Here is a 284,822-nt window from a genome sequence, read left to right on the forward strand (position 1 = left end):
TGTACAAAGAGGGGGACTGATGCCAGGCTGTCTGAATTGGTGTGAAAAGGGGCCCCAGCAGACAAGGCTAAACCTGAGCCCAACTGGCCATGTAGCTTTGTTTCCATCAGTGCTGGAGGAACGTACAAAAAGCATCCCAACGTGGGGAAGGTGGGGGTGTGCCTTGATGCTGGATTCAGCTTTGGGAGCAGGGTTTATCACACCCCTAAAACACAGCAGACCCATCTTTACCTGTTCAAAAATCACAGTTACATGACCATTTTTAAATCATAAGATTTAATTTACATAAATAGACTTTTATGTGTGTATTTGGTTGGGAAAGGGTGAGCTTTTTTACATTTTGGTTTCTGACCCTTTAAAACCCTGCCATAGGTCGGGGTTTAAGCTGCACTCTGCAGCTCTGCAGGCCAGTAGGAGCTTCAGAATTTAAAGTGGAAAGCCCAGACCTAAATTTCACTCTAGCAGTTACCTCCGAAGTCCTGTGACTCCCTGCCAATCCTTCTCACATTGCAGACACTGTCAGCTGCACAAACACTGTCCACGGGACCACTCTGGAGCCCAGACCTCTGTATAGGTCATGGCTAATACATAGTATTATCCATAGTAGGATTTCATAGTATGTAGGGCTGGAAGGGATCTCTGTAGATCATCTGATGCAACCTCCCCACTCAAGCAGGATGGGGAACGCACTGGACAGGATCATGTCCAGATGGTTCTTGAATATTTCCATGGAAGGAGATTCCACATCCACTCCGAGCAATCTGTCCCAGTGCTCAGTAACCTGTACAGTAAAGAAGTTCCTCCTCATGTTCAGGCAGAGCTCCCTGTGTTCCAGTTTCTCCCTGTTGCCCCTTGTCCTGTTGCCGGGCACTACCGACAGGAGTTTGGCTCCATCCTTTTGGTATCCTCCCGTCTGATATCTGAATATATTTATAAGGTTCTCTCTGCCTTCTTTTCTTGAGGCTGAACAGGTGCAGCTCCCTCAGACGTTCTTCACAAGGCAGATGCTCCCAGTCCCTTAATTATGTAATCAACTTTCCACTGGTGTATGTCTTCTTGTCCTGAGGAGCCCAGGACTGGACACAGCACTGCACATGCAGCCTCGCCAGGGCTGAGCAGAGAGGATCAACCCCCCGAGGTGCTGGCATTGCTCTTCCTAAAGCACCCCAGGATACTCCTGGACTTCTTGGCCGATAGCGCACAGTGCTGGCAGCATCAGCGAAACACGGCGAACGCGCTTCGAGAAGCGGACCCGCTCTCTGAACGGGGCTGCGGAGGGGTCAGGAAGCACTGAGCGGGCCAGGCAGGCCACGGCACGGCACATGAGGCATCAGGCGCGGGTTGTTGCCCTGCTGTCCGGCGGCGGGCTGCCCCTGGTCCCTCGGGCTGCCCCTGGTCCCTCGGGCTGCCCCTGGTCCCTCGGGCTGTCCCCGGTCCCTCGGGCAGTCCCCGTGTCCCAGCCCGGCCTCCCCCCCCCGGAACGTCGCCCAGGCCCCACGCGCGGCCGTCAGGACAAGGCGGGCAGGGCGCGCGGCGTCTCACGCGGGGCGGCAGCGCCGCCTGGCGGTTCCCCGTGAGGCGGAGGCCGCCGGCAGGGGACCCGCGGCGGGAGCGGCGGCGGCCGCAAAGGAGGAGAGGGAAAACAAGTATCTAACACAAGTATCTGAAGCTGAGGAGAAGCTGAAGGTCTCAAAAACACGACACTGGAAGAGGTTGGCCAGAGAAGCTCTAGATGACCCGTTTCTGAAAATGCTCAAAACCAGCCTGAATGGGGCTCTGAGCCACCCCTTCTCATGGCAGGGGTCTGGAACCAAATGACCTTTAAGATCCTTTCCAACTCAAACTGCTCTATGACTCTGTGATCCTGTGACATGCCTCTTCCCACCATCAGCTTCAGCAGCAGTTTTCAGCCATGCCTAAGGAGGGAGGCGTAGTCTCCAAGTTTTTGCTAAACTTTCACCATATCATCCTGCAGTTCGTGATTTTTCACATCCTTCTGTGTCTCTTCATGATATGTTTCATGCTATTACCCAAACATTTCCACTTTCATTTTCAGCCAGACATGCCAAACTTTTCTCTCTTCTGTGACTGCAGGTAAAAGCTTGAGCAGAGGCACCCTGAAGTTGCCATGCTGGAGAAATATGAGCAAGATGCTTCTCAGATCCCTAGAACTAGATGATAATTAAGGTCCCTTCCAACCCAAAACATTCTGTGATTCTATGGTTCTAGGTCACGGCTGCCTTCTTTGTGTGTGTCGGAGGAGATGGAAAGATCAGTCCCTGTCTCCTGCCACACCAGGTACATGGGATACAAGGGGCTATATCCCACCACAAAGAAGACTCAAGAGCCACCAGCTCAGTCTGAAAACCTGACCATCCTGCAGTAGCTGCTTTCAGTCTTCTGACAGCTTCTAGCTAAAACAAAGTCACTTTTGAGCTTCAGTTTGGCTCTTAATTTAGACTTTGGGATGTGGATGCTGGGTCTGCAAGGAGGGACAGCTTTGATCAGCTACAAAAAGGCTGATCTCCCAGAGAATTTGATAATTAAAATTTATTAATGTGTTTGTCAGTTGGTAGTTTGTGAGGAACTGCTGATGGCTGGCTGTGTGCTTCTGCACAGCCCAGCCTCCCCATCACAAATCAGCCACCAACAGAAAAGAGAAGAGAATCCCATTGCATTAATTATATCATATCATTTAAGAAACTTTATCTAGCTAAATCTTGAAGGACCTTCAGGAGTTGGGCTCTGATCCAGGAAAACAGTGACCCATATACTTAACTTCTAGTGCAAGGGCAGACCTAATGGGATGCAAAATTAAGCACAGGCCTCAGTGCTTTCACCAGGTTCAGGGCCATACAGACTAATACTTCAGAGAAGGTCAACATCTCACAGCCTGTCAGTGTCAGTGGGGAGATAGATGGAGTGCCGCCTCCTAATTTTACTTATGCTAATAAATTCCCCACCTGTGTACAGTAATTTACAGGCCAAAAAAAAAAAGCCAAGCTACTGTCACTGGATAGCTATAAGACAGCAGCTGGTCATAGTGTTTGGTTCACTAGAGTTTGATAAGTGAAATTGCTCAGGGCTGGATAACTCTGGGCAGGTTTGGCCACTCCTGCAACCTCTTCCTTTGTATCAGGCTCCCCAGATTTCCTCAAAATGCTTCCAGTAAATGTGTGTATATGTGTGTGTGTGCATGTGTTAGGGCTTGATCCTCAAGCAGTGGTCTCCCAGTTCTCATCTGAGACACAGTTTAGGTACAGGAAGGGAATTTTTGATAAAAATTAAAATATTGCAGTTCAAAACATCAAAAAACATGCTTTCACTCCAAACCATTCTGTGCAATTAAAACACACTTTTAAAGTCCTTTATGTTGCAGGACCTGTTATTTCTCCCACTGGAGATTTTTAGCCAGGATTTTTCAATTAGCACCTCAATTAATGTCATTGAAAGCCTGCCTGAGATGATTACTGGGTAGTCTTCCCCTTTTCAGCTTGTGCAGTTATTTGGGTTGACACTGTCAGGATAAATGATGCTGTTCAGATACATAGTTCTGTACATGATCATAACACATGGGAGTCAAAAGGACTAACCTAAGCCTTAAATATTCAGGGTCTTCATTATATTTGAAAAGTTTTAAATGCATCAGCAACTCAGGCCCTGTTCTGATTCATTTAGCTGCCTAAATCTCTCCTCTGGATGGGTCTGGTTTGGACAAACAGCAGTCAGAACAAACTCTAGGAGCAGGAAAAAGCATTGAAGTTTCACATCTTCACAGGACTAGCCTTAAGTGTCTAACTGGCTTTTTAAACCCAAAAAATCTTCTACTTGCATATGAAATAATGATCATGAAATGACTGCAGCTTGAAATTGGTCTTTAAAAGGGCATTGTGTTCTTAAATCTGCAGGCTTTAACTCTGGCAAAATAGTAATACAAGTACTCCTGAGAACACCACTTTATGCTGAGGCAGGTATTTGTATTTTTGTCAAAACATCCCAGAGAGCATGATAAAGGCACTGTAATCGTCCTGGAAATATTTCCTTCTGTACAGGATTGAAATGGAAAGAAAGAAAGAAAGAAAAAAAAGCACATAGAAAAAAAAAAAGAAGAAAATAAAACCAACAAGAAAAGTACATTGACCAAGGATGAAAAGGTACCAGTTGTATTTACTGAAAGCTATCTTGGTTTCTGCTACTGGCCAGTAAGAACTGAGCACAAACTGCTGTGCTAGATCATTTTAAATCCTCTTTTTACATGTGACATTTGCCTGACTGCACTAACTACCCCAGCTCAAATTACTGCATCCCTGCCCTGTATATCCACACCTGCTAATCCAGGGAGCTTTGTAGGAGCTTAGTTGCAGCCATCAGCGTGCGGGTGCTACACACAGCTGTGACGTGAGGCTCCTGAGAGGCGGAAGAGCCGAGCTGGCAGTGCTGGTTCCTCACCCCATGCACGTGCTCTGAGACACAAGAGGATGAAGAACACCATCAACATACAGCCTGAGTTCTAAAACTTGTCACATCCTCCAAGCTGGCTTTTGTCTCCTGCCCATCAAAATACCCCTCAGTCAGGGATCTGCAGCATTCACTAGGACCGTAGCACCCAGCAAGGGACCTGTTGGGAGCAATGTCATGGAGTGCTGCCAAGCCATGAGGAATGTCTGAATGTTGGCCAGAGGCTGGCATCTGGTGGTCTGATCTTCTCTCTGGTACAACTCCATTTGGAGTGTACCATGTGGTACAGCTGGCAGCTCTAAGAGTCAGTCTGAAGTCATCTTTGATGAACCCAGAGAAGAAGGGACCGAGCTGGAGCCATGCCTTAGTATTTTGTGATCCTCCTTACCCACAGTACCTACTGAAATGCACCCGAAGAAGAAAACTCTTCACCTGCCTGCAGAGCAGCCCGTCTCCCACAGGAATGTAGTGGTTGTGACTTTCCCTGGAGCACTAGAGAAAGCCACACACCTACCTCCTAGAGTTTACACTAGAAACCAGGCACTGTATCTCCTATGCACCCTCTTTCCTCATGCCCTTTACCCCTCAGACTGTTCTGCCATGCCCCTCAGCCAGCCAACCCCAGATCCCATCTGCCAGGGGGTGGGAGGCCCCTTGGCAAGCAGGGATGGAAACAGGAGCACAGCCTGTGGAATGACTCCCCGCTCCCAGGGGAGAGCTGACCTCTGCAAGCTGACATGCCATGCCAGGGGCAAGCGTTATAAATATGAGTGAACCCAGCAGCCCTTTATGGAAACCATGACCCAGGCTGCAGCTCAGGGGTGCTGCCAGGTGGTACTTAACTAGAAACCTCAGGTTAAAAAGAAATGCCAAACCATATTCTGGAATAACACCTTGTTAGCCCCAGGCTTGGAGAGACACAGGTACTGCTTTTTCCTCCAGGAAAGCATTGGCTGCATGTTTTTGGGGGTGTTGGGCTTTTTTCTTTTTTTCTCAGGACAGAGCTGGTGCAGGAGGCTGCTGCTGAGGTATCTTCCTTCTAGCAGGGCTCCTCTGAGCATCCAGCCTGCCCAGGAGGAGCCTCTGCTTCCCAGCCTCTGCTTCCCAGCCTCCCACAGCAGACACAGCAAATGCTCTGTTGCAGGATGAAGAGACTCTTCATCAAGGCAGGCCAATGTTTTTTCAACAGTGGGTGGCCATTTCTAAGGAGAGGGCAAAAATATTTAGAAGAAGCTGCAAAATGTTTTTGCTGCCCAAATGTTTCTTCTAACTACATGAATTGTGGGTAGTGGGTACCATTTTCAGTATGGCAGAGGCATTTTTTGCAATGAAGCAGAGATTTTTTACAAGGGCATATAGTGATAGGACAAGGGATAGTGGTTTTAAACTGAAGGAGAAAAGGTTTAAATTACATATTAGAAAGAAATTCTTTACTCTGAGGGTGGTGAGGTACTGGCACAGGTTGCCCAGAGAAATTCTAGATGCTCCATCCCTGGAAGTGCTCAAAGCCAGGTTGGATGGGGCTCTGAGCCACCTGGTCTAGTGGAAGGTGTCCCTGCTCATGGCAGAGGATTGGAACCAGATGATCTTTAAGGTCCTTTCCAACCCAAACTCTTCCCACCATCAGCTTCAGCAGCAGTTTTCATCCATCCCAAGGAGGGAGGCAAAGTCTCCAAGTTTTTGCTAAACTTTCACCATATCATCCTTCAGTTTATGTTTTTCACATCCTTCTGTGTCTCTTCATGACATGTTTCATGCTCTTACCCAAACATTTCCACTTTCATTTTCGGTGGGACATGCTCTAATAGAGAAGATTTTCTTTCTTCTGTGACTGCAGGTAAAAGCTTGAGCAGAGGCACCCTGAAGTTGTCAGACAAAGATGTCACAAGCAAGACGCTTTTCTGATCTCCATATTTCTAGGTTGGGTTAATGGGGCAAAGGAAGAGGATACTTGAGTCATTACTTCTGAATTTTTGGGAACACTGTGTAACTGTACTCCAGCTATATACCAATATCCATGGTGGGTTTGCTGCCAGTAGAATTTATTCACATAAAAGAATCTGAAAAATTTGCAAAATTTGCCTGGCACAAAAAAAAAAAGCATGCCTAGAGCATGCATAATGTACTGCCTGGAAGACATCTGGATGTCTGAAACATATTCACCCTAGAAATGCAAGTGCCTGATGAATTAACTTTTTAGAGAGACTCAGGACCATCCCAGACAGTATAAAACCCAGTTAGAGGAGAAGAAGAAGGTAAAAATGGAGCAGAAATTCAAGAGCAGCAAATCCTATCTCCTTACAAAATTAAGGAGTGCGCTAAGCCTGTCTGGCTCATCATTCCAAAGGAATGAGGTTCCTGGTGGCACAGTGAGCTCATCCCACCACTTCCCAGCCTGTCAGCTGTGCCCCAACAGGCGTCACTGTCCAGGCAGAGGAGAAGGAAGGTTCTCAGGGGCAGCACAAGAGGCCAGGAGCAGAGGAGAGCTGAGCAGCCACTCCACTGAAACAGGTGTAAATCTGCTGGGAACAGCTCTGTCAGCAGCAGCAGGCGCCATGCCACTAAATTAAACACCCCTCCAATCATCAAGATGTTATTAAATATGCTGATGCTCTCATGGGTAGGAGAAACCTGAGGTACAGGTGTCACCCCAAACGGGTGTGCTCTGTGTGGGACTCTAAAGGAGTCTGGCCCCGCAGAGCTGGGTGGGAGCAGTGCCAGTGGTTAATGCATGCATGCATGGTGCGTGCAGACAGACACATGGACACATGCTCGGACATACCGATCATGGCCAAGGCTGGGCAAGAGTCCAGTGATCCCATCTCCTCCAAGAAAAAGGCAGGGGACTGATGGAAATAGGCAGGCTGTTTGTGCCCTTAGGTTTTTCAGAAGTGAACATACTGCATCAGATCATGTGTTTTATTTCTTTCACTTTATTAATAGTGACTAAATTATTATGATATGATTTGTAACTGCTGAGGTCCAGAGCTCAGTCTTCACCATTCATACCCCAGTTCTTGGGGCACCATTTTTAGGCCAAACTTTCACACTGGCTCATGGGCTGACTGTGGATCACTGAGCTTTCACAGAGGTTCTCAGCACCTCTCACAGGAACATGCCTGGCCTGGTTTCTGAGACAGCTCTCCTGAAAATATGGTCAGCAGCAGTTGTATCTCCTTCTCCAGCTCTCCATGATGCCAAAACCCTTAGGAGCCCGGACCTGGCCCAGGCTAATAGTGCTTAAAGCACTAATCCCTATGAGTCTTATGTCTTAGCACCTTGCAGCATCATATCAACCCTGGACCCTGCTGGCATAGTTCACATGGAGAACTGAGGCATAGAAAGGTTTCTGCAAGGCCCTGTGGGAAGCCTGTGACTGTGGAAAACCTGAACATCCATTTCCTACCCACAGCCACTTCTTGTCCCTCGTGAAGCACCTACTCACACTTTTCCCCTCGAGGGGAGATTACGCCACTGTCTCAGAGGCAACTGCTTTAACTCATCAGTTGTGGTATCTCAGCAGAAGAAAGTGGCATTAAACATAGCAGAGTGGCAGTGAAATAGTGTGGTGGTTTTTCTGAAGTAGGGTGCATTAGAGGTATCTGGGGAAAAAAACCAAAACCTCTCATCAGTAAGCTTTAAATTGCTGTGCAGGGCTCTGGACTGACACCAGCATATTTTAGGAGTTTAGAAATCAAACAAAGGTTGAAAGTCCCAGCACCAGATGCATGCCAAACCTCTTCTTGTTCCCAGGTCCTGCAGAGGAGAAGATGGGCAGGAGTCCACTGCAGGCAGCACTGTGGCTAGGGCTCTGCATGGGCTGTTTTATGCAGCATGACTGGAATAGTTCTGAGTCACAGATTGAGGGCCCCAACTCATTGTGATTAACGGCAAAGCAAAGATTTTGCTAACCAGCCCATGGCTGTCACACGCACAAAATTCTCCCATCCCGGTGCTATGTGCAGGAAGCCCTCCAGAGAGCCCCTCCACCCTTTCCAGGGTGAGTTGCATGTGGGCAAATACAAAACTGCTCCCACAGGCTGGCAGAGCTCCCAGCCCAGCTGGGAGGGGTAGGCAGGTCACTGCCTCTGTGTCCTGTTGCAAACTATCTACCACCTTTTCCAGCCCACCTGATGGGTTCCCCAACCGCAACAGGTTGCCCTCAGATGTCCCTTGTCAGACCTCTGCATGAAGCAGCAGCCTTGTCTCCTTATAGAATTTCTCTTAACGCTTTTCATTTTCAATTAATTTCTTTCTCTTTCCCCTCCCATTTCCATACATGCCAATGGGCACATTTCCATTTGGCCACAGTCATGTCTTAGTTAAATCCTTTCTTCCTGTGTAGGGATTATTAGCCCATTAAGAGGGAACTATCCCAGTCCTTCTGGGACCATCCCAGTTTTGACCTTCTAAATTACTTTTTGACACGTACAAGTCACAGGTGCCAGACAAAGTCCCAAAGGCAGAGAGGTACAATGATCCCCCTAAGGTTGCACAGAGCCACAATGCCTAAAAACCAAAATTTAAAAACATTTTTTAAATGCCTGTGTGTCTGAGAATGAGTTAGGACACCTGGATTATCTCCTTTACCTTCCTTTACATCCCTCTATAGACTTTTATAGAAGTGCTTTTGTCTGTACTGTATTTGTTTTTCCTCACCAAAACCAGTGTCCATGAGTCAGAAAGGGTTTATAGCATCTTCTTATCACATAGCAGGTCTCAAGACACCACAGTCAAAGTACTATGTATATAAGTCAGGTACTATAAGGATCTCTGGCAGTTTGTAGTAGGTAAAAAAGGGAGTGCCAATGATACAGCTCCTCTGCCTTGTACTTGCCTGCCATCACTGTCATGACTGCATTGGAGTACAGGCAATGTAAAGTACTATTAAGGACTTACCACCTTTCAGGGTCAAAGGGAAGGGAGAGAGAACAAGGTTTCTTTACACTGCAGAGCTTTTCTCAGAATGACATTGTTCCCCTTGGTCTCTTCAGGAAGGTTCAGCTTGCCTCTGAGCCTCCTACCCTGGTGCAAGCTATGACCTTGCTTGGCTAGCTGGTGGCAAAAGGCATATTTTCTGAATACTCCTATCTTGCAAAACATACAAGGTCTTAGAAGCTTGAAAAGAGATTAACTAAAGCAGAACCCTAAATCCTGAAACCCTGGAAAAAAGGCTCACTGAAGCATTTGGATCAGCAGTGGCTGGGGACGTCTTTTACTGTGTGAGATAGAAAGGACAGTGAAGGTGAGAACAGCACCATGAAGTGCGGCTGCAGTGGCCAGAAGGGAGGAACAGCAAGCATATATCCCTAATTTATAGGAAGGAAGAAGGAAAAAAGTAGAAAAAAAAAATCAAGAAGAAGGAGATTTTTATTTATCCTACATCCTCACCCTGCATTTCTGCAAGCCTGAATTGAAGGGATGAGGTTGTACTGTTTTGAGCTCTGTTACTATCTATCCTCACAAAATTGGAAGAAATAAAGTAAAATCCTACTTCAATGAATGTCAAGGGTGGTTTTGCAACCTAAATCCCTGGAGCTAGGATTTTGCTTGATGGATGAACCCAGAAAGCCGACAGTAGTGAATAAACCAACAGCGTTTCCTCTTAATTGTCTCTTTGCCTCAAGTTTTGGACCAGTTCTAAAGGTTGTTTGAACAACATGAGCACCTGTCAGAGTGGACAGGTATTGAGCCCTACCAGCTCATTCCTCAGAAAGCTTTCAGGGAAACATCTCTGGGATAGTTAGCTGGGGGAAAGCATTGTACTGGTTTCTTGAGGTAGGGCTAAGAGATACAGCAACCAATGGATGAAGGAGTCAATGGTTAAGTAATCAGAGCTGGTAGGTTGAACCTTGCAGTCAGCGTGTATCAGAGACTAACAGATGCCAGCTATGCCAGGAAATGAGATACCTGAGCTGAAAGGCAAGTGTCCCAGGATTTAGTTCACACCATATCATTCCCTCGTGTGACACTGCCCACAGAAATACATGTGTTGAAACCACAGGCAGTTAAATGGGATCAGGAAGACACTAGACTATACAGGTAGATAGCAAAAAGTATTTGCAGTGAACAGAGGAGTGCAAAATCTGAAGTTTCCAGAGAAGACTGTGAAATTTCTTTGCTCCTCTCATTCTTCCCTCCCTTGGAGAACTGCTACTGCTCTTACCCTATGAAAGAGGATTTGACACACAGAGAAAACTTATACCAGTTTCCTGTTGAAGTGGGCCTTCAACTCAGATTCCCCAAATGCATGGGGTCTGCACACTGTACTTTTAGTGAGCCTGGCCCAAAATTCCAAATTTAAAACGTTATCTGAGAGTGGATGGACACACTTGAAATTCCAAGGAGTTTTGCTTCTGGGGTTGAGATGAGCACATTGCAGTGTGCTGCTGTTAGCACCAAGAGAGATGATGAAGAGAAAGGCACAATACATATGGCCTTTGTCAGGTTGTGGGAGCATCTGCTTCAGTCTCAGCTCTGCTATTCCCCAGGGAAAAAAACAAAGCAGCTCTGCTCAGATTCAAGTATTTAACTGCTGTTCTGAACATCCCAAAACACATGAATCCAGGATTTCAGGTCTGTATTGGCAGGGCTGCAAGGGGAACATCTGCTTTGACTGAAGTTTATTGAAATTAAGAATTTCAGGTGATCGAGGCAGTTCACCATGGAGGAATTCACCATTACTTCTGCCTTCGTGAACAAGGTATCTTGAACTTCATATAGATGCAGCTAGAGCTAGAAGACCACAGAAAATGTCCACTAGATTTAGCCCTAGCAGCCCCACTGAGGTTCTGAGTGGAGACACAAAGAGATGGACTCTCTGGTGACCATGACACCCAGGGCTGGTCTGCTGGAAGAGTTCCCTTTGATGCAGAGATGAAGCCTAACAATCAAAAATATTTGCTACTCATGCCACAAGCCTATAAACAAGATTCATGTGGGGCTAACGAAGCAACAATTTTTGTGAATAAGAAGCATTTTTGTTCCTTTTCTTGACAGAAAAAAAAAAAGAGGAGAAAATGAAAATTGGATTATATCTATTTTTAGGCAGATTAAAAAGTTATTCAGACTAGAAAAAAAAAGCGCATAAAAAATAGCTTGAGAAATATCAAAGTGGAGCAATTGCTGAAATCTACAAGAATAAAGGAGGTCAGAAGCCTCATAAACCAATATTTGAAGTAGCTGCAAACGTTTCATTTTCACACCCTGTCTAATGTGATTCTGCTTTAAAACAAATTGTGACTCCAGTGAAGCCTGCTCCTGCACCCCAGATCCATGGGGGTCCTTCAAAGGCAAGCAACCAGCCTAATGTATACCTAATCATCCCACAAGCTTGGTTTTGTGTTTTACATCCTAAACACTCAGCATAAACCTAACCAGCAATTGCCACCCACTGTGACACAAGTCTTGTGTCTCCCACTAAAAGCAATCAGACTTATTCAGACTTACTTCTCCCTCTAAAAATGACTGCCCCCGAAGGCGGCCTCTAAGAGGTATATTTTGAAGGCTGTCTTGCTTTGGCTTTTACCCAGATTCCTCAGGCTTTGTCATTAGGACTTCAATGTGCCAGCAAATGTTGAACTTCTGAAAAAGCTTTGGAAATAAGACAGATTTGGAAACTATTACCAAGAGAGTTTCAGTCAGTATGTTGTTGGCTGTTCAGGTGGGTAGTGAAAGCTGACATAGAAGTGAAAGGATGTATGTTCTTAAGTCACCCAGGAGATGTGTTTAATCTGCCCAGGAAAGTGTTCTAGTCACCATCTCTGGGAGTATTTAAAAGACATGTAGATATGATGCTTAGGGACATGGTTTAGTGGTGTACTTGGCAGTGTTTAATTAATGGCTGGACTCAATGATCTTAAGAGTCTTTTACAACACAAATGAGTCTATGATTCTGTAATTGCTACGTAATGTTCACCTTCTGCCCCAAATGTTGAAATAATCCCAGACACACAATTAAATGGACAAAACTGCATTAAGAAGAGATACTGTCTCTTCCCTGATGTGGATGAAGCAAAGCTGCGATGGAGCAGCATGCAAGGAAAAGACCTGATAAGGCCACTTGTCTGCACATCACTTTGGCAGGGAGAAGGGAGCCATGCCCCCTGTCAAGCTCTTCTCTTCCAGCCCCTCAGCAGGCCTTTTCCAGTGGATCCATGCCAGCCCCGGGGCTGGCTTGTGGCCAGCTGGCCTGCCTCCACCTGCCTGTTGCTGCCAGTCATGGGTCAGAGGTGACACCGTGGTCAGAGGACAGGAAGAGCTGAGGGACTGTGCCTCTGAACCGCTCTCCCTCAGCAGCACTGTGCAGGTGATACAGCAAAGCAGCAGCTGGTGTTGGGGTCCCAGAGAGGGAGGACCTGGCCACCATCCCTGCGATATGAAGAAGGAGGAATATGCAGGACAGCTTGCTGGAAAATGCAAGAGGATTTTGTGAAAAACCTGCTCCAGTCCAACAGGCAGGTGCCAGAAAGGATGGCTGGAGGTTATGGTGCCATCTCACCATCCTCTCGAGGAGAGCCTTGCCTCCTGCCCCAAGACACTGGCCTGGGTACATGCCTCCCACCTGTCAGCCCCCTTAGCATGGAAAGGTTCAACCACCCACCAGCAATGTATGCAGCTTGGGAACTGCTGTGAAAATGGGAGGCTGCAACATAAGCTTCCCTCTGCTTTTGGATTACAGGTCTAAGGGCCAGCAATTCTCCTGCTGCCCCACAAGCAGAGAATGTGCTTCAGAAAGCACCTTGAATGTCAGCTAGCAGCTCCAAATGGTGCTCCAGGCAGGAGGAAGAAGTCCCAGGAGTATTCACGTCCTTTGCTGATGAGGAAACAGGACATTTCATCTAGTGGTGCACATGAGGCTCTGAAACTGTTTAACCTGAGATCTGTTATCAAAAGCCTAATCACTGTGATGCCCAAAGGGATGTAAAGAGAGATACCCTTATTATAAATTGCAGTAAATACCTTCTATTTTTGTCAATTCCTAGTAGGACAGTCTGTGCCTTGGTTCCCTGTACAAGTGAAGTCTGTCCCTTCTCAAACCCTGCCTGCATATTCCCAGGACTCACATCTTCCACTCCCTCCCTCTTGCCCACTCCCTCTCTCTCAGATGATGCAGAGTGCCAGCAAGTCCCTCAATGGTGTCATATCTGTCCTTTTTATTCATTGCAGGGTTTATTTTTAGCCTGAAACAACTGCTTCCTAAAAATGGAGTTCCTAATGACACGGGAGCTGGACACAGCTATGTAAGGTATCCGGGGCTTGGCCTGACAGCTTCTCCCGTCTGTCTCTCTCTTTGTTGTGAGTACAGGACAGCAAAGTTTGCTGCTCACCACCAGCCTTGCAGTGTTTGGGCTCAACACTAGGGAAGCAGCAGATAGAAACTCAGAGAAACTTAGTTCAAACTTCACCTGGAGTCTTTGGTCTCCCTCTCTTCTCAAATTAAGAGAGAGGGGCACATTTACCCACCCTTTGCTGCACTCCAGGGGTGGCCCTATGAAGGCAATTTGCTGGATCCTGGCAGGTTTTTACCTGCTTTTCTGCTGCAAGGCAGAAGAAGGACTGAACTTCCCTACTTATGATGGGAAAGACCGAGTGATCGACCTGAACGAGAAGAATTACAAGCAGGCACTGAAGAAGTATGACATGCTCTGCCTCCTCTTCCATGAGCCTGTGAGCTCTGACAAGGTCTCCCAGAAGCAGTTCCAGATGACAGAGATGGTCCTGGAGGTAAGTGCCGCTGCATGTCTCAGTCGGGGTCAGTGCCACAGCACTGCTTAGAGTCATGGAGAGGAGCTGCAAGACAGGAGACTCAAATGGTCTCATGCAGGGGAGGTTGGGCATCCAAAAGTTTGTTTAGTTGGATTTCAGTTAGCCCCTTCCTGAATTCTGCAAAGCCCAGGAAAAAGCCTCTTTTGTGCTCTTCTCAGTTTGCTGAGAAATAGTTTTTCTGAATTGTCTGTCAGAAACTCAGGCAATTGCAAGTAACCTTGCGAACCTCAGAAACATGAGCTCAGCTCGGCTGACCTTTCCCAAATCTCAGCACCTGAGTCCATAACTTGAAATTTTTTGATCCTTTCTCATTCTGTGCAAGCCAGTATCCCACTTGTATTCTGGACCGAGTCCCATTTTTTATCCCACTAGGAGCAGTCAGCCAAGAAACCTTATCAAGCTGTGCAGCAAATGGGTGTCCTAGGTCCCCATCTCAAAAGCTCTCTGTTGGTGCAGCGTTAAATCCCTTTTTGCTTTTCTGACACTTGGTTGCCTGCTCTGAATTAGTCTGTAGCTGCTCGTTAATGCAACCATTCACTCCTGTGCTGGAAAAAGAGTGTTGTTAATTCTTTCGTGAACTAATGATTCATTAATCCTCAGTAAAATAAATCATGGTAAAAGTCACAATTTAGATTTGTAGCATTCTTTCTTGTAGTGTAGCTGTAATATAAGGAATCATACAGCTGCAAGCCTCGATTGTTAGGTGCATGTTTTTTACCAGGGGCTTGCAAATATTTGCTCTTAACTAAAAGATATATTTGAAAAGAAAGTGAATTCAGAATTGCAGAAGAAACACTTTAGCTTTATTTATCAGATACAGAGAGAAAATGCATTGCACCCCGAGAGTGTAGGAAATGTGAATAAGAAAATATGCTTGCTGAGGGCTAGGACCCAAAAAAAGTCCAGTGTCAAGTTCAAGGTCTGCTGACCTCCTCAACAAGCCTGTTGACTGCCAAAAAGAAAGATCCAAAAACTAACCAGATTTTACTTACCTGTCAGGCAATGGTTACTTTATGCAGGTGAGTGATCAAATAACATTTGAAAGAATGTTAGAAAAGAAAATAAAATGTAATGCTTGAGCTCCATCTGAAATGAGTATTGTTGGTAGTATAATCATATTGTTGTTTAATAGGATAGCTATTTTTTGCTTGATAGTTACTAGATACATATTTATAGAAACCTGACAGAAGCAAGTCCCATCCCTGGAAATGTTCAAGGCCACATTGAATGGAGTACTGGGCAACCTGGCATAGTGGAAGGTGTCCCTGTCCATGGCAGTGGCTTGGAACTAGATTATCTTTAAGATTCCTTCCAGCCAGGCCATTCTATATTTCCATGACTCTACAGTCGGATGTCTACCATCAGTTTGAGTCCTCATGACACCATTACCCATGCTAACAATGACCCATATGAAGGCTGCAACAACTGCAATGCAATCTGGCTTTAAGCTTTTATTTATCAGGATTGGATTCAGCTGTGAGTACACTAGCTTAGGATTCTGGTGATTTATTTTGTTTCCAATTGCTGTCTGCTATGGACTTCTTATGTGACCTTGGGCAAAAGACTGAGGGTTAGACCTACAGCAGACTTTACATAAGTAGTGCCTCAGTCCCCTAGTGCTCAGCTCCCAGCTAACAGTGCCACACATCAACTGGCACTTGTGGCTTTGACCTCAAAATTTCCAAAGCACTTGCAGTGCTGATTCAGTGCATGTATCACAATTTCAGAACAGTCCTTCCCCTGGACTGGGAACTGCAGCAGCAGCAATCTGACAACCCAAGCGCCAGAGAAATCTGCAGACTGAGCACTTTTTTGCTTCTGTCACCCAGAGGGAATCAGAAGGGGAGAGGGTCTCAGAACGCAACAGAGAAGATATGTCCTATTCTCATAGGACACAGGCCAGCATGGTGCTACTGTTCCAAATTTCTGTACTAACTAAACCATGGGACACTCATGAAAGGAGTGGGCAAGCCAGGTTGTAATCTGCTCCTTCTTGTGAGACCATTCAACTCCCTCAGTTCAAGCCATAATGTGTTGTGCCATAGGGGGTCACTCTTAATTTTCCCTGACAGAGCTCATTCAGCTGCTGGACTTCACTGCATGTTCACGAGCACAGGGAGAAGGAAAGAAATGTTTTCAGTGGCTCCTTGACAGAGATGTTTGCCTGTGAGGAGAACTGCCTGGGATCAGTATTCCTGGAAGCAGTCAGCAGCTGAACCCAGTTCTCTAGCAATTTGAGCAAGTCTTAGAGTAGTGAGATGCTCTGCAGGTACAGGAGCAGTGACAGGGCTCTCCTTCTAGCCAAACCTGAGAAAAGTTCACTCAGGAAGGTTTAAATATCCAATTTCAGTAGAGGGATCAGGACTTTGAGTGCTGAAGGTCCTTCACACCTGAAATGAGGTATCTAAGAATTAAATACTCCAGCCCTGACTGCTCCCTGCCAGCTGGCTTGGGAGATTCCCAGCACAGGGTGCTGCCTGTGATAAAATGTTCCTTTCTAGAGCACCTCATGTTTTTCCATCTTAATTTACTGACAATTTTCCTGCTGTTTCACATTGAGACATGCTGCTTTCACAGCCTGGCAATACATTGTCTTTAGCCCCCTTCCATGCAATGTCATCAGTCTCCATCCTTAGGAAAAAAAGTGAGCCTTTATCCAATACACAGGCAGGTTAGGAGCAAAGCAAACGTCTGAGCTGGTGGTTAAGGGTTGTTACATCAGATTGTCTCATGGACATGCATGGGTGGGCACATGGGCTTAATGAATTTATGTCCAGAAAAACCTCCAAATAGTCCACCCTTTCTTCTTCTCTCACCTGTGCCTTGTAAGAAACGTACAATTCCAAAGATGAAAGACATGAAAAATTACCTTAGACACCAAAGAAAAGAGTAAGAGAGATCCACCATGGCTTCCTTGAAATGTGTAGCTCATCAGTAACAAGCTCTGACGGGGGCCTCTCCCAGGAGTGAAGAGCATGTGAGGATCTCTCTTAACTGGGTCCTTTGAAATACCATGGGGGTTGTGTTCACGTAGCAACATTTCCTTCTTTCAGGGCACTTCAGTCTTTTCCCTTCCAAGTCTTTGCTCTTCACAAAACTTGCAATAGCTTTATTAGGTTTAAGATCACTGACTCTGGAAAATTTGGTTGAAAAGGGCCAATAGCTAGAAAATTTATTAGAGAAGGCAGCTGATAAATAGGGTAGAGAGAAGAGAATCACAAGGCTCTCATTTATTTAGGAAATCAAACTGACAACCTGACAGCACATAAGTAAAGTTAAGCACTTATTTAAGGACTTTACTAAACCACAACTATGACCAGCTGACCAAGAGGTGATATGATAGGAAAAATTTCCTTCCCAAGAAAGAAGAGTAGCATGTAGGACTGAACGACACTGTTGAAAGCTGAGGGTGCACACCCACGATCACCAGAAAAGGGATGATGTCATCAAGCTGATATTGCATTTGGCACAGCACATGGGGTGTTCAGCTCCCTGTATCCAGGTGTACTGGATCAACAAAATCCCACACAGCCCTGGGTCACTTTCCAGTTTAGAAGGGGAATGAAGAGGATGATCATTATGAAGTGGTCCTAACAGCTCTTACCACCTACACTGCTGGGTGCCACCTGGCGACAACAGGGTCCAGGGACAGCTGAATCCCTCTGGGAGCAAAAGCAGCTTCTTTGGACCATTGTTTGCTCATGACAACAGTTCCAGGGGTGGCAGTGCCAGTCCCTCAGGTCCAGATTGGAAAGATGGGGGCTGTTGATTTGGTCTGTCAGCAAAAATAGCCAAAGGAATGCTTGGAGATGCCTACTGCTTTCTGGCTAGGGTGGGAAAGAGTTAGGGAAGACAACCCAGGACAGGGATATCATGAGCACAGGCTGTTTCGCAGCTCAGGTTAAAGTGTTCCTTTTCCTTTGTGTGCCTTTCTCCTGCAACTGTACTCTGCACCACTGGCTACTGGAAAGCACCTGTACCTTGAGTAGGGAAAAGCCTCCATACAGGGCAATGCAGAGCTTGATTCAAGCAGTCCCAAAGATAAGAGTAGCCATTTCTACCCTGTAGTGATGTTTTCAAGAACTCTGCACTCTCCATGAGGTGAGCACAGTGAAGAAGACAAAACAGCCAAGCAATCACAATAATTATTTAACAGACAAGTTAAAGAAGAAGCTACTTGTCCTAAAGGGATTCACCTTTAATGAAGAAGGGTTTAGAGGGGAAAAGATTGAAGCAGTGAAGCTGAGAAACACCTGCTCTTCTTTTCCTTCTCTCTATCTCCTCCACCATATTTCACCCTGTCTCATACCATCACTTCTAAGACCTTCTCCTTTCTCATCTCTGAATCTCCTAAATAGGGAGTTTGGCCTTCCAGTGGGCCAGCCCCTGTCTCTAGGAATCATGTAGCAGGAATAAAAGAGCATTGGTGTTAGGGGCTTTCCTTTTGCACTTGAGAAGCCCTCTCCAGGAGCTGAGGTGTTCTCACTATCATAGCAGGCTGCCTGCAATGCACTCTGGTATCCTCTTTCTGCTGAAACTCCCTAGTCCCGGCTCCCCGACCATTCTTTCCTTGCCATCTGTGTGCATGTGTAATAGCCTTTAAAAAGAGAGTCTCATCAAGCCCAGATATTTTAGTCCCTTCAATGCAACAGTGCCCCTGGACTGAAAATTCATGGAGAGCTGCCCTAGCACAAACCAGTCTGAGTAGAGGGATGTGGGACTTCCCTCTCCAGATGAGGCCTAGGATCAGTCCAGCCTCTAGCGGTAAATGGCAGAACAAAGCGAAACTCCTGAACGTATTTGGCCAATTCTGTAACACATGGAAACACAGCCTGTATCTCCCTGTGGTGTGAAAGGGAAAGAAGGATTTTGAGTCCAGTAAAAGGCAAGGATTAAACTGTGTGTAAGCTCTACCTTCTAATTCATTTATTTCCAAGTGCTGAAACTACTGCAGCTTCCAGCTCAGGATGGAAAAAGTAGTACAAGGTCAGCTGGTTTGGAGGTAGTTTCACTCATACAGTCTTGAACTCTCTTGAGAGCAGTTATTCCCAAAGGAGTTCAGAGCTGTGTAATAATCTCTGCTTCTCATGTAACACAGAATAAAGTTTTACCAGTTTAGGTCTGTATACTTTATCCCAAAAATCCATAGGAACCAGGAGACAAGATTCTACTTTATCCCCATCTCTAGGCATATAAAATCTTAAAAAAATATAAAATATCGATAAAAATAGAAATGTGAACCCAAGCCCTTTCTTTAAACACTCTTTTCTGTTTGTTTCACAAACTCAGATTTCAGATATTTTCTTTGAAAATGGCCATGCTTATGGGACAGTGCTTCAACATAATTTGATGTCGAGGTATGAGTATAAATATGGATATACAAGACATGTTCAATGAGTGTCACAGAAATTCTCAGTTTTCTGGATCCCTACAGAGCAAGCCTCAAGGTGAGACATGAGAGACATCTGGCTGGATAGGTATGTGCAGAAGCTTATAGTGCAAGGGCATGTAATAAAAGAGGTATTTTGGCTTCTATGTCTACAAAAGAAGTGGCTTCCACTACAGATAAGTTAATGTAAAAATTAAGGAAGGGAGAAAGGAAAAGGAAAAAGTGTGCATTGATTACTTCCCCTTTGAGGCCATGTAAGTAGGTCTCAACTCATCTACAGCCAGCAGAGTACTGATTTTTAGCAGTAGCACCCAGGGGGATTTCACTCACTGATATGCCAGTCACAAAAACAGGTTACAGAAAGCTCCCTGTTTCACAGATGGGCACATTGACATCTAGGGACAACTGTGTGCCTTGATCTTTCTGTATAAGTGTGGCAAAAATAATTTCCAAGGCTGAATTACCTATTATTACCATGTTTCTTTCTTTGAAGTCCTTCTGTCAGTTCCCAGTAGTGACTTTGGACTCGCTGCATGAGAAGCATCTCTCCTAAGACCCCACTTTCACAGTCATAACTGTGCTTTGAAAGGCACCTTTCTCATCTGCTAAATTATGACTGGGAAGAGGATTGTACTGACATGAGTTCTTCTGACATGAGCAGAAACCAGCTGTAATTCCAGGATCTAAAGAATGCAAATGTCTCCTGGAGACATGGCAGACTCCCGTGAGCTTGGACCTGCTTTGCTGGCAGAGTACAAGTCTGCTCAGGTTTTGTGGCCTTTCTTGGCCCTGAAGTGTGGAGCTCTTATCAAAGTCCAGCTGTTGCAGACAACTTCTGTAGGTGTCATAGAATCATGGAATAATTTAGATTGGAAAACACCTCTAAAATCATCAAGTCCAACCATTAACCCAGCAAAGCCCACCACTAAAACACATCTCTGAGTGCCACATCTACATGTCTTTTAAATACTTCCAGGGATGGTGACTCCACCACTTCCCAGAACAACTGTCCCAGGATTTGACCACCCTTTCAACGAAGGATGTTTCCCTAATATCCAATCTAAACCTTTCCTGGTGCAATTTGAGGCCATTTCTATGCAAGACCTTGAGCTGCATGGAGACTCGGAAATTTCTGAGTCACTTCTCCCTTCAGAAATGCAATTGAGGAAAAATGTGGAAAAGTCCATCTTCTTTGGTCTTGCCATCCTGCCATGCTAGTCAGGTTCCCCTAAAAGTACCAGCAAGGGTTCCCAGTGTCTTTTTGCTGGGCTGGTTCTCAGGAGGTGAGGTCTCACTTTTGTATAATGAGATGCCTTTCACACAAATGCAGAATGGTTTGGATTTGAAGGGACTTTAGAGATTACCTAGTTCCAACCCTCCTGCCATGGGCAGGGACACCTTCCACTAGATGAGGTGTGACTTCCTCTTCAGGATACGTCATCACACCAGGTTGCTCAAAGGCCCTTCACAGCCTGGCCTTGAACACTTACAGGGATGGGGCATCCAAGTTTTCTCTGGGCAGCCTGTGCCAGTGTCTCACCAGGCTCACAATGGAGAATTTTTTTCCTGGCCTTATCCTGAGTGAGGGGCCCAAGAAGGGCTAGCTTGAGCTCACACTCACCTATTCAGGTGACATGTGTGGTGTTTGTAGTTGCCATTTCAAGTTTTCTGCCCTGGACCCTGACTTTTCTCAGGAGCTGACCACAGGCTGGGGCAGCTGTTGCTCTGTGAGGCAGACTGGATAGGGGTGGCTATGCTGTGCTTGCCCACCCTGACCTTACTCCAGAGCCTGCCTGCCAGTACCCTTCATCTGAAACCAAACTAATCAAAGCTCATGACTGCCCTTCCTTCATGCCTGAGCTTCATTTGCGGGAAGAATGTAAAGGGGATATGATAATTCTTTTTAAACACCCGGGAGGGAGAAGAGCTATTTAAGCACAAAGCCTAAGGACAAATGGGCTATGAATAAAACAAGTCTGGAACTACAAAGTCGCTGATCATCAGAGGAGGAAGGGGAGAACAGTCCAATGAGTTTTAAATGGACACTGACTGCTTTGTGACAGAGATTGAATGACTTGATTCTGAGTTTGATGACCAAAGATGTCCTTTTGCAGCCTCTGTCCCTAAATAACAGGCAACCAGGCACGATATCCATGGCCTAGGAAAGAAGTGACTTAGCAAGGTCCAGGTTCTCATTTCTTTTTTTTTTTCCCTTTGCACATTGGGATTTACCTACATACATGAGGACAAAAACTTGCCCAAGGAAATAGAGCGAACAGCAACCAAGAACTCAATTCCTAGGCAGTCGCTCCTCCCCGGCACCCCGGAGAGTCAACGCTCCCTCCTGAGCAGTGCTGATGGTGCTCATTCCTGCATGCTCTCTGACACAGCTCTGGTGAAGGCCAGCTGCTGTACATGATATGTTCTTTTTCTGGGAACCCTGTCTGGCCCTGGCAGGAAACACTGCCATCAGCTAGCAGACCTCTGACACCTCGAACCCAGTGCAAGGAGGGCTGTGTATATTTAAAGCTTTTCTCGGTTCTTATTTCTCTCTGCTCAATCCTTGGGGAAAAGGTCTTTCTTGTCTCAAGGACCACTCTGTTCCTCCAGGGCCCTGCCTCCCTGATCCTTCCTGTGGATGCAGGATGGGAGCTCCCAGCTCTTGTCTGCAGCATCCTGGACTCTCCAAGATTTCAGATGTCCTGGCTTGGGTCAGAAACTGGGGAAATCTGGCTTGTTCCTGAGAGCCAGAGGCATAGGAATGACATGGGCACATGTAGGTGAACTGGCTTAATACTAAGCATGGCTTCCTCCTCCAGCACCCACTAAAAGCACCCAGCTTTCTGCCCCTGCATAGGCTTCACAACAACATCCAGCCTTCAGTTTCAAAACAGCTTTTCTGAGGCCAGAAAGAGAACCAGGAAGCGACGGCCTCACTTGTTTCAAGGACAGCCCCCAAACAACACTAGTCAGTCTGTTTTGGAAAGGGCAGCTTAGCACTGTGGCCCCTGCCCAGTCCTAGACCCCTGGAGCAGCACACACACAAGTCCCTGTCTGCCCTCGACACACAAGTTGCACAGCTGAGTTGTCAAAACATCTGCGATGTAGTGCCAGCAGGGACTGGCTGGGAGCAGTGGCAGGTGGCCCCTGCACCCATGGGTGCTCGGTGGCATGGGCACCAGCCTCGGTTAGCTCACGGCTGGGGAGGCTGTGCTTTGGCTTGCAGCTGGCTAAAATTAGGGATGCCAGGAGCAGATAAAAATACAGCCCTAGCTATGTGAAACCTTTAGGGAGGCAGCCAAAGAGCACGCTGCCGTATGTCTGACCCCGCTGAGCGGCTGCGCAACAATTAAAGCTCCAGGGCAGCATTTTTGAAGCATTACCTGTGAAAGCCAGCTCTGAGGGAGTGACCTTTGCGTGTTCCATATTTGGGGACTTGCCTTTTAGTCCAAGGAGCAGTGATCCCTAGGAGGGGAGGTTCAGCCTCTCCAAGTAGCTCAGGTGGTGGAAAAGTGTAGTAAGGTGGGACCAACGTACTCTCCTTCAGTCCCCACTGCCAGCAAGGTGACTTTTCTAGTGGCAGCTGCTCAGCAGGCTTCTGAGCCCTGCTCTTTGATCACCACAGTGCTTCAGGACAGCCTGAATTATGGAAGAGCCTAAGATATTACTAGTGTGGTATGCAAGGGAGTGCTAGTGGGGACAGCATTAGGAAAGAGAAAGAACAGCCTCTGTTCTCCAAGAAACTGCCCAGTGTCTTAGAGTAGCCAGCTATAGTGTGTAGGCGGGAGTCCTGCATAAGGACATCGGGGGGAATAGACTAAGACAGTTGCCATCTCCTCCTGCTGTTTCTGAAAATAAAAACCTAACGTTTTGGGATATACAATCATCATAATTTCATCAAACAGGTTCTGACCATCAGCATTAAAGAGAGTAGGAGAGAAGCAGCAGAGGAGTGCAGATTGCTTGAGGCACTTTTCCTCATCATCTCCTGTTGCTCCTCTCCGTGCATTGCTGGAGTTTTGTACTTCCTCCACGGCTAAATAGCAAAACAGAAAGCTCCCCATGATTAAGAGAAGTATACTCATGATGGCTTTCAGACACACCCAAATTCCTCCAGCCCCCTTCCTCCCAGCCTGAGCAGCTGGGGAAGATGAGCTTTATTGTCTGTGGGAGCTCTGGGCAGGTGCTAGAGAAGTGGGAAGAAAATCCAGGCCAGAATGCCATAAAGTCACTTCACAATGAAAATTGACCATGACCAGACACCCCTCCCACCCCCATTTTTAACTCTCTCTGAAGGATTTTGTCCATCGTTTAGCAGCAAAACTGACACCAAATGCAAGGTTTGGCACAATCAGTGCTGCCTGCAGCTGGAATAGAATGGTCAGGCAGACAGTGACATTTCTGCTGTTGTATAACCCAGGATTTCAGAATGGGACTTCTTAAATCTCCTAGAACTTCCCAGCATCATGCCTAGGCTCAGATGGGTATAGTGGGTGTGAAGCTGAGATGTTGGGCAGGGAGTTGTGCCTTTCCATATCCACTATTTGGAGTGCTTGTAACTGCTGACACCATCCAGGATGAGAGGATTCTTGCATACTTGGTAGTACTCAAACTTCACTTTGGGGTGGACCTCTCACACATCCCAGGGGGCCATTCACCCCCTCATGCTCACCCAAATTCGAGCATGGTTATTACCTGAGGGATATGGCAGAAAGGAGGAATGCTGCCGAACTCACACCTCCTTTTCCCAGTGCTGCACAGGGCACAGCTTGGGATCCTATGGGTAGAAAGTATGCATTGCAAAGGCTTAAGGTACGTGAGAATAAGTCTGCAAAATGTGCGTGGGACATGAACTTAAAACCTACTGGGCTCTTTGCTCATGCTCTCAGCCAACTCTGACAGCCCAAAGCTCCTGCTCTACCTCAGGGACTACATGATCTCTTACGTCCAGTTCTTCCAAGGCAGTTTCTACCCTCCATGTCTCCATGCAGCTGTTGAAGCTAAATTACATGCCATAGAGATAGAGGCTGACACAAAGGCAAGGGCTCTGGCTGGCCAAGACTTCGAGCAATATGAATTTAAAGGCGGGAGGAGGGGCTGTGCTCTTAGATTACAGATGCCTCTGTCCCAAGGTCCTGAGCCAAGAGGATTGTCAAGATTGGAAACATTATCTGCATTCAAATCCCACGAGCATTATGGAATCAAAAAATACTGTAAGGGGATATATAAATGCTTGATACTGTAATGAGTAGGGGGCAGTTGGCCAAACTGCTGTGCCTCTGGCATACTCCATATTTTGCTGCCTTTTGGGGTTCAAATATAGGTGTGGGAATGTATCGTCACCTATGCATGGGTCAGACTCACCTGCTGCAGTGGAAAGCAGGGAAAGCAATGCCAGAAGCAATGCCCAGCCCCTGCATAGCTTGCACTTGCAAAAGCCACCATAAACACCCTGCAAAGTCTCCTGCCCCCAGGCTCTGCCACAGTGGGAAGGGCTCCCAAAAGTCTCATGTTGCACAAAGACCTCCCTGTTGTGAGACCCTGCTGTGGAGAGGAGCTCAGGCTGTACTGTTCTCCTCGTCGTCTCATTGGCATGAAGGTCCCCTCAGAGGAGGCAGGCTGCCCACTGAGCTCCCAGCTGTGTCCCCTCAGGCACATTCACACACCATACACAAGCACTCTCCTATATTCCCAAACTGTTGCACATCTCTGTTCCTCTTCAGAGGAACACCTCCAAACACACCCACCATACATACACTCCAGGAAACAGTTTTGTTTAGACACAGTCACACAAGCCCTGCCTCACCAACAGGCACATCTCCAGCATTACTGGGACCATTTTTGACTATTGAGCACTCCCATAGAATCACACAAAGAGTCTTTCATCACATCACCCACATTTTCTTGATACTTTTTCTCTTTTCCAGCAAGCTTCCATGCTCAGAGCTACGGAGCTGCACCCACACCCCTCCAAAGATTTATCTTATGTGTGCTCATGCTGACATACATGACTCCTGATCAATGCCTCCTCTCTTGCACACATCCCTGCTCACATCCAACCACTTGTCTGTAGCAGGTGTTTTGGCTTTTCTGCATATTTCTGACCTTCAAACACCTGCAAGAAACTCTAACCATCTCCTGTGTGCAGGAGTCAAGAACGACTGGGTTTAAACTGCCCTGACTTTGTCTGGCACATGGCTGACATAACTGTAAGTAACTAAATCAGTTATGGACTGGACTGGACATGACTGAAGAAGTTCCCTTGACCATGCTGTGTTTTCCTCAGGTCACAGAGCAGCCAAAGACTCAAGTGGTAAGATTCTCAGGAACCCCTTGCTGGTGTACACAACTACCAACAAGCAGGGACTTGCTGACCATGTCCCAAAAAAGCTGATGATCCTACAGGCTCCATCCTTTTGTCCAATCAGGGAAGATCTCCATAACGGGAAACAAAATCTCCTCTCTTACCACCACGCACTTGCAGATGTCTAGAGAGCTCACAAGAGATGTCCATCCCTCATTGCAAATATGGGGGTCCAGCTGCTCTCAGATGCTCTGAGGTGGCCTGAGCCACCAGATGGGATGCCAAACCAGATCAGCAACTTATCAGCCTAATCAATGGATATACAAACACAAACCAGTGCTCTGCCCTTTTTGGACAGTGTCCATTGCAAGCACAAGCCCTGAATGTGCAGCCTTCCCTTCATTTCAAAGCACTGGCAAAGAGCAAGGAAAGAGCATTGACACCCCTGTTTCCTGTGTAACACAGGCACCCCTTTTGCCTCCCATGGTGGCATTTGCCCCTAAAGACAGGACAGGTGTCTGCAGGACCATCAAGGTTGCAGCAATGCTGTGGTGGTTGGTGGAATGTTTTTCCTCCTGGAAAGCTTTGGGACAGGTCTGAAGATGCGTGATCGGTGGAAGGGAGAAAACACCTACATTCTCCATCTCTCCCTTTTGCTCAAGCAAGGTCCCTGATCACCAGAGTGCCTGCCACCATCCCCCAGAATTTCAGGAGCAGTCTGTGTGCTGACAGCACAGGGAGCTGGCTGGCCCCATGACACCCTGTTGTACAGGCGAGATGGCTGCCCCACCGCTTTTGCTCCCCAATGCCTCTAATCACCGCTCACTCTCACAGAGGCCTGGCACAGGCAGGAGCTATTTATAGCAGGGGAGCCAAGGGACCACGTGGCCACGCTGGCAGCGCTGCTGGGTGACATTCAAACTGGCTTTGAGTCTGGGGGAGGGAGCCAAAATGAGCTGGGGCAGGGGGGAGCTTCCTCATAAATCAACCCACCATCTCTCTGGCCATGGCTTTCTTCTGCCCTCCTCCAGCCTTCTGCTGTCAAGCACTGACAGCTGTGCCCTAATAGGGACATTCCTACCCCAGAAGCTCATGACCCCTCATCTCCATCATCCCCCGCCATCCGGCAGGGCTGGAAGGAGGAACAGCAAGAAGACCATCAGCATCAGAGGCATTTGTGCAGCAGGAAGGGAGAGGGAGGAGGAGGAGGCTCTTACAGCTGCTTGGTGGTTCTCAGAGCATCATTACTCCCTTGTAGGGTCTCTAGTGTGCTTGTGGTGGGGCTGTCAGTCACACAGTGCGTAAGTGGATTCATTTAACCAGGGTCACTGCCTCTCTAGGAACCAATTTGGAATTCACAGGGTCTCACCCATGGTCGCTCTCACCACAGGGCCCTTTCAGAGCTTCTCTCCTTTCCTCACATATCTATTTTCACAAAACAGGCAGGAACTTGATATCTTCAAGAGGCCCCTTCGTCAAAGATGGTGGGAACAGGGTGCAGTGGTTTTGCAAAGCTGTGAGAAGATGAACACTAGCATGGCTGGGCTTAGATGCATCTCCTTAGTAAAAACAGGGAACCAGGATCTGGGGGCTTACTGAAGCCTGGACAGGAGGCATGACTTCAAGCACTTCATAGGAAAAGGAGCCTGTTTTGGCCACCCCATCACATGCATGAAGAAAACATGATGCTACAGAGTCCTGCACTCACTGCTGCCTGGCACCATGCACTTCTGGAGTTAAAATGTCCATGGCACCCACATCACACCCCTCTGCAGGGGGCCACCAAGGCACCACAGAGGAAACAGGTTGTGCTTTGTGTTGGTGGCACAGGACTTTCTTCCAGCTATTCCCCCTGCTTTGGTGTCCCCAGTTCACTCAGGAGCCCTCTCCTGAGGCTGGTGTCAAACAGCAGTGAACAGCATACAGTAGTGCCAGCAAACTCCCTGCTGTAGCACAATGGGAAGAAACCCAACCCTTGTGACCTCTGGGTTATCTCAGCAGAGAGGCAGCATGTGACACATCCCACCCATTGGTGCTGTTCAGCAGCAGAATATGGGTCACTTGTGTCTGTCATGTCATGCTAGCAGGGCATGATGCCCTTTAGCTACTCTGTGGTGTTAACACTACTAATGTTGGGCTCTCTGCTTCCTCCCACAGCTGGCAGCTCAGGTCCTGGAGCCCAGGAGCATTGGCTTTGGGATGGTGGACTCCAAGAAGGATGCCAAGCTTGCTAAGAAGTTAGGTGAGTCCCAGGTCTGACATCTCTGGAATAGCTTGGAGAGACTGTGAGAGTGACGTCCAACAGGCAGCCCCATAGAGGACACCCAATCCTTGTTACCAGGATGATGGTGGCACTTGCACACTGACCACCCACCCCCCCAACAGAGGCAAGATCAGGGTGGGAGTGAGGATGAGAGAGACAAGCCAAGACCCTTCCAGAAAAAGGGTCTGTCTGCCAAAACAAATCAAACCAAGCAAAAAAGAAAGGCAATTCATGCTGTAATGATGAAAGGGTGTAGGTTCACAGCTTTCTGCACAAAAATAGTAAATAGATGCCGTGGAGTAACTTCCTGCTCTTCCTACACAGAGACAGGACCAACACATCAGCGCAGAACCAGAACATATGGGGAAAACACTTAGTCCCCCAAATCATCAGCCCCATGACTAAATGACCCCTGTCAACAATTGGGGTAGCCACAGCCTTGCAATGGCTAGGCAGCCAGGTGCCAATCATTCTGACTTGTTCACCAGAATGAAAAAGGAAATCTGCTCTGAAGGTAGAAGGCTGCTGCATTGCCCTCCCCTGGACACAGCTGCCTTCCAGGGGCAAGCAGTCCCTTCATATTTTAGCCCACAAAGCAATATGGAAATACTCTGACACATTAGTACAACAGTGCACAAATATACCACTAAACCTAAGGTTTAAGCATACTAAACTATAATTCTCTTCCCTAAATTAGAGGCTGTGAGTGCTAATGGGAGCTAAACTAAAGACAAGAGCTTCTGCATCTCCAAGAAGGAGCAAACTACAAACCTCCTTGGCCAGTGGTACCCTGCCATACTGCATTGCAGGAGGCTATTGATTTTGGAGGCTTCAACAAGGTTCTGTGGCACTCAGTCCTCAGTCCAGCGGCATAGCATTGAAATCTGTCACCCTGCGTTCTGTAGTATCTCTGTCATTGGTTTCTAACCCTTTTGCCAAGGCCAGCTAAGCTTCAGACAGTTTGAAGATCACTTTCAGGTCACTGGTGACATTCACATTGTTCAGCCTTCTCTGGACAGTGAGCACAACCAGAATCAAAATCCCTTTTCCATATAGTGACAGGTTGTCAAAATCTGAGCTGTCAGTTACAGCCCAGTATTTACTGCAAGATAGACAGCCAAGCAAAAACAAGTTCTGGTGCAGATTTTTTCCAGCTGAGACCAAACTGTGACCTGAATGAGGAGTTCAACATTTGGGAAGAAGTTAGCACCAGTTCTGACTGAAGTCTGTCCCCTGTGTCATGAAACATCAGTCAGGGGACTATTCAGGTTGTTATCTTCTAACTAGACCAACACAGCAAACAGGCATCTGCATTTTACCAGGAGGAATTGCTGGGCTAACAAGCAGGACACTCTGCACTAAACATGCTCTCAACAACATGTTAACCACTTATTGTTTCCCCTCTTCTTCTTTCAGGCTTGGTTGAAGAGGGAAGTCTCTATGTCTTTAAGGACGAGCGGTTGGTTGAGTTTGATGGGGAACTGTCTGCAGATGTCTTGGTGGAATTCCTCTTGGATGTAAGCACAGATAAGCTCAGAGCTAGATAAAACCTCTTGGAGAAGACCCTGCAAATACTTGGTTTGCAAAAAAACCAAATGTACCTTTGTTTGAAATTTCATCCCTGTTTGCTATTTACTGGCAGAGATGGCATTTGACATCTTCCCCAACACCTATCTGACCATGAGTTCCCAGGAAAGGTGGTACCCTTATATGCCACTAAACACTTTATATCTTAGAGGCAACCTCCCCTCTTTCCTGTTTACAGAGTATTTGAGTGGAAGTCAGCTAGGATACATATAATTGACTGCTGCTCATCCACCTCAGTTAGCAAGCTCATGTGCAAACACTGTCATTTGCAAAATCTTTCACACTTTTTATTTTTTTTTTTTAAGAGCTATTTTCAAAATAGGAATATCCAAGAAGTAGGATTCTCATAGAACAACTAAAAAGAGCTCAGCACATTGAAAAAGGCTTATGTTGCAAACTATTTGCCCATTTCTAGACACAAGCAACATAGCATCTCTTCAGTGAACATGCCAAATTGCACTGCCACAAGTGAGAGGAGATCAGGGTCCTAGAACTGAACATTCTTGGGTCATTTTGTGCATGGGCACAATGATGTAATCACCTTTGTGCCTAAATGCAAAAGCAATGCTGAATCCCACACCTACATGTTGCACTTTATTTGCATTTTATTCCTAGGAGAGGCAACAGACCAGAACCGTGGTCTTCGCTTTATAAATGAAAACATTTTGCAGCAGCTTAGCTTTCCTTTGAAGTGAGGCTTGCTTTCTTTGTAAGTGGCCATGCAGTAATGCAGATAAGGGAGGTAAGGTGAGCAGCAGAGCTGGCAGGGTTTGTTTCCCAGGGTGGCAGGTTACCTACACAGTCACCTGTGGTTCAGGGCTGCTGGTGAGGAGAGGCATGGCCAGGGAATTAAAACAGATCCTTAGGACCTCAGCTCTCCCTTGACAATGTCTGTGGCTGCATGCATTGGGTATTGTGACCACAACACATGCAAGTGGTTTCAGGGACAGAAATGGGCATCTGCCCCACCCATAAGGGCAGAGCTTTGCCATGACCCTGCAGCAGTGGGATCCCAGCTTCCCATGGCTCAGGCCACTATGGCAGCAGGAAACTGCACATGCTGCTGCAGGCCCAACAGAGTCACAGCCTCACATTGTAACATCGCTCTCAAGGATGCTGCAAGGTACTTCATGAGGTTTTGCTTGCTATGCCATCTGGTGTGTCACTGAAAAAGCAGGTTCTGTGGAAAAAGAGAACAAGGATTTCTGGTTTTGTGTTTTCCACTCAGGAAGGAAAATACCTGGCAAAGCAAGGAAATAAAACTGGACATGTCTGTGGTGCCTTGTCAGCCTGATCTGAAAACTAAAATAAACCCAGAGGTTCTCTACTCCTCTGTAGGCAGTGGCTTGCCTGCTTTTTTTTTTTTTTTCTTCAAGTGAAAGCACACTTGATTTATACCACTATTGCTGGGCAAAATAATCAGACTGAACCTTCTCACCAGCAGTGACTAGTTAAGAAAAGGGAAACAAAGTTTGGATCTATGACAGTCTAAAGTGACAGACAGGTCTTCCAACTTCCTCATTAACATAGTGATGTGTGTAGGACCAAAGAATAGGTTTAAACTATTTTGCATAGGAGGAGGATCAGCCAGGAAAATTCACATCCAGACTTTCTACTGCTCAAAACCACTCTAGCATGCTGGTTTTAACATTTTTCAAAAGCAAGATCCTTGCAATGACCTCTTCCAGCAAATGACACTTGAAAAAAAACTATATATAGATTTAGATACACAAGTATCATTCATAGATGCTCATACATGATCATACCAGCTCCTTTTGACTGCTCTTTCTTCTTGGTCTCCTTAAAGCCAGGGCAATTGCTACTCCTTATCCCCCACCACAGTAGGTCCTTCAGCATTCATTTGGGTTACCCCCTCCTCTATCAGCCTCCCTCTCAATTCTTCCACCTCTGCAGTGAACATACTAACACCTCCTTTTGAAGGTGACCTGCTTCTCATCTGCTCCTCATGCTAAGGCAGAGGTTTCCAACAGCAGAGAAACTGGGTGACCTCCTTCTCCCTGCTTAGGCTGCTTGTGAACCCTGCCAGGCATAGGTTGGTGCTGCAAATCACTGTGTTACCACATGCATTTGTCATGGCAGTTGCTAGAAGACCCCGTGGAGGTCATAAACAGCAAGCTGGAGCTTCAGGCCTTTGACCAGATCGACGACGAAATCAAACTCATCGGCTACTTCAAGGGAGAAGACTCAGAACGTAAGATAAACGTGTTCCTCGTGGGCCTCGGAGCCTGCCTGGGAGCTCCAGGGGCTGGGCACTGGTTGTTCTGCATGAACATGAAGGGTATTGTGGTATGTGGCAGCCTGTGACAGAGTGAAAATTGCTGGAGCATGAGTGCGTTTGCAGGCAAATTTCTGCTGGCATAATGCATGAGTCCAGTCCTACCCTAACATCGCTGACCCTTCTGCAAGGTGTCTGCTGGCAAGAGAAGAGGGCCATAATCCAGAGGCTCCAGCAGTAAAGGGAGTTTACCTCACACAAAAATCAGCTGAGGTTACAGTTGCACTGAGAGAGCAACTAAAAGGAGCAAAGTGCCCCTTCTTGTGAGCAATGAGCGCAAAGGATCAAAGACGGAAGGAGGGAAGGGAAAGGGGGACAGGGATTAAATACTGCTGTGGCAAACAAACAGCTGCAGTAAGCGGGGCCCTTTGGGGCAGCCTGGCATTGATCTGTTCCTCCATGCTGACCCCCAACACTGGGAAGAGGCTGCTCCCATGCCCTGAGCAATGTGAAACTACTAATTTGTATTTGTCCTTCCCCAGTACCTTCTGGGCTGATCCAAGCGTGGCCAGCTGTCTGTGAAATATCTTCTTCATTCTCCTTTTCTCCTTCCAGATTACAAGGCATTTGAAGAAGCTGCTGAACAATTCCAGCCCTATGTCAAGTTCTTTGCCACCTTTGACAAAGGGGTAAGCATCCACACATCTTCATGGTAGCTCACATACGCCACCACCAGTTTTCTGAGAGCTCATGATGTTCCCAGATTTATTGTCTGGTTTCAGCTTCTCATTTTCAGCATTCCTGGATTTTGTGGTGTTGGTGTCTGCATTGATATTTTGGCCCTGTCACAAGATAAAAGGAGCTGCAGCATGGAGGCAGGTTCTGATGTGGGTTTGGAACCCAGCCCCTCGAAGTCTGCAGGCCCTGGGCTGTGGATTTGCTCTGCCCCACTGCTTGACACCAGTAGTGTAGGGGGCAGCAGTGAGTTTTTAAACAAATATGTTTTGTGGGCCACCCCTAGGAGTGCATGCTCAGAGAGAGAGCAAGCACCTTGATCCCAGCTCTGCCACCAGCAAAGACTCTGGATAGGCAAAGAGACACATCAGGCTCTCTCACCTGTGACTTCTGCACTGCAACAGGTTGCCAAGAAGCTGGGCCTAAAGATGAACGAGGTGGATTTCTATGAACCCTTTATGGATGAGCCTGTTCACATCCCCGATAAGCCCTACTCCGAAGAGGAGCTGGTTGATTTTGTGAGAGAGCACAGAAGGTATGTAGCACACAGGATGCTCCTGGAAAGGGAAGTGGGTTAGGTGTCTGTCATTGTGACCTTGCCTCTCTAGGGCATCGCTCTCAAAAAAATTAGGATGATGACTACTTTTGATGATTTTATGTCCCAGGTTTGAAACTGTGAAATTGCTGGTTTTTTTCCTAGTCCCAGAGGTGTAAGTATCTGCACAGCAGTCATAGTTCACCACAGTGGAGCTGTGATAACACAGTTTCCCTCCTCCTGCTCTTCCTCCTCCCTGGTTAGTCCTGACTCAAAAAAGCACTGAGGCTGGAAAGCAGTGGAGAGTGAAATCCTTGCCCAAATTGCCCATGCTTTTAATTTAGGTCTGTACAGAAGATGCCCCTTCTCAAGCCAAATCCAAATGCTGCCCAATCCCCTCCTTCCCAAAAACAGCTTTACTAATGGGTGTATCCCTTTCCTGATGTCAGATATGTCTGGAGGCAGTCTCTGAGCTCAGACCACACTCAGAGGAACCACAAGGGACTAAGAGGCTCCTGCTGACCATAGGCACAGAGAAGAAGCCACAGCTGTTATGGCTGTGTTGCACCTTGTGTGGGAACAATGCTGAGCACTCACAGTGTTTGATCAGCTCAGCAGGAGCTGTGGATGCTCATGCTTTTTGCAGTCAGGTTTATCGCACAGTTATTTAGGGACTTGGCTACAAAAATAGTCTGGAAGTCACCAGAGAGGCTGATCCTGTGTAAAAAGCACAAGGTTAAGTATGGGGGCACAACTGGCCAGAGGTGCTGTATTTTTATACCCTTAGAAACACCCCTCAGGAGAGTGACTCAGGCTACCTGCTGCTCCTACAACTGCATTTCTCAGCAGACAGTCAAGGGACCAGATGTGTTTGAGGAAAGCAGGGCCATCTGTATAGAAGGGTGATCTCCAATCAGGCTCACCTGGAGGTCTGTGTTCACACAGACAGGAGATCATCTCCAGAATCTAAGACTCTCCAGAAACAGTTCTTTGCTTTTTCTGAAATATGAAGGGCTCCTCTATCTTCTGTGTACCCACAATTCACTTTGCTGACCTTCTAGGGTTCTTAGCCTTAGTCCTTCCCATTTTCTTTTCCCCAAGTTCTTTCTGTCAAGCAGCAGCATCAGAAGGCTGACTAAGCACAGCCATCTAAATGCTATCCTAATGAAGCAAACTCTTCACCAGCACAAAATTGCAATAGAATTCCCCCAAATCGTGGATATTTCAAGTTGTTTTGTGGTGCTTGGTAGAAGCAAGGGGGTGGGCCACGTGTTTTGCAAGTGCCAAAGCTCAGAAAATAATTAAAGCGTCCATAAGACCACATCTCTGAAATCCCAAAGCTGCCATGGCATGGGAAGAAGCCTGGAGTGACAGTGATATGTTCCCAGTAGTTCATGCTGAGCTTCTCAGAGCAGAAGTGCTTCATCCTGCCTTGCCACCACTAAAGGCCCTAAAGCCACAGGCCGGAATTTGTCGGACATGGAGATGATCTGTAGATTAAAATGAAGCAACCTCAACAGCTGCCATGTGCTGGCTCCCTACAGACAGCTCAGCAGGATATTTCCTGCAGGAAGGTATAGAGGACCAGGTGCTCCCTCCCCCTCACACAGCAGACTTTCTCTCTTCATAGGCATGGACTATCCCTCCTAGGATATGCAAAGCCCCACTGCCATCTCTCCATCCCACTGAAGGAGCCCCATCACATCACCAGGAAAAGTTACCACTGGTCAGCTGTACCCAGATGCTTTGACATGCCCTAAACAGCCCTTCCAAAAACAGCTTTCCCACTACTTTGCCCAGGCAGGGCTCACTACCACTTCCTCCAATCCTGCACAGAAACTGGGATTTGCTGAGCTTTCATTGCAGCCTCAAGACAGGAGCTGAAGCAGGTGCCCAGGAGGAGCTCATGCACAGCCTCCCAGCTGAGGCTTCCCTGCGCAGCTGGTGGGAAGCTCTTCCTCTCCACAGAAGGTCAGGAAGCCCGCGCTCAGCTGAGCATGGTGGCTCATCCATGGCTGCACAGATGGGTGTCCATCCGGGCATGGTGGTCACTGCCACTCCAAGGTCTCAGCCCAGATTTCACTCCCAGTCCCACAAATACAAATTACATGGTGCAGTCCTCTGGGTTGATGCCTCTTTCACATACAAAATGCTGGGGTTGGAACCCCCACTTCTCTACAATTGTGGTGTAGCAGCATGGGGGCTAAATTCTGCTCTCACTTGCCCAAACCCCACTTGCCTCACTCCTCCAATACAGCAAAGTATCCAGAGTCAACACAGAGATCAGTACGTGTGGGCGTGGCCAGATCCTTCCCACTAAATTTCCTTTCTCCAGGAACTTCCCCCAGAGAACAGCTAGGGAAAGCGTCTTAAAAGCCAAGTACAAGTATGCCTAAATACGTAATGTGCATTCACCTGATTTAATCTCTGGTTTTGGACCACCAACAATGAAAGGACTTGCTAGTTCAAAAATTATATCCCTAGTCTTGTGTTTAGTGGCTATTTCTTCAATTTCTATAGCTGTTTTTACCTTATTTCTGTTTTGATGCTGAATGTACCAAATTGTAATGAGTTCAGCAGCTGAAATATGCATTGTATCAAAAGACCATTGTTACTTGCTTAGCTTATACCTGCTACCTAATAATTTCTCTGGGCACTTACTAACTCTTGTCTTAAGGGGAACAACAATTAATACCTAAGGTAATCTGTAGGGAGAGAATCACAGAATATTCTGATTTGGAAGGGACCCGTAAGAATCATCGAGTCCAACTTTTGAGTGAATGGCCTGTGTAGGAGTCAAATCTGAAACCTTGACCTTATTAGAACCTTGGCCATGTTCTAAGCTATTCACATTTTCTTTACCATTCCAAATTTTTTAGAATACCTGCTGAATCCCTCTTCAGTCACTTCTTTTATAGGATAAAGGATTCTTATCTAATTTCCATCAAACAGAGGTCATTCCATACCTTCACTCACCGTTCCCATGTTTCCAAGTGCCATTTTCAGTTGTCCATATAATTTCTGGGATGGGATGACCAGAACTACACATAACTCCACTGTGGAGGCTCACAGAGTAGCTGTCCACTGCCACAATGGTATGTTTTACTCTTTGGCCATTACCCAACTGTTTGCAAACCTTCTTTTGGCCTTTTTCCTTTGGAGCTGATTCTTTCTCAATTTCTGACACCTGGGCCCCTTTGCTGAGAGGCAATAATTAATTACAACTAATTTAGAACCAATTGCTGCACCTGTACAGTCAGGGCTGGTTTTCTGCAAGCCTGTTACTTGCTATATATGTCTGTCTATCAAGCAGACACTCAAGTCTCAGGAGATCCTCTGTATCAACTCATAGTCAGGCCTTTGTTGGTTGCCAAAAAAATTGGATATGATAAGCAAATACTGCCATATTACTATTTCCCATCTTTTCAGATTATGTGAGGATATATTATGCATATGATCATGCCAAAGAATATGCTAGGAATCTTAATTATTCAATTCCCTCTGTCAGGAAAACTGACCATTCATTTCCACCCTTCAATGTTATTAATCCACAGGAGATTCCCCTCCTCTGATCTAACTGGAACTCACTTCTGTGGCTCCTCAGGTCCTTTAGCAACCTCTAAAAAATGTTCTCTTGTTTCCATGGCTCTGTTTGTGAGGCAAACTGAAGTGACAGGTTACGCATCTCACTTATTCCACCTGGTTCTGGCAACACACTGCCACTTCTGCCAATCTGTTCTAAAACTTCATAGACTGACACTTCTCTTTGCAGCAGGTCCTGGGGCAGGTCAGCCAGGAAGACCTGCTCTGCTGGGGGATCCTCCCCAAACAGCTGATACCACAGCTAGCAGATGTGCAAAGGATTATTTGTGCTTGTCTCTTATGGCTTTGTGTTCCTTGGGTGGCCCTCTATCACCCCAGTCAACTCTCAGCCTTCCAGGCTCTCTGATGGGCTTCCTGCTACAGATATGCCTGAAAATATTTGCTATGAATCTTTTTTCCTTTATGAACTACTTCTCAAAAAATTTGCTTTGACGAGTCTTAGGGTTTAAATTTACTTGTCAGTGGTTGTTGGGGTCCAAATTTTCTTCACAGAGTTTATTCTGTCTTCTTTGCTTCAGCAGAGGTGGGAAGGATTTCTGTTCTGAAATTATGATGGGGTGAAACCAGGAGAAAGGCGGGACAGAGCCCATTAGGAATGTCCCAGGGACACCAGAACAAAAGTGAATGTTGTCTCATGCTCTCAGCACAGACAGAACAGTCTGCCATGTGTGAGAGTTATTCATCAGCACATCCCAGCACAGAGAGGCATCTCATCTTCTCAAGCAGAAGTAGTGGCTGCAGTGACTCCAGTGGGGCCATGGACAGGGTTTTATCAGCACAAATAAAGGCATAAATTGACCTCCATTCTTGCATTCAAAATGTGGTGGCTGACTCCAGCCACCAGCCAAATGTGCCACAGTGGCCTTTCCCAGGATGCTGACAGTGTCATGTGTGGCAGTGCTGGATATGTCCTCAAAGAGTGTTTCTGTCTTCCTTTCAGGGCCACCTTGAGGAAGCTGCGCCCAGAGGACATGTTTGAGACGTGGGTAAGCACATGTGGTGGGAACCATTGTGTCCCCTGCCAGCTTCCAACAAGAAACTGCTGCTCAAGAGCTCTGGACTCTGGCTGGGCAAAGCATTACCTTTCCTTCCTTGCAAAGCTCCTCTCTCTCTTCTGGGAAAAAGGGAAAGCCTTGGCTGTGATGCCTAGTTCCTCAGTTCAAACAGGGTGCTCAAATGCTTCGCAGAGCAGCGATGGAGAGCTGGGCTGGCTCCTGCTTGCTTCACTGAAGGAAGAGGGAAAGCTAAGCAGTGTGCCGGGCAGGTGTGGGGCCTGTGCAGTGATCCTGCCCAAGGATGCTCCATGTCAGCTAAGGGACATCAGTGCTGCTAGTGGGGTGATTTCTGTGGCCCACTCCCTGGGTGAGCTATGGAGATTGTGCAGATGTCTTATGGAAACTCACAGAATCATAGACTGCTTTGGGTTCAAAGGGACCTTAAAGATCATCTGGTTCCAAGCCCCTGCCATGGCAGGGACACCTTCCACTAGACCAGGTTGCTCAAAGCCCCATCCAACCTGACCCTGCACACTTCTAGGGACTGGGGCATCCACAACTGCTCTGGACAACCTGTTCTAGTGCCTCGCTACCCTCAGAGTAAAGAATTGCTTCCCAACATACAGCCTAAATCTACCCTCTTTCCGTTTAAAGCCATTCTCCCCAATCCTGTCACTAAATGTCCTTGTAAAAGTACCAGAGCAGTTCTACAATACAAAATGGAAGAGAAGGCAGGCAGTACAGTTAATTATACAGATTTCAAAGCAGATCGTGCATTGACTGCACTCCTCACGGTGCAAGCAAGATGCAAATCGGCAACTGTGAAGAAATAACCTGCATTTTGGCCCCTGTCACACACAGAGGACTCTCGTGGTCTGCAGGGTTGGGAAAGAAGAGAGGGGTGAAAATGAAAGAAAAATTGTGTATAACAAATTATCCCTTCACTGTGAGTGAATATTGTGTTAAAAGCTAGTCAGGGCTCTCAAGTGCCAGATGAATGCTGAAAAACAAAGCTGAACAGGTGCTTTACAGATACTAAAGAAGATGCAGTCATTCTTCCAAAAGGATTTTGGAAGACACATTTATAACAGCATTCAGATGTCCCTGTCTTGGCTGTGTAACATGAAATGCCGTGGGACTCCAAAGTGGCAAAAACCTTGGGAGTCTTTAATACAGCAAGGCAAGAGGTAATAAAACTGAACCAGGAGTTATGAGTCCCTTAGGCACAATAGCTTTACATTTTTTTAAAAATAAAGATTCTGTGTAGAACGCAGCTTCCAACATCCACCAAAGCCCCTCCAAGGTTTTTAATGGGGCTTCAGTGAGACCCAAATTTCACATGCAGTGGTTTGCAGTGGTTTCACTTTCATACTGACCATATTCTAAAATAGCCTCACGAAAAGTGTGAATTCCCAGTGGTGGGATGCTTGCTCCACCAGCAGCCTGGGAATACAGAACTTGCCTCTGCTATGAGCAGTGGGCTCACAACTGCAGAGGACAGGGGACTGGATTCTGATCTCACTGAAAGTTCACAACATCCTCACTGCTTTCACTGGAGCTAGTCCAGTTTTGTGTGCTGCCTTGTAGGCCAGAACAGAGCTGCTTTATATAGGTATATACATGTAATTATACACAGCATATAGATATATATACTTTTAATTTTCCTATCTGACAGTGCTGCAGGAAAATATGAAGAAAAAGCAACAGTATAAATTTTGCCAGCTGTAAGTGGTCTGAATCCCAAGTAAATCTGCCTAGAATGTTCTGGTGAAAATGTATTCCCTGAAGATGTTCACAAAGGCTGAGCATCCGCTATTGTTTTTAAAGATAATGTTTTCCACTTAATCTTTCAGGGGGTTTTTTCCCTTTCAGTATTTGATGGTGGCTTTGTCACCTCTGGGCTCAGAAGGGAAAAGAAATTAGCATTTAGATGGGAATTTTTTCTTGCATTAAAACCAATTGAAATGGAAACTGGGACCGACAGCGGGTGAGGAAGGCGAAACCGATCCATGGGATAATTCAGAGATGACATTCATAGCAGGCAGATGATGAACTGGCCAGCAGATCCATTGGCCTTTGCCAATATCATTGCTCGTGTTTCATGGAGAAAAGTAATCCACCAGGCTGTAATTTCTGTCCTCCACTCATTGGAGCCCTGAAATGAGCTGTCACTCAATTTCCTCACTGCTCACAGAGACCCTCACCTAAAGCAGAGACCCCATAAAGGGGCCCAAATGAGCCACCTTGCCTCTCATATTGTGATGCAATTGTGAGCCCCAAAGGAGCATGTTTTGGGGCTGAGCATGGTGGCAGATATTTGTCTCCTGGCAAACCATACCTTGGGATCTGAAAATTTATGAGGGTGAGGGGGGAGGCATGAAGGGGGAGCCTCTATTCTTGTGCTAGAGAGCCCTTGACCTTTTCTGCAGAGAAGCTTTTGCCATTGACATCATGGTGCCCACCTCGTTTTTATCTGAAGAGTTTCAGCAGCACAACCCAAACTACCCCCTTTAGCACTAAATACCTTCATGAGTCAGCCTCACCTGAGCTCCCATTTTTGGTTTCTCAGTGGGGCTCCAGTCAAGCCTCCCTTTGTAACTGACCTTTTTGAAGGCATCCCACGGCTTCTTATCTCCAGCAACCACCCAGACACTATCCTCCCTCCTTGGCCCATCAGTAATAGTTGTGCTGTTTCCAGGAGGATGACATGGAGGGTATCCACATCGTAGCCTTTGCTGAAGAAGATGACCCAGGTAGGAGGCCGTTTTCTTCCTTTTGTGGCTCTCCATCCTTCAGCAAAGCGTATTGTCATGTGCTTTGACTGTGGAGCCCAGGGAGCCTAGCACCCTGGCCAGGATGGGGAGCCCCAGCCTACTGGGGTGGGTGCCAGGATGCTTCTGGGTGTTAATGCTAGCAGGTATGCTAGCCAGGACTCAAATTTTGGATAAAAATGGATGACTTCCTGGGAAAAAAGTCATGCCCTCCACCCCAGTACCAGGATTCGCTCCCTAACTCTGCATCCATCTTGCTGTGTGGCTCTGGGAGAGTGCTGAGGGCTGGGTGTGGGATAGGCATGCCGGAAACCTGAAGCCACCAGCTCCTGAAAAGCTGTGGCATCCGTGCTTCCCAGAGCCATCAGCAAATCGGAAAGCTTTGGCCTCTTGGGGGCTCAGTTCCTCCCTCACCACAAGAAAATAGTGACATTGTTCTACTCCACAGAAGGATTATGGGGCTTAATTCATGTGTAACTAATTTCAATACCCGAGGAGGATGCTTGAAATTAAAAGCCTTATTATCAAAAGAAAGCGCTGGGAGACAGCATTTTAATGAGAACTATAAACAACTCCTGCGTGCATAGGGGAGCCAGGGAAGCTGGAAACCCCACAAGAAAAAAGTGCCTGTGCATTTGCAGGAGAGTTGCAGTAGTTCATATATCATTTCAGATGGTTTTGAGTTCCTGGAAATCCTGAAGCAGGTTGCCAGGGACAACACCGATAATCCTGACCTGAGCATTGTCTGGATTGACCCTGATGACTTTCCTCTGGTGAGTGGCAGAGGCTCTTTGCCTGTCTTGGATTTAATTCATGGATGGGATGGGCATGAGGGGGTGTGTGGGGGTGTGCATGTGCACACAAGGGTGCAGGAATTACCCCAGGGAATCTGGGACAGGGAAGGATGGGAAACTGGACCTCAGGCCATCCCCTTGAAAGCTGCTTGTTTGGGTCTGCCTCCCAAGAAGGCGTTGTCTTGGGAACACCTCCGGAATCGGCACTTTGATTTGCCAAGTCTGGCAACCCAAGCTTGCATTCGGCCTCTCTCTCTCCTGTGCACACATGGATGCACATTCCTAGCTCCACAGCCCAGCTGACTGAGCTAATGCAATGGGGCCTTGAAAACACCCCTGTCTGAGTCTTGCGTCTCACTCCTGCAGCTCATCACTTACTGGGAGAAGACCTTCAAGATTGACCTGTTCAGACCACAGATCGGGGTGGTGAACGTCACAGACGTGAGTAGCATGCGCCTAGAAAATCCAGTGATCCCAAAATTAGGGTGTTGGAAAGGTTGGGTCCTGAGGTACACTGGAATCAGTGGGATTTCCACTGTTAAGTACAGGTAGAACAGGCTTTTCCCCTGGGGAAACAACATGAAGAACTCACCAGCACTTTGTAACACCTGCCGCAGGGTTTCGAACACCTCCAAGGCTGGGCTTGAGGGCTTTAGTCTGAGTGTGTTTGCTGCCAAATCACACACAAACCACATTTGCTGAGGACAACATCAGCCTCTGTGGCCTGGAATTCAGGGCTTTGCCCAGTTTTGGTTTCAAGGTCTTGCATTTCCACCCCAACTCACAGCACGTACCTCTGTCCATTTTCTGCTCCAACAGCTTGTGTGACTTTGTGGAGAAAAAGTGTGTGTAGGGGGAAAAGAAAGCCATGCTTAGGGGAGGAGGAGAAAAAGGAGGGTTTTTTTTTTTTCTACAGAAGCAAAAGGGCACAGCTTGAGTGTAGGAGGAAAAAATTATCCCAAACAGATGACAAGGAGAAACTGCACAGCTTGAAAAAAGCTAAATAAATACACAGCTTTAACAGAAGTACAGCATAAACAGGTAATCAAGGGATCCTGCTGTGGCAAGGAGGGTACGCTGAGGTTCATCCAGGCCTTCCTCCCCTTCAGCCACTCTTGTGTAGGTAATGCTGGAGGGATTTGGGTGGGAAGAGGAGATCTGCCTGCCCCACATCTGGCGGCAGTGAAGGTTTCCACACCATCCCGCAGGCAGCAGCTGCAGAGGGAGACCTGCAGATGGAGGCGCTGCTTTGGCACAGCTGAGGGAGCAGCAGTACCCAGAGCAGCCAAAGCTGCGCTACTGGGACAACTTTCAGCAGCTACTGTTTTCACTGTGGTTGCCTTCAGGCCAGAAAGCCTTGGGGGTGATCTCATGTTGTCTGCACACTGTGGCAGGCAGGTGGGAGAGAGATCAGTCTGACCCTCCCCAGGAGAGATCTCAGAAGAGCTGCTGAGTGCAGTGTAACATGCTTCACAGCCCTGACACAGAGATAAACCATTCTTTCCTCTTTCTGACAGTAACAGTCCAGATCAGATCAGAGAGCCCGTAATGCAGCGTACTCCTGCCTGGCTCACCTATTACCTTAGCTTATTTTTAATGTTTAAGTGCTAGGTGTTTGTTTTAATCTCTTTAAAATGAACTTGTGTGGATATGTAAGTGTCTCTGGAAGCAGAAATCTCTCCACTGCAGAAGTGTTTGTAAATTGGTGCTTGACTTCATGTTTGAAATTTGAGTCATAAGTGAACTTCGTGTTTCTTCAGACGAGAACAGCAAGGAACTTAAAACTGAGACAAGTGCATGGGGCTGGGTTCTGATTTGGCTCAACACTGACCTTGCTTCTAGCCTCCATATCCTCTCTCCTGTATCACCTCAGTAAAAAGGGACAGCAAGGGTTGTGCAACTGGATGGTTGTGCCTCCTGCTGTAACAGATGCTGCAAGGCTACAACATGGGAGACATGGTAGGGAAGGCAAAGCAATGGAATTGTGAAGAAAGCAGAGCCCCTGGATCTTGCTCATCCCACTGAGGGGGTTGAAAGGCTGACTTGGGAGACACGGAGTAGTTTCAGCCCTGGTTGCATGTGAGCTTTTTGCCTGTAATAGAGCAGTACTCCACCAGACCATGGAGCAGACACCTAGAGAGTGAAGACCCAGTGAATTAACACTTCTTAGCATTAGAATTGTAAAGGGACAGACAAAAGGAAAAAGGGCCAAAATAGCACCTGTCACCTAAGTTCATGGGAGAAATGAATAGACAAGCCAGAAAGAGAACCCAAGTCTTCCAGTCTTATGCCCTTAATACAAGCCCTCAATACAGTATCTCCCTTCATTCCCCTATATTTACTGTGACTGGTCAAGTTTAAGTCATGTCAAAGCTACATTAAACAGTGTAATCAGTGGAAATTCATGGGAGTAGGATTGTCAGCCGCATGAGAATCATATAGAAAGCAGAATTAGATAAGAACATATGCCTTATTATTCAGCAGCCACTCAGAGACCTGTAAAAACTCATACATTGTCTGGCTTTGATACAGTAAATGTTTCAGGTTTTTGATTACAGTATTTGCAGGTTTTATTTCATTCCTCTTAAGTCCTTTTTTTATTTCTCGAGAGAGATTTAAGAAAGTTCTGGGTTGGCAGGTGATATCTTAAACAAACATTGAGCTCATTTTGTTATTTCAGTGTTACATCACTGCATTGAGCCAAGTTACACAGGTACAGAGTGGGACTTACACAACAGAGTGAAAATAAACACTGCCGTTGGCTTCAGTGGACATAACCCTCGTGACCCCATCACTTCTGTAAAAACCTGCCAATGCAAACACCAGAGCTCCCAGCAGCCCCAGCTGGCTCATCACATTGTGGTGACTGTGGTGGCTCAGGACTAGGGCCACGATGCCCTGCAAAATATCACTGCTTTATTTGCACAGCACCTTCTTGATGTGAAATGGAGCCACTCCTCTTCCCATTATTTAGAAGTGTCACTTTTTGCTGCACGAACAGTCCTGAGGTTAGGGACATGAACATTTGAGTTAAGCAAGAGCTGCATGCCTCTCCAGGATTCTTTTTTTGGGAGACACAGCTTTCCTTGAGCAGAAATTGGTCTGGCTTTTTAGAAAGACATAAATCAAAGAGAATTAGGTACCACAGACAGGGAAAGAAGTTGGATGCACTTGCAAAAGCTGGTAATCTTCTGGTATGTGAAGATGATTCTGCAACCTCAAATGCTGAATGAGATAACCTCACAGTGCCTCTGCAAAAGAGGAGTCTGATCCTGTTTTGTGGAGGGGAGACAGTGAATGGGAAGTCTTATCCAGGCATTTACCCAAGGAACCTATAGCAAAGCAGAGGAAAACTTTCATTTCTAGACCTCAGAGACCAAATAATCCTGCTGTCCCTGGGTAATAGTCACAAATATGTCTTTGTCTTCTTACTGAATTCTCCCATCCCCTTTGGTTAATGGAAGTAATGCAGACAGCCAGAGGGAAGGAGCACAGGCACCTGCAGCCCAGGGCATTCGTGTTTCTCACCACTCTTCAGTTGAGATGCATGTTGTGTGTTATAAATGCAAAGGCAATTTTGGGATAAAATCAAAGAGAAATTTATTAATAAACAATAATAAACAGAAACAGCGATAAAAACCCACAATAAAAAGAACAGCGCAGCGCTGGGTGGACAGGGGTCTACACCGGAGGTATAGGTTTCCCAAATCCACGTCTGAGCATCCTCAGGATTGGGGTTTTATAGGATTTTTAAGTCCTCAGGCCAAAATTCCAGGCAGGTTCCATTCACCAAGTGTCCTTGATTGTCCAGTGAATGGATTTCCTGACATAGAATGATGACATTATTTCGTGTCCGGCCAGAATCTCCTCACATGCAAAGGAGACTCTGTGTGTTGCAATGTTAAGTTTTTCATGACAGGGTGGTGGAATCCGGGTTGGTGCCGATGAGTATCTCGGCCGGGTTTCCTCCTTTGTTTCCCCTGATTGCTTTTTCAACACAGAAATGTTTGAGTCTGGCGAAGCCTTTCTTTTGGAACTTGTCTTTTTCCTATTGATCGGTTTCTCTACCCACTGGAATCCGCAGGGCGTTGCTTGGATCCGGAGGTAGATAATTTCCCGAGCTAGTGTCATTGTTTTCCTGATGATCCGTGTCCTGTGTGTTTGTTTGGGTTGATGGGCCGGTTTTGGTTAGTTATCTTGGGCGTTGCTGGCAATCAGCAACTCCTTGGCAAAAAGCCTCATCCCACTTGGGGGGGGAGGCTTTTCCATGCTTTATATTTTGTTTTGTCTCTACAAAACATATCTTTCTTATACACTCCGAATTTTTAATACAACCATAATTTATTACAGTCCCCCACCTAATAATTTATCACATTTAAAAATTCGTTATTTTCACACTTTCTTTTAAAGAAAAGTATCCTTTTCTTACTCTTTTTCCATCATCATTTTTTTCTTTGTCTAATTGTCAATTTTAGTGGTCAGCATATGTTCGTTTTCAAATTTTTCTAAGGCCCTTAATGCCTTATTACTCTCTTTCTCTTCTTCTAAAACCAGTAATTTAGAAAGAAGGGCATTTTTATCTTGTGATTTTTCCGGATCTATTGGGAGGGCGGCAATTTGCATTCCTTGCACTACAGATTGTATTAGCCTAACCAGGCAAGGAATTAAACAAGGCAAAAAGATGATTCCGGCTATTGAACATCCTATAAAGAACACTAGCTTTTTCCACCAAGCCCCTTGACCGAAAATTTGGTCCCACCAAGAGGCTTGTAGAATAGAATTCCATTTTTGAACTGGCACATGTGCCACTTTCTTGATTTCCGCAGCTAGTCCCTTTATAGTTTCGCCATAATCATCTATTTCCATGCAACACTCAGATTCATTGAATCTCCCGCACACCCCTCCCTCCTCAGCTAGCAAGTAATCGAGGGCCAGTCTGTTCTGGTAAACAAAGGCCCTCATTTGAGAATGTTGCCTTGCTAGGAGTTCCAGGGCTTCTGAGGTGTGATTGGAAACTACCTCCATTACCGCTTGCAGTCGAATGAGCCGATTCAGAAGATAAATGGGGGTTCTATAACCCCAACTGCCATCATTTGCCCAAGTGGCCGGACCATAGTATTGTATGATTCTCTCGGCCGGCCATTCCTCCTCGTTCCATTTCTGGCTCCCTCCTGCTATCGGTAATATCTTTTTTAGGTCCCTCTTTTGTCGAGCTAATGTTTCAAAGAGGGGAGCCCCTAGGGATTTACTTTCATCTTTTGGTAGGGTGAAGAAAAACGGCCGAATTAGTCCCAGTGTGCATGACCCTTTCCACTTCCGAGGTAATTCACTGTATGCCTTTTTCCCGCATATCCAGTAAATTCCATCAGGAGCTTCCCAGTTTTTATTAGTTTTTGCCGGATCCTCCCAATAATCCCTCAGGCCTATGAAAGCATGGAAGGGATTGGCCCCCGGCTTCTTGTTCCAACATAATCCGATAGTCTCTACCCACTCGCAATTGTTTTCCCGATAGGAGATCCAATATCCTTCGGGTGATTCCGGGTGCCAGATTTTTGTTTTCTTTTCTGAGTTTACTGTGAGTGTATTCACACACGGAGTGTATCCTACCAAATCGGTAAACTCTTTTCCCTCCCGGCTAATGCAAAACGTCCCAATTATTCGGTCATCTATGACCCATCCTTCTGGCCTCCGGGTAGTTTTTGAGAATTTTAATTCTGTCCCTTTTAATATTTGTTCCGGGGTCAATCCCTCTCCTTTCCATGGCCACCTCTCAGCTGATTTTAAACCACCGCATATCCAGCAGTTGGATATACCTAATTCAGTGGCTATTTCCTGCATTAGATCAACAAACAAGTTTTGGTTAGGGCTGGGTAATTTCCAATTATCGTATTGTCTTTCTAATAATTCATATTGTTCACTGAGAGAGTTTAACCTCTCTTGCTCCAGCCTTTTCTTTTTATTTTCCATTTCTTTTCGTTTTAAGTCTATAGCTATTTGCTTTATTTTACTCTCTGGATCTAATCCCTTTTCATCCTTTGAAAAGCAGAACACTGGGTCAAATTGAAGACACGAGTTCTCATCATCTGACTTCAATAGTTCCAAAATTATGGGTTCATTATTGAATGTCAGCCTTGTCTCGTGTTTCACATTTTTCCCTTCCCAGTACAGCTTTCCCCCCATCATGCACGGTTTTAAGCTTGCTTCATTGTAGCAGGTAGGGTTAACTCGGTGGTATGCCAAAAACGTCGAATGCTTCTTTCCCCCAATCCAGACAGTCTTATTACACTGTCCACAGACCTCGATTGGGGGAATTCCCTTTATTTCTCTTTTGTTTCGGAAGCGGGTCTCAACAGCCCCTATTTCTTCCAAGTTCCGAATGGGTTTTTCCTTGATACTTACTCTCGAGTTCGAGCACCAGATTTTCTTTTTTGATTTACACAATTCGAACTGAGTGCCGTTTAACCAACAAATACCTGCATGTAGTTCTGAAGGGCACTTGGTCAAGAGCTCGTTTTCTGGGGCAGTCTGACACTGCTCACACTTCCCCTGGGGAGCCTCCCCTGGGGGGGCCTCGGCCTCTATTCTCTTGATCGAGTACATGACTAGGCTCAGGGACATCAGGATTCCCCACAATTGCATCCCTCTGCCATTCCCTCCGCCCGTACAAAAGTATACGGCGGGGATAACCATCTTCCCGGCAGCAAGGACTGTCTTCAGGGGCCCTTGATGTCCTGATGGCAAACCTCCGCTTGAAGGTTGCCCACCGAGATGCTTTAACTGGTTCAAATCTACAAGGTACTTTTACGGTCCTCCGGCACTCAATTTCCAAGGGGTCTGCTTTGCAATCAAGCTGACCCCCTAATCCTTTTTGGTAAAACAGGAACCACTCCGGAGAGTCAAGTTCCAAAAGGCCCGCTCGAGTTGCAAGTATCAGGAATCGATTGGTCTGGTCTAACTCCCTTTCGTAGCACCTAGTGCACAATCCCCTTGGTTTATAACCCCTTATGCAATGAGTTACCCAAATCTGCTTACAATAAGCGCACTTAAAATGTACAAACGGGAAACAATAACAATCGCGGATATTGCAACTTATCCTCTCGCTATTGTTCATTTGTGGTGCCTTCGGAGCTTGATTTTCAAATCTCCTGGCGGGGTGGTGATCTTCCACTCGGGGGCTTGGCAATCCGGAACCTTCTTGGCCCGAGAGAAGTGAGTCCACCCTTTCTCGGCCGTTCGCACAGCAGTGTCCGTGGTCAGGAGAACGAGGAAGGGACCTTCCCAATGCGGACTGAGGGGAAGTTCCCTCCACACTTTAATCAATACTTTGTCGCCCGGCTGGATTTTGTGAATTGGAAATCCCAATGTTGTGCTCTGAGGAATCAATCCTTTTTTCCGGAGTTCCTGTAGATTTTTATTTATAGAAATGAGATAAGGTTGTAATTGCACATCCTCTATTTGAGGGTGTGCCACCGGCATCCCATGCCTATATGGCATTCCATATAGCATTTCAAAAGGGGATAAACCGGTTTCAGAATGAGGCATGGTCCGGATGTTTAACAAAGCTAAAGGAAGACATCGGACCCAAGTCATTTTTGTTTCGATTATTAATTTGGATAATTGCGATTTTAAGGTTTGATTCATCCTTTCCACCTGTCCCGAGCTTTGAGGGTGCCAGGGGGTGTGATATTGCCATCTGATTCCCAATGCTTCTGACAGTTGTTTGATGATTTTAGAGGTGAAGTGAGTCCCTTGATCAGAATCGATATGGTCTATTATCCCATATCTAGGAATTATTTCCTCTAGTAGAATTTTAGACACGGTTTGGGCCGTAGCCTTTGCTCTGGGAAATGCCTCGACCCAATGTGTCAGTTTATCCACTATCACTAATAAATATTTATTTCTCCCAATCTTTGGTAGTTCCGTGAAATCTACCTGGATTCTCTCGAATGGCCTATACGAAAGTGGCCGGCCACCCCAATTTGTTTGTTTTGAATTGGCACGATTTACTTTCTGGCATATCACGCACCCCTGTACCTCTTGCTTGGCAAGTTCAAAGATTCCTTTACATCCGAAAAATTTTAAAAATTGTTCAGCCAGTGCTCTGGTTCCCCAGTGGGTTTGTTCATGCAATCTCCTGAGTATTCCTCTCGCTATACTTTTTGGAACCAGCTCCCTCCCGTCTGGCAACCACCATTTATTTTCTTTAAAATATCCACCTACCTTCTGGAAATCTTCTTGCTCCTTCTCTGAAGGAAGCACGGACACTTCTGGGGTTTCTTTGGGACTGATCTCGGGAATACTTACCGCCAGTAACGCAGCTCGTTTCGCCTCTTTGTCCGCTAGATTGTTTCCCCTGGTGTGAAACCGCCACCCAGTTTGGTGTCCTTTTACATGGACTACTGATATCTCCTGGGGCTCTCTGATAGCTTCTAAGATTTGTTTAATTATTTCTCCATGTATTAATCTTTTTCCCTTGGTGTTTATTAAACCTCTTTCTTCCCATATTTTTCCGAAAGTATGCACTACCCCAAATGCATACTTCGAATCTGTGAAAATAGTTCCCCTTTTTCCCTTCAGGCCTTTGAGGGCTCTTAAGAGTGCAAACAGTTCACAGGCTTGAGCCGACCAACATGCCTGCAAGGGACCTGATTCTATGATTTGTTCGGTCTTACCATTTATGATGGCATAACCTGACTTTCTTTTTCCTTCTACCATTTTTGATGAACCATCAATGAACCATTTTTCCCCCCCTTCTAACTCTTGATCTTCCAGGTCCGGTCTTACCTTTGTTTGCAATTCCACTGCTTCAATGCAATTATGCAACAGCTCACCTGTTGGTTCCCCAAACAAAAACTGCGCCGGGTTTTGGGCAGTAGTTGTCCTCAACTCGAGGCCTGGCGAACTAATTAGCATGGCTTCATATTTCAGAAGCCTCGAATCAGTTAGCCATTTCTCGGCTTTTTGTTGTAAGATATTTCTTACATCGTGTGGGGTGTAGACTGTTAAAGAGGCTCCAAAAGTTATCTTTTTTGCTTCCCCAACTAACAGAGCTACTGCAACAATTGCTTGCAAGCAAGTAGGCCACCCTCGACTGACTGGATCTAGGATTTTTGATAAAAATCCTATGGGCTTTTTCTTTTCTGCCCACTCCTGGGTCAGAACTCCTTGGGCTGTCTGTCCACTTACATCAACAAATAGTTGGAATTCTTTATTTGTGTCTGGCAAGGTTAGAACCGGGGCAGTTATAAGTGCAGTTTTCAATTCCTGAAACTTGCTTTCATCCTGAGTGGTCCATTTCACTCTATCTGTGTTTAATCTTTCATACAAAAATTTTACTTTTTCACTGTATCCTTCAATCCACTGTCTGCAATATCCCAGGAGCCCTAAAAATTGCCTGATTTGTCTTTTTGTTTTTGGGGCTGGGAGTACCAGAATCCCGGCCACTCTGTCAGGATCTAGCATCTTTTTCCCCTGAGAAATCCAATGTCCCAGATATTTTACCTCGGGCTCCGTAAACTGCAGTTTGGATTTTGATACTTTCAAACCCTTTTTTCCCAGAAAATTCAACAATGAAATTGTACTTTTTCTGACTTTTTCCTCCATGGTTCCAGCAATTAATAAATCATCTACATATTGTAAGAGCTTTGTCCCTTCCTCTGGAATGAATTCAGTAAGTAATTGTTCCAATGCCTGTCCAAATAAATTGGGTGATTCCACAAACCCCTGTGGGAGGACCGTCCACCTTAACTGTTGATTTCTGTTCGTGTCCGGATCCTCCCATTGAAAGGCAAAGAAGTTCCTACTCCCTTCATCCAAAGGACAAGTCCAAAATGCGTCTTTTAAATCAATTACACTGTACCATACATCCTCAGGTGAGAGTCTGTTAAGTAAAGTATAAGGATTTGCCACTACCGGAAACCTGGTTCGGGTTCTAGCATTTACTGCCCTGAGATCCTGCACCAGTCGGAAGCTCCCATCCGCTTTCTTCACTGCCAGGATGGGGGTGTTATGTTGAGACATGCAGGGTTCGAGGGTACCTCCTCTAAGGAGGTCATCAATGACTAGTTTCAAACCCCTTTTCCCTTCTATCGGGATGGGATATTGTTTTACCCTTATCGGGTCCTCTGGGTTTTCTATTTCAATTTTGATGGGGGTGATATCTAATTTCCCCACCTCCCCTTTTGAATGCCACACTTTGGGATCGATTTCCCTTTCATCTTTCGGAGTCAAATGAAATATCTTTATTACTAATTCAGAATTCTTTACAACAATGTTTATACCCAACGAGACAATCATATCTCTTCCTAACAAATTGTAATCGGCTTCTTCTACTAATAACAAATTTCCTAGGCATATTTTATTTTCAGACTCTATTTCCACATTTTTAATTACAGAAACTTTGAAGGGATCTCCCTTCGCACCGATTACCACTACCTTTTCCTTACTTGCTACGCATCCCCGGGGTAATTTTTGCAGGGTGCTTCTCTCAGCTCCCGTGTCAACCAAAAATTCTATTTCCTCGCGATGGGGACCCACTTTTAATTTTATCAAGGGCTCTTTAGCTGTTATCGTCCCCATCTGAAAGAGCCCAAGACTTCCCTAATCTTCTTGAAATACCTTTTCATCTTTTATTTTCTGGCGGCAATTCCTTTGTATGTGTCCTACTTTCTTACAGTAAAAACATTCTGGGGGATCTTTCCGCGGGGCGGAGCCATTCTTCTGTGGCTCCTGCGGCTTTTTCGGCGCTGTTTTAAACTTGCCGTGCGTCTGTTCTTGTTTCTGAGCTTCTTTTACTGCGGCCACTAGTATTTTGGCCTGAAGTTTCTGTTTCTCGTCTTCTCTCCTCATGTAAATCTTTTGAGCTTCCCTCAGAAGCTCTTGGAGACCTTTCTCCTGCCACCCTTCAATCTTTTCTAATTTCTTTCTAATATCCTCCCATGATTTCGCCACGAATTGCGTTTTAAGTAACACTTCTCCCACCGGAGAACTAGGGTCTGTCCCAGAATAGATCTGCAGACTTCGCCGCAATCTCTCCAACCACTCGGTGGGGGATTCCTCCTTCCCCTGACATTCCCCAAACACCTTACTAATATTTTGGCCCCGGGGAACCGCTTCCCTTATTCCTTGCACAATTATATTCCTTAAATCATTCATGCTCCTTCTGCCATCCTCTGTTTGGGCGCTCCAACTCGGGCTTACGCTCGGCCACTTTTGGTTGCCCGGCGTTCCCTGAGGGTTTCGCCGCTCCCAGTCCCTGATACCAGCCTGTTTAATCATGTCTCTTTCCTCTTGACTAAACAGAGATCTCAAGATTGCCATGAGATCCTCATATGTATAAATACTACTGCCTAAAAATTCATCCAATCTCTCTGCTACTCCAAACGGATCATCCAACAATCTTCCCATCTCTTTCTTAAATGCTCGCACATCCCCTGAATTTAGGGGTACATTCACAAATCCAATCACTCCTGGAGCAGTAGGCACTTCCCTGAGAGGGAACATTCTGTGCCTACTCTCATTCTCTTCCCATTCTTCACTCATCTGTCTAGACTTAAACCGAGTCCTGCTTGCGGGAGGGGAATAGGGGTTTTTAAGAGTTTGTTTCTTTATTGTTGATGAACAATCAGTCGCCACTAGGTTATTATGAAGGATTCCCCTTGCCAAAGTCGGGGAATCTGGCTGGGGCAGCGGGACGGGCAATGGGGGATACGGAGATCCCCTACTTTGCGCTACCATGGTTTCTTGGGAAACCGCGGCGGTTGCGGTTCCCACAGGAGGAGCCAGGGGAGGGGCCACCGGAACCACTGCTGGCGCCGGTTCCCCTGTTCGCGATGTGTGTGCTTCACCTGGTTGTGCCAGCGAGCTCGTGGGAGCTGATGGCACCACTTGGTCCACCACGGGAGATCCTGCCGGCCCGTGGTATGGAGGAGGTAAATGATCAAGGGGCTCCCAGGTTTCTGTTTTTGTTTCACTTTTTAGTTTCATCGGAAATAGTCCTACTCTGGCCTTTAGCCAGAGTCGGGCATATTCCTGTTCCTCGGAGTCCGAGGAAACCTTGCTCTCTACATACGAGAGTAACTCATTGCACATCCACTTTTCAAATGTTCCTAATATTGGCCAAGTGAGATGGGGCCTCAGTTCCTGTCCACCCCAAACCTCGGCACAATAGTAGATCATTTTTGCCTTGGACTTCTTTTTCCTTTCAGGGCAATTTTCCCACTCTTTTAACAACCAACCCAAAGGACTTTCTGGTGGGATGTCTAACAATTCCTTCGTTTCTATGGAAGGGTTTTTCGTATCTACTGGCTTTTGCATTTTACTCTTTTTCTGTCCCATGGTGAAGAAAAAAAACCAAAAGTCTTACCTAGTACTCTGCGTTGTGTTTGTAGTTTGAGAGTCAAAAAAGTCTGCTAATACTCACCTTCTCGGATTGCTGTTCCGGGGTTTTTCTTAGCGCTTTGATCTCTCCTTCGGACCTCTCCTGGATCCTAATTGCTAGAAGAGTTTACTCTTTCCCGAGCTCTACTGGACGTCCTCTTCCTCTTCCAGCCCTTTTTTGATCGGTCCCCCAGAGCACCCCTTTGGCCCCAGGTTTTACAAACGCGTATAGAGACCCTTCACACCGATTCGCTTCCTCCGTAGCCGGCCAATTCCCTCGCGGGAGGATGGAACCGCGGCTTTGGAGTCCGCACTCGCTCCGTGATCAGATCACGTCTCACACACGCTTGTCCAATCACCCCGCTCAACCTCGCAGTACTTACAGCAATTTTCCTGCGAGGATGTCTTCGTGCACAACTGACTTTTTATGAGCTACCAAGCCGTGGCTTCTCTTCCCGAGCTCTTCCTGGATCCGTATTTCTCTTTTATTGTGGTTTTTACCTCAGCCTAAATTTGGTTCGGGTGTCGGAGTGAACTGCGGAGGTTCTCGGCTTCCCAGGCCGCTGAAATCAGCGGGGGTACCCCCCTGGATAGCGAGGTTCTCCCACAGTTTTTCCGATCCGAGTCACGGCACCAATCTGTTATAAATGCAAAGGCAATTTTGGGATAAAATCAAAGAGAAATTTATTAATAAACAATAATAAACAGAAACAGCGATAAAAACCCACAATAAAAAGAACAGCGCAGCGCTGGGTGGACAGGGGTCTACACCGGAGGTATAGGTTTCCCAAATCCACGTCTGAGCATCCTCAGGATTGGGGTTTTATAGGATTTTTAAGTCCTCAGGCCAAAATTCCAGGCAAGTTCCATTCACCAAGTGTCCTTGATTGTCCAGTGAATGGATTTCCTGACATAGAATGATGACATTATTTCGTGTCCGGCCAGAATCTCCTCACATGCAAAGGAGACTCTGTGTGTTGCAATGTTAAGTTTTTCATGACAGGGTGGTGGAATCCGGGTTGGTGCCGATGAGTATCTCGGCCGGGTTTCCTCCTTTGTTTCCCCTGATTGCTTTTTCAACACAGAAATGTTTGAGTCTGGCGAAGCCTTTCTTTTGGAACTTGTCTTTTTCCTATTGATCGGTTTCTCTACCCACTGGAATCCGCAGGGCGTTGCTTGGATCCGGAGGTAGATAATTTCCCGAGCTAGTGTCATTGTTTTCCTGATGATCCGTGTCCTGTGTGTTTGTTTGGGTTGATGGGCCGGTTTTGGTTAGTTATCTTGGGCGTTGCTGGCAATCAGCAACTCCTTGGCAAAAAGCCTCATCCCACTTGGGGGGGGAGGCTTTTCCATGCTTTATATTTTGTTTTGTCTCTACAAAACATATCTTTCTTATACACTCCGAATTTTTAATACAACCATAATTTATTACATTGTGCATCTCAGCCATGCATGGGAGCATGCATGAGGTGATCTAAGGGAAGGGTCTTCCAAGAGCAGGAGTTATTATCACGCATGGAGAGTCCAGAGCAAGGTCCTGAGGAAAAGGTGATTGTAAAAGAGGCTGGGGAGGAAGAGTGCTGTCAGGGGATTGTGAAGGCTCCAAGGAAGATGTCCCAGAAGGGCTCTGGATGGAAGGAGGGAAACACTGTGATGTCTGCAAGCCAGGGTGATCCAGCAGGTGCTGGCAGAGGTCTCTTTGACATCTCTTTATGCAGACTTGGAGTCCAGATAGAGTGAGGAATGCATCAGGTGGGCAATGCTCCTGCTCACAGGTGTAGGCAGCAGGCACACATCTCATCAGGGCACACAGCACCACACACTCCTGTAAACCTGCTGACCAGTCCCACTGCCCTGGTCAGCCACAGCAGCGCTCCTGGGGGAAGTGCTGGTCCCAGTGCATTGGCAGAGAGATGCCCAAGGCTGTAGAAAGAGGGGGCTGATGCCCAGCCATGCTCCAACCCTCACCCCCCAACAGCCGTGTACCCCGCCTCTTCCCTGTGTCCCTGAGAGCAGCTAACCCCTCATCACCTGTCCCCGCAGGCTGACAGCGTCTGGATGGACATCAGAGATGATGATGACCTGCCCACAGCCGAGGAGCTGGAGGACTGGATAGAGGACGTGCTTTCCGGGAAGATAAATACCGAAGATGATGACGACGATGAAGATGATGATGATGACGATGATGATGATGACGACGATGATGACGATGACGACGACGACGATGACGATGATGATGATGATGATGACTAACTGTGACTCTGTGCAGTTTGACTTGTGGGGCCCGAGAGCCCTTGCCCTGCGGCAGGTCCCTCCAATGGAAGACCTATGTTTGAGCATCAGCAAGCACCGCCGCTCCTCTTTCCCCCCTGCCCCGCTCCCCCTGCCCTCGCCCGTGCCGGGACCCCCTTGCCTGATTCCCAGCGGTGCTGAGCCACCGGGACTGCCCCTGCGGAGGGCAGCACCTGCAGGCACCCAGCACCGCTGCAAATCATGCCTCCTTAGTAAGGACAGCAGGAATCTGCAGGGAACCTGCCCCGAGTGTCCCAGGGCAGGAGAAAAGTGCCTGCCTGCTTGCTGCCAGAGGGACGCAGGGAGCCAGTTTGTATTTTCTGTGTTCATCAGCCCAGCACTTAACATCCAAAGACCAAATCTCACTTCAAGACATAGGGAAAACCCTAACTGTAAAGTTTAGCCCTTTTATTAAACATAATGCCCTTTGCAGCTACTCTGCCAAGACCACTCAATCCTGCAAGTTCTGCTGCGGGAGTCTGTAGCTACTCCCTAACGTGCTAAGAGCCAGAAAAATGCTTTGGGAGGGGAGGGAGGTTTTAGGGATGCTATTAAAGTTTTCAGTGATTCCACATAATGACAGGATATTCTTGTCTGGCAGTGCAATACAAAACCAAACACCGGGTCCCCTGTCTGAACTTCTTTCTTCTCCAAAGCTCAGGCCACAGCTGGAGTCAGTGCAGGGGGCCTGATACAAGACACAAAGCTCATGAGTTCCTGAACTGCTGGACAGGCTGGCCCAGCTCTGAGCCCAAAGTGAGTCCAAACCACTGAGTCCGAAGATCATGGCACTGAGCCAAGCCAATGGAAATATCCATAAGGGCCCACCCTGAAGCATTCCTATTCCCCATGACCTTCCAGCTTTTGCTGACTCTTCACCCAAAGCCCGTGTAGTGCCTTTTCCCATGATCAAGATGTTGGGAGGGAACACATCCATATTAGATAGTGGATGAGGTGCACTGGGGTGTGAGCAGCAGATGGATCCAAGCTGTTTGCCTTTCGAGTATTTAGTTTCTCCCTGCTTGGAGACTCAGATTTCCCATGTGAGAGGCCTCTTTTGACTGCAGGCTGAGAAGAAGCTCAGGGTTTGACCACTTTGCAGTCAAGAGGGCCACTCACAAAGGCAAGGGTCTGTACCATGGTCGTGGCAAGTGTAGCACCATCCATGTGCAGGTCACTGTGGCAGCATTAGGCTTCCCTGCTTTCCCATGCTGGCAGATTTCAGTTGTCTTAGCTTGTCTTTGGTAATAGTGCAATGAATGGAGAGTTTGGAGATGGTTTTATCTTTATAAATAGATTTATAAAGATGTTCTCCAGTTGTTCTGAGATGCTAGCATAGGTAGTGTACACATCTCCTCTCTTGCTATAAATGAAAAACATTGTTCCTTATACTGGCTTGGGACAGAGGTAGGTGATGTGAGGGGAAGTTACAGTGTGAGGGACAGAGGAGTCTGAGTTATGCAAATGTGAGTCAGCCTGTTGAGAAACAAGGTTTACACTCTATATATTTCCTTTATCAGATTAATTGCAAAGCAAGATTTTATAGATATTTTTTTTCCTGTTTGCTTTTCAGTTTCTTTGACTCTCTCTACATTGACTGAAATAGAAATTTGAAACTACTGGTATAAAATAGCTGAAGTATTGATATGTTCCCATGTGTGCCATATCCCCTTGGTGGAAAATGCCAGCATGAACAACACATAGCTGGATTTCTCTCTGTCTCTATGCACTTGAATGAATACTGTGCAACATGGTAGATGACTACAGGCCAAGTTAGCTCCTTGTTGAGCATCAAACCCTCAACATGTGCTTTTCAGATACAGCCTGTTAGAAGAATAGACAAGGCAGCAAAGTCCCCAGGTCAACCATTTGTTCTGCCATGCTTCCTTATGATTGCCTGGAAGATGAGCCGAGTCTGTTCAGGGAGAACAATCAACTGGTTGCTCTGGGGTGATGAACAACTTCGGAAAGTTTTGAAATTCGGAGTGCTCTCAGCATGGAGGTCTCCTCCTCTCTTCCACTCACACCCTACTCTTTGCTGGCCGACAGGGTGCCCAGCACTCTCCTTCTGCTTTTTCCTCAAGAGGTTTGCTCAGAGAGGGAGCGAGGAGGACTCAAAGTCTCATTCACCTACAGTGGTAAGGAACAAGAAGAGGCAGAAGTATTCCCCTGGTAGTCTCCTGGCATCTGATTAAGGGACAACTACTGACCTGAGGAAAGAACTAGCTTATCTTTACCTTTGGGCTATTCCCAGGAGCAAAACATGCACAGTTTCACCCTGCATAAGGTGCAGCCTGCACCGGCCATGTGCCTCCTCATCAGTCACTCCAAACATGAAGAATAATGAAAAATTCCTCTTGTGCCTTTCCTAACTGGCACAATCTCCAGATGTGCCAATTGCTTGAGTGCTTTCTGTGTGATCCTCTCCTACTGTGGATGCCCCTCTGTTCTGAAGTTCCCCTCTCTAGATGCTCTGAGAGGCGCAGATTACCCCAGCAGAGCAGTCAGACCCTGCTGACAGCACCACGTTCAAGCACACAGGTGTTTCACAGGCACTTAAACACTTCAAAACAACAGACCTCTAGGGGGAAAAGAAAGAAACAATGTAGAAGTGTAGAGGCTGAACTCATACTGCAAAGTGGTGCCAGTGGTTTATGGGAAGTTTCCCTTGAGTTATGCAAGAAAGAGCTAATCCTACAGCTGCCACTCCTTCATGGTGCAGGGATGGGGCTGCCCTTTCTCTCTTCCCTCAGTCCACCATAACAGTTCTCATCACTGTTTTTGCCCACAAACAGGAACTGTTTATCGTCATCTTTTGGGACAATCGCATAAAAAGTTAGGAAAGCTTTGCCACAGAGGAAGGATGGCAGCAATGAGGATGGGTGGGCAGCAAAGCCTCTCCCATTTATCTGTAACACCTTGTCTACCCCAAGATCCTAATAATCAAACTGCTGAATGATGCAGTGCCCCTTGTGAAGGAGACGGCAGCTTGAATTTGAGTGTTTTGCTTGCAGGGACAGGTAAAACAATGGTATGGAGATGACACACAGGACTCCGGTCCTCTCCTCTAAGGTGCTCCTTGGCTCCTCTGTCACAAGTAGGAACACCTGGCATTTGAAAGGCACTGGTGGCCCTGAGGAGCAAAGTCAGCCTAACCCTGCCTACTATTCACTGAGAAGAAACAGCACATTTGGATGAGGAACCTACAAAACAACCCTTTATTTTAAAAAAAATATAAATTTGTGTATGTGGGCAGCACTGAGTGCTCAACAAGTACATCTCTCTTAACAAATAGTTCTTTTTCTCCAGCATGTTAACTAGATATATTGGAAAGGTCTTTATACAGATAAAGACGGAGATTTTATTTTGCCCTCATCCAAACACGAGTGCTTCAAGCTGATCAGTTTTTTCACAGAATCATCCAATCATTTTGGTTGGAAAAGACCCCCTAAGATCATTGAGTCTGACCATTAACCCACCACTGTCAAGTTAATACCCAAAGTACTCAAAAACCTGGTCTTATCTGTCCCCAGTGATAGAGAGGACCCCACATGCAATATGTGGCAGGAACACCTCCTCCCAGGCCCCAGACACAAGGCTGGGGGGCACAGCCGAGGGGTTTGTTTGGGGTGCTGTATCACAGCCCATCCTGTGCTGCTCATGGGCAACAATCAAGGGAGAAGGAGATCCATTAGGAGCAGCTGCAGCTCTCATACTACAGCATGGAGGAGAAAGTTTCTGCCTTTGCAGCACTCGCTGATGTAGAGGCTCTGTGAACTCAAAAGTGCTCTGAGTTTATGTCAACTCTTTGGGAAACAGCTGCAGGAGGAAAGGACAAGGGAGACACTCTGGAACTGGCAGATTACTCCGTGTTTTCAGGGTCAGCAGTTTTTGTGATGTTTCTGAGGTGTGATGAGTCTCCTGTCTCCCACGGGAAAGGAACAGTCCCATAGTAAAACCAGAGATCTCAGCTACTTCTCAGCCCAGAATGAAGCTGCTCAGCCAGACACCAACGTGAACACAGAGCTGAGGACACCGGCTGCTTCTCCATGTTTGTCTGCATATCATACCTAAAGAAATGACGGATTCATTACAGAGACCAAACAGAAAACATCGTCTTTTATTCCCAGGAAAATAATTAATTTGACAGGAACATATCACTTCCCAGCTGCCACTGAGTTACAGTCTTGTGAAAAGAGGACAAGACTGCATCTGGATTCTTCTCCAATGCAGCAAAGCTTTGGCTTTGAGGAAGTCCCACACACAGCCTGTTGCACACCAATGCCTGGACTTGGGGGGCTGAAGAGGAAGATGGGCAAACAGGCAAGAAGCACCCCAGCCCTCTGAGGCAAAGAGCTCACTGCCTCCTGGCTGCTTTCACACCCCAGGCACATCCATGCCATGCAGTGCACGACCAGCTGCTAGAAACTGGAAACAGCAAAGCACAGCAGGAAGGATAACTGGCCTCAGTAATGAGGCTGTGCCAGCAGGACTGTGTCCTACCTGAGATCCACTGCACTGCAGCATCCCCTGTCTTCTCCCCACTCCCTTGTACCACTGACCTCTAGCAAAGCAGGCCTTGGATGGTCAGTACCCCTGGGGACAGCCGTGGGATGACTCTCACACCTCTTTGGCAGAAGATGACATCTAATGACAATGGGGACCCGTATGGGGCAGGGCCTTGGCCCAGCTCCCAGAACACTCTGCCAGGTTTAAAAGGTGCTAAGCTATTTAAAGGAAAAAAAAGAAAAGCTACAGAGCTTCCTTGCAGCTTGAAGAGCCATTTCAGGAATCAGATTACAAACTGCCTTTGGGATGGAAGCAAAGATCCTTCCGGTGCCTCGCTCCCCCCTTGCGCTTCCTCTTGCCAAGCCCCTTGTGATAAAGGGGATCAGCAAAGCACTCTAAGGGCATTGTCCCTAATGCTATGGAAAACAAGAAAACAGCTTTTACACCTTCTTTTCATGCCTCTTGATTTAATACTCTTCTGACCCTCACTGGCTCCAATAATTTATTTTCTCTCTCCATTTCTATGTAGCCCATTTTCCTCTTCTTCTCAACCCACCCCCGCAGCATATGGTACTGAGGGTCACTGAAGGACAGAGCCCTTCCCTGCCCCTACTGCCCCTTCCCCAGCCCAGGGACACAGCAGCCTCCTTCACACCACTGCCACGAACTGCCTGTGCTGGATCCCCACACCTGTGAACAGGAGGAGGGACAACATTTCCTTTCTGAGGAGGAAGATGTCCAGACAAGGCTGTCGCTGGCTTTTATTTTGAGGGGTACAGGTGGGACATACTCAGGGAAAAGTCATTTCACCAGCCTGGACAGAAGAATTTTTTGGTGGAACTCTTTTCCCACTGCCCCAAAATCTAGATGAGGAACCACGGTCCTGCAACCAAGCCCTGACTGCTGTCACTGTGGGAAGAGACCAGTAACACCCAGTGCCACCAGCAATCACACCACCACATCATCTGAGCAGAAGTGTCATGGCTTCACATACAAGGAATAAACCTTGAGGGTTAAACGAGCTGAGTTTGCTGGAGGGGGTATCCCACAATCAACAGCAGGCAGAGAACCACCTCCCCACCTCCCTGCCAGAGACTCCCAGTGCTGTCCTGACTGAGCCCTCCCTTGGTCGTGGGTGGTAAATCACTTAAATAGCCATGGGCAACCTCATGTGCTTTTGGATTTGGAGAAAGCCCAGCTTCAATCAGGTCCCTCCCTCAGTAACACAGTTGAAAAATAAAGCGATGTTTGACCAAAAAGCAGCCCTGACAGTTGTCTGGTGTCAGATTTTGATTTTTGCTTTAAAATTCAATTCAACATTCAAAGTCCTGCTCCTGCTAGTGACAAAGAGAGAAGTTATTGAACAACAAAAGTAGCTAAATGTTTGAGGAACATTTTAGACCCCACAAAATGAAGTCGCTGAAGGAATTTGCACAGCTTCCCACAGTCTAGTTACTGAATTACTAAACCAGTTTCTCACAACCACTTACAAAGCAAAATTATAATCAGCTGTAGGATCTGGTATTATGAGTACTCAAGAATGAGCTTTCACAAAATAGAAGCTAAAAGGTTTGCAGATCTGTTTCACATCTGTGCCCCAGATATAATCAGTTCCTTCTTGTTCCCTCTTCTAAAGCATGCCCACAGCATCTGACTTGTGCTGAAGAGAAGTCCAAAGAGCCACACCAATCTGAATGTCTCTTAAAACTTTTAAAAAGGCTGAATCAAATGTGTTTTGTCAAACACATCTCCTTTCTCCCCAGACATCCACTTTTCATTTGTGCTACCTTTTTAAATAATAAGAAAAAGAATAAAAAGGAAAAAAAAGACAACTAAGACTAGACGTTTAAGCATTTGTAAACCTGACTGCTGCCTTTGGAAGAGACTTAAAATGTTTCAATTTACAGTGTAGCTTCATGCCTAGAGCAATTGGTGGTGTCTCAGTTTTTTTAAACCTCTGTCCCTTCATGTTCCTAAGGATGCTGGAGGGAAAACCCACACCCTAATCTCTAAGGTCTCTTCCACTGACTTCACATTGCCTTGTGCTACTGTCTCTCTTGAGGCTTTTCTTCTTGCTCCATATTTTTATACATAAGCAAGATGGATGCATTGAGCATCATCAAATGCACATCCACAAGGTAAAATTCATCTTCCTCCTTCCTAAGCTGTATTTAGTACTGTCCACACAGAGCCCAAAGACTGATTGTTCCCTCTGTCCTGGCTGTGGTCTCTGCAGCAAACACCTGCTCTCCTTCTCCTGTGGGCAGCACCACAGGCTTCAGGAGGGCAACAAGGAGCGGTGCCACTGCAGGAGGGCTCCTGGGGTGCCCAGGTTGGTCACATTAACTGAGCTGGAACCAGAGCAAGCCCCAAGTCATGTACAGATGTCTTCATTCAGGTCCTCAGATTCTGGAGGAAGGGAAGATCAGCTCAGAGCTTTGGAGTAGGCTGGCAATTTTGCAGAGCACCCCAACCTGAATGCAGACTATGATGTGAGCAGTAGTTCAGGGGGAAAAATCCCAAATAACCCACAACCTTTTACAAGTTAATTATGGAGATGGACAGGGAGATGGGGGCAAACAGGAGAACAGGTTCCTTCCAGTTTGAGGTACTCCCCACTTTCCTAGCACCATGTCAGACTAGCACACAAGCTCACAGCAGGGCTGTAAAACTTGTTACAGCTTTTCAAAGCAACTCAGGTAACCTTGTGCACAGCTAAAGATCTGTGCCATCACCCCACTACACCATCCCTACTTTTGCAGACATGTTGTGCTCAGTGCTCTCTTTTCTCTCAGCACCTCCTGACCCAGGAGTCCATGGATGCACACATGAAAAGGGAATGGATGCCCTTGCCCCAGTGGATTATCTGTCAGTACCGGAAAGGACTGTAACCTAAACCCATCCCCTTCCCAATCCAACATAAACTCAGGAGTGCTGTTGAAAGACAAATTAAAGCACTCTGCTTGGCCAACTCCCAATACACTTTCCCTTCCTGGAAGCTGCTGTGAGACGCCATGTTCTGCTGAGAGATCCCCTTCCCTTGCACCTACCCCACCTGTCTCGAGCTCCAGGACCCTTTGGAAGCCTTTGAGTTCAACCCCTCCTGCACTTCTCAGGAGCTGAGAGCTGGAGCAGACTGACACTGCAGAGCCAGTTCATTGCTCCAGGAGATGTTTTGGGGTTTGAAGGCCCACTGACCTCCACAGCCAGATGTCTCACTGAACTATTAATTTAGCTAACAATATCAAATGGTAAGCTCCTGCTACGGCCTCAAGCAAGGCTCTGGAGCCAGTTGTTGAAGGCAATAAATCCCTTTCCTACCCCATTTGTTACACCCTGACTGCATGTAGCCCCTTTGCCCCACAGATTCCTACTTCATTCCCCACAGACGATGTTTTCTGTTCTGTGAGGCCTGGTCCCATCATCTACCAGAGCCAATCAATCTTCACATGAATTAAGCCACAGCTCAGCCACAAAATACCCACAGCCGTGGTTGGTGCTGTGCTGTCTCAGGGCAGACAGCGTCTCATGCTCATATGGCCAAGAAGGGCGCTGTAGGAGAGGCATCTCTTCCTCAACTCCAGTACGTCCTTCAGGCAAAAGGTGCTTAGCCCTGGTTCAGGATACCAGGTCTCTCCAAGTGGTTGTTTTTTTTTCCAGTAAAAACCTCCATCCCCTTTCTCTCAGGTTTGGGTCTATAATACGTAACCCAGCGTTGCACCTGAGGCTCCATCACACCTCAAAAGTCTGTGCAACTTCAGTGAAAAGACTTGACCAAACCAGACCAGCTCCCTCAGCTCTAGTTTCTGCTGAGCTACATACCACAGCCCTTTATGATTCAGATATGTGAGCTCTGGGTGACGGCCAAGGGAACTAGTCCCTCTAGCAAAGCCTGTTCCTTCCATCAGCTTCCACAGCCCACAGCAGGACAGAAAGCGCCACAATTGGCAGCAGTCAGGTGTGGATTTGATATCAGCACAATCCCAGAAATGAAACAGAGCGTTACTCACATGTAAAGACACAGCTCTCAAGGATAAGAGCCTGGAACGAGGCTGACAAGCCCAGTATCTTGTTTATGCCAAATTCCTGCTGCTTACACCTTCCCATGACACACCTGTGGCCAACTCCCACAGAGCCTTTCCCTCCACAGCTCCAGTCCAACAAGCCAGGTTTTCCTCTGATGGGCAGGAGGGGACCAGCAATGGCTGCACCCCCACTTGAGGTTCTGCAGGGCAGCAGCAGTGCTTCCCTAACCCTGGCCATCTCTGGGAGCTGACCTGCAAACAGTGCAGGGCTGGGCACTGCCAAAGCCCCAGCAGGATGAGGGGGACAGATGAAAAGCAGAGATCAAGGGAAGGCAGGACAGAGCACACCCCCATCCCACCCTTCCTGCTTCCTCCCAGGCCTTAGTTCAGCTCTTTCTAGCCCAAATACATCTGTCTCCCCACAAACAGAGATTTACCCATGAGGCTGTTTCTCTCTACAGGCATTTCTGTCTGTGCTGCTTATCTTCACAACTGCTGCACTTTCACTGAAAAGCAGCACCCTGTGGATTTTTCCAGCAGCTGAAGCCACCAAGGAGATCTGGGCTGTGCTTGCCTGAAGAGTGGGCACCAAAGAACACCTAGAAAAAAAAGCTGCTCCCACATTTCCTTGGGCACAGCTGCTTGATCTTTCTGAGCTCTTGATGTGCTGGAGATGGAAACTGATGGTGGGGAAAGCCACACCCAGAGATGCTGTTGAGGTGAGATCCCTGCACCTTTTTTTAGCAGAGCACAGGCTAGCATCCACACAAACAAGGAGCACTGGCTTTTCTGCCTCTTGCCACTCCTCCTCCCCACCAGAGCCAAATAAGGCACTCGGCAGTGAATCCTGCACTTCTTAATTTGTGTGCAAACCATGAGAACACAGGAGGCAGAAAAACCTGTTCCCACTCCAGTCAAACACCCCCCCAACTTCCCCAGCTGCATTTGCTCCCCATCATTTGAGATTTCAGGTGTTCAAAGCAGTTACTTACCAGTCTTCCTTCAGGAGTGATAAATGAGTTTACATTTTACTGTGGCAGGGCAGACCAGAAAGGCCTAGAATGAGGGTGACAAAAAGACAACCTCAAAAAAGCTAAACCACAGGTTTGTTGGGCCCTTCCTGCCCACAGCTAAGGAATGCATGAAGGCCAGAAGAGCTTTTTTGTCTGAAAGAGTAAGAGAAAGGAGTGCAACAATCAAATCTGGTTTCAGTTTATTTCCAGAATTTTACTGTACAAAATATGCAAAGTGTAAAACGGTTTTATGTTTCAGTTTAAAAAACAACAAAACCCCATCCAGCTATAACTTAAGAGAACCCAGCTTGGAACAGAACAATTTACAAGGCTAAACCCACAGTGCATTAATGTCACAGACACCAGGAATTTGCTTACTTAAGTTCACAATTAGAAAAAAACAGAAAGACCATGTACCACTGCAGTTAAAGTCACATGTGCAAAGAAGAGAAAAAAAGAAAGAAATGCTGGTTAGTGTCTATTAATTAGAAAACCTTGGCAAAACCCTTCTTACTATACACAGTGTGTGTAGAAAAAGTATTACACAGTGATAAAAGAGGGCGGGGGAAGGGCATTTTGCTCCCACCCCCTTCCCCAAGACACAATAATGCTGATTCAAAGAAACAGGCACAGAAGAGTGTAAGATTCCTTCACAGTTATGCCTGTTCAAGTAGTGGCCACAGCATCTCCCCACTGTGCACACAGGAGATACCCCCAAGCATCGTCAGAGCTGGTGAGAGGTGCCCAGAAAGCAGCCAGAGGGAAGGGAGGGTCCCCTCCCTCCCTGAGCAGAGCACACCCAGGGCAGGGCCGGCTGCCTGCTGCCCACAGGGCTCCGTGTGCACCAGGGATAAAAGATGCAGTCTGCTAGGGGGATGCAGACGGGCAGGTAATGCCAGCTGTGCCGCTGGCACGGCGGGGACCCTGCTCGGGACTGGCCCAAAGCGATCCGCACCGCTCACAGCTGCCGGGAAGGGCAACTTTTGGTCATCGATGGGAGGCAGCAGCCTGAACGCAGGAGGATGCACACTCCCCTAGGAGAGGTCATGGCCCAAAGCCATCTCTTTCAGAACAGAAGTTTGGAGGGTTTCCTTTTTCCTTTTTTTTTTTTTTGTTGTTTGTTTTCTAAAACCAGCTCAATTCCAAGAGCACTTCCTTCTTAAGGACAGCTGAAACACTGAGCCACCAAGTCTGGCTTGAGGCTTTAAACACATATAATGTGCACACTAGAGGGGGAAAAGCACACAGACACACACAAGCTGAATGAGAAAACACCTGCACGCAAACCTCATGAGCAGCTCTCACACGGCTGGGCACCGCTGGGCCCAAGTGAGGAGCCAGCTCGTGACCAGACTACAGCACTTTTGCAGAAGACTGCAAGACTTTTGTTTATCCTTTGAAAAGGGCAGAATTACAACTTTTGGTGAGCAAGATGAAACTGGCTTCAATAGGTTTCCATGTTTAGCAAGTTATGGATCTTTTCAGTTTCTTCAGCAGCAAGTGTTGGAAGTGAGCACATTTCAAATGAGATCTTTCAAAGCTATTTATGTGGGGCAGGACCAGCTCCAGATATTTCTTCCCTACAACTTTTGGCTGTATTCAGCATCAGCAGATTGCCATGGTGCTGCACAGAGAGCCTCATCCCAAAGGAAAAGGTTTGGAGGCTTTATAAGGGCTGGGATTTGTTCCGATCTCCAAACCTGAGCCTTGCTGAGCACTGCCTCCAAGCTTCCAAGCGCAGCCTCAGCACCTCCCAGCCCTGCAGATACGCTATGGAGGGGAGTGCTACAATGCTTACACTTCCAAGAGTGCTGCCTGCTCAGCTTCCAGGTGTGGGAAAGGACACTGAGACCCAGGACAGCCTCACAGAGTCTGCACCCACGGCTGAAGCCACATGGCAGTGAGAGGCCAACAGATGTGACACTACCACCTGCCCATGCCCAGTTACAGGACTGGCAAAGCATTAAGAGTAGTATCTGCCCCTACACTCCTGGAAGCTGTAAGAAATTCACATCTTTCAATTTATAGCCAGGAAAGAGAAAGCCAGCCTTCATGGAAACCCACAGCCATTTCCATCTGCTCTAGAACACTTGAAAGTCTCAGCTGCATCTGGTTTTGCAAGATCTCAGCATGGCTTTGGATTTAGGCTGTAATAAATCTGAGAGCAAAAAACCCAAAGCCTTTAAAGTATCTGAGCAGCATTCTTGAGCTACAGGAAACATGCCAACATGGAAGAGAGGAGTGGGGCACCATCACTCCTGGCTGGGCACAGCACCCTATCAAATGATTCAGCTTCCAGTGAAGGACGTCCAGTGCAAGGATCATCTCCAAGGGGGACACTGACCACTCCATCACCAACAGGGTTGTCTTAAAAAACTACTTGAATTCTAATAAACCCCCCACAATTCTCAACCAGGTACAAACATCCAGACTGGGAGAGAGGAAGGAAAATACGTGCAAGGAGACAGTGCAGGATAGGAGAGGCATTCGGAGGAACAGCCTGCACTTGGCTGGCAAACCCTACAAGTTGTATTTATGCTCAGCTCTTGGCAAGCTCGGTAAAAGTAAGGGCTGCAGGAATTGGATCAGAGTTTCATTCCCTATGACTCCATTCTTACTCATTAGCTGGCTATAAACGGAGTGAAACAAACCAGTCTGCACTCACTGCTCAGTATTTTTTACAGAGTTTGAATTCCTACAGATGCCACAGGTCCAACTGCGGATCTCAAAGCACTTAAAAGCAAGTTGAGTTTAGCCTCACAGCACTCCGGTGAGGTAGGTATGATAGTGGTCCCCTGATTTTGCATGGAGAAGGGAAGCAAGAGAGAGATCTTGAAAAATGTCACTAAAAATACCAGAACAGGGAATATTCAGGAAGCATGGTTCCCCTTTCAGTCTGTCCTCACCCCTAAGCAGGCTGCATCTCTAAAGAGACCATTTGAGAGAGTCCTCTCCTTCAGATTTCATCAGGCAAAGCATTCATGCTGCTGATATAGGGAAGAACATTTAATGCAGGAGTTGGCCCCTGCTGACAGTGTCCTTTGTGGCAGCAGGCAGAAAAGGCAGTGTTGAACCACAGCACAAAGATGAAGAAGCAGACCCAGACTGAGCACACGCTCCTTCCGTCTGGTTCTCCATGTGTTAAAGAATTTAACAAAATTAAGACATGAGTTTCCTGAGCAGATACTGTCAGACAACCCCTCCTCATGGGACAGGGAAAAGGAAAGGGGAAGAAAATCCTGGGAAAGTAATAAAGTTTTGCAGATGTGCCTGTGACAAGGTGCTCTCATACACATGGCACACCCAAGCCCCTGGCAAGGTGGTTCTTGTTCTGGCTTCACAGAAATGATCCAAGTCAGCCACAGGCAGTAGCCTCCACACAGGTATTAAGTGCTCCACACTCTCCCAAGCTACTCCCCGTCTCTCCCACACTGCTGGCTATGCACATCATAAAAGCCAGGTGCAGGCATCTTCAGGAGAGCCAAGTGTAAGACACTTATATGTTCTCCTTCCTTTACTTTTTTTTTTTTTCTTTTAAAGGAATAAACCAACCTATTTTTTTCAAAGTAAAACACTGCGAAGGCAACAGTCAATAAAGGAGTCCCCTTACAGACTACCAGAAGGCCTGATCTGCCAAAAAACCCAAACACTGAGCTTAGAGAAGGAAAAACACTACCTGCTTCCCATCCTTTAAGGGCAAAGGGCATAATCCCATCATGTGCCATGCCATCCAGTTTCTTTACAACCATGTCAGGCACATTACATGGACTAAAAAGGATCCAGGAGACTACCACACGCGTGTAAGAAAAGTGCAGGAAACTGCAGGTGTCACTTGGATGGGGAATCATCACTTTGGACCCTCACTCACCAGGGTGCTCCCTTGATCCCAAGAGGACTATCCACAGGTGCTGTCAGACACGCATCTCCACAGCTGCAGAGGCTGGAAGAGCATGGACCCTCCTAACCTGCCCCCAGCATCCCTGTTTAAGGTGGCTGCTCCCTCCCACCAGCTTGTGGTGGGCATCAGCCAGCCCACACCTGCCATAGGAAGGGCTGGAAAAGGCCAAAAGGGACAGGAGGGGCTGTCACAGCCGTCCTCAGAAGGCTGTGCAGGCTGGCAATGAAAGGCACTGACTTACACACTGCTGGAACTAGGGCCTTCTTCATTAAGACATCCATATGGAGGGCAGGCCAGATCCTGCCCGATAAGGAACATTTGCATGGCAAAAGACTGAGCAGAATGAAATGATCATTTACATTCACATGGATCTCAAGGGACCTTCAGGTTGCTGCCAGCCTTGAAGCTGGCTCATCACTCCATGCTCTGTGCTGGCAATCAGACTTCAGAGCCCGATTTAGGCTCGCTGTTAAAAGCGAACCTTCTAAATCTCAGGTGACTAAATTCACACCTGAAAGCTGTACTGGTGGGCAAAGGCAGCCTCACAAACAAAACTGCATCTCTCAGAAGCAGATCCCAACGCTGAGCAGAAACTCCCACAGTACAGCAAGGCCAAGAAAGGCAGGCAGATTTTCAACATTCAGGCATTGTTTGGTATTTCTTAGCTACAGCTGAAGGCGTATGGTGGGGAAGGAGTCACTGCAGTGTTTCCAGAGCACAACAGTTCTCCAAATCAAGTGAATGGGGCAGAGGTTAGCCTTTCCCTGGCTCCTCTCCTGAAGGAGGGAAGTGTTTTTGCCCGTCTTTTCTCCAGACACACTTGAAGCTGGATAGAGAGGGAGGGGCACATTCCTGCCTGTGCCCCCTCTAAGAGGCTGTCAGACGTAGGGAGGGTCTGTGATTTATCTGAGGAGGAGCCAGCTACTTACTGACCCTGTCCCAGTGCAAATACACAGCCCTTGCAGGTGCAAAAGGAAGCAGCAGTGTTTGGAGAAACACATTCAGAAAGTCAGACAGAGGAGATAGAAACAGGAAGCCTTGGGCGTGCCTGAGAAAGATGCTGACAAGCAGGACAGAGGGAAGCCAGGACAGAGGGAAGCAAGGGAGAGATACCAGGGAGCTCTGACATGAAGAACAACTTCACTAATAAGCACTGATTAAGGGGAAAAAAAAAGAAATTGAAGAGCTGTAAATGGGCTGATCCAGTTCAAGACAAGCAATTTCACAGAGGATTAAACCATCCCATTATGCCCATACAGGCCCAGCACTGACAGAAGAGGCACATGGAGACGAGGAAAAGAAGAATAAAGAAGTCCCCTCACACCCCCACCCTTTGATATCTCCTCCTCCCTAAGTGAGCAGGGACTGTGGCACCCTGTGTGCCAGGAGATTTCTCTGAGGGACGGGTGAGCAATGAACCCTCAGGAGCAGCCACAGGCGGCAAAAGCAGAGACACAAGGTTACAGGCATGCACGGTGTAAGGCAGAGCTCCAAGAACAACTCTGACACTGCAGCCATGCACAGAGAGAGAGCGCGGGATTTACAGGATGCCTGAAAAGAGGGGCAAAGAAAAAAATCTGTTCTGTCTCCAAGGCTGAGCTAACTGAGCCAAGTCGCCCTGTTGCCTCTTAAGATACTTCTTTCTAGATAAGAAATCCCAACTCCCCCCTCCCCTTTCCAAATAAAGTGCAGATGGTCAAATATTACTGGTCCATCATCTGCCAGTTTCAGTCAGCATTGGGGAAATCAAACCCAAAAGCACAATATTGAAAAAAAAAAAAAAAATCTCCCAACAACCCACCCTCAAAATCCCTTAGACTGAAGTCTCAGACTGTAAGCGGAGGACAAATTTATGAGATTTAGGGTCTATGAACTCTTCTGAGAGTTTGATGAAGGGGATTTTTTTCACATTAACAACAAGGCTGAAGTCCAAGCACTTGAGGACAAACACGATGCCGTCTTGTAACCCGCTTGTGACCGCTTCTTCGCTGACCAGCGTCCACTGCTTGGAGAACCAGCGATCCCTGTCATACTGGAGGGTTGGGCCTGGGTTGAGGTAACGCTCCAGGAATGCCTGCCAAGAGCGGGACACACGTTAGCACCAGCCCCACAACTCGCCCTGATCTCTTCCCATCCCCAAATACAGCTCCACGAGCACGGGCTTGCCATGTTGCAAATTGTTTCAGCTCTCACACTTCAGAAGACATCTTCTCCCCAGTCCCTCTCAGCTTTTCAGACCCAGGAGCAGACATAAACATCAGGAGATCCTCTTTCAGTCCATCCCAGCAAGTTTGCAAAGTTATAGCCCTGACTTCTGCCTTCAGCACAGCCATCTGGCAGCAGTTCAGTAGAGCAGAGGTCATTTCTCCCCTACCAGCCCCATAACCGATCCCAAAACTACACTCCCAGACAGAACAGCTGGGTCTCTCCTTCAGGCCAAGTTAAGGTGGTAAACAGATGTTTCCATGTTTTCAGCCTAAGGGTGCAAAACTGAAAACACAATGCAAAACGCTATTTGACCTTGCTTGTATTTTAAAGTCCCTCTGCAATCTTAACGGCAGCAGAAATCCCCTTACATACCTGGGCACGGTCCCAGGTGGCTCACAGTGAGAGGGTACTAAGACCCATCTCTTGACAGCATTTCTTACTGCAGTAAGTCCTGGGTGAATGTCCAAGAATAACCCTTCCCTAGGACTGTGGGGTGTTCTTAGAAGGGAAGGTAGAGAGTGGGAGGGGAATTGTGTGACCTGTTTCCCTTATCATTCAGTCCCTTGCTGTGTCTGCAAGTCAACAGTCACAGTCAGGGCATGGAGCAGCAAACTGCGTTTGATCAAGCAGCTCATGAATTAGAAACACTGTCAGAGAGGCAGAGATTTAGGCAATAATTAGCAGTCCAAAATGCAGCAAGGCAGAGGGGACAGAAAACCAAAAAGGTCTTTTGCAGATTGACACCTGAATCATCCTGCTACCATAAGCCAGCTGGGAAAACTCCTGTGACTCAAAGCCACCCTTTCAAACACTTATTAAGCATTCCCTTTGCTGAACTGGATTCAAGAACAAATACCTCACAGGCACTTTCAGAAAAAAAGAAAAAGAAGATGCTGCAGAGGAAATATTACTTCCCTTCAAGACCTGATGCAAGCTACACCGCACTGGTCAATTCACAGGGACCAGCTATGAAAGCCTTCACTCACCTCCCTTGACAACTTCCTGTTCTGCTTGCACACACAGCTGTGCCATCCCCTTCTCCTTCCCTCCTGCAGCTGCATTAGAGAAAGCATTCATTACCTTTGGTGTCATGTTGTTGGTGATGCAGAAGGACAAGTGTTGCAAGATGCTCTCCATGCTGTGGTACTGCTGCTGGCGGGTGGTGCGAAGGTACTTCTGCAGAGCTCTTGCCATGGAGGGGAAGATGGCCTGGGCTGCTTCTCGGGGGTCCATCATCTCTCCTGGAGCTTTCTGCTGTTCCTCTGCCTGGAGGCGTTTGATGTGAGTGAAAGCCTCTTCTACTGCAACCACAAGCCTGCAGCAAAAAAATCAGGACAGCAAGAGTCATAACGAGAAGTAGGATGGGTCTGTGGTTAAGGCAGAGCCTGGGAGTCAGGATTTACAAGCCTCCTATTCCCATCTGCCATCAAGTCACTGCCTGCCACCAATTTACACAGAATCTTCTCTACTGACAGTCTAAGGGGTAGAAAGCAGCTCTTCCTTCCTTGCCCAAGACACCCAGCAACTGAGGGCCATAAACCAGGATCAAGAATGTCAAGCCCTGAGCACCGCACTTGGTTCTGCCAGCACAGCATAAACATCAGCTACTCGACTCAAACAAGACACAGCTGCACTTGGGTTTAACGCGTGTGTCCGAATTAAACCGTGTGTGACCGACATCGGTCCCAGCACACAGGACTGCAGCACGAGGCACAGGACAGGCAAGCACTCAGGGGGAGGCTGACCACACCCCGTGTGACCCAGGACTCAACCTGCTCCGAGACACTCCGCGCTCACAAGCTGCAGCCTGCTCCCATTTCCACCAGCTGGGTACAGAGCTCATGCTGTCCAATGACTGCGCTGCACCCTCCACTGAACAGCAAAGGTGAAAACACTCCTCCATTCCTCACTCCTAACACTGTAGCTAAAGGCATCCTCTGCAAACCATTCCTGTGTTGGCACAGGTGAGCAAACACCAAGACCACACCATAAAAGGAGAACAGATGTCTTATGACACTCAGTACTGGGCTAACTTGCAAGTGAGGGGCTACACTGCAGCTAGTGAGGAAAAAACAGTAATGGAAGAGCCACCCAACAGAACTCTTCGGCCCCCTCAGACAGGACTTGTTTTATACTTCATTCTCCTCTCAAGTCACCAATGACTGTCCACAATGATCTCAATATCCAATGCATCTTAAAGCCAGGGGAAGCTGCCTCACCACAAGCAGAGGTATAGCATACTTCATTCAGACTGTACATGAGGAACAGCACGAGAAGCCCTGAACTCTGCCCATTTTGTTTAATTTGACATGGGGGAGGTGGGGGGTGGAAAGCAGTTTTAAACTCCGGGCCTGAAACATCTGCCCTTACCTAGTGACTGATGGTTTCCCCTCTGACTAAGCAGTTGTTCTAACCAAACTCAGCAAGCATGGGAGATGCGCCCACATTTGGATGCTACACTTCACAGAAGGGCAAGTTTAAGTTCCTATTTCTCCAAGGCTGGAAGAGGGCTGAAAGACAAGAGGCTATAGAACATAGGTCAGACTGAAGAAGGCAAAGAGGGGATGTAGTGCCAGCATTTCCCCAATGAAACAAACTGCCAAAAGAAAACTCAAAACAAGCCAGCTCCTTCCAGTTATGACACATTCCTTCCAAACACAGCTCAGTTCAGGGAAGCCTGCCCTAAGCAACTTGCCTCAAACTGTTAGGTATGCTAACTACAGACTGCAATTAGGCTTTTAGATTAGATAAATTAGGCTCCTGAGCAAACAGAGGCACTGTCTCAGGTCACCTCAACAAAGCATCAATTCTGCAGCCTAAGCATGACTAGCAGAAGATATATCTATTTTCCAAAACAAAATATAACTGCTTGTGATCAAGTCTTTCCTGCTCAATTCATTGAAAGCCAGTCAAACTGTCCCTTTGACTAGCCTGCAAGCAAAAATATTCTCCTCACCTATGAATGGGCAACACCAAGCACTCCACCGATTCTGTCCCTGGATTACTTCAATACAAGCCTGGGCATGGGCAAAAATAATGGGATTTCCTAGAGCAAGTAACTGCAGACTTGTCAAACACTGGACTGCTCCCTTATCCAGGGCACTGCGTTAGCTTATGTGCCTCGTATACATGAGCTCAGCTGCACGCATGTTCTTCCGATAATTCCAGTTGCAAGCTGTCACCACCCCTTATGTATCTGGGCTTCATGAGCCTCCTCCCTGCGACAGATTTACAGCCACCCCTTCACGGTGGGTCAGGGGCACCCTCCAGGCCCAGCAAGCCCCACGTGGCTGAGCCTCACAGCTCTCACCCGGGACAGGGTGGCTTTACCTCGCCCGGCGTTTCTTGACGCGGCGCTCGTGGTCGGCCTCCTCGTAGTAGAGCTCGTTGTGACTGGAGTCCCTGCGCCGGGCGGCAGCCGCGATCATGGCCCGGGACTGCCCCGACGCGTTGTTCCCCGGGCCTGCGGGGGCAAGGATGGGCACAAAGGAGACAAAGGCGGTGTTAGTGCCACAGGGCTGGGGCTGGGACAGACCAGCACCCCACAGCAGCTGTCACACGTGCTCTGGGGCTCCAGCCTTCCCAGCCAATGCTGTAAACCCTTCCCTGGTCCTCAGGAGCTCCAGCTGAAACCCTGCAAGGCAGCACAGACTTAGAGAGGGCATTCTGGCACATGGACAAGGGAAGTTAGTTGGGATGGAGGGTCTCACACAACATACACAAAGGCAGAGTGAGGTGAACATGCTAAGGATGCAACTTACCCCCCATTATATATGCTTTCAGTTTGAAGGCAAGGGCAGCTGGAGCATATCACATTTCAGCATCAAGACAGTGTGAGAGCACAGAAAGTGAGAAGTTAGAAAGAGGAGAGAGACAAACACAAGAACATAATGAGACATGGAGATGAATAAATGAAAGCCAAACTCCAGACAGTTATTTGCAGGAAGGGGAAACAGAACGCAGGGGACAGCAGGGTCACCTTTAGACAAAGCACAGGGTTTCCCACAGGGGCAGATGCTGTCAGAGAAACAGTCCCACAACAGGGTGAGATGGGTTCTATATGTGTAGTAGCTTCTCACAGCGCTCTGAGCAGCACCAGCCATTAGAACTTCTGCTGCTGTTAACAGATCCTGCACAGCCACAGAAATAGGGAAGCTGCAATCTGCTCTGTAACACCTAGTCCACAGAGCTGTCTGCCACAAGACCTTAACTAGTGACCTTAAAACACAGCACAAAGTTCTGCAACTTTCCCATGAAGCCCTCAGCTCTGGCTGTTCAGGTAGGGAGAGGAAAAAGGTTGCCCCAGAAGAGTTTACAAACTTTTCTATCCAGATAGAGGGCAGAAGTGGGTCTACCCAGAGAGAAGTGATAGTCAAGGACTGCCTCCAAGCCACCAAGAACTGATTTGTGCCAAACTGCTCTCAAAGCCCACACTCTCAGCTGGCAGTGGTTAAGGCAAATCAATTGCACAGACACGCTCAAAATTCTTGTTCTACTCAAGCAAGGGCAACTCTTTTTAATTTTTTTCCTAAAAAGCCTAAATCAGATTCCAAGACAGAAGCCTGAAACTCAGCAGTGGGAAGAACAAGGACTCACATAAATAGCTTCTTAAAGAGTCTAAACATTGTGGGCTTTGTTTGACAGCCCTGAAATGGAGGATATGACTCAAGGGAGATACTAGCTCCCAAATTTGGGTTACATCTGTAATTTGCCTCGTTGAGTATGCCTGGCAATGAAAATCCTGGTTTTGAAGGTGAACCTCCCCACTCTGCATAAGAGAGATTACAGCAATATGTTTTTCTTCCCTGGCTGCTGCAGTATGAAATACAAAAGCTGTCAACAAATTAGGCTGCCTTAATAGCATTACTGTCTCTTTACAAGAAGGGTATAAGAGACTGTCAGGCTGCCAGGGTAAGCTGCAGCCAGAACTACACTCTGCTTTGTAAAATGGATGGAATCTTCTTAAGGACATGCCTCTAAGCCTGAGATTTCCATGTCCACAAAGGCAGCTGCATTGCACACAGAACAGCCCAGGCAACCGGTACTGCCCCAGAAGGGAAGGCAGGAGTTTCCAGACCCTGGCAGGCTCACAAGCTTGACACTTGCAAAGGCCTGCCAGCCACATCTGCAGCTTGCTTCTGGTTCCCTCTCTTTTAAGAAAGCCTCATGAGCTAGCAGCTTCTGAGCCACTCACACTACCAGATGGACAGTCTTTTCTCTGAGCTTGGGAGTCCCACTGTCCCAGCAGGTGCTGCTGGAAAAGAGAGCATGTCAACTCCTGAAGAGATACTGCAGTGCAGGAGAAGACAAGCCAGTAATCAGAATGGCACACCCTGCAGCTAGCCTGGCAGGCTGTGGGGTCTGAATAGTGTGCAGACACCTGCGGGATCAGGAAGCCCTCACCTTCCCTACACCAGGCCTCACTGACAGCAAGCAGCTGGAATGAATGATTTCACCTCTAGAAAAACACAGAGCATTTCTGTTTGCATGTCTGATTGCTTCCCCTCTCCAACACAACTCAATCAAGAGCATAACTCCAGGCAACAAAGGACACATGATGGTCAATCTGTCCTTCCTCTTCCTCCACTTTCCCCTTTCTCTGTCAGGATGGAAATATCTCACTGTAAGGATCTAAACTCAGGACTCAGGAGTGCTGCATGAGATTGGAGACTGGAGAAGCCTTTAGGGTAAGGTCTTTGAAACTCACCAAAAATGAAACAAACAAACAAACAAACAAGGAAAATGAAAACAAAATATTCCACACCCATAAGGCACTGAAACTTTGTTTAAAACAAAATAATCACGTCTCGTGTTTTTCCATACGACAGATATTCATATTTCAGTCTCCACACCATGCACGCAGAGCCATCTTGCCCAGCTAAGTGCCTTCAGCCTCCTCTTCCCAGCTCTCGAAGCCTTTCCATACTAACAAATTCATGGACAGAACTTGCCACTACCACATTTTGTCACACAACTTCAACCATCTTCCACCATAAAAGCTTTGCTACTCAGCTTGGACTCTTCCAAAGGAATGTGCACCTCTATAAAGGCTGCTAGGCACACCCTGCTTAGCAATCCTGGCTTTCACTGATAGGGTTTGAGTGTCAAATGATTAAGTCCAGTTTTCACTATGAGCATCCACATATCTGTCCATCCACCTGCTCTTCTAAAGCCCCAAAGCTTGAAAACTCTTTGTAGAACAGAAAAGCTCAATGGGGATCGTTATCTGTGTTTGAGTTTCCATGGCCATGGGTGAGCCAGGCATAGCTCATTTAGTGCCGAGGCTGCAGGCTGATGAGCATCAGTTTCATCAGCAACTGCTGCTTACACGTGGCTCCTTCACTTTCCTGAAGGATGCATGTGAAAGCAGCACAATAAACGACTGGGGAACTCATTTAAGTTAAAAGTTGTATTTATTGTACTATCACAACTAAGGAGATGACCCAAGGGTGACAAAAAGCAGAGGCTTCCTGAAACAAGCAGGAATGCTGAACAGTGTCAAGCCACACAACAATCAAGACCCAAAACGTGGCCATTTCACCTGGCAAAGACAAAAGCCTTATTGTGGGCTAAACACATCTGTAAAGTCACCTGGAACCAGGAACTCAGCACTGCTAGGAAGATTTCCAGCAAGAGACAAGGATTTGGCAAAGCAAAAAGGTGAGAATGTGTGCATAACAAAGCATAAAGCAAACCCAGCCCTTCCCCATCCCACCCAGTCTCAGAAACTACATTTTACCTCACCTACCATCAACATTGTAGACTTTCAGGCCAGCCATGTGCTTGGCTGCTCGGGATTTGGAGGCTGTTAACAAGGCTGGGTTGTAGACTGTGAAATCTCGGTAGTAATTTTCCAGAACCACCAGTGCAGCTCGTTGGATGCTGGGGAAAGAAGAAAAAACACAGTAAGACAAATCCCCTCAGATCGAAACAAGCTCTCGTGTTCCCATAAATTTAAAATATATAAAAAAAAAAAAAAAAAAAAAAGGAAGGAAGAATAGCAATATTACTCGGAACCGAGTTGCCACGCCTCATGGCAATACACAGAATATTAATTACTCTCTAGGACCTGAAATTTCATTTGAGATGCAAGATAAGTATCTCTGCCCTCAGCTCAATAGGAGGATGTCAGGAAATCCCTAAACAAGGGCAGCACAAAGTGAAGCACTAGGCTGCCTGCAGCACTGGAAATTACAGAACAAGAGCTCAGCCTCCCTCAGCAGTACAATCACTGTGCTGCAGAGACCTTGCTCAGGCTGAAGACCAGAGCACCACACAGGTTTTGACGTAGCTGGCCAGCCTGGATGGAGGGACCAGCTCAGGATGGATGCTTGTCCTTCTGCATCATTTCCAGACGCACCTCGCAGCTCCTCACACCTTCTCCATCCCAGCACTGACATGAGTGCAATCTCTTCAGCTTTCACAGCAGGATAAGATCACTGCCTGAGGAGTACGGCTGCCAGCATTACCTCAGTGCTGCTTGTTAAAATCCCTGGCTAGGGACAGAATGAGGAGCAGTGGCACTCCCTCCATCCCTTTGAAGAGATGCCTTTACATAAAACGATGACACATGGGAGCAAAACAAACACACGCGCCAGCAGCAGGAAAGGCTCAACCCAGAGGTATCTTCCTTTGCGATCATTTTGACAACGGACAGAGATGTCTGTAGGCGCTGTTACCAACAAATAGGGCAGCACTTCAAAACAAGCCTGAGCTCTGGTGTTTAAAAAAGCGGGAATAGGACACAGCTCTCTCTCTCCATGCTGCTCTGGCTCTGTGCCTCGGTGTGGCACCCGACTGGCAGCAGCACTCTCAGCAAACCACCAAGATCACCCATTGAGCCAGCTGGAATTTGCCAAGGAGCCACGCTAAAAATAATTTTTGTGCTTTCAAAATGAAAGTGTAACTGCCAACACATTTGTTGCCAGTTAATTGGAAAGGTCACACTTACCAACAAGGCCTCTCCAAAGGAAAGCAACAAAATATTCTCACACATTTTACTACGTAGGAAGAAAACATTACAAGAAGGATAACGTGGGAAAGTAAGACATTAACAAATTAAGCCCTAAATTCAGTGCTCAGTGCTACCACAGATTCTGTGTGCATTCCTGGAGGAGCAATTTAAATTTTCCTGTGCTTTGTGCTAATATTAAACTTCTGCATCACACCCAAGTAATTTAAACACACACACACACACTTCCCACCATCCTCACTCTATGGCTCCTGTATACACTCCCACTGATCAGTGAATTAAGCACAGATGCCAGCCCATTCAAAAGATTCTGAGAAAGAAGAACACACCCAGACTTGTTCACTGAGTAGCTTCATCACTCAGTATTATGGTACATCACCATTCATTTGCTGTCTACCTTTCATATCATGGATTTAGATTTTGAAAGCAAATTCCTTAGGATTGTTTGGAGGGGTCTTTTGGATCCAGCTAGAACTTCTTAAAGATGCTTTTAGGTGTCACTTTTTCATAATTCCTCACCTTACATTTGGTAAAAGCAACTCCACTTAAGCACTCAGCTACTGATTTGTGATAAAGAGCCACTAGTTAACCAAGGAAACAATTTTCCTTTGATAAAGTAGTACAGACTGACCCACTGCCAGACACACGCAGATGCTGACATAGAACAGGTGAAAGCCATTTTATTTCTCCCTGCCACGCTTCTGATTTCTATTGTGAATTTGCTGCAGCCTATAAACAAAATTTCATAAAAGTAATCATGTGGCAGCAGCACATAGTTCCCCCTTCTGACTACATTCAAACATGATCAAGTTTTTCCATCTCTGCTTCCCAGGAAGATAAAACTCCACAGAGTTTCATCACAAAACACAATGTTTGGAAAACTAGGACCAACTCAAAACAGGAAGATAAAAACGAACAGAGTTATTCTCTGTTAATACACTGTTACTAATTTCAAACAGCACTGGAATGTCCATCCCAGCAGTGGGATATGTTTGGGAACACCACTGACCAACCAGCTCTTTTAGGACAAAACACAATGCATCACAGCAGAGAATAATTTATTTTTATACATATACATTTTCCCTGAACCCCACCGACAGCATTATCATCAGGATGCCGGCTTTCCCCACCTAACATCCCCCTTCCATCCCGTCATTAAATAACCTTCCCCACCAATTCATTGGCACGTGCACTCAAAATCCAAACACAACCAAGCTTTTACATTGCAGTAAGCAACGATTATTACCCTGAAAATTAAAGCCCAGGTATTTGTTGCTGATGCAAATCCAGTATAGGCTCAATCCCACACATGAGATACCCCAGACACATGGAGGGGTCTGGGAAGAGAAATGTAATAAAAATCGGTTTCCTGAATTTCTACCAGCCCACTTCTGTCTCCCACGTAGTCCATTCTAAGCATGGCAGGTTAGGAAGACAACTACAACCCTTCAAATTCTCTGTTGCAGGAAAAAAAATTAAATAAAATTAGAAGCCGCAGACAAGTAAATTAAAAGGGTCACAATAATTTGCAAGAGCAAGGAAAAGGCTGAATCAGAGCCTCCTGGGCCGTGTTGCTCAACCTCCTCACCCACATCAAGGGGAAGCCTCACCCTGCCCCACACAGGACAGTCATCAGGAACCCGCGCCCTGACCAGGTACAGCACCCCGAGCACGGCTCTTGTGCAAGAGGAGGGGCAGCGCCCAGAGCAGCAAAGCAAACACCGAGAGCTGGGTCCCGACAGCAACCCCAGCTTTTCGGGCTCCCCACGGCAGGGCAGACCCTCTGCTGCCCTGCGGGCACGGCGCGGTGGCCGCAGGAAGCAGCAGGGCAGCTCCAGCGGGAACGGGAAGCCGCGGCCTCCCCGCAGGCCCCGGCTCGACCATGCCGGTCACGGCATTCATTCAGCCGCATTTCAGCGAGCTGAGCCGAGGCTTTCCTTTTGTTCAGCGCTTTGAAAGAATGGGGAGGGGCAGGAAGAAAACAGAAAGTTTCGATACTCGATGGCCCGTATGGAAGAGGTCAGAGTGAGGCTCGTTCTCACGTCCCATCGAGAGAGGCTGGCAGCCCAGTATATTTCAGGCATCGTAGCAAACTACCAGAACGCAGAAAAAGCGTAGCACAGAAACACAGAAATCATCATAGAAAGGCTTGGGTTGGAAGGGACCTTAAAGATCATCTAGTTCTAAAAACTGGGACACAAAAAGCATTTCCATGCAACAGTTGAGATTCAAAAGAGGAAAACCTCTTGCACAATCCAGCAGCCCACTGGAAACACGGTTTTCCTTGCACGCAGTGTCGGTGAGGCTCCGCTCTTTGTTGCTTTGCGTTTTGTGCAGTTGGAGGGTTGCTTTTCTCTAATTATTATTTTTACTTCCCTGCAGAAGGCCATGTCACAGCACGCTGCCAAGAGGGAAAGCAAACAAGCAGACCCAGCAGAAGCACAGGGTACCTCAGTGGCATTTGGCAGCAGAGAAGTGCAGAGCCCTTTACTAACAGTAATGAATTAACTTTTACAGGGCATCCAAGGAAGTGGAGGAGGGGACTATGTGACACAAAGGTATCGACTATTTTTTTCTCTCAACAGGGTAGTCAGGAGCAGTTTTGCCTGAGTACTTGCTGCTACAAAAGGTTTGGGTATTTGCAGTCTAGCCATTCACTGCACCTCAGAGGCCATTCTGGCTTTGTATTTGCCTTCTGTGACACAACTACACCGATACTGAAATTGGCTTTTCTTAGTGGATTTCTAGGAAAACAGGCTAGTACTACACCGAAGCAAAGCACAAGGAAAGAAGCCTGTTTATATCATCAAAATACTTGCTTTGGACACTGGTGGTTTCTAGAAAAAGGAGTTTGTTTGAGTTTTATGAAGCGGTGGGAGAGGGTTGGTGAAAATAAAAAATAAGGAGAGAAAAAAGATTAAAAATTGAAGCCACGCCTCTATGCACCTGTCACTCACATGGTTTTAGCAATTTTGTGCTTTCCTGCTAAGCTATAAATGTAGACTGTAATGGTACTATACATGGTAGTATAATGTCAGGCGACACTGAGAATCATCGAGGGCAGAGGAGTGCCCCACATTTTTGCAACAGATCTATGTACACATCCAGAAAGAGCTGAGCTGTTTGCTACCAGAGCATTCTTGCTATGGATGCAGATCTTGCAGCATCAGGGTTTAGAGTGAGCCACACACACCTAAAATACACAGGATAGTCAAGAGGTTTGATGACTGCTGTGCTAATTACATGCTAATAATGAGGGCCCAGGAAGCCTGGGGTTATTTAATCAAATGGTTCCCAGCACAGACTCCTCTCCTCCAAACAATATTTTTTTAACATTCTTCAAAACAGACACAGTATCAAAACAAGCCAAGGTCTCTGGGCACATAAAATGCTTGCCACAGCCAATTGGGAAGTTTGGCACCTCAAAGAAAAGCTAAGAAAAGATTCCACAACACAGCCTTCCAAGAAGAGCCAAGAAGAGCTTTGCCTCACCAGATGTCCCCAGTCTACAACAGCATCGAGCTTGCCTACTGCAAGAGATACTGAAGTCTCCTGGGGCACTGAGCTGCTCATCCACAGCGCTTTGTACTCTCAATCAGTGCTGTCAGCTCACACCCAACAGGCTCAGAGGACTGCTCTGCCTTCCCCTGCCGTACAATCACATCTTCCTCCCAGAAAACTCCCCTTTTTCCCTTCTCATACACTTTTGCCAGGGCACAGAACTAGGGTTCAAGTTCCTGATCCTTCACCATGTTGGACTGTTTTCCCACAGCAAAGCCACCAGAACTAGAAATAGAACTGGAAAAAGACAATTGAAGTCAAAATGCTTCCCACACCAACATCCCTGCTGAAGATGGTTACAGAAGGGATTGCCACCATTCTCTATGCAGAGCAGACTTGCCTCCCTGCTCTGTCTGTCATAGCTACAGGTGAGGCCAGCACAAGCTGTCCAGACAGATGACCCTGGGCAGCACTAAAACACCAGAGGCCACGAGCTGGCAAGACACAAGGGATTTCGTCCTTCCCCCTCTGTCCTTCCCAAGCAACACCTTGGAGCAAGGCTCCCAAGAAGACCAAGGTCATTCAGAAGCACTTTGCAGTGCTGGCAGTAGCACAAATGCCTTGTCCTCTTCAGTAAACAGAGCCTGAGTCAGATCTCAGCAGAGATGCCAAAACAAGGAACTTCTCCAGCAGCTGTGGCCAAACAAACAGAGCACAAAAATGCCTTTTGATTGTCATAACTACAAGAGCATTTCAGTTTGGTATAGTCAGAGAGAGAGAACAGGACTGCAGCTCCTAGGAAAACCACATTTTCTTGTCAGACAACCACAAGTGAGTTCTCCACTTGGCTAAGGCCGGCAAACACAATCCTCGCCCTCCCTGGAACAGGCGCTGGGCAACCGGGACACAGCGAGTTTGTTTTAGATACCCAACTTCTCACACTTGGTGAGGCAGGGAAAAGAATTTGCAAGGTCAAACCTTTATCAGGGAAGGGAAGAAAACCTCGTCACAGTAGCAGGTTGTCAGCATGATGGCAGCAGAGCTGCTGCCCCCAAGGAAGCCAACATCCATCCATTAATGGCATAATTTATATAGAACCCAAATACACACAAGGTTTGCCCCAGTTTTGCAGTGACCCATCTCCATCTTTTTTCTCCCCTCACAGCCTTTTTAAACAACATGGAAAGAAAAGGACAGGAATTTAAAGTGTGTCCCCATCTATATCCAACACTGGACATCTGAACAACACATGACTGCTGTAAATTTAAGGAGAGCACTAGCCCAGTTTCATACCGCAGATCTCCCCTTCTCTGCCCTGTGCAGTCCAAGACACATTGCTCTCCAACAGAAATTGTCTCATCTTTTGCAAGACAAAAATCAGAATCAATACACCAGCTGAGCAACACAATAGTTCACTGCTGCTGTAGAAGGGATTTCAAAATAGAAATTTTCTGAATGAGAGAAAGGAGTATAATTAATTTTCAGGTTAGATTTTTTGTTTGTTTTCCTCAAACATAGCCTAGTCAAAACCCTCCAGTACAGGTGAAAAAGAAAAAGATCCCTGCAGGTCTACTACTAACTTTGCTGTTACATTCAATGTTTTCATTTTGAAGGAAAGCTGTGAGTATTTTTAAAAACCAGAATTTTACAGGAGGGTATGACCAAACTTGGGGACTGGGGGGAAATCAGCTCCTTTACTTCATACAAACCAAACAGGCTACTTACTTAAGCCTTCCTGAGGAATCCTATAAAAGCACTCCCAGGCCAGCATTAAAAGGATGCTGCTACATAAGTACAGAGCACGAAGTTTTAGTGAGTGGCTGTAAAACCCCAGTAAAACCCAATGACATGCTCCCACTACAATTCTCCTTCTGACAAACTTCCAAGCCTGATACCTCAGGAAGTTAACTGGTCTTTAGGGGTACCAGCACACAGCCTGAATGTTTTCCCCAGTCACCTTTATTGGTAGAACCTCAAAATGTGATGGATGCCTTCCCAACAGCTGCACTGCCCTTCCTTCCATTTCCAACAGCTGAAGGTGGCAGCTAGCATAACAGACTAGGAAAAAACCCCAGAACACTACTGGCAATATGTAGTGAGGAGGAAGAGGAGAAGAGCACAGTCCACTCACTCAAGGAGTGGTCCAAAAGATCCAATAGCATGATTTTCCAGGAAAGGACAATCACTGTGTTGAGGTCAGATGCTGTGACAGCAACACACTTCCTCAATAATACCGTGAACATCTCGTTTCATGGTACGTAGTGCCAAGGGACACAAAGATCGTAAGGACACTTGTTACCTCCAACATCATATTCAACAGACAGAAAATAAGCTGTAAAAGTCCAACAAGAGTTTTAGAAACAATGAAGGTTCTGGAGCACCAGAAGAGCTTCCTATGGAAGGCAAATGACTCTCTTCAAAAAAAAACAAGATTTAATCCCTTACCGAGACCAAGCATCTTGCCAGGTTCCCTGTATACAATTTTAGGAGGCTTTATTGCAGCAGGTCAGCCTAGGCAACTGGAAAGGTTGCCTTCCAGCCCCTCACAGAATAGCAAAGGGAGTTTAACTGGGAGCCCCAGTTGCCTCAGCCCATCCACGGGGACGGATCAGTGTACAAGAGCAGCTTCAGGAGCTGCATCTGAAAGAGCAGCTTGTGAAAGCCTGAACATGTGGTGCAACAAACTTTTCCCTCAGAATGCTGAGGAAGCCAGATGCCTGGAGAGCAGGATCCAAAGCAAACTGCCCACATCCCCTTAAGCCAAGACCACCTCTCCAAGGGGAGCAGCGTGTGTGGGGAGGTGTTGTCAAACAGTTACTCACCATGCAGATACCTAGCAGAACCACTAAATCCAAGTGGTATAGCTCACAGATTAGCCAGGGCACAACAGCAGCTTTGAGGCACTCACAGCCTGGGGTGCATTTCAGCCAGTTCCTCAGACACCAATAACCACAAACAGATGCCCCAACAGCTCTTGAACTAGACACCCACTTCCCTTTGATGCCATACAACACATTTAAACAGGCAAAGGCACTACCTTCTCATCAAACAGAAAGAGAACACTTGCCACCAGCACCTCATTGCTCCAGGGCCTGCTGCAACACAGACAAGAAACACAAGAGGCAAAGGAACTGCCCGTGCCATGCCATGTATCTGCTATGTCCCAGACACCTGCAGTGAACCAAAACAACACCTGGCCAGACATCCACGCCTCAAGCCCAAGCCAGCACCCTCAGGAGCCACTAGCAGTTTAACTGGACCTGACCTGGAGAGCAGCAGCTACTGGATCCGGGAGCAGGAGCTCAGAAAGGAGTTTTCCAAAGGGCACAGCTAGCACACCAAGCATTTGTCTCCATGATATGGTTTTGCCAAGTGGTGGTGGTATCCTCAAGGGAGCTAATGAGAATATTATCTTGCTTATTCATGAGAAAAAGAAACCCCACAAACAAACCACCTATTTATATATATTATTATTTATAATATATATATTATTTATATATATTATTTATAAATACCAGCTATTGTCTACTCACACTAAAGTAAAGCCAATGCTGTGAAAGGCTTTCTTCATTTATTGAGCAAACTGGCAGTTTGGAGGGAAAGCAGTGAGAGAAGAATGCAAAAGGGACAACTTAAGTGAAAAGATGATTGGAAGAAGCTGCTGCTGAGCTTTCCCCACCAACCTGCACAGCACAGTAGACACAGGCACCCAGAAATACACAGGTGTTGACAAAGCAGGGACAAGTTGGCTTCCCCAGGGACTGTGGGTGTTACATCCAGCTGCCAGCAGTCCAAAGGGATCCACTTGTCAACACCCAGTATGACAGAGACCCATGACCAATTTGAGATATGTGTCAGTGCTGAAGTCAATCTTACAGTTAACATTTGCACATCTGAGCAGATTATTGAGGCCAATGAGCCCTTTGGAAGGAGACCTGCATGACTCAAGATAATAATTTACAAAGTCCAGTCTCACAGCTGGAAATACAACTATAAACCAAATCCACAGAAGTAAGCTGCCATCCATTTGTGCACCATGTCCAGCTCTGAATCTTCAAAGACATGACCTGAGGTGCTCAAGACCAATCCCTTGTGCTTGGGCCAAGGCTGGTCCCCTGTAGGTCAGATGGAGTGGGGAGGAGAAGCAAGGACTGGAGGCTCTCCTTTCCCCAAGGCTCAGCAGAGGAGCAAATTTTTGCAGACAGAGCCCTGCCCTACCACAGTCCCACAGACTGCAGGAATCTATGGGGCCTGATGGGATTCATGCAATACTCCTCAAAGAGCTGGCTGGTGTCATCACAAAGCTTCTCTTGAGGATTTTTGAGCAGTCATTGTCCCAGTTTTCAGGAAGGGCAAGAAGGAGGATCCCAGGTACTACAGGTCAGTCAGTGTCACTTCAGGGCCTGGTAAAGTGATGGAGAAGATTATTCTGGGAGGTACTGAAAAACACCTGAAAGCATGATGACAACAAAGTCATCACTCACAGCCAGCATAGGTTCATGAGAGGAGAGTCCTGCTTACCAAAACTTGTTTCCTTTCATGACAAGGTAAACCAGCTAGTTGATCAAGGGAAGCCAGTTGGTGTAATCCTTTTGGATTTCAGTAAAGCTTTTGATACTGTCTCTCACAGGATCCTACTGGCCAAGATGTCCAGCATTCAGCTGGAGAAACACAGCATGTGATGGGAGAGAAACCGGGTCAGGCACAAAGGGTTACAGTGAAATCAGGGGAAAGGGGGTGAAATTAGACTGGAGACCTGTCACTAGTGGTGTTCCACAGGGCTCCATCCTCAGCCCTGTGCTCTTCAACGTCTTCATAAATGCCTTGGACATGGGACTGGAAGGGATACCAAGCAATTCTGCAGGTGATACAAAACAGGGAGGAACAGATGATGCCCTTGAAAGCAGGAAGGTCCTGCAGAGAGATCAGGACAAATGACAGGGCTGGGCAATTACCAACTATGTGAACTTCAACAGGGGAAAGTGACAGATTCTGCAGGTGGGATTGACATATTTTGCACATGGGGCAATTCTGGATGTACAGACAGGGAAATGAGATGCTGGAAAGCAGTGCCACAGAAAGGGACCTGGGGGTCCCGATCAATGGCAAGTTGAATATCAGTACGTGGCCATGAGAGAATTCTATTCTGCATCTTTCCCTCAGCTCCACCAAACCTTTCCTCTGCTACCACAAGCCTTTATAACCATTAAACACCATAAGGGTAGTTAGGAAGACTGCAGAAATTAAGCGAAGCAAAATAATCCAAGTAGAAAAGTACACACACAAACTGAAAAGCTACATGGATAATAGATATATAAATTACCAGTTCCCCAATTCCACCACTGAACTGCCGTGCAACTAGACAATATTTCTTTGGGAGGGGTGAGGAAGAATCAGGCTGCTGACAGGACTTTTTCTGCAGTAGCATTAGTTTAAGAAGTGATGCAGAACTATGATCAAACATTTATGTAATTGAGGGGTGTACAGAGTATTTCTCAGGGAGGTGTAACCTCTTTCAAAAGTTTCTACACAGTTGAAGTTGGATTTAGGATTTAGGGAGTTTCAAACAAGTCAGGGGGATAGAACAATATTAGATAGAACAATAAAGGTGTGCTTTACCCTCTGAACACAGGAGTTAGGAGCAAGATCACGAGCTTACCCTGCATGCAAAGGTGAGTTGAGACAGTTCTGCACTTAGTGCAGAAACAAGGTATGAAATACCAGACACCCCAAGCCCTGACCTACAGGGCACCCATCAGCTTCCAGCTCAAGCTTGTGTCCTGCTCAAGCACCCAGGAACCCTACAGAAGTTGGCAACATATGGGACCCTGGATTAGCATTTCCAGTTCCTGGGAGCAGCATAATCCACAACAGTGATGCATTTCCTCTTCCCAGCATACATGCATGCTATGCCTCTGATTAGTCTGAGCCTCAGATGAAAAAAAAGTATATGCAGGAACTGGCAGGAATGGCAAGAAGTTTGTAAGAGTTTGCATTTACACAAGATAATTTAAAGCCTGTTCACGCTTCAAATAAGGCCAGTCTTTAGCCAAGGAATTCTTCAAACTACATTAATAGTTATAAACTAAGGGTGGGGCTTTTTGTTAGTTTATTTGAGGGTGGGAGAAGGGGTTAGTTGCTGATTTAGGTGTTTCTTTCAAGTCAAACCTAAGAAGTACAGCTTTAATTTCAAGGAAATAAAGTGTTCAAAGCTTCTACTGGCAGTGAAACTCCAGGGCTGTAATAGGACTCTACATTTAGATGCTGTAGCCATGAAACATCAGCATGCAGCTCTTGATCCTACAGCTGCCTGGTCAGATGCTCTCTCAGGAAAGAGGACCATCTCTTATTGGACTCCCAGGTGAGGATGGGATTAATGTGGCAAGACTTTGAATGAGGTTGTGTTTTGAGTCAATAGAGCAGCTTTAACTTGTTCTAGGATTCCTCTCAAAATGCCTGGGAATGTTGTTCTCCTGCAAGCCTATGCAGACAGGCCTGAAGAGGCAGCATCCATGTTAGCCACTAGCAGACCTTTGCACACAGAGGCGTACCAGCTCTCAAACTACAGCCCAGTCCTCCCTGCACAGCATCCCTCCACCAGACAGCATCCCCCACAAAGCTCCACCCCAGCAAGCTCTGCACAAGCAAGAGACACCTGATTTTATAACCAGCACTCAGCAACCCTACAAACAGCACTGGGGCCACAGGGACATGACCTGCAGTTCCAAGCTGAGAGAAAATCCAGCCCCAGCAAGGATGCAGATAACCCTCTACCAGGACTAGAGGAATGCAAGCCAGAGTCAGCAGCCTGAAGCTCCAAACCACAGCCAAGACCCTTACTGCTGTGCCAGGAATCTGTTTTCCTGTCAGCCAGGGAACAGCTCTCCCCACACTGTCAGCTGATGTCCCCACTTGACCTACACTGAACAAAAGAAATTGAAGCAATGAAGTTCATTTAAGCACATACTGGAGGGGCAATCAATTTATAAGTGAAAATATTACCCTTAATTTTATAGCCATTAATAAATAAAGACAATTTTAAAATTCTATTACTGGCACACAGCTCTCTATTAACTTTTCCTTACTTCTTCAAGGTAGAGTCAGGAATTAAGCTTCCATATGTATTGGACTTTACTTGTTGTGCTACACTAGAACTGTAAATTCACTGTTCCTTGTCCCCTAAGCAAAATGTGTGCCTCTTCTTTCCCCCAAAGGGCAGACAGCTCACTTATTTGCAGAATATTTGTATTTCATCATTCACCACAAGAAACAGACGTCAAAGGTTGAGGGGGTGGATTTTTTTTTTTTTTCAGAATTCAAAGATAAAAGTACCTTCATGGCCACAAAATTTGTTCGGCAGCTTAGGGAGGCCATCAGTCTCTGTGGGTGGTACAGGCACTTCAGAGGGCACAGCAGTGGAAGAGAAATTCCAGGACAAACCCCCTAAGTACAGGGTAGGCTGGAGTGCATACCGTTCTTGGACTTTTGGGCAGTCTTGGTTTTGAAAGACAAGCCAAAAAGAAAGGAAATCCCTGCAGATGAACCCAATGGCATTTCCTCCACACCATCTCTTTCAGAAAGAGGAAGCCCAGCAGCTCCTCACCAGGGAGCAAGTAACACTCTACTGGCCAAGCGGGTTAATAATTAACAGCGGGCACTTCACCTGCAAGTAGGCTTGTAAACTTTTAAAGTATTAAGTATTCCAAAAATGCAAGACTGCTCCAGGGTATAACAATCAGCCTGCACGGCTTGCCCTTGCTGCCTGGTGCATCTGCAGGAGCACAGATGAGACTGGTACCTGGCCTGGTGTCTGGTGCACTCAGCTCACGCTCCTCCCGCTGAGGAGGAGAGGAGGGATGGTGTGTGCACAGAGGGTGCTGGGGATGATCAGGGATCAAGATCAAGGAAGGGAGGAGAGGAGGGTAGAAAGATACGGGCACTTCAATTCCCCCCAGCTCTCTCCCCTTTATGCAAAGGAGGAGCAGTTCCATATGAAAAGCCATATGTAAAGTCTGGAAACTGTATGCAGAAAGGAAAGAGGCTAGGAAAACACACTCCTTTCAATAAAGCACACCCTCCAAGGCTTCAGACACAGACTTTACTGCATCAGAAACTCCCAGACAAGTTGTGCATGTTGTCAATACTTATGGTCCATCCTAGGCTTTCCCCTCATCTCTGAGGAGTACCTGGCATTCCTGGAGCTTGCTGTTCACATCTGTCACAAACAAGCAGTCTCTTAATGAGGCGCTGCTCTGACCCAAGCCATAAGTCCTAGCTGAACTTTGCTGGCAACATACCCCTTGCACCACCAGACCCTTGTAAAACAGAACAAGGAACTATTCCCATAACTCATCTGGAACATCAAAGGAGACTGCTCCTACTCAGCAGGGAACAGCACTTTCCACCCCCCCCCCCCCCCCCCAGAGGCTACTGGAAAATTCCCTTCTGCAATTCCACAGGTACCCTGCTGGCTAGAGCAATCATATCTCTACAGCACCACCCTCCAGAGGTGAGGCAGCAGACAAGGGGGAGGGGGAGTATGGCCTGTGACTAAAAATGGTTAAGAATGTGGCTGAAAATCTCTTCCCATATAAGTCATTATCAGTTCATCCACAAGTCAGAGCATTCTTCCCTATTCCATGACTACTTCATGGCATGGGGTGTTTGAAAGGCGCTAATGCTCAACTGCCCACTGTGAACAAAGTTCTGCAAGTTTAGGACTGGGAGATGGAAAAGCAGCCCAGATGAGTTGCAAGAAGTTGCAGAGATGATGAGTTGCAAAAAGGTGGTTGTAAAGGCAGTGCTGTGAAGTGCTGCTGGAGAGACACTGGGTCGGGGGTCACAAGTCTGACACCTCTCAGTGCTAAAGAAGCTGCTCTGGAAGAGACCCCTCAGTTTCCCCAGGAGCTTCACACTTGCAGATGCAATTAACACCCACAGGCGGCTGCCTATCCCAGAACTTCTTGGGAAAGGAGACTGATCAACGCTGGTGCTCATCCTGTTTGGTGATGGGCAGGAGAAACTCACAAATGGGCATCAGGACACCTTGTACAGATTTTAGGACAGGCAAAATGTATTCAAGAACGAGGCTAATTTCACACAGGCCGGAGGCTCTGGCAACAGAGCTGGTCTGCAAAGTCTGTGTAACATGCTTTTCTAGCATATTCCTGCAACCAAAGCAGCAGGACTGTTAATAATATGTTTTGCTACAAAGCAAGGTAAAAACTCATCAGCTCAATCTGTTTCATCAGTGTGCATCACTACAGAAAATGGTGAGGTTGAAGAAACCCCAAGGAGAAAGGAGTGTAATTCCTCAAGTCCTTGGGAGCACAGACCAAACAAACAGGGGAGAAGGAGAAAAGCCTGGAGTGTCTCCAGCAGGATTTAGCTCGGCAGGTACAGCACTGCACTGTGGTGCACCAATACTTGTCCTGCACTCCCTTCTCACTGCCCTACTGGAAACAAATATCCCAGAAGTGTATGTGTGGGCTCAGTCCTTCACCAGAAACCAGCAAGATTTCAGTAGCTCTTGCTGAGGGAATAGATCCAACTGTTTAAACACATGGTTTACAACCATGCTAGAAATAGAAACCAAGGTGTCTATACTCCATGGAAGTTTTCCTTCTGAGGAATAGAAAGACTTTAAAACAGCATAAACACTGACACAACTCCAGGCAAGAGCACTCTGTACAGTTCAAATGCTGACCTTATGCTCTTTATTAGCACCCTTGATATGGGGGAGGCATATTTGAGCAACAAGATCAGATGTCAAGACTTACAAATGGAGGCTGGAATATGGAGAAGCCTATTCCCACTCCTTAGCCCTCCACAGCCCTCTCTCAGTAGTGAACAAAGTACCAGTGACCCCAAGGGATGTCTGACAAGAGAGCACTCGTCAGATTAATCAGTAAATACTGACTACCTAGTGATCAGCTTTATAAGCAACAGGTCCAACAAACACCCAAAGCAGCTGGGAGACAGGCTGAATGTGTTCCTTTCCACAGAACATGTCTGCATCTACTTTCTTTTGTGAGTGTGTGCAAGCCACCAGGTCTCTCAGTAAGGTACTGATAATTCCTGCAGGGAAGGTACAGGGTTTTCAGAGACAGGTACTTGTTTTGAGGAAGCAGCTGTTCCCTTCCTAAATTTTTAGACCACATTTCAGCAAACACCCATGCAAATGGAGATGGGTAACAGGGGTACAGGGAACGTTCAAGCACACTTTTACCATACAGAACTGCTATTTCTGAGTAGCAAGCTTTTCTTGATTAGATTGACAAGAGAACACTGACCAGCTCACAGCCATCTGCAAAACTTGAATCCTGATTCCAAAGATGCACACAGGCTTCCCCACCAGTTTCCTAGCCACCAGGTTCATAAAGGCAAGCCCACACCAGAAAGGACAGTGTCCTGGTTTTCTTTGTGATTGCATTACTTTCCTTCCTAGTAAACTGATGTTTGGGCTGTTGCTAAGTACTGCTTACTCTAAGTCAAGGACTTTTCAGTTTCCCATGCTCTGCCGTTCAGTGACGAGTTGCACAAGAAGCTGGGAGGGAGCACAGCCAGGACAGCTGACCCAAACTGGCCAAAGGGATATTCCATACCACAGAACATCATGCTCAGTGAATCAACTGAGGACAGCTGGCCAGGAGCCACCAATCACTGCCTGGGAACAGGCTGGGCATCAGTCAGTGGGTGGAGAGCAAGTCATTGAGCTTAACTTGCCGTCCTTGGGTTTTATTTCCCTCCCTCTCTCTCTCTCTCTTCTTCATTACAATTACTATTATCATTGTCATTATAATTAGTACTATATTTTACATTAATTAAAATATTAAACTGTTCTTATCTCAACCCACAGATTTTACCTTTTCCTGATTCACATCCCCATCCTACAGTGAGGTGTGAGTGGGGGGCTGTGTGGTACTTACTTGCCAGCTGGGGTAAACCATGACAGAGAGAAGACAGAAACTCTTACTCCTTTAAATGGCCCAACACAAGATGAACTATCACAGCCCTGCTCCTCATACACCTGCTGCAAGGATGAGCAAAAGGGAGGAGGACCCACTCTCAAACATTTCTAACCTCAGAAAACCAAGACTAACTATACTGCAGCCCAACATTCAGTCTATGTGGAAGATCAGTAATTACCATGTGTATTACAAGACACTCATTTTCTTGAGCTGTCTAGACTAGCAAAGCTCTAGGGTGGGAAAGAGTATTCACTGGGTAGGAAGGCAATACGGTTAGCACCCTAACTACAGAAAAGGAGGGATTTCTCCAGCAAGATCCTTCCTACACTGTTTCTGAGCCATAAGGACAGTACTGAACTCTGGATGACAAGTATCATCAGCATCCCTAATTACAGGGAAAAACTAAAGCTGCAAATCCAAGCCTCCACTCACAAAAGTATCAGCCTTTCAACTGAAAAGTTACCTACTTTTGTGCTCCCCCATCTTTATTTCCCTTTGTTGTTGCCTTCAAAGGCCCACCACCATTCCCACCCAACCTCCGGCACTTTCCTGAATCTCTGCTGCTCTCTGCTCTTTACCCACACATACAACCAGAAAGCATTTGCCCTCCACGACAACTCTTCGTACCAAGAGCAGCAGAGCAGTCAGTGAGCTGAGACGTGGCACCACACTCCTATTTGAGACTCCTATTTAATTTTTACCTCCCCATTCCAAGCTCCTGAATCAATGCCAAAGGGAACGTTCGTTTTGGCAGTCAAGTCTCCCAGAAGAAAAGTTATAGCCAAAGTGCTGGGGGTGGAATCAAGCTAGCCTATTAATAGGCTGATTATAATATGAATTTGGGGAACTGCTCCCAAATACGCTTACCCTCCTGGACCTAGGGCTCTCAAGGGTGGAGTGGAATACCTAACTCAGCACTTTCAACTTCTTTAGTGCATCTGGAGCCAAGGAGGGTGGAAAATCCTGTCTATACCCTGCCTCACGAAAAACATGGTTTGCCAGAAGGGCAGATGAGCTATTGTTTTCTTCCCTTCTCCCCCAGAAAACCTGTTGCTCTCATAATTATATAGCAGCTCCCTCTGCCTCACCAGAAAAGATGTAGAATTGGAAAGCTTCCATCTTGGATTAAAAAGGGTGATATCAACAATTTTGCTGTGAAGAAAAAAACCCAGGACTACTACAAGAAGCAACACTGAACAATGTAAGATGTCTCAAGTCCCTTCTTACCACCAGCTTCTCCAGAGCACACTAGACTGCTGAGGGAAGACAGACTCCATGGATTGTTGGTGATTAAAACTTCTAAGATATTTGAGAGCATAAAGAGACAAAAGGTTTTGATTTCAGGAGACAGACTGCTATACCTGCTAAAGGAAGCTTCTTCCCTCCAGGTGGCAGCTCAAAACCTCTCCAAGACCCCTTTGAAAGTGTTAGGATGAGGCAAGCATTCATGGTGGCAAACAGAGCTCAAAGGCAGATGCAAATAGTATATGCCTACTCTACCATAGTTAGAACCACCTCTCCCAGCACACCCACAAGGCTGCTTCTCCAGCCCTCCTGAAATCCAGACTGTCCTTGCATTGTGTCTTCACATTCTCCCATCAACAGACCTCCCACTCCAGCCCACGCCTCAGCCAGAGAATCAGGGGCAGAGGGCAGCCCCTTGTGACCCCGACCTACATTTCATCAGCAAGCACGACAAGTCCTTAATGAAAACTGCAAAATTATGCTGTGAAGATGATCAAGTTCTCTTTTTTCTTTCATGTTTCACAAACATCTCACAATCCTAAGCCCTTAGAAGCTGAAGAATATATTAACTACACTCACTTTTTACACAGTTTGTCACATTGGAGCCCACACTCTTGATCAAGATCAGAAGCTCTTACCACTTACACACAAGTAACACACACAGAGGACAAACTCTTCCTTAGCTGGGAGACACTCGGCCCCTGATCAAACCTATAGCTTTACCTTTGTAGCAGTAAATATGGAAAGACACACAGGTTTCAAAACACATGTCAATACACATTATGTTCATCTGTCAAACTAAGGAAAAAGCAACACTAGTTTAGCGTTATCAGACGCGCTTGATGAGACTCTTCTGTAACACAAGACACTGAAGCATCCATGTGCTGCATGGCTTGCATTCAATGCACCAAGTGAAACTGAAATCAGCTTGCCAGCGAGAAGTTACAAGTTTTCATACATCTCAGGTTTTACAACTCTTTGCTGCCTTAGCATCACCCAAGACATTTCAAAACCCTGCTGCAAAAAAAGAATTGGAGAAAATACTGTTTCTAACACATGCACTATTAAATATTCAGGCCTTGATTCTCAATCAAATTCTTTGCCGCCAATGGCAAGTCAGATGTGCAGACTTTGGCAGGTGTAGGATTTCAATTCCTCTGAACACAAGCCCACAATCTACCACCAAGCAAACACTCTCAAATCAAACCTGCTGTGTGTGTATATATGGGTAAATACAGATATGTACAGAACTTTCTCTGCAGAATTCACTCATGACTGAATTGCTTTATCACACCTCAAGGCACAATATTGAGGCACAGGGAAACTCTGGCAGTCATCTTTCCATCTCTCTCATCATATAGGTTATGCTCGATCACTGACTACGGAGCAATTAAGCTCAAAAAAACTGATTTCACAAGAAAACCAACAGATATTAGTACATTCCTTGAAATCCTGAGACATCTCATTAAGTCAGTGGGTGCACTTCCATTACAGAAGAGGGGCTCTCCCCTTCACATTTTACAGAGAAGGAAAACAAAGCAGAGTCCAGATTTACTTTACCGAACAGGCCTCATGTTCTTTATCCAGGAGAAAACTCAAGGACTTCAGCTTCAACCACTAAATCTGTTTCAAAGCAATTCCACCACTAAGCTAATGACTGCAGGAGTCTGTTCCTACATCCACTTAAACCAGCAGATGCTAATCTCTTCATCTGCCACAGATACACATGCCATTGGGGTCTGGACAGGATAAACTCAACAGATGTTTAAGTGCACATTCTGCCTGGGGAATCATCTCCAGAGCTCAGCTGCTACCTTCACAGGACACAGGAACTAAGGGATTTCTGGAGAGCTTTGCAGGACACAGGAACTAAGGCAATTCAGACACCTGTCCTTTTTTGTACTGCTGCTGCTAATGCCAGCAGGAAGGTGGAAGCAGTATGTGTGTGTCATGCCTACAGCTCCCAAATACTCCCAGATACATCCAACCCAGCAAACTGATCCACACCTAATGGCAAAAAGAGCATCATGCACAAAACCTTCAGCCCCTGCCACATGGCCTTGCCTGCTGTCAGGAGTCTCTGAACAGTTATGCTCTGCACGGCCTGAAGGGCTGCTCCCAAAACAGTGCCTGGCCTACACAATCAAAAGGCTCAAGGCAGCCCCAGCTACACAAGGAGAGATCTCAATTTTCCTCCAGTAAGGAGACAGGGAAATAAGCCCAGAGAAGGATCTTAAAAGATTTCATCAGGCATCGCCCATTGACCATCCCAAAGTTATGACATCAGCTTCTTTCATTTACTGAAATGCACACGACTCCTCTGAGGCAAGTACAGCCTCTCCCACACTCAGAGAGGGGACAGATTCAGTTTGGTAACTTCGGAGGGACTCTAGGAATTCTTCTGGGGGAAGATTCAGGAACCAGCAATAACACATACTCCAATGCAGCTGACGCTTCACGCCACAGCAGAGCCACACTTATCTACACCCCCGGACTCCAAGGGCTTGCACCTACCTCAGGTGTCCCAAGCTGTAGTATCGCGACTCTCCGTCCGTGGAGCGAACCACCTTGAGGGTGAACATGGGCTGCAGCTGCCGCAGCTCCAGCAGCACAATGGCCAGGTAGTGGATGAAGAGCAGGGCATCCACCAGAGACACGGCGTACTGCACGATCCCTTGGTAGTTGGTGTCCTTTGAGTCCAAGATGCGAACGCCGTAAAAGAGCCAGTAGGAAAACACAAAGAGGAATATGAGGACCAGCAGAAGGGCCCGAAACACAAACACCCTTGGTAGGTCTGCCTTGGGTTGGCGGAAAAAAAGAGCCCAGGTCCCAATCAGGAGAATGAGGAGTTTAAACGCCACAGAGATGAACAGTCCCTCACAGACAGTACCACACGGCTCCAGATCATCTCGCCACAGGATCTGGGGTAACAGAATGAAGGCAATGGGGGTAAGGAAGACTAGGAGTCCGAGAACAGCTGCCACTGTTAAGCCCAGGTAACGTTTGCAGTCCAACCCAACGCTGTCTTCCAGATCCTTACTGATCCGGGCAATGTCCTCCTGGGAAATACTGTGCTCAGAGGTGCCTGTGATTGCTGTCGTGGTCTCACCCCAGTTGTCATCCTGAAGGAGGAAGAGATAAATTGAAATAACATTGAAACAATCAGGCTGTTCCTTTCAGATGTTCTGTTTTTCTTGCCTGGAAAGATTGCTATGACAGCCTCAAGTTCCAGAAAAAATATACAGCAAAAGCAACACCTTTAACACAGTGAATAACCAACCCTGACAATTATTAAAGGTTTAGAAAGAACAGCAACTTGTCCAAACCAGTGACTATAAACATTAGGTGCTAAAAGCCCGTAAGTGCAGGGCAGGTAGCTCAGCTTGCTGTGCCACTCACTGTACCCCCAGAGGTTCTTCTTCCAGCACATTTAATGAGTAACATGACATAAGTCTTGGAAACTGTAGTAATCACCAGTTCCCATGTCCAGGGCAAGGACTAGCATTCTTCCAGCCCACAAATTCTGCAGTGCAACTGCACCACAAAAGCACCTGGAAGGGAAATTTTCATTTCAGTGTTTCAAGCCAGTTGTTGTTGTTACACAATCAAAAACATGTTCACACATTATTTTTCCATCCGTAACAGAAGCAACCACACCTCCAGCAAGTTCCTCCACTTCACTGTCTTTTATTCTCCTCTACAGCAGCACTGCCCTCAGTAGCTGACAATCTAACAAAAGTTTAGTTAAACCAACACATTACAGGTGATCACGGAGGATATCTTCAGGTATGGGGCTTTAAAGTTTAGAGGATCCTAGACTGCCAAGTAGTTCTGGTATTACAATCCAGGCCACTGTCAGAAGCCACAAAGAGGCTTACCTGAAATACAGTCACCATGCAAGCAAGTTTCAGATGACATTACATGTTCTGAAAGTCTCATTTCTTCCCTAGCTAACATCAGACAATGTCTGTATTGGTTCTTCCATGCTACAATGCCTCCAATTGCTCATTCCAGGTGCTGGCACAGCCAGAGTTATACTGACATGCACGGATTTGACTCACATCTGCTGCCGGAGTGACTCATGCATGTGGAGGCTGCTGATTCTTCCCACAAATGCATGCCAGAGTGGCAGTGCATGTGGCTCTGCTGCTTGGCACCTGGCACCTTTGTAGCCACAATGCTCACTCAGAACCACATTCTTGCTTTTCTTACTGAGAATATTTTCCTGCAGCCTGTGTCATTAATAGGATTTACAACTTCCCTCAGACTTCTCCAACTGCACATGCTGACCAAAACAACTTATTTGAAAGAGACAGGCCTAATTTTAGACCTTTATTCACTTCTTTTTAAGAGCTAGAGGAAAGACTCTTTGGGAAAGGAGTCGACTGAAGCAGCACAACTACTTTGAACAACTCCGAACTCCAGGGAGTTCAACTTCTAATGCACTCCAAGATATGAATACCTCCCATGCCTAGAGCAGTAGGGTTTTGAGACAGACCAACCACAAATAGTCAGCATCTTGAATTAATATGAGGGGTTTTTTTGAGTCACTTCTCACCAAAGCAGAGGCCCCAGAAGAGAGATCTGCATTGTAGTATGTCCTGAAAGACAGCATATTCCTACCACATTGCCCTCTTTAACAGCGTCTCTGCAATTTAAGCATTTCAACTATTTTATGTTTATGCATGAAATAGTTCTGCATAGTTTCCTCCATTTGATGAGCTGCAAAATTGCACAGAAAAGAGAAGGGACACAGGAACACCAGAGCAGCTTAAAGCTACATCCCAGAAAACAACAGGCAAGCCTAGTCACAGTTTAGCCCTTACACCTCTTTCCACTTGAAAAAGTGGACTACAACCTAATGCAAAATATGTGCATTTATATGGAACCATAGACACACAGAACGGTTTGGGTTGAAAGACTTTAAAGATCACCCAGTTCCAATCCTCCTGCCACAGGTAGGGATACTTTCCACCAAACCAGGTTGCTCAAAGCCCCATCTAACCCAGCCTTGGAACATTTCCGGGGATGGGGCATCCGCAACCTCTCTGAGCAATCTGTTCCAGTGCCTCACCACCCTCACAGGAAATAATTTCTTCCCAATATCCAATCTACACCTACCTCCTTTCAGTTTAAAGCCATTCTCCTTTGTCCTATCACAGCATGCCCTTGTAAAAAGTCCCTCTCCGGCTTTCTTATAGATTCCTTTCAGATACTGAAAGGCTACAAAATAAGGTTCCCTCAGAGCCTTCTCCAGGCTGAACAACCCCACCTGTCAGCCTTTCCTCACAGGAGAGGAAATGTGAGGCTAAATCTCCAGTGGTACACGGTTGTTGGACCTAACTGAGGACACTCTGGCTCCCCAGAGAAAAGTCTGGCTCACATATAAACTTATTTAGCTTTGGCTTTAATTGAGGAGGTCTGCATGAAAACAAGGACTCAGGAATTCACCAGTGCCTTTACAACTATTTGAAATAATAGCTGGGACTCATGAAAACAAGCATCTGATTACAAAATACCAAATTACAGGACATGAAATGAGCATACCAGTAGCTACACGAATACTGTTACAAGTACCACCATACACAGTTGGCTGGAAACTGTACACTGATTTTTCTTTTCTGTTTTGTAAAGGCAGAAGTGGAGCCCCACAGCCAAGGATTAACAAACCCCAAATCCAGCCCAGGAGGTACTGAAGCATCCTGCATTCTATGTCTTGCAGCATCAGCCATTCTTTGAAAATGAATATGCAGCTTCATATCACCTGCTAGAGCAGAGAGAGCACTGGATCTGTTGTAGGTACAATCCAAATGCATCATTATTCTAGTTTTTCCTTAACCCATTGTTATGTACAAGCTTTCTCTGAGTTCACCCTCCTTCACAGCTATTTCACACTAGTTTTACATTTCTTGACTCCTTTCCCTATTGGAATCCTGGTTCTAATGTACTTTATATGATTACCCAGAGCAAACCCCGATTAAAAACTGAAATACACATACAGGTTGAAAAGCTTGACCTGAATAAAGCACAGTGAGATGATGGAAACAGATGTTTCTATAGAGCTTGACAGATGACACTCCGGAAGAGAGAGCCAAATTAGTGCCCAAGGAGTTGTCACACCAGCACTGGTGCTGTCAGAAATAAACCTCTAGAACAAGACAGAAATGACTGAGACCTCAGCTGTATGCACAAATAAAGAGCACCCGTAAGTCATGATTCTGTACTAAACAGCATGCAAGCAATTCTTTCTTCCTACTCAGGAGCCAGTAAGCCACATGCTCTGTTCCACAACACACACTCCACGTTTGCTTTCACACCCTCCTTACCTGGCCCTCCTCTGCCCGAGAGGCATCGTTCCCGAGCAGCGGCTCTGCAGGAGGTGTCTGGATAGTGACGGACTTCTCAGACCGACTGCCATCTTTGCTTCGGGGAGATTTGTGTCTGTCCCGGCTCCTTTTTCAAACAGAGGAGGAGGAGGACAACGTTACCAGTTACTCTATGGAGCAGGGCCTGAGATGTGTTGCACCTCTACCTGCAACAAGTGCCCCAAGCACTAGATCAGTCAAGTTTGTCCATCTCTTGATCAAGATAGACTCAGGCTGCGACAAAAGCTCTGGAGGAGGTAGAAAGGGACCTTGCCCAGACAAACTGACAGCCTGTTTGTCTGTCAAACCAGTGATGGCAGAGGGGAGGACAGGGATCCATGCCCACTACCTCATGTTCTCTTAAAACAGCTCCCATCGGTGCTGTGCTTAAAAGGAAAGCCTGCATTCTCCAAACAAGTGGCAATTCCATTTCGAATTTACTGGTCTAAACAGTTCTTCACCTACAAGAAAGTGTCTTGCAGGGACATGCCCAGTAAACACAAGGAATTAATCAATAAAGCTTTAGTTCCTACAGAGTCTTGTCATCTCTGACCTTAACACTGTAGGACAATTGGTGAAGTTTATTTCCACTGGTTAATAACCTCACGTTAACCTCTCACAAAGAAAGCAAGAACATCAAGGGTACGAGGCCAGTCTTTATTTCCAAAGCACCCTTGCAGACCTCACAGCTTCTCATCTGAGAAAGTCTCAAGATGAATTAAGCCCTACCAATCTGCTCACCAATGTTTTCCTCCCCGTTCCCACATGGACAGGAAAGCAGCCTTTGCTCTGGAAACCCTCATTGTGCTCAGGAATTGGCTTAACCCTCATGAGTATCCCAGCTCTGCCTCTCTCTTGGAATTACCAAAGACCAAAGGTTTCATGGGACTGCTCTAGGATTTTTATGTTGTTTTTGGAACTCTGAAGGCATTTTTCCACACAGCATTCTAAGTTTAAAAGGGCAATCTGTATTTGGGGTTGGATGCTAAAGAAGGGAAAAAAGGGCAAACAAGAGACGTTTTACTCAATAATTGGACTGCGAGCAAAGAGACTTCATGGAAGAAGTCTTTTTCCAACCACACAGGATAATTACTTCCGAATTGCAAAATTATTTTGGAACAGCTCGGTAAAAAGTTGCAAACACTTAGTGGCACATATTTTACATGCAAAACTAAGGATGATGTGGAAAAAAAAGAAAGAAAAGAAAATGTTTCCAAATAATCAGAAGTTTCACAGCAGATGGGTTTTCAGGCTGTTGAACTACCACAACAGAGAGGACTTGCTATTCAAGTTCAGAAAAGCTTGACTTCTAATCCAATCAACGCTGATGAAGGATTTGTTGCCGACTCAAGTACCACTCAAATTCTATTTAAAAAAACCCTCAACACACCATTAAGAGAGTAGCCTGGAGGAGGGTGGGGAAAGGCAGGAAGCCTTATTATTACTGAATAAAGAAATGGCATCAAAAGACAACCAGCAATTATCAGTTTAGGAAGTCCCAGATACTATATTCATCCCTCACTCTTTAAGAGGGGAGTTAGGTAATCTTTCCTTTCTGATGGCACTATCCCAATTTTTTTGGCCACACATAACCCCAGCATGCATCCAACAGGTTGAATATCACTGAATTAGCAGCTTCAAGTCTCCTTACTGTGTTCCCCATGAGAACTTTCCATGTGTATCTCCTCCAGAGACATGGGCCAACTGATTTTATCCTGGCTTGCAGTTTTTTCCCCATAGGACATGTCTTAACTTAGAGCAGTAAGTAATTAAAAATAAACATTTCCTTACCCTTGTCTGTGAGCTTTTTTGGAGTGACCTGAGTAGTGGGAGTATCCCGAATATGTTGATTCTGTATCCATCGCAGCAGACATCGGGTCTGCACGGAAGGGGCACAGATTTTATTTAGAAGATGCGTTCCTGGTGCTCCTGAGGTGGAGTCCGTGGTAAAAGTGCTTTCCTGGGTACTCTTTGCTTCCCAGTCATCGGTGAGATCTGGTCCTCAGAGATTGAGTGAGCTTCACTTAAAAGGAATCTGATCAGAGGGGAGGGGAGGGAGGGTGCTTGGCTTCTCACGGTCGACCTAAGAAAGGAGAAAAGGCATGGAAGTGCACTCTAAGCAAAGCAAGACATCATTCCTACTGCAAGAATTCCCCCACTTTGGCCACAGATCACACTCATCAAGCCTGTCCTGGTCAATACCTCTCTTTCTGATCTAGTTGAAGAGCTTTAAATGAACTCAATATATTTGTTTTGTAGAGTTTAGCCCATTCATCCAAAAATCTGGAAGAGACAGTCTAGGTCACCTGGTTGAGACAGTGACTTGGAGAAGGCACAGCAGCCTTACATACAGAAATTCACCCACAGAAAAAGGACCAGGCTTGGCTTTGACACCACACCTCTTCTGCTGTGTGACACACAGTCCAAATAACCCCAGATTCAGAAAAGCAGCATTATAAGCCTATTTACAGGGGGATAAGGTGGGGGAGAGGGCAACTTCCCTAGGAGAAATGCTGGAGAGAATCAGCCCACCATGTCTGAACCTGCTTTGTTTTCACAACTTCAAGTTGTGCCCATTATACAGGCATTAGTTACTGTACAATCAATGGCACTATGAACACCTCCCTCTCTTTCTAATCTTTGCCTCCAGAAGCTATTTTGGGCCTCAAAGAATTCAATTTTATTAAAAATCATCTCTATATATACACATACTAATAACACTGGGGAGAGTCGATTAGAGATCACATCTAGCTTATATGGGCCAACACTTCTTACAGCGTACTTCCATTTGGAACAGTAGCTGAAGTCACATCTGTAAAGGGCAGAAGAGGGTCATGTTTTTTGGAACAGGAGCAGGGCAACATTAGAACAATTCCCAACAGTAACATATCAAAAACCCTGAGCCCCGTGGGAAGGAAGGGTAGACTTCACCCCACTTTCCAAATCCACATCCTGCATGAGGCAAGAAGAGAAATGGAAAGGAGGAGAGTTAAGGAGTTAATCACCAGTTTGGGGAAACACATGCAAATAGGCAGGAGGGAAGGGCTGCAGCTATGGACAGAGGTACCTTGGCACAGCCCAGCACTCCTGTGGCACACAGGAGCACTCTCACTTGCCTTCTGCCCAGGCAACTGCTGCCTCCAGCCAACACAGGACTAAAGCTATGCTGTGCAAAAGTGGGCAAAAGACCACTTTAAAATTAAATCAGATCCCTCCGTAATTTTCTGCTCACAGCAGTTTTCAAAGCTGTTAGCAATAAAACAGGCAACTACTGCTTTCAGCCCCCTCCTTCCCCAAAGACAGAGGGACAACAACAGAAATCCTGCTTTGGCTATTCTTGCCAGCCATAAGGTTCCTCCACTAACACCTCCAGAAACCTCTCTCTCTCAGCATAGCAGAGAGCTCTATCACATGCAAGTGGTGCCAAAGAATGAAGCCTCTTCCCCACAGAGCTCCTTGGCTGGCAGTGCAATCTGCAACAAAGTAAAGCTGCATCCCCAGTGCATCCAGAGCTGCAGGTACTGGCACAATGCTTGGGCTTTCCAGGGCTCTCGGAAAGCAGAAAGGCGTGGGGACCTTTTGTGTACACGATTCCCAAGTTCTAAGAGCATATCTTACCTCGAGAAAACTTTAAGGCATCAGAGAATACAGAAAGGAAAAATAAGGATGGGACCATAAGGCCTGGTTTCAGGAGGAAAGGAATGAGAATGGATTTAAACAGTAAAACAATGCCAAGGCACAAGCACAGTTTGGAAAATGGCATCATTACTGTAACAAGAATAAAAATTCCCCTGTCTAGGATGTGATGTTAACACTCATTAACTCCCTAGACTTGCACACAGCCTGTACCTTACAGCTCCAGCAATAGGCTGTGACTCATTAAAGCTGATTTTTACCTCTATCGTTCTGCTAGGCAACCACAGAAAAATCTTTTCTCTGTGTTTGTCTTCCTCTGATAAATGGGGGTGAGGCCATGACCCCCTATGTTCAAAAAGCACTGTGAGGAGATGGCTACACAGGACTTTGCAGTCATTAGGCATCACAGATCAGAAACACCCTCAGCTGAACAAAAGCTGACAAGTTATTGTAGTCTTAAACCACTGTTTGTGATGTTACTGGAGTCCCTTTGAGAACAACCATTACCTTCACAGATACATATCACTGCATTACAGGAATAGGAAAAGCAAGCAGAGCTGCTGGCATACATCAGTACGGGTTATGTATTTTTCCTAGCCCTCTAGGAAAGTATAAACTCTCACCCTTCTCCTCTAACCACATAATAGAATTTTCCGCCAAATACCAGGTAAAAGAATCAGAGCTGAGACGGGGACTGGGAATAGAGCTCCTCTTTTGACCCCTCTCACCCCAGCAGCACAGGATCACACTTCTCTGGAGGCCTGTGGGAACATTTCTGCAGGTAGAGGCTGCTGTGGAAATGCACAGACTGTCTGGACAAAACCATGAACAAGCAGCGCCCATTTGAAGGTGAGTGAAGCACGGCAGTGCTGGGCACCAGGCAGAAAAGACCAACACAGGAACGTCAGGGCAGGCTGGATCACGCCAACTTTCCTTTTCTGTGTAAGCAAGAGCAACGGTTTTGACACAGCTCTGTGAAAAGTCAACAAGGCGGACCCCAAAAAACATCAAGTCTCCTGGATCACCATCAAAAACAGTAATCTTAGAGGTATTTTCCAACCTAAATGACTCTACGATGAACTCAGGGACTCTGCACCTCCTCCATGCCCTGACTGAAGGATGCACCAGTGGCTAAATAGATCTTCCTGTCAAGGCACTCACAGGGCAGTAAGGAACAAAATACATCTGCACAAACTCAGCTGGAAAAAGCAGAAGACCACTGGCTTTGCCTGATGCCCATCTTTGACTGACTCTCAAGAAGGCATCCGAGGTTTGTCCAACAGAGGGTAGCCTGGATTGCTAGAGAGACACCACTTCCAGTCAAGGAGGGAGAAGCACAGTTCAAACACACACCCCCCCATAGCCATGCCAAGCCAGTTACCCGCCTCCTGGTCTGTTTCATAGCAGGAAGGCAGGGCAGCCTTAAACCAGAAAAGCTTCTGATACTGTGGAAGAGGTAAGGACAGGACCAAAAGATGCTAAACTACATCTCTGGGTTGGAGTTCTTCCAATGACATAGACAGAAGTCAGCCATGGATTAGCCACCACCCCAAGAGTGCCCACTACTAAAGCCTGAGGAGACCTAGAGAAGACAAGCTGTATGTGTGTCCTTCGTAACACAACCATATCCAAACTAAGCACAGACTTTGCACATCTCCACTACTACATAACTGTTAATGATAATTCCTACCCCACCCCTCTGGGCAAGAACAAGGGTTCTGCTTAAAGCAACGGCCCCATCACTTGGGGCCTCAACCCTTCACAAAAAAGCATGAATTTAGAGCCCAACGTAGCCAGTCGAAACGGCTTCACAAAGGATCATTACACCTCGAAGGACTCCACTGAAGGCATGGTCTGTTTGCAGAGCTTCTGGCCCTGCATGAAACAAAGCTCTGTTGGCCTGAGGGTACAGTTGCACTGTATTTCTGCGTTGACAAGAAAGCTGGTGTAAGTAGCTTCCACCTCCACACCACGGTTCACCACTCTCGGTTGTGTCAACACAATTCTCAGCAAGCAAACAGCTCTGCTGGAAAACAAAACAAAAAATCCCTTTTCTCCCCCCTGCCATGCTTTTGTCTTGGATCCTTTCCGTGACCTAGTTCACAGCACAGCTCAAAACATCAAAACCAACATCAGGGTGAATAGCAGCACAAGCGAACAGCTAGAGGGAAGATGGGAATGCCTCCTCTGCTCCACCACAACAACTGTATAAACTGTACACCCAGAACTTTGCTCCCAGTAGGGCCAGCACTCTCACTTTGTCTTTCTGATGACAGAAAGAAGCCATGTAGTAGATGGAAAACAATGGTAAGGGCACCCCAAAGTAAATGTTGGGACCCTGTGCTGGCAAGGAGGACTGCCGCACCCTGCGTGACAGTGAAGAAATATAGTTACCCTGAATACCGCAGAGATCACTGTAATTACAGTTTCTACGCAGCTACACAACTCACTGTAACTCCCTCTTTTCATATGCTCATAAATCTCAAAAAGAGTTCTTTTGAATTTCTATTTTCCACACTGGAAGCCCAATTCTATTTCCAATGAAGTTTGCTTTGTGATCGTCTTCAAGGGAGCTCAGTTTGGCTCCCAGACCAAGAGAAATTTAAAAGAGCAAGTTACATCTTTAAATCAAAGAGGGCAAATGCAAACAATAGTTCCCCTTTACATCCCATGCTTTCCCAATGGATTTTCTCCTGTGAAGTTGAGGCAAATAACTCCAGAGCAGCTCATCTTTGAAATCTTTGCACAGTTTCAAGCTTGCTCTGTTTAACACTTGCAATCAATTAGAGTTGATTTACCAGTCAGTTCATGAAGCTGTATGTATTTGGAAGTGCCATCTGGAGCACAAGCAGCCACAAGTGTCCGCGAGGATGTGCGCACAACTCAGCTCCAAACGCCGTCAGCCTCACTTGTTAAACAGCACCAGCTGTCTGTGGAGTAATGGATGCCCACGAGCTACTGCACTGAGAAATCTTTTTTTTTTGCCTTCATTTAGTGAAACGAAGAGCTTTGCAAATCAAACACACCGAACCTCAAGCGCTCAGGGTTCAAAAGTAAAAACAATTAAGATGGCTAAGCAGCGAGGAAGCTTTTCCAACTCTGGCACTGGCTTGGCTGCACAGTGCTGCTGCAGCTCGTTCCCATTATTCACTTCAGGAAAACGAGAAGTTGCGTAACTTGCTACGTTCAACTGCAGACATAGTAAGACCTATGAGCAATGCCACAGGAACCTCTTGCTTTTGAATTTCCTGAGCAGGCCCCAATCCAGCAACTTGATCTGTAAGCACAGAAGTTCATCCATGCTAATCTACTCACGGAGCCAAGACTTCCAGTTTTAATGGGCAATGAGCTTTGGGAAACAAGGTTTTTCTAAAATATTGGTATTTATATGTGCATGTCATTAAGTAAGGTCAATTTTGGCCTTCAAAATACATATAACTAAACCAGGACTTTTACTCTATGGTGGTGGCTCTTGATTTGTAAGCCCTTTATTCTAAAAAAACCCCATTTACTAGTCAGCAAATTCAAGCCCTCTAGCAATAGGTTCTCCTTTCTTCTGCTTCTCTGAGGCTCCTCAGAAAGATTTCACAGATCCCCTGGAATTTCCAGCCCCAAAGCTGAAAGCCATTAGTCCATGACATGGATATTTCAGAAAGAAAAGCCACTTGGTTTATTGAAGCAATCCACTGTTTAATCAGAATATGCAACACAGGCCTGAAAACACAGCAACTGACCAGAGAAATGCCCAGGCAAAACCTCCATCCAAGTGAGTGGTGTTTCCAAGCAGTAACCCCCAGCCTCCTGCCCCCCTGCTACACAGCTGGAAGCTCTCTACATGGGGCCCATCTGTGAAGCACTTCTCTGGAGGATGTCCTTTGCCCACTCCAAGAGCCACATCTGTGCTGTCCAAGTTTCTGAAGCACAGTGAGCATTCAAGACTATAATGCAAACTACCTCAAACAAACCTCAGTGCCATCCTGTCAGACTGGTGAAAGCTTGTGCTTCCTCACTCATGTGCTGCCAGACCTTCCAGTGCTTCTCTTAACCCAGAGCCATGCAACATGGTACAAGCCAGCCTCAGGACACCAGAGCACCTGGGACTGTGCACAGGAATACAGTTTTCCATATCGACATTTAAAACTGTACTAAAACAAGTGGGGAAAAGAATGTCACAAGACACTGCTGACTCTGCCTATCCCAGCAGGCAGCACCTGTACTGCATTTTCAGTATTTAGTTTTAGCCACAGCACTTAGATACTGAGTTAGCATTAAAAAGGTATGAACTGCAAAAGGTTTCTCTACTGAAAGAGCACACCCCCCTTTAAGACACTGCGTATCTGCCAGCATTTTCTATTTAAATTTAGAACAATAAAGAAATCTACAGACCTTGTGCAAATCCCCAGCACACAGCACAGTGGGACTCCACAGTATGGTGTCTATCTCCCTCATGCTCAAATCTGTACAAGTCCAATGCCATGCTGTCTTTGCAAGGAGAGAGGGCAAAGGTGTTGACCCCTGAGGAAACAGCCACTAATTTTTAATTTGACCCAAGTCAGAAAATTCTGACATACAGGCTAATGAGAAATTAGAAGTACTAAGATAGTTTTTACACAGGTTCATTTTCTTCCTTCAAGTGACATGGAGGAACATGAGCTTACTATTTCCTACCAGCAGAACTGGACATCACAGTTCTCCACTCAGGTCTGCCTCTTAGGTCCCCAACACAGCAGCACAAGCCCTGCAGCAGCAAAGCCACATTTCTGATACCATCCTTTGCTTTGGTTGCAAGAGGTGGGGGTGCAAGGAAGGCAGACTACAACACCACAACATGCACTTCTGCTAGGACAGCTGCAGTAGTGCTCTCCTAGTACTGTATCCCAGTCTCACAATGACAGTAAGCCCTCCCCAGGTGTACATATCCATAAGACAACAGCCACCAGGAACAATTGCCACTACGAACCAAAACCAAAAGGCCAGAAGCACTGGGAGCTGCTGGTCAGTGGCTGTGAGCAGTTTGCCTGATTCCAGGACAGCCTGCGATTATTCCAAAATTTCAGCTATAAGGGAACATTTTTAAAGGAGGTTTTCTACAAGACACCACTCACATTTATTTTTCAAAATTAACAACTGTAGCGATCACAGAGCCAACACTGGCCTCGTAAGCTGTGGTCAGCTAAACAGCCAAACCCCAGTGGGGGAAAAGAGCCAAGCACGGTCAAAACGAAGCTTTTCAAAGGTGGCAAAGCACTGCTGAAGCTCCTTTCTCCACATCTCTCCTCCCTGGAGTTAGGCTGAGCTCCCAGGCAATGATATCACAGAACATACTTCATAGCATCCTAATTTGCACTTCCAGCCAGCGTGACTCCATTTCTTAACTCTTAATAGCTGCACAGATCTTGCGGGCAGCTCACTACTGACAAACCCGAGGTTAAAAAAAAATTCCACTGCTCCAAACAGTGACAGAATCGCCCGCCTCCCCAGATGGAAAGTCAAGTCACTTATGCTTTCACAGACTCTGCAATTGAAAGCGCTCAACCCTTGGCATAAGAGTTAGCTCACCACCTTGACAACCTTCTGAATAAAAGAACCAAACCCCCTGTGTTATTTCGCAGCAGCTCTCCTTCCCGTCACTTCTGCTCCCCCTCCGGTGCTGCCCAGCGGGATGAGCCCAGACACAGAGCAGTTTGTTTCACACGGCGTGGGCAGGCAAGGCACCATCAGCAGAGCACTCACACCAGCGCGGAGCCTCTCGCACGAACAGCGCACGGCTTCCTCGCAAGGCGAGGTTCGGCAGCCGGAGCGGCCCTCGCCGCCACCGAGGGGTTTATCTCGGGATGCCAAGATCGCGGACCCGCCGCCCCAGCAGCCTCACGGCGGGCGGGCAGAGCCCCGGCCGGCAGGATGGAGGCCCCCGCCCGCCTTCCACCTCCGCCCAGGCACGGCAACCAGCGCGCAGCCCGGAGAGCGCCGGGCAGGGCAGCGGGACGCGGCGGGGCTCTCAGCCACCCGGCACGGACCCTGCGGCCAGGCGCGGGAGCCGGAGGCTGCCACACCGCCGCTCCCGCCGCCCCAGCACCGGGGTCCCGGCGGCGGGAGGGCGTGGTGGGGGCAGCGGCATCGCCCCCCGCACCGCGGCCGGCCCCGCACGGACGGACGGGCAGATGGACGGACTCACCTCCCTCCCGCGGCCGTCCCATAGCCGCTGCCGGCACCGACCCGAGCCTCCGCCGCCGCGCCGCTCCCCGCCACCTTCCCCGGCGGCGGCCGCCGTCGCTGCTGCCGCTGCCGCTTTCCGCTTCCTGTGCCCGGCACCGCCCCGCACCCCGTCCCTCCCCCGCCGGAGCCACCGCCCCCGGGCGAGGCTTCCCTGCCCGGGAAGCGGCCGCTCGCTGAGGCTGCTGCCCCTGAATCCCCCGGACCCGGGCGCTGTTGCAGCCGCGGCTGGTGGGGCTCTGCGGCGGGACCCGCTACTCAGCCCTGAGGCCCGATCTGACGCCTGAACCTCTGCCTGTAGTTCAGCCTCCTCTGCACCTCGGGGCGTACACACGCTCCTTCACATCTCCTGCCGCTGCTTTCCCCATCGCCCCCCTCCTTTCTCCCGGTGCCCACTCCACGAGCCCCGCAGCCCTTCCAAGGCGCTGCAGCTCTCCTCCAGCCAGCCATGCTCCTCGCCTGTCCTATGCCGTCACCCTCTCCCCCAGGAGACGGATCAGTGCCTTGGAGCTATCCCATCCCAGACTACGGTATCCCTTGCGTTTCCTCCAAGGCTAAGTGTATTGCTAGGAACTCTAATGCCTCGCTTTCGGGACGGCTTGGTCTCTTCCTCCACCCAAAGCCTGCAGCGACCTTTGCCCCTGGTCACAAGAAGGCTGCCATGAGGAAGGACCTCCTGCCGCCCAGGGAGAAGGGCCTGGTTTGCCTGAAGCCTGCCTTGGGCACCAAATTCCTGGCACCACTTGCTCTGGACAGCTGGGAAACAAACAGAAGAGTCCCATGTTAGCACATGTCAGTTTTTCTACATGTAAATGTTGTTCCTATTTAATTTCACCTTTGGGTTGGCTTACCCTTCAAAAATATTTAAGTTTTCAGGACAAACCATGAGCTAGCATCTGGGAATGTATGAAGAAAATCTAGACCTCCTAGATTCCAGTCCTGCACTTTGAACTGCTCAGGAATGACCCAGGCTGCAAATGGAACAAATGCAGAAGAAATGGAAGTTATTCCTATTAGACAGTGTATTTTTTGCATTATTTTGGCTTCTGTAGACGGGATCTTTTATTTTTCCCCTCCACTTTGCCTTCACTCCCTTTTTCCAAAATAATGCGAGAGTTTCATTTGTGGTGCTTGCCCCCTACTCAACACCCATAGCCCACAGAATGTCTTCACAATGAAACAGTCAACTGGGAATAAGAAGAAACCTTTCCAGATCACTCTGATTTGGTAGTTACATTACCTCCTATTTTGCATGGCATACATGCTTACCCAACCCTGTGACTGACTGGAAGAGTCTGATATCAACTGATAGGCTCCATCTTGTATTATGCATCAAGATGTGTCTAAACTTGCCCACGGCCTGAGTACTCTGCTGCATTCCAGGGACTGTCTCTGCCCTCAAAAGCGTCTGACACCCTGCTGAAAGCCTGCCTCACTCTCACTGCCTTGCTAAGGGGCATGGGCTTGTGTCCTCCCTGCTCAGAGGTGGGCAAGATGTGACAAAAGACAACAGCCTTGAGCTTACGCAGGACAAACATTGGGGCAGGGGAGAGACTTGCTACAAGGAGCAAGGTTTTACCTGTGCCCTGCTGGGGAGATACTGCCCTGCCTGAAAGGCTACAGAAGCTCAGGGGAAAACATCAACATGAGGCCTTTACCAAAGGTCTTTAACCAGACTTCTTCAAAAGCAACAAAGAAACTCTCCTAAATCTCTTTCCCTACTATGTTTCTCCAGCAGCTGCTCAAGAAGATTCAGAGGATTTCTCAATATTCGTTTCATGGTTTAGAGCAGCAGGACTTGTTGCAGTACCCCATGGAAAGGAGATTGCTAAGAGATCTAAGCTAGGGAAGTATACAAACCTCAGTGAGGACCAGCAGCCATGCCCTGCCCAGACCTGGTGCAGTGAAGACCTGTTAGACCCAGCAGTGAAGCCCCTCACACCTATCTAGGTCAAGGTGCTACACAGAAGACTGGCAAAGGAGGAACAGACTGAAGATGGGCTCAGGGGCAGATTCTGAGATATTGTTACATGCTTATCTCTCATCATCTGTTTAAACCTCTGAGACATGAGGAAATGTTTTGTGTGAGTCAAGCTACCTGTGTAGTAGGGTCGTAGTTCAGAAATTTGTGAAGTCCTCTGCTCCCGTATATTACTGAATAGGCAAAATTAGAGTTGATTAGGGTTTTCTCTAACATACCTGAGTGGATCACATAGGTTCACAGGAGAATTGTTTCAGTTGGAATGGACCTCTAGAGGTCCAGTCTCCCCATTCAGAACAGGGTCAACTAAAGCAGGTTGTTCAGGGCTGTACCAGGCAGGTTTTGAACATCTCCAAAGACAAAGAGTCCACAAGCTCCCTGGGCAACCTGTTCTAGTGTTTAACACAAGCATAGTAAAAATGGGGTTTTTCTCATGTTTAAATGTCATTTCATATATCTCAGTTTGCACCTGTTCCCTCTTTTCCTTTCACTAGGTCCCTCTGTGAAGAGTCAGGCTCCACTTTTTTATTCCCTTGCAAATGGTATTTATACATATTGATACATATTTACACACATCAACTCCATCCTGAAACCTCTTATCAAAGCCAAAAATTCCCAGCTCCTGGTGAGTCAGATGCGCCCATGATGATTCCCGAAATCATGTTAGTGGACTCCAGTATGTCCATGTCAAACAAAGTTGGTCTCTGGTCCAGAGTAATGCAAGACACTTTCACTGTTTCGTTCTCTGCTTTGATCTTTTCCTGTTCCTGCTGGAACAGTGGCCAGGAGATGTTTTAGGAAGGATTTTTAAGTGGTCAAGTATATGGTCTGGCACTGCTTTATGGCACAATTTTAGATGCACACATAGACAGGTGAGAGCTCGGACACTCATACAAAGCCAGGCCCAAAGTGTTTCATGAAGTGGCACACAAGAAAGGGCTATGATTTCAGAGTCTCCATCCCTTTCTGCAGCTGACTTGAGATAGTTTTATGTGATCATAAATACCTTTGATTTGCTCCAAATTTGTCTCTCTTCTATGGAAAAAACAAAAAAAAGCAGTCCTTATCATGTGAATGTCTATGCTGCAACCTCAAATTCACTAGAAGCAGCAGAGAAAGGCTAGTAGATGCCCTGCACTTATTTCAGCAAGTTAGTTAATAAAATAATTTTTTTCTGCTTAAGCCACCAAAACCCAAGCCTTTTTCAGATTTTACAAAAAGCAGTTTCTGTCTTTCCTTAACTCTCTGTTGATTTGTTTTTTTCAGCAGCAACATGATTAGCATTCTCATTTCATACAGCTCCTTGAGGGGGTTGTTTCTATCCTTAGCTTTGAAGAAACACACAGGAAAATGTTACAAGTGCACGCAGGAACCTTCTCTTCCTGCCTGAAACATGAGGATCCAGACAGTTCCTGTCTTCATGACATTTTCTGAAGGGTCTACGTGCCTCCCCACCAATGCAGTACCATCTGACCAGGGCCAAGATGGATGGAGGGCGTAGTCCAACATGAAATACACACACTTGCAAGAAATTCAAAATGATACTGAGATCTGTGTTCTAGAGAAGACATACGTAATTCTGCTAATCCATCTACTGCATTCCTCAGGGTTGGACTCTGCACTGTGACAAGCATGAGTTGGACAGAAAACCAGGGGGAGACGAGGCACTTTCTGAAATGTGGACATTATCCTTTGTTATGGCAAACCCATTAGGGTTTTGAATCATTTTGTCTTACACTTTGATTTGCTGATCACAGTGCATGAGCAACACTGCTATTCACTGAAATTACTTGAATAAAGGTCTACATTCTCTCTTCCAGGATCATGTAAAGTGGTGGGAGTTTTCACACATGTATGTTACACTTTTAAGTAATTTCCCAGTTCAGAAGTTTGCTTTTTTTTTTCCTCCAGGACACTGGCTTCACTTATTTTAAATAAATCAATCTCCTTATCCTTATATTTTTCTACTGATCAATTTTGTGTGTCAGATTCTGCTCTGTTTGGAGATACACACATACTATATTTTTCTTAAGATACTGAGGGTGAATTTGATGTAGCTTTTCTCCATCACCTTGGAAACCAGTCTTCTTCTTTCCTCAAAATCCAGGCTCCACCTTCCCCAAAACACAGTGACATACCCAGACAATTTTTGTCTCTGACAAAATTCATTGACAAAATCACATCTTTGAATATGTCCATAAAACCTGATCGATTTCTGAGCTTGGTATTGTTTTTACTACTTCCTGAATAGAAGGGAAAGATCATTCTCAAGTTACAGGCCACTAAAGACAAAATTTGTGTGCATAATGCCCTGAGAATCAGAGGCAGTGCTTTGTCAAGAAACACAAGCATGAGCTGAGCCAGCACAAGTATAAATGTCACTCTGAATTACAGCCTGCTTTTATATAGCATCAGCTGGAGCCTCCAGCACAGGGTGCAAAGTAATTTCCTGAGACTGGATGTCACTTCATAGGTCCTATCTGATGAAACTCCTCATACAGCCAATCTGAGCCGTGCATGATCGTGCTCTCAGCCACTGACCTCACTCCAGCAGCTTACATCGAAAGTTTAAGTACATGCGCAATGACAGAAGAGCACAAGGTGCCACTTTTCAGCTCTTCTGCTGCAAAAAATCTTATTTAGAAGAAGAGAGAGAGAGAGGCCAGAGGGACATGACTACAAAATAACTCCTTCCTTCCCTTTTGGGTGGTTGCTATTTAGAAAGGGAAAACGCACAGTACTGTGCAGCTGAAGAAACAGCATGATGCATTTATTTTGTATAGCAACTTGTATAAAAGCTGTTGCACCCTTTATGGAATTAATTATCTGAAATACATGATTTCTGCCCAAATAAAGAAAAATGGTGGTAGGTAGCAACACTAGAAAAACTAGAAAAACATTGCTTGGCTGAGATTCTGCAAAATCCAATTCAGGATTCAGTTGAAATCTCACCTCCATTTCAAAGCAGACAGAGGTAGAGCTTTTCTTTGGGTTCAGCAGATTCAAATAATACTAAAGAATATTGTTAAAAAACAAAAGAAAGCAAAAAATCCACAACAAAGTCCCCACACTCCATAAGCACTTCCTAAGTATATTTAAAGGGAAAAAAATAAGGTAGATTTCACCTGTACAGTCGAAAAGGATGAGAGACGAAGAGAACCTGATTTATTTACTTGCCCCTGAGTTAGAGGGCTAGAATCTGTTACATACCACGACCTTTCCTCTGTGTTACAGGTACCTCTCAGCTCCCTGTAGACCTTAAGGGGTAAGGGACATTAACAGTCAGCCCTACACTCCCTTGTAACTCAAGTCAGTCATAGCAGGGTGGGGGGCACAGGACAGAGGCTGAAACAAAGGAAAGCATGAGGCCTCAAAAAGGAATAGCTGGCCATAGTGGGGACAGACACACTACTTCAGTCTGTTCTGGGGGGCCCAGCCACAGGACAAATCCTCTGCTCATGTGCAACTGGTGGCCAGAGAACCTGTAGGTGCACATGAAGCTGAGGAACAAGACGGCACACACTGGAATACTTGGGAACTAAAGCTTTTAACGAAAGGAAATAAACATGAAGGAAAAAGAAGAGGTGGAGGAACAGAGCCTTGAGAGTGCAGACTGAAATTATGTGTTCAGTCAAGCTGCCAAAGAAAAAAAGCGTAATTGGTGTTTTAATTCTGGGAAAGAGGGAGCGTTTTTCCAGGCTGGAGAAGCACTGTGAGCTGCTGCAGCTGATTAACAGTGCCACCAGCCGGCCCGCTGGAAGAGGGCCAGTTTGAGAGAGTGAGGAAAAGAAGGTACATCCACTCACCACCTCTCACCTCTCCAAGCGCTCACAGTCGGACTCTGATCCTGCAGGCACTTTGCCAAATGCAGAGGGGCTGTTCCTGGGAATAGCTGCAAGAAAGGTCTTACCCACAGAGGTGCTGTGCAGCACTGGCTGCCCTCAGCTCCAGCAGGGTCAAAGGAGGTAATGAATCCCATGGAGTTGTCTGCTACAACCAAGAGTGAACAACAGAGTACCCAGCTCAGGAGGGCTTATCCTGGTGTGGAGTACACCAGACAGCATGATGAGCCATGGCAAGCCTGGAATTATTTATTACACTGCCACAGGGGTAGTGTAAATGCAGACAGTGAGATGTATGCTGGCAATGAGATATTTAGCAAAATACTTTCCACTGCTTGTGGGGTGACTTCCTATTGGAAGATGAACTTTAAATTGAATTAAGTTTGGCACCTCACAGTCTCCCTGGTCACAGCGCTTATTAGGAGAGCTACTATTGCTCGGTTGTACAAAACCACCCAAAAATATGTTGGCTAAAAATAGTGTCAACAATGTCAAAAACAGGAAAGTTCTCTTGCAGCAGAGCAAAGCCAACATCAAAGACTCTGCCCTAAAAAGTGAATCAAAGGGTCATGGAACCTTTCACACAGTTTTTCAGACAGTAGTAAGGAACCAGTTTTGCCCCACAGCTGCAACAAAAAGCTGTGTAATGAAATATGAGTTGTGGGAGAAGGAAAGGTATCATAGTCAGTGTCAAATTCTGGCAGCCTTGCACACATTTGCCAAGGATATTGGTCAGCATTTTGCTAGTCTATAACCACATGATTAGGTAGGCAAATTTTACATTTGAACAAATGCAAGTTAAATGGATTTCTGAGAAATCAGAAGACTATAAACAGTTAATCCTGTGTGGTTGTCATACAATTGAGAGGTTCCTTTCTGCTGAGTCATATGTGGACATGTAGACTGAATGCCAGGTAACCACTAAAATGCTGATTGAAAAGAGGTATAGTGAGATAAGGTATGAAATTTGAGAGGGAGGGAGGGGGCAGGGAAATACAGCTAAACAATACTGTATTCCAAGCCCTAACAATAACTTAATGTAAGGGATAACAGTGGACCATCAGATAAAAGTTTAATTTTCAGTCTCTAAAAGAGATCTGGGATTGAGCCAAGATCCTTCCTCTTTGGGCTCTGAAGCCAGAGAGACTCTCATTCCACTCCAGAGCCACTGACAACATGCAAATGTTGGGCCCATTCACAGCAGAGGTACAGGTGTGAATAATGGCAGTGCAACTCATGCTTCTGACATGAACACACATGGACTGCCTGAGTGATGCTCACTTTTTGTGCATGTTCTTGGTGAAATTACTGCATCTTCATGGCTTTAAGACTGTTGTTGAAGATGAATATGGCTGTGAAGCAGAGGAAGAACCTTTATTCCTAGAGAAGTAATATCTAATAAAAAGTCAAGGAAATGCTGTTAAGTGTCCTTACTAGATAACATGTCCACTACCAGATTTACCAAGGAAGAGAGCCAGAATGCTCTGAATACTTTTGTCTTTGTTTCAGGTTTTCGGTTTCACAGAATTGCTGGCAGTACAGCAAATGCAAGTCTTCCATGAGGAGGGACAAAACAGAGCCTCCTTGTAAACTGCTTCCTTTCCTGAAAGGTGAAAGCCTTCCTAAGCCTGTCCTAACATAGCAACTTTCATCACATTCAGTCAAGAAAGCAGGCTATCACCTGTTCGGAACATTGTAATGTTTGTTTAAATTCTCACTTTTGCCACTTTCTGAGTCACTTCCATTAATCTGAAATTCCAGTCATGTCCCCCACAGATGTGGCATATACAGGTAGTCCATGCTGTCAACAGAAGACTAGCACCTGGTTCTAACAAATTCTGACAGGCACACTGAATCACACTCATCTGTCACTATCATCTAAAATGCTAAGTCTTCAGTGTGGAATGAGTACCTGGATGCTGTCAGAAATGCTGGATACTGACAGCAAAGCGAGAGAAGCCATGTTTTCTAGCTGGACTGTGGCATCTGTGCCTTGCCTTACTTCATTGCTTTGCATTTACCAAGATATTTACAGGATCATTTCAGTACTGGAAGGTGAACAGAACGAGACACACTCTGAAAGGATACATAAGAGTGGGCACACCCCGAGTTGCCAGGTGCTTTCGGATGAGCCGCTCGGTGCCGTACCAGTTGAAGCCTTTTGTTGCATACCCGATCCGTGGTAGATGCACTGTTGCTGAGGAGAGAACAGAGAGTGCACACTCTTCAGGACAAGAAACATGTACAGAAAGCAGTCTAGAAAAAGACTTCAAGCTACCCAACAAAGAACAGAAGATACACTTCTGAGCAAGCTACCTGTTACGGAGATCTCACTTCACTTCAGAAAAAAACAACAGAGAGGTGGAAATTGATCATCATCTTTAGGTGCAACTACACATGTATGGATTTGCTATTCTACTGCACAAACACTTACCATTCCTTTTCTTGGCTGCTAAATAAATCTTTTTTAGGCCCTTTTCCAAAGCTGGCAGCTTAATGCCAGACAAGTTGTTGGACCGATCCCGGTGCTGAGCTATAATCAAGGCCAGCTAAGGAGAAAACACAAAAATTTGAAATAGAATCTATATACTGTACTAAGAGATACAGTGACAGTGCTGGAAAACTGCATTACTAACTTTTAGCTTTAAGAAATGAAGAAAAGAACTCATTATCTCTAATATTTAACTGCAACTTTGCCATGTTCAGTAATTCAGTGCCATTATTGTGAAAAGACATAAGGTTAATTTCACACAGCTTCAAAAACATACTGATAGAGCAAAACAGGAAAGAGCTTCTTATTCTCACCAAATCTTGTCCTTTTTTCCTGGATTTTTTATCATCAATAGGGAATAGTAGGGTTCCTCCTAACTCCAGGTCTGTCCAGAAAAAAAGAACAGGACAACAATAAAAAAACAGTCCTGAAGAGTAAACAAGCAGCCAATGAATTTCATTGTCATATTCTGTATTATTCTCTGAGACTGTATCTCCTCATGATGGTTTCAGCAGTGAGATCCTTTGCCCAGGGAAGCAAGACAAACATTTTCCTCCCTGAGCCACAGAGTCACACACATACACCCAGCTAAAGACAACAAATGGAAAGAGAGACACTGAAATGAGAAGAGAGCATCTCCCAGGAAATTAGAAAGATAACATGTCCATCTTATTGCAAGATATTAATTCCTAACCAGCTGCAGGTATCTCAAGAATTGTTAATATAGGCTCAGGAAAAGATTAGAGCTTGGAGAGAAGCAAAGGCTCAGCTGAATGGTGCCTGAGGTGGCTTTCATCCTTCTTGAAAGCACTTTGACAGAAGATGCAGTGCTCTGTCGTATTTAGTGAAAAACATTCTGTGAATAATGTACAAGTTTGGAGTTTTTTCCCTATTTTTATGACTTGCAGGATAGTTTGGAGTTTTTTCCCTTTTTTTAATGACTTGCAGGATGGATTGGAGTGATCAGCCTCTAGACAGAGTTCTCACACTCCAAACAAGCCAAGTCAAAGCACCTGCTGAAGTACTACTTTCAGAGCTAGGAATGCACATATCCAGAGAAAGAGTAAAACACATGAGTATTGAGGTATCCAGGCACTTCACTCCTGTGTCAGTGTCAGTGGGGTTTTACCTCTTCTGAGTATCTTGGCCTCAGGCCATATTTTAATCTCTTACCTTTCATCTTTCCTGCCATCTCATATATTTTTCTTGGCTGATCAGAACGAGCCTCTAGAGCAGTGAATAAACCACCCCTTCCCCAGCGGCCGGAGTCATCTAGAATGAAACAAGTTAGATTCCTTTTAGAAGTGAAGTTGAGACCACCCCTGCAGGAAAGGCACCTGCTCTGTACACAGGCAATGAATGATTATCAAAACCAGATACGGGAACTACATACAAACTTAAGTCAACCACTATTCAAGGGACTACCCTAAAGGATAAACCTCAGCCCTGGAGAAAAACAAACTTATCACAGTTTCCTGAAAAATTCAGCAGAAAAATTCCTTACTGTCCACTGAGAATACTGAAACAAGCACTAGCCCTAAGTACATAAACCAGACAGTATCCTCACATACATACATATAGGTACACAGAGCATGCATGTAGTATGTCCCCAGATTGGTGCCTTGGGCTTCCCACACCAGGTGTTTGGTATTTGCAGTCTTTCACTTCTACTTGGCATTTGCACTTCAAACATGATCTTTTGTACAGAGTATAACATAAGCCAAAGCAGATGATGATGTTCTGCTGTAGCCCTGGACAGAAAACACCTCCAGCACTGCTTCAGGAGGAACTCCGTACCGTGACTTTATCTCCCTCAGCTTTAATGTCTTTAAAGAGGGCCTTAAATTAGGAGACTAGCCTAGAGCCTCTGTACTGTCAGTGCTGAGAGACAACCACCAAGAAACTCTGACCTCAGCCTCTGGAATTGTCTGTCTCTCTGCTGACCAGAAAAAGAAGATGAATTTCAGTATCTCAGTTTGATCCCTACAGCTTCCACAGGACAAACGAAAGGCCCTGCTCTCAGGAATTGTCATCATTTAGTCACAGATATAAAATTTCAAGCCCTACAGGCACCTTTGAAGAGGTTTCCCTATAAATCCAGAGTGGGCATACAAAGACCCTTGCACCTTGGTAGTACTTATGTGGGTTATACATGCTGGAGTATGGAGAGGCTGTATTGCCTCTGCACTATTTGAGATTAAACCAGACTCAAGTCCATATTATTTCAGAATTAGAAACTATTGAACCATTAGGGACAATTCAGCTGCCTTGTTCACCCCACCCAACAATATTCCTGTTGTTCACCAAGTCCTACCTAGGCAATGGACAATGATGGCATCTTCCTCTTCTGCTTGGGGGTGGGTTACATCTCCCATGACATACTTGATATAGTTCTGGTCTCCATCTTTGTAATCTAAATATACATTCTGCCCCAACTCATCCTCTTCAAACTCTTCTTCAGAGCCACTTTCCTCTGAAGGAAGGCAGGTAGATGTGTAATGATTGGCCTCCCACCAGGCCATCCTGAAACCAAGAGAAGAGGATGTTCAATGAAGATCAAAGGTGGGGGCACACAGCTTGGTTAAATCATTGCAGTGAAACACAGGAGACCTAGACCTGCATTTCCTCTGCTCTCTCCCCATTTTAGGTGAGAACAACAGTTATCAAAGTTCTTATTTATATTAGGAGCCACACGCCAATGTGATAAGCCAATTGCAGGCATGGAAAAAGTGAGCACACAACAAAGGACAAGGAACTACTTGGGGTGGTGAAAAGGAAGAACACTTGGGAAACAGGAAAGAGAAAGTTAAGATGTGCCAGAGCCACAGATGTCAGAGCAATTTATAGGGGCCAACTGTGACATTTCAGAAAGCTTCTCCCAAACGCTCATCGATTGCACAGTCAGACACGAGGCTCTTATTCAGGCCACTCTCTATGAATTAAAGTCAAGTCAGGCAAGCTATTCAGGAGGAAATAACCCTTGCTAGGGAGTCAAGCCATTTTCCACCTTCGCATCCACATGTTAGGCAGTTTGAACATATTATTTCCATCAATCAGACACATTCCAAGAGTACAGTGCAACAGACATCAGTTTACAAGTAGTAGTTGCAACACAAACCATACTTTTTCTTGTGCTCTGCCTCTGCTTTTGCTGCCTTCTTTTCCTCCATGAGCCTTGCTCTCTTTGCTGCTGCTTCTTGGTGCTTCTTCCTCCGAGCCTCCAGCTCCTCTTCACTCAGCAAGTGCTTCCTCCTGGCCGACTGCTCCCGGAGGCCTGTAAGAAGGGCCTGGAGAAAGACAGAGGTATCACAGAAACAAACTGCTCATCTTAAAGCCATGCCTGATGCCCAACTTCACCTACATTCCTTTCCCATTTGTTTACTTGTCCACAAGTCCTAATCATCAGATCTCAATTGTCAGATAATACGTGGTTTTGTGACCTGAGTTTATAGAAGTGCCCTGTACAGAGTATCTCAGGTCTGTTAGCAGAACTGCTGAATTGTCAAGCCCTGATTCCAGAGCCAACTTGAGTACACTGACATCCAAATCTTTTAACATGCCTTCTGCAAGCTGTAGGTAAAGAGAGAAAAGTGCCAAGTTTCATTTTCCACAAGCAAATGAAAGAGTATCATGTTCCTTGTCACATCTGCCTTACGTTTGCTTTGTTCCGGAGAGCTCTCCCTTCCTTACTGGTCTCTTCAATCAATGCTTTCTGAAGATCCAAAAGCTGGTCAAATGCTTTTTTGTCTTCTCTGCTGGGTTCTTTTGAATAATCTTTGCCTTCATACACGTACATGTGATCTTTAAAAAATAATTTAAAAGCATGAAAAGGAACTGAAATCTACTAACACCTAAAATGTACAGTGAGATAAAGAAAAAATCTGGCTCTTCTGTTACATCGTTCTACCCTCAGCAGAGAAAGATCTTCACTCTCACAATTTATTGGTATAGAGTTTGGTATAGAGTCGGTATCCTGTAGAAACAAGAGAATCAAGATTTGCTTCCTCTGACAAAAGCTTTTAATTTAAGATTATTTAAGATGTTTAGATTGCAAGGAAGCTTTCTTCCTATTTCAGTTAATTAATTATTTTAAATTGTGGTTCCATTTCTGTTCTCTTTGGTCAGTCCATCTCTGCCAGTGGAGAATTCATTCAGCTCTGCTACGTAGTTACAGGCAGCTCTTGAAGAGGGATAGCAAATTTTTGCTTTTGACTTCCCAAATGAAATGAAAGCACAGAACTCTGGCAGCGCAGGGCTGCTGCTCACCACGTGAGTTATTTTCCCTATACCTATTACACAGTGTGGTACCACTGCCCCTCTTTTAAGTCACCATCAGAAAATACCACTCTTTGCTAACTCTCAGCAAATAATTACTCATTGCTGGCAACTGCTGCTGGATGGACGATAACTGTCCTGCAGAGCCACATTTCAGCTTCAGTCACAAACCTGTATTTAATTGCTACTGTGTACCCAGAAAAAAAATCAGTCTTTCTCTGGGAAAGAAGGCACTGGAAGAGGGAAGTATCCTTAGAATTTCTTTTCATATATTATGGAGCTATGAAAAGCTAACCACAATTGGGTGACATCTGGGCTGGAAAGCAGCGTTTTGAAGACAGAGTAAGTTTCTTTTAGTTCTACAGACACCATGACTCTGCATTTCTCATCTCACCTTTTGGATTTCCATAGCAAATAATCTTTTATTTGGAGATAAAAATGAAACACCTGCTACACAGCTTTCCTTAAATTACTATTATATCTCCAAAACTGTAGATCTAAATAGTTCTCTGTGGGAAAAGCAGTAGCTACAATATGAATATTTCCCCATTTCTCTGTAATTTCTATCTAAGGTATTAAAACATGAGAAGGAATTCAACTCTCAGCCAACAAAACTGGGCAAGTATTGTTAACATTATCTTACAAGTAGGCAAATAAGGACACAAAAAAAGAACAAAAATACCAATAAAGATTCAGGAATAAAGTTTGTGGATAGGCCACAAACAAAATCCAGGTAACTTAATTACAATTCTACTTTTCTTCTTCTCGACTGAAAAATGGCACCTCTGCCTGGGAAGCCTTTTCTACCAGCACTCAAGTGACACAGCTATTTAGAGTCTTAACTTACTCTCTGTATCCTCCTCTTCATTCTCTTCCTTTTGTGGCAGCACAGTGTCCATTATCCACTGCCCTCCTTTTGTCTCTCCAAGGATGTTTTCCAGCTCCACATCCTGTATAGTACTTCCCTCAGAGGAGAGCAATTTATCCAGGCCAAATTTCAAGATTTCACTCAGCTTTAACAAAGAGAAGGGGAAGTTTGGTATTATTATCCTCTAATACCATGTCAATCCCAGTGTCTCAAACTTCTCAGGCTTAAATGCAAAGGATGTATGAGTGGAGGAACCTAAGCTTTAAGGCTGCCTGTCAAAATACTTGTTCTTTAACATGGCCCATTCTCCCAACACCTGACAGGACAAGCCCCAACAACCTATCTCCCTCAATCATAACTCATCCAGACTTGAACAGTCGTTTTTCTTCAGGGCTAAATGACAAAATAGCACTGTACTGACTGCATTCAAACAGCCTTCTTCATAGCCAGAACGGACAGGCTTGCTTTTGCCCTCAACCCCTTTAAAACAAAAGCCTAAATACCATAAAAATCCAGGGGGAGAAAAATATCAGCATGGAATTTCCTATGGGCTCAGTTCCACTTCTTCCACAGAAACGATAATTGCTGAGATACATACAAATGGGGCAGGGAGGGCAGCCAAAGGGGAAAAAAGGATACACTAAATCCAAACCTCTCCTAGGTTTAGCTGCACACAGGGGATACATTCCCCTTAAATGTCACTTCACTTGATGTTCTGAAGCCAAGTTCTCAACACAAACCTCAGCTTTTAGGTCAGAATTATAAATCATGCCCTGACTCCTGAGACACTGTATTTGCCAAGAGGCCAAAAGAGGGTTGACCGAGTTTCAGACTAACAACCAAAAGCTGACTGGGTTATCACCTGACTTCTTATTAGCTCTGTTTGTGAGAGAAAAGCACCAGATAAAGACCAGTTCAAGAAACAATGAGTCAGCTTCCACTTTTTATAATTTCCACTAATTATAATTAAAAACCAAGTAAGACAAAGAAAGGTCCTGTCTTCCCGTCTTCTCCAAGACAACACACCCTTTTTCCACAATGAATGCACTTCAAAATTGCAAAAACTGTCTTCAAACATCAGATGTTGTCTGGACCTGGGGTGTCATTTTGGTTCCTACATACAAAAGCTGGCATGTCAATGCAGAGCTGTTTGCAGAGGTTCAAATGTGATGTAAATACAGAAACATTCTGGGACATTTCTAAGGTGGTTACTGGAGTCAAATTGAGGATATAACCCTGGTTTACCTGTAACTCTGTTGTTCCCTGAGGCTTGGGCACTCCCAGAGCAAACTGTCCCCCTTCTACGATGGCATTGGTCAGCCGGAGCTTCGAGGCAGCTCTTCGGTAGATTATTTCTTCAACTGTATCTCGCCCAATCAAACGGATAATTTTTACAGGCCTTGAAAAGTTTAAGAAAATTCTCCTTACTTACTTTGTTTTGAGGTGCTAAGGTATTTACTATCCCCTCACCCACTCCTTTGGTAGGTAAAGAAGGCAAGAACAAAATGAGCAAAAACAATCCGCAGAAATGTGATGCTGATACAATTCTGCTTGACACAGGAGAAATGCTCACTGCAAAAGTGCAGGCAAACCTCCACCCTCCATCTCCTACTCCAAATTTACAAAGTTCCCACCTGGATACATGACAAAACTGTATGAGGCTGCAGCTGGAAAATGAAGGCACAAAATCCTCTCTGCCCCCCTTTGATCTTGAATCTATCCTCATACTTTAACCTATGGAAGGGGAAAGTAATACTGAGAGGCCAAGAGTCAGCAACCAAACCACAAGTAGTGACATTTCTCACTTGTGCTGCCCAATCCGGTGAGCTCTTGCTATTGCTTGCAAGTCATTTTGTGGGTTAAAATCACTATCAGTAAAAATAACTGTATCTGCTGCCGTCAGATTCATGCCAACTCCACCTACAAACAAAAGAAGAAGGTCATAAAATATGTTGCCAACAGAAAATAAAGAAGCTGGAGAATTTATGCTGTGCGAAGTTCTGTCAGATCTGATCAATTGCATCTAATCTAATCCAATCCATCTCTCAAACCCAAATCTATGTCCCATAAGTATCTAAACAGATGGGTAAATCTTCCATTTCCAGCTTCCAGCAACAGTCCAAAAAAGAAGCTGTACAATGCAATGTAATCAAAAAACACAGGGTGTGAGTGAACTAATGCAAAAGGGACTGATTGTCAAGACTGATGAACATAGACATAATTCTTCTGCTGGCAGAGAGATTACCCCTGCAAAGACTGGCTTCCCTGAAGCCACAAGGGACTGCCCAAGTCATCACTTGGCTGCAGTACAGAACCTGCTGCAAATATACCACTGAAACAGTGGAAAACACCTAGCCCAACTATACAATAACCAGAGCCCAGGTGTTTATATGACTCAGAGGTTTTGAGGTTAGAACTTGGGCTCTCATGAAATAAAAAGACAAAAAAAAGTTAGTTTTATATTTTTAAATACCTCTACTGTGACCATGTACTATAGTTAAAGAGGGGACAGCCTGCCGCCTTACATTTCCCCCAGCTCATGACAAGACACCCTCCCTGTAATCAGAATATCCCTGCAAGTGGAGACAGCCATACACATGAAAATCTCTGTCCATAATATAACAGCAATGGCAATCCTGTTAGCACACCTGCTCCCAGCTGAATACAAGCAGTACTGTATTGGCCAGACATAGCAGTGTGCAGTAAAAAACAGCCCTAAGTCTGGCTGGCATGGGAGGGAGAGCTCAGGCACTGTGGGGAGAGACACACAAACTCCTGACACACATCCAGCTTTAGGGTCTTCACTATCCCTGTGTGCTCCCCTCCGTGCACTGTGGTGCAGGCTCATCATGACAAGTCTAACCACAAGCCCAAAGGAAGACTTGACTTGGTTCCAGTTTTATGTTTGAGACCAAGCAGTGTGGATTCCTCCTCTGGAGAGGCCAAGCTTCTTCTGTGCTTGCTTGAACAGAGAGACAGGGAAGTTTGAAACTGTGTAGAAGACAGATCTGCCCAGGGAGTGAAGAGGGGAAGCAGCACAGATGGCAGTCCCATGGAGTTCTCTGCAGCCTCAGGACGGTAGAAGGCTCTTGTTTCAGTCTGTCTGCCAGCTAAAGAGCATGTCCATGTTCAGCAAACTTGAGAAACAATTCCACCAGCTTACTTAAAGGAAGTCTGTTCCTGCCTAAAGTCGGATGCTTGCAGAAATGAAATGGTAGTGAGATTCCTTAAGCTCAAACTGGCACAGAGACAGGCATTATGGAACTTGGAATAAAATAAACTCAAGAGGCTGCAATATGAAAAGGATCTTGGCATCAGCTGCCAAAAGGAACGCACAGAAACCAGATGTCCTAGATGAGAGACCCAAGTTCAGGATGTGTCCTGTCTCCCTCAAAAATCCCCCACACAGCAGGCTCTGCAGGATTCAGAATTCCCTAAAACCTTGCCAGAGAGAATAAAATAAGAGTGCAGAAGCAAAATGGGTTGTTTGTCTCTCCTTACCTGCTCTGGTGCTCAACAGGAAGACAAAGATGGGCTGTTGACCAAAGTTCTTGATGGCAAGGTGTCTCTCCTCACCCCTAACAGAGCCGTCCAGCCGCTCGTAGCTGTAGCCTTTCCAAACAAACATGAATGTTTCTGAATTTTTGCCTTACCCTCTTACCTCATTCTCTATTGTCTCACTGCTGTTCTGAGTATTTTTGTGCCAAATCCTCCTGACTTGGTTCTCATTTTATTGCCTTCAACTCCTTAATTTATTCCCATTTAAACCTCATATAAACTGAGGTAATGACCCTGACTTCCAGATTGACTGTTGGTAAAGAGTAATTTAGCTGAATCTGAAGCAGAGACTCTTAGCATTTAATTTACTGCTTGGAAACACAACAGGAAAATTCAGAGCCCAAGTAAAAGAACATTAGCACACAGTCCCATTTCAGACTATGCTGTGCTGGCTGTTGGCCCCACAAAACAGGATAACAACCATCAGATCCTCCTTACCCAAACTCCCACGGCCTTTAGTGTGTGCTTTGCTATGAGCAAGTAGTATGGGATATGGCACTACATTTGGTTTTATACTACATTACTAGTCGTCCAAAACCATAAACACTAAACAAAAGCTTCTTTCATGGGAAATCCTCAGCAGGCATGGAGCCACGTGGATGGAAACAAAAGAAAATGTCCCAAGAACACATTGCTAACCTTGCCAAAAATGGTCTGATCCAACCTGCCCTCACAGACATGTTGGGGCCCCACTGTCAACAACTGTTTTAATCAAAAATTAACTTCCTGGTATAACTGTGGCTCAGTTTGTGTTTTGTACTGGACAAAGTGAATCTAGAGCAAGCCTACTGCCTTTACTGCAATTACTTCAGGGCACAGGTACACAATTGAACACAGGTATATAATGAAACATTGCTACCCTGCCATTTGTTAGCTCCATTTCATCAAGGCACAAAATTTGAAGCTAATTTCAAGAACAACACTTAACTGCCAGCTCATTTCAGGAAGCTGGTAACAGCAAAGAGCTGAACTCAAGTCCCTCCAACTCACAGAGCTGCTGCAGGAATATGGTCCCAATCTAGTAAGAACCAAAAAAACTTCATCACATTCCTCTCTCCATCCAGGGAGATCAACCAAAATCACAGGAACAATATCTGGCAGAGATCATTAGGATAAGCCCTCTCTTATCAAAGTGTGCAGAACATACCTCTATAGTCCATGTAGTCCTGCAGAATATCGAGCAGTTGAGTCATCTGAGAAAAGAGCAACACACGGTGGCCACTGCAAGAAGAACAAGAAACCCTGTGATCCTCAGCATACTGTGACAGAATTTCACAGTGTGCTGGGAGGGTCACAATAGCTTAACCAGTCATTATTAGTCCCTGCTACACAGCAAGGCCTCCCAGAATCATGGCCCGTTCCCCTACCACATTTTCAGCTCCACATCTAAATGTAATCAGTTAAGTTTTATTTGCCATCATCATTTGACCTGTGCAGAGTGTGGAGTCACAGAGAAGTAACAGGGCTCTGGCACAGCTTTGCTGCTGGCTGGATACAGGCTGGTGAGGAGCCTGTCTAAAAGAATCCCCAGCTTCAGCCTAGCATGACGAGTCTTCTTCACCACGTGACTGCTCTCAAATCACACACTACAATGCACCTGAAATACTGGGAAAATGCAGTATCAGCATCTCTGTGACAGAAGAACATTTCCTTCTCCAGAAAATGATTCTCAAAGATCAAGCTCTACCTACAAAGGTGTGTTAGAAATCAACTCTCCTCCCTCCCAGCCCTAGGCCTTAGACAGTGCTCTGTTAAAATCTGACTTCACCCTAGAGCAGAACACAGACATTTCCAAGTCTAGAATTTTAACAGGGATGGTCCTGCAGCAAAGACATTCAGTGGAGAGGCAGCCACTCGCAAGGTGCTACACAACAGGACAAAGATAACAAAATCACATCAGAACTTCACAAGGGCTGTTGAAGCTTTGTTCTTTGGTCTTTGGATTCCACGTTCTGAACTCACCAGAGCACAACACAAAGGGTTCTGAACATAAATTCCAAAACTTCTGAAGTTTCAGCTTATTCTTGGGTTTCTCTTTTTCACATTTGCCATGGATTGTGCCTTCCAGGCTAACACAGGCATGCTAGCACAAAAGAACTCAACTGAGGCATTAGAAACCACTCTCAGGAAACTCACAATCAAAGCAGATCCGCTGAATACCAAGTCACGTGGTTATTGTCCCAGGTTCTCAAATATGGCAAATATAAGAGCACGTGAGAGAGTTAGTCAAATGCTTTGAGAAACGCTTAAAGGGAAGCTACAAAAATCTTCAAGGTTCCTCTACCATTTCCAATACAGCTTTTTTTACTTCTTTCAAGTAGTGAGTAATGTGCAATAAATAGGTCAGTGTTTGTGTTGTGATGAATAACTGCCCAATCTATAGCTAAATAAAGTAGTTTTCTTTCCCAGTTTACTTTTTCTCCCTATGTCAACCCTATCCCAACATGACATACCCAGCGTACAAGAATGAAAGGAGTTTATCCAACAAACACATCTTGCCACTGGCTTCAACAATATGGTCTCCAATCTCAAAGGGTTCTGGCTCAACACCTGGAACAGAAAAGATAATTTCAAAAGCAGAGTTAATACCACAGAAATAAAAATTATGTGGTCAACCTCAGTGTGTCAGCACTGTCACGTTTGCTGAGCAGAGCCATACAGTGCTTGCTTGAGAAGTGATGGTCCTTCTCTATCTCTAAATGACACCCTCAGCAGTTCACAAAGCATTTCTGCTTTGTGAAAGTGAAATCACAGAGTGATTTCTTTGTTTAGATGAGAGAAGACATAGAAATAGAAAGCTGCAGTCAGAAACTCAGACTTCACACAGTCTCCTACTTTATTTGTCATTACTGATGAACTGTCATGTGCTGGAACTAATCTCAAACTCACAGCCGTTACTGATTCAAGTACAAGAGTGTTTATTTCCTGCTTCTTTTAAGCATTACACTAATAGTAGAAAACCACTGTGTAAATCAAGAAAGGTGTTTTTCCCGTTTCAAAAGAGAACAGTGCTTTCCTACCGTTGAAGAGGTATGGGTGGGCAACACACTTCCGAAGCTGAATTAGGACATTCTGGAGTGTAACCTTCCTTCCCATTTCATTATCAAATGCATCTGGAACAAACAGCAGAGAAAAGAACAAAGCAGGGAAGCCCATGCTCCATTAATGGCTGTGACTGGGAATGTCTTGGTACTGAGCACTGCTGTGAAGTGCTTCAGCACTGGAGTATTTCTCTCTGTGTATCACACCTGGATTTGAATTTCCCATCTCAAGACTAATATGGCTGTTTTCATGGACCAAAAAAACATTCCCCTCACACTTTTTGGACAAGCTTTTAGAAATAAGACTGTGATAAGCACTACCTTGCCTTTTCAGACCCACTGAACTTTCTGGACTCCCTGGAAAAGGTCACTGTAACTTTTCTGAGAGTGAATCATCAAAATAAGTGAAAGAAATTTGGTGCAGTTCATTTGCATTAAAAAAAAATAAAAATATACAGTACAATCAAGATCTCGTGGGCAACCAGGAACATTAAGAAGAGTTGCATTTTTGTAAGGAACAAAAAGAACTGCATAGACATATGCTGACTACAGTAGAAGATGAAGTTTCAGATTTCCAGATGAAGTATATGCAAAGTGCTAGAAAGCCCTAGAAGAACAAAGGCTCTCTAACTCCCCAGTTTTAATTTCCTTACGACAAATAAGCAGTCACAAACCACACAATGGTAGTGGTTGCATTGTCTACATAACCCTGCAGCTTCCCAAAAAACCTCCTGTCTGCATCCAGTAGGTTGAAGTTTGCTTTATGGCATCTGTGCTACTATTACAAAATTTGTAGAGAACCACAGATCCAAAATTTCTCGTAGCACCCTTTTGTCTGAATACAAAAACATGCAGTAGGAGCAGGCCTACCTTGTGGTAAGTATTTTAAATTACTTTAATTACTTTGAGACTGGCTCAAAGCAGGTCCTCAAACTGACCCTTCCTAGCTCACAATACCTGAGCAATAGACCAATATGCATGTCTCTTATTTTGCCAGAAGTTAAAATCAAAAATTAAGCAGCCCAAATTTGGCATATTTATTCTGTACATATTCTGCAGACCAAAGTAACTTCTGCTTCTTTACAATAGAGCATGCATGTACAATAGGAATTAGTTTTGTTTTTAAAAATAATTTATAGACTTCAAACTGCCCAGTTACCTAGATCTTTTTTCAAAATGGCCTTGTAGTACTTCTTCTGCAGAGCTGACATTCCATGGTACAGAACCACTTCCACCTTCTTTGGCAGCTCTGCAGCCACCTCAGATTTGACTCTCCGAAGCAGAAATGGCTGCAAAAGACTGTGCAATTCTTTGGCTATGCAGAGGCAGGGAGAAATAAAATTAAAAAGAAGAATACTGTGTTAAAGGTAAGGAGTTTATACAATACCTTCAGACGTACACTTTCAAAATTAATGTAAAAGGAATCTCACATCTCTTAGTGAAATCATTCAAGACACATTTTACAAACAGAGAAACCAAGACATAGCTGCATACCTGCAACACTTAGAAGCTACATTAAGATAGCTCTTGCCTTAAAAGTAATTATTAGGTTTTGTGGCTTTGTTTTAAAGCTTGCAACCATTAGAAGAAAGCAAATAAAGAGGACACAACATGTTTCCTAGTCAAGATAAAAGCTGGTTCTGACTGAAGTACAATGCTGCTTATTACTGACCAGGCTCATTCTCCTTTTCAATAACTTGGTAATACTCAACAAACTCTTTCACTTGTTCCTGGGGAAAGATGTCAGGCTCAATAAGGCTGAGTAAGGAGTACAGTTCCTGAAGGCTGTTCTGGACTGGAGTACCTGTGAGTAGCAGGCTGAAGCCTACTGAGAACTGAAAAAAAACAGCAATAAAACATAATTATTAGGAAAAAGTATCTGTACTGAAAAGTTAGTTGGTATGCAAGTCCACCCACACCACTCTTAAGCTTAACTTAAATGATGAGAGGCAGCACAGAACTGCTCGCAGAATGCTGCAGATTTGCCAAAACCATCCCAACACTAGGTATGGTGTGACAGTCAAACAGCTCCAAATTGACTGGGCTGGCACCAGTGCAATGAATTCAGTGTAAGCAAAATAAGAAAAAAGTACAAAACTGTATTAAAATTCTCAGGTCCATGCAGTCTACAGTCTAATACTGCATACTAGATGTTAGATAGGGAGGCATACTGGAAAATGCAGTTGGAATAGGACAGTGAAATGAAACTGCATCAGACTAAGTTCCATTTCTGTTTCCTGGGTAACTGACAAACACAGCAACATTATCTGGTCCACGTTGCTTACAGTAATCCCCATAAAGAGACTTGGGAAATATGTTTACCTTTGGAAAAACACAAACTTCTCTCAAGTTTGGTAACAGAAAATAAGTTAGATGGAGAGATGTGGTGAATCACATCTATTTTTTTGTGATTATAACCAAAGCTCCTGAATTACAGACATCATGGACAATATGCTCAGAATATGTAAGACTTTCAGGAATTCAATAAAAACCCCCTACTTTCCAAGGTGTATTGTAGTACATTGTTGCTGATGCCAGCACACACCAAACGCCGGTGTTTCACTGCCATGACAAGAAGTGCAGCCTTCACTCAGGCATTCGTGCTACTGTGGCAGGGTCCTTTGGAAACTGGAGCAATTCTCCTAATTTCTGTAAACAAATTAAATGGGACAGTGGAACTCAGTAGTTCAAGACTTGAGGTCTCATGAGCTAGGCAAGGGTTCCTTTACCCTGCCAGAGCTGGAGATGGCCTCTTGTTGCTTAGGTCAGCCAGACTTCTGCAGTAGCACAGCTGTGGTTCAGCACCATGTCTGGCTTTTTCACTGTTTCAAGTCTTTCAAATTGCTCCAACATGGCAAGCCCAAACATGAAGCAGAATGAGAGGGAAGCTCTAAATATTGCCCACTGCCATGCAAAGCCAACAAGGCCTTTATCTCTCTGCCACTAAATATGGTAATCTGCTCACAAGCTCTGATGGAAATGAGTGATTGTTCAGGGCTTAATGCTTTGGGAACAAACAGAAAATCTGAAAAGGGAAAAGTCTTAAGACCCTAGAAGATAAAAGAATTCATTTACCTCAGAAAGTGTCTTGTGAAGCAGAGAATTTTGATTTTTCAGTCTGTGTGCTTCATCCACAACCAAGGCAGCCCAGTTAAAGCTGAACAAACCAAAAAGAGCATTTTCAGTTAGGAGCTAACAATTCATTCTTGTAAGTACAAAAAGACCAAAGTAAGTGGTCGCTCTGCTTGGCTCAACTTGAGGTGGGGTCCCACCCCATGAACAACAAGCAAACACCAAAAGTGGGGTGGAATTCACAGATGCTGTTTTTGAAGGGCCAACCCAGGATTTTTTCTGAAATCAAGACTAACAAAATTCACTTGAATTTCTTGCTTTTCTCTCCACCCCCATTACTATCAGGAAAATGACATAAACACAAGTTACTTGAACATTCAAGGAGGTCTCTGATTTGGAAAAAAAGACATGAAACTAGGCCCTAGCACCCATGCAAAAACCCAGCAACTATCATGAGGCAGTGACAGAAGAGTGATCCCAAGGCTTTTGCAAATCACCCAAGACAGGAGCTTCAACTTATTCTGTGTTCTGTGTTCATGCTCTGTGCAGAGTGTCCTCAAGCAGGCTGCAGAATCACTGGTGATCCCATAGATCCACTAGGCTTAAACTCCACATCTTCTCAACCCTCAGTGTTTGTGCCTCCTTATCACTCAGGTTTTAACTTCCACATCAGAGTAATTTCCAGGGGAGGAAAAGCATGAACCTCCATCTTTTCTCATCCACACACTTCTCTCCTTTTGCAGTGGAATACAACATCTGAAATCACAGTGACCTACATTCTTCCCAAACAGCCTTTTTGTTTGCCTCAATTTCCCTCTGCTGTATCAGAGAGGTTCTCCATTGCCAGAACAATCAAACGTCATTACTCTTATTCTACAAGCTCAGGAGCTGAATTGCAGAAGGACTCTGCACTGTGAGGCATTGCAGAAGCTCATGTGCAGAGCAGAATCTGGTCCCTCATCTATTCCATCAGAGCATGGCTCTTGCTCAACTCATTTGTGCTGTTACACTGCTTGTAAGGAGTAGTGGTGGGCAGACATCTGATAACTCTGACCCACCCTTACAAAGTGCTCCAAATGCTCCCACACAGGACAAGGTACAAATGATTAGCAACCACTTTTTTTTCAGAAGGAAGTCTAAAGGGCAAAAACTGAAATTTGAGTGACATGGCTTTGAGGTTATTTGTTAGCTTTAGAAGTAGGACATTACTCTGGAGGTGACGTTTCTGTGATATTAGGGCTGGCTACTTGCTCTCCCTGGGTGCTACATAACCTGGGCTACACTTTTAAATGAACAGAATAATATGTAGCAACACAGAACATGCTATGAAACTGTAAAGACAATATAGTCATGGCTACCTTTCCTTAGACCTGGTTTCTACCATGGTGTGCTGGTCTGCTACTTCCAGCAGTGACCAAAGACAGGTACTTTGCTGAAAGACAGGAGGGTGCCCATTGTGGGCCCGACTAGTCCTGACAGACACAAAATTGTACCAGTGGGAGCCACTGGATTTCTGCTTCTCCAAAGATACTGAGCCATTCATTACGTATTGCTGCCCACAGCATTTGTCACACCACCATTGCAAGGCACTGGCACTACTGCTAAGAAAAAAGGAAAATTCCTCCCCATATCAAGTGCAGATTCCTGTGGAATTCTGTGTGACCATGACAGTACCTCCTACAGGCTGAATTACAGCTGAATAATCAGTCTTTGTAGAATGCATACTGCTTCATGGGCCCTCCACAGTTCTGACTGGAGGCAATAAACTTCAGGACATGGTATTAGCACTTTATCACTGTTATATAATGCAGGTCAGTTTCAGTGAATTTTGCAACTAATACCTTTACAACCTGAAATTTTTGAGGATGTCCTCTGCTGGACTGATACTTAATGTACTGCTGTAAGTCGCTATGTGTCATATTGCTTTGAGTTAACTGGCTTGAAAACTGTCCTTGAGGGAATTTCACATATATTTTAGCTGACATTAAAGACTGAAAATTGGAAAAGGCAAAGTTCTAATCACAAGCCAAGAACACCCCTGTCTCTTGTGAAACTACACAGAATCTTGCACATACAAACATCCACTTAAGAGATCGTTGACAGATATGCAGACCTAAATTTGAAGAAATTAAAAGACTTACGACTTTAGAAATGCTGCATCTTTCAGGCAAATCTGCAATGAAATAAAATGAACTGTGATTTATGATTTAAGTAAATACATCAATTTAAAAACCAAGCATTTTTCTGTCTGCTTGCAAACTACAGTGAAATGGAGTAGAGTGGAATGAAGGCACTTACTACTTGAGGGAAAAAACATGACAGCTACATGACACCTTCAGTATCTCATGGTTTAACTCCACACACCCTCTCACTCACACTCCACCCAGGGAGAGGGAGGAAGAAAATTGGAAGAGTAAAACTGAGAAAACTGGTGGGCTGACAAGGCATGGGGTTGTACAGATGAATCAAAAAGATGAGGAAAACTTGAGCCCACCTTTCAAATGACAAAAACAGCATGTACCTCATATGTTGTCAGGAGAGCATGGTAGTGAGAGTTCTCTTTCAAATTCTCCTGCAGTTTGGGTCGCTCTTCCTTGCTCCCTACATATGTTATGAAGGAAAGACTTGGAGCAAACCTGTTGTTAAGAGAAAGAGCAAAAACAGTGAGCCAAGCTAAGTCTTTTCGTGTGTTTATGACCTTGGACCCTATTATCAAACACTGCACAGATAATGAGGATTCCTATCCAAACACCCTACACTCCTGTGAGATGTGTCTGGATGTCAGTTTTTGAATCTCACTCCCTCATGATCTTCACTTCAGGTTGGCACTTCAGCTGCTGGCTCTGGTTTGGACAAGTCCTAAATAAACCTGCATTCTTCTAGGTGTAAGAGTCCAAGGCAGGTGATTGAAAATCAGTCTCATGACCTAACTATTTTGAACCAATAAAAAGTTCATAAGAAGCAGGTGAATGAATACAGATGGCCCAGATGAGGCCAAAGAATTGGCCTGAACCACACTAAAATAAAAACAAAAAATGTCTACAGCAAAGAAATCCAAGTCAGGGCTTCAAAAATATATTCTCTCAGTCAAAAAGCAGGTAAAACCAGTTCCAGTTGTTGGGACCATAAAATTCTTCCTCATTTAATCCCACCACTGTTATTTACCTAACATTCCTTCTGGAAAGCTGCACTGCTGATCTATGAAGGAATGCACTTTGTCCCAACTATTCCAACCCAAAGTCTATCCAAATCAGGCCAGCTCACTTCAGAATGTAACCTGGGTGACTTCATCAGATGCTGAGAGACAGCATCAGCCGACGGCCACACAGACAGACTTCTGTTCTAACCATTAACTTCTAGCCCTTTCTCTTAAAAGAAATCCCTGGGCTACAGACCACAAATGTACATATTTCAGGCACAGCAGATACACCATCAGCACAGTCACTCCAGTGAGGATGGGCTGCATGCACAGGTGTGATGCATTTTGTGTGCATATGTGAGCATGCCCCCCAACTTGGGTCTTACCTTTCATTGTGAGGATTCTTGCTGTCTTCAGCAGATTTTGCCTAAGAGAGGCTGAGCAGGGAGGGTTACAAATCAATAAAAAGCAAGGAGCTAGTGGAGGCATTTGGACTGAAAGACAGCCAATAATATAGGATGGATGGACTCACAAATGCCACAGCATTGTAAAAACTATGCATTAACTGCATAGTCTGCTTTGATTTGTTGGTTTAGTAGCAGCTTCCCTTTTTACTTTTTATCCCTTTGAAAGGACAAAAGTAAAGTGTTGGAGTGAGCACATTTGAAAACAATCTTTGCTATCTTGCAACTTGCAAACTTTGCAATTGCCAGTCTGAGGAATAATATAGTAAGACAGGCACCTGTTGAAACTTACCTCTCCAGTTCTTCCTTCCAGTTGCTCAGAACTGACAGAGGACAAAGTATCAGAAATCTCTCTTTGTTGGATATTTTTTTTGTCAAATAAAGAAGTAGAGAAATAGTCTAAAAGGCAAGGAAAATATTTCTTTAATAAGGGAAGGGTTCAACCCAGTAGCCTGATCCTACATAAGCTGTCTCCTTGTTGAGTTTTGCAGCCAGTTTCCATAGGTTCATTATCACAAATCAGAGTTAACAGAGTATCAAGTGGGATACAGACAAAAAGGCTTAGATCCTAAAACATGACCTCAATATATGAAGCCCCTTTCCAAAGGCCTTTCTTGCACAGTCACAAACCAGGTCTACCATGCATCAGTTTCTAAAACTATTCGTAATTTAAGACCTATTGAATAAAATCAGCTGATCCAAAGTACAGTCATTTTCCAACAAAATTAAACACACTGAAAAACTTTTAAAAAAATCCAACAAAGCTCTGAAAAAATTAGATCAATAAATTTTAATCCACGTGTTGACAATCACAGAAGGCACTTTGGTGCAGGTGCATCAAAAGGACATTATTTTCCCTGTACTGGCTGTGTACTGTGCCTTCAACTCTGCACACTATGAATTATGCATAAGGTGTTTGGATGAAATGGCCACTCATCTTTTTACAAAATCCTGAAACCTATTTTGAGCTACTCAGGACTTAACTCAGGACTTGTTTTAAGTGGTTAAGGACTGAAAGAGACAATGAGCTCTCACTTGAGTATGGAATTCTGAAGAGGTGGGTGTGGAATCATTAGGGTGCTTTTTCATTCTGCAGAAACACTGGGCTAAAATCCTAAGAATTTAAGCAAAGATAATTTTCCAGAAGAAGAAGACACACCTGACAAGTCTTCCCAAGGCCCATCTCATCACCCAGGATACAGCCATGCTGGACTTCATAGCACTGAACCAGCCAGTTTACACCTTCTAGTTGATAGGGACGAAGTTTAATGCCTGGGAATAAAAGTGATTTGTTACACTTACAGTCACCCAATGCACTGCATACATGCTTACACTAAAAACAGGTCCTGCCCAGAACAGGCCTTCCCAAACATCTGCCTTACAGGAAAAGCACAGCAGCCTTCAACAGAAGCTGGTTTACCTTCCTCGACAGCAAAGACCCCAATGTTACAGCAATTCCATTAAATTAAAGCCTACTCAGAAACTTACACAAAAATGCCCTGAGCCATTGCAACAGACTGCAGAGGGAACCTGATCTAATAATTAGGCTGGTACTCTGTGTTCCTAAGAGACAGCTTGATTTTCAGCTTGAGTCACTTTTTTAAATATGCAAGTACTAGAGCCAGAGACACACTTTAGGGTACCAGAAATATTTGTCACAATCTATTATTGTATAATAATAATTTCTCAACAAGATGTTTTCCAGCTTCTCTGTACTTAAAGCTAAGGCAGACTTCCACTATAGGCCACTGTGACTACTACCACCATTGCAATCATTATGGGGCACAATATGTCAAAATGAATATACAAGTCACATAGGAGTTGGCAAGACCTTTTCTTGTACTTACACTCAAGTGCTTTGTACAGTGCCATTGCTGCCCTCTCCTCCCTGGGAAAATGAGTACACTGAGTGCATGAAGTAACTCCCCAGCCCGCAGGATACACAAAACCAAACCAGCCTGTGAATTGAGGTGAGGACATCCAGCAGCTAAGGAAAATGGGCAGGCAGGATGGATTGCACAGGCCTTCCCCTTTAATATACCACACTCCAGGCAGTGGGAAGCACTTTAATTCACACTCAACATCATCTCATTTCAAGGCCAGTGAGCAGGCCAACCCGTGTTCATGCTGCCCGAAAGCACAGAGCTGAGGCTGTGCTGAGGCACTAGGGGGGGTTAAAGCCGAGCTCAGCCCTGGCCCAAACACCCACCTATAACCACAAAGCCAAGGACAGGGACTACAGCAGCTGGGGAAGGCTTGCACAGAGCTTGGCAGCAGTGACATCTCTGCAGCAGCTGCAACTCACTTTGACAGGCCCGGGAGCCACTTTATTCGCATCTCTATTTATTTCTGGCCTCGGGGCTGTTAGTACAGAGCCCAAACAACCACAGCTGAGAGAACTGGGGTTGTCCAAGCTGGCAAAGAGAAGGCTTCCTAACTGAGTTACCTAACTGAGGCCTTTCAGTACCTGAAGGGAACTTACAGGAAAGATGGGGCTAGACCATTTACAGGAGTCTGCAGTGACAGGACAAGAGGGAATGTGTTCAAATTGAGAGTATAATTAGATTAGATATTTGGAAAAAAATATTTACTATGAGGATGGTGAGCCACTGGAAAAGGCTGCCCAGGGAAGCTGTGGATGTCCCACCCCTCTAAGTGTTTAAGGCCAACTCAGACGGGGCATTAGGCAACCTGGTCTAGAGGGAGGCGTCCCTGCCCATGGCAGGGGGGTTGGAACTGGATAATCTTCAAGATCCCTTCCAAACCAAGCCATTCTACGAGTTGGGCAGCACCAGGCAGCGCGGGACTCCGCCGCCGCCTCCCGCCATCTCTGACAGCGCCCACACCCCTAAGGCTCCCTGCCGGCCCTTCCCCCGGGCTCCCCGCTGACCTGTCAGCCCCCACCGCTGCACGTCCGCCTCCTGCACGTCCGGAGCCCCGGCCCGGGCGCCGCCGGCGCGGCGGAGCGCCTGGAAGAAGCGGGACATGGCGAGACGTCAGCCACCCTCAGCTCCGCTCCGTTCCCGCCGCCTGAGGCCGGCTGCGGGCGGGGCCAGCCCCAGCACCGCCCCGGCAGCGGGAGGGCTCGCTGGGAAGGCAGCACCGCGATGGCGCCGCTGCTGCTGCTGCTCCTGTCGCTGCTGCCCGCGGCCGCCGCCGCCTACCTGTGCTGCGGGCGGCGGCACACGGGCAGCGCGGCGGCCGTGCTGCACCGCCGGGGGCCGCGCCAGGCCGGGCCGCCGGGCCCGCCCCGGGACACCGTGAGCGCTGGGCCGGGCGGGGGGCGGCGGGCGCGGGGCGGCGCGGCCGGCGCTCACCTCGCTTCTCGCCTTCTCTCCGCAGTGGGCTCCGAGGCTGTGCGGCGCCGGGCTGCGCCTCTTCGTCCATGTGGCCAACACGGTGAGTGCGGGCCGGCAGACGGGGAAGTGAAACACAGGGTTGCGTGGGGAAAACAGGGCGAGGGGTCCGGAGGGAGCGGGGCTCAGCGGAGAGGTTGTGGCTCTCTGCGTGCTCTCAGGTTCATCCGGACCCCAGGTGTGATGCTGCGGGCACTGCGAGCTCCGGCCTCTGGCTGAGGGCTGTGTGTCTTGGGGTGTGGGAGCCCAAAGCTGTCATCAAACTCGAAATTCAGCTGCTAGCAGCTTTCCTTGGACGTCAAAGGACTTGTGTCCCTCAGCTCTGTGAGGGGGGTTCCAGCAGGCTGCTGAAGGCAGCCGTGCCCCCGGTGCTCCCCCCGGGCTCTGGCGTGTTTGGGAGCCTGCGGGCTGACCCCGCGGTGGCGGTGGGACCGCTCGGTATCGGGGTGCAGCGGGGACAAAAGCCTGCATCCCCTGGGCACTGCCCACCAAGCACCAGCTTCTCCTGGGAGCCGCTGGGTTTGATTGCTGCTGCTGTTGCTTGGCCTTTCCTTTTGAGCGAGCTAGGCACAAAGGTTTCGTTTCAGCCGTGTCACCTGTTACAAAGCTTGGTGTCCGGCTGGGCCTTGAGTGAAACAACTTGACGGGCCGTGTTTATTTGTGAGAATACCTTAGGAGTGGCTTTCTGTCAAGATCTAATAACCAGAATACTTTGTAATCTTTTGCTTTGTAGCTGCTTCTGGTGCATGGTGAAGGGCTTCTTACCTTTCCCAATATCTCCCTTGGAAGGGGGGTGTGAGATTCTCAGTCTCCTACAGGATTGCGCTGTGTTAGATTAGATGTAGATTAGAAGCCATATGTTTTCAAAAAGGTGCTGTAATTCTTATGCAATGTGTGAGGTAATGTGCAGCTTTGTGGGGCTAGCAGTGTGAGCCTTGCCTCAGACTTGTACTGTATTTGTACATCTCACAACGTGTTTCTGAACTCCATTGTTAGGGAATTAAGACAGGCCAGAACAAGGCTGGTCTCTTTGGGACTGCTGATGCTGCTACGCTGGGAGCCAGGGTATTGAAATAGTGTTTTCAGCTGCCAGTGTCTCTAAATTTCTCACACTTTGCTAAGTTGATTCATTTTATTCCGGGAGCTAGTTGAGAGATAGGAAAGATCCTAATAGTAAATAAAATAATAAACTCCTGCCTCATCCGGTGTTTGCATAATCTGTGGAACATGAAGAAAATAACGGATGGGAGCTATATAGAAGCTTCTTAACAGTGTTGCAGATACAGGCTTTCTCTGTGAGTCAGGGAAAGACAAAGGAGAATCAGAAGAATACTCTTTTTATAATGATATAAACATGAGAGGTGGGGGGAAGCATTTCAGGCCATTTTTGTGGTGTAAAACGCAAGTGTTTTTGCTGTTTCTTTACTGCATAGGATTGCATGCTCTCTAGGGTGCTCCGAGCCTGCAGCAACTGTGAGCATATTCAGCATTCCTTGTCTAGTGAAAGAGGGTGTTCAGGTCAAAGTTGCTGCAAACCAACATTTTTGCTTTTTTTCCTAGGCTTTTGGGCAGATCTGCTTACTGCCATTCTTAATGAGGTAAGCATGGAGAGTTCTCACCCACTCCGAGTTTCTTTTATTTCTTTATTAGGTTTAAGGTACTTGCATTGCACACTTCTTGTAGGTTATCTGAAATTATGTTTTTTGAAGAGATAAACTGCATAATTTGATTGGAGAGTGAGTAGGATTATTTCACAGATGTTTGCTAGATTATTTTTTTAACTGCTGTCATTTGAGTGGGTCTCTATGAGAAGAAATTAACCTTTTTTTCACACTGAGGCAGGTGCATAGAAACTGTATTCACCAGCTTTTCTTTTTGTCTTTTGTTTGCCTTTATATCTCTTTGCCTTTGCTCTTTTGTAAAAGGACAATCTTTTTTTTCAAAGCTGGTGGATGTGCAAATATGCTGTGCTTATCAGTAATGGAGTTAAAAGAGTAATAGTAATGATGGGGAAGTGAGGCCCAACATATAGGTCAGAGGCTTCAGTAAGTTCTTTTTAATGATGTTTTTTATTTTAGGTCAGCCTTTCTTCTTTATCTCACATGTGTTTCTGTTCAAAAACTTATTTCAAGTATACATTGCACTAGGAGATGCTTGGGTAAGAGTTCAGGAACCTCTTCATGCTTTTTTCAGTTTTCCCATCATTTGAAGGGTCATCTGTGCAGATCCCAGGACACCGAGAACTGTGTCACCCCTGAATTTGACTTGGGATGTGGGTTTTTTGAGCAAATCAAAAGTTTTTTGAGCAAATCAGGCAAGTGTCACCGCTGTTGTACTGCAGATCATTCTTGGATATCTGTGACAGGGTTTTGATTTCCTTGCTTTAAGTGGTCCAAGCTATGGATTTATGCTGCAGTCCCCATTGTATTTGATTGCAAACAAACTATGTTGAAGGAGGTCATGGAAAAGTCTGAAGAGGTGCTTGTTTTAACAGGATTAGTGGTTGAATGTATGGCTTACACTACATTCTCCTTTTATTTTCCTCTCCATTCCTGTCTTGTTTGGTCTGTGTATGAGAGGTCTAATTAAAGTGAATCAAAAACTTCCACCATTTCTTTCCCAGCTTGGGTTTACAGAGGCTGGCCTTATGTCAAGAGGTAGGAGGCTTTGTTAAGCAGGCAGAATAGATTTGATGCTGCCTTTAGGAAATGTGTGAGAGAGATTAGCTTGTAACTGTTGCAACTCCCTGCTGTGAAAGCAGACTGCTAAAACAAAATGTTCTTGGGTAAGGTCCCTTCTGAACAGTCTGAAAAATTAGTCATAGTTGAGGTTGAAAACTCCAGCAGTGACTCTCTCTTATTCAGAATGAACAACTTCTCGCTTATGCGTTCCCTTGACATTCACGAAGATCCCACGTTTATCCCGGAGGTTGCTGCGGGGGTTACAGAAGACAAGTCTGAGGCTAAAAACCCTTCAGATATTATCAAGCAGCTGACAGATGCAAGGTCAGTATGTGATGTGTAAGAGAGAAGTGGAAGAACACACGTGCTGGCACTGTTATGTTAGTGGGAAGCTGTCACTGTCAGCAATTTAGACTGAATTCTTGTTTCCATGCCCGGCCACTTCACAAAACAAATAGTGTTGTCAGTCATCTTGCCTTTTGTAACTGATAAATCACCAGTAATTACAACCAACGTGAAAGGGAAAAGCTTGAGGGAGTTTGCCTATTGGGGAGAGACCAAATTCTGCCCTTACCAGGCCTTTGGTTGCACTGTTAGAGCAGGTGCTTAGTGTTTGGCTAGTCAGTAAACAGAATCCTCTAAGTGACTTTACAGGAGTGCTGTTTCTAGCCTGCAGGGAATCTCAAAGAGAACACCAGGTTTGCTTGGAGGGGAGAAGGAACACAGGTTTTCAAGAAAATGATGCACAAGAAATTATCTTAGTGATGAGAAAAATGGTCTACTGCTTATGTGCTAGAGCCATTGACTTGGTGTTGAAGCAGTTTGCTTGTGTGTATCCTTGTGTGTGCTGCACGGTGCTTTTTCCCACTCCTGCACTACACACCCAGATATGCTGCTGGCTGCCTCTGGATTGAATTTTTGACAGAGGACCTGGGAATAGGTTCACAAGTATATTCCAGCTAGGCTATAGTGTTGCAGTGGTGAGTAGCAAATGTAAATCTGGAATACATTTGAACAGTTTAATGACTGCTGTATTTCAGTAGGAATATGAGGAAACTAAAACATTCTGGCAAAACTGATCCCTTATTTCTGTGGCATCCGTAGTTGCCTGACTTGTGTGCAAGGAATCAGACTGAGTGTGAGCTGCAGTGCAGGGGCTGGCAATCCACATGGTTTGCTGTGTATGATGCCCAAATCTGCATTGGACAGTGATGCTGAAGTCTACAGGTCTAAACAAACATGGCTTTGGTGGCTCACAGTTGCCGCTTTTAATCCTTTCTTTTGCAGGTCTGATTCTGCTAGGAATGGGTTTAGCTTCAAAGGGATCAAAGACTATCTGGAATGTTACCGGTAGGTGAAATTATGGTCTGGAAACAATCTGTCCCTCATGGTCCTCTGCTGTGAGCTGCCCCTGTTCCACAGGCTCTCAGGCATCTCTTTGTTAGCATTGTCCTTGAGGTGCTATTGGTTATCATCACTTCCTGCTGTTCTTTCCCTTTAGTAGAATAACAAAGGAAAGTCATTGGGGAGAGCTGGCACAACTTTACAAGCCCTGCAAGGATATTAAAATGCCGTTTTCTTTGGCTTATTGTCTGTCTTGTCTGAAAGAGATTTCTACATATCTTGTTAGCTCAAACATGTGTGAGAAGTAGGTGAAGGTTGATCTGGATTATGCAAATTGTGCATAATGTGTGTCTCTGATGAATCCCTTGGTTCCCTGCTCCTTGTGCTTCTCTGAGCATGACACCTGCTTTCACCCAGTAAATGTGTCCAGCTTGGAGAGAGCCGAAAACACCCCCATGACTCTGGGGTACTGTGAGCTGTTGGCTGCCTGGTAGTCCTAGTTTCTTCTGGGACATGTGCCAGATGTGGAGCCCTTGGATAAATATTCTTGCACTCCCAGAACTTGTTCCTCAAGGGCCACCCCTGCCTGCAGACTGTGGCATTGGAGCAAAGGGCTGACACTGCAGTCTGGTGTTACAGGTGCATCCTGGCTGCAAGGCTTTTGTATCAGCCAGAGATGGTGTGTGTGTGGTGTAACACAGCCTTTGCCAGGACGGAGGGAAGGTTTGTTAAAGGTGGGTTATGACAATACTGCTGGGAACCCCTCCTCTGTAATGGGAGGCCTATAAAAGGGTCTGACCTCTTGGTCTTAGCTCATTATACTGGGAGTTTCATAGCTTCCAAGCTCTCAGGAGCTTGAGGACTCATAGTATAGCTGTCAGCTGTTTGTCCCTGTTTATCTGTCTGGTGGTTCAGGAATATTTGGGTAACTCTCCTAGCTTTTGCCTCTCCTCTAAGGAGCATTCTGTGTAGGCCGATTCTCCCCTTAAGGAAAATAATCTCCTGTCTTGATGGTCTCAACAGTGTTCAGATCATCACCATACAGAGATTCTTACCTAATTCTTTATTAAAGCTGTGACAGCTGCCATCTTGCTGCATAGGAGAAAAGCCCTGTGAGTGCATGTGTTGCGGGGAGGTCTTGTAACAAACCCCCAACTTCTCCTGTAGGAGTGGGAAGCTGACGCCATCCCAGGTAGCCAAGAACATCATTGCCATGTTGGAGGACTGTGACAAATCCACGCCACCACTCAGAGCCATAGTGCAATGGGACCAGGAGCAAATAATGCAGGTAATGTCTGCATCTGGTATGAAAGAGGCCTCTGCCACCCCAGGGGCAGTAGCATCCATTAGAAGGGCCAATAAGTACAGAAAAATAAGTACATTTTTCCTTCCTCTGTGTTTAGAGGACTACAAAAAAGTTTGCTTTCCTTCCTGCAAAGAGAAGTTGCATTAAAGCAATCTGTTTCCTGCTGGATGACATGTCTCTAATAGGACTTCTGTGCTTATGTGGCATCCATTAGTGTAAATGGTTCCAAGTTGTAGTTTCCCACCAGCATATGGTGAAAGAAGGAAACTTTGATAGACTGGCCAAGAAAGCCATTTTTTATATCCATTCCAATACTGGTGATGACCTTCAGCTCAGCTAAATATATATAACATATGCTTTATGCTTTTTCTTTTTCTCTGTGCAGATGGCTGAGGCCTCCACTGCTCGTTACAGGAATAAGTGTACCCTGTCTTGTCTGGATGGCATCCCAGTGTGCCTGAAAGAAGAGTTCAAAGTGGTGAGTTTCCTTGTCTAGCTGCCAGTTCCTGCTGCAGGTGGTTAACCTGGACAACTCACTGTGACAAGGTTTTAAGACCAACTTCTCAGCAAAAGGCTGAGAATATGTTTGTAATGAGGGGTTGTACGTGGGTTTGTAGTGAGTAGGATTAACAAGTTTTGCAAGGTGAAGACAGATCTTGCACACAGCAGACGTGTTCCATATCTTGTACTGATCTCTTTAATCCAAAGGGAGTAGAGGGTGGGTGTGGGAAACAGTCTCTTATGATGAAATGAGAATGTATAAAAGCATCTGTACAGTAGGTGTAACTGTCTGTATTTCTCAGGCACGGACTCTGCTCCACTCGCAAAGCATCCCTCTCTCCTTGCCTTAAAATACATGTGCCAGAAATACACAAGTTACTTTGAAAATCCCCACTGACAAAGATTTTTACCTGTAGCCTAATAACAGCTAGCAGGAAATACTTGTGGCAGTGCCATCAGGCTGTTGTAGGCTCTGAAGAGACCTACCTCTATGGTGGGAGTCCTGTTTATGTACAGATTCTTCTGTTGTTGCCTCGAAAAAAAGAGTTCTTAACATACCCTGAAAGTAAGTCCATCTGTTATTTTGGCATTCGACTAATCTTGGTGCCAGGCTTCAAAGCATGCAGATCTGAAATGCTCTGTCCATAGAAAGATGGAACACAGAGCTGTGTGCTATGGGGCCAGGGTAATGTTCAGCCTCTGGGCATAGCAATTGCATTGCTGCAGGGAGACAGCCTTTGACCATCTACATGTTTCTGCTGTATCATGGTGCAAATTGACTTCTCTGCACGGGAGAAGGACCAAATACTGAAGGGTTAAGTGTCCCTCCTGACAGAGACCAACACAGGACAAGTTGAAGAGTGATGCTCCCTAGCCCTTGCTTGCCTCCATGGTTCCTATTTTCTGGGATCTGTTGTGATGTTGAAGTGTGCATGTGCTCCTTTGCCAGGGTTTTAGAAGGAATAATTGGGTGTCATCTTGCTAAGGTACCTTACCATCACCGAGTGGGAACAGTGTATCTTGGGACACAGCCAGAAACAGAAGATGCTACAGTGGCCAAGAAGCTGCGAGAGGCTGGGGCTATCATTATTGGGGTCTCAAACATGCATGAACTAGGGACTGGAACAACTGGATGCAACCCTAATAGGTAAAAATCCCTTTTCTCTCTCTTCTCCCAGTCTAAAAATACCTATGACTGTCCAAAACTCACAGGGAAGGGTACAAAAATAAGGGGAAGCATGATGGAACCCTGGGGGTATGAAAACCCAGTACTATAGATTTGAGGGTTAGGGTAGCTGTGGAAGCCTGAAGGCTCCTGAAACCAGAGGAAGGAGAGGCTCCAAGTGTTACCTGCTGAGTAAGGAATTTGGTTTGTCAGGCCTTACAGGCCTGGAGGTGTGAATGTTTATAGGATGAGTGGTAGACAAAAGCTGTGACAGAAAACAAATAAATGGTTATATAATGCTCAGCCTCAGTGATAGCTGAAGGCCTAGAACATTGAGAAACAGGTACAGTCATTTCAGGAGAACATAGTGGTTTTACTTCCTAGCTAAAACTGGTTCACTGAATTTGCTTTACTATGGTGAATTCTCCAGCTGTAGCCAAGCTGAGAACTCATTTGCAGAGCAGTGGTGCTCATGGCCTTGATAAGCCTTGTGTAGAGTCACACTTGGTGCATGTGCAGCTGTGTGGAACTAGGGCTCCCCCTTGGCTGCAACAGCATGCCAGCATTTCCTCACCGTGGGAGGGCGGCTGGATACCCAGCGGCTTGGCATGGCTCTGCTGGCTGGGGCTGTGGTCAGGCTGGAGACATGGGGAGCTGCTGCTTGGGGATAAAGGGCAGAGCTGACTTGCTTGTCTGTAAGGATTGCTGGCCACCAACTGCTCCACCTTTTGGAATTGCATCATGCACTGTGGTAGTAATGGCATGGTGCCATTGCCAACAGAAGAGCTGAAGCGGCCTCTTTGCTCTTGTTTTTGGGCTCTTTTGGATGGGTTGCTTATGCTCACAGGAGATTGGACTCTGAGGCAGAAGTCTTTTTTGCATCCTGTTTTCTAGGGACATGGCACTTTCTGAGATTAAATGTCATCTCCTTACCAAGAGATCAGAATCCCTGAGCTATGTTTCTGGATCTTTTCCTGCCCTGTAATGCACACAGTTCTCTTCAGGAAAGGTTAAACAGTCTTTGTCTGCTTCAGGTACCACAAGATCCCTAGGAATCCCTACAATCCTAACCACTTCACAGGTGGGAGCTCAAGTGGGTCAGCAGCAGCTGTAGCAGCAGGTAGGTGGTCCCACATGGGGTTGGTGGGGGGAAGGTCCTGAGCCAGAGTACCTCAGGCATTTAATTTTTATGGGGGGGGTTGGGTTTAGTAGCTGGAGGGTCCTTTTAGCTAAACAGAGAGCTCTGTGTGCTGTCTTGGATACAGCTGCTGGTAGAATGGACAGGGCAACATGATGTGTCTCTGATCACAGGCCAATGTGTGGGTTTTTTGTAGGTCTCTGCCCCGTGGCTATTGGCACAGATGGAGGAGGCTCTGTGAGGATTCCTGCTTCGTTCTGTGGTGTGGTGGGGCTGAAAGGTAGAGCCCTTTAATCATGCAGGGGTGTGTGTTTGTCTTGTTTGCTGTTCCAGGTAGAATGCCACAAACAAGCCAGATATTTATTAATTCCTGTGAAGTAAAATTTGACCAGAGAAACTCTGAAGTATAATACCCTGAGAGTCATGAGGCTTAGACTGGCAGCATGGAAGTATTCTCTACTCTCTGCTGAACAGATGTTCAAAAAAACTAACTTACTTACGTCAAATACTAAACAAAATACACGTGCTGCTTTTCCTTTCTACCCTTTCCTTTCTGTCTTTCATCTGAGACCAGATACTCAGCCACTACTTTCTTTCCATCCTTCACATGTGGTCAGCTCGACAAATCTTGATTCATCTGAGGAGGATGATGATGATGATGATGACAAAATGCAACTGGTCAGAAAGGTGATATGAGTACTTGCAGAAGACAGCTGGTGTTAGGCATGAAGTCTCACTACTGAAGTGGTGAGATGTCCCATGGGTCTCACTCAGATTATCCTGTTGATAATCCTGCTCCTGCCTCTCCATCCTCCACAGCACAAATGCTGTTCCTGCATATTTAAATACCAAAATGTTCCTGCACATATTTCCCCTCAAATAAATAATTTCTATGGGGGGAAACCAATTTTACTATTCACGTGTTTCACTGATGAGGCAGATCAAGGTCAGTAGAACAGGGTACTGAAGGAGGAGACTGGGCACTGAAACAGCAGACATAAAAGTGACTGGCATGGGTTTGTTGTTTACCCTGGGTGCACCAGACCCATCTAGGTGGCTCTTCCCAGTGACTGCTCATGCCCAGCTAAGTCCCATTTCTTGTTCTCCAGGTACATTTGGGCGCATCAGTTGTCATGGCAGTTTGCCACTCTCCTACTCCACAGTCAGCGTAGGTAAGAGGACTTGTGCTCTGCTTCAGGGACCTTGCTGTATGCTGCTCTCACAGGGGAGGCAATCTCTGCCTAGAAAAGACCTGGGGAGGAAGGTGCTATTTACCTCTTGTCACTTTTATATAACTGGTCTCTTTTACAGGCCCTATCTGTACATCGGTGACAGATGCAGCCATTGTTTACAGTATCCTTGCTGAGCCAGATCTGCTCTATCCATATGGTAGGTGAGCCCCCTCCCTCCCTGAGCCCAGATGCTCACCCTTCCTAGAGGCATCCTAGAATAAAAGGAGGAACTCTTCTTTGTTCCCTGCAGGACTAAAACAGCCCAAAGCAACCCTATCTGATATGTGTGCTCCTGACCTGAAAGGCTTAAAGCTTGGAGTGGACTGGACATTTTTTAAGGTGCCTGGTTTATCTCTTTCTGCTGCTTTGCAAAATAAACCAAATGCATTCATTGTTCTCTTGCCTGCCATCATTAGAGCTTCTCACATTTAGTCCTGTAGTTGGAAGATAATACAGCATGTGTGAAAACATCAACATGGAGTTATTCTTTCCTAAGGCAGCCTTTTGAGTAGGAATATGTTGGAGGATTATGAGGAAGGGTAATGACTACTGCTGATTCTATGGAAGCAGTGTTTCTGAACTGATAAAAAAAGGCAGTTAGTTTAAAATCAAATGAGGAAAAGGAGTGTATCCAGTTGGTGACAGTGCTGTAGCTGCTCAATGTTATTTCATTATTGCAATGTAGAAATTTGGCTTGCAAGCTAGTACTGCTTGAAAATTGTAATGCAGCCCCATAAATAAATGTGCTTAGAATTTCTTCCTGGAGGTACAAAAAAGACTCTTACTGGCTCTAGCACAGTGCAGACAAGGCATATTCTCTGCTCTGGAAAAGGTGACCTTTCCTTTTCATTAGGGGTGAGACCTGCAAGCTGTTCTCTTGCAGCATGTGACCTAAGTCCTACAGGACTGTGTTGCCCTGCTGTTAGGGACAGGAACAAAGAAAGGTCCATAGGGACTGAAGTCCTGGTGAGTGTGCTCACCAAGTGGAGGAGAGTAGTTACTAAAATTCGTTCCTCTTATTTTTTAGGCATGTGATGCTGAAATCCTGTCTGCCTGTGAGAAAGGTAAAGAGGGAAAGTCTGTAAGTCTCTGATTGTGCCTGATGTTATGGTGTCATATTTATGCATTAAATAGCTCTTGCCTGATGTCCTTAAAGGCAGTTGCTTAAAGTTGTCTGGCTGGATAAACAGCAGTAACTTTGTATTAGGGAAGCCCCCCTGACTGCTGAGGGTTAAAAAGCTTAGCAGTTGTAGGCTTGTCAGATTACAATGGAAGAATGCAGTCCAGTGTGCTCAGCCTCTGTGTGTATAAAGACAGATCTGTGCTTGGTAGGACTCATTCTGCAAGCTTTAATGGTAAAAGACTTTTATGGGAAGGCCTTGTTTCACAACATAATGCTCAGTAGTAATACAGTGCTAGATCTTTGTGATATATCCAGTCCTCTGGTATTTCCTTGAAATCAGCCAAGTGGTGCCCTTAGGGTGCCTTTGTCAGAGTTTAGACCAAGCAAAATTGACCTTAGTGAGCACTTGGGGCAGGGGAGAAAGTCTCTACAATGCCTGGTATGGTAGTTGCATTGGAGCTGAGATAGTTCACAGAATTCAGGCTTTGCCTGGATTTTCTTCACCTTACATACTTCTACATTTACAGAGTTTTCTTAGGAGAGCTGCACCATAGGCAAGCTTGGGTATTTGTGAAGAAGCTGGGGTCACAGAAAGAAGAGAATTCTTTTCAGACTGCAAAAGATTCACTTTTCCCAAAGTCTTGGTGTTCAGCCTTCTTCAAGTGCATCAGGATTTAGTGGCTCTGTATTGTTTACCTGGTCTCTTGAGTATTCCCTGATTCCTTTACCATATGGTTCAGAAGAGGCTTTGACTGGGAATCTCTTGATGCTAAATAATCAATTCATGATAGAACACTGGTCATGTAAAGTGCTCAGGGAAACACTGTCAGTCCTTTTACTCTTTGGCTTAATTGGGAAGTTAGAGGGTGAAGTGAATTTGCCTGAAATACAGCGGGTTAATTAGGAACCTGTTTCCAAGCCCCTGCTCTGTTGGAATACTGAGATGTAGTTAGGTTGAAGGCATTTCCCTAGGAGAAGCAGCTGCAGCCATGCATGCTACATGGTGCACAATGCCTGCCCTGCAATGGCATATGGAGTCTCTCACCCTGCAGGGGTTGGGGATTTTCTGTGAAGTCTGGTGAACTCAGGGATGCTGTCTGCGCTTTACCTGACCTGTACACAGCCGTGAAGCACCTGCAGAGTTTGGGAGCCAGTGTGGTTGAAGTCTCTCTTCCAGAGATGGAGGAAGCACGAGTGGCACATGTGATCTGCATTCTCAGTGAGATGAGGGACTTCCTGCAACCTGACTTCAATAAACATTTCCATGAAATGGTAAGTAGTAGCAGCTTGGAGCAGTGTCAGTAGTTGTTCTGACTGATACAGAACAGATGTCATGTCAGTGAGAAACCTGAGGTCCTCCTGCTTCTTCTATGACAAACTACCTGTTGGATGACTACAGGTACAGAAGAACAGACCTGGAGGAGAACTTCTGGACTGTCACAGTTCAGTTTCCTGCAAGCAGAACCTCAATCAGTTTTGGTTTTTTTATTTCAGAATTTGGAAACTCGGGCTAGCCTGGCTTTAGCTTCCCAGTTCACAGCTTTGGATTATATTAAGGTAAGGAACATACTGGGGTGAAGGCTGAAGGGAGGCATTTAGTGAAACTGTAAAGGTGGGGTAGGGGCTTCTCTTAGCCTCCCAATACCCATGGGAAGATGTCACCCAGCTTTAGCTGTCCTCTGCTGTGAAAGCATGCTGGATGGCAGGGCACCATGGAGGACATGCCACCTGGCCTGTACCCTCATTCCAAATTACAGGAATGGTGTCTTCTTTTGCAAAGGCAGAGACACTGATGAACAGTCTGCCAACATCAGCCATGAATTTTGTGAGCTAAGAGGGCCCATCAGACAATATTCTCTCTGCTTTCAGGCAAATCGACAGAGAACTCGGTCCATGAGATTTTTGCAAGAGATCTTCAGCACTGTGAACTGTATCCTTACACCAGGTATTGGCACACTTAAAAGCCAGTCCTCAACAGCTGTGAGGTGCTTTTTAAGAACAGTCACTTCATTAACTTTCCCTCCTCAGTTTTGAGAGTATGACTTTTGTGCACTTTGCTGTGCCTTGCACCCTTAGAAGATAATTAGAAATACACACCCGTGCTCTGTATTTCTAGACTTACTGGTTGTATCCGTGGCACTGCATCAGGTTGCCCAGAGAGCCTGTGGGATCTTCATCCCTGGGAATATTCAAAAGCTATTTGGACATGGGCATGGGCACCCTGCACTAGCTGACCATTCCTGAGCCAGAAGGTTAGACAAGATGACTTCCTGAAGTCCCTTTCAAGTTCAGCCATGTTGTGATTCCTCCACAGCTGTTCCTTGCACTGCCCCAAGAATTTATGAATCTGACCTCTTGACTGGGAGCAGCGATATGTCCTTCACAGTCCGGTCCATGAGGTAAGGAAAGTGCTACTTACACCACAGAAACAGAAGTTTGGGAACAGCTGGAGAAGAACCTCCGACTGTAAGGCAGGAGAGATTAATCATAGCTGCCTCCACCAAAAAGGGATGAATTTGCTGCTGTCCCTAGGAATGATGACAGCTTTTTCCCCCTAGGTTCATGCAGCTTGGTAACTTCACTGGTATTCCAGGCCTTGTGGTCCCCATTGGATATTCTACTGCTGGGCTTCCAATTAGCCTCCAGGTGAGTATTCGCTCATTGTCAATGTTGGGACACAAAATCCCCAGCTGGCTTTGTCCTGAAGCATCACAGCCAGGTCCCTGCTGTTCCACACAGCTCACTTGAGGAGCTAGCAGGTAGTGGAGATAAAAGCTTTAATTTGGGGGCGATTTGCCTCACTCCTAAATGACAGAGGTCTCTTTGGGTATCTTTGAGAAAGATTTCTCTGTCTCCCTGTCTACTTGCATCAATACCCAGTATAGGTCACTACCCTTTCCTCTCTTATTTCTGTAACTTCTTTAAATGCTTTCCTCTTGAAAGAGGTCTCATGTAAAGGAGATCTATGTCTTGCAATTGAAAGTCATACAGCTGCCTTTATCCCAAATACAGTGATGCCATTCTTACTGGGGCAGGAGGACAAAACATCTTTTGAGGATGTTGAGGGGGGAAAAATTGTTTCCAAGGCTTTTAAGAGCTATATGATGCTACTTTTTTTCATTCATCCTTCTCCTTCTGCCTCTTATCTTCTCTCAGGTCATGGCAAAATGGTGGGATGAAGCTGTTCTTCTGAGGATCGGCCTAAAGCTAGAGCAGTTCCGTGACCAGACCAAAAAACCATCCATTTATTATGACATCCTCGCATGATGGAGCAACCAAGATGGGGAACAAGTCTGGGTTTTTTTCCTAGTCTGACCTGACCAAGTATTAGAGTGAACTTGTTTTCAGTGATCATCAGAATAAGGCTTAATAGCAGGCCCATGTGAGCAGTGAGGACAAACTGCTGATCCAGTCAGGCACTGAGGCTGAGCAGACACTTCTGCTCCATGCCTGGATTAACTGTGCTAGCTAGTTGGGCTTTTGCCAACAGGGGAAACTGCAACTATCTTCTACAATTTCTTCCCATGTAGGGGTCCTGTGCACAGGTGGAGGTTGCATCTGCAGGACTGCATGAAGGCCATTCATACTACTGTACATGGCAAGGTACAACAGCCTTCTCATGGAACTCCTCCAGGACAGAACAAAGGTCCTGTTTCTGAAGGGGAAAGGCAGCAAACACTGCCTAGCACCCTTGGAATGAGGAGGATCTTAACCCACCTGCATTTAGGCAGCATTTGTTTTGGCCCTGTACTCAGGCACTAGGAGCAAACCATAAAGCATGTAGCTAAGGAGGTATTGCTGTGCCTCTGTCCCTTGCGCTGCCAACAGTGCAAGGTCAGCCCAGCAGCTGCACGTTCGGGTGTGTCCCAAAGTCCTGCCTCCCTTGAGCCTGGCACACATGGGGAGGAAAAACCACACCATGAACTGTCCTTGACTACACCCCAAAGCCCCGGTCAGTGTTCTGGCTTTCTTTTGCACTTCTCCATTTCCCAAGCTAAGCCTTGGAGAGCCTCTTTTCTCCTGCTGGTTGATTATATATAAGCCTAGGTCCCTGCTGTTCCACACAGCTCACTTGAGGAGCCACTTCAAGTGAAAGAAGCCACTGGATAATGCTATGAAATACTGTTCAAGGGGTGCTGAGACAGCTATTTGGAACAGGTGGAATTTGTAGGAAGCACTACTGAGCTACTGCAAAAATTGAAGCTGGATGCAAGAAGGATGTTGCACAAAGCCACATGCAGCAAAGAGCCTGCTCTAGATAAGAAACCAACCTTCTCTTATCTTTAAAATACTTCCTAAAGTAATCAAGGTAGACACGGATTATTGCATAAAGCATGACACAGCTGTAAGCCATCATGTTGTTTTCTTGAAAGGCTCCAGACTGTAAATTCTCTAGTACTTTTGTCCTGCCAGCAACATTAGGGAAGCCTTTAGGAGCAACTAAACCTAAGCATTTCTGTTTATTTTGGGGTGAATGCTCAGAGGCACTTCCTGTTGCCTACCTTATTAGGCATCCTGGACTTGTGATCAGGCTGCTGGAGCAGCTGTCCTACAGACAGCAGAGATCACTGTATTCTTATGTAGCTTGGAAGGAAAGAAGAAACAGAGAAATTGCAGTTTCTCCCAAACTCAGTACAATTTTGGGATTTTTCTTCCCCATACCTACATCCTCTTTAACCAGAGCTAGCACTTTACTAATGGCTGAAATTGTCTGTTGGCATCTGCATGCAAGAAGATTGCATTGCTGTCCCCTGCCTAATTACCTGAGTTAAAACATCAGCTCCTACCATCATGCTGTCACCAGCATGCACAGTTAATTGTATGGTTGATAATGCTTTTTATCTTGTATTCCTCTATGGGAAACTGCCACAACTGTTTTTTTCACTGGAGTCTAGTAGAGTGAGGGAGGAGGTTGCTAGGAGGAGAGAGGCTAAAGTAAACAGTTATTTTTTAAAAATACCTGCATCTTCCTAACAGTGGGAAGAAGAAAGAACTGAGTTTTTACTGACTGACAGTAACTCAGCCTGTCTTCACACACTGCTTCCTCACTTTGCCTAAATGTATCTCATCAATGCACATTTCCAGTGCAACACTTTCCTAGCACTGAGGTCACTAAAATAAACTTTACTCATCCTGGTGAAAGGCCCCTGTGTTTCCTTTTTTCCCCTGGCTCTTAGCTTATCCAAATTCTACAGCAGGCCAGTTCCTAATTACCAGTAGTTCTGTGAGCAAAGCAGACACAGTGACCACACACACAATCCTGTTGCTTCACATAGATATATGTATGGGTATAGATATACGGTATATACACATGGATTTTTTTTTATATATATGTATATATATATAAAATAACACCTTGTTTATAAAGCGACATTTAATTGCCACTGGTTCCCTTCCCGCCCCACAAAAACAATAGTATACAAAATATAAAATATTTTAAATATTTATAAACGTCGCAAGAAAAAAATAGAACTGTACGAAAATATTTTTTTTTTTTCTGAGGTTCCCTCCCTGCCCTGTGGGATGAGGAAGAGAAGGGGTACACATCTGGCCGGCCTAGTGTGCCTTGAGTCCATAGTTGTTAAGTGGGTAGGAGTATGCCCTGCCTAATACTATCCGGTCCCGGAGGAGCTTAAATAAAACATAATAATTGCAGAAAAGGATGAGGGCCATGGAGAGGGTGTGGTTCCACTTCTCTGAGCGCAGCAGGGAGTAGAGCTGGTAGCAGACCACACTGCCTTCGATGAGAATCAGCAGGTTGAGCAGCCGTAAGGGACGGTGAAAGAGGAACTGCAGGGAAAGAGTTAAGAAGGAAAGATTTCTATCATTTCTTGCTGGGTTGAAGTGAGGAGGAATGAGGACATTACGTTGTCAGGGACCACTGTGGGCAGAAGTAGTGCTTGTACTCCAGCCACTGCTAGCTGCTCCTTAGGGAAAACAGTAAGAAACAAGGCATGTAGGAGGAGCATTTTGCTCAAGAAGGGGAAGAGGGTGAAATAAACTCTTGGCCTGCTGACACACCTTCCCATTTCCCTGAAAGGTGTTAACTAGGTGTTAACTAGAACCCTCTCAGGGGAATGCCACTGCCTGATGGGAGAGCTGTGTCACCTTGATAACAAAGCACTGACAAGGCAGCCGAGGTTCCCATCTTGCCCAGAGGTCACTGTAAGACAGAATGGGAAAGCCCCAATGCTGCCAGCATGTATTTTGCTCAGCAGCACCAGCCTGTCATGTAACACTGAGCTCTGTCCTGCACAGTCTGCTCTGCTGCAGCTGGGTTTGAGCCTCTCCTCCCTCCCACAGTCATAAGGCACCAAGCAAGAGATGAGATACTTGCATAAAAGCGGGCATGGGACACGTCTGAAGGCACTGCTACGTTGTAAGGCCCAACTGCTTTATACAGGCACCGGCTCCGTCGCACCAGAACTCCCTGTGGCCATATTGTGTTTTCTGACCAGCTGTGGGGAAACAATGGCAGAGTGTTACCATCTGTGCTCCCAACCCCCTGAACGAGGGTTCATGGGAATGGACTGCATCTTGAAAAGTACCAAAGCCTCTGCCACAATGATGTGTCCTAGCTCCCACTGGAAAAGCACAGAGGGGTGATCGCAAGACCGTTCAATGGACTCCTAGTAATATGAACAAAATGGTTCCCAGTGCAAGAACCTTGTCCACTGCAGTGGAGGGGGCCACCCGCTGCCTCTGCTCAAGATACTCTCTAGTGGCCAAGAAGCACCTTGGCATTTCTTTCTGGGAAGGTACCAGCAGTGACTGGAGAAGCTCAGACATCTCTCTAGAGCAGCCATTTCTGTTTTCAGTGAACAAGGCCAGTAGATTTGATATTTGCTCATACACTAGAATTTCTCAGCCCCTTGCTAGGCATGCCAAGCCCTGCCCATCCCCAGACTCACATGTGCTGTGGAGCATTGCTGTAGGAGCCATGTTCTAGTTTCTGCCACTTGCCGAGGTGGGCGGCAGACCTGTGGAGCAGGTCACAGTACTTGGGAGGCAGCAGCTGTGTGGTGAGCATGACAAAGGCATTGATCCACACCATGATGAGGTGCTCGCACGACCAGCGCATGTCATAGTACTGCGTGCTCTGCGAAGAGACCAGACAAGAACTTGGCACCACTGTCACAAAACAGAAGGGGGAATATCAAGGGACATACTGCATGTGCATCCAGCAGACCCACACCACACGTTACAGGCATGCGCTTTTGGACCGGTGATTTCAGAGGGTTACAGCTTAGGAGACACTCAAGGCTCCCTTCTCGAGCTGAAGGAGAAAGGGCAGGGAACGATGCTGCAGCTGGTGCATCTCCTCCTCCAGCAGCGGGTAACAAGGCAGTTTGCTTGCCACAGAACTGCCCCAGGAGCACCAATTGCACCAAGACTGCTACATGGATTGTGGAGCCCTGCCCATTTCTCTGCACCAACTGGAGCTTGTTCAAGTTAAGAGAAATGACAGATGAAAAAATACAACCCCCACACTGACAAGAGGCTCTTGGATTTAGTTTGTCAAGCATCCTAGTTGGCTTTAACAGGCTGACCACCAAGGCCTCTGATCCAATCACTCAAAAGCCACAATGCTGGATCTGAGACGGGTAACAACAGGTTCTCTTTTCTAGGAAGAACACAGCTATCCATCTGCCTAGGACAGAGGGTCGGAGAAGGGGAGTTAGTAAGTGGGGTGATGGGACTAGAGGTGCATCACATTTATGGCAATACCTATCTGCCAACCAGGAGCAGTACTAGTGCACTCCGGATGCAGCCATGCTCCGCTATCCGGGCTGCCAAAGGGGAGACAGAGAAAAGGGGAATTAACCAGGAATCTGGCCTGGCAGCAGTTCACACAACATTCAGAAGGAGACGGTGGGCAGGGGCACAGAGAGAGCCAGACAACAGCTACCTTCACAAAGCACAGTGGCAGGAATGCCACGTAGTAGGCACTGAAGAGGGAGTTGAAGAGAACTTCCTTGATCCTGCGATTGAAGTCTGCTTTTAGGCACTCCACCTCATTGCGGATAAGATCTGGGGAAAGGGGGCAGCTGTGGGTGGGGATAGATGTAGGATTATTGAACTGTTCTCTCAGGGATTCCCACAGAAGCGAGAAGAAGTCTTTGACCAGGCTGCTGACAGCCGAAGCCCCGTCATCTGCCACCTGGTCCTGTACCAAGTAACCACAGTCTGCAGGTAGAGGCTGTGCCCTGCTGTCCTGGTGGAAGCAGCACAGAGGGACGTAGACACCAAACCTGCCGTGAAAGAAAGAAAACAATGGCTGAAATGGCAGCCATCCCAACAGGGAGCAGGGGGCACCTCCTCAACAGGTACTGTCCCTGACAAGAGTGACAGTGCATAGGAACCCTCACCCCAGAAGCTAACAGCCAACTCTCCTCCCCGCTAAAAGGCCAGAGGCTACAGCTTCAAGACCTGTGCAGAGAAGCTTTTTTAAATCCCATTTGTAGAACCAACAATCCCAAAGGCTCAGTTTTCAAGTGGCAGTAAAGGCCCTTCACACAAACTGCAGCTGAGGCAATTGACTTCATCAGCTGCGTGCCACCTCCTCGCACCATCCCCCAGCCACTCCCACTTCCTTTTTAATCCTAAATCGAGGAGACATTACAGCCAACAGCTCTGCTTCCCACGGTGGCTCATGGCACCCCCAAGCAGCCGTGCCCCCCCTACCCAGAAGGTTCAAAGTGGTTTCACTCACGGGTAGCCCAGGAAGAGAAGGTTGAGAACAGAATGGCTGCGGAACAGGTTGACCAGAGTCCAGCAGAGCACCCATCCACAGAGGGTGAGCAGCACCAGGCGCACCATGTAGCGAATCAGTGATGTTGCACCCACCTGAGAGGCCTGCAAATGGAGAGGAAACACTCAGCAGTCCTGTAACAACCAGTGCTAGAAGATGAGCACAAGGGATGCCTGTGGAGGAGGAGCAGGGAGAGGGGGCACCCTCTTCCTCTCAGAAGCAGGAAACTGATTCTCTTACAAACGTAAATGCCTTTGACTTTATTAATGATTGACAGGATACATAAGATTAAAAAATCACAAGTTGTGGGGCATGACTAAAACAGAGCCTTTAAAGAAAAATTCAGAGCTGCAAAGTAGAAAAATATTTTTGCTGAAGTCCCTTATTGCTCTGATGATAGTCCAGGATGGCCTGAAACCCATTTCCTCTCTCTCTTTTCTTTAGAAGGATCAGGTCTCAGCCTTGTGAAAGGTCACAGTTTGCAGCTGAGGGAAGAGAAGATGTGCACCTTGTCAATCCCAAACCCATATTTCCATAATTTAGCTCTACTGGATGTGTAGGCTGCAGTGTAGTGAGGAGGCACCACAGCAAGAAAGCCTGATCCAATCTCCAGAGGAAAGAAGGAAACTGAACTATGAAAAGATTCCTAAGGGTTAGAGCAAATACATAGGATGCACAAGAACCTGCATGGAAGATTTCAATGCATAAATTTCAGTCTATGGGAAGTTTTATGGAGTATGTCAATATAAATGAAAATGGAAGGGATCAGATGTAGAGACCTTCAGAGTTCCCACCTTCTCCGTTCATCTATTCAACAGGACATAACTGTTTCTTTATTTATTTATTTTTAAACACTGCTTAGTTGCTTGGCCTAGAGTTGTATTAACCATGTCAGTGGACAAAGCTTCTATTTTCCCAAAAGTGACCTTTTACAGAGACCTAATTTGGCTTGGTTCTGCTCCCACAAACAAAGAGCAGGTCTCAAAATCTGTGGTGACATGATCAGAGTCTGAGTTACTGAGTAACCAGAACTGGAAAAGCAGTTCTACCAGTATTCCTATTTCACTTCAGTGTAGTTAGACATCCTCCTCCTGACCTTTCCCCCTATAATCTCTTGTTCATTCTTCTTGTCTTGGCCAACCTCCCTATTTGCCTTTTTGCTACCTGACTTGTAATTCTCTTGGCCACTTCTCTAGCACGAGATAGTGGGGTACAGTATTGTACCTGCAGAGATAAATAAGCAAGTGGGACCATTTAATCTCCTCCTAGGTGCAGAGCCAACAGAGCTAGCCAATACTACAGGACGTGACTGGTCTCAAGGAGAAAACTCCGAGGTGGAAGGGCATCCTCAGAATCGTAGTCCTTCACACCCAGACTCTTCTGAGGGAAGAAACCCTCCAAGCTGCAGAATTTTCCTAGGCCATGGATGACCATGTTCTGCAGCAAGTTCTACAGGCAGGAGAGGGAAGAGTGGGAATGTTACCTCAGAGATAATGGCCCACACCAGCCTCCGTGCCAGCATCACTGTGATGAACGCCGCCAGGTGGTAGTCAATGAGGTGAAAATTCTGAAGGAGGAAAGAAAAAAGGTCTTCACCAGAAAAAGGGACTCTGAAACCACCCAGATGGGGTGGGACTAGCAAGCTGGCTGCTGGAGAGTACATTAGGACTGTTAGGACCTCAGGTAAGCAATCCCCAAATCTCTCTATTAGGGATGAGGGAAAAGCAATAAACATTAGTAACATAGCTATGTCTCCAGAAGCAAGATCTCCTCCACAGGGAGACTCCTTGCCATGGAGAGGTTTCCACAGAAAACAAAACAAACCCACCCTTCAGGCAGGTATTTTTGGGGTCAAAGGGACATCTAGAACCAGAATCCTACCATGGAGAACAGGTTGCAGGTTCTCCACAGAAAAGCCCAAGCAACTAGATGAAAGGCAGCCAAACCAGAGACCAGAGTGAGCACATCAGCTCACTTTCCCTCTTGGTCTCAAAAATGGTCTGTGGAAATCAGTGCTTCTGATGAAATCAAGCTGATCTGAGAAACCTCATCTTCATTGGTCATGAAGAAGTTCTCTAGCTGCATCAAGTTACACACAGCCCTTACAGCTTTTCAGTGAAGCCATCCAATATATTCTGGCCAGAAGAATTAGTAGACTCTGAATACTGCTGCTGTTTGGTACTTCAAGGACATTTTGGGTAAAAAAGAACGCTTGGTTGTGATGGGAATAAACAAATGACTGTTAAATCCTGCTGGGTAGGGAGCCCCAAACAGAATGCTTTTACTTCTAAGCCAGCTGTGTCCAGTACAGCAGAGCTGAGCAGGAGGCTGGTGACTGGAACACCAGCACCACCTGCCGGTACAGGTAACGGAGGGACCACCTCGTGCTTCCAAGCAGCCTTTAGGACATGGTTCCAGCTGCACAGGCTGGCTTTGCTCACTTGAGGCTCGCTGGCCCACAGGGACAGCAATAAAGAACACTGAAACTGAGGAGATTGAGAGCTTTATCTAAGCTGAGGATCTGAGCCCCTCCCCAACTGTGCTTCTGGCCCAACTGTGCTGTGGGATCCTAACAAAAATCTGCACATCTTCCTTCTCTCAGGCTCTGTTGTTTCAACTGGCAAGGGGCACTCACAGCAGGAGACAGCTCCTGGAGTCTCCACTCTGTTTCAAACCCCAGGCGATAGCTAGACCATGCAAAGGTATGCAAGAAATTTCCCCTGAAGGAGTCCTGCTGACTTCCCCTCTCTCACCTGCCATGTATTTTCTCCCCTGTAAAATGGGGGATGACATGGCCCTGACTGATGGGGGTGCATGTGAACTCTCATTCACATCTTTAATGTCAAATGCTTGGTGATTCCTGGACTGAAGAAGCATGAAAAAAAGCTGTGTAATGAAAAAGCCCAAGTGATGGCACTTGCTGGGGAACTCACCAGTGAGGTGCAGGAAGCAGGGTGATTGTATGGGTACCACCAGACAGTCTTGTAGATGTTGATGTACTGAATGAAGAGGGCTACCAGAAGGTAGATGAAGAACAGGAATTCAAAGAGAAGGCTCCCATCCAACGGCAGTTCAGGGATCCGGCAGTGACGCACAGGCTCTGGAGTAATCAGTGCTGTGATCGGAGGTGCTGAGAGGCTGATGGCACTACCATTCCTGAAGCAGATGGACATCACTTACTTGGGAAACATTCTAACAGCAGTCTTGCATTCATATTTCTCACATGAGGCTGATGGTGAGCTCCATCATCTTAGCTCAGACAAAACCCTTATCCAGAATTTTCTCTGGAAGACAGCTTGATCTATCAGAAGTGCTGTGACATGCCCAGCAGTATTTCAGTAAACTTGCAGATTGAGGAGCAGAGATACAGAGCAAAAATCATTAAGGAGTCTGCGCTACACTCAGCACTTAATATTGGCTCTTTCCACCCATCACCAGGATATTACAGTAGCACCCAGCCTCCTTCTCCAGCACTGCAAAGTGCCCATTGTATTTCTGTTCATAGTTCCTCTTTTAAAAGAGTAACTAAAAATGGAATGGAGTAGTTCAGCCACTTCCTAGAGGCCAACCTCTCAAGTGTTCTCACACTTCCTTTTCTAGCTTTCAGAGGAGGCTAGGACAACTAAAAGCTCTGGCGTACTGAACTGGTGGAGGAACTATGCTGTGTCTGACTGAAACCAGATAAGCAACACTCTCCCTGGACCCTGGGGTCCCGATTCCACAGTCTTGATAGTCACTTCTCAAGAACCTCAAACTGTGCTATCTGTTCCTCTGCCCCAGACAGAGAAGTCTGTAAAGGCCAAAGCTAAATGGCTTGGATTGCTCTACTCTGTAAGAATGAACCTATACCAGGGCCCCAGTATGCAGCAAACAGCTTCTCTCGTCTGCCAACTTTTCTATGGAAAGAAGTAATGCTGGGTTTCAGTTTTTATACCAAATGTGGTAATCTCAATGTCACTGCGTGTGTGTTCCTGTTTCAGCCCCCAACTTCCCCAGAAAATGCAGCTCATCTTTACCAACTGTGAGAATTAGTTTCATCTGCAACCAGCAGGTCTAAAACAAGAATATGGGCATCCTCCTGCCCTGCCTTTCTATTATGTAGGAGGAGGAGTCAGAGCTGTGCTCTGACCTGTCACACTAATTCCCCAGGGCAATGAAGGCAAGTGAGCAAGACAAGGACTCATCATTTGCTAGGATTCACTGCTCTGAGAACTGCTGCAGAAAAGACAAATGGAGTATTGTGTGATTTCCACCCCTGGCTGTTGTGACCACAGTGAGTGGTGAAGGGGGGCTGAGACCACTTCCACAATCCCCTCCATGGGGCTGGTTTTAATGCATCAAATCAAAAGAGGGGCTGAAGAGGGAAACATGTACCACAGCAGAGCTGAGAAGAGAAGCTGAAAGAGATGTGTCACGCAGGACTTATTCCCTCTTGGATGAGCCATCTCATAATGCCACAGTGGAGGGCTCAAGGTTCCCCTTTCCCAATCCCCCACTTTCACCATAAAGCCATGGTCTTGCACAGGGTTTAGGGTAGATCAAGACTCCTTGCTTTGAGTGCTGCCCCAGCCACAGATGTCTCTACAACCAACCCCACCTTTGTCCTCACCTGTTTCTCAAACCAGTACCGTTTCCACAGCTCCCGCCAACCAGAGTCTGCAGAGAAGGCAAAGCTGAACGGCTTAGCTGCTGCCGGCTGGGTCCCCTCCTTCCACCGGGCATGACCAGGAACCAGTCCACTTCCAGTGCCTCCAGCAGGCTGTGCCCTGACACCCAGACAACGATCCAAAAGCCTTCCCAAATCTGCAAAGGAGGCAGAAACAGCACTTTAGCTTTAAACTGCTGGTCACGCTCACCCAGTTCACACTCCAGCCAAGCAAATTCATGCAGAAGGAAGTCACTTTCACACACTCAGAATCCTGTGGAACAGCCATCACCACTCTAGAACACTGTGCCACTTCAATGGCAGCAGGTCAGTGTCTGCTTGCACACCCAGAATGAACATCACTGACACTGATTCTTTTAGGGGCTGCTTACATTAGCCATCAATGACTGACAGCACTTATTGTTGGCTGGAAAGCACCACTGAGCATCTCTGGAGACAACACAAAAGTGTGCTTTATTTCAAAAGCAAGCTGGGAAGAGCCCTCTCGATGTTGTGGTTGAGCTACCAGAGCTTCACAGCTTGTTTTAGGCACCCTGCATGTTACTTGCCAGGCTCTGATGCTGGTAGGTAATTTGGACACCCTCTGGCAGAGCTCTGAACAGACTGGTGTCCTTGAAGGAAAACTGCATAGTTCAGCTCCCTTCTGTGCTACAAACGCCCATATGACAACAAGGTAATACAGCCATTTAAAAGTGGGTTTAGTTAGCAGAGAAGTGCAGCACAACACACATGTATTCAAATGCACATATGGGCAATCACATAAACCCAAAAAGAAAAATAATTCAGAAGTAAACTTGTACATATTTATTTTTTTTTAATGACACACTTAAATCTATGGATTCCTAAAAATGAACCAGTGTGAGAGAGGCTGGGCAACTCAGACTATCAGAAACTGGTGTAGTTTCTGGCACAGACTTTATTACTTCCCATATAATTTTTTTTCTATTTCACCGCTCTCCCATGTGATACTGCAAGGATTTTGACAGACAGGAAAGTTTCCAATGGAAACACAGAGCAGACATAAGGGAGCGAAGGATTGAACTGGAGTGCTGTACAGGAACAAGACACCAAGTGAGCATCTCACTACAAGAAATTTGGTGTGTCTATGTGCCTGGCATCTAAATCAGCTGCCCTTTTGGAAAAGTATCATAGCCAGAACCAACCCAGGGGCCAAAAAAGCACACCCACCTTCTGGAAAACTCAAGATGTAGCTTTGAAACGTACAGATTGAACCTATGGTCTATTTATAATTCAGTCATCACCTCCTTTAAAATCCTGAGAAATCACAGCTGGCAGAAATGCCAGAAGTTTTCTCAGTGAGTCACAGGACTGTCACCATGAACACAGTATGCAGGAGTACTTCTCTAAAAAATTCCCTCAAAGAATTACCCTTTGTATCAAAATTTCCCATCCTTCATCTCTACTCCAATAAACAATTGTCAGATTGAAATGAATTCTCAAACTTTCAACAAAAATCAAGATGTTTCAAAGGATGAATGCTTTCTGCATATCCACACAAAAGTCACTTAGAAAAATCAAACCAAACCCAAAAAAAAAAAGCCACCAAAAAGCAGAGATACAGGAGAAAGAGAGAAGAGAGGGGAAAAAAAAAAAAAAAAAGGAATGTGAAAATGCATGAAAGGTGAGCAAACACTGAAGAATTTTGGTTTTGAGGTAAACAGCGTGTTTTGGCAGATTTAAAACTCTCATATCTCCAATAACAATACAACAGAGATTGAAACCTTCCTTACCTTTCTAGTCAAGCAAGACTTTAAAGCTTTTAGACAATTTTCCCTAGGATGTTCTAGAGTTTTATTTGGGTATATTTATATTTCAGGAATGAAATATAAACAAGAAAACTCTCCTGCATGTGTAAGATGAGCAGGGGCAGCAACAAACAATGCAGAATTCACTTAGGGCGTTCAGACATTTTTGATAAGCAAATGAAGTGACGGAAAAAAATGAGGAAAAAACCCCAAAAAAGAACAAGCTTGAAAGCCATTTTAAGCCAAATTTAGCTATCAGTAGGGACTGTGGTAGCTGAAACAACTGGTATGATTCGACCTACAGGATATTTACGATAATGGATGCAATATGTTGGTGGTCTAATTAGTGCTATTAACAATGGAAGGTATTTTATACCACATTCAATAATTCATGTAAATAATTTAACAGGTCTCATTAATATCACCCCATTAGTATGCCTCACACGCTCGCCAATACAGACACTTGGACACAAAGTAATCACAATTCCAGCCCCTGGCTTTGCAAACCAGTAAAATGCAGGTTTCTACCACTAAAAACAACTGCCCGTGGAAAGAAGCCATCCTTAACGTCAGTGCACATATTTTAAATGCACTTGAATAAGCCCTTTCACGGTGATTCATGAACATGTAGACTGGGCAGTTCCTCAAGCCAAGCTTTTAATAACTTTACTTTACTGGAGTTAGATCAAATTAGGTAGGCATTTGTTGGAGCAAAATCTGCCAAAGAACCATTCCTTTTATGTTTGCTTTTATTTTGTAAAACTAGCCACACAAAACTGAAGCTCTGCAGATAAAGCTAAACAAAGCAGTGAGATTACAGATCAGATTGAGTCTAAGTCTGCTTTTTTTGGCCTTGACCCAATCAACAGCCCTCCTTTTTGAGGAGAAAGACATGGGGAAAAGCCTTTTTATAGCTTTCAATTAATAAACAAAGGCATGATTCTACTTTGAAAAATATGTGAACAAGAAAAAAAGGTGTCCATAAACCCCTTACTCCAAGAGATAACATCCCACGTCATATTAAGCATTAATGAAGAGTCCACCCTGCTCCCTTCTCTGTTTGAATTCCCCACCCCATCAGTGATCTTATTTTATAGAGTAATGCAGAAAAGTGAGTAATGAAAGATAAAAGCCTTTCCTGACAAGACTCTTTAGTCCATTAATGCGATTCCACACTGTTATTTCCAATTCACCTACAATTTCCTTTCAAAAAATAAGTCACATGCTTGCAGTCCCTTCCTCCTCAAATCGTCAAAACCAATACTACCTAGCCTCCAAGATCTCCTCTCTGAGGCAGATGTGGGCATCATAAAAACACACAGGCAGGATCTAGAGAGCAGCTACAGAACAGCAGATGTTCCTGACCATGCACAGGGACTGGATGTGGGTATGGACAGCTCTTGGGTTCTAGGACAGACCATGCTTCAGGACAGAGACAAAACCTTCATTTGTGACACAAGTTACAAGAAAATCCAGAAACAGAAGACATCAGATTCTCTCATTTCCAGTTCCTGCTTTTAGGACTACAGAAAGCACTTGGTCTTTTTTTTTTTCTGTGCCAAGATACCCCTCCTGCCCATCACCTCCCCAGCTGTCCTGATGAGGCAGGATCAAGGCAGGCAAGAACCACAGCTGTGCGCAAGACTTTACTGATAACAAGCTAGGCAAACGAATTATTCACCAATTCAGAGGTGAAGCAGTGTGCAGCCCTGTCCTGCTCCCCAAGGACCATCACTCAGAATCGTGTTCCTGTATCAGCAGCTGCCCAAATAGCTCTTTCAAGAGGCAAATCAGGAGAGAGTCAGTGACTCATGAGAATGGAAAGTGTGCCTGGTTCCCCATCTCTTTGCTGGAAACGTTACAAAGCTCAGTCAGTTATTTTGATGGCGTTAACATTTTTTAATTGGAGAAAACTCCAGGCCTCTCCAGTCCTCTCAGGAAGCTTGCTGCACTGAGACATGAGAATTCTCAGAGGCTGGAAAACATTCAAGTGGCTCTCCTTGGCTCCACAAGTACTACAACCAGTTATTTGCAAGAGCAGAAAGGGAAATGTGACCATCCTCACTTGGTGCAATGTGGCTCAAGAAGACCACAGGTCTCCCACTGCAATTCACCATCTCAATTAAAGCAACCTCTGTCCTGCTGAGGAAGCGTGTGACAGCTGGGGGTGAAGCAACACATGGCTTCTGTGGTGAGGGACTCTGTCTGCCTCCTCCACAGCAACACAGACACTCCCAGCAAGACTTTCCATTCAGGGTATCCATGCTTTATGGAAACACACCTGCCACGTGTGCAGTGCTTCCTCGCAGGGAAGTGCAGCCAGCCACCTCCACAACACGGCTGCAGAGCACTGACACAAAGCACGCCTCACTTCTGAAACTAAAAATGCTCTCTTGGTTGCTAATGTCCTCAATTCAACTCACTGCAGCTGGTCAGCCTAACCTTAAACTTGCAGTTGTCCAGCAATCCTAATACCTTTGCAAATTATCACACAAGTTTTCCTTTGAACTTAGAGGGTCCTAGTTACTCTTAGAGGGTCTAGTTACTAATTTTTACTTCCCTTTAGTGTGAACCTCTTATTTATTTATTTAAATTTAAATAAAAAACCACCAAAACGAAAACAAAACCCCATTTTGACAGCTGGGAAAACAGACAAAAAGCTAGTAATCAATTCACCCAACAGAACAACAACAAAAAAAATAATCACCAGAGAGCCAAGGAACAGTGATGGCTGCACCCAAGCCTTGGTCACAAGGCCACCTTGTCAGCACCCTCACATCTGCCACACCGGAAGCCAAAAAGACGCAAAACTTCTGCAAAAGCCCCAACTGGTCTGGGAATAAAACAAGCGTTTGGTTGCTGCGAGGGAGGAAACAACCTACAGGTTATCAGATGGAAAGCTAAATATTTGGCTTGCACAGGGCTGCCCCAATGCTAAGTCAACACAACCTTTCAACTCTGGCTGGATCCAAAGGCACACACCCGCCACCTGTCCCAGAGCTGGGAGGCAAAACCGGTTAGGAGGGAGGTCTCAAAGTCAGCACATTTTCCAAGTCTTCATGCCATACAGAGTGATGGATTAAGATGGGGATTTGGCACACAGAGAGACAGAAAGCCCCCTGAAGTGCAGCCCCAACACGATCAAACAGGAGACCTGGGTGGGGAATCACCACTGTCAGGTGGTGCACCAGCAAGACTCATTTTTGCTCAGTGACTTATAACCTCCTCTGTAAAAACAAAACCAACCCATCAAGACCATGTCAGTGTAGGCTTTTCTAATACAGCACAACTCTGGCTGAAGAGGCTCCATCTATCAGTCTTCTACACAGAGGCCAAAACCAAAGGGTCAAAGTAGCAAGATTAAGGCAAGAATTAACAAATGGCATAAATACTGTATAACTTATTTCAAGTGTTTTCAGCAAGGAAGACTAGAGCTAAGCAGAAATGCAAGTAGGAAAAATAAAAGTTTTAGCTAAAAGACAAGGGCAAGGTAGTGCCTGCCATTTGTAGCTGCCACAGTACTTCAAATACCCACATACAAAAATGGGAACAGGAAAGAAAAGTTTTTTAGGAAAAGCTTCTCAAAGTGCAGTAAGCTCAGTCAGCTCATTTTGCAGACATGCTTAAGCATAGGACATAGATTTAAGTTCTTAGTACTCTAGGTAAACAAAATTACCCAAGATACTGAAAAAGCCATTTTTAAAAACAGAGAAACCCTATACATTCCCTAAAAATCCCCTCAAAGACCTTACTTTAGGAGGTGCAAGGAAGAAACTTCCAGAGCTATGCAGGCAATATTGTCCTCTTCAGAATATAGGTGAGTTCAGGTTTTTGTGAATCGGAGGAAAGTTGTGACACGTACTAAGCGCTCTAAACAAACCTCTGGTGAGTACATGAACAAAGCCACAATTCCTGGTGTAATAAAACAGTATTACCTTATATTACCATATAATTACCTTGTGCAACTAACTGCTGCAGCAGGTCAAAGCAAACAGCTTAGGAAGACTTTAATGAATGATTGTAATAATTTTATGAATGAAGACAAGAGAATTTATATTCCAAAAGGAAGCGAAAAAAAAACGAAGACAAACCCACAACACAAGATGCTCAAAGTTCAACAGCTCCAAGTGGCCAATAACACTCCTCTCCAAGCCAACAAGTATTACACAGCTAACAAGACATGAACGTTTCCTTTGGCTTCTTCTGATATATACAGCAACATTCACAGCCAAATACTGGATGTGGGAATAAAGAAAGCATTGGCTTATTCTTGTGTGAGAACAAGACAAAATTGCAAAGCTGAGCTTTTCTAGCAGCAGAGGGAAATGCAGGCCTGACCATTTGGGACACAGTCTATTTTGGTCGTAGAGTTCCCATGCTTCCCAATTGTGTGGGGAAAGGGACAGCAAGTCCAGCCTCATCCAAACTAAAAGCCCAAACTAAAGAGCTGGAGAGAGTTATTGAGTCAGGCAGTTCTCAGAGTATGTAACAACACAGAAGTTTTAACTCCAAATCCACATTACTGACAGAAACTGAAGTTCCATTTAGAAGGGGATACTAGTTGGGAAGTGAATCACAAGGGCAGTGTTTCAGCAGACACAACACAGGCAAAGCTATCAAAGCTGGCCGTTAATACAATTTATCAAGAAGCACTCACTCCTAAGTACATCTTGCACCAGAGCTCTTCAGTAAACATTACGCACAGCCACAGCTCTGTTAAAACACAGCTACAGATCACTCTCCATTATACCCTGCCACATCCAGTAATTGAGAAAGGCAGGGAATTTTAGGTATGGCCACTGAAGTATTTTTTTTTCCAAGATATCAAGGCAAATGCACAACAAAACAGATCACTACTGAGGGGGAAAAAGAAGGGGAAAAAAAAAAAATAGAAGATGCTTTTAAGAGCCCATCTTAAAATATTCCATCAAGCAAGACATCAAAATAAGCATTTTCCTCCCAATCCTGAACACAAATCCACAGTCCAATGGCCTGAGCACAGGCTGGGATATCTTTTGCTTTTTAATCTTTCCTCTTCAACTGACTTTCAGGGAACTTGTTTTACCAATACAGACCTCAGTTTCCTTACCCAAAACAGGATAAACTGTTCAGCAAGTACTTATCCTCCCAAGGGTCTCTGTATGTAGTAGTGGATATGTTTTATAGTATTATTTTAGCGCTTTAGACATGTTTTTTTAAAAACAAACAGAAGCAGCTTTCCTGCTGATTTTGTTCGTCTGCCAATCCCTATGTTTAATTTAATGGAGATCAGCCATGATGACAAATCATGGGGAGTCACTAGGATTTTTCTATTTTGTCCTCAAATAGCTAAAAATAAGGCAGGCATCTGCCATCTGTAGCAATGAGCTTGAAGGCATGAAGAAGAACAAAAGTTAAAAACCACTTCCTTGAGCCTTACACCAAGTCACCACACTGGGGATCCACAGCAGAAAGTATCAGTAAGACAACACTTTGCACATCCCTGACACTGCAGAAAAGTAATACTATTGCAGGGAATTTTAAGCAAATTGTAATTTGTATAAATCATAAATTTGCATTAAAATATAAAGCACATATGAGAATAAATCGATTCTTCTCTATTTGCCTCTTAAACAACAGGTTCAGGTGACATAAATATTCCCCACAAAGCAGTAAGTCTTCAATTCAACCTCCATGACTTTGGTAGGTAGGACTCAGAACTTCATATGAGTGTTTACAGAGCAACTAATCCAGCAGATCGAGAAAATGCAATAGGATACATTAATCCCTTGTATAATTAATTATACTGAGACTAATCCAGCTGTCTGAATCTGCATCCATGCTCCCTTATATGTATTTCTGGGCCGCATATGTCTACTGATAATTTTGATTTAAACCAACAATTCCAAACCCCCCAGTACACATGGATGCCACTGTACTCTGTCTCCCAGGACAGCTCTCCTGACCAGGTTGCATAATACCCACTTCTCACCAGAAGACTCATTTTCACTTGCAATACCCAGAAAAGTCAAGAAAAGGTTGTAAATGACTTACCAATGACAACAGCCCCCAAAGAACAGCATGAAATCTTCCAGGATAATTTGTGAAAGCTAATGAGCTATTTTCCCAAGTCACACAGCTACTACAGATTTACCTCTGATTTCAAAAATCCACCTGCTAACAGCTACGCCACTTACCCAACTATGGTAGGGTTAGAAATAAATGGACTAAAGTTTCAATTTTAACCACCAGAGGAACAATTCTTCCAGGATTTCATTATTCTGAGGCACAGGGAAAGGACTGAGACTAAAGAGCAGGACAGTCTCAGAATCACTACCACCTTGTTGCCTTCCACCACATCCATCTTTAGGAACTGTAACTCTGCTGAGGAGTACTGAGTGGCCCAACTGGTTTCTGAAATCACTGCTCATGGAAACAGGAAGCCACCTCAACAAATATTGCTGGCACATTTGCTCCTGGCCGTACTCTCAAACATCCAGATTTGGTGCCTACAGAAAGAAAGAGTTAAGTTTTATGACAGCCAGGTTTGAATCAAATCTGCATTACGTATCCTTTCAGAGAAAGACTTGTGTTCAGTACTACTCAGTTTTAAAGCCAGCAGAAAGGTGTGGGGCTTCCCCTTCAAACACTACATACATAAGTTAATTTTTTAATATAAAATTTCATAACAAAGAGGAATGTCTGAAGAATGCATAGACAAAAAAAAGTGATTAGGCCTGTCTGCTTCTGAGTACTACGTAACAGTACACCTACACTAGCAATGTTACATCAGCACAAATGTTGCTAACACAGGCAGGCCAGTAAGATGAGGATTGTTTCATTTCCTTAGCTACCACAGAATTTACTGTGGTAAATGCCATCAGTGTCTCTGAAAGACAAATAATTCAGCAAGGTGCTAATTTGTATAATGCAAGAAGTTCTTATAGGAATTTATCATCTGACAAGCAGAATAAAAACATGCTCTGCAAAGTAGGAAACAAAATGTTTTATCCCCATTTTACAATCAGAAAGACTAAATATAAAAGTAAGAAATAAAAGGCCTGCATTTTCAAAACTATTAATGATTTTGAATGCTCTGGTTGAGGCAGTATAGACACCTCTATTAGTAGGAACATGGACACCCAGAGCTTCTGAAAGTCAGGTCTCAAATGCCTGCAAGTCTTCAAAGAGACAGCCAGGAATGAGCTGTACAGAAGACACACAGTTGTTCTATGGTCTTGAAATCAGGAGCACACACTGTGTCAGTGATATCACCTGATGTTCTATGTTGTTCCAGAAAAATCAAACCTGGAAAACATTACCACCCGATGTGCTGGTTTGTACAGCAAAACCTGAGGCAAAGAAGCTCAAGAACAGAAACAAGGAGTAGCTGCATTGACACCTGAAGAACTTCCAGTCAGATAAGAGACAACAAGGAGCAAGTGAAGTTTCAGCCCAACCCTCAGAGTGGTCAGCATTGACTACCTACCAGTGAGCCCAGATTTTACCAGCAGAGTATCGTCCAAGCACCTTGGCTGAAGGAGCCTGAGAGGTGCAGCTGGAAGGAGAAATGAGTGTAAGAAACAGTCCAACAGCAGGAGCGCCAGGAGGTGAGCCATGGAGCAGACGGTGGGTTAAAAAGGGCTGATGTCATCTGCCTTCAGCATCCTGTGAAACTGAGCTGAGCCATCCCAGTTCCATCCCCATACTACTGTATTCCTCTCCCAGAAAACCTCTTCTGGTTACAGTGGGTTAACAGACAGAAGGGATGGTTACAGAAGGGATGCCTTGTCTCCAAAAATTTCGTAACTCACCCCCTTGTAACACAGACATCTCATTTCTTCACTTACAGTTGTAGGGGCCCCTTACTCACAATGGAAAGCACGCATGAGAGCAATCAGAGATGGCAAACAAAGCTGCCTCTGTTTCTGCTGTACGTTCACATGTTAAAATGATGCTGGAGTAGCGAAGAAGCTGCCTCACGTAATAGGGAGAATCATGCGCCCAACTGCTACCCTAAATAAGGGAGGATGATCGATACACAGTTTTCTCGGCGGTACAAAAAAGAACAGCGACAGAAATCTGCACCCACATCCATTTTGGAAACTGTACCTTATGGCGGGTTGGATTTGCCTGGACTTACAGATGATTGCCTCAGCTCTTCATCTTCCACAGGACAGTGCCCTTGCAGGACTGGTTACGTAGGGGCAGCGCTTTAAAAGCCCACAGCACACCTTCCCGTGACCCCAGCCCAACTTCCTAGCGTTTAACCCTCAGCCCTCCTACCACAGAGCACCTCGCTCCCAGCAGCGTGCGCGGACCTCCTGCTTTAACCCAAACGCAGCAGGAAATGTCTCAAAGGAGCAGCCCGGGACCAAACGCCGTAGCTTACCAGCAGGACGGAACAAACGCGGCAGAAGCCTCCCCGCCACTCACTCCCACACAGACACACACCAGGTTTCGGAGGGGGGCTCCGGCGGCCGCAGCCCGCGGGAGCGGCGGGGCCGATACTCACACATCCAAGCGCGGGAGGCGGCGCGGCCAGGACATCAGCCGGCAGCGGGGTCCCCTCCGGCGGCAGCGGCCCGGCGGCGAGCCCCGGCCCCCGCAACCCCCGGACCGCCGGGGGGAACGAGGCTGCGGCAGCGGCGGCGGGAGCCCCGCGGAGCGTCCCTCCTCCCGCCGGGCAGACCCACCTCGCCGCTGCCCCGCGACGGGGCAGGAGCAGGGGAAGGGAAAGGAGGGGAAGAGGAGGCAGGCGGGCGGGTCCGGCCTCGGCGCCCCGGCGCGGCCCTGCACAGCGCCGGCTGCCCGGGAGACGTGGCAGTGAGGGCTGATGCTCTCATCACACGGCGACAGCGGCGGCGGCCCCCGGCGGCCGCGGCCGGCCCAGGGAGGGCAGGAGCCGCGGGGCGGGGCGGCGGCCGTGCCGCGCCGCCATCTTGGTGGTGGCAGCCAGAGCTGAGGGCCGGCCGCGCTGCTGCGGCTCCTCCGGCAGGGGATCCCTGTCTTTGCTTGCTCCGGAATCACAGGGTAAAATAGATACGGAAAGCTCCACACCGAATCACACAATCAATCAGACCATGTCCATCAGACCATGGCACTGAGTAGTGCCACGTCCAGTCTTTTCCTTAAACACATCCTGGGACCGTGACTCCACCACCTCCCTGGACAGCCCATTCCAATGTCTAATCATCCTTTTAGTTGAAGAAATTCCTACTACAGTCTAATCCAAACCTCCTCTGGCACAGCTTAAGACTGGGTCCTCTTGTCCTGTCGCTTTTTGCCTGGGAGAAGAAACTGAAAGAGTGATATAAGCTTTTTCTTCTCCAGGCTAAATAAACCCCAGCTCCCTCTGCTGCTCCTCATCAGACTCGTGCTCCAGACTCTTTACCAGCTCCGTTGCCCTTCTCTGGACTCACCCCAGCCTCTCAAAGCCTTTCTTGTGGTGAGGGGCCCAGAACTGGACACAGAACTCGAGGTGTAGCGATGTTTTGCATCATGAGATGCCATTTAACACAAAATCATAAAATCATAATTAACTGCTTAATTACAGCCAGCACATCCATTTATCCCAAGGCTGAACATCAGCAACTGAAAAGCCCTGCTGCCATTGCCACCCTCAGCCGAGGTGGAGGAGGCCCATGGTCCCATTTGAAACCAGCACAGTATCCACCCCTTATTCTACACCATTTACATCATGCCAGCCCCCACACTTTCAAATATCCCATCATCCTTCCTGGCCTTTGGTGTATACACACAGATATCATTCCCTAAGTCCATCTCTATAAAATGTCTGTTGAGTTTGTTTTGTCCGTAACCTTGAGCTTCCTTTGCCACTACAGTCTTTCAGGGCAGAGAAGACGGTGTGTGTTGTTGGATTGCTGCATGGTGAAGCCAGTTCTGATTACACCACCGTTACACTTTGTCCATATTTATCTATTAATGTGGTAATCAAAAGAGAGCTGGGTTCAGATCCCCATCTCCGGAGTTAGTGGAGATGGGTGCTGCAAAGTGCCCGATGCACTGATGAGTGTATCACCACCATGTAAGTGATAACACACAGTCTTAAATAGCAATCACATCAAACAGTTTAATGAACAGCAATTCCCACCCAAAATCAAATCCTCTTGAGGTACACACCAGACTTCCCCATCCTTCCGCGTTACCCATCAAGTACACCCAAGTCCTTGAACAAAAGTAATCCCATGGATTGCTTTTGCCTTTGCCTGAGGCAGGAATAACCCAGATATTTTTCTCCAGCATATTTCTATGTGCACGGCTGGAAATTTACCCCATTCTCCAGCATCTAAAATTTTCATTGAGCAGAGCCAGCCTGACCGACATATTTCCTAGTGCTGACTAACCAAGTAGCTTTTGCTAAATGTTTGAAGATTCCATCACCCATTGCTCTCAGTGCAGTTGAATAGTTCATTGCACTGCTAAATTTTTCCTGGAGGCTGGTGTGCAATAGGGTGTGTTACACCCACTCAGTACTATGTTTTTGGCCCAGTTGTCTACAAGGTTGTTTTGGAAAAGAGTCACATTGTGTGACTCAGTTGTTTCTGGCCTACCAGGGCCCCATGAGACTTGCTTTTCAAGGCCCAGGGTAGTTTTCTGGGTGATTGTGTGGGGCCCAGAATATGTTTCCAGCTCTCCAATAAGCCCATGGTGGATTTATAGGAGTGTGATACACACATTCTACCAGGCCTCCTTGTATTTATATTTCAACCACTGTCCTTCACACTAGAGGGTCTTTAACTATTTGACTTGCTTAATTGCAGCATGCTTCCCGTTCATGGATAACCTGTGTGACAGTGTCCACGGTCAAATCTACCCCTTAATCATGATCCCATCTATAGCTGCATCGCTTTCTTGATGGCCTAAAGTGTCATGGGCCCACTGAGCTATAAATAATTCACCTTTATGTTGCCAATCCAGATTCACCTGAGCCACCTATCGGTTGTTTTGATATTCTGCAGTGGCCCGACTTAGCACATGAGCATTTATGTGACGCTCCTTCCCAGTCAAGTTCTCCACCCAGGCAGCAATATCCTGCCACAATGCAGCAGCCCAGGTGAGTTTACCTCTGCATTGCCAGTTACTCTGCTCCCATCATTGCAAACACCTCCATAGGGCATTTGTCATCATCCCTGAGACAGTAGAGAGATGAAATATTGGCCATTTTTCCCATTCAACAATGTCTAAAGCTAGCTGGATGGCTTTCACCTCTGCAAACTGACTGGACTCACCTTCTCCTTTAGCAGTTTATGCAACTTGTAATAAGGGACCCCATACAGCCGCCTTCCAGCTCCAATGCTTTCCAACAACACATCAGGACCCATCAATAATAAGCAGAGCATATTGCTTCTCACTTTCTGGTAATTTGTCATACAGTTCAACCTCTTCGGCACATGTCACCTCCTCCTCTGATCATATTCTGAAATCTTCACCTTCTGGACAGTTCTTTATCACTTTCAAGATTTCTGGATGCCTGGGTTTTCCTATTCAAGCTCATTGCGCAGTGGTATCCCACTTATTCCACGCAGCATCAGTTGTCTGAAGTGCAGAGGAGACCCTCCCCTTGAACATCCAGCCCAGCAGAGCTAACTGGGGTGCCAGGACCAGTTCTGCTTCAGTACCAATCACTTCCAAAGCAGCTCAAACCCCTCCATAAGGTGCAATTATCTCCTTCTCAGCTGCAATGTAGCAGGCCTTAGATCCTCAATATCCCTGGCTCCAAAAGCCATGGGGTTGACCTCAAGTCTCCCATGGCACTTTCTGCCAGAGGTTCCACATTGGGTCGATCTCCCTGGCTGCAGCACAGAGCACATTTCTAACATCTTTCCTTGTCCAGACTGGCCCAAGGGCTATTGCATGAACTATCTCCTGCTTAATTTGTTCAAGGATTTGTTGCTGCTCCAGGTCCCATTTGGTACCACTCTTCTGCTGGGTCACTTGATAGAAAGGACTGTAATTTGGAATGTGCATTCTCGAAAAACCCACAACACATAAGAAATCTTGTCTTTCTTTCTTGCTAGATGCTGGACATGTGGCTGTTGTTTTGCTGATCACACCTACTGGGATCTAATGATGTCCATGTTGCCTGGGGGACATACAGCATCTTCCTTGTAGGGATACTTTTCCTTCATGCTTGACAGGAGTCACCTCCAAAGCCTGAGGACTTGTATCCCTTTTCCAATAAACTTGTCAATGCCCCTTTCCCTAGAGATTGACTGCAAATACTTGGCTTCCCTACCTTCTAATTCCAGGCTGCTAGTCCCATTATCCCAGCATTTTAGCAGGCAGGTGATAATGTATTCACCTGGACAACAGATGAAATCTCTTCCCATAATCCATAACTCAGTGATAGGGATCGAGTGGCGGTAACCTTTTTTTCTGCTCCTTCCTCCTTTTCTTGTGAGGGTCCCACTTTTTCCCTCTTTACTAAATGAGAGGACTTTTGTGTCCATTTCTTCTTGTCTACAGAGTGACTGACATGGCATGGATTGGGTCTCTGGTTCAGCTGAAGTCCCTGTCACCGGGGCTGGAGTAGTTGCAGTGCCTAATGCTTTGCCATCAGATCCAGAGTCTCATCCCCTTGAGGTACAGAAGGATGTTGAACAGGGATCAGTAGGCATGGGCCAGGCCCCAGCACATCTCAGTGACTTATGTCTGACTGGAATTGACAGGGTAGCAGCATACTTTTCCCAAATATTTAGTCTGCACTTGTTCAGGGAGGAGGTTCCAAAACACTGGAGGTGCCCATTGTCCTCATTACTTGCCACATGCTATCCCACACGTCCTGCTACTTGTAACAATCCAAATTCAGGGAATTCTCTTGTTCTTATTCTTAAATAGTTTTTTAACCATAAACAAGACCTGGAACACATTCAACATTCCTGGAAATAGGACCATGCTGGTTTCAACATCCCAAGGACATTCACAATTTTCAAAATCCTCAAACACTACTGTAATTAGCCTGGCAGGAAAGGGGAAGGTGTGGAAGAATGTCTCCTCCATAGGTTGTCTCTTGGAGGAGGAAAGACAAAAGGTGTGATTATTGGTAGCTCCCAACAGATGGCTCTCGAAGAACAGAGGTGAGCAATCCTGAGTACACACACCAGATTAGTCTTGCAACCAGTAATTCTATGGTATCATAAACCAGCATTACAAAGTACAACAAAATGATAACCTTAGGCCAGACCTCAAAGGTGATAAAGCCAGGACAGGGAACAAATGCTGCAAGTAAAGTGCTGCATAATACAGCCTGCATAATACAAGTGCAATGACTCTGAGAGCAAATAAATCAATGTTGTGACCAGCGACTGTTAAACCAATGCAACGAATGATTATAACAAATTGGTTTTAACGTGCCCTGGTCAGATCTGTCCTTATCTCAACCCTCAGTGCTTCATGTTGGGCGCCAAAAAGGATATTGACACAGCGTAACACCAGCTGGCAACTAAGTACCACCCAGACTCACTGCCCCACCCACCCCGCGGAGGGATGGGGAGGAGAACTGGAAAAAAGGTAAAATCTGTGGGTTGAGATAAGAACAATTCAATAATTGACATAAAGTAAAATATAATATTAATGCAACTAGTAATAATTGCAATGAAAACAGAGATAATGGAAAGAGATAAATAAAAGTCAATATGAGAAAAATCAACAAGCCTACTGCAGTCATGCACTATACATTTGCTCACCACCCACAGACCAGCCTATCCCCTAGAAGCTAGCATTGACTCCTGGCCAGCTTCTTCCAGTTTGTATACTAAGCATGACATTCTGTGGTATGGAATGTCCCTTTGGCCAGCCTGGGACAGCTGTCCTTGCCATGGTCCCTCCCTCTTGTGCACCTGCTCCCGGCAGAGCATGGGAAGCTGAAAAATTCTTCACTTAAGGTAAGCAGTACTTAGCAACGACAACATCATTGTAGAATCAACATTATTGTCATACTAAATTCAAAACACAGCACCATACCAGCTACTAGGAAGAAAATTAACTCTATCCTGGCCAAAACCAGGACAGCTGCTCTGTTTTACTTTTAAAACAAATGTCCGGAAGGGCCTCTGGTAAAGTCTTATTGTCTTATAAGTGTGATTTGGCTTGCTTCTGGCAGAGAATTCTCCCTCTTCACTCCCTGCCAGCAGATCAGGGTCTGTACCTCATGCATTCACTTTCCTTCCTTCTGCCTCAGCAGCATCCTCCCATAATTTCCATGTCTACAAACTGGATCACAGCTGCTGCTCAGTGAACAGACTGATTGTGTCCGCCTCACTGCCCTCACACCTCAGCTTTGCTGATCCTTCCCCTTCAGCCACAGAAATGACCAGTGACAGCCCAGCTGTACCTGCAGACTGTGGCTGTAGTTCTGTGTCTGAACCTCTGTAACACACACCTTGTACTAGGAAACCTGCCAAAGCATTCTATTGTTCCAGATCAGCTGCAAAAAATACCCAAACGAAACAGTGAAATATTTAAGAACACAAATTGTTCTTATCCTCAGTCCAGGTGTCTCTAAGGCCTGAGATGCCTGCTCCAAGAGAAACCTGCTCTTTGTATGAAATATGCCCAGGAGATCTTAGCTGACGGAACTGTGCAACAAGCCACAGGTAGGAGACAGATCTGTGCTAGTTCAACAGGGGTGAAATTCCTTCTCAGTCGCAAATCTAAATAGCAGTTCAAGTCTGGATAAATGCAGATGAACCTTACAGCTGCTGTGCATTTTGACTCAAAGAAATAACTTTGTGCTATTTATAAAAGTTAGGCTAATGACTTGAGAACAACTTTGGTTGGATGCTTTAAAGGTTTAAACATCCTCCTCCCTAGCATATTATGTACTAATTGTTATGTCTACAGAATTCAATAACAGTATGGTAACTTAGGTATCTCATCTTTTCCTTTCTCATTTTCACATGGAAATGTTAATATGGCCAGAGCAATCAGGGAGAGACAGTTTATACCCATCTACCCTTGAAAATGATATTTCAGAAATAACTCGCATTTTTCTGCCAGGGTCCTTGTGTGCAATCCATGGCACGTTGTATTTTTATCACTGAATTCATCAGAGAACTGCATGAATGTTTGGATCCTTGCTTTCCTCATATTTGCAAGGAAACTGTAATCCAGATTGAGTCAAGGAATCTAGTAATGAGGAACAAGCATCAGATCGGGCAGAATGGGAAAGATGAGACCTTCCTTGCTAGCTTTTGTGACATTCCCCTTAGTTATCAGTCTTCTAACTTATCCTTGCTTGGGACTTTGTCATAAATCATTGGATTACATATATGAGAAACCATCAAAGTACAGAGGCTTAGGCTCAAAAAGACCCTTCTTTGATTGAATGTGCAACTGCTGCAGGGTCTTAGATAAAACACTCCTACTGAGTCATGTAACAGCAGTTTATCTGCAGCAAACACTAACAGTATAAAACTTTCTACGCGCTATATTTGATTTTCCTGTCTGTTCCTTCCAACTCTCATTTCCTTTCTGTTATTTAGGTTAATGCCCTTTTCACCTACTTCTCGCTTCTGCTATGCTTTGTGTTTGTTTTCTACTGTCCCTGAGAAAACGTAGACCCTTTTTGCCACTCACTCTCCCTCCTGTTTCAAACCCTTTTCCTGTCTTACTGACTACTCAATTTTTCATTTTATCAAACACCCCCTCTATTCTTTCACTCCAAGGCTATAGTTCAACGAACTCTGGGACATAAACAGGTGTGATCTTGAACAGGAACAGTCCTTTAAATTTACCTTGGGATACAGCTGTTGCTTATCTCAAAGCATTACCTTGATAAAGCAAAGACATAATTTCAGTTTTGTGTACACATACTCAGAAGAGGTTGTGTACCACTAACAATGTAATTGTAGTGACATGAAATTCAGCATGAACTAATTGTCGTAATGTCCAACAATTGTTGAGATGACTTTTGAAGATCTATCTGTATGATTTCTACATGCAAAAAAGGGTCACCTTTGGTATTCACTTTTCAGGGCCACCTGGCATTAGCTTTCATCCAAACAATTTATCAGATAAAAAAACCCCTGTGTTTAAACTGTGGGACTGAAGAACAGAGATGAAAAGAAAAACTGGTTTCAAATGCTGCAGGGAAGAGCGCCCAATGTGGACTTGGTATTTGTGTCTAAGAAAACAGGACTTCTAAGCATCTTCTAAAAGTATGTGTTATAAACAAATTTATTTCAAGTCATTGATGTCTATATGAGTAAGAAACTAACCTGCAGGGCTTCAAAATCTACTGCAGCTCTACAAATAGCAACATTAACACAATCAGACCTAAATGACCCGTGATCCAATTCTGTTTGCTCAGAAATTCTGCCATTTCTATGGCGCAGTATTGAGATAAACTAGTGGAATTAACAACCTGCTGAGAAGGATTTGATTTCTTAGGGAAACCTTTTATGTTGTGCTAAGCAAGTTGATGAGGTATCAGGTTTGCTGTTAATATCATTGCTGCATCTGGACTGAAAAAAAATTATTTTCATCACCTCAATGTAATAATGTTGCTCAGCATGCCATGTACTGCGTGTCCTTCTCCAAACTGGAGAGGTAGCATTCCACTGAAATACCTACTGTTAAATTTACAGATAATTATTTATTGGATGGTATTATTTCCACAACTAATGATCTTTGCTCCTTTTCAGCAATTTTAAAAATACCATTTTACACCTTGAAAACCTTGAGTCACTGGAACATTTGAGGAAAACCCATCTTGTACTACACTGGCATGTGGTGTGGAGCTCAACAATGGTTGATAATCTGTGTAGGTTCACTCCTTGTCATAGTTTACAAGTGAGTTTAAAATCAGCAGCTAAAGAGCACACCTAAGACAACCTGAATATTTGAGGTAGGGGAAAATATAAGGTTTGCTTAATAAAAGAATAAAGGTAAATCACTGAAGGAGACCCCAGACTTGGGGCCTTTTTCAAGACTGTTCCCATGAGATCCACAAGGTTTTATTTTAAGTAACAAGCATTCAATTCAGTCCAGGGAAAAGAAACCTGGTTAAACAAAGTTAGCCAAATGTTAAATTTGGAAGATAAGAATGTTTGTGGAGGAAAACACACAGAGAGACTTTTATAGAAATGCAGTGTTCCATGGGCCATAAACAATTGATTGCTGTTCTCAGAATGTTTCCCTCATTCCCTGCAATCCCTGACATAGCCCAAGTTTCCCATACATCCTTTAGACCCCTGCAGCACAGTATTCCTGATGATTGCAAGTCTACACAATGCTTTCAGATCCTCTGCATAATACAATTAATTTCTAGCATCTTCACACATACCTTTTGCCATGTCATCTCTCCCTTCCCTATCCTATGAGACAACCACCACAGTAATTTCAGGTCTCATTGTTTGCTTCCTTCTCTTTGTTGGTCTGTAATACAAGTGATCTGCTGTGTGCCCTGGGATTTAAGATACAAGCTGGTTAAATCTGTGGTATGAGGATGGACTGACAAGCTGGTAATGCCAATGCACTCTCAATGGATCAAATAATGACTAACACTGGGGGTCACTCTCTCAGCAGAGTGTCTCCTGTATCTACAGTTCTGATGCACACAGCAGTAACAGAAACAGACTATATTTGAGACTGATGCACTCTGGCAGATTTGTTTACAATCAGGAAGCAGTGTCTGGATCTGACAATTACATAACATCATTAAACTTGACTAAAACTATCAATAGGTGTGACTGATGCCACTAGAAAAGCAGTCACTCACAGCTATTACTGGACAACTACTAACATCTCTTTTAATTTTGGATTATCAACATTCTTTATTATTTACAAGCAGAAGGAATGTAATACTACCCTCCATTCTCCCTCAAATCTAATTTTTGTCGCTTTTATTGTTTTGCCTTTATTTGATTTCCTGCACTTTTAAACAGAAACTTTCTCCTCTCTGGGTCTTTCAACCGAAGTGATTTCTCTCCACAAAAGAAAATGAATTTTGCCCTTTTCTTGAAGGACTTTTGTACTGCTTCACAAGAGATTCCCCATGGGTGCAGCTATATGAGGTCTGGGGGGTATATTCCATATACATGACAGGCACATATACAGACTTACTCTAGAGCAGGGTAGCTACATGGTGATCCTCACTGTTCCAATTTTGCTTTCTTCGTTATGGTCAGTGAAACTGCTTTGTTATTTGATCACATAATTTAAAATAATTAGCCTTTTTGGCAGGTAGGAGTGGTTAGGTTGAAAAGGTTTGCATGATTAAACAATCGATGCTAAGGTACAGCAATATGAACTTTGGTTAATCCATACAGTGATCTAATCCGTACTGTAAAAACACCTGATTTTGAGGCTTTTTTCAAACATTAACTTCCTAGTAACAGAAAAACACCTTCAGCCATCATCTGCATGTGGGCACACAAACCCGAAGAGGTTTTCTGCAGTCTTAATAAGAGTTCGACACCAAAAGCCCTGTTACGATTTCACTTAAGGAAGAGGAAAACGATTCTCGCTCCTGAGCAATTAGGTTTTGGAAACAGGCATTTTAAGTTCTTATCACTAAGAACTCCTGCCGAGCCCGACTTAATTTTCACTGTAAAGAAGTGCTAAACATCACAGAGCCGCAGAATCACAGAACGGTTCGGAAAGGACCTTAAAGATTCCCTGGCTCCACCCCCGCCACGGGCAGGGACATCTTCCAAAAGATACGTTTTGAGAGGAAGTGAGACTCAGCTTCTGACGAGCGCCAGCCATGCAAATGCTGTGATGCCCAAACCCTCGGAGCTCCCCCGCAGCTCCAAAAAAAACACCCCCACAAACCCCAGGCGGTTCAGCATTCCCGTAAATGGGAAGAACTAGCAGAGTTCTGTCACCGCCAGCAGCACCCCGGGCGTGCCGGGCCGCTGGCACCGACCGAGCGGCGCTGACAGAGCCGTGCCCGCCGCTTTTGCTCGGGAAGCCCAGAGCAAACAGGCGGCCGAGGCCCGGCGGCCCCGCTATTCCCGGGACGGCCCGGGAGCGGCCGCGGCGGGAGGGGCGCTGAGGGGAGCGCGGGGAGGGGCGGCGCGGCGCCAGGGCGCCTGCGCGAGCGGGTGGGCGGCGGGCCGGGGGCCGCGGCGGGAGCGTGTCCCTGCCCCTGCGGCCCCGGGAGCGTGTCCCTGCCCCTGCGGCACCTGGAGCCTGGCCGTGTCCCTGCGGCGCCTGGAGCGTGTCCCTGCCCCTGCGGCCCCGGGAGCAGCGGGAGGCGCGGGCCCCGTAAGTACGAGCTCCGTCTGCAGAGCGGGGCAGCGCGGTGAGGAGCTGCCCGTCCTGAGGGCGAGCGGTGGAATTGCGGGGCCGGGTGTGGAAGTGAGCGCTGGGGGTAACGAATGTCCGGCCGGTGCTTCGGTTTGGGGTCGTTAGCGAAAGGGGTTGGTTTAATTGCACCGCCTCGGACTTGGAGCATCTGATACGTGGCCGAAACTGGGTCGTCTTGTGCAGCTCAGGAGTTACAGGGAGAACCCCTCATGGACATCACAGGCAGGATTTGAGGCTGTGATCGTACAAGTAAGTCTGCCGGGACATAATGTTCATCATAGTATAGCTTTACTGAAATAATTAGGAATAGTTACATGTTTTAAAATTACGTACTCAGTGGAAGTACTTACTGTACTCTAGCTCGGGCATTATAAGTCAGGAGAACGTCTGCAATGCACTTTTAAAATTTTTGCATTTTAAGTATGGTTTTGGATGGTTTTGTATTACAGTAAATGCAGTAGCGGGTGTTAATTTCTCCATTTCACACGTGGAAACCGGAGCACCGGCAAGTGATGCTCTTCACTAAACATTTTCTCACTGACAGGATATAAATTATTTCATTTGCTGCTCCAGATGTTAAATTGGAAGAGCCAGAATAGTGAATCAGTGAGCTTGAAAGGAAACTTGTACAGGTTCATGGAAACACTTGTTTGATGAAAATACTCCAGGTGAGGATGGAAACAACTACCTGAAAAGAGGTTGTAGCCAGGTGAGGGTCGGTCTCTTCTCCCAGGAAACCAGTGACAGTACAATAGGACACAGTCTTTAAGCTGTGCCAGGGAAGTTAGGCTAGACATTATGAAAAAATCCTCCATGGAAAGAGTGATTTGGCACTGGCATGGGTTGCCGGGGAGGTGGTGGAGTTGCTATCCCTGTGTTTAAAAACAGACTGGATGTGGCACTTAGTGCCATGGTTTAGTTGATAAGGTGGTGTTAAGTCATAGGTTGGACTTGATGATATCAAAGGTCGTTTCCAACCTAGCTAATTCTGTGATTCTGTGAAATGTGTTTGCAGGTGTTGAGGGGAAGCAGAAGTGGGGCTACTAGCACGAGTATTCAAGTAGGTTTTATTTCTGAATCGTGATATAAATGCTTTTAAAGTAGAGCTCTGATAAGATTTGAAAACTTGTAGATATTAAGATTATCACGGCACTTTGGTAGTAATAAAGTAATAAGAAAAAAAAAAAAGGAGTTACAAAAAGGAGAGTATGTATATTCAGTTTCTTACTAATGCTTGCTTGTCTCTTGTGGATTTAACATTTTTCTACCCCTTCATTTAACAGCTGTGGAAGTTCCCAAGGGACAGCTGAGGCAGTTTACAAGACCATTTTCAACAGAGAGGTTTAGAGAAAAAGGTGAAAGTTTGATGTCTTTGAGATAGCTACTATTAAAAGAACCAGAAGAAATAAACTTTGGGATCAGTTTACAGTCTTCAACTTAAATATTTACACTTTCTGTCAGTAAAGTTGGTAGCTATTTGAGATGCTCTTTCTCTATATATTTGTTTTCTTTTCCAACTCAGTGTTGATTATGTAAGTCTTATGTTGTTAATTACATGTTAATTACATACAAATTTAGAATACTTAAAGTGCAACTTTGGGGTATTGTATTGTACTTTTCTCACTGTTCAACTTGGATAATGTTTCATGATACTTTCTTTTACATTGTGAAGTATCACCTTTTATCCAAGATAATGTTACTGTGACTGAGTTTTCTTTATAAACACTTCCTTTAGGTATGATTGATCCTGTTTTTGATGTGGGTATTTGTAAAAGCCGTGTTTCATTTGCACAAATACATTTCAGTTAGAAGTAAGACATTTGCTACTTCAACTTTTGAAAGCTTGGATTTTTGTTTCTCTCTTTGTTTTGAGTTGGCATGTCCTTCTCTTTGAAATAATATGTAGAAGAAAAATAGAAATTGAGGGGTGCTTGATTGCTGGCTTTCTATTAGATGATTTGAAGTCTAAGTTACCTGTATGAGTTTGGTGAACTTGACTTTTGTTACTTTGAAGGAGGTGTGCCTGGAGATTCTGTAGCTGGTCAAATGACTCAAGAATTTGGTTAAAAAACAATTTTTAAGTTTTTTTTTTAAATACGGACTTCAAAAGTTACCCAGCAGGTCTGCAGCTGGGATAGCTGTTTTTTTTGTTGGTTTTTTTTTTTGCTTCAGAGACTGGAGGTTTTGCCCTGCATATGAGTGGGACCTTGAAAATATGGTAAAATGATGGGAGAGAGCTTCTTTCACTTTTTTTCTTTATTGCTTTCAACATATTTAGGGTGTTTTATAAGTATTTTGTCTTCTGTTTGAAGTGCTGTGGCAGGCCTGCAAGTAACATGCCTTACAGCTACTATTGGGTCATCTTGGTGTCGTGAGAGCAACAGCTGGGTAATATTTATTTGTCAAGCAATGAATTGTGGAATAAAGTTATCATGTATTATAACTCAAATAATCCTTTTAAACTGATACAATGGTGATTGAAAATGTGTGCAGTTACAAGTAATAGCAATGTATTTGGATCTGATGTTGGTGGGGCATTAGCAGCACTAATCTTGTGCTTCCCCTCAATCTTCAGTCCTGTAGTTGACTTCTGAACTCTTGTATCTAATTTTATTCATCAGTGAGATGGGAAGGGGGTAAGACCTGCACAGCAGTGAGAAGTGAAGGGTTGGAAAGGAGCCACTTGCCCCTGCTCTGTTTCTGAGTTAAGTATCATCCTTCTTGACCTTCTCTCTTCTTCCTGGGAAGAGAGAGAGAGCCTGTCGACTGTTTGGTTGGAGAGACAGGAGCACTTTAGTCCTAAGAGGGTAGGACAGGATGAGCCCAATCACATCTCCCTTAATTCTCCAGACTCCCAAGTAGGATCTGGTTAGGTGGGGGAAGGAAATTAGTAACTGAGTGTAGGAGTGATAAGCTGTCTCCCTCTGCCTGAAGTTTTACTGAGCTGCTTGTCCTAAAGGTTTAATAATATCCTGACTCTCAGGACTGTATTTTTCAAATCACTTCTGCAAGCACTTGATGAAAAATTCTTGTTGCAATGTTGTACTAGTTTTGAGCTCCAAAATACTATTCTAGGCCATAACACTTCCAAAGGGTTTGAGTTAGAGCTCTTAAATTGTATGTTTGAAACTTTTCTATAGCATAAAAATCCATCTGTGGATTGGTTGAAAACTGGCATAGGTGTAAATTGTGTTTTAACATGGAAAAAAATCCCATACATTTAATTGTTTGACAAAGTCATGCCATCTGTACAGCTTTTTGATGGATGTCTTTGCAGTAGGCCCTGAGAAATTTTAATCCTTACTGGGATAAGACTGCAAAAATGATAAACAAGTAGGTCTGTTCATGCCTAAGGAAGCTTTAGCTGGAACGTCTTTGGTGTAGTTCTTATGCTGAAGCATCTTCATGAGAAACAAATAATGAGATTCTGTTCTCAGTTGCTTTTATATTACATGTTCAACTCTGTTAATTTTCTTTTTTGTTTTTTACAACTTTGTTCACAGATACTTGTTAACCAAAAATTATAGATCTATTAAGTAGCCACGGGTCTATACTGCTTCTGTATTGCTTTAGCTATCTGTGGTTGACTCATTTAGAAAAATGTATTGTGATGCCGAAGTAAGACTATGCAATATTGTAATATAGTAGTTTTCTCAGATGTTATTTTATTATGCAGGACAGAGTTGAGTGAGGAATTTGACCAGGAATGTGCTGAAGTGTTTTTGTAAAGTGTCAAGGCCTCTGACATCTGTCATCTATACTGACTGATGCCACTCCAGCAAGGCAGCAGCTGCCAGAAAAAGACAGGGTATTGCTGAGTTGAGTCGTGACCCGAACATTCCATTACACATGAGGTTCCTGTGTTCACAGAAACCTATTTTATTATGTGTTTTTTTCAGGATATTCCACTCATCTTGGATGGGAAGGTGTTTTTAAAAAGTGCTTGTATTCCTTAAAAAAAAAAAATATTTCTGTGGTAAGCATTACTGTTTGCTGTATCCCTCACTCTGTCGCTTTGGCTGGGCTCAGGCTGACAGTGCCGCGTCTTACAGTGAGGTCAGTGGCTCAGCTGTAGTTGTGTAACAAGAAGGGCCATTCATAAATGTGTTTCTTGGCCTGGACACGCTAGATTGCATTTCTTAGCCTAGCATCAGAGTTCACTGTGCCTCAGGAAAGTGAAAACTGTGCTGCAGGATTGGAGTAGCACCTGCTCATTTGCTGTGGCTGGGGAGAACTCTCACCTGAGTCTACAGTAGTCAATCTCATGCTGTAGCAGGCAGAGCTGCCCTGAAGGAAGCTGCAGCCTGTGGAATCCTGGCCTGGATCAGCAATAGTGTGTCCAGCAGGATTAGGGTAGTGATTGTCCCCCTGTATTTGGTGCTAGTGAGGCCACACCTTGAGTCCTGTGTCCAGTTCTGGGCTCTTCACTGCAAGAAGGACATTGAGGTGCTGAAACCAGTCCAGGCAAGGGCAGCAGAGCTGGTGAAGGGTCTCGAGCACAAGTCCTGTGAAGAGCAGCTGAGGGAGCTGGGGTTGTTTAGCCTGGAGAAAAGAAGACTCAGGAGAGACCTGACCTCTCTTTAGAACTACCTGAAAGGATCGGTCTCTTCTCCCAAGTAACAATCAACAGGACAAGAGGAAAGAGCCTCAAGTTGCACCAGGAGAGATTTAGATTGGATATTGGGAAACATTTCTTTATGGAAAGGATTGTCAAGCCCTGGAGCAGGCTGCCCTTTGAAGTGGTTGAGTCACTGTTCCTGGAAGTATTCCCAAGACTTGTAGATTTGGTGCCTAGGGACATGGATTGGTGGTGGGCTTAGCAATGATGGGTTAACAGTTGGACTCGATGATCATAGAGGTGTTTTCCAAACTAGATGATTCTACAATTCTGTAGAATTCCTTGTCCCCCTGCACTGTTGTGGGTTGGTGAGTGGATAAGGTGGGAATGAATGAGTGAAGCTAAGCCTAGGAAGAAGGAAGTGGAGAGGAAGTGTACTTTTTGTCTCCCACCATCCTACTCAATTTTTAATTGAGAACAAATTAATTTTCCCCAAGTTGAGTCTGCCTTGTCAGTTGATAAGTGACCTCTGAATATTTACCTCCTCTTCTGTTCAGGAGTGGTAAAATGAGAGTCTAGCAGCGAGAAAATCAGGAGCACACAGTCTTCACACATAGTGGTGCTCAGTGACTGCTGCATTTGTCTAATGCATTCCCTGTGGAGACAGTTGTTATTGATCATAAACCAGAGCAGGCTGGAATGCGGGGATAGTACTCCTTGTTCAGGGTAATGTTGAGTGGAAGAACAATGGTATCCCTGTTAAGGATATGGAAGATAATGAGACACTCCTATTCTCTGTCTTGCATGTTAAAAATGTATGGAAGTTCCTCTTTCAGTGCTTTTCTGCTGTGATGTTCTCTTTGTAGGAAATGAAATTACTTTATTTACATGCCAAGACTTTCCTCATTTGCATAATTGCAGTCGTTTCTTCTGTGGTGCCCACACTCCTGGAGACAGTCAGTTGTGTAAGCTAAAATATCCAGGCTATTGCCCTGGTTTCAGCTGGGATAGGGTTAATTTTCTTTCTAGTAGCTGGTACAGTGGTGTGTTTTTTTAGTATGACAATAATGTTGATAACAGAGGTATGTTTTGGTTTTTGCTGAGTAGTGTTTACCCCAAGTCATGGACTTCTCAGTTTCCCATGTTCTGCCAATGAAAATGCTGGAATGGCACAAGAATTTGAGAGGGGGCACAGCCAGAACAACTGGCCCAAAATGGCTGAAAGAATATTCCATGCCAAAGGGCATCATGCTCAGTGTATCAGCTGAGGAGAAGGCTGGTCAGGGGCAGCTGCTCAGGGTCTGGCTGGGCATTGGTGAGCAATTGCATCATATCCATTATATATTCTAATTATCATTAATGTCACAGTTATTCTAATTATTATTTTCTTCCTTATCTGTCTTATTAAACTGTTTTTATCTCAGCCTGTAAGTTTTCTCACTTTTAGTTTTCTGATTCTCTCCTCCATCCCACTGTTGGTGGGGAGTTGAGGGAGTGGCTGTGTGGTGTTGCCAGCTGGGGTTAAACCACAGCAGTTATTTCCTGGTGTGTTATGTATTCTTTTATCTTCCTTTTTAGTTTGTAATTGAGGGAGTTGGAGCTGCCAGTACCTTTGTTCTTTTATATTGAGTATCAAGCAGTTAACAAGTTATAAAGACTGTGGAGTCAGCACATCTGTGTATCTCTGTACTCTTGACATAACTGGAATATTTGAGGTGGTAGTGGCTATTACTGTAAATCAGGCCCCACAAGTGCACCTTGGTCTGTTTCTTTTTAACTCATATGTTTCCTCTTTAGAATTGCCTGGTTCCAGGCAGTTTGTAGAATGTTACCAGTCGTTGCCTGAAAATATCTATTATTCTCCTAAAATAACCATTCCCAGTCAACTGAAAGCTGAACTACTGTTTTTCTGCTGGTTGTCATATCAGGGTTTCTGTCTATTTTTCAATAGACAAAGAATTACAGAAAGTTGCTAGAAGTTCTGCTTGCTTCCTAATCCAGCTAGCTCCATGTTTTCATGAGAGCTTGTGCTGGTGCAGAGAAATTATGGTTTGTGGACTGGACCAGAGTGAAAAATGAGATGATGACAACTGAGACCCAGACTAGTCTGGCTTTGTGATTGACCAGTTGCAACATGCGGTAGTGCTAAAGGTTCTTTCTGCACTACTGAGTGTCTGAAATGAGGAAGCTTTCCCCTGAAATTCTTGTGCAGTCCTGAAAATAGGTAAGACCTTTGTGGAACAGAGGAGGTGCCACTGACTCAGGAAGCCTTGAAATACCTACCTGCTTGGAGTGCATGTGTTGCACAAAGAGTTCAAACAGATTTGAGTTACAAGAGGTTTAACACTTGTCATGAGGCTGCACCTATGCTTTCTCTCCCATCGTTTACTGCACTCCACCTTACCCTGTGTCTACTCAGGTCGTTGCAATGCTGCCTCCCTGGCAGTCTGAGGGAACCCCAGATAGGTGAGATGACAAAGTGGCACTTCTGTTTCCATCCAGCTGATCCTGTGGGGTTGCTAGAGGAGTTTTACAGGTCAGAGTGGTAGAAAAAGCACCAGTGAGGGACCAGTGAGGGATCCTAGTCCTGGATGTTGCCTTTCATGAAAAGGGTCAGTGAGACAGACTGTTTGTATAAAGTAGATGCTTTGGTCTGTGGTGGGACTGTCATCAATGGGTGTGTCTAGGTGATAACAGAGGAGTGTAGTGGGAGCACTGGGACTTCTCCACAGGTATGGACAAGAGGGTGGGCACAGGAGGGTATGTAAAAAGAATGACATCTCCAAATGGAGAAGATGCCAAAAGGGCACTGATAGATTGTGGTTTGCTTTTAGGAGCAAAGGCTTGGACCTTTGTTTCTAATGGAAAGGTTAGGTGTGGGGATTATTTCTGAGCAGTATTGCTTCTGTCCCGATATGCCTAAGTGCTTGTGTGCTGTTTCTGCTGTGCTAGGAGGAAAGGAGGGAGGCTGGCTGCCATCCCGGGCCAGGTCATGAGCTGAGGGAGGGGCATGTGGGACAGCACCACGGAGCCTCTTTGGCCTGAGGAAAAGTGAGATTTGTTGGCTCTTTTTTTTTTTTTTTTTTCCCTCCTTTTAATTTTTTTCCCCATCATGAGATATTGAGATGATTCTTTCCTACAGCCTGTGAGAGGTAACAGAGGTCTCTTTATGGTGTGGGGTTTCCTGGATGAAAAGTTTCTGCTGCTTGTGAAGTGCTCTCCGTAGTTCTTGGAGTGAGTGTTCGACAGGGAGGAGGGATGTGGCAGCAGCGGTGAGTGGTTTAACGTGCTTTCTTCATTTGGCTTGAAATTCTGAGAAGTGGAAAGGGAGTTTGTTTGAGGATTGGGTTTATTTTTTTTATTGTTTGTTTTTCTTTTGAAAGAGCACCATTTCTCAGTGCAGTTGGTGGGTTTTAAATAGGAAGGGGTAATAGGATTATGAAAGTGTTACATAAAAGAGGTGTTAAAAGCTATTGGTTTAACGCCCTACTAAGAAACGAATCTGTTGAAAAGAAGGAAGTGCCTATGAAAGGAACAGGTATAGACTCTTGTAAACCTTGAAGACTTGCACTGTCCTGCATAGAAAAGCTGATGCTGTACAGTGATCTTTCTACCTTGCTTGTTGTTAGGAATTTTATTTCCTTCTTGGTAGATTTCATGAAGAAGCCTGTGACACTTCCTGACGTACCTGGAGCTAACCCATTGCTACTTTTGATTTTGGCCTAGATAAAATAATAAACAATTGTCTGTTTAGTACAGAGCTGATTAAATGCAGTCCCAGGGAATTCTTTCATGCTTCATTTCCTGCCTGAACTTATTACAGTTTTTAGAGTTAGGTTGAAGTGAATGCTCGTTGCTGCTGAACCTGTTCTGCTGCCTTTGGAATTTGTGCATGAGCTTGAGGAGCTTGCAGAGGTTTCTAGAAAATCCTGCGTGGGAAATCTGTTCGTGCTCGACCATGCGAAACAGGTAGTCAGAAAGTTGGTTCATGTAAATTAAAAGTTAATTTTCCTTTCATCAGATGAAAATATCTTTCTGGAGCTGTCCTGCAGATGTTCCCTACAGGGTGAATTTTTTTAAATGTGAACATATGCAAAGTAAAATTTAGGCACCATGTTCTCACTGATTATTTATACTGTTAAGCATAACTTTTTTTGGATAAGTAATCAGGTGAATCTAGGCTTTACCATAATTATCACAGTGATAGTTTTTATCCAAAAATATATAATGGAAAAATCACTGTTTGGAACATAATGAGTTTTTATCAATTCCAGTTATTTACCAAATTTTGTTCATAAGGTTACTTTCCTTCACTAATATCTAGATCAGGGCTATCAGTTCTCAGTCTTCTGGCTGATACTTTGTCCAGGAATTCTGCTTCAATGAAAAAGAACAGCCTTTAGTCCTGTATTCTTGGGCATTTCTGAGCTTGGTAGTGCTACTGGTTTCAATCAGGAGGCAAATGCACAGGCTGACCCTGCAGCCCTTATATGGGGAACCAGTTTATTTGGTTCATGCTGTGCTTACACAGTGTGTCAGACTCCAATGCATGTGTGTTTCTTCTGGGAAAACCTTTGGTGAGTAGGGATGGGGTTCTGATCTTCCTAGTTTGCTTCAGAAGAAGTCTTGTCCATGCTGGAACCTTGCTAATATTTTGGACTACTTGGATGGAAAAGGGCAAGTTAGGGTTTCATGTTTGTGCCATCAGGCTCAAGGATGAGAACTGAACACCCTTGATCCTGGAGGAGTCATACAGCTCTGTGTACTGGATGGGTTCCTGCGGATAAATCTTTCATGAGCAGTGCCAGGAACCTTCCAACAAGGAATTAGGGTTTGGCATGTGATTCAAAACTCATAGCAGGCTATAGAACTTGAGTTGTCTGAGCTGCAGAGCACAGGGACAGTTGTTGGTACAGATGTGATATTGGGGAAGGCAGAACATGCACTATTTTTGTGCCTCAACATGATCAGGGAGCTCTTTAGAATTGTGTTACAGCATAAGTCTAGATACAAATATATCTGTGCGTGGATGGAGACCTTTCATCTTTTCCATTGATTTTAGAATTCTGACTGCCATATTTGCATAACTGTGGCTTTGTTCTGTTTATTTTATTTTTTTTAATTCATTTTGAAATTGCTAGTGTGCTGGTTTGGGCCTTGTGGTCTGAAGGGCCATACCCTTCTAGCCAGCTGTAACTTTCTAAACTAGGTTTGGTTATGCTTCACTGAGAAATTTTTTGACAAGAAAGTTGCACTTTGTTTCCTATGAAAGTTTCTTTGGTCTATTTTATGAAGGTCACATACAACTAGAGTCAGGTTTCAGAGATAAGAGAAGAGTTTGGTTGCACCACAAGTGTTCTCCCACCCATGTTAGAGTGTTGGTCACCCTGACTTACGAAGTACAGGAGAAAAAAGAACCATATTTCCAGCTTCTGAGATACTATTGTTTGTAGCAAGATTTGTTCAGTATTGAATTATTGTTTGCACATGGTATAATGTATGACTAGGTAGCCTTTTTTCACCACCACCCCCAACCAATATATCAGCCATAATCCAGGGATATCAAAGATGAAAAGATGTGCTTCATTAACTACATAGGGAACAAAAGGAAGATGGGAAATTAATCAGTGGGGCAGGGGACTGTGGTTGGCCAGGATGTGAGAAGGACTCAGCTGCTGAATGTCTCTTCTGCCACAGTTTTTACTGTCAAGACTATTAAGGCTGGAGTAGATTTTGCATTACTGTTCTAGTCAGTATTTGAGTAAGACTATGCCCTTAATAATGATTTTATGTTATGGATTATAACTCTAGCTTTTATACTACTTCTCCAAGTATAGCTTTTTAGCAGCAGGCCCTGAGCCTGACTTTTTTTTTTTCCTTTAGCAAGGGCCAAGCTCTGGTCTTCTTGACTCTAGGCTATCTGCCTGACTTACCAACCAAGGTACTTTAGGCTTGCTGGTGAAGATTACTTTTTTAACTCAAGAGTCCTTCGTGTGAAATAGTAACACAACACCCTCTACAGGGGCAATGGCCAAGGGTATTTTTTGTTTCTCTGACAGGCAGTTTCTTATTGAGGATTAACTGCTTGCTTGTCCTTTTATTCTCAGTTATTGTCCTTTAAGTTCACAAGTTCTCAGTCTTTGGCAGGAGTCATAAAAGTGACAACTCTTCACCTCATTTTCTTTCATAAGGGTACAGCTCTTCCACAGTTCTTCCTCCTCTGTTGGTAGAATCAGGTTTGCCTTTGTGCACATGCCATTCTCATGTTTCAGGGGAAAAAAAGCTAGGCAAACAACCTTTTATTTTAACCTCTGAAGTAATAATGTACGGTAAATTCATGGTTAAATTGATTAATCTGTGTTTTTCCATTTAAAATACCAAAATATCTTTATGTGCCTGCATTTTGAAATACATGCTGTATTCTCTGTAGATAACACCAAAAAATCAGACTGCAGATTTCTGAAACTTGAATTATTGTCCTTCTGCATGAGTGTTGTGATGAGCTGAAGGTGACTTACGGTTGTGATTGTGTGTGCATATTTATGCTGCCCTGTTGAAGGGCTCAAGTGTATTTTAAGCAGGAGCAGCATTCTGTCGCTGCCACAGAAGCCAGTGGAAATGTGAGTTTAGTTATTATGGGAAATTATTCACACTGACAGTAGTATAGTGTGAATATTTGTCAGGGACAAATAATGTGAACTTTTAGTAGCAACTACTTACAGAATCTTGCTAAGCTGACAAAGGAAGTTGATATGTGTGAGATCTGGAGTAGGTGTTCAGGAGAGTAGAAACAAGATTGGTGCAGTAAGGTCATAGTTTATGTCCATAACTTTAACATCCTAGTACCTTAGCAATTTAACATCTGCATGCTCTTCCTGATATTTCAACAAAAACAACAAAATATTTCAGAAGCTGCTTCTTCTGACTAATACTGCTGCCTGCCTCTTGGTGTTTCTTTATGTCTTTTCCCATGGATAGTTAATTTTTAACTTTATTTATCAACAAAAGAATTTCTTATGTCAGACAGCACATTTGCACTAATCTGAGTACCAGTGGTGAGCAATTGCTGAACTCTTTTCAAAGATTGTAGTCCATTTCTGGGAAAGTGAGAAGCTTTCAATATAATAAACGCCTTTTGATAGTCATTTGCTGCACGTTAAGTTCAGTATTTTAACTTTTATGTTGTCCTTTTCACCCCAGGTTAATCTGGGGTGCACTTGGGTTGGGTGATGGTGAAGAAAACTCCCTCCTCGTGCATATACTTTGTGCAGTGAGATGTTTGGTTTGTTTTGGAGAAAATTGCACCCTGTGGGGTAAGTGCTTCACCTGATGAATGCTGCATAGAAGCTAAGATGCCATGAAAGGCAGCAATTTAGATCATGCCATAGAAGCTCGTAGGTAGAGTTTAGATAAGCAAATTCCAAGGTCTTTGATTTAATAATTACAGGCTAATATTACCCATGGGGTCCACACTGCTCTCAGATGATTCATAGAGCTTATCACTGATTTCCTGTGTGCAACTATTGCAGGGTGTAAATTGATGAGGGAGGGTGGACATTTTCTCTTTCATTTGAGTCCCTTTCTTAGAGCATTGCTGTGTGTTGCATGTGAATGGGGAGAGCAGGTTGGCGCTTCCATGAACTGCCTGCCACAAGGGGCAGCAGCTGGTAATTAATTCCCAGTGAACCCTAAAAGCTTGGGAGTTCATCTTGTTAGTCCTGGGTCAGGCTCCCATACACATTCCCATGGATCAGCAAAATTCTCCAGAAGACCCAAGGTATAAACTAGTGGAAATGGGGAGTTACTGTACTCCTTGTGCCTGTGAAATCACTCCAGGGTCTCATGTGTTTTAGAGGCTGGTATAAAAGAACATTTTCCATGTTTTTGTGTTTCTTCTCTTTGGTCTAGCCTGTTTCATGTGCATTGTCTTTAATCACTGCTTTTGCTTCACTTAGCACAGTCCTTGTTTTTCTCAGAGGTGGCAGTTTTCTTGTGTGTTTTCAGTATCAGAGCTCTCGTTTATTAAAATTTTATTCTTTCTCTGCTATGGGATGATAACAACAGCCAAAAGAAGAGTGGTAACTATAGTATGATGGCAGTGAAAGGCTGTATGAAAATAGAGCCCTTGAAAGAGGGCAAGAAGTGGAATAAAGGACTGACTCCTCATAGACCTAACATTTTTAAAAAACTGAACCTTTCCCTTAAAAATCAGGAAGATTTTCCTCCTTCAGTTGTGTGTGAGAGGGAGAATACTGGACAAAGACCCAAAAGGTGGTACTGACAGGCAGCAGATAAAGAATAATGATTTCTGATACCAGTCAGGTGTTGTGGGGTTCATGCTGCATTGTGCAGAGCAATGTAGCATCAATAATACTGTCTTTCAGAAGAAAGCAGTTTATTTCTTCAGAGATTCATGTGTTTTTTATTTTGGATGGGCTTTACTCATAGTCAGCAGAATCTCTTGCTTTCCAGCTGTTGTTAGTTTTTGTAGGAACAGAAGTAGCAAAACCTGTGTATTGCCAGGCACTGTACACAGACAACTTTGGGCAGTGGTTGCAATTTCTGATCTGAAAAAAAAAGAAAGATTGAGCGAGAAGAACAAAACAGGAAAAGTGATTTGCATAAAATCATGCAGCTGGTTTGTGGCTGAACTAAGACTGAAGCTCAGTTTCTTTGTTCCTGACCAGTTGTTCATACTTGCTGTTACTTTTGTGTATTGTCATAACATTTTTTCATGAAATCTGTAAAGGTGTGGAAGTGGTAGAAACTAATTCTCTCCTTCCTTTTTTCTTTTTTTGTAGTCCAGGTTAAAGTCATATTTTGTGACATTCGAAGAGCAAACAGTACTATGGCTCCATGAATTTCAAAACTGCAGGAAGTGCGGCAGCCCTCCCTACCTCCAGCTTTACTTCCCTGCTGTTCTTATTGGGATCTGTGATTTCATCCCCACTGGATATGCAGTGACCTGCCTTGGCATCAGAGCAGAGGAAGCTGTTTGTGCATCAGGGAAAGCCATGGCCTTGGGCTTGAATGTTTTAAACCTCTTTTATAAGTTCAAAGTGTTGGTGCTTGTCACTTTATTTGTGATGGTGCTATGGACCACGTTTGGTTACTTGGTGGACACCAGACAGGAACTTCCTAAAGCTAAGATTATGGTGGAGTTTTTCAGGAAGGTAACCAGCCTGGAGCACAGTCAAAAGGAAGAGAAGATTGAATCCACTGCAGATGTTCCCACGGTGAAGTCATTTCAGGGTCCCTGCCCAGCTCTGTCTCCGTACCTGCGTAAGTGATGGTGTTTTCCCCTCCTCTCTGACAAGTTAATCCACTGTAGTGCTGCTGATTTGGATTTCTTCCTAGCCATATTCCAGTTGGATACCTTTCCTGTGAAACAAATACAGCCAGTTGAAGGAAGCACTCCTGGGTGAGGGAGTGTCTTGTGGCACCCAGTGCCTGTGCTGGGTCTGCCTGGGAGAGCAGCTGCTGCTGCGCTCTGCATTTCTTGATAAAACAGCTTTGGTAACACACCAGTAATGTGGCTACTCTGAAGAGTGTTTGCACTCTGATGAGGCTTTGTCTCAGTCTGTCCTGGCCCCCTAAATTCCAGTGGGGTGGGCAGGAGGCTGGGAGTGGATTTAGCCCAGACTGCTGATCCCAGCTGACTGCAGGGGTATTCCATACCCTGTGACTGTCATTCATCATGCTCAGCAGTAAAAGCTCGGGGAAAGGAGGAAGGAGGGATGTTCATGGTGGCAGCATTTGTCTTCCCAACAACTGCTGTATGTGCTGAAGCCCTGCTTCCGTAGATGTGGCCAGACACCTGCCTGCCAACGGGGATAATGAAGGCATTTTTCTTTTTCCCTTCTTTATGCGTGCATCTTCTGCTTTTTTTGAATTAAATTATTTTTGTCTTAACCACTAGCGTTTTCATCTCTCTTCAGTTTTTTTGCCTTTTCATTTTTAAATATACTTTTGTGTCTCTGTATTGACAATTGAAGGACTTCACAACTCTGTTAGAGTTAGCACTAATTATAATGAAGGTTCAAATGGGTGACTGTTTTCATGGTTTGGGCATTTTTATTATTCTACTTTTTTCTTGCCTTGATAGTGCTAGCAGCACCAGGCTCCTGCTTTGCAGGATCGTGTCATTCTTTCTCTTCCTTATTGTGAACCTGATTAGGGATTTGTTTGGGAAGCTGGATTCTTCCTTCTTCCCTGATGTAGTCCAAAAAGTTTGTCTCCCTGCACACCCTCACCCTGACCTCAAGACACATTTGATTAATTAAATGCAAGAATGGCTGTAGCCATCACGGGTGCCTGTACCCTACTTTTTCATGGGCTTGCTGAGTCCAGAGGAGATGGGATGATAGCTCAGTGCAAGAGAAGGGATGAAAATTTAATTTGGCTACAGAAAGCCTTGGTATGTTTTATCTTACTAATTCATAACCTTAAGCCTGCTGTGCTTTTTTTGTGCTTTTGGTACTGATGACTTCTTACAGCCACAGTCCTATGTCTCTTTCCCTTTTCTTCTCTGCTTTGCTCTGGCAGTCATTTCTGGCCAGTCCTTCTGCAGTAGCTCAGAACTTCTCGTGGGTTTTTAAAATATATTTTTATTTTATTGCCACTATTTCATAGTCAGTTTAACTATTCTTGACACCCTCTCCTTCCACTGCCTGCATAAAACACTTTTAGTACTACTTTTCTCTTGGAAGGGGCGGGGAAGCCACTTGGAGCTTGAACCTGGCTGTCTTACACTGATTACATAATGCCTCATTAAGTGATTGGACCAGCCACAACCTGAAATGACTCAGGAAAGGTTCCTGTGCTTCTCTTACAGGAGGTGCCAGGAAACTCTCCTTCAAACCATCTGTTACCCTGGAGGAAGTGCAAAAGGAGAACCCTCAGGTAGCCAAGGGCCGGTACCACCCTGTGGAGTGCTCAGCCCTGCAGCACGTGGCCATCCTTATCCCACACCGCAACCGAGAGAAGCATCTGCTGTACCTCCTGCAGAACCTCCACCCCTTCCTGCAAAGGCAGCAGCTGGATTATGGCATCTACGTCATTCACCAGGTGAGGCAGCTCTGCAGAGCTGTTTGGGTGAGGGTTATGGCTGCACCCTGCAGCCTGAGGAGAGGCTTCTGCTGCCTCTGCTGGGTGACAACAGTCCTCCAAGCCTGCCTCCGAACAATTCTGCTTGCTGGGGGATGCAAAAGTGCCTGCAGCCACTGCTGGTGGCACTCCTGGGTCTCAGGGTTTGCATGCAAGGTAAGCATCTTTTGCCCTGCTAATGCGACTCACTTCTCTTGCAGTATCCACACATGTAACTAGGCTGGCCTGTTCTGTCTTCACATTTGGATAGAAGGCCCCAGTTTGTCTCTAGCCCTTCTCTCCCATCAGGCTCTTGTGCTTAGTAAGTCGTGTCTATCATGTGGTTTTAGTTTTGCTTTCTCAAACTAAACACGACAGCTCCTGCTTGTAGCTGCTTTATTTGCCCAGCAAATGTGGTGGGAAGTAGTCATCATGGAAGAGCACCTTGTTCCTGAAGGATTTATTAATTTCTTTATTTGCATTCTTTGTAGAAATGCTGTTTCAGTAAAACTTAAGCAGACTTGTGCCACATTGTCTTTCAGCAAGGTGCCTGTGTTCTAATTGCATGTGCTAAAAGCATGATCTATTTCTCTTTTGTAATCTGTTATCTTTTTCTTGATTGTTATGTTTGCTTTCTTTTACTGTTGTTTACTTATATCTTCTGCTTTGGCTCCAGAAAGCCATTTGAGACAGCAGAAGAAAAAGGTGATAAATTAAATACAGTTTCTCTGCCCTCCTGATTAAAAAGCTTAGAGTCAATAAATCAGTATGAGACAGTGCTGTCTAGGTGAAACCTTCCACTCTTACACTTTTGCTCAGCTGAATGTCTCAGCAGAACAGCAATAAAAGTCATGGCATGATATTTTTACTTGGAATGAACTGTTCTTTTATTGTTTAGAGTCATCATGTAGCCTCTAGAGTGGAAAAATGAGGGCTTTTTTCCTGCATTAATATGTACTATAATCATACATTTACTGACTCATTCTAGCAGGAAGCAGTGGTTAGGAATAAATTATTGGGAGAAAGGCTGTATCTTTTTAATTTATTGAAATATGTGGAGAACTGCTGTTGTCATGTCATGTTGTCAAGGTTGGAAGCTTTCATGTAGCTTTTCCATGTAGACAGGCATGCCCAAAGACTGGAAAGTGGGTCTAACAAAACTCTTCTGGGGCAAATCCATTTTCACTCTTGATTTGTGATGTCATTAGTTGTTCTAAGTCTCTTTTGCAGAAAGACAAACGGGATTTAATTGTTAAAATACACAGTCTACTTTGGAGGCAGATTAAATGGACCTTTTGTAATTTTTTTTCTGAGCCACTGAAGGGCTTACTCCAGATTTCTTCTTTATGGACTGCTTTTAACATCTTTAAAGTCATGCTTCTCTAAATGCATGCATACGTGAATGCTGCACTCAAAACAATGTGAGTTTGTAATTCCTAAAGGGTGAATAATTTCTTTGCCAACATAAGCTGGTCTTGTGGTCAGTGTTATTTGCCCATAGAAACAAAGGGGAACAATTCTGTCCTCGATAAAAGATGAGTAAATTTTGGTATTTGTTCAGTATGTGTTCTGACATGGAAAACTGCCCTTCCTGGAAAGCAGTATCAGCTGGCATTTTGCTGCTGTAGTGGCTTGCACTGATGAGGAAGACAGAACTTCAGCAGATGGAAGAGGCTGTCCTGAACTAAGCTGTTTTTGATACTCAATACAAGTGATGTTCTCCAAATGTACCTTACCAGACATCTGATTTGTTCTGTTCACCCAATAACCTATGTTTTCATCCTCAGGAGGAGACTGTCTCATGGGTATTTTTATATACAAGACATTTTAAGAAAAACAAAACACACACACAAAAAAAAACCATTCAGAAATTTGACATCCTGATTTTGGGTGAATTGTATCTAAATTTTTTACTGGAAAATTTCTCTCCAGAGGATGCATGCAATTGATTATCCATCCTGGAATTTCTCAGAATGTGCACTATATTGAATTTTTTAGACTGCAGGGATGGAGTTGTAAATCCCATAAATCTTCTTCATTCCAGAGCAGATGGTTGTTTTAGTGAACAAATCCTGCTTTAAAGCAAAGTGTTACTTTATAGAACAATAAAACATGCTTTGTATACAACAGCTTTTCCTTACAGCTCACCTTCTCTCAGCCAGGGGAGGCCAACTTCTTTCACATTTTCCATGGACCCTTCTAGCAAATTTGCTAGAATTCCAAGCAGTTTCTCTTGAAAACATTTTTTTATATTATTCTTTAAAGTACACAGGTTCCTTGCCCTGGAAAATGACTCTTACCTGTTTCTGGGAGGGTAGGGGTTGGTCCTGTGGCTCCCAAGTGGGAACTTGAGGCAAATCCTCACTTTGTCCTCAAGAGCAGAAAGCCTTCTGCAGACTGGTACAGTGTGCAGCCAGGTAAAAAATGAAAATATCAAGATAAGCACACATCTTGCTCCAAAGTGAATGTTGACATGATAAGCTTACAAAACTGCCAGCTGTACAGGGATATACTTGTACCTCAGAGGTGAAATTAGATTTTTGAAAAGTGAATACTAAGTAACTTATAGCAAAAGCAAACGACGAAGACTAGTAAAAAGGTGAAGCTCTGTGCTAGGAGCATGCCTCCTGCAACAGCATAATCAGGTTACAGGTAGGAGGTAAAAATGAAGAGACCTGCTTTTTATTCCCACTCTGCCACCTGTGTATGAGCTGAGGAAGTACAGGGAGCTCTTTCAGCATTGCTGTTCTCCAAGCTGAGGGGACAGGCATAAATCGTTCATGGCAAGGGCTCTGACATCTAGAGACTAATTAACATGGGATTAACATGGGGTTTGGTTTTGTTTTGCTTTTTTTAAAAAGAACTTCCATGAGCCTTACTGACAAAGTTGTATGGAGCACCAGTTTCTAGACTGTACTGATACCTCTTCTGTTGTGGAGCCTGGTGGTAACTCCTGGACCAGGGGCAGTTATGCCATGGAGCACTCACACTTGTGGTGGCCAGCTAAGCACAGGCTTTCCTGGCCCTGGCTGGGTGTGTTTGTGGTGAATAGAGGCTGGAGAAACACTTTGCACAGTTGGCCACTCGGATGCTGTGCCCACTGCACTCTGTGCAGTTACTGTTCCTGAGGTGCTGGAAAAGCCATGCAAGTGTGGTTGCAAACCCTGCAATGGAACAGATGCCCCAGAGCAGCTCTGGTTCAAAAGCTGTGGCACCTTCTTCAGAGTTGTTTTTTTCCATTCTTTTCCACAGGCTGGAAACACCAAATTTAATCGAGCCAAACTGCTGAATGTAGGATACCTAGAGGCCATAAAAGAAGCAAACTGGGACTGTTTCATTTTCCATGATGTGGATCTGGTGCCAGAAAATGACTTTAACATTTACATGTGTGACACACAACCAAAGCACCTTGTAGTTGGCAGGAACAATACTGGATACAGGTAGGAAACCAGGTATATGGAAAGAATACCAGCAGGGAAATGCCATGTTACTGATAATGTTCCTCTTCTGATGGAGCTGTGTGCTGGTATCTACCCTTCCTCCTGACACCAGATTTCTGGAGGTAACACTTCACCTCTCTGGAGTACAGGAACGGACAGACACCTCTGTGGTCAGCCCTGTGGTCACCTGCACAACTTATCATTGCCACTGTTCTGGTTTCTGGAGTTGAATTAGGGGTTATTTTGAGGGGAAAGCAATGTGCCAGAGGATGTGCAGAGACCTTCTGGCAAAGCTAGATACACATGTGTAGTTTTCTGATCCTGTGATTTGAGGGAGTGATCTTACTATAACAGAACTTGCCACTTACTTCTGCTGTTGAAGGGGTAATGTCTGATATTGAGAGCTCAAGTGTGGGAATTTGCCAAGGGATAGGGCTGTCCTTTAATTATCTTACTGAACAGTATAACACAGGATCATTCTGATTTTTAAATTAGTCCCCTAAGTGCTCATGTGATATAAATAGTTTAAAGTGAAAAGTCAGGTTCAGTCCACCTCAGAGAGAAAAAGCTCCTAAGCTTGGTGAATTTAATGACTGAAAGTGCTTTCATTCAACTTACTTCTTTCAAGATTCAGTTCATGTCACGTAACTCTAAATATTGATTAGAACTGGGCTTTTCAAAAGCTGATCTCAAAGTACTTTGAAGTAAAGCTCTGCTTTGCTTCTGCATTTCCTTTGTTAAATATATAAGAAAGAGGTGGGATGTGCCAATAGCGACACAGAATAATACTTTCCAGCCATTTAGTGAAAACTGGAACAAGTATGTACGTACTAGGCTTGTGACAGGCTTTTGGAGCACTTGCAGAGCCTTGCAGAGTATTCCACTGGAATGCTGGTGGCTTGAATTTGATAATTCAACTTGAATTGATAATTAATACTTTTTCTGTGTCACTGCCTGTGTTTACACTTCCATGAAGTGGGGTTAATAATGCTCTGCTTCCAAGGCATGTATGGAGGAATTCAGATTCTGAGCTCAAGAATGATACTTGAACTGAGCTGATACCACAGATTGAAATCCCAGTTGGGTAACCTCAGTGTTTTGCTGCAGCTGAGGTTAGCATACTGAGACATATTGCTCAGATGAGGCAGAGAAAACAGAACCCATCCATGTTCTGTATTAACACAAAATGTCCTCGGCAGAAATGCAGGTTGGTTTGTGTTTTGTGGGATTTTTATTATTTTTGATTTTGGGATGTTTTTGGGGGAGGTGGTGGTGGTTGTTTGTTTTTGGGTTTTTTTTGTTATTTTTTGTCTGTTTTTTGGTTTTGGGGTTTTATTAGTTACCTGATGTGGGGTGGGGGGAATTATTTTTCTTCCAGGGGACTATATTCTATTGTGATTTAGTGTGCAGTAATCTCAGTAGCTATGTGCCTTTGGAGATCCAGTGCCTTATCTTTAGCTACATAAACTACAGCTCAGTTTTGGATTCTTTTAGACAGAAGACTTGTATATTAAAGCTTTGAAGATAAGGTTGGGAAAACTCTTATTTTAATTAAGGTTTTTCCTTGAGACCAGCACATCTTTTCCTCCTGATGATTCCTGTTGTATGTATTTGCTGTCCAATTTTAAAAATCCCAAAGGAGGTGATGTTCTCTTGTCCTCAGGAAAGGGGTGGTTACAGGGGTTGTTACAGAGATGCATTTTTGCAGGTGATGCCAGCTGGGACCAAGTTATGCCTGGGCCCTGCTAGTTCTGTGCTGCCTGAGGAGGGTTGAGTGGCCAGCACTGTCCTAGTTACAGGATCACAGAATGGGTGGAGTTGGAAGGGACCTCTGGGAATCATCCAGTCCAACCCCTCTGCCAAGGCAGGGTCACCTAGAGCAGGTGACATAGGAACTCATCCAGGTGGGTTTGGAATATCTCCAGAGAGGGAGAGTCCACAACCTCCCTAGGCAGCCTGTTTCACTGCTCTGCCACCCTCCATGGAAAGAAGTTCTTCCTCATGTTGAGGTGGAACTTTTTGTGTTTTAGTTTATGGCCATTGCTCTTCATCCTGTCAGTGGAAACTATTCAAGGATCTGGCAACATCCCCTTGGCACCCAGCTTCCAGATATTTTTTTGCATTGATAAAATCCTCGCTCAGTCTTCTCCAGACTAAACAGGCCCAGCTCCCGCAGCCTGTTCTCCTAAGAGAGATGCTCCAGACCCCTCATCATCTTTGTGGCCTCTGCTGGACCCTCTCCAGCAGTTCCTTGTTATTCTTGAACCGTGGAGACCAGAACTGAACACAGCACTCCAGATGTGGTCTCTCTAGGGCTGAGTAGAGGGGGAGAATCCCCACCTTGTCATGCTGGCCCCACTCTTCCCAGTGCACCACAGCTCTGGCTCCTTTGGTGTCTGTCTTTGCAGTGGTGTAGGGGAGTTACAGGGTGAATACAGGGGTGTGTATATGGATGTGTGTGCATGGGAAGTCAGTTTCCAAACTCTGGGGTGACTGGAATGGGATGTGGTCCTGTTGGTGGCTGTCCTGAAAGCATGGCTGGGAGGGCTCTGCCCTGCTGTTGCTGTATATGGGACCTCCTTGCTGTCCATTCCATTTGTTTACTGCATTCCTCTGGAGTATCCATAGCAGAAGTCTCAAGGTAGTAATATGCAATTAAAACTTGATGGAACTTCCTCTACCTTGTGGCTTGTCTCCTCCAGGGGAAGAGATAAAGGAGAGGGAACAAATCTGTTTACAAGTCAGGCCTGACCAACCTGATAGCCTTCTCTTCTTTGACTAGCTTGGATGAAGGTGTAGTAGTGGATAATGTTTATCTTAGGAAGGCTTTCAACACTGTCTCCCATAATGGCCCCATTGAAAAAGTGATGAAGTATGGACTGGTAAGTGGACAGTGAGATGGGCTAAAACTGCCAGAACTGCTGGGCTCAAAGGGTTCTGATCAGTCCAGCAAAGTCCAGCTGGAGGTCAGTCACTAGTGGTTTACACCAGAGTTTGATACTGGGGCTGGTACTGGTTAGTCTTCATCAGTAACCTGGAAGGTGCAGCAGATTGCACCCTCAGCAGGTTTCCATAGGATAGAAATCTCACAGGGTTGGTTTATGTAGCAGGGCCTTTGTCAGGCTGGAGAACATGGCCAGCAGGAATCTGAACAGAGTTAAACAAAGGGAAATGCACCTGGAGAGAAGTAACTCTCTGCACCAGTAGCTGCTGGAGGCCATCTGTCTAGAAAGCAGCTTTACCAGAAAGGATCTGGGGCCAGCAGTGTGCCCTTGTGACAAAGGCCAGTGGCATCTTGTGGTGGGAGTTACCAACATGTTGAGGGAGGCAATTGTTTCCTTCTACTCAGCACCATGGAGATGATACCTGGAGTCTTGTGTCCAGTTCTGGGACATACTGGAGCAAGTCCAGGAGAGCCTGAGAAGATGATTAAGGAATTGCAGCATATGACGTGTCAGGGAGGCTGGGAGTGCTGGGACTGTTTAGCAGAGAGAGGGCAGAGGGGGATCTTAGGAATGTGTGTACGTACCTGACAGAAGGAAGTAGAGACTGTGGAGCCAGACCCTTCTCAGTGAAAGGCAAGAGGTAATGGGCACAGACTGAAATACAGGAAATTCCACTTAAACATATGAAAAAGCTTTTTTTTTGTTTTTTTACTACAAGTATGGTCAAATACTGGGCAGGCTTCCCAGAGAGATTTTGGAGTCTCATTCCTCGGAGATGCTCAGAATCTGACTGAACAAGTTCCTCAGCAAGTTGCTCTTGAGCAGAAGGGTTGGATTACTCTATGGGTCCCTTTAACATTCACAATTCCTCTGTGATGCTGAGTAAAAATCAGCCAGGAAAAACAGTTTTGAGGGAGGTTGTGTTGGAGGGTCTTGTGTTTATTTATTTTCTTCTTTGGCATTTCTCAAATTATATTCATGGTAAACTAGAACTAATAATAAGCATTGTCTGGCATGTCAAATGCCATAATGAGTCCTTTCTAGCCTTGGCAATTTGTTCATCTGTTCAGATTCACATACATGTACAAATGCAATCTGCAGCTGTGTGCCCATCACCTCTGAGTGGGCTGGGGCAAGGTAGTAGAGCCTGTGTTGTAATGTTATGCTAAGGGCCAAGACAGAGGAGGGCATCATAAAAAGCAATTAGCAGAACGGCCTAAGATGACAAATAAACATCTTTTTAAAGCAGGTACGTTTTTCAGGATGAGGAAGGTAAAAGTTAGAAATTAATCTCCTTTAGAGCTGAGCTCCATTACATTGGGTTACTAAGTAACTTGCACTGTACCTTACCTTAGAATTGGAATTGTTATTGCAATAGCCAGTAGCACATGTCCCCTTGCTGTGAGCTGAATTCTTTCCAAGTTTTTCAGATTCAGCTTTAAGATATCAGTGGCTCACTGTTGTTACTGAAGAGCTCCCACTACATTAGTGCATAGCTTTGTTGCTTTTCTATACCTTCAGAGTCCCTGAAATGAAATACCTTTTTGGCTGGTAAGGGGAATTGTGTAAAGAGAGAGAAGCTTCTGAATAAGACTCTGTTCTCTCAGTTGGAGAGGTAATTTTTTCTGACCTAAAGCATATCACCATCTTTTTGTGAAGAGAGGAAGAGAGCAGGACCAACTTTTAAGAATTTGTGCACCCTTAACTCTGTGAAAGACAAGTCTAGATCTGGAGTATCAGGGTGATGCTTTCATTGTTGATAGAATTTGGCTTAATTTTTCATTCTCTCTCCTTGTATGTCTAGGTTACGGTACCGGGGATATTTTGGAGGTGTAACTGCTCTTACAAGAGATCAGTTTTCCAAAGTGAATGGATTTTCTAACAACTACTGGGGTTGGGGTGGAGAAGATGATGACCTTCGAATCAGGTAAACAATGAGGAATTAGTTTTAAGAAAAAATTTTAAGAGCCTCCAAGAGCACAACACCCCAGGGGCCTTTATTCAAAACAACATTGAACAGTATTGCAGTGGAGATGGGAAGTGTAAGACTTAGTTCTGTAAGGAGTTTCCTCTTTGCAAGGGTTAGGTATGTCCGATGCCTAATTCTCTTCTTCACAGCACTGTTGGCTGATGTGGGTTAAGTTATTTGGTTGCTTTGGTTTGGTCTCAGACACCCAACATTTGTATTCTCGCTTGGAAATTGGTTATAATTGAAGTCTGGAGTGTGGTTTGCTAGAGACACAGAAATGTAATGAGTTCCAGTGCTTTGCTAGAATGTGGGAGTGTTTTGGTGGGACTGGGTGCTTTGCATTCATTGACTACTGGATTTACTCCAAGTAGGGCTTAGTTTATATTTGTGTGGTGTTGATTATAGTGAAAATAGCAAATAACTTGAATTTTAGAAAGGCTGCATACATATGCCTATGCCCTTTGCTCTTGTGAAAACTCATCTTGCAGATGTGCCTGTCAAAGTAGGAAAAACCTGTTGGCTGGAGAGGTTTAGCGGGACAAAGAAGTCAGCCAAACGTTTATGTTGATCTTTTACCCTTTGCTTAGGAATAAACCTCTAATAATGCACTACTGTTAGTAGATGGAGAAAAAGCCACAGCAAACAGCAGATAAGAACCCACAACTCCTCAAGCTCTGCTGGCAGAACCTATCAGTTTCTAACTTGATTTATACTCAGTCATTTTTAAGTTGTTATCCTTTTCAGTTGCTTAAATACGCAAACAAACATTTTGGGCACATAAAATTTATATCCCTGGTGGTGTTATTTAAAATATACAGAGGATTAAGTGTGTTAAAAGTTAGGAACTTCCAAATGAAAGTGTTTCTTGGTGTCAGTTCAGCAGATTGGTCAGCTCTATCTCAAGAAATATCAAAGAAATATCTGCTGGAGGCATGGATTTGTCCCTTAACCACATATATTTTTTTTCCTTCTTACTCCTGCCTAGATACACCAACCTCTCTGTGACCTCCTGGGAGCTGACTTGTATCGTTTAAGGGGGTGGCTTGGTGCTATTTTATTCCCTGGCTTCCCATGCATGACAGTTCTTTCAGATGTTCCCATGGGCAGGAGAGAAGCAGCAGGACAGCAGGATTTACTGAGGGTCTCTATGATGTTTGCAAGGGGTTGGAAGCAAGTAACGTTTTTGTGTGGCACTTTGGAGCTTTGCAGCCCTTGAGGTCTCGGTGGGGAAACTGAGTCATGACCCAGTGTGTGCTCTGCAACTGGATTTGGCTTGTGCCATTCCTCTTGGCTGGGCCTTTGGCGGGGCTGGTGACCGAGTTTGCAGAGGTAGGTGATGGCAAGCTTGCTGTCTGAGGGGTTGTTGTGCAGAGATCCTTGGAGCCTTCCCGAGGGAAGTCAGCAGATGGCAGCATCCCTTCGGTGCCCTCAGAATTCGGGGCTGGGGACTCTCACATTCTAGTGTTCTGCCTCTGGAACAAACGTGATGGTCTCTTGGGCTCCCTCCTAAGGCGTTTATCACAGATACTTCAGATCATTTGTTGTATTTGTTTGATAATTTACTGCTTCAGAGTCATGGAAATCTGTAAGGGGCTCAGTTTTTTCAAATCTCGATTTCCTGTTTTTTCTTTCAGCTCACGAGTGATTAGCAAAGAGGTGGATTATTCCTTAATTCCCTTGTCATAAAGTTTCTTCCTTTCTGCTGTCAGGGCAAAGTTGTGCTCCACAGATGTGCGTAATGTCAGAAGCTCCAACTAAGTGCCTGATGTGAAACATTTAAATCCGTGCATAGGGCTCAGTGCTTCTGGCATTGTTCTCAGAGAAATTTTCTTCATGTGAACAAATAAAAGTTTTGCAGCGGTCTGCCAGCTGTTGAAAAACAAAATTTTTACATTTTTAAAATTTTTTTTTATAAGTGGAGAACTATCAAGTATAGGGGTTTTATTGCAGGAGTTGAGATGAACTTGTCGCTGAACATGTGGAGACTTGCTTCAGAGCAGTACAGATTAGTCCAGTCAATACAGATATAAATGTACTGTGTTGTATGTGTGCTTAAAGCTCTACATCTCTACTGTAGTAGCTACTGCTTCTGTTCAAAATAGGTGTATTTGTCACCCCTTCCAGACCTGTTCTCCAGGAATGCAACTCTGAGCCTCATTTCTCTGGAAAAATGGGTTGTGGAAGAGATGCATATGAGCTTTTACAACTCTGTATTTGCTTCCATGGCATCTACAAGAGATGAAGTCTCCAGTTGTTGGATTTTTTTCATTAACAGCTGGTTTATAGGTGTTGTCGTCTTCACAACACTTCCTATTGCTTCTTGCAGGGTTGAGATGCAGAAGATGAAAGTGGTGAGGCCGCCTGCTGATGTGGCCAGGTACACGATGATCTTCCACAACCGTGACCATGGTAATGAGGAGAATCGAGAGAGGTAGGTCAAGAATAGGTTTCTTGCATTGTCTTGCTCTGTGGCTGAGCCAGGCACCTGGGGGACAAGTTCTTTGCCCTAAGCCATACAGGCTTTTTGTGGTACTCAGAGGCTCTGGGGGACACCCCTGTGACAACACTGTTCCCAGCTGTTTTTTCTACATGAGATCTTCCTAGAACTGACTGGGTGGTGTTCCCTAGAAACTTCCAAAATTATACTTACATAGGTATGATTTGAGCATGATTTCAGATTGAGCCAAAGGATTTTTTTCCCCACAGGTGGTTGTGCTGAAAACAGGAAAAACAGGATTTTGCATTCCCAGTAGATAGAAAATGTCAGTAGCTTTGCTTCCAATTTTACTGCCATTGGGAAAGAGCTGAAAACTCCTCTCCTGTGTGTGTCAATGAAGATTTTTCTTCTCTTTGTCCTCAGGATGAAGCTTCTCCGTCAGGTCTCTAGAACATGGAAGACAGATGGGCTGAATTCCTGTTCCTATAAACTGCTCTCTGTGGAACACAACGCGCTGTACATCAACATAACGGTGGACTTCAGTGTGCAGCCCAAGGTCTCATAGGGGCCAGCATGTCTCAGGTTATAGGAAATGCCAACAGTCTCCTTTGTGGCTGCTGTTAGAGCAGATGACTTCCAGCACCTGCTTGGAAGAGTCCTTCAGTAGCATAGGAGAAAGTGTTCCTGCACAGCATCTCATTGACTGGTTGAGAGTTTCCTTTTGTGAGGACTGGAGTTACAGACTGACCCAATGGACAGGTCCTCATGTTCTTCTATGCACTTTTTGCTGGGACTTTGGAAAAAGTGTCCTTGTTTGGGCTGGTCCAGTGGAAGGACTTGAACAAAGTCCCTGAAAAAAAAATTTGATTTTGCAACTATTTCTAAAGTTATTTGTGATCTCATTAAAGGTACAATAATTCTTCAAGAATGACAAACTTGATGAGAAAAGTTAATTTTTTCTAGCCTAAGGAAAAACTGCTTATGTGTGAGGGAAGGGCAGTAATGGTAATGGGTAAGGAGATGTTACAAATTTCTCAATAAATGCAGTCCACTGAACTCCAGACTGTCTCGTCCTTCACACCACAGTGTCCCCTGCTGAGGGGCTGCTGACATGTCCTGTGGTAGTGTTCAGTCTTGCTCTGCAGCAGGATGCCCGTTACTCTCCAGGGATCAGGAAGAAAAGGCAGTAGTCAGCTGTGCTGGAGGGGGAAAAATTCCTTTCCACATATTTTAATGCTCTGGGCCACACTGTTAGCAGAGTACAGTGTATACACAGGCCATTATCATCTGTGAATCTTGCTTAAGAAACAGGTGAAAGGCTGTGGACAACCAGCTGTTCCACTGTGCTGCTGAATCTGTGCACAAGTCTTGGCTGGAGCACTTGACTTACTGCATTGTATTTAACTGTCTTTACATGTTGATGCGAAGCCAGGCTTGGGGGAGTTTCTTTTAGGACATTATTCCAATTGTGGAGAAGACTGAAACTAAATTTCAGTTTGTAAGTATAGTGGCATGGATGCAGATTTTCAGTGATGAAGGCATTTTTGTATCTTCAAGTAAAAAGCCAAAGTACCCTGTGTCATATGCTCAAAAAAACTTGACCTGGCAGGCAGTGCTACAGACTGAGTTGGCAGAGAAAGTTTACAGCAAGGGCAAGGGTTTGGGCAGACTATGTCAGTCTCACAGTCAGGTAAGTACAAATGCATTCCTGCCAGAGTCACAGCTCCACTGCTGACATGTTTGACTTAGAGGGAAAACTAGTATTTAATTTCTCAGAAGTATTTTATATTGAAGACAGCTCAGCCTTGAATAATACTTAATGTCTGAGCAACAGCTGCAGTAGTAGATTAATTTCTCTGCCCTGAGAGCAGGGGGTTACAGCCTCAGGTCCCATTCAGTCTCCATTCCTTGCAGCTAAAATAAAGTAATTTAAACAATGGTGATTTGGGTCAGGAAAAAAATTATCATGGATTTAAACTCTGGCTTGTCTGGTTTCAGGGCAACACTCTCTTTGTTATTACTCTCTTATTCAGTATTATATGTAAAACTCTTAAGCCAAACACATAACTCCATTTATTTTACTCAAATTCACAAAAGTTATTTATAGAACTGTAGCTGGCTTCAACACCTTCTCAAAATACAACACGTCAGAGGCCAGTCTGACAGAATGGCTTGCATCCCAATTAACACTTAAGTACAAAGCAGGACAGAGCTATCCAGCTACTGAACAAAGGTTCCAGAAAGCTTGGATCAGCTTACTGTCACAGAGACATGGCTCAGGAGTCAGTTTTACAGTGAGTTGGATGATTTTTAGATAAGCCACAGACTGTTTAGTATCTGTCGTATCCTGTTCCTGGAGCCTCTTCTAAATCTGAAACGGTCTGAAGAAAAGCGAAAGGCAAAAGGGTTAATCTCAGGTGGGGCAGACTCCACAGGAAAATGGGAAGGATTGGCTAAATGCCCATGTGGCACCCAACCTCTGCTTTTGTTTTCAGTCTCTTAAGAAAACGGAGGAGCATATCCAATGTCCACAGTGATCTTGGTATAAAGAGGATGCTTAGTCCTGGAAAGGAGCCTGAACTGTAATGTATTCATTCCATCAGCTTTCCATGTTTTTCTGGTGTTGTGTCGGGAAGGAGGCCTGAGGGAGGAAGAATACCTGCAGTTAGAAGAAAGAAGGTAACATTTTCAGCTCAAGCTGCAGAAGAAAGAGTCTTCCAGAGGGCAGAAAAGCCCTGAGACAATTCTTCCCACATACAGACTGAACCGATTAGAGTGAGTTCATACTGAGTGTTCCAAACAAGGAGGACAATTTGGACTGGACCCTGATCAGAGAGGGAGACCAGTGAGGTAGCATCTAAGGTCTCCAACTGCCAAGAAGCTGTCAGCAGCTTAGAGAGACCTGGGAGTGCAACACAGAAGTTTGCAGCCACGGTGTACATAGGCTGCTGTAGGTAGGTTTTTGACAGGGTTGTTATGGAAACCTGAGTTTCGAGATGATAAAGAGAAATCTGCACTGTCGGTATGAGAAGCCTCCACCACACTTGACCCAACACCCTCCTCCAGCTCTTCTATATAAAACAGTCTTTGATAAAGTCTCTCATAGCACCTTTCTCATGTCTTCAAACTAGAATATTGCTTTCCGCTATTTTAATGGCACGTAACTCCACACAGACTGAACAGAAAGCTTTTAATATTGGGAACTTGTAACACAGTGCCTCTTCAAACTGAAATCTCCCTATTTACAAGAGAGGCAGTTATTCTTTCCTTTAAGTTTTACTTCCTGTATAATATATATGTATAATATAATTCCTTAAATCTCATGTGTTAGCTTCCTAGCTGCCATGTGTCTTTCACAATAGGAAGAAAAGGCAGGAAACTAGGAGAAACCCTTCAAATGTGGAGACAGGAGCTGAATGATTCAGTTGAAACTGAACTGGGGTCTGCTTTTAAAAAGCCTTCCTAAAGCAGAAAAAGCAGCAGTGACATGAGGCATATGTAGCCTGTGCTGGGGAAGATGACAGCCACAGCCCACCTGCCACAAGAGCCAGAGTAGCCCCCAGCCCCAGCAGGTACCTCCTCCAAGGCTCTTGGATCTCTGTCTCTTCACTGTAGTCCATCACTCGGTAGCGTCCAAGGTGAGGTGATGTCCGGACTATTTTCATTCCCGCTAAGTGAATCCTTTAAAACACCATAGAAAAAGTGTTTGCTTAGGCACAGAGATGCCACTCCCAGGCTTATGGTCAGAGATCATTTTCAGTGCTAATGCAATAAAAACAAAGCGCAGAAGCAGCACAGGGCCACATGATCTTCTCTAGTGGGCTCTAGGCCAGGCTTGGGCCAGAAAGCTCCCAGCTGCAGCGCACTTTGACAGGGCACAAGGGGATTACAGCAAGCAGGGAATGAACTACAACATACAGAGCATTCCAGAGCAGTTCCCCTGAGTCTGACAAATAGGCATTATTCCACTTGCTCCTAAGAGCAGAGCTTTTGCTGCCTAGAGGTCCATCACCTAAACTTTAAGGAAAAAAAAAATAAAGAGACCTCAAACTTGCAGTTTCTGAAAAGAAGCCAGTCCTGAGTTTCAAAACCAGACTAAGCCTCTCTGTTCTTTGAGAAGTGCCAGTCATTCAGATGGCCTGATTAGACTGGTTCATAAAAGATTAGGGAAAATACAGGCACCAGACAAACATACGTAAACTCAGTTGCAGGACAGTTAGATAAGAAAAGAGGAACTGAAGGCTCAGAATTACAGAACAGAGCTTCTAAACCCAGAATTTTGGGTGACTTTCAAGCAACCCACAACCCACTGCCGATAGCATCTATGTTATTTTGCCAATAAAAAGTGCCTTTAATAGTGCTAGGGCTACCAAACCTCTGTTATCACATGACAGCCCTTAGGCAGAGAAAATTCCTGTGAATATAAGAATGAATGTTTGCTCAATTGAGGTTATCTAACTGGCATGTTTGCAGCATTTGACTGCATTCCATTGGGATCTGATACAGCAGGAATGTTATAAAGCTGAAAGGCTCCAGAATTGAAAATATTTGTTCGGCTTGAGCCATCAGATGATTATAACACTTCACTGACGGTGTTATAATTCCATTATTTCAGATGGAGTTTTAGACAAAGTTTCTTGTTTTCTGAATATAAGCTTATGACATATTCAATGATAAAGAGACAAAAAAGCAAGAACACTAAACTAGCTTTGCTGTTACAGTTTTTTGCATTGCAAATGAGACTAAAACTGAACCGTTAATACATTCATTTACTGTTAAGAAAAGCCCAACAGACTTTCCTGTAGCTGAAAATGTTAACACATGAGTGGTTCTAATTAGAATAGTGTTTTCTTCTAATAAAAGGTAGATCCTGGTATTTGCTACAACTTGTATTATAGAGTACTGCAGTCTGCCAACTATAAGTAGCAGCTGGCAGTTTTTTTCATTAACTCTGCTTTTAATCCCAGGAAAAAAGAATTCATCTTTGCACAGAATTTTTTAAAATTGGACATTGAAATGTCAAAAAAAACAGATTCATTAATTTTTTTGTGACATGGTAAGAAGTGCTTGAGCACCTCCTAAAATCCTGATCCCAGCTGGTCTTGAAGAACAGCCAGTTCATTCCTAACTTCTGCAGGTTGAGACTTCAGAATGTGAATAAATCATTAACAAGCGTTATCCATGGCCTCCATGTATCTCTGGGCCAAAACATTGCTAATCATTAGTGTAAGTTTTCTCTGAAAACATAGGCTCTAATTCCCTTCCAGAAAAGGCTATTTTGGGAGCTATATAATTCGCTTGCCTTCCAGGATTCTCTTCAAAGAAGCGCACTCCTATGCATAACTGGCATAACTACCCTGGGTACCAAAAACCAAATTAGACGCCTAAGCTGTACTAAGAACAGCTGAATAGACCCAGCATTGTAGTACTTGATGTAAAGATCTATTTTCCTGGCATTCTATTCCTTTCATAAATGCTGACTCTAAACAACCATACAACCTTTTAGTTGGCTTTCTCTGAAAGGCAAAGGAGGAATTCTATGTTAGAAAAATCTGGCTTTCAATTCCCAGATGAATACTGCTTTGAAAAAAGCCCATGTAACTTGTCACATTATGCAAGACCAAAATAACAAAGGCTTCCATGGTCAGTTCAGTTTTATAAACTCCCCATGAGCCTGCCTCAGTGCTGGATCATAAAGGTGCAATTCCAAAGCTGAATAGAGAAGCTGCAGCCATGATTCTGTACTTGAAGAATTCGCATTAGGCAGAGCACCTGGAACTAAACTCATCTATAGAATGCTGCTGCCATGGCAACCAAAGTACAAGAAAAACCATCAACTCTTGCTGTCACTGACTCACACTGGTACACAGGCTCCTCCATCACCCAGCACTGCAGACAAAAGATAGAATTCCTTGTGTTCCTTAATGCCAAGTGTCAGTGATTAGGTAACACTTGGAGCAGCCTAAATGCACTTAACTTAAATTCCCAGCTGTCTGAGAATTAGTTAAGTACCTTCTTATTCGTCAAGCTTGCAGGTTTCCTTTCCTCCCTTGAGGCTGTCAACATCAGTGGAGGCACTTGTCAATTACAAGTGGTTATAACCCCTTGCACTGAAGGCACAAGGATGTGAAATAACATTCTGCCCCCCAGAAAAGAGAAAGCTTTGTTTTCCCAGCACACAGTGACTGGTACTGAGCATCTTCTGACATTAAGAATTCCCAATACCAACAGCATTTAGGATTATAATGATACTGCAAGCACATTAAGGAATGATGTCTTTGGCTCCTTTTCTAGGGTGCTGCTAGGCTTCACCTGACAGCTTAGACCCATTTCAAGCCTGTCCTGTGCATGTACCTTGTAGCAATGTCATCATTTTCACCACCATCGCCCCAGTATGTGTTGGGAAACCCATTCATCCTCATGTAATGTTCTGGAGTCAGAGCAGACACACCTCCAAAAAAGGATTTGTATGGCAATCTAAAAGAGAAAAAAACCAGGCAAACAAACACCACCCTCCTAAAAAAAACAACCAACAAAAACCTAAAGTTCACCATTGAAGGCTAATGCCTGTCCTCCACAACTAACAGTGTGATCCAAGTCACAATACATTAATTGCACAGTTGCAGGCACTGTCATGACAATGCCAAACCCCAAAACAGTAAACCCAGTGTAATTCCCACCATGTTCCATTCCCTTCATTGTTTCCCACTACCTTCCCCCAAAACTGACCAAAGTAAAGCTGGTTTCAAAATTCATATCTTGGATCAGTTTAAAGTACCTGTATTCTACCACATTATATTCCACATGATCCAATCTTCCTACCCTTTACTTTTTTCTTGAAGAAACGTCAAAGAGAAACCTGCCAGTCATTTGCCAGGCTGATTTAACTGTGGAACAGGGAACTACAGGCAAGGAAACATTGAAGATTGCATGCTTGGGTCAAAAATATCCTTTTCTAGGAAGTCACTACTGCAAAACTAACACACAAAAATCCTCATAAAAGTTGTCTTTCACTGTTTCCACCCATGCTTTCTAACAGAAAGTGAACCAACTGAAATATATCCACAGAAAGCAAATGGGGGCACTTACGTGTACTGAAACTTATCCATGGCACTGGCCATGTGCTTGGGATAATATTCATCACAAATGTACAGGTTATAATCATTCTCAGGCACCAGATCAATATCATGGAGGACAAGGCAGTCCCACTCTTCATCCTTCATGGCTTCCCGGACACCAACGTTAAGCAGCTTTGCTCGGTTAAATGAACCAGTCCCTACCTGGAAAAGAAAACCGACATTTCTTCACCAGAACAACAAAGAAGATAACTCAGTTAAAATTTGTTTTAGTCAAACAGCTGTATTCAACTGAATGAATCAGTACTGGCTGCAAATTCCATGCTCCCAGCTTTGAAAATGTCATCCATCCTCTTTACAACATTCTCAGCAATTTTCAGCTTTGCTGTCAGGAGCTATACACTGCTGGCACCTGAAGAAGGCTGACTTTCAAGACACCTATAAGCCAATCCTCAGGTGCACATTTCCACAAAAACTCTTTTTCCCTGACTACTGTTTACTAAAACTTACAAATGAGAAAAATATCTTGGTCAAACAAGCTTCTTTGCCCTCCCAACAAACTATTTGTTTTAATTGATGAATCCAAAACTTGCTCCCTTGCAACTGATCTTTTGCAACACCAGTCCATTTTGTACCATTCAGGTACAAAAAGCTGTTTGACCTGTGCAGGCTGCCCCACAGCAGGGCTAAGCCACATGTCTGTATTAGATACAGACTAAAATATCCAGTTCACTTCAGCATTTAGTCTCCAGGGTTTTCTCAGTAGTCACACTGACAAGCTAGAAACAAACCACATGCAAATCTCAAAAGGAGGAAAATACAAGTTATCACTGTCCTGGATTACAAAAGGAAAGTGCTACTGTGGGGTGTAACCAAACTCTATATTCTACTTTCTCCTACATAATTTTCAGACAAAGTCTTAATGATGGGTCGTTTGAAGCAGCTGCCCAGCAAAGAGCCATCCCTCAGGCTACAGTTGGGTGTTAAATGAGATAAGGAAAAAAGAAGCAGAGATAAGAAAAAATCGAGGCAGGATGGTGCTTCTTTTTTTTCACACCAGCGGCTCAGCTGTGGTAACTCCCTCTGGTGAAGCAGCAGTCCCACCTATCCTGAAGGGTCTCTGCCAAGGCGCCATCATGAACTCAGTGGCGCCAGCAGAACAGCTGATTTTTGGTGGTTGATTGGCAGCAACAACTCCAAGGACTCCAAAAATATTCCATCCCTCACAGGACTACATCACTCCACTGGGAAACTCCCTGGCCTGGGGGAGGTACCATCTGAACCTGACCTCATATAATCTCAATCTGGGGACTTGGGACACCACCACTGCTCAAGGGACCCAGAGGAGGACCAGACCTTCTACAGGAGCACTGTTTGTGACACTGCAACCATCACTTAATCAGACTGCGACCACCATCCTGACCCAAAGGGGGACAGTCTATACTCTGTCACTTTGAGCCAGTATTTCTGTATTAATGCATTTATTGTAATCTTTCTATTAAGTTACAATTCTGACTTGAAATATTTCTCAAGGTGATTGTGTGGGGGTTCATTTCTCCCGCTGGTTTACTTTCAAAGTAGCATAACCATTTAGTGACAAATTTATACCCCCAGGAAAAAAACTCACAACAGACCCAATTAATAGCAGAATGATGATCTTGACAAGTGGTATGGTATTTCAATCGTTAGCAGTCATGGAGATGGGACAGCATATCTGACCTCCTCTCAGCCCACGCATAAAACAGTATTTCCACATCAGAAGAGTGACATTTCTTGTTGAGAACCCAGCCCTTAAGTGGGGTAGCTGAGCTCCCCAGCAGGCACATTTGACTTGGATTTACCTGCTGAATCAGGTAGATAGTGTAACTTAGCTGCTGGCGCTGCAGGAAAGGATGGATATAGTAGAGAAGATGGCGAAGGTACTTCTCCTGGTTCCTGTAGGCCACAAGGATGGCGGATTTGTAGCGGGCAAAGCAGTGAGGTGGCCTGTAGTGGCCACCAGACTGAACAAAAGGATTTTTTTTCATGATCATCTTTTCACTAGGGAGCACCCTGAAGGTGATGGTTAATGGACCAACTGTAAGGAGAGACAGAAAAAACAACAAGTAAGACCAGTGATGTTTCTCCACCTTTTTTCAGACCTACCAGATCAGCTACCCATGTTTGCTCCTTCAGATAGCAGCCCCACCAGAGGAGAATTAACAAAACCCATGCAGATGTGGCCCCGTGATAAATTTCACTGCTGCCTGCTGGCCACCTCTCCCTACTGCACAGCGAGTGGTGCCCGGCTCAGCACCAGGAGGACAATCTGCCTGCCAGGCATCCTGAGCCCTGGCACGGCCAGCAAGTCTCACTGGGCTGCTGCACAGCTGCTTCTCCCAGTCTTGTGTTGCTTAGATGAGATCCTTGAATAAATGTATTCGCTGAAAGAAACAGCGTTGAAAATTATTCAAGATGAACAGACACATCTGCTTTTGCTACCCATTTGGAAAATTTCTCTAAGCCTCTTTCAGAAGAGATTCAAGGACAGAGATGTGCAAGTGGATATTCAGCAGGTCAGGGGCAAAACAGTTTAAAGCCTGGATGAATACAAATGCTTTTGGAAATGTCAGCTCCACCTTTAAAAGCATTTCAGGTTCAATTTGATGTTATAATCACATGCCACAATGGCTGAATTTGCTATATTATTTCATTTTATACACTGTGATAAGCAGGCAGTACTTCAAAATGTTGGGAGAAGCAGATGACGGAACTGAAAAAGAAGATATTATATTTTCTGAAACAGGCACAGGATAGCAAAAGAAACTATATATGATTGTTCCTCTACCTAGCACTTTGTTTTTAAATACAAAATATACTGGATATGTTCAAGAGTTTTTGCCTAGTTAAAAAAAAAATACACATTTTTACATGAATTCGTCCATTTTCAGATGGAAAAATACTGACAGTAATAAGTGAAAAAGAATTCATATAAAGTGTCAACACCCATTTTAACACAAATCTCATTGTTACAATATGAATAAACAAATTCTACAATTATCTAAATGCCTGTCCTGCTGGTAGTGAAAAAAGTTTCCAGAACTAGCAGAAGACTTGTATTTGTACAGAAATCATAGTGTGTCTTAATGGCTTCCTACAACTGTGAACTTTTAAGAAAACAAAACACAGATGCAAAACAAGATTAACATCCAGTGCTTAAATGAGCTAGGGAAAAACTTTCACCCAAATCATAATTAGAAACTGGCAATTTTAAAGGACAGTTCTATTCAAAAGTTCTTTGCAGGCCATGCTACCAAAGGCAAAATGGTTTCTTGCACCAGAAGTCTGTAAGGCAAGTAAGTTGTTGGTGGTGGTTTTTGGTTGTTTTTTTTTTAAAATAGCTATAAACAGGATTTTCTTTTCTTTCCAAGCTGATAACTAATGCTATTGTTGTCCTAAATCAGATTTCAGTATCTTGTAAGTCAGACTCCCTCTTAAACCACTGAAATAAATTATTCTCTCAAAAACCTTCAGATAATGAAGCCTGAGAGAGAGCAAATATTTAGACCTGGTGTTTAGAAACTGTAATTTGAGCAGGAGAAGGTACAGGTGTGTTTTAAGACTAAATAAGCACATGAGTCCAGGATATGCTTCTTCCAGTCCATCCTATGTTCAAATCTCTGCTACAATTCTAACAAAAACAAACAGAAAAAAAATTGAGCCTGCCCACACCCACATCCTGTTGAACTGACACAGAAGGAAGCAACAACCCTTCAATGGTTTTGGGTGTTTGGGTTTTTTGAGGTTGGTTGGTTTTGGGTTGGGTGCAGGTTTTTTAGATCAAGAACAAGGCTAAATTTGCCATAAAATTCAAAGTGTCCATTCTGAACGGGGAACATTTTGCTCCTGTGAGGAAGTTGGTATGCCTCACATTTCTGAAGAGCAAACCCATATTTGATAAGTGTCTCCTTTCCTTCCTCAAGGAACACACAAATGGCATTTCCTGAAGGTCAATCTGAAGAGCCACTGATCCCATTTCTCATGCTGTCAAAAACGTCTGGTCTGAATCCCACAACATGGGTTTTGTTCATTGGTTTTTGTTTGTAAGTTTGTTTTTAAAAAGAAAGCCTGACTTTTGCTTGTCAGCAAGATTTTGCAATAGCTGACTCTTAAATACCACTTTTGAGTCCTTCTCCAACTATTTAAAATACAAGAGAATTTGATTTTCACTGCATTACCCGCAGCAGGAAAGCAGAGTACATTGCCATATATTAGTACCTGAAACAGAAGGGTGGCTCTTCAGAGAATCATTCTGGGACTATGAATCTAGGTCACATTTACAGTGAAGATTTCATGATGTTATTTCCTACTTCTGTGCACACGGGCTCCTTTTCTACCTTTAAGACCCCCACGTATCAGTCCAACAGTGTTATCAACTTGTAGTTTATGTTGCTGTTTAGATTACGGACTTGCTGGTTATCAGATCTTTCAACTAAAGCACCATTAACCACTGATTTGATGACAACTTGAGCTTGCTAAAGAAGTATTACATTCAGGGATTTCAACTATAGATCATTGCTCTAAGAAAAATATAAGAAAGGGAATTAATTCCTTTTATTCTCCCAGAAAGGCAGGGTTTTGTTTTCTATAAAAAAATTGGGACTCTGTATTGCAGAGTAAGATTCTGTAGAAATAATCCTTAAATTCCAGAAAAAATAAGATCTTAATTTAAATGTAAGGGTATGAGTAAGATAATATGAACAGCTTCACTCCTGCTCTCTCCTTCCATACCCAAGCACACCATTCAGTAGTGTAACATTTGCATTTTCCAGGTTTTTCAAGGTATCGTGTTCTCCCATGCTGCCTGGCCTCATACCTCAAAAAAATCAGCTCAGTAACTTGATCAAGAATATGCCAAGGGAAGGAAAAAAAAATTATCAGTGTGACTTATATCCCCAAAATCTCTGGCTGCCCTATGCTCCTTGGCTACAAGCTACATTCTGGCCCTCATGTCTCCCTGCCGTCCAACTAACAAAAGGCTAATGAAATCTAATCCAGTTAAATCCCAAATGTGAACAGAGCAGTTGCAGGCTGGACCAAACAGGGATAAATAAAACTGCCAAAGCACAGCCTTGGAAAAGCAGGAAAAACCCATCTTACACATACTAGGAAGCACAGGATCCCTGTTGAGGCACGGTACAGAGTCAACACCCTGAAGTATCCAAGCAGTTTTTCCATGGGCCTGTTCCTAAGACGTTTCTGTGCCTGTACCATCACACAGAGGGTGTTGAATGAATATGAAACTTCAGTATATGGTGTTGGGTCTCACAATTCCCTGTCTGTGTTGTCAGCAGGTGCCAATGACAGCACACTCCCTGCTTGCTTCACTTTCTAGGCAACATATTTGCCTATCAGGGGATCTATTGACTTTGACCATATCTATCCCACCTTATGAAAGTAACTCCAGGGCTTCTGAACTCCTTGCTATACATTTAGAGTTTAAGGCTGTAATTACCAAATCCAATCAGAATAATCAGAACTTACACGAGATGAACAAACAGGAACAGTAGCATGGGTGAATGCTGCACTCGATGCTGCAGCACCACACAACATTGCCAGAGTCAGATTTGTGTAATTCTACCAGTGCTTGGGAAAAAAAATAAAAAAATCAGACCAACAGCTTTCATTTAAGCATCAGTTTCTAATGATATAATACAAGGCTGCCTCAATGGCATCTGAAAATAAATCTCAGCATTTAGCACTGCCTCCTTTTTATTTCTCTTTCAATCCAAGAGAAGAAACTCTGGCAGCATTAGAAAATGTAGCAGGAGCTACTTAATACAACAGATGGTCCTGTTCATGAAAAGGTTATGACAGATGGGAGTGAAAGGCAGTAACTGCTATAAGAAGGGCTGGGAAAAAAAATCCTTCCATAGCATGAGCAAATTATAAACAGCAGAGTTACAGACTGAACTTTCAGCTATTAAAGTCCTTGAGGGCCAAACCAACTTGTTCAGCACATACCATGCATGAAGGAAGGTACCACTTTAAACCAAACCAGAATTAATAAAATAAAGTCAAGTCTTCTAGCACAAAACTTCCACCTCATGCATGCAATGTGAGAAAGTCAGATTTTGAATTTAAAAGCTACTTAGCTTTTATGTTTAATGAAGTGTAAACCTGGTATATAAGCACTTCACTTTTTCTAAAAACAGAGGAGGAAGAAACAGGCAATGGGTTATTTGTGTAGAAACTTTAACCTTTGAGGGAACTCGAGTAATTTATTCACAATTTTAGTGAAGATACTGAATACCTGCAATACTTTTCAAGTTATTGGTCACAAAACATTCAGTGGACACCACTAGGTGTTTAAAAAGTACCTCTAGTCAGCACGAATCTAGTTCCTCTTAGGCAGAGATGATTAGCAATTATAGTTTAATTCTTACTTCACAGCCCTGAAGAACCAAGTTGCTGCAGATTCAGGAGACAGGAAATAGACAGATGAGCTGCAAGCTGATTTACATTCAAATAGTTATCAAAATGATCTACTACATATATAAACGGAAGAAGTGCTGCACTTCATAAAAGCCCTGATGCAGAAACCATTTAAGCCATTTGGCATCCTTCCAGGCACTTTAACACACTTTAGAGTGGGCACAGTGACTTATTATCAGCTCTGAACTAGAGGCTGAGTCCTCAAGAATTGATTTGAAATCTCATTTAATAGAGTTTACGAAATTAATATTAAAAGGCATTGTTCTCTCCAATATAATGCTTCCAAGAAACATCAGTCTCATGAGAGATGATGGCAACAACTATTCAAAACATTTATAAAGTATTTATATCTCAATTCATATGTGCCCATGACATACAAAACAAAGGACAACTCCCTCACAAAATAGCACACTTCTCAGTTAAGAAAAAAGCAAAACACCCAGAAGAGGTTGGCAGGCAGTGATAGAAGTAATAATTTACACCCTATATTTACAGGGATATATCACTGAGTAAAAGCTAAGTTGTAGCAGAGACCTTATTTTTCTTAAGCTGAATTTTTATCAGTGCTCCAAATTACTTGTGTTTCACCTCAACAACGGTTCACGCTCAACTCAGTATTTTCACACAGCAAAGCTTACACAATTACTTTGCCTCATGGTTGGCTTTTTTTTCTCCCAGCCAGCTTACCTTTTGTTTCTGTCTATGACTAACACTATGTTTCCATTTTAGATCCTAAGACCACCTGCAGGACGATCCCCTGTTCTCAGCACTCAGTGATGGGCAGAAGAAGAGTCCTTAAAAAGATTTCCCAGCTCTAGGAGCACAGATTAGCGTAATTTTACTCTGCATCTGCCTTCTCCATATACATCACTACTTATACTTATCTGATGTTTTGCAAGTAAGCTGTGGAATTGTTAGGTTCTTTCTTTTTGACACTAAAGCCATCTCATTTGACTCCTTAGGACAGAGGATTTTCATCTGTAGTGGAGATAAATTAGGTGCAGTCACGTTTCTGCTGTGCTTTTTCAAATAAAACAATTCAGCCTGAAACAAGGAATTGTAGCCTCCCGGAACTGAATGGGCTGCAGTGCACTGAGGCCATGACACCTCGCACCTGTGCAAAAAGGCTCTGTGCTATCAGGATTTCAGGATTTAGTAAAGGCATTTCTGAGTGAAATGCTGAAACACACACCCAAAGCTATCTCACAATTTCATCATACATACTGCGTGTATTTAATTTGAATGCAAGCAACAGGGAAAGGAAGAAAACATCTCAAAAGAACAAGCATCATTACAAAGTTGCAACCTGAACAGGCTCATCCGAAGGGTCCTAGCAGAGTTCTCCAACCTATAAGCAACTTGACACAAGAGCACTGGCTTCCCACAAAACTTCCACGTGAACCAAGGTCAACCATTTCTCCTAATGGGCAGTGATCAGCTCTCCTAGAACAGCAGTCCAAGGCTAGGTGCATACAACATTTAGACATGCAGGAACCTGTGCAGTATGGAAAAACCTGACAAGAGCAACATACTACACAGTATTCTAAGAAGCTGGTGGCCACAATCCAGCTGTAAGTGCATGCTGATAGAACTTAATCCATTCATGGCTGGCTGAGTCAAAGGGATTCGCTATTGCCTGAGCAGCATCACCACTTTATTGGCAACACACCTGCTTTATAGGTTTGACTTCATACTGACTTAATATTTCTCAATTGTTTTAGTAATGCAACAGCTGGATGAATGCTGCTTCAAAGATCAGCTCTGGTTTGGTCCTGCTGTGAATACAAATTAACCTGTGACCAGACTTTTAAGTCTAACAGAGAAGTTTCTATGCCTAAAGGATGTGCAACAATCACAAACTAAAAGATCACTATGAAGAGCAAGGTGCCAAACTACATTGTCATACATTCTACTTAACCTTATTTCAAGTCAACTTAATCAATTTATATTGAACTACAGGCTTGACATAAGGCTAAGACAAAGAACCCAGGAGTTATGGTCAAAGGTCAATATTATGCTGTTTCTGAATTGTTGGGTCATTTTACAAAGGACTTCCAAGAAACAAAAAAAAACATTACTAACTTGATATTATAACCATGCACTGTTTTCCCTCTTGCTCTACAGTCTTGACATCTATGTAATGATATTGCAACTCTTAATATTGGAAATTTGTAGGTCATTAAAACACTTATCCTCACATAAGCAATAAAAACAACACGAGTTGCTAACACAATAAAATTCTGTCCGTGTAAGTACATCAGCACACCTGTTTCAAAGTTTGAAGAAGATACAACTTACATTTATGACACGTTCAGGGTTATGACATACCAAAGGGGTTCTTTCAAACCACCTTCCCACGGTGTTTGAGGGTTCATACCTACCCAGGACTGGGGACTGCGCTGAGCAGTACGGCATGGTGTCCTCATTGGGAGCCCGGGTGAACAAGCTGAGGTTTGTGTACACATCATGGGGCTTCGAGTAATCCACCACCTGAGGCGACTCTAAAAACCCGCGAAACACATTCGAAGGTCCACCTCGGTAAAGGATCAGGATAAATATTGCTTGGAAGACAAACACAAACAGGAGGAAACAATGATTTTCCACACGGGAGCGGAACATAGTTTTTAGCCCATGCTCCAGGATCAGGGCGGTGAGGAGCTGAACTGCGTGCCACGGGCTGCCGTTCCACGTTCTGGGCTACATCGCTGTGCAGACCTTCTCCTTCTTCTCCTCCTCCTCCCCCTCCTTCTCCTTCTCCTCCAACTTTCTGAGGCGGCAGCGTGCTCCCCTACCTGGGCTTCATCAGGACGCCGAGAGCCAGACCTCCCCTTCCCGGTGCGAGCAGTGCCAGGCGGGCTGGAGAAGGGAACGAGCTGTCCAGGGCCCCCCCGCTCAGAGCCCCGGGGCAGCGGCACGGGCTCGCTGTGGCACAGGCGCAGCACCCGCCCTCCCCCGCCCGCCTTCCGGCGAGACTACAGCTCCCAGCATGCAGGGCGGGGCAGGGCGGGCACAGGCCGGGCCGTGCTGCCGCGCGGCATGCTGGGAGATGTAGTCCTCTCGCCCTCTACTCCAGCGGTCGGCTCTGTGGGCGAGGAGGGAGGAGGATGGGGTGGCTGCTGCGACGACCCCGTGTCGTCTCCTCGGTCAGCATCCGACTGCTGTGTCCACTTTAAATTGTTTATTAAACTGGTCAGGGAGGGATGAGTGAAAATTTAGACATTGCAATGGATTGCCCAGGGAGGTGGTGGAGTGTCCATCCCTGAAGGTGTATAAGGAAAGGCTGGACGTGGCACTCTGGTGCCATGGGCTAGTTGCCATGGTGGTGTTCAGTCATCGATTGGACTCCATAATCTCAGAGGTCTTTTCCAAACTGATTGATTAGGTGATTCTGTGGAATGGATACACCTCAGCCAGTGCCTAAAGGGACCACAGCAGCCTGGCCACTGTGAGCGGCCTCTTGCCACAGCCATGCAGTCCCAAAAAAATTCAGCTTTTATGCCCCTCTCTTCTCTGGATGATTTTGTAAAGAGATGGAGCTTAGACTGTGCTGTCAGTCATCTGCTTGCTCTCATGTGCCCACTTTTGCTTAAACGCAGGAGAGGAAAATATGTTTTACAGATAGTAAATTCCTACACAGCTTCAAAGAAGAGTTGGTGTTGGCCACGTTTGCACTGGGGAGAGAATGAAAAGGAAATCTGTACCTGTGTGGGGGAGCAGGCTCCCTGAGCTCAGCATCCTGCTCCAAGGCATAGCCACTGGCTGGGCAGCCAGCCCATGTGTCCTGGCCCAGACCAGGCACAGCACTGAGCACTGGACAAACTGCCCAGACAGACTGCAAGTCTCTTTCCCTGGAGATATTCAAATGCTGTCTGGACACAGTCCTGAGTAATGTGCTCTAGGGGACCCTGCTTGAGAGCGAGAGTTGGGCCAGATGATTGCCAGTGGTCCCTTCCAGTCTTACCTGTTCTGTGACTTGTGAAGCATGTGCTGCTGTTTGCCTTCCAAATGGGATGGCATGGGAAGAAGATGGGGGGAGAGAGTGATATTACTTTTATGAGGAGTTGGGAGTACTCTTGCTTCAGAGTTGGACTGAGATGTATGGGACACATCTCTGGGAAACTTGATCTCAGTCATTCTCCTGCAAAGAACAACCCATTATTCAATTAAAGTGGATTGCTTAAGGCCTGGATGCAAATTGTCATCATTTCACATTTAATTTTATCTTAATTGGGTTTTTAAATAAAAAATGTAGAAAACATTTCTTCCTTCCCCCCCCCCCCGCCCCTCCGGCAAAGTCTTGCTTTACTGAAATCCACACAATGCTGCTGCCACAAAGGTTGCTTTTTTTATACACCACAATGAGTCTCTAGTGTTTGCATTCTCCTTGTGCCATTCCCTCTACAGTCACAGCAAACCCACCCTGCTTGCCTTCCCCTCCATAAAACAAAGCAACCCTTGCTGTCTGCTGATAGCTCCAGCAAGTACAATGCCAAGGACAGGAAAGAATTAATCTCTGCATCAGCTGTGACACAAAGAAAGGAATCAGGATTTTCATGGTATGACCTGGGGCTGCAGATGGCAATTGTTTCAGGGCCAGTAGTGCTATATGTTTCTCTTGCAGTTCCTCCTTGGGTCAAAGTAGGAAATCTCAGTGTAGGAAGAATTTGGACAAAGCATGTCTGCCTCCCTGTGTCTTGGAGGAGGGAGCGGCTGGACCCATTAGAGCTGCCCCACATCAGTGGCTCTGCTATCTTCCTTGCAGTAAGGGCTTAGTTGTAAAAACTGCCACCCTGTGCCAGTTCTTGGGCAGAAGAAGCCCAAGGTCAGATGGAAACAGTCTACCCCAATCTGTATTTTCACCTATGTGTATATTTTTTCTCCAGACTGGAAAACTAAATACAGCTAGGCAGATCAGCTGTTTGCAGAGAAGCCAGCCAGCACGTGTTTCTGTGTGGGCTCAGAGAGCTGAATCTCTAGGAGTGTCTCCCTCAGGAACCTTCCAAACCAACTGCAGTTCCTCTCCTTCCCCTTCAACCATCAGCACTGAAATGAGTGGATCATAAACGCAACCATGAGCCTTTTCCTCACCAGAAAGCATGCAAGCTGGGACCGAAGAGCAAAGTACAGGTCAGAACTACATGGTGCCAGCAGGTCTGAGCCTTTTCAAGGTCACAGTGCTCCTGTTTTAAACAGAGCTGTGGAAACTAGGGTGTGTTTTGAATTAAAAAGGAATTGGATTGCTTAAATGCAAAAAAAAAAAAAAATGTAACTGTCTCCACTGAAGCATGGAAGGGAGGTGGCAGGCATTTTAGCAACCTTTGCACAGAGATTTATTGAGGTCAGTGATGGAGGAAAACAATGTGAGACTGGATCTCTAAGAACCAGGCACCAGGCTGGCTTCACAGTCAAAGGTCTGACTTTCTCATTTTCACACTCCCTGGGAAATTAAATTGAATACATACAAAAAAACCCAACCAAAACCAAACCCAAAATACAAAACAAACCCCAAACAAACCTAAAACCATCTTCAGTAGAGCTTGAAATTAAGTTTGTCTAAGAGCCTCTGGATTGTGCCAAGGGAGGGGGCTTTTCCTCCCTCCAAGTGTGGTTTCACCTCCAATCAGGCCTGAACATGATGAGAGACTGAGAGGAGTGCCTCACTCTGTTTAGTAAGATTCATTCTTGCTTGCTCTTTTTCTCTCCTTTTCTCCTCCATACCCTGTCTCCTGGGGGCTGCACTAGATCCCTGTTGAAAGTTCAGCAAAGTGACTTTGCCTTGAAAATGCAGGGCCCGAGGAGGAGAGGAACAGCTGCTGTAACAGAGTGATTGATACCAGGCTGGGTGCTCATACAGTTCTGGTCAATGTGGTTTATCTAGTGCCCTCTCAGTCCCCAGGGTTTCCACTAAGGAGAGAGGAAGGTAGCATTAGTCCTTCTACAAGTGGATGGTTTCAGCCAAGCAGAGCTGTCCCTCATTTTTGGGGAGTGAGGTGGTTTTAAACCATGGCACTGTGTTTTCTAGTGAGGTGGAAGTTTCAAGTACTTTGGCCACAGTGGTTCTTTCTCAGCCTTTTGCAGGATCTCGACTTGTAAACTTCACATTGTTCTAGCAACACCTTTGTAAATGTGATTTTTTTTACTACAGAGGTAAGAATTTGGCTTGTTCTCTAGTATGCTAAATTTTTAGAAAGGCTGCCTCAGAAGAGTTTTAAAACTGCTTCCATGTTTCTGAGAGGTGGATGCCCTGCTGCTAAAAAAACCCGGATAGCTGATGTCATGTACCTTGACCAGTGATAGAGTAAATTAGTGAGCACTTTAGAAACAGGACCTGGATATCCAGGCTTCTCCCAGGCTTGTGGAATAGCCAGCAGTGGGCTCCTGACAAACAAACATTTCACTAATACAGCTTGTGACACCCTTCCCCTGGGATGGAGAACTGACTGCCTGCCCTATGTTTTGACCACTACTCACTACTGAGTCACGGTCAGCGCCTTTACAAAGCAATCTCAGTAGGGATGGGCACCATGCCCAAAATGACTGCTAGAGATGCCATGAGACTATGGACTTTAGGCAATATTCTCCTCTCTCCTATTTCCTGTATCTCCATAATGCAGCCACCGGTCTCAGGGACCTGAAATGTTTTTGCTTGATTTTCTCTTGTAACATTTAGGTCAGAGGAAGAGTGCAATGAGTAGCCTTGAAATGAGAACACCTAAAATAGATACTTTTCCCATTATAGATTCTTCTGTGTTTTCCTGGAAAAGGAGCAAGCACTTAGGCTGCAGACAAGACAGTGCAATATCATACTATTCACATCATATTTAATAATGCTCTAGTACCATTCAATATAAATAAATAACCATTAAAAAGTACTTTCTCAACATTCTCTTTTGTTCATCAATAGTATTTTCTGCAACAGGAAAGGTTAGTAATATTCATTGGTTGGTGAGTTGGATGAATCTCAGAGAACATGAATATCAGGTACTAATATGCTAGTAAAAACTGGGCGCTGGGATGCCTTCTCTTGCTTAGACACTTCAGGCTTGATCTGTGGCTTCCCTCCTTACTGCACTCACTTTCCCTGCAGCCTGTAACCCTGACAGCTGCTTCTGTCCTGGGCTCTCCCACACTGCTCTGCTGGTGAACAACCATCTTAACTTGTGGTGCCTGTTACTCGCCCACTCTTAGCTGATATGCCTTGGCCAGCAGCAGTCCTTGCTGTCCTCAGGCTGCTGCTCTGCAGGGAAAAGAGTACTTGTACTGAACAGGTCAATCTGTCTGCTAGCCTGGAATATCAGCTGTGTACATTCATGCTGTCCATACAAGGTCTTGGTTCTGCACAGCGTAAGAACTGACAGAACTTCTTGATTCACAGAGGGTCTCCTCCAGAGGGCCAGGCTGCAGCAAGAATGGAGATGGTGCAATAGGTTGGTCTTGAGAGCCAACTCTGACCAATACTGAACTAACAGAGTAGTACATACAGAAAGAGTAATTTTGCTTTCTTTTAAGGATGTAGAGAGAATCACTCTCTAAAAACGTGTGTGGTAGGAACTGTTGCAACGGGAATAGATCCTTGCTACAAACACTCACTGTCAGTGCCTAAACCCTGTATAGGACCTGTGTGAGATTAAAGGCCAGAGAATTAATCACCACATCTCTCCTGTTCATACAGGCAGAAACCTTGCCCGTCTCAGAGGAGAAAGTGGAGGATCATAGATCAACTTCTTTATTCCCTCGCTCTTGCTCATTCATTGAAACCACAAAGAAGGGGGCTTAATCTTGGATTCATGCTGGGTAGAAGCACTGAGCCCACCTGCCTGGTGGCAGGATGGGCTGGCAAAGCCCACTGGAGTGCAAGCCCTGCTACCTTTTGCAGAGGGCAGGACAAAAAGCTCTGACAAATGCAGAGTGAAAAGCATTCTGTGGATGCTGGACTTCCTTTGTGCTGTCTGGTGCCTGTAAGTTCTGTAAGGACCTGTGTACAGAGAATACATTGCTTTCTCAGCCTATTCAGTATTTTCTTCATGCTGAGATAGCTGGTAGGGTGGCCTTGTACTGCTGGTGTGTTCATCCAGACAGACCCTGGCCTTAGCCTCGCTAAATGCAGTCTCCATTTCTCTAGTTGTTGCCTATTCTTTGATTTCTCCTGTCTCTCTGTCTCTGAAAGAAGGTATCTCATCCCCTTTGCCCCTCCCATACTTTGGTCCCATCCTATAGCAGGATGTGTGGCTGCTCCTTCTCCATTGAGGGAATATGGATTAACTCCCTCTCTTAGATACCCTTCAAAGAGCCCCCTTCATGGAGGCTTCCTGAGATCCCAGGGGACTGTCTGCTGAGTGAGGCAGTCCTTTGCTCATGTTTTTACCTCACTGTGATTGCTTGGGAGCCAGAAACTTAGTGCCACCCACGTTTGTTGCATAAAAGAACTGTAATTTCTTTTGCTGTACTGCCCCCCTTGCTGTGTTTCTGATTATTTTGCCAGTTTAAGATACCATTGTAAAGAAACCCCAGGGAGCACAGAACATATGACATTCATTGGTGAACACCGAGCTCTACTGTTCTGAGGCAAGAGGGAAAATATCCTTTCTTCATGAATATGTCATGTGACCTAAGCTAAAAACCAAAACTAAACAAGGAATAGGCAGAGAAGAATTCTAGTATAAATAAATCAACAAATAAATAAGTTTCCTGCTAGCCCTGAATTTCTTCGGCAAGGGATGACTCAGTTGCTTATAACTTTTTCCCAGCTGTGAAATCCTTGATGTATTTTGAATGCCTTAAGCCTTGTTTTTCATGGCCTGAGTGAAGCAGGTTTTAAAGATCTGCTCAGAGGGGTTTCTGGGTCATTCAAGGAATCTTCCTGGAAAAGTCACAGCGACACCACTCCCCACGCACACATATGGTACCAACACTTGTGCTTTTAATCCAGTGCATCCTTCCTTCGGTCCTCATTTGCACCTCCTGTTTTGTAGGCTGCCTCCCACCTGGCTGTCTTCCTGTTTTATTGAGGGAAAGGGAAACCCTTCCACATGACACTGACTCCTCTCTCTTCACAGCACCACACACTCCTTTCAAAGTTCAGCTGGAAAACCTTGCCACATTTGTTATTTCAGTTGTCATGTATGTGCTCAAGATAGGTTTCCCAATGATGTCTCCACATTCTTTGATGTCTCACAGCAGATGGGTGCAGGCTGAGGGTTCCTCTTCTCAGAGCACTTCTCACCCACCTCCCTCTCAGAGAGTTGTCTTCCTCTCTGGAGGTCTAGAAAGCAAGTCCATGCACATGATTTGAGGCTCATGAAGCACCTGATGGTGCTGCAGCAGGCTTTCAGGCCTTGAACATGTTCAAGTCCACCCATCTTTGCCCCTGCTTTCTGCTCTCTGCAGCAAGACACAGAGGCATGACCTCTGAGGTACAATACCTGCCACGTTTCCTGGAGCAGGAGAGGAGCTTCATCCAGAGGGATCTGCGCCTGAAGATCTGAGATGGCATTTTCCAAAACAACCTTAAGCGAGGACAGTTCAAGATCTGAGCTGAGGGATATGCACCAGATCCCTTCTGAACTCCCAAACCCCAGATGAGGTTTGTCAGCACAGCTTCCTCGCCAGCACTGAAGGCTGTGTATATATCAGAGTGCATCCCTCAGAGGAAGAGATTCTCATGCCAGCTTTGCTTTAAAGCTGTTTTGAGAGCACACCAGCCTCAGGCCAGCAAGTCCATGTTTGTGCTTTAGTGACAACTCCTGTCCTTGAACTAGTGAAGTTTGCAGTTGCTGTACTGAAGCTCAGGTTTTGCAATATGCCAGGAGAGACCTTTGGAGGCACCTGCACCCATCCTGGATTTCAGCCTCTGTGCTGGCACAGCAGAGAATAAAGATCACATCTAGTAAGTTTTAATAAATGGTTAAAAGTACAGGGCCCAGCAGGGAAGGGAAGCACTTCTCTCCTAGGTGGGGAGAATCTCAGGGCACCACCTCAGCTCTGTCCCTCCTTATTACCACCTCACTGGGCAATGGGAGCTGTTTGGAGTGGTGACATTTGGGGGTGTTTATCATCCTCCAGCAGTGGAGCAGAGCACTGGGCAGGACAGGCAGGGTGCACAGTTGCTATGGTTGCTGATGAACTTCGGGAACAATCACAGCCCTCTGCCTCTGTCAAAACAAACACAAGGTGAGGTAAGAAGGTGTAAATACAACATCCAGCGTAACAAGGCTATCCCCCTGGGTTAGGAAAACACCTTGCAGGCATCAGTGAACAGGTTCCTCAACCACACTGTGCATGGCTTTGGGCTGGGATATGGCTGAAGAGCTGCTTGCTCTATCTGCACTAGAGTCTCAGCTAGGAGATTTTATTTATGAATTAGAGAAAGTTTCTGACAGATTTGTTTTGTCTGCACTTAAAATCATTATTTTAATTTCTTTGATAATTTTTTTTAAAGGAAGAGTAGGAGGATGAGATCTGAGGATCTCTATTCAGTCTGTCTGGAAGCTGTGAATGCAGATGAATCTTCTCTATTTCCAAATTTCACAACAGCAGGAGTCCTATGCTAACCTAAGTACACTCTTCTCTTTTGGATGCCTGTAAGTAAAAATTAGCAATAAGCATAGGTAGTTTTTAAAACACCAGTCTTCTGTGATAATTTTCAGGACTTTAACAAAAAAAAAAAAAAAAAGAGGTGAAATTAATCTCCATTTCCTGTTCTCAGAAGGCAAAGCCTATGTTTCAAGGGTGTTTCACGGCAGTCAGCAGGGATGTATGCTGTGATAGCTTTTGGCTGCTCTGTAGCAAGCAGCCATGCAAGTGGTCCAATTAGAGATTAGGAGAGTACCAAATCCCACACCAAGCAATGTCCGCCTGACTCACATCTGCAGGATTTAAAGGGAAGGAGGGCTCTGGGAGGTCTTGGACTTAACTGGTTTGATCTGATCCTCAAGGAGGACTAATTGGCAGGAGGGAAAGATAGAAACATTATTCCTATTGTGTTTAAGAACAGAAGAGCCTCAGGGGAGCAATTTTGCCTCTTTTTTTTTCTCAACACTGGTTTATCTAGATCATGTCTATCAAGGTTTTGAAGCTCAGCAGCCTTGAAGGTAAGAACCTCCAGTACACTGTAGCCTTCAGCAGAGATCTCAATTTAAACTTTTAAGAGATGCAATCTAACAATTTTTCTTGATTTCCCTTGATTGTCAAGCAATTTACCTTGCATGTCTCTCCTAGAGTAGATGCCACCTGCCAACCTGATGTGTCAGAGCAGCTGCCCCACATGACAGACAGTGGTACGGAAATGATTATGGTCAAAATGACTGCTAATGCAAGTGCAAAGATCCTTAAAAATCTGCAGGACTGACCCAGCCAACAATCTGCTTGAAACCATTGGAGAGGATGGCTTTGATAAAGGTGCAAGTCCTGCTGGTGAATCAGTGGCAGTGTCTTGATCTTTTAGACTGGTTGCTTTCCTTTCCCACAATAAATGACTCATAGGGAGCCATTCTCATCATTCTCCACAGCTGGTGCCATTTCTTATGGAGGATGGCTGTTTGGCCAGGGAGAGACGTGAGGACAAAAGTGCCCGTCCATAAATGGCACATTTGTGAAAACATCATCTCTTCGCTGTGCATCTCCAATGGAGCAGTCAGCCCCTCCTTCTGCAAGTAGGCAAGGAGGGTTTAATCTATCTGAGTTTTTATAAGCCTGCTCATCCTGTACAAAGTAAGTGATTCCTCCAGAGCAGTTAACTGGACTGTGAGTCCTTATGAGCTGAATTTGGGCAATCATAGCTTTAGGCAACTGCAGACTCAGTATGGGTGAGTGTGCAAAATGAGCCTGTTGCTGCTAGTGGATCTCACAAAAGCACTGGTGAAAAGAGGAGCTGCCGCCTAAGCACAGGTATCTTGCAGCATTTATGGGTTTCTAGGATATCTCTAATATTAATAAAAAGCTGTCAGAAATGGTACGGGGTTTGTGCCCTATAGGAGGGACAGATAGACTACCCCAGGATCCCTATGGTGGCACCAGGTATCTGTGTTTAGAGAACTGGCTCCAGACTCTTCCATCTGCTGCTGGGTGTGCAGGCACTGGGATTGCTTTGCACTATTTTGTGTGGCTGTCACTCAGAGATGAGGAGGTGCTGTGGCAATGCTGAGTGCAGCTACTAGTGATGTACACAGGAGATCAGTGCAGGAGTTGAAATACTCATGACTGCCTGTATAAAAGCTATCAGTTTTATTTCCACTGGTAGAGCTGAGCTGAGGTGTATATTAGGGTCAAAACTAAAAGCACTCCTGGAATATGTTCCAAAGTAGGACTAAATCATTCAGCATCCTGTGTCCTGACACAGATACGAGTCATTTCAGAAAGAGCTGGGTACTTCGAAATTGGGATGCTTTCATTCTTTTGGGCCTTTTGGGGCAGGAATCTGCCATTGAGATCAGAGGGCATGGCATCTGGATGCTTCTTCATCATTATTCTCTTTGTAAGAACATATCAATGATCTCTGATACATTCCTGCTGTCACCCGTGGTGGTTGCCATAATCCCCCATTCTGCTGCTGAACCTGGTTCTGTGAGCTGCAAAGGCACTTCCTAATGCATCCACTATCTCTCCTCACCAGCAGATGTACTCCTAGCTCTGGTAGCATTGGTACCAAGCACCTCAAACTGAGAGAGTCTGTGTAGGTTGTGCTTTGCTGGTTCCTGTTCTGAGGTGCTCTAAGCATTCCATCAGCCTTTCCCTGCTGCACCCACACCACAGCTGTTTATGCGGGATAAAAGCTGAAGGGGGATGCATGAAGCATTGCACAGGTGGCAGTGCTGGGACAAAAGGTTGCCTGCAGGAGTGTGATCTTGTTCCATGATGTAGGACAACTCCCACACCAGAGGGAGTTTGGAGCTGGATGAAAGAGTCAAGGGGCAAGGAATTTGGTTTGTCATTAATACTGAGTGAAACTGGGGGATTCTGCTGTCACTTTTCTCTCTGTCAGGCAAAACTCCCATATGGTCTGCAAGGAGGCTTGAATGAGCAAGAAATACAGAACATACGTGGATAAAGATGAGAATCTACTTTTTGTCCAAAGGGTGGCAAGGTGAATTACTGGAGCAGTCACACAAGCAATTTTTGAGGAAATAACAGCAGAAATAAGGAAACAGGTACAGATTATTTGCCTTGCTGAAAACAATAAAGACAAAGATACTCACACCCTGGAGCTGGCTCTCGGCTTACACCTCTACTCTGGGGTCTGTAAACCCACGCTTGCCTTCATTAACCAGAGTGGGCCTCTCAGTTCTTGTGTGCCAGACCAACACCTAGAGGGAAGCACAAAGAGTTCAGGTGTTCTGAATAGCGTGGAAACTATGAGAGTACTGCACCCATTGTGTGGAATCCTCAGAAAAGCGAGGCTCACAGATGTTTGAAGCATGTGATTCAAAGGGGTTGATCCTGGGACACTTCACCAGCATATGAAACAGTGATAAGGAGGGATCACTCTAGAGTAAAATTCCAGACTCAACCCTCTGCCAATCCTCCTGGATTTTGTAGAAGCAATCTGGGCAGAAATTGTACATCTGAGATTCTTTATTAACCGAATGCCTAGCACTGCTCCTCAGGTCTCTTTGAGCTTCACATCTGTGAAGAATTTAGCAGGCTTTGTCCATCTGTCTGTCCCAGCATCATTTGGCACTGACATGTGCCAGCACAAGGCAGGCACACTGGAAGGTGGAAGAGTATGGCAGAAGGCTGTAAAAGCAGCCAGGACTCAGCAAGGAGATAGTATCTTTGAGATTTCTTGTACTACTCACCTTTGTGCAGTTAGCTGCTTTGGGCTCCAGCCCATCCATAGTCACTAAATCCTTCAGCAGACTGGTTTCCTGGTAGCCTCCCTTAACTCCCTCCAGCTTGAAACTGGCGTGAGGCTTCTCCAAAATCAACTTGATGCTGATAGCAAACCCGGCCATGTCAATAGCAAAGGGACGATTAGGGTCAAAGACGGTTTTCCAGCCCACCACCTTCCCTGCTGGGCTCACTTTTGGGGATTCATATCGCAGCCCCCCGACAAAAGCCACTGGCCAGACTGAGACTCGCCTTGTGTAGCGCATCTGTGTGCCAGAAGGAGACAGTGCTGTGAGAATTCAACCCCGCCACGTTTGTCCCAACCCATTAGTGCACCATCCTCTGCTTTCATTGGCACCTGTCCTCCCCCATTGACCTCCTACACAGTCACAGTGCTCTCGGCAGCACAAGCTCTAGTTCACCTGTGCTGCTGCTCGAAGAGCTACAGCTTCCACAGCCATGAGGCAAATTCTTAGCACATTATTCTCTGAGCAACAAACTCACTGCTTTTCTGTGCCCACATGCAGTCCCTCAGAAGAATGAAAACCTCTGGTTTTCTCATCCTGTTTGAACTTTTACCTTTTTGTTATGGTAGAATTTTATCATTTTTGTAAATGCCAAATACTGCTTTTACCAGGCCTCTACCTCTGTATTATCAGCTCCATTCCAGCTTCATACTCATGCAAGTAATCTCCCTGACTGATTCATCTTTGTCCTCATCTATTCCAATTTCTCCCCCCACCTCCTGCCTTGTTTTTCTATCCATGGCTACTGCCTAGAAGTGTAAGGGTTTATTGAAATTGTCAGAAAGGACCTGGAAGGAAGTAAGAAAGGATGAGCTTAACAGAGACCTAACAACTCTGAAAACTAGAAATATGTTTGGTTGAATAATTCTGCTCTTTAAGTGGCTTAGTACAGTTTGGCTTAAATTGGTGACAAGAGAGTTAACTGGATTTTTTGCAAGTTTACAATAGGCTTGGCATCTCACAAAAGCCAGGTCTCCAGCAAAAGTCTGGGCAAGCTTCAGTGATCCCAGAGGCACAGCCCTGTTGTGGTGGCTAGAACTTGGAGAACTGAAGGGCAGCCAAGGAGTAAAGGTGAATAGAGAGTCAGATAACTTTTCTATCACCCCTACAGCAGGCAGATTTATGCCTTGCCAGAGGTTTGTCTTTGATGCTTATTTAAATTAGGTCAACTCTCCCTGAGGAAAGGTATGAATTCTGAGTTACACATCCTATGGTCCCTGGCAAGAGGAACTCTAGCTGGTGCAATGGTGTGTGAGTGGCAGTTCACATCTGCAGCCTATAGCATGGCAAATGTGTTCTTTGCCCTTTCAGCTTGCATCTGCCCTCTACCCAGCTGCCACTGCATGCAGAGTGGGCAAGGTCTTCGCAAGTGCAACTGGGCTTAAGAGTCTCTACAGCTCTATCCTGCTTTTCTGTCCCATGTAATTTTATATCTCTTACCTCCTCAAAGAGCTCTAGGCTGTAGGTGTTATCATCATCAGCAAAATAGACTACGCCTTCTGGTGGTGCGGCGTTACTGAAGCTGTCCCTCAGCCAGTGCAGCCCCAGGTTCCTCTGTAGTGTCCCCCTTGGGGTGTGGGATGGGATCCAGGACAGACCCAGCTTCAGGCTCTTGGGTGTCTCTACATTGAGGTGGGTGAAGTTGAGCCCAGCCTTCTCCAGCAGGTTGGATACAAGGTTGGTCCTCCGTGGAGAGTCCTCCACCACCACCCAGTGCAGGTTCTGTACGTGAAGGAAGGTGTTGGCCAGACGGGTCAGCTCAGCCTTTTGCACTGGCCGAGTGTAGGTAGGGGTGATAACAAAGATGGTTGGCAGGGTGTCTGACCATGGTGGAGGCCTGGAGTACACATAATTCTGGATGATTTTAGGCGTTGCCCCTATGCTTTGCTGCTGCCGAGTGCATGATGGGAAGCCTTCTTCTCTCAGTGCAGATGTACCATTAAGGAGAGCTTTAGAGGTCACGTTCTCGTCTGTCTCTTCTGGGACAAAACAAAGGAAGAAAGAGGAAAAGAAGGAAGATGTCAGAAGACTGATAACTAACAGGCTGCCTCCTGTCCAGGGAGGCACACATCTAACTGGAGTTAGTGCTGCATCCTCTCTCCAAAGCCAGCCTAATGTGTGTGTTTAACACACTCTTACGAACAGTTTATGTTCCTGCTGTTGGCTAACCCCAAGGGGGCCTTCCGGCAAGTCTTTGTTTAAACTTTCCCATGAGAGAGCATCCTTGCTGAGGGTTTGCAACAGAAGTCATCACAGCTACCAGCATACTCACAAAAGAACTTTTGCACTTACTTCTCAGCAGGCTGAGGTAGTGGGTGGTTGGGTACTGGTGCCACAAGGTTAGGAGAAGAGCCCATGGCAAGGCAATCAGGAGCGTGGTAAGAAGGTTACGTCTCCTCAGCATGCTGCAGGGAGCTTCCAATGCCCAGGCATCTCTCTACCTTTCAGAAAAGAAAAAAGAGTAAAGCCTCAAAAATACCAGTCACCAAAAATGCAGGGAGGCATGACAAATGTTTGGACCTGATCCAGCAAAGTGTTGTCTAAGTTTACAAGGAGCCCCATTAACGTTTCAGGTCCAAACTATTATCCAACTTGGTCAACTCTGGTGCTACTGAATAGAAGCTTTTGCTCTGTTGCTCTGAAGACCCTCCCATTATCCCATGATGAAACCACTGTCCTTGAGTTAGAGTTGTTCATGTTGCTGATTCTGAAGACAGCGAGGACTGCTACTTGCCCCCTCTTTGAGACTTGTGTTTATTCCTAAGCTTTGTGGTCACTGTTTAATTTGCTTCTTTCATACAACTTTTTAGAACTGTGTGCAAGATTTGTGTGCCTGAATATGCAATAGGACAAAATAGTCAGATGTCAGGCATCCTCTGGATAGCCAGCACCTCTTAACACTTCTGCAGTGTTAATTCATCCTCCTTAGGCGGATGCATTGAGGCAATCAGGCATGCACGCTATCACCTACTAAGTGTTCCATGAAATCCCTGCCTTGGTCATTCCACAGTGCTGGTGATGCCTGTTGAATGTTTAATTATCCCAGATGCCTTTCTATTTCTGGTTTGTAGTGTTTGGCTATTGCAGCATTTAGCTGAAATCACAGACTTTGGAGTACCCATGCTCTCCCACACTTCTAGGTTGAAGGCATTTTGAGGAAAGAGAGTGATAGCATCATGCTGATACAAAAGATTGAAAGGAGGTTCAAATTGGTTGGCTCTAAATTCCTGCTCTGCTAGGGATTTTTCAGTGTAGTGAAGGACAGTCAGCTAAAACCAAGGTACTCAAAGGGACACAGGCACATTTTGTTCAAATCCTGCCCAGGATTTGGGTCCAGCAGCTCCTCATCTGTCCAGAGAGGAAGGATCGCCTTGCTTCAGCCTTAGAGAGTTGTATAAGAAGTATGACAACTGGTCCAAAAGGGCTCTGCACTGACAGCAGCCACAGGGTACTCCTGAAAGATATTAGGAGATGCTATTCTAAAGTCATTCTCTGGGGCCTTGTATAATCTGTCTTTAATTGTTTCTCTGACATTTTACCTCGGTGTCCTGAAAAAAAGAAGGATTATGCAATAGTGGGGCTCATCAGTGCCCTACCACCAATAATTGTCAATCCTGTATCAGCCACATCTAACAGAAGACTAGCATATCTCAGCAGGTCCTCTGATGGGCAAGTGCATGTTCATAAGCCCTGTTAAGGAAATTACTGCAACATAAGCTCATTCCTTGTCAGTCACCAATGGTACTAATGCTGGAGCAGTCTCTTAGGGAAACATATTCCCGCTGATTGCTCCCCAAGCCAGTCATTAATCGTGTTACCGTTACATTATTACATTACATTATCTAATGTTTCTTACCTCCTCACTCAGGAAACACCATGGTGCCCATTTCACTACTTTCAAGCTACAAAAAATGGATGAAGAAGTGGACCAAGGAAGCTGGGTGGCCAGGGGTACACAGGAGTGTTTTGATGATGTGAGCAGGAGCCTTGTGCAGCAAACATGCTGGCTCTGCTTAACTTCATTGCTTTTTGATGACTGGGTCTGGGGCAGGCACAAGAGTGTCCTCCTTCAAGCTTTAGTGCCAAAGGCATAGGTATTTGGTAAGCTACAGATCCAGGTCAGACACAGGGCAGGATGGTGTTACCTATACCAGAGACTGCTTTCCCCACAGGAAATCTTTTCTCTTGCCAGAGTGCAGAGTAAAGCTTCCTATCACTCCTGGCTGTGAGAATAGACAGAGCCACAAAAGAAATCCAAGTATTGCTATTAACAACTGCAGATACCTAGGCCCACCCAGGCCCTAGGTCTGGGTCATCACAGCGCCTTGCTTCCTCTGGTATGCTTGCAATTATAAATGTCCCTGCACCAGAGTCAGGCAGCCAGAGCTTCTTCCCTTTAATAAAAGGCCTTAATTATACAGACACAGTTTCTATGCAGCAGACCTGCTACCGCTGCAAACTCAGGTTGCTTCTGGAGGGAAAGAAAGGAGGAGGCAGCCATGGCAGCCATTTTACCAACAGAACATAGAGGAGAGTAGATCAGAGTTAGAAGAATTTTTAACTAATTACCTTTCTAGTTCTTTCTCCTCCCTCCTCCAGTCAGCCCTGTTCATGCTTCCCAAATACTGCAAACAAATGGAGATGCTGTGTGTGCAACTTCCCTGGTGCTCCGTGCTCATTTATTTCTGCATGCACCTTCCCTCTATTGCTTTTCCAAAGCAAGCAAGGCTGAAGAAGTTAAACCCTGCATAAAGCCCCAGGTAACCTGTGAATCTCACAGAGGAGCTGACTTCAACCCCATTTCAACAAATCTCTATTGGAAAACTTTATTTTCTCTTTAAAATGTTACCTTGTCTCCCCCTGCATCCATCATGCGTGCTCTTCTCTGTTGCTTTTTATCTTTCACCTGCCTTTTCTCAGGCCTTCAGAGTCCCTTTTCTTCCCTGTTTCCAGGACTACAGGAATCCCTTGGCTTACTAATAATTTTAGCCTTTGTCTTCTGTCCTTACCCACACAATGCAAAGGCCCATTGCATTCTCTTAATGTCCAGCCCTCATGGAATATTTCCCACAAAGTGGTCCATTAAAGCACCAGTCCATCCTTTTGAAAACACAGCATCAAAATCCAGTCACATATCAATGCCTCTGGGTAGCCTGCTGATGGCCCCAGTGGGGCTTACAGAGGTTTACTGCACATATTTTTACCTACTTTTTATAATTAAAACCAAAGTCTCCTAAGTGGCTTGGATTAATTGCATGCCTGCTGGCAAACATTACAGTGTGTATTCTTGGCACAACCAGCTACCTTCCTTCTGCCTTTAACCCCTCTCAGAGTAGATCCTGTTAAATGAGATTCAAGATCAGAAGAAAATTTTGTGATCATCTAAACCCATCTCCGGCATTCATCTGGTAATTCCTGGGTTTAAGCTGTAGAGGGCAGGGACCATCTCTTAATGTGCTTGTACAGTCCGGCACTGATCCCAACGGGAGCCTTTGGATGTGATTGCAATACAAATATTATTGATTGTACTCTCTTGCTGGCTCTTCTCCTCACTTGCTATTTCTCCTGTCCTGCCTATTACTTGTTCTCTTTCCTTTTCTTTTTTTTTTTCCCTAGTGTCTCCTGCAGCCCTTGTTTGTGTTACACACCCTTAACAACATTAGCTGAATGCTTGATGGATGCCTTCAATATGCTGCCTGTAGCCTTCTTGAGCTGTTTTCCAATTACACATCCCTCTTCTTAATTTCATCCATCAATCTTCTGTTCTCCATTAAAAAATAAACAAACACACAGAGCACAAAGCTGAGTATGATAGTGACAAAAAGTTTCGTGTACTACTCTGGCTTCACACTGCTTTGTCAGACTTCTCAGCTCCTGGGATGTAACACCGTTCAGTCTCCATTTAAGCTCCTGTGCTGACACAGGGGGCATTATTCTGAAAGGATTCAGGAGAAGACAATGAGAGAAGCACACAGGGGGAAGAGCTGGATTCCCCAGAATGATGCTGAAGAGAAGCAAAATCTTGCTGAGGCTCAGACCATTGCATGTGACCAATCCCTTCATCTGTTGTTGACTAATTACCAACAGGGTACAATTTGTTACAGGTGGGACAACCCAGATGTTGAGAGAGGGGTAAGGATTCCAGGCTGTAAAACGACCTAGGCACTGACTTTCTCCCTGAGCTGCAGAGTTTTTGAAAGGATATGCTGGGTGAATGGGAGAAAGGTGAAAGTCAAGGAGAGATGCAGCTAACTGGGGACTATAAAGCTGACATGTTCCAGTTCCTCTAGTTTTTCTACAGCCCTGTTGAGAAGCTGCTCAATTTACATCCTTTTTGATAACTCATAAATGGTTAGGATCACATGGGCTTTGGTAGTTCTCTGAGATTTTGGTTCTGCCCTTTGCCTGCCTGATCCAGAATAAGAACCACACCTTTCAAAAAGTTTGTTCTGCAGGAAAGGTGATTTTCCAGCCTCTGGTTCAGGGCAGCCGACCTCTCTGAGCCAGCCTTACAAGACTGTGAATGCTGGACTAACTCCAGCCCTTGGACTGTACGGCTCTAGTTGGAGACACAGGTTCTAAAGTTCCTTACCTTCTCAGAGGGACAAATTTCACAGTTCAAACTATCCCTTGGGAACATCCCACCATCCAGTGTAACTATTTTCTAGGCAAGCACCCAAAGCAAACTAATCTCAGGTAACGGAGCCAAAAGTTTCAAGAAACTGCTCCCTAATCTTGTTTTGAGCCATGTTCGCACAGCTCTACCGTTCTGTGTGTATCCTGGGAGGAGACAGGTGTGGAAAGGGGAGGAGACAGGGGTGCGTGGAGCAGGGCTGGAGTAGACCTGCAGCTAGCTGCAGATGACTCTTAATTTCACACACCAAAGCTGTCAGTAAGGTTTTTTGTTTGTTTTGCCTGCATTTTGCTGCCTCTCTCCCCCAGCCCCTAGCCACCTTGAGGAAGTCCATGCAGATTTCATGAGTTCCCTAACTCCCGGTGTGGGAGATGTGATGCTGAAGGCAGAGCAGGGAGCTTTCAATTATTGATGAGAGCGACCTCTCTTTAAACAAGGAATGCATAATTCATGGCAGCGCCGGTATTTGTGGTGAGCAGCAGCGGCTCAGTCTCTGCCTTGCTGAAATGCACAGGAAGCCACTGTCCCCTCTCCCCCTGTTCCCTTGGGCCCATCAGAGCCTTCAGCCAAAATTACAATAGTGCTAAAAATTGAGACAGGCCAAGATGCTGCAGCGCTTCCCCTCACCAGGCAGCTGCCTGCCTGTTTGAGATGTGCACGATAAAGTGGGAGGATGGATTCAAGGAACCACAGAAGTGGGTGGAATGGGTTATTGCTCTGGGATAAGCATGGGTAATTACTGTGCAAACACAGTCAAAACGGCATTTCTTAGTTGTGAGAGTCCTCTGGCCCCCAGACAGGTCATCAGGAATGGCATCTGTAGGACAGAAAGGGTAGGCTAGATTTAAAGGACAGTGCCTGAGGGTTCACATCCAGCTGTATTTCTTTTGGGGATGGGAAAAAGAAGGGAATAGGCAGATTTGGTTTTCTGCTCAGAAAGTAGCAATTTCTCCCCTAATCTCTGCTGGAACTGGGTGACTGAAAAGCAAAGGGGGGAAAAAAAGAAAGCAGTTTTTTCTAGGAAGGGAGATGTTAATCCTACAATCATGGACTGTTTTGGATTGGAAGGGACTTTAAAGATCATCTAGTTCCAACCCCTGTGCTGTGGGCAGGGATATCTTCCACTGGACCAAATTCCTCAAAGTCCCATCCAGCCTGGCCTTGAACACTTCCAGGGATGGGCTATCCACAGCAATGGTGCTGGGCAACCTGGGCCAGCAGCTCTCCACCCTCAAAGTGGAGAATGTCTTTCTAGTATTTAACCTAAGCCTACCCTCTTTCAGTTTGAACCCATTCCCCCTCATCCTTTCACTACATGCCATTGTAAAGAGTCCCTCTCCAGCTCTCTTGTAGCCCTTTTGAGGCATTTGAAGGTTCTCTGAGGTCTCCCCAGAGCCTTCTCTTCTCCAAGCTGAACAGCCTTGATTCTTTCAGCTCATCTTCATAGGAGAGGGGATGAACAGGGAAGAGAAAGGCTCTGATCCCACAGCTGGGATCTTGGCCTCCCAGGAGCACAGACAATAGTAGGAGACTGCAGTTACACCCAAGGTGGAAGAGTGCTCTTCTGCTGGGAGTTTTAATCGTCCCTGTGCCGCAGACCTGAAGGGCTGCAGGCAAGTGACACCTGCAATCTGAGTGAGGTGAGAGCTCCCCTACTGCTCATGGGGACAGAGGGCAAAGGAAAATTAAACGAGTCCCCTGGAGAGACAAAACCCAAGGAACTACAAATAATAAAACAATACAGGGAAGGATGGCCAGGTCCTTCCCCACAGCAGGAAGAGCAGAACTACCAGCAGCTGTGTAGTTTCAAGGCTCAGCCCCATCAATACTCTGTCCCTTGGTGCGCAGGCTCCTGTGGGGACAACTTCCCCAGGAAGTGAGTCACTCCCAATGAAACAGCTGCCCTTCCCAAGCCCCTGCGCCTTTTCCTCAGATGCAAAGAAAGGCTTCATCCTCTCCTGCCAGCTCTGATGCCTTCACCATATGGGAGCACAGTTACTTCAGCCCACAAACCAGGCTTGTCCCCTGGGAATACACCATATGCAACCCCCATCCCTCCACTGCCCACATGAAGCCACGTTGAGCATTCCTTAAAGCTTGGTCCATAAACTGCTTGACACAGGACCTTTCCAAAGAGCATCCTTGTCCTAGACATGTGGCTTGTGTGTGTGAGAAAAGACTGGAGAAGGGTGATGCTTTATACAGGGATTTCTTCCAAGTGAAAAAAAAAAACCAAACAAAAAACCAACAGAAAACAAAAAAGACACTTTGACGGGGCTAATTAAATCCGCTGGCTAGGTCCCACGGGATCCACTACTTCAGAGAGAGCACGTGGCTCAGCCTGCTATCCCCAGGTAGATCAAGGGTATCCAGGCACTATCTGGGCTATCAGCAGGAGTGGAGATAACCCAGTTTGAATACAGACTAGACCTTGAACTTGGCTGCAAAGCCCGCCCTTGCAGGGAGCCTTCCGGAGCCTGAAAAAGGAGGTCTAAGCCAGGCTATTTTTAATCAGGCCAGACCCAAATGTCCTTCATGATTGATCCATACAACTTGTCACCGCATTCCTGCCCCCTGAGCAAGGGTGGGCCGTGACTCAGAGGGACACAGCCCTCCGTCCCATCACAGTTTCCCAGCACTGCAGAGCCATAATCCAGGGGTGCCAGAAATACCCAGAGAAAGATTAGCAGCTCAGGCCTGAAGAGAAGCAGGGGGTACCAGATGTCTCCTGAGAAAGCTATCTCTCTCTTGAAAGACCTCTAAGCTTGAAGTTATCCTCTCTTGAAAGGAAACTCAGGGGCTTATTCAGATGTCAGCTTGTCTTCCCTGCTGCAGAGCTCTGGCAGAAATGAGGTCCTTTTTAGATGCTGATGACTATTACAGAATAATAATTCCAAACGTATCAGCATGAATCAGCCCAATATCTGCATTAGCCAACAACAACAAAAAAGCAGCATTTTTTTTTCCTAAGGAGGCAAAATTTTGCTTCTAAGGAAGCAAAAACAATAGTGGATTGTTCCAAAGTTTCTCTATATCTCATTCAGAGCTTTCCCTACTGAGTTAACAGCTGATGCCTGTTCAGCAGGAGTGGGAGCTGTCATTTTACAGCTTTTTTACAAGGAGACAGGAAAAACCCATAGTATTTCCTTCCAGAACATTTTCAAAGATGGAGAGGAATTACTTCTTCAGAGAAAAAGGCATTAAGCATTATTTGATGGATAATTACATTTCACAGGTGCCTGTTATGGGGGGAAGAAAAAAATCACATTTATCACGAGCTCCTTGTAAAGATATGGGGCCCAAAGGCCAATGCTGTTCCTCTGGTGGCAGCCGGGATACAGAGACAGGCTTTGATCTCAGCTATGTGTCAATATGACATCAAATGCAGACCTCCAGAGGAACACGCTATCACTAATGCACACTCTTGATTGATTTAGACAGCTTGTTTTCCTCCTGCTTTCAAAGGAGATATTGAAATGCTCTTCCCTGCTGGACTTCCCCAGTACTCCTAGGGAGGGCAAAAGAAAGCAAAGGAGAAACTGCTGTGGCTGAAATCACAGTGCAAATGAGTGGGGCAGCAGTTATGCCATTTAAAACACCAGTGTAGCTAAATATGTCTACTGTCTTCCCAAAATCTGTGAAAATACTGGCATTTTAATGGTTACATTTGTGTGCTTGCTCCCTGAAGAATCAGAGCCCTGATCTGTTATTGGATGGAAAGAATGATGGGCAGGGAATGAGTGCAGTGTAAACGCAAGAATTCCCCTGAGTTTTTATTTTGGAATGCTGGCTGAGTTATGTGAGCAATAAAAGCATCGTGCAAACAGAAACTTTGTGTGGAATGCTCTTGTGGGTGGCTATTCCATGTAGATTAAGATGGAGAGGACACAGGACAGCACTGATGCCACATCATTCAGGTGTTAGTTGTGTGAGATTAGAGAGGAGAAACACCACTTTGGTATCTTTGATGGGCATTTCTGCTGTTGCAGCTCTCTGAGCTGTGTGAAATACGCTCGCTTTATAACTGGCTGAGATGGTCCTAAATGCTAATTCTGATTTCTTCTCCAAATAAATCATCAGCACTCATTATATTTACCACTTGCTGTGCAGCATCCAAGTGTCACGCGGACACTTTTAGAAACAAACGTAGAATGGATAAATTGGCACCTAGAGAATTGTTTTTTGCAATTGATATACGTTATGGTCCACTGCTTGATTTGTACCTTAAATGCCACAGCTCATCTGTATAGCTTGGGCTTGATTAAAAGAAACACTAGAATGAAAATTAGAGTCAGCAGACTGTTTATTTTTTCTGCCTTCTGCATGTGAAATAAAAAGGGAAGAAGAGAGCAAAAGAAAAAAAGAGCAGGAAGCTGATGGTCAGTGTCCTGCTAGGACTGTCCTGCTAACAGGGAAGCTGTTGACTCTGGACTACAGGCAGGCCACATTCAAATTATGTGCTAAGGTGTTTGATATTAAGAGACCCATATGCAATTCCCACCTTCTGGGAATGCCAGGGGAGCAATATCTAACTTGAGCACTGACAGCAGCTGCTAGTATATATCCCTGCATCATGATCAGAGTAAGCTTTATTTTGTAGAAAAAGTAAGCAGTAGATGCATTTGGGTGAACAGATGGAGCTGAGGAGTAGCAAAAGTCAAATGCCCCTTCTAACAACAATCCAAGCCTACCAGAAAAAAAAATATGTGGGTTTTGGTTTCTGTTTTTCAGTGCCTTGCACAGTTAAAATGGAAGAGTCTGTTGGGAAGGCAGGGAAGGCTGTGAGGGAATTGAGGGCAAACGAGCTCACAGCATGAGAAACAAACTGCTCTTTCTCAGAGTGCATGGGCCTTGCCATAGGGCTTGTTTGTAAAGGGATTGCTCTCTGCCATGCTCCTTAATTGCACATGAAAGCAGCCTGGTCTGAAAGTGTCTTTGCATGGAGTGTTTATAAACCTTCCTCTGGGAGGGAGGTCAGCCTGTGCTCTACCGTACTCCTGGGCTTATCTGTGAAATTGTGTTCTTCAGGCTGCTCTAGGCCTGGATGCAAAAGGGGGTTGATACTACCCCCAGGGCTGGCAAGATTGCCTGCTCGATCTGTTTCCTGAGACTGGAATATCGTCTTTGCAGAAACACAACCACGATAACCCTGGGAGATGTGTCTCCCCAGCTCTTACACCTTGCACTCAGGGTGTGCTGTCCTTCCTACCTTCCACATTCATGGGCTGCCAGTTGGCCTTGGACAAAATAACTGATGAATAGATACTTCTGGTTGGAGAGGAGAGATGAACTAGGCTTTTTTTGAACCCTTCTCTGCAGTCTGAGAGACCTTGGAGCTTCAAAGGCAGACCAAGGTGGCCTGGAAGATCACGGCAGACAGAGGGGTTTATTGTTAAAACCAGAAATGGCCTGCTGCTGTAAATCTGAGAGATGGATATGAATCTCTCCTGATTCTGTGGATGAATCTGGCTCCCTCCTTGTGCTTGGGGAAGAAAAGTTCTCTCTGGTTATGAGGACATTTGTGGAGGTCAACAAGCAAGGTTAGGTATTTCTAGCTTCACACATTCACATGTGAACTATCTCCATCCATTACTAGCTCTGCAAAAAATACCCTTGAAGCATCAGCAACAGCTTCTAAACATCCAAAAACTGTTTGTGAAGGAAGAAACTGGATTTTTGTTTCTGCTGCTAAAACTAATTTCTAGGCCATTTGTGTTTGTTCTGGTGTTCAGTTTAGGACCCATGTTTGGGTTAGGAAAGAAATACTTGGTATCAGATTTTATCAGACTGGTAAGTACAATGCAGAACGGAGTATACGAGAGGAGAAATCTTGATTAGTGAGTATTTTGCACCAGTGTTTAACAGTTCCAGGACTTGGTTTGACTTCAAGAGAGCTACAGTCCAAGTGTGGCTTGGCTTGGCATGGCTTGATGGACTATGAATAAAACTTGCTGAGATGGCAGCTTATCTACCACTGAACAGGAGCTGGTGTTGACAAAAGAACCCCAAGCATCCTCTGCAGCTCTTCCTCCAGAAGAGCCTGATAGGTGGGAAGAAGTGTACAGAGTTTGTCTAGCGGGCTGACATGACTAGGAGCACAAGTGGAGAGACTGGTCATGATACAGGAACAGTCTTGGATTTATTCTCAAGAGAGTGACAAGAGAGGCTCTTTGAGGTGGTAAGAGCAATTTTAAATTATCCTTTCCCAAAGAATCTTTTGGGGTAAACTATATTCACCCCTAAAAGTCAGCACAGAGGTCAGCAGTGATAATTTTAGCAAAATGCTTATCAGTGTCCTGTGACTTCCTTTGTAATGGAACTGCTGATGCATATCGAGTAATAAGAGATTTATTTTGTTTTCTTTAATGGTCCAAGAGCCCTATTCTAACATAGAAGTTAGAAACCTCACTTTGGCTGTAAAAAACCCCTCCTGTTATAATTGGATGACATGCTGCTGAGCACTGTAGGTCTGAGGAAAATAGGAAACAGTATGAGAGTTGCTAACCAGAATGGGAAACACACCAGGATTACTGGAGGAGTTATGGAGAAGCCTGTGGGCTGCTACAGTTCAGGGGGTGCTGGTATCCCATGCTGGAGTGCAGACATGTGAGTTAAGGCAGAGCGGGGGACTGGACTGGAGAGAACACCTGAAATAACTAATTGTTCACAAAACAGAAAATGTAAGAGGTTGGTGGGAGTAGGATGGAGGAGGTAGTTCCAAGGGCAAAAAGAAAACAAAAACAGGCTGGGGAAGCAATGTTGACCAGGCTGAGATCTGCCACTTAATAACACTTGACAAAATGCAAATAATTTCTCCTTCCTAAAGATCTGCCAGGGGATGCCTCAGCTATCTGGGGTCAGTGGTTAACACTCCTACCTCCTTTCCTATTGCTCCATGGAGACGAGGAGCTGGCACGCATGTCTGAGGGAGGAAAAAAACTTGCCGTGGACCGTGGAGCAGCAGGATTTGCCAGCTTGCCTCTGACTGCCCAGCCCAACCCTGAGATACAGCTCAGCTGGGCTCGTGTTTGACTTCAGCAGACACTGCTTGTGGGCTTTGTAGAGGTGCATTGGGATAAATCAGGATTTGGTTTCTGTTTGCTTGCTAATTTCAGCCCCTGCTGTGAGATTTGGATGTTTCTGAGGATTCTGTATTAGCTTTAATGATTAAAAAATTATTTCAATGCTTAGTGAAGAAGATGCATGATCTATCATCGAAGCCGCTTAGCAACAAGACTCATTAAGACACGTATTAGTACAGAAAGATATCCTTGCCCCAGCGCCCTCTTGGAATGACTATCCACTCATCTAAACAAGATAAAGGTCTTTGCTGGCCTCCTCTGAGGCCAGAGGATAAAGCAGTCAACTGTGAAACAAGATTTCTTGGTTCTTTTTCTGGCTTCAACTATGCGTCAGTATGTGGATCTGGGCAAATCATTTCACCTGCTTCAGTGCCTCAGTTCCCCCACAGGTAAGATAAGCACAACAATGTATAAGCACTCTGGGGAAATGACTTTCAAGTGCCTAAGCTCATTAGAGAAAAAACAACCAGTGCAGTGAATAAAACTGTCTCAGCTCCTTGCTGGTAGTTTGTACTAACCACACGGTTCACTTTGTCCTCCTGAAGCCCCACATACAGTTAGCTAATTGCAGGGGAGAAAAAAAAGATCTTCTCCTAGCTCTTTACCACCTGGTGGTGATAGCCAAGCACAGATGTTAAAACTTGTCATTTGGCTCAAAAGAATTAATTTTAGGCAAAGCATTTCTGGTTATCCTTCAAGGAGGAAAGAGTCTGCCAGTTCTGGGGCAGGATCTAATTTTGCTCAAAGGAACACTGTTAAATACCACGTCTGAGAGGAGAACAGTAAGACTTTGTGTTTTATTCCCAGTCATTCACTGAATCTCTCAGGCAGTAACATTCTTAGGAGGAAAAACAGAAGTGGGGTTGAAGAAGCAGGTGTAAGAGCAGATATTTCAGTCCACAGTGAAAAAGCTGAGGCACTCCTGATTCTTTGGCTTACATGCAGGACATTGAACTTCATACCTGGATGCACAAACCTTGGTCACACTTTAGTGTGACACAAGGGTAAGAGAAACATAAATGGAAGGAAGATAAGGGAAGAAAAATAGGTGTAGGTGAGAAACTAAGGTGTGACTGAAAGTGATTCCTGAGGAAAGGGAACAGAAGAAATGAGGTTAATGGGAATGTGAAAGTCGGAGGAGCGAGGAGGAGGAATGAACAAGGGTGAGGGAGCAGGAGACCAAGTGGGACAGCAAGCAGGAGGCACAGTCAAATCATCTGAGTGCTCTCTGAAGGGATCGCCTATTTTGTTTCTGCCCTTTTTTTGTGTGTGATCTTGCCTTAAAATTGCAGGAATGTGGCGGCACAGCACTGGCGCTCTGATTTATTAATTCCATCCCGTCCCACAAGCCCATAAAACAAAAGCATCTGTGTTTGCTCAAGAGAAAACCATGAAGGGCCTCATTCACGTCAGAGGTGGAGAGAGAAGCTGGCAGATACAGGAAAGTCATCGTCTCCTCCTTCCTTTTCACCTTTGTGTGGATCTGGGCTGGGGGAAGGGCCTTGGGAGAGAAGGATCCAGGGGATGAGGTATCAGTAGGGAGAAAGTTAAGATCACCCTGGCACTTGTGCTGGAGAAAGTGGAGGGGAGACACAATGAACCAAATGGCTGGACCAGTGAGGAAGGGAATGCTTCCCAGCATAACAGAGAGGACAAGATCCCTTGCTGCCACCCAGGCTCATGCAGCACTGGTGTCTGAAGTGTTATGTTGTGCAGTATTACCCCAATGAATGTCAGTCTCATTGCTGTGGTCACTGTCAGGGGTTTCATGAGACCTAGCACTGTTGCCTAATCCATAGCTATGGACATAACCATAAAAATAAATAAATCTGCCAGTCATAGCAGAAATACCCCTTTACAGCTGTTTTTAACTTTCAGAATGAGGGAGGGTCAGGGCAAGATGAATGTTAACCTACTTTAACAACTGGGGCATGAAGGGGGAGAGGAGCCAGCAACCTCTACTCCTGCCAGGCAAGGATCAACTGTGCTGTTTCTATCAAGAGGCACTGGGAGATTTTTCTTGGGAGCAGAGGACGTTGCTAAAACCCTGCCCTTAAGGACAGTTCCTTTAGAAGCCAGGCTGCCCTGCAATGCCCCAGGGGAGAGTCACCTCAGGGGACGTAGGGTCTGCAACTTACTGCTGCCTGCCTGGCCCTTGGCTTTTCCTCCAAGTTCTCCCACACAAGGATTGCCGAGGAGCAATCCTGCTTTGCTTAGCAAATCACAGTTCCCATGTGCCCTGTACTCCCACACACAGACCCACCGTGAACTTACAGAATGAGACAACACTGCTGCTCTAAAATCTTTCATCCAGAGCTGAGATTGCCCGACTGCTAACCTTGTTCAGCTCCAAGTAATCCCAGCACTTTGCTTGGCTAGAGGCTGGCTGTACTGGGAATAAATGCCCTTGCTCTCATTGACAAGGGGTAACATCCAAAGAAAACCATTTCCTTTTGCAATGCAGCATTATTCATAGACCAGCACCACATAGAGTTGCCAGGTCGCTGGCAGTCTGCTAAAATCCACAACACGGGCAGGGGAAGTGGCAGTGTAAGCACCACTGGACCAGCTCAAATCTCAGAAGAAGTTAACCTGAACCCACTCCAGCTGACAAAACCCAAACCTACAAGAGCTAAGTGTCAGCACACAGGCTGGAAAACACTTTTTTTTTGCTTCTGCCTGAAAATTATAATATGCCCCAGTGATCTTCACTTGAACGTTTGTGTCCTTTTGTCCTTTGTCTTACACTGATCAACACTGTGGGTTTTGGAAGGTATAAAAAAATCCTGTGCTAGAGGATGTGAGAGCTTCAGCCCTGAAGATTTAGACCTATTTTGAGTGGACTGCCCTGTCCAGTGATGAACAACCTAGTATCCATCACAGTTTCTCCTCTTCCTGAATCCAATACTCAGCACCAGCAGCATCTTGTAGCACAGAGTTCCTTATGTCACAATGCACAGCATGAGAAAATACTTACTTTTATCATCAAATTGCTACCTTTCATGTTTTCCAGAATGCAGTCCAGTTCCTCTACTAAGAAAAGACCTGTAGAGAAGTATTCATTCTCCCTCTTCCGTGTTGTTGATTGCTTCATTTTTCACCCCAGGGTCCCTCCTCATGTGTCTTCCTGAGCTGACTAACCCCAGTTTAAGGAATGTCATTTATGTGCACCAGGCATTAGTGGGATTACCTGATCAGAGTAGGGATGAACAGCAAACAAAATCTCAAGGTGCCTGTGCTGGAGCTGTGGATCCCAGTTCTGTGTCTCAGGGCTAGGAAGCTGCGTCTCATGAGGAAACTTAGATCATGTTTTATAAATCTCGGGACTTTGCAGAGAGAAATGTTTTCATCTCAGGCAGAAAGATGTCAGACAGCCCCCCACACTGTGTGGTGGAGGAAGCCAACAAGGCAGTTGATTGAACACTTGAGCTGGTGGAGTCCCCATCTCTGGATGTGTTTAAAAAAAGAGATTGGATTTGGCACTCGGTGCCATAGTCTAGTTGAGGCGTTAGGGCTGGGTTGGACTCGATGTTCTTGAAGGTCTCTTCCAACCCATTGATTCTGTGAACACTGGCAAAGTAGATCAATTTGAGTTTTAAGGAAAGGCCTTCGGGAGCACTAATGTCACATGACAGCAAGCTAAAGGGACTTCAAGCTTTTAATTATGAGCCTGAAACATCATGAAAAATTAAAGGACCAAGATTTTATAAGTGTGTTGACCACAGGTTGAGGTGCGGTTTGGAGACATACCCCAGCCTGGAGAAGTCAGTGGGGTCTGACCAGAGTCCCTTTCAAAGAACTGGCCTTAGGCAGTTGTGTGTGCACCTGAGAAAAGGGTGCTGACAGCCACAGTCTCATCCATGCCCTGTATCTATTAGCCTTTTGTGGTACTGGTAGGTTTTAAATCGCAGTCCTGTTAGGCTGAGCTGCTTCCCAGCGAGTGCTTCCCAGAGACACAGGGGCCTCTCGCCTGTGAGACAGATGATCTGGGGCTGTCTCAGCTCTGACGCGATGAGCTGCCGCGTCTCCCTTGTAAAGAGGGGGTAGTCATCCTGACAAACAGCTCTGTATGTGGGCAGGGAGTGCTCTTAATCACACATGCGGGGTACTTGGAGATCTCGGGATGGGAAGCAGTGCAGTAAAGCGTAATGCTTAATATTATTAGGCAGAAAGGCCAGGAGCAAAAAGGGCAGAGTGATTTTAGACTCCTCCAGGGCCCTGGAGGTGTGTGGGACCCAGATTCCAGTCTGGCTTATTACGTCCTTTTAAGGCTTCTTCTTTTATTAGGAACAATTAGATACAAGGAGGAAGGGGACAGATATCATCTTTCCTGTGTACATCCTGCAGAATAATTGCAGAGCTTTCTCAGAGCAATTCTGCATGCTCAGTAAAGGGCATCTTTGAAGCCTATCAAATATCTCATCCCTTGTAGGCATACATATGAAAGCTTGCAGTACACGTCCTTATTGCTCCCAAGCATTGTGAACAGGAAAGACCATCTAAAGTGCTAAGGAGAGGACTAAGAGGCCTTGGAAGTAGTTCCAGGAGGTGGATGGAGTTGTGGGGTGGCTTCTTATGATCAGAACAGGAACATTGCCTCCTAAGGCATTGGAGAAAAGCAGGAGGTCACTGCCTGCAGCACCAGCATGCTGGGAGAGAGGGGCAGCTGAGGCTGGAGTTATGAAGGCACTGAGAAACACAGAGATGTGTAGAGCACTGTCACTGGCAGGTGATTACTGTGGTGAAGAGGTGAGGAAAGACATCCAGGGGTACAGCTGGAGTCAATCCAATCCAGGCTGCTGCCAGCAAGCTGCCTGCTAGGTACGACTTTGATCTCGGACACTAAGGACATCTCCTGGCCTGCTGTTGAAGCCGAGGAAAGTTCCCTGCCAAAAAGCACCTTTACCAGTGCTTCATAGGCAAGAAGAAAGAATGCTGGGTACACAGGAGACACAGCCTTGACCTGTCCAGTACAACCTCAGACACACTGCAGGGTAGATGCCATTAGAGAACACAGGCACTAGGCACCAAAATATTCCCAAACCATGGGAAGAATATGAATTTAAGGGCTGTACATAGTGGAAGTGTTTTCTCTTTTGAGTACATTTAGCTGCTGTATAGCTCTCTACAGCTCCCTAGGCAACAGTCTTCCCAGATGACACTGTAACAAAGCCCAAAGGTGCTGGAGCTTCCTTTGTTAAAACCCTTGTCGTGGGAGCAAGTGTCCTCAGCCCAACTGCTTTGCTTTCTATCCCGTGGTTGTAATAGTGTCTTGCAAGCCAGGCTGAGGCCCTTTGTTGTAAAGGTGACTGCATCTCAGCTGTGCTGTGTGTCAGCTGGTTGAATTGCTTTGGGATTGCAAGGTTGCCTAGATGATTTCGCTATTATTATTATTATTATAATTATTATTACTATTACTATTATCATTATTATTACTGCTATTATTGTTACTACACTGAAAATGCCAAAGAAGAGCTTTAACTTGGTCTCACCAGATTCCTGAAACACCCGATAGGACGTGTTAGCTGCACATCTACCTCTGTACATTAACTGCTCTGCAGAGCTTTAATTCAATGCAGACTGAAGTGCCCTGAAAGCAACACCAAAGTCACTCCTGAGAGGGACAGGGGGAGGGAGGGCAGGAATCACAGACATGGAGTCTCACACCGGGCAGGCACAGCGTGCGCTCAGCTACCACGGCTCACGCTCGGTCTGTATCCCTGGTGTGCCTGCCAACAGATAGATTCCAGGAAACCATGGAGCAGGCACCAACCAAAGGTGATGGAGCCCCCACATCCTGCTCCAGGGCACGGAGAAAAGAGAATTGGCAGCATGCACAGCTGCAAACATATGTGACACAGGCTGTCACACACAGCTCTGCCAGTGGCTTCCTGCTGCCCTTTAACCCTCTCTATTGCCTGAGACTGAGGTCCCCATAATCTCCTACTGAGGAATCACATTTTGCAATAATGATGGCCTCCCTTCTGTGAGGTTCCTATCCTGCTGTCTCTGTGCACCTGTCTCCCAGCTTGTGGAAGTGCTATATGGCCCCTGTTCCTAGTCCTGCCTGAGGCTAGTAAGGTCAATGCCTTGCACTTCTGCTGGCTGTCCAAGGTACAAGAAGTGAACCTCCCCACCCATTTTCCCTTTTTTGCACCTGATGAGATTTAAGCCCAAGCAGAAGTGGGTGATCAGACTCATGTGTGAAGCTGCTGTACCGTGCTACACTCTCTGCATATGTGCTGTGCACAAGGAAACCTCCTCTGTGTCCAAAAATTGAGCTGCAAGCACCTGCAGGGGCTGCATCGCTCACTCTCCCCCACTCACTTGCTGAGCTCTGTGGACTTTAAGTTATCAGACAGGTATTTATAGCTTGTCATTATTGTCCTGCTATGGTGATGCTTGGTGCTGCCCTGTTGATTCCAACACCCCTTCTCTCCAATTGCGCAGAAATTGCCCCTTGGCAAGTTTCCCTAAGGAGTTACTGAGGAGCTGGCTGCTTCTCTCCCAATCTGCAGCACCTTGAGGGATTTCTCTGTCATGCACTAGCTGCTGAGCTTCCCCCTGTTCTCCCCTGGCCCGAGGCTGGATGGATGAGTGGCTGGAGCGGGAGGCCGAAAATAAGTATTTTTCAACTCACCTAGCAAGATCCACCCAAACTGCTCCAGAAAACCAGCAAGTGCATCCCTCGGTAGACGCCCGTGTGCGAGGCAGGAGTAGAAACGGGCAGAACCCTTCCCCAGACCTCCAACTCTTGCCCTCTCCCAGTCCACCTCTCCAGAACCCCTCACTGGGACGCCCACTTGGGGTCGGTTCTCAGCGAGGCTACCTGCGCCTGCACAAACCCCCTTGTCGCCCTTCTGTAGTTTGGCTTCTCCGGTGTTTGTCACCAAGAGGCGCAATAAAACCTCCCCGCGAGCAGCGGCGTGCCCGGGACCCGCGTTTGGGTACCCTTGCTCGGAGATCCCGGTGGCGAGATTCCCAGCACCAGGAACGGGAGCATCTCCCCCCAGCCGAAAAATTCCAGCCTGGGAGTGGGATGCGGCTCCCCTGGAAGGTGTCCGGACCAAGGTGTGGGGAGATGCAAGGACAGGGGCTCCCCGTCAAGCGCGGAACCGGTTCGGGCGCTGAGCAGGGATGAAGTTCGGGGATACAGCTGTCGGTCGCGGTGCAGAGCACCCCTCCAGCGCCAAGCACCGGGGGACCGCAAGGTCACCGCTGTATCCCCGGCGCTGCTCCCACCCCCAAAGCCCCGGTGCCCGAGCGCGGGGTCTCCGGCTTACCTGGCGAGATGGGCCGGTCACGGCAGAGACGCCGGGGAGCCGGGAGCGGGGCGGCACCGCGCCGGGGGCTGCCGGGGGAGCATCGCCCGCCGCCGGGCGGAGGCGTGTCCTCCCTGCGCCCTGCGAACAGCACCGGCACCGGCTCCGGGACCGGCCCGTCGGCGCTGCCGGCGGATGGCGGCGCCCGCCTTCAGACGGCGCCGGCGATGCGGCTACGCGCGGCGCGGAGCTGATTTAAGGCCACCCCGTGCCGGGGGTGGGGGGAGCGCCGAGGGCCGCCCGCAGCGGCTCCTGCGCGCCGCGCATCCCGCGGGGCCACCTTAAGCGGGGAAGGGGCGAGCGCGGAGCCAGCGAGAGGGGAAGGAGCGGCGAGGAGGCGACCCGAGCCGGGAAAAGGGCGAAAGGCGAGCGGGGCCGGGCACGGCCGCAGCGCTGCCCCCGCCGCCCGCAGCGGGGCCGGGCACCCTCGAAGGGGGAGGAGGGTTCCCTGCCCCGGGCCGGCCGCTGCTCTTCCCGCCGAAGGCGAGGGGCGGGATTTTATTTTGCCCGTCCCGAGGATCTCTCTTTGCCGCTGACCGGTGCTGGGGTGATTTCCCGCTCCAGCTGCTTCAAGAAAGAGCCACCTGCCATGGCTACCGCCCGTGCGTGTTGGCTTGTCTGTAAGGCAACCTAGGAGTCACAGCCCGAGGCCAGCGGCCGCAGTGCTTCTGCGATTTGGTCCCCCCAGGTGCTGCTTGATGCGCGCGTCTCCACTGCGTGCCTCAGTTTCCCTGAGGAGGGATGATGGTGATGTTGGTGCAACCACTTACCACTGCAGCAGCCGCTGGGCCAGTCCTGGCTCTGGCCACAGGAGCAGCCACAGCCAACGCTTTGTCCGGCTGCCTCTGCTTCGGAGCAGGTTAAGTGGGAGCAGGAGACTAGCCCGCTTCAGGTTTCCCCTTCCTGCATCCCTTAGGAGCTGTCTCTCGGCCATAATAAAGTCCCCTTGCTTCTTGAAGGAGGATGTGAGAAGCAGTTCTTTCAGCCTCCCAGCTGGGGCTGGATGCACAGAGGGCAGAAGTGAGGGCTGTCACACCTCAACCCTGCTGTAGGAGACTTCTCCTTGCGTTGTGCACAGCACACATCTATCCCTCCCTGATCCTTCTGAGGGTTGTGACTGCCATATTCCACGAGCTTCTCCTGAAGAGGTTTCAGCGAAACAGCTGTCAGCAAACCATGAGGCACAGAAGGTAGCACAGGCTCAGGGGGGGACTTGTTGATCACGTTTGGCTTCAGGTAACAAAGCTCCTGCCGTGGGATGCAGTAAGCAGGGCAAAATATTTTGAGATCCTTGGCTGGCAAGTGCTCTTGGAGAACAAGAGAAGTGTGTCTTCTCAGGATAGCTGGCAAGTCTTGGCCACATTTCTTTCTGGAGCAGGCATTTCTGAAAACACCTCGGAGAGAAAGACATCAAGTGACATTTTACAGCCCAAATGACATTTACAAAGTGGAACACAGAGGCGAACCCAACACAGGCAAAGCAGTAGGCCAGTGCCAGTGCCTTTACTCACTTGTTTCTCCCTTTGCCAAGGGGACATTCTGAGCAGTTGTGTTCAGTGCCCAGAAAGGACTACGGCCATGCTGACCACTACTGTGCTTATGACTGTGTCCTTCTGCACCTCTCCTCCAGCTAGAGCAGGGCATGAAGTGCTGCTCTTCACCAAGTGTATTGAGGGCTGTTCTTACTCTGCCCTGGCATCCTAGGCTGCCCTTAATGGTAGGCATCCATCCATCCATCCATCCATCCATCCATCCATCCATCCATCCATCCATCCATCCTCAGTGTTGAAGGCATGAGGTCCCCAGGTTGCACGGTCAGCCCAGAAGGGTTCTGAGTGCTTGTGGATGAAAGCCAGCATGTGGGTGTCAGAAAATGGTGAGATACTTCCCCACAGATGGCTCAGCAGAAGCCTGAATGCCTCTTGCTCTACTGTCAGAAGCATTACCCTGCTCCAAGGATGAGGTAGCTGGGTTGCTCCAGCTCTGCAGCACCTTGATTTTAGGAAAATCTGCACCAAAGAAATTGATTGCCTACGCCTACAGGGCATTGAATCTTTCAGAATTCCCTGGGCTAAGGCAGAGACTTTATCCTCCTGTGGGTGGGGAAAGAACTTGGGGAGGAGTTAATTGACTGATTATTATCCGCAGGCATCTTGGGGGGTTAGTGAGCTGCAGGCAATCCCTGGGTGAACACCCTAACCCTGGGACCTCTCTAAGAGAGGTTGGTTAAGGATTTTGACTTCTGGGGTCCTTTCTGGAGTGGAAAAGCATGAGGAAGAGATCAGATCCCAGGCTGCTGGAAACTCTTGAAGCCCAAACCACTTAGGCCTTGCTTACCCATGCTCCAGGCTCTCCTTTTTTATGTCTGCAGCCTTTGACATGGCTGTTTCACTGCTACATTCAGAGCCACAGTTTAGTCAGTCTGTCCTACGGTTGGACTGGGGGTGTTGAGAGTTGGCAGCACAGGAAGATGCTTCCCCTCATGCCACAGTCAGAGCTGGCTGCTGGCAAAAGCTGCACGCTTCTGCAATGAGACTCAGTTCTGGGGCAAGTGGGTCTGTGCAGAAACATTTTTCTTGGATAGAACATCCACAGTAGATTTATTGGAGGGGAGTATCCAGAGTGCTACAGCCTTCTTTATCCCTCCCGAAGGCAGTGGCTGGGGCAGTCTGTGTTCCCAGCCATATGGCAGTGGAGTTGCTGCCCTGGTAAGACATTCCTCCTTCCACTGCCACCACAGCTATGTCCAGCACAGACATTTGCAGCAATCCATACTGCAGTGCTCTGGGTAGCAGCTCTTCCCTGGCATGCTATACTTTCCTAGGCCATCTGCCCCTATCTCTGCCCACACTTCCTCCACCGAAAGTACAGCATAATGTGAAACTCCATGAAACCTCCATCTTGAGGTTGCCACTAAGCTAAGCTCCTTCCCAAGTGATAAGTGCTTTGAGATCCTGGGAGAGATACTGTTGGAGAGGGTAGCTTACAGTTGGAATCTGTGTCCAATTTATTCCTGCAATTTGCTTTTCTTGCTTTTTCAATGCCATGCCCTAAGGGGCCTGATGCTGTGTCAGCCTTGAGGCAGGCCCACAGACCGCATGCCTGAATCTTGCAGCAGTAAGTCACAGGAGAGGAAACACTGTGGAAAGTGTTCACTGTCTCGCGCTGCAGAGGAGGAAGCTGCGCTGCAGCGTTGTGAGCCTCCCGAGGTCTTACTCCATCTGGGCTGAGTGGCTGCAGCTGCTCCCCACTCTCCTGACTCACCCTCCTGTTGCAGCTGTTAGAAGCAATGCATGGTACAGTGTGTGTCTGAGGCACCTTATAGGATTGGGGGAGCAAGTTATTCACACTTCCCAGCATTCCTTTTGGCATGGGGTTTGGCTACAGGGCAGTAGGGACCTTGCTGGTGTCCTCTGCTGTGGGGATATGTGTGGTGCTGTGATGTTGTGACCTTCTGTTCGCAGCTGTGCTGAGAACTTGCCTCTTCAGTGCCCTCAAGGCAGGGGAGAAGCAAAGAGAGCCATTGCCGGTTCCCAGCTGGCATGGTGTATTTCACAAACAAAAGGTGAGGAAGAGCTGGCTGCAGACCTGGAGAAAGGCACACAGGGGATGTGGATTTGGGAGGGAAACCTACTGAAAAGGTCAGTCAAGAGTCATGCCCGCATCTGACATGGCCTGTGAAGCATTGCTAGGTGATGGCATCACACATCATCACTGTAAATACAAACCTCAAAACACTGCACACAAATCCCAAAGTGAGTAAAACCTTCCCAGTAAATTGGGAAGGTGGCACCCTTTCTGCTGAGAGGGAGGATAAGCCCTGGAGAAGACAAGTTATTCCCTCAAAGTCACCCCTGAAATCCATATCTGAGGGATGCAATGAGACACCAGAGGTCTTGCCTGCCAAGCCCCTCCCTGGTCAGGCTACATACAACCTGATGGAATTTTCAGAGAGCTTGCTGAGCTGTCTTCTGCCTAATTCACACCTCTGCCCCAGGACAGACCCCCTTCCCAGCTCCTTTCCTTCCCAACCTTCTGGATGTGGTTAAAGAGTAATGGCAGGGGGTGAGGAGGGGTGTCAGGTGCATCTCTTCCAAGGTCCAAAGCTGCAGCAGCTTCTATCTCTCTCTCCTCATTGTAAATCTGCCTGAGAATATGTGTGGCAGAACAAGCAGTCCTTGATCTAAAATCTGCCATCCTTTGAAGAACCTGTGCTTCAGCGAAGCAGCCAGCAGTTGCTGCCTGAAGAAGGCTGAAAAGCCACTCTGCAAAGCTCTGCAGTTTCATTTCTCTCCCCCCCTTGAAGCACCAGAGCTGTACACTAATCAAGCTATTTCTGCTACAAGCTTGGGAGGAAAGAAAGAGAGATTGTTAGTGTTAATGCTATTTTTAAATACTTTGCAGACTCTTGAATAGGATGATGATGGGGGCCGGGTAAGGACCCAGACAGAGACAGATTGATGTGTGGTAAACACATCTGCTATTCTGCAACTGGGAGGCAGCTCTCTCGGCAGCACCACTCCAAAGGTGCAGCAAGGACCTGCTGTGAGGGCTCTGCTCACAGCCCTGACAGGGTTTTGGCTTGGTGCTTCCAGTGCTCTCTCCTCCTTCCTTGGCCACCTGCTGTGGCAGTGTTACTGCAGAGGGGCTTACAGCTTGCAACCCCAGGAATCAGCTTCCAGTCCCACAGCATGTGTAAGGGTTGCTGTATGCAGGCCAGAGCCTTCACACTCCTTCTGTGTGTGGGGAGAAATTGCCTGCTTCTGCCTGTACCTTGCGCCCTAGGGGTGGGGTCTGTCCATGAAAGGCTGGAGAGAGCGACTGCCTTTCCTCAGATCCTCCTGCCCACCAGCTAAAGAAACACAGAGCTAAAGAAAGTCTCAGGCTTTGGTCTTATCTCTGCAGGAGAGAATGCTCCTAAGTGATAGGGAGAGAAGAGGATGGGAGCAGGGAGGTGAGAAGGAGTGTTGTACTAATGGAGAAGTTTAAAGAAACCCTCAACCATTGAGCTGTTTGGACAGGGGCTCTGTGTGTACCCCAAGGATGGCACTTCAGCATTCTTCCCCTCTGGAAAAGTTTTGCAAAGGGAAAATATGATTTACCTTTTGATCGATTTATGACCCATTCTTTAGTATCAAGCAGAGAGCTTTATCCTGAGGGTTGATCTCTATAGAAAGGCTTAGAAAAGGAAGATGCTCTCTGTTAAACTGTCAGCTTTAAGAATTATTTCTGTGCCATCCTGTCAGTCTCGTCTCCATTAAACTCCATAAGGCTTTTCCTTAAAGGTAAGTAACTGCTTTTGTAAGAAACTAAATCTTAAGTGAGGTATCTGTTGAAAGCAGGGATGGATCCTCCATCCCATTACAGCAAATCGATGCATGCGTAGTTTTGAAAGCACTGTCATAGAGACCCCGACCTCAACAAGGAGACGTTGCCACTCAACACACCCCGACCACAGCAAATCTTCCTGCACTGCCATTCCTAACAGCCAGTATTAATCTTGCATCCAGAAGGAAGAGAACGGCCCTGCTTTCCATAACCGCTCTACTGACGGGGACGTCAAATCCTTTTTCCAAAAGCCGATCGTGACACATCCTTTGTCTGTTCCTTCTGGGAGGCTGAGGGAGGCTGGGGGTGGAGAACAGAGGGCAGTTGTCACCCAGCTCCTCGGCTATATGAGAAAGTGGCTTCTGTTTCCGAGCTTCTCTCTGCTCACATCTTTCATCGACATCGAATTGAACAAGACTTTCTTTTGTACGAGGGGAATAATGAATGGTCCGCGCAAGGGTCAAATAGCACCGCCTGCCCAGGCTGGGACCTGCCTCACACAGTATGGGCTTGTCCTGGGGACACACAATCACTGTCAGTTGCTTGTGCCCCCGAGGCTGGCCTTCCCTCCTGGCACTGGACACAGGGAGGCAGGGTCCATGCATCCATCCAGCCATGGAAGGAGGCAAATGTCAGGGCGGTACTGCCCTCTGCAACATACAGTGCTACATCCATGCAACATCTAGTGGCTGGGGAGGGCTTTTCTGCACTTGTTGTCCCCCACTTGCTGGGTTAGTGCTTGAATGCAAGTCTGACCATGCCAGCAGTTCCATGTAGTCATAGCTGTGAAGTCCTATATGAAAGACCTACATGTGGAGGTCAGATAGGAAATTTCTCTTAATGTGGTGATGTTCCGATCTGGGTAACAGCTCTAGTTGCGATTTTTGGTCTTTAAATGAGAGGCAGCCACAAATCCCTATGGATTTTCCGAGTCAGCCACATGCCTCCTCCAACACAAGCGTGCAAAGTCATCTCATAAATGTGACAGAAGCTTTTGATCATCATCTGCTAGGACAGAATCTGCCTCCTGCTGTAGATTATGGATCACAGAAAGATGCATGCTGGTCTTTGCTGGTGAACACTTAGATGTTTGTTCATCCGGCCTTTTAGTGCGTATGGGGCCCTCTGACTACATCAGCTACTGATGCCAACTTTCTGAGGCTGGGTAGCCAAGTCTGAGCAGAACCTTCCCTCTTAGGAGGGCTGAATCTGTTGATGTGAAAACAGAATTTTTCAAGGCAGAGAAGTACATGGTGTCCAGTTTTCTTTGCAGTATCTTTTCCTCTAAGCCTGCAAACTCTCCCTCAACAAGAACAGCCTCCGCTACTCCAGTGTAATCCTGCTTAGGTTTCTGCTTGGGAGATAGCTTGGACATTACAGATTCAGTGCATTTAACATTCTTTGCTTTCTGGAAATCTCTTGAGCACTGTTCAGGCCAAGGTGATTACAGCTGTGCTGAGTGGAACAGCAAAAAAAGCCCAAGCCTGAGCTGAATGCCAAGACAGGCTGTTTCTGTGTCAATCAGCAATGAAGAAGTCTGTATCCATGGGCAAAACCAGGACATGAACAGGACAAGAGGCTGCAAATGTGTTTGCAGAGGAACTAGGGACTTTTGGTGATTGCTGTATTGTGTTACACCAGCAAATGGAAAAGCCACTGTGCTGGGCTCTTTGTTAAAGGCATCTCAACCTCTAAGCTGTCAGTTCTGAGTGCTTGTAATACTTGGCCAGTTAATCATTTTTGCAACATGAAACTCTGTTTCAGTCCTCAGATAGAGTATTGCAAAGTGTGCTAGACCAGTGTGGCATGGCAGTGACATAAGAGGGTTCAGAAAGCTTTCAGACCTCTGGACAATGGGTTAGACTCCTGCTGATGGGCTGTCTTTAAGAACAAGAGGCAGTACCACCCAACCTGAAACAGGTGGAAAGACTGAGCAAAGAAATGGGACAAGCTCATGAGCACCAATATGGAAGTCCCTTCCTCTCCATCCTCCTCCATCTGTTGACCTCATCTCAGCACCACAGAGGACATTCTGCGTGGGAGATTCAAACGTTAATTCAGACTTTGGGCTTGCTCGGCTCTCAGCACCTCGCCCACACAAATCCTGCCAATAGTCATTATTGTGATGTCTTCAGAGCTACTTCCAGTGAGAAATATTGGGAGAAAAGTGATGGGTGGATGTAATGTAATGTGCTGACACCACATGCACCTTGTTCCCCACTCTTTATTTCAGTCTCATTTGTGATGAAAGGCCTCCTTGCTATTTCTTTGCTTTCCATCTCAGAGGCAGCAAAGGATCAGATCAGGGATATGAAATGAACACAAACGTGCACACGCTCACATATGTGTGCATGCCTGTCTGTTTGTACCTGTGCTGCACAAGGAATAAAGTCAATGACGTCTCCTTGAGTAAGTCATGGGTCACCTGTCTTTGAAGGTCTAATTTTGTCAGACAAGACTGATTTTGTCAGTAGGGCATCTGTATGAAACATTGTCCTAAGAAGAGCTATTACTCTCAATGAGAAAAAGACTACATATGTACTTTTGTATCCTCTAAGACTTGAATATTCTGGGAAGTTGAGTCGTGTGGCAATAGAATAGCAGTTATTGCTCTAGCTATGTTATTTTAACTCCCTCATGTGCATAATCTGTTCTGGAATAAGAGTAATTACTCCAAAGTAAGAAAATGCTTTTATTCTAGAACAGCAGCTCCCTGAGGGTGAATTATACTGAGAGCAGAGTGTGAACTAGTTTTTCCTGCCTTACCAGACTTTAGGATGCAAAAATTGTTTTCTGATCTATACCAGAATAAAAATCAGATTATTTTGAGGTTTTTGTCAGTGAAGATAAATCAGCAAGATCAGGAAGAGCTCCTTAGAAGCCTACTGATCAGTATCTGCTGTGGGTGGACGATCCACAGTTTGAAGTCCCTTGACTCTCTGATTCATGGATGGACATTTACTTGGAAATCCTGCTTAGAGAGAAATGTCCTGAAAACATTTCACTGTAATAAGTGTGTGTTGTGTGTTCTGACTCTTATTGTCTTCTCCTTTTTTTTTTTTTTTTTTTTTTTTTTTTTTTTTAATTAGAAATGTCCTTGTCCTTGAAAAAACTTTCATCTTTGATAAAATCACTTGGTATTTTCCAATGAAACACTGGTTTGTTAAAAAATTCATGACCAGCCTTAGTAGTATTAGCATAGATTTAATGGTATAATTATCTAACTATAGTTATGCTGGTCAGTTCCCTGAGGTACTGAAGCTCTAAGCTCATTTCTTCGTGTGTGTGCAAGCTCAAATGATAATGCAAGTCGAGCAGTCCTCTCTGCTGAACACGGGCATCTCATCCCTTTCCCGAAACTACCCTTGCTAGTGGTGCCCAGTAGCACTTACCTGATCCTGCCATGCAGCCCCTTGGGCTGCCCTTCCCGGGCTCCCCACACATATGCTAACAGTTGGGATTCCCCTGAGCTCCCTCATGCTCTCACCTTCCAAACAAGCAAAATCCCCAGCTGCTGCATCCCTTACCCCTGTGCTCTGTGTTTGCAGCACTGCCAGCACCCAGGACTGCTCTCGGGCTGGTGATGTTGAAGCAGCAAGCTCTGTTATCTCCTCACCAGCCTGCCTGCCCACCAGTTTGCCTTTGCCTTCCCAGCACATCCTCCCCCTCCATGGCCGCACTTGGAGCTTGTAGCATCTGCTGCCCTCTCATTTGGAGTCTCAGTGAACGCTGCTGCCCTCAGCTAACTGTCAGTATTTATCATGACATCCCATTAGCACAATCCACACTAATGACTGTGAAAGACGCATCCATTTCCATTTTCTAAAGGGCTTCCACTGGCTGGACTCCAGCTGCAGGGTGAGGCTGGGGAGGGTAGCAGGGGGACAAATCTTCGTGTTGACAGAGCAAAGCATACATATCATTACCGAGTGCTCTTCCCTCCAGCGGCTCAGCAGCTGTCAGGGACGAGTGAGGGATTCCTCTCTTGGCAGCTCAGCACTTGGTCGGGGCACTGCAAGGTGTGAGCTGGTCCGGGGAGGGGGGAATCGCCTCCCTTTTGCCATCTGCATGGGCAGAACAGCTTTCCAGTTAAACAGAATGCAATTGTCCAAAGCTACCGTTTCTCTCTGAAGTGTGTGCTGAGAGTTAAATCTGCAGTCGCATGCCCAGTGTGCGAGAGCCAGGAAACAGGATGCAAAAAGTTTGTGGTCAGTGTGTATGTGGTGGGGAGAGTGGACAGGATTGGGGAATCATGATGCGGCCTCTCCCCACCCTACACAGCACTCAGTTCATCTGGTGTGCAGGTCTCAGCTCCTGGGGTCTTTGTCTATAGGGTCTCTGATTTGTCCTCTTCCCAAATAGCCCCAGTAAGGAAGAATTAACTTCTCCCATATATCCAGCACTCTTACCTACTCCTTTCCATCACCTTCTTAATCCAAATCCTGTTTGTGTCCCTTTTTCTGACTGAATTGGACTTCACTGCAAAGGAACTGAAAGACTTCCCTGTCAATCTTGTGTAGAGAGAGGGAATGGGTCCATAGGGGCTGCTCAGAGCTCTTGCTGTCATTCTAGGTGGAGATAAGTCAGTTCTGTTGCAGTGAGACCAAAAAACAGGGGTTACAAGAAATCAGGTTTGTATTCTGAGCCCAACCCTTTTTCCTTCAGCAATCCCTGGTGGGTATTTTCGTTCAGGTGAAGGTGGAAGAGCATATGGCAGGCAGAAACCCAGGGCAGTAAAACATAGTAATGCCATTCCCTTCTTAGGATTTGACACCATTTTCTCCTTGTCCCTCTCACATCCTGACTCCAAAATCTCCCACCCACTGCTGGCACAGATCACGCTCTGTGGTATCCAGCACAGAGGCCTCTGTACAAGTGAAATGAAGTAGAGAGAGCTTCCATCTCTGCCATCTGGAAACTTTTCCACAAGCCAGTGCAACTTAGACCATAAAACTTACCTGATACTGAGTTGGAAATATCCTCTTTTGCTCCTAGCTTGTCTCCTGCCTCCCTAGCAACCTTGCCCTTTAGCTATTGATGAATAGCTGTGTTTGCTTTTGGTTATCTATTATCCCACAAAAATAGATTTAACTTCTGTAATACTTGCTGTAAATTTGACCTTCTAGCTCTCTGACTGGTCTCAACGTTTTTCTCTGATCTCCTGTTCCAGAAATTGCCAGAAGTGCCACAAGTACACAGGTGATGTAAACGCTTGCCAGTCAGATTTCCCTCTTCTTTCTTAGGTCCCCAAAGCAACAAGGACCATTTTCAGCACATTTTTATATTAAAACCTTCTGTTCAGTTGGTGCTTCCTCTCCCTAGGACCTATGGTGTTATCAGAAACATTTCACAAATCATCTATTTGCTGAGTATGTGCTAGCGATATTTTAGCTTGACTTTTTAAAATGAATCCCATCTGGATGTTTCTTGCTGAGGTTTCCAATCTCTCTTGCTCTGTTCCTGGTTTGCTTTGGTCTTCATTATTTCATCCCTAAGGAACCACAAAAGGTATCTACAGTCCTTCTTTGATGTCTATCCTTGTCTCACTGCCTGTATATTTCTTTTTGCATTTTAATTCATTGGGAAGTTCCTTGCTTATCCAAGCATAGGGCCCTATGCTGAAATAGCCAGTCTTCCTGCTGGATAAGATTGTTTGCTCAGAAGATCTCAATCATTTTGTTTTAAGAATCAGTCAGCCCCCCTTGGTATCTTAGTCCCTAACAGCAGCATCTTTTTTATATGATTCTGCCTAGAAAGTCTCTAAAAAAATCAAAATTTGCTCTGGAAAAATCCAGAGTTTTAACTGCTGTTTACCTTCCCAAACATTCTCTAGATCTTAAACTCGGCACTTGTATGGTCACTGTGGTCCAAACTACTTTCTGTAACATCATTCACCACTATTACCCCTGTTTGTGAGGAGGAAGAGCATTGCTTTATCCCTGCAGTGTTTTGAGGTTCCTAGGACATACCTGGGTTTCCTGTTGTCCTCCCAGCTGATGTCTGGATGGTTGATATTCCCTGAGAAGATCAGGGCCTGCACTAAGGGGATTTCTGTTAACTGTTGTTAAAAAGCCTCATTTACTTCCTCCTCTTGGTCAAGGGGTTTGTGATGGAACCCCAGTGCAACCTCCTCATGTTTCTTTCTTTGCCCTTGCTTGTCCTTCCTAAAGGACATCCATGACCTCCAGTTATGAGTAACATCCTACCATGTCTCTGGGATCCCACGTGATCCTTCCTTGCTTACTGCAATCTGGAAGATGGAGAGGAAGCTGGATGAAGGTACACACAGTCCCTTCATGTGACTTCCCTTTGGGTAAGAAACCTCTGGCACCATGTTGGTTCCCAGCCATGTTCCCTTACCTTATGGTAATCAGTATTGTGGCACACTGGTTCCTCACTGCTGCAGTCTGAAAAACTCTGTTGCTTTGTGTGACTGAGCAGAAGAAGTGTTTTCTGAGGCATGACAGTGCAACAAAGCTAAAACAAACACAGAAAGATACTGAGATGTTCAGATTCAGAATGAGGATAGAAATAATAAATAGGCCTTAAGAATAAAATGTTTTACAGCTGTTTTTCACTGTTGCGCTCTAAGGAGATGGGGCACTGTGCATCATACGCTGTGACAGGGTGGTCTTGCTAAAAGCAAAATGATATGTGATGTGAGAGATTCATGGCACATTGGAGACTGTCTTGTCTTGCTTGTCTGGCTGAGCTTTGTGTGAAACTGATACGCTCTGATTGTCTCTGATAATATGACCTGATGGCCAGAGGGAGCTTCAGTACACAGCACTACAGCAGAAAGAGCTGTGCAAGGCTTGGTTAAACATTTCTGAGTAGGCTGAGAAACTCTGATGGAGTAGAAGACTACTTCCGGTCTTTCCTCCCCCCAAGAAAAGCCATTTGAAGGTCTTTTGATCATCACTGAATGGAAAAATTAGTCAAGAGGATGAATCACGCCCTAAGAAGAAATGTAAGCAGGTGAATGGAGCTCAGGTGATTTTTGTCCTATATTTTGTGCTCCCAGTGGGAGATTGCACATGATTCAGCAGGACCTTCTCCGTTTGATGTATTGAATGGCAGACAGCCTAAAGCCTTCTGGACTTCAGTCCAAAGCTAAACCCCAAACACTTCCATCACTGTTTAGAGATAAGAGAGAGAAGCATAAGGAAAAATCCCAGACAGAAAAAAAAGCAAGGCAGGCTGGCTGATAAAACTAATCAGGCTGGCAATGAGGAAGAGCTTTATTGTTACTACCTGCAACTGAAGATAAACTACAGGCAAAATAGCAAGAGCTGTTTGGGCTGAGCAGGGAAGAAGGTGGTGAAGATTATGGGATGGAGCAGTCTGAGGAGAATCTTTGAAGTTGATTTACTATGTCTCTGGCGTGAATGAAATCCTAGGAAGCTCTGAGCTGCACTTCGGATGTGGAAAGAAAACCAACCCTTTTAAATTTTTTTTTGTAGATAGAAACACACAGCTGTGGAGGGAACAGGGGATATATAGCCAAAGGGACAGCTAGCAGGAAGAGCTACCAAGCTACCATCTTTAGCAGGTTTGTCAACACACATGTACATAGGCAAAGGCAGCAATGCAGGGCAATGCATGATATCAAAAGGATATGCTTCTTCCCACAAAACAGTCCTCCAGCTCTTGGTGCCTGCAGTGAACTTCACAGCACTCTGTGCTGCCCTGGTGCTTCTCTTTGAAGCACCAGCCACCCTCTGCTTCACTGAGGTGGTCTGCTAGATGTGCCAAACAGAAGCAGGTACATGGCCTTATGAGACCTTGCCAGTGTGTATGGCTGATTTCCCTGGAGCTGGGATACAAATGGAAATCTGCTTTGCCACCTCTGCAAGATTACGCTGATGTCTGGACTCTTGGGGCCACAGGTGGCCTTCCAGCATCTCATGGATTTATTTCTGCAGCTCCAAGTGGAGGATATGGCAGCCTAAAGGACACGATCTCTTACAGAACTGACTGCAGCAATGTCCGACCTCAGTGAAATTAGTCTGAAAGCTAAACAGTCAAAGTGGGGACAACTACCAGCAGCTTTCTTTTCCACCTTCCTTGCTAAACATACACTGACTGGTGCAGAGAGTCAATACTTAAAGTATCTTAAGGGCATCAGGAAAATCAAAACCAAGTAGTTTCTAAAGTTGGAGTTATAGGGGAAGTGCTGAATTACTCACTTCAAAAAACAGGACAATTTTAGGGGTAGAAGATCATTATCAGATGTCTATTTTTGAATTTTTGCTTATTACCATGTTCCCTGACCAATTTGCTGAAAAAAAAAAAAAGCCAAAAATAAGAGAAGTAAATTAGATGGACAAATGTCAATGCACCTTTGATGCAATAAAAGAAGCCCTGAGACCAGAGCCAATGTTGATAAGCTCTGACTTCAGGATACCATTTATAGCACAGATGTATATGACCAAAATAGGACTGGTCACAGTAGACAGAAGATGGACGTGAAGAACTGTGTATTTTAAATAAGGAAGAAAATTTGCGCTTGGGAGCCACAGTACAGTACTGTAGAGAGGCTGCCTGGCACCAATGCAGTTCTGCAGAGCTTTCAGGTCTGTGCTTGTTGCAGTGAGAGGCCAGCATCCTCCAGCTTGCTTAAATATACAGAGAGACATGGATGCACACAGAGCAAGGTGCCACTCGGTTTCACAGTCTTGAGATGAAAAAAACCCTAAAAACCAATAAAAAATGGTTAATCCTGGGGAGGATGTAATCCATGAGTACAGGGAGCAACTGTGGGTGTGCACTGCACAGAACGAGGGAGGCAGGACCGTATGTCCATAGTGGCAATGGGCTTTTGCTTCCCCAAAAGTGTAATGGGTCTGCTGAGGAGCTGGTGGGTTAATGGTGCTGGCAGGCAGCCTGATAAAAAAAATCTAATTGCTCACGGGCTCCTGTGTAGCCAGCAGTGAGTGAGGGAGAGGAGGAAATGCTAGCTCTGGGGTGGGAAAATGTGTTGCTTTCATGAGGAAATTAAAAAAAAACTGGAAAGATATTCTGATTTTATTATTGTGATAAAGCTGATCACCATTCCTCAGGAAAAAAATAATCCTATGATTGCACGAAGCCAGATCTAACGGCAGAATCTGCCAAACACTACACACAAAAACACACCTAATTGCTCAACACCAACAATGATTTTTTGCTCACAGCAGTAAGTTTAGACCCTCCCATCTTTCCCTGGGCTATGTCCCTACCGTCAGCCCTAACTCACGCAGGAAAACAAGCTCAGCAAAGGGAGTGGTTTGCCTGGGGTTCAGGCAGTGAGTCAGCCTCAGAGTTTAACCAGAGAATGTGTGACTTTCCAGATGCTTGCCCAGACCTCTGGCTGTACTTCTTCTCCAAAGCTGCCCCCAGGCTCTGGGTGGGATTTGATTTCTCTGCTCAGTGAGGCAATGCACTGTGCATTAGCAGAGAGGAGCTGCAGAGGGTCAGTCATTTTGCTGACAGGACGCTGCTTCACCTGAAGGATGCCAGAATTTCCCTTTTCCTGCATTGATCCTCTCCTTAATGACTTGGGAAAGAAACGGCCATGGAAGAAATGTTGATTACCAGGCTGGCAGCCTTGATGCAAATGTCCAAAGTGGCCAGGACTTGCTTACATTAATCCTTTCAATGAAAGTTAGTGGCAATAAATCTGTGTAAGGGGCGGTGAGATCTGATGCATGAAGACAGTTTAAAACAACTAGAGATGTGTACTGTAGCATGTCTGAACGATTCACACCTGCCAAGTGACACCCACACGCTTTATTGTGCCTGTCAGTCTGCCCAAGCCCAGAAAGGAGGAAAAAAGCTGGTTTTCATTTTCTCCTTGCTACTCCTGTTACTGCCCTTCTGGGCGTTTGTGGGGCAGGGAACCTGCCTTCTCCCACTGACCCATTTGCTGAGGTGTCTGTCATGCTGAGAAAAAAGGAAGCCAGTCAGGTAAAGCTCTTTGAAAAAAGGGCCTCTGTGAAGGGCAGCAGACATGCAGTGAGGAGCCATTGTGCCAGGGCTTCCCCGGGGCAGAGTAGATGGAAATGTTATCTTCAAGAAGCGGTACACAAAGATCACAGCTTTTTATAGCTCTGACCTCTTCAGGCCAAAACTCCAGGCCAGAGTAATCGTTTTTTTCCCAAGCCTCATGATTCGTGTCTGAGTACAGGTCCTGCAGCATTGATGCTTGCCTGAACACAAGCCATGCCTGTGGCATGAAGAACTGATCTTCCCCAGTCCCACCTCCCTCCTGGAGCACAAGAGGCAGTGAGGACTTAAAAGAGGTATATTCTTCCTCTGCTCCTCTTTTCTTACTTCCTTGTATCCCATCATCTACTCTCAGGAGGAAGATGAGAGACAAATAGAGAATGAGTCTACCTTTACTCCTCCCTGCCCCCCGCCCCCCCGCCCTTAAAGCACAGAAAAATGCAACGAGGGCAAAATGTGCCCTGAGTTACCTTTACCAAGCCCTTTTAGGCTTGGGAAGGGAAATAGGCTACTGCTAATGACACCGTGAGATGCAGAGTTTCAGAAAGGAGAGAGAAGAGCTCAGCCAGGAGCTGCAGGAGAAGATCTGGAAGAATGAGGTTGCTCTGGAGATGAGTGTCTACAAAACATCTGCAGAAAAGCCAGGGGTGCATACACAAGTTTTGGGGGTAACATGAAAGAAAGTACAAATATCAGTTGAATGAAGCTTAAAGGGGAAAGCTGGGAAATATTAATCTTCAACGATGTCTAAATCACTTTGGCTTTATGCATCTTGAAACAATGAGTGTAAGGTCTTTTTTAATTCCCCCAGCCACATATGTGGATGCAGACAGTGGGGGACTGTCTCCTGCATATGTGTGTGCGTGTGCCTGTGAGAAAAAGGGAGGCAAAAAATGCACAGTCATCTTCTTTGCTTGGACTAAGGTATGTGAGAGGGCATCTGACTCAGCATTTGGGGTTAGGCACTCCACCAGAGAGAGATGTAACTCAAGACAAAAGTTGGGAAATGACACAGTTACAGGGAATCTTAATGTAAGCTGTATAGGGGTTTCATAAATACTGTTCCTCTGGTTCCTCTCTGACTGACAGCAGGTTGTGCTCCATCTAAAACCAGGGCAGCTCAGAGAGGTCTGGCAGGAAGACAAGAAGGAGTGGTCTATCAGCCTGGCTTAACACTGTATCATTTAAACAGAGCTGTGCCTTCAAATTTTCCTGGGAGATTTCATGCATCTGATTTAACATCCTAAATAAGATATCAAATATTAATACAAAATATTGCCTCTACCTCAGGGACTCAGAAGCTGTTCTTGCCATAAACTCAAGGCTTTCATTAAATAGGCTGAGGCTGCAGCTGTATTGTTCTTAGAGAAACAGATCACTTTTCCTGTGTCAGGGCACTGCTGTGGTAGAGCTGTGAGAGAGGGATTATGAGAGAAAACACTATGGAGCAAAAGATGATGGAAGAAGAGATACAGGGAATAGAGACTAAAAAGCAGCAGCTGGGGAAAGAAGGATCAAAGAAAGGCACGAAGGTGTACTGATGATGGGGAGGAGAAAAGATGCAAAAGAATGGAAAAAAAATGTGGCAATTATGTGGCAAAAGAAAGAGAAAAGCCTGTTTCTGATTCATAAGGCTAACTCATGGTCCTGAGGGGATCAAGGAACTACTGCAGAAATTCTGGGAAACTGCATATGATTAATAATTAGCTGCAAGATGGAGTTGAATTTTTTTTCCTTTTGGCTTTTTCCATTCTTTTGCCTTTACTCAGACTGCAAGGAGAAGTTCACCAGATTGACCTTCAGGAGCCAGCCCTTGGGCTGGCAGCAGAGAAACAATACCCAGGCATTCATAACTCAAACAGGAGGTGAGGTGCTGTGGTGGCCTCTGGCAAGTGGGCACCAGTGCATGCTGTATCACTGGAGGGGATACCTCATATATCTGGGCAATTCCTACCCTCCTATGGTCTGGGCTAAACCAGCCCCAACTGCTTTGGAAGTATTATCAGTGCTGTTTTGTCCTGTGAATTAAAGATCTTTCCTGGCTCCGTGGCTGCCTTTAGTTGGTCCTGCTTTGTACAAATTCTTTCCCTGCTATACTACAGCACAACACAATACTAGAAAGTAACGCCAGAGGGTTTTAGCAAAAGACAGACTTCCAAATGAGAGAAGTGAGTTCAACACTCTCCACAATGCTGTGCCACAGGTGATCTTGTGCTTATGTTTTGCTGATTTTTAGGGATTGCTACACAAACTTCTAAATGCAGCAATAAAGAAGACAGATGAAGGAGCAGCACAGTGTTAGGTTTCATTCTTTAAGGTCCCCATCTGCTTCCACAGTGGATGGTCAGTAGAGGGGAATAACACATTTGCAGGTGGCAGAAAAAGACTCTCTTTTTATTTTTCTGGAGATTAGATTTTTACAGCTTGGCTCATTTGACTGACTGAACGCAAATGCAATTCCTGGGCCTGCCACGTTTCAGGCTAAAAAGAATCACAGTTTGATCAAGCAGTCTGACCTTCTGTGCACTGTGGGTCTTCCATATCCTTATTGTATTGCCGCTACAATGGCAGGAAGAACTTGTGTTTCATGAAAGGATCTTTTTCTTTAGATGAGCATTTAGTTTTGATTCAGGGAGATCAGGGTATGTGACACCCACATCTCATGTCAGTGCTGTTTCCTGGCTGACCATCCTCTTTGTTGAAATTTATGCTTTGCTTCTAGTCCAAATTTGTCCAGCTTTCAGTCAGTGACTCCTGCACTGTTTCTTTTCTGCTAGATTAGAGAGACCCCTTTAGTAGCTGGCATTTTCTCCTCATGAAAGTACTTGTAAGTTGCAATCAAATCACTTTTCTGTCCTGGTTTTGACTAAACAAACTCAACAAACTCAATATAAACTAAACAAACACAACCCTGAGATTCTCATAGAAAGTCACTTTCTCCAGATCTCTAAGATTTTAGTTGCAATTTGTTTTTCTCTTTGATTATTCAGCATCCTTTAGAGGATGGACACCAGAACTGAACGCAGTATTCTCAATTTAGTCTGATTAATGAGGGGAGACTCCATTGCAGTGTACAGTTTCTTCATGAGGGGAAATGGAGGGACAGATATTGATCTCTTCTTGCTGGCAACCAGGGCCTGAGGCAACAGCCTGAAGTTGTGTCAGGGGAGGTTTAGTTTGGATTCTAGAAGAAGGTTCTTCACCCAGAGGGTGGTTGGGCACTGGAACAGACTCCCCAGGGAAGCAGTCAGAGCACCAAGCGTGACAGAGTTAAGGAAGTGTTTGGACAATGCTCTTGGGCACATGGTGTGACTCTTGGGGATGGTCTTGCACAAGGCCAAGAGTTGGACTTCATGATCCTTGTGGGTCCCTTCCAACTCAGCATATCCTGTGATTCTGGAATACTCATGCAAACATAAAATAACCCTTCTACAACAGGGAAGTAAGAAACACTTTTTTCTTCCCTGATGAAAGCTCTTATTATCTTTCTTCGTCAAACAGTGGTACAAGATGATCACTGCTTGTCTGGCTTTGCCACTATATCCTCTTCAGAGCTGACGTGTCTCAAGACACTTGTGGTAGGAATAGCTTGTGCTCTTTCTTAGTTATTCATTGAACCATGTCAAAATGCATTTTGTCTGCAAGCATCCTCTTGATATTGAATGCAATTCAGGGTCCATGACAGCTTTTTTTTCTTATCTTTACTACTCTGCCAAACTTTATCTCTCTATAAACTTTACTGGCTGTGATTTTTTATTTATTTCCAGATCATTAGGCATCAGGCCCATTTCTGTTTGTGGAACTGTGTGAGACACCATCCTCATTTGAAGAGCTGTTCTTCCTGACAACTCTTCTTAAAGGCCTTACAGCTGTTTATTCTTAAACCATTTATGATGTGCTTTATGGATGTTATAAAATCATCATAGGTCTGGTTTTTAATCAGAATATCATGCACTACTAAATGAAGATAAATCTGTGTGCTTAACTTCAGCTAAACTTGCAAGTCCAAGAAAATCACAACAGGTTTGACATATTGATTGTCATGAATTATATTTCCACTCATTACTTTGTCAGCGGTGGACATCTGGCCATCTGACCTGCCATTGGAACAAGCTGCTTGCATTTTTTTGCTATGTTAATACAGCATTAGAGTTCTCTCGGTCTTCTGAGATTTTGCCTCCATGCCAAGATTTGTTTACTGTAGATTACTGATTCTAATCAATAGGTGGCACAGTGAACTCCTTTGGACTCTTGGGTAAAAGTCATTCAGATCTGGAAACATTAAAATATCTAACCTTAGCAGGTGATGTTTAATAGCTTAAAACAGTAATGTACTCAAAAGCACTTCTTCATCCTCTTAAAATGTTGCTGTGTTTTTTTAAATACAGACCATAAGAAGTACTTAAGTCAGTCTCCTTTTTTCCAAAATACAACAAAATATTATCTCCACTAGTCATGAACCTTGATAGAATTTCTAAATTCTAAGAAATTCTAAGAAACTCTGTTTCTTAGACACTTAAACATCCTATTGTCCTTAACCTTACTATGCACTTTCACGTTTTCAAAGTACTTGTTTTCAACTTATGTTTAGTTTCCTTTATCAATTTTCTATATTCATGATTTCTAATTTATATTGACTGTCATCTGTTTTCTGATAGAGTATAACTCATTTATTGTACATGTCTTCCCAGTTTCTGATTGCTGCTTTGGCTTTGTGGCTGAATAAGGATGATGAGCTCTCAAGGCAAAGCATTTCTTTGGCTGATTGAAAAGATGTACTTTTTTTCTAGAAAACTTTTCTCTAAGACCTGCCAATTTTCATTCATCTTTCATGCCTAATTTTTCCCCATCAATTTCACTTGTATTTTTCTTCTGCTGTTGAGAAATTAGCTCTTTGCAACTGCCCTCTGTTTGCCCACATTTAATGTAATCATCTCACAGTCATTATCATCTGTAATTTTAGAAACCTTTAAACTCTGTCAGCCCCAGCATATAGCCTTATAATCAAAGCTCATTAAAACAGTGCTTTCATTTTTTTCCCCCTCTGCATTAGGTATGAAGAAGAGACAGGTGCCTAAAGAATAACTCACCTTATTTTCTGCTTTGATTTAGCACTCTGGAACATCCCTGTACCTGCATGCCTTCTGAGTTTTATTAGGTAACATATGCATTCAACATCCTTTGGTTCTGGATTATCAATAACTCTAAATCAAGTAACGACATCTTTAATGCAGACTGCCAGCTCCACTTCTTTTTTCTGCTCACTTATTCCTAAACCAATTAAACCCATGGATTTTAACATTCCAGCCGTGTGAATTGTCCCACCAGGTTTCAGCAATGCCAATTACATCAATGAGAATTTCTAATTCTTTTGCTTGTTACAGAGTCTCTTTGCACTACAACAAGAGCAGCTGAAACATTTCTTTCCCTGTATGCTGCCATCTCAGTGCAGTTTGTCTGTGATGAGCTGAGTTAAATGTCAGTTTTTCACTCCTGCACTCGTGGCTTGTCTCACAGGGTGTGGAGTGTGTGATCTGGTGTCAGGATTGTATCAACATCCATGTTTTATAACAGTGCTAGAGGCTAACTTTTAAGATGGCTCGCTCTTTTGCCTATAAGAACCATAAAAATTACTGCATTGGAACTTGGCACCTGTCAAGCCTGTCTGCCTTCAGTAAGCTCACTATTAGATATTTAGTGCCAAGACATACTAAATAAAGGAAGGCAAAGATGTCTTTGTTTGTCATATTTACAGCAGCAGAGTTGTGGGGGAGTTAGTGGAGAAGGTACTTTTGCTTTGGTCCAAAGATGATGAGACAGAGTCCAGGGCACTCCAGTTGGATCTGTGCAGCTGTTCTGGAGGGAGGAAGTCCCTTAGATGGTAGCCATAGGGCAAGACAGAATATTTCTCTATCTGCTTTTCAGCTAAATGTTTTTCTTCTCTAATTGCTTTTCCTTTAGCTAATTATCACAGAGTTTGTTGAAATGGGGCCGGTGGTACTGGCCATGTCACATGCTCAGTTGTTAGGCAATAGACTGGGAATCAGTGGCATCTCTCCACCTTCCCAAGGGTTTTCAGAAGGCAGTGTTTTAAATCGTGCAGGCAGGAGCTTCTGAGGCAGATGAGCAATTGTCCATCATAACAGGGTGGCTTGTCTGCAGCCTCCCGGGGCCTGGATTACAGGGACTGCTTGCTGGGCAGAGGATAGACAGTTGGAAGAGGTCTTAGCAGCAGAGGACATCAAACATCAATGGTAAACGTGAGACTGGAGATCTGGAAGTACTGATAGCCATATACATATAGATACAGTGATAATATAGATTAAAATTTCATTATAATCCCTTAAAAAAATTCTTGATTTTTTAAATAAATGGCCAATCCCATAGGTGTTTCAAATCCACCACTCATCAGTTTCAAATCCTTGGTATCACCAGGAAAGAGAAGTTGACCCAATCAACAAGTGGTCTCCTAGTCCATAGCAGGCTTCTTGGGGTCTTCAGGAGCAGGCCAAAGAGGGAGAGCCAGGATTGGTTCTTCCTGAAGCAAGATAAGCATCTACTCAACCAGCATCCTCACCTCTTCTGTAAGGGAAAGACTTTTCAGTTACACTCTGACAATGGCTAATAGGGAACCAACCCAAGCAAGGAAAAACAGCTCTCCCTAGCAAAACACATACCTTTATCAGAAATTTGCTTTTGGTCCATGCTTATCATTAGACTCTCAGCCACAATGTTTTATCACTAAGTGCAACACCAGACAGAGGTGTTATTTGCTCATATGCCTCAGCTTGCTCTTGTTCAGCATAAACAAACAAACAGTAAACACCCATGAGGGCAGTGAGAGGTTTGTCTGGGAAGTACAGTAAGTAAAATGGAAATTACTCTGAAATCTGCTTCCAGTGTATGTTCACAACACAGCTTCTATGCAAAAACACGTGGGATGTTGTCCAGCTTTCTGCAAGCCATAGTTTCCATTGCCACCGGACATGGGTCAGGATGGGTATCTTATTCCTTTGCCCCAGATAACAAACATTTTCCCTGCCTGCCCTCATCTCTTCCCCTGCCACATTCAGTACATTGTGAGTGTCAAGTCACCAAGTGCCAGCACTTGTGTCACTCTGGGCTGAGAAGCCCAGGTGCCTGCTGCAATGCAAATCATTCAGGAGATGCTTGGTCACCTCTGCTGAGTCAAGCATTTTTAAAAAGAGAATACATCACAGGAAGGGGAAAATCAGCTGTTTCCTCAGCCTTTTGTCTGTGTCTGAATGATAAAATGGGAGAGGAGCTCAGGTCCATCTGAACAGTATTAATTGTGGCTGGATTGTCAGCAGTGCCACAGGCGGAAAGGTTTAGCAGTAGTGTGGGTGACGAGAAGCATATTTGTCACAGCAGCTTAGGGCTCCTCTGTACTGGCAGGGGGTTCTAGATTGAAACCCTGGGATGATGAGGGATGTCAGGTGGCTGTTACCTTCCCTGGCACCCTGACATCCCAGTGAAGACTACAGACAAAAAAAAAAATCACAGCACTGCACTGCAACATGTCTTGATGGTGCTTAAAGAGCGCTTTTGGAGGGAGCCAGCTCTGAGCAAAGCATGATTTACACTCCAAGCTTTCCTGTGCAAATGTACTCCATGCCTTCAGGTCTGAAGTGTCAGGATTTATTCTACCAGACTCTGAGATAATATGACAAATTTGCATCTTCAACTAGATCTCCCAAATTCCACCAATTCCCCCAGCATGTAGCTCTACTTCATTCCGTCACTAGCGGCTGTCTTTCTTCCAGCAGGAATAAGATATTCATGGTAAATAGAAGAAATAGCAGATGACACTTATGTGTGTAAACTGTCCTATGGGTCATATATTCAGCCTGCAGCTGGAAGAACCAGGAGTATGACCAGAAGTTTAGCTTGCAATGGACAAAAATCCTACAGGTTTTCATAATGGACACACTACTAT

The 284,822-nt window shown here is 45.5% G+C and overlaps 8 protein-coding genes and 1 long non-coding RNA gene across 17 annotated transcripts; 3 read left to right on the forward strand and 6 right to left on the reverse strand.

Annotated features, from left to right (window-relative positions):
* Positions 1-13,724: 13,724 nt before the first annotated feature.
* On the forward strand, positions 13,725-57,417 carry CASQ2 (calsequestrin 2). Its single transcript, XM_058838874.1, has 11 exons — positions 13,725-14,184; positions 28,077-28,161; positions 29,599-29,699; positions 31,870-31,981; positions 32,621-32,694; positions 33,145-33,275; positions 37,819-37,864; positions 40,572-40,626; positions 41,317-41,417; positions 41,805-41,879; positions 55,860-57,417. Exons 1-11 carry the CDS (start codon positions 13,951-13,953, stop codon positions 56,067-56,069), a joined length of 1,224 nt encoding a protein of 407 aa, XP_058694857.1. The 5' UTR covers positions 13,725-13,950; the 3' UTR covers positions 56,070-57,417.
* Positions 57,418-66,742: 9,325 nt separating this feature from the next.
* On the reverse strand, positions 66,743-111,745 carry VANGL1 (VANGL planar cell polarity protein 1). Of its 2 annotated transcripts, none has more exons than XM_058850338.1 (8): positions 111,626-111,745; positions 103,606-103,897; positions 101,776-101,902; positions 97,964-98,571; positions 78,510-78,643; positions 75,092-75,224; positions 72,842-73,076; positions 66,743-71,627 (listed from the first exon to the last, which is right to left on the reverse strand). In XM_058850338.1, the coding sequence occupies exons 2-8, from the start codon at positions 103,686-103,688 to the stop codon at positions 71,367-71,369; spliced, it is 1,581 nt and encodes a 526-aa protein (XP_058706321.1). In that variant the 5' UTR covers positions 103,689-103,897; positions 111,626-111,745; the 3' UTR covers positions 66,743-71,366. The 2 variants fall into 2 exon arrangements, with proteins under 2 accessions (XP_058706321.1, XP_058706329.1); XM_058850346.1 differs by having other exon boundaries at positions 71,434-71,627; positions 72,748-73,076.
* A 4,642-nt stretch (positions 111,746-116,387) lies between these two features.
* Positions 116,388-141,420, reverse strand: CHD1L (chromodomain helicase DNA binding protein 1 like). Its single transcript, XM_058836961.1, has 23 exons — positions 141,285-141,420; positions 139,554-139,666; positions 138,687-138,793; positions 137,313-137,427; positions 136,933-136,964; positions 134,795-134,876; positions 133,392-133,554; positions 132,879-133,034; positions 131,699-131,791; positions 131,132-131,228; positions 129,826-129,899; positions 128,622-128,732; positions 126,926-127,040; positions 126,366-126,519; positions 125,100-125,265; positions 123,633-123,778; positions 123,101-123,264; positions 122,292-122,500; positions 121,151-121,249; positions 120,292-120,362; positions 119,921-120,035; positions 119,575-119,683; positions 116,388-118,881 (listed from the first exon to the last, which is right to left on the reverse strand). Exons 1-23 carry the CDS (start codon positions 141,379-141,381, stop codon positions 118,803-118,805), a joined length of 2,667 nt encoding a protein of 888 aa, XP_058692944.1. The 5' UTR covers positions 141,382-141,420; the 3' UTR covers positions 116,388-118,802.
* Positions 141,421-141,501: 81 nt separating this feature from the next.
* LOC131578336 (uncharacterized) lies at positions 141,502-157,453 on the forward strand. The gene is made up of 20 exons (XM_058836972.1): positions 141,502-141,654; positions 141,737-141,793; positions 143,311-143,348; positions 144,615-144,755; positions 145,719-145,781; positions 146,943-147,063; positions 147,467-147,559; positions 148,569-148,729; positions 149,782-149,867; positions 150,082-150,165; positions 150,995-151,057; positions 151,197-151,274; positions 151,368-151,456; positions 152,145-152,181; positions 153,364-153,512; positions 153,735-153,797; positions 154,110-154,185; positions 154,555-154,639; positions 154,799-154,886; positions 155,397-157,453. The coding sequence occupies exons 1-20, from the start codon at positions 141,502-141,504 to the stop codon at positions 155,505-155,507; spliced, it is 1,836 nt and encodes a 611-aa protein (XP_058692955.1). The 3' UTR covers positions 155,508-157,453.
* A 91-nt stretch (positions 157,454-157,544) lies between these two features.
* On the reverse strand, positions 157,545-176,251 carry TMEM39A (transmembrane protein 39A). Its single transcript, XM_058836984.1, has 10 exons — positions 176,043-176,251; positions 175,919-175,977; positions 165,602-165,795; positions 163,926-164,148; positions 162,476-162,559; positions 160,954-161,096; positions 160,150-160,492; positions 159,152-159,339; positions 158,578-158,698; positions 157,545-158,030 (listed from the first exon to the last, which is right to left on the reverse strand). Exons 3-10 carry the CDS (start codon positions 165,712-165,714, stop codon positions 157,797-157,799), a joined length of 1,449 nt encoding a protein of 482 aa, XP_058692967.1. The 5' UTR covers positions 165,715-165,795; positions 175,919-175,977; positions 176,043-176,251; the 3' UTR covers positions 157,545-157,796.
* Positions 176,252-186,415: 10,164 nt separating this feature from the next.
* On the forward strand, positions 186,416-214,168 carry B4GALT4 (beta-1,4-galactosyltransferase 4). Of its 4 annotated transcripts, XM_058852926.1 has the most exons (8): positions 186,416-186,636; positions 198,437-198,549; positions 200,038-200,518; positions 202,071-202,303; positions 205,574-205,761; positions 210,511-210,633; positions 213,002-213,106; positions 213,536-214,168. In XM_058852926.1, exons 3-8 carry the CDS (start codon positions 200,251-200,253, stop codon positions 213,675-213,677), a joined length of 1,059 nt encoding a protein of 352 aa, XP_058708909.1. In that variant the 5' UTR covers positions 186,416-186,636; positions 198,437-198,549; positions 200,038-200,250; the 3' UTR covers positions 213,678-214,168. The 4 variants fall into 4 exon arrangements, with proteins under 4 accessions (XP_058708909.1, XP_058708898.1, XP_058708918.1 ...); XM_058852915.1 differs by lacking the exon at positions 198,437-198,549; XM_058852935.1 differs by lacking the exon at positions 198,437-198,549 and having other exon boundaries at positions 200,043-200,518.
* On the reverse strand, positions 198,560-204,709 carry LOC131586179 (uncharacterized). The gene is made up of 3 exons (XR_009279105.1): positions 204,622-204,709; positions 200,515-200,617; positions 198,560-199,803 (listed from the first exon to the last, which is right to left on the reverse strand). It is a non-coding gene; the product is annotated as an uncharacterized LOC131586179 (long non-coding RNA).
* Positions 214,169-215,108: 940 nt separating the features above from the next.
* Positions 215,109-229,617, reverse strand: LOC131586143 (beta-1,4-galactosyltransferase 3-like). 3 transcript variants are annotated; one of them, XM_058852976.1, is made up of 7 exons: positions 229,455-229,610; positions 229,044-229,223; positions 222,030-222,265; positions 220,202-220,392; positions 219,467-219,589; positions 216,689-216,793; positions 215,109-215,753 (listed from the first exon to the last, which is right to left on the reverse strand). In XM_058852976.1, the coding sequence occupies exons 2-7, from the start codon at positions 229,075-229,077 to the stop codon at positions 215,612-215,614; spliced, it is 831 nt and encodes a 276-aa protein (XP_058708959.1). In that variant the 5' UTR covers positions 229,078-229,223; positions 229,455-229,610; the 3' UTR covers positions 215,109-215,611. The 3 variants fall into 3 exon arrangements, with proteins under 3 accessions (XP_058708959.1, XP_058708950.1, XP_058708941.1); XM_058852967.1 differs by having other exon boundaries at positions 216,648-216,793; positions 229,044-229,617; XM_058852958.1 differs by having other exon boundaries at positions 229,044-229,615.
* A 3,849-nt stretch (positions 229,618-233,466) lies between these two features.
* On the reverse strand, positions 233,467-262,062 carry LOC131586156 (galactosylgalactosylxylosylprotein 3-beta-glucuronosyltransferase 1-like). Of its 3 annotated transcripts, none has more exons than XM_058853007.1 (6): positions 261,512-262,062; positions 242,805-242,953; positions 241,953-242,488; positions 240,456-240,752; positions 239,856-239,963; positions 233,467-236,813 (listed from the first exon to the last, which is right to left on the reverse strand). In XM_058853007.1, exons 2-5 carry the CDS (start codon positions 242,914-242,916, stop codon positions 239,877-239,879), a joined length of 1,032 nt encoding a protein of 343 aa, XP_058708990.1. In that variant the 5' UTR covers positions 242,917-242,953; positions 261,512-262,062; the 3' UTR covers positions 233,467-236,813; positions 239,856-239,876. The 3 variants fall into 3 exon arrangements, with proteins under 3 accessions (XP_058708990.1, XP_058708978.1, XP_058708970.1); XM_058852995.1 differs by having other exon boundaries at positions 241,953-242,491; positions 242,805-242,949; positions 261,512-262,061; XM_058852987.1 differs by having other exon boundaries at positions 241,953-242,491; positions 261,512-262,058.
* Positions 262,063-284,822: the final 22,760 nt, after the last annotated feature.

The sequence above is a fragment of the Poecile atricapillus genome, chromosome 1 (genome assembly GCF_030490865.1).
Source record: "Poecile atricapillus isolate bPoeAtr1 chromosome 1, bPoeAtr1.hap1, whole genome shotgun sequence".
Classification (NCBI taxonomy): Eukaryota; Metazoa; Chordata; class Aves; order Passeriformes; family Paridae; genus Poecile; species Poecile atricapillus.

What these genes read in the sequence shown, in the direction of transcription:
- CASQ2 (XM_058838874.1), top strand. Translation starts at nt 13,951, where the DNA reads ATGAAGGCAATTTGCTGGATCCTGGCAGGTTTTTACCTGCTTTTCTGC. An exon ending in TGACAGAGATGGTCCTGGAG is followed by an intron (nt 14,185 to 28,076) that starts GTAAGTGCCGCT and finishes TTCCTCCCACAG; the next exon opens with CTGGCAGCTCAGGTCCTGGA. An exon ending in AGGACATGTTTGAGACGTGG is followed by an intron (nt 37,865 to 40,571) that starts GTAAGCACATGT and finishes TGCTGTTTCCAG; the next exon opens with GAGGATGACATGGAGGGTAT.
- VANGL1 (XM_058850338.1), bottom strand. Translation starts at nt 103,688, where the DNA reads ATGTCTGCTGCGATGGATACAGAATCAACATATTCGGGATACTCCCAC. An exon ending in AAAAAAGCTCACAGACAAGG is followed by an intron (nt 101,903 to 103,605) that starts GTAAGGAAATGT and finishes TGTTTGAAAAAG; the next exon opens with GAGCCGGGACAGACACAAAT. An exon ending in GTCAAGAAACGCCGGGCGAG is followed by an intron (nt 73,077 to 75,091) that starts GTAAAGCCACCC and finishes TTTTTGCTGCAG; the next exon opens with GCTTGTGGTTGCAGTAGAAG.
- CHD1L (XM_058836961.1), bottom strand. Translation starts at nt 141,381, where the DNA reads ATGTCCCGCTTCTTCCAGGCGCTCCGCCGCGCCGGCGGCGCCCGGGCC. An exon ending in CTCTCCTGACAACATATGAG is followed by an intron (nt 136,965 to 137,312) that starts GTACATGCTGTT and finishes ATTTCATTGCAG; the next exon opens with ATTTGCCTGAAAGATGCAGC. An exon ending in GAGGCAGAGCACAAGAAAAA is followed by an intron (nt 122,501 to 123,100) that starts GTATGGTTTGTG and finishes TCTTGGTTTCAG; the next exon opens with GATGGCCTGGTGGGAGGCCA.
- LOC131578336 (XM_058836972.1), top strand. Translation starts at nt 141,502, where the DNA reads ATGGCGCCGCTGCTGCTGCTGCTCCTGTCGCTGCTGCCCGCGGCCGCC. An exon ending in AGATCTGCTCTATCCATATG is followed by an intron (nt 151,275 to 151,367) that starts GTAGGTGAGCCC and finishes TGTTCCCTGCAG; the next exon opens with GACTAAAACAGCCCAAAGCA. An exon ending in TGGACTGGACATTTTTTAAG is followed by an intron (nt 151,457 to 152,144) that starts GTGCCTGGTTTA and finishes CTTATTTTTTAG; the next exon opens with GCATGTGATGCTGAAATCCT.
- TMEM39A (XM_058836984.1), bottom strand. Translation starts at nt 165,714, where the DNA reads ATGCCCGGTGGAAGGAGGGGACCCAGCCGGCAGCAGCTAAGCCGTTCA. An exon ending in CTGCTTCCTGCACCTCACTG is followed by an intron (nt 162,560 to 163,925) that starts GTGAGTTCCCCA and finishes TTCCTCCTTCAG; the next exon opens with AATTTTCACCTCATTGACTA. An exon ending in CTTCTCTTCCTGGGCTACCC is followed by an intron (nt 160,493 to 160,953) that starts GTGAGTGAAACC and finishes CTTTCACGGCAG; the next exon opens with GTTTGGTGTCTACGTCCCTC.
- B4GALT4 (XM_058852926.1), top strand. Translation starts at nt 200,251, where the DNA reads ATGGCCTTGGGCTTGAATGTTTTAAACCTCTTTTATAAGTTCAAAGTG. An exon ending in GATGATGACCTTCGAATCAG is followed by an intron (nt 210,634 to 213,001) that starts GTAAACAATGAG and finishes TGCTTCTTGCAG; the next exon opens with GGTTGAGATGCAGAAGATGA. An exon ending in AATGAGGAGAATCGAGAGAG is followed by an intron (nt 213,107 to 213,535) that starts GTAGGTCAAGAA and finishes CTTTGTCCTCAG; the next exon opens with GATGAAGCTTCTCCGTCAGG.
- LOC131586143 (XM_058852958.1), bottom strand. Translation starts at nt 229,281, where the DNA reads ATGTTCCGCTCCCGTGTGGAAAATCATTGTTTCCTCCTGTTTGTGTTT. An exon ending in CTATCTACCTGATTCAGCAG is followed by an intron (nt 220,393 to 222,029) that starts GTAAATCCAAGT and finishes TTTCTTTTCCAG; the next exon opens with GTAGGGACTGGTTCATTTAA. An exon ending in ATGGATAAGTTTCAGTACAC is followed by an intron (nt 219,590 to 220,201) that starts GTAAGTGCCCCC and finishes TTTCTCTTTTAG; the next exon opens with ATTGCCATACAAATCCTTTT.
- LOC131586156 (XM_058852995.1), bottom strand. Translation starts at nt 242,916, where the DNA reads ATGCTGAGGAGACGTAACCTTCTTACCACGCTCCTGATTGCCTTGCCA. An exon ending in CTACCTCAGCCTGCTGAGAA is followed by an intron (nt 242,492 to 242,804) that starts GTAAGTGCAAAA and finishes GTTTTGTCCCAG; the next exon opens with AAGAGACAGACGAGAACGTG. An exon ending in AAGCAGCTAACTGCACAAAG is followed by an intron (nt 239,964 to 240,455) that starts GTGAGTAGTACA and finishes GCTTCCCTCTAG; the next exon opens with GTGTTGGTCTGGCACACAAG.